Genomic DNA, 288,358 nt, shown 5'->3' with positions numbered 1-288,358 from the left:
AACGATATTTAAGTTTTTTAAGCTTTTTATTTAACTTCTTTTACATACAAACATGAAAAAAATTTTTTTAATTCAATAATTTTTCTTCAAAAAAATACGAAATAATTAAAATAATAATATGATTCTAGTACGAGCGATAGCCATTGATGTTGTGAGCAACATATTAATATTAGTAATAAATGAAAAGTTTTGTTTTGAAAACACCAGGCCGGAAAAAGACGTTTCGAGATAATTGAGTAGAGGATCGCGCGGACCGCTCTCTACCTAGTTAATAGGCTGTAGAAGCTATAATATTGGGAATTTCCGAATGAAAATTTCATTCCTAACATAAAGGGTTTTCCAATAACAGGTGTTATTTTGAAATGGATTGCGCTATCGAGAGATGATTACCAATTTTTATGGCCGGAATTAGATAGTATTGATCTGGACAACATTTACTTTCAACAAGGTGATCACAATTGGCCACCCAGATCTTGTGACTTTTTTCTTTGGGGCCACGTGAAAGTGAAGGTCTACGCCAACAGCCCAGGGTCGATTCAAGACCTCAAAGATGGAATTCGTGAGGCTATATATATAGGGCAACCACTTTGCAATTCGGTTATGAATACAAAAATAACACCTCTTATTGGAAAACCCTATACTATATTTCCGAAATATCGAAGAAACAAAAAAAGGCGTTTTTTTGAAATTTCTAGCTTACCGGGTCCCTTTAATGAGACATCCTTTTAAGAATTGTGTTTCATTTAGAAAACAACATTTTTTTTGTCAGAATTTTCAAAAAATTTATTTTTTTTGCATTTTCTTAAAGTTTAATATCTTAAAAATATTATGTGAAAATTTTAAGTGAATCCGAAAAATACTTTTCGAGTTATTTAACAATTAACAAAGGGTGCTCGGGCGCCACGGAGCAGATGGCAAAACTTTAAATGCGTTTTTCTCAAAACTATGTTTTTTGAACTGGTGATCACTGTAATTTAAAAACCGCTTGATAGATTTCAATAAAATGTATACTGCTTTTGGAAAGCATAAAAAACTCGTGCCTGATCGAAGGTTTTTTTTTCAAAAATTTCGATTTTTTTTAACAATTTTTTTTTTCGAAAGTCTGAAAAATATTTCCTGAGGCCGCTATATTATTAATTTAAAAAAAAGGTTCGATCAGGCACAAGATTATCTATTAACTATTTCTCTTATCCGATTGATTTAAGATGAATCTCCAAGGACTTCTGCTGATCAACGCAAGGGACTTCTGGAGAAACGGGCTCCGCACAAGCAGCAATAACTTTTACAATTACTAATTTTTTTTTTTGAAATTGTGCTAAAGTCGAGTCGGAGCATGATGTATTAATGCTATGATTTTATTTTTGTAAAATAACTTATAAGCAAAAAAAAAAAATGATTGAAAATCATTATTTTTTCGGGCCTTTGACTACTCCCAACCCCTACTTAGCGATTGAAAATTTTACCTTGTTATAATTGTACTTCCGCCACATAATTTTGTTAAGGTCACAATCATCGTTTTTCTGTTCCATCATACATTCTATTTCAATAATATTTAATAATTAATAATAAATAAAAATAAAATACGCAAATGCAATATCAACCGCTTTGAGTTCAATTAAATATTTTTGCGCAAAGCATGCAACACTGACTAAAATTCACCACACGCTTAATTCACCACAACACAAGGCGCTTAATGCCGGGAATCAGCTGATAAAACGTAAACAAAGGCAAGCAGCTGCACGTAAAAAATCAATTCCCGTGGAATTGTGAAATAAAAATATTAATTTTATTGCTTAAAGTGTTGATTACTTGCATTAAGCAACAGTTTTGTATTTCTTATCAAAAGTGCACATACTTGAATTGTTTGTACGTGGAAAACTCTAAGGAACGCTAGTGCATGAATGTGGGTGAAAGAATAATCAATACAAAAACAAATCAACACTTGTTGCGGTAACGAATAAATATTTGCAAGAATTCTTAAATTAAACGTAACACAAAGTGTAGCACTCTTTAATAATATATTTGAGATGTATTTGATGCACCTAAAATAAATTTCCTCTTAATTTTTTGTTTGTGTGTACTGCAAATAACAGCATTTCGTAATAGTTAACCATTTAACCTTCGCCCCTCCATTCGCTTGTGGACTTCAGCGTACATTGCCCTAATAGTTGAAGTACCTACCATATTTAAATAGTCGAGTCAACTAAAAAGTAACCACCCCGCAATTCATAAACCACATTAACCAATACAACGGGCTCACCAGGCGTCAATGCCACAATGAAAATTTTAAGTGAATCCGAAAAATACTTTTCGAGTTATTTAACAATTAACAAAGGGTGCTCGGGCGCCACGGAGCAGATGGCAAAACTTTAAATGCGTTTTTCTCAAAACTATGTTTTTTGAACTGGTGATCACTGTAATTTAAAAACCGCTTGATAGATTTCAATAAAATGTATACTGCTTTTGGAAAGCATAAAAAACTCGTGCCTGATCGAAGGTTTTTTTTTCAAAAATTTCGATTTTTTTTAACAATTTTTTTTTTCGAAAGTCTGAAAAATATTTCCTGAGGCCGCTATATTATTAATTTAAAAAAAAGGTTCGATCAGGCACAAGATTATCTATTAACTATTTCTCTTATCCGATTGATTTAAGATGAATCTCCAAGGACTTCTGCTGATCAACGCAAGGGACTTCTGGAGAAACGGGCTCCGCACAAGCAGCAATAACTTTTACAATTACTAATTTTTTTTTTTGAAATTGTGCTAAAGTCGAGTCGGAGCATGATGTATTAATGCTATGATTTTATTTTTGTAAAATAACTTATAAGCAAAAAAAAAAAATGATTGAAAATCATTATTTTTTCGGGCCTTTGACTACTCCCAACCCCTACTTAGCGATTGAAAATTTTACCTTGTTATAATTGTACTTCCGCCACATAATTTTGTTAAGGTCACAATCATCGTTTTTCTGTTCCATCATACATTCTATTTCAATAATATTTAATAATTAATAATAAATAAAAATAAAATACGCAAATGCAATATCAACCGCTTTGAGTTCAATTAAATATTTTTGCGCAAAGCATGCAACACTGACTAAAATTCACCACACGCTTAATTCACCACAACACAAGGCGCTTAATGCCGGGAATCAGCTGATAAAACGTAAACAAAGGCAAGCAGCTGCACGTAAAAAATCAATTCCCGTGGAATTGTGAAATAAAAATATTAATTTTATTGCTTAAAGTGTTGATTACTTGCATTAAGCAACAGTTTTGTATTTCTTATCAAAAGTGCACATACTTGAATTGTTTGTACGTGGAAAACTCTAAGGAACGCTAGTGCATGAATGTGGGTGAAAGAATAATCAATACAAAAACAAATCAACACTTGTTGCGGTAACGAATAAATATTTGCAAGAATTCTTAAATTAAACGTAACACAAAGTGTAGCACTCTTTAATAATATATTTGAGATGTATTTGATGCACCTAAAATAAATTTCCTCTTAATTTTTTGTTTGTGTGTACTGCAAATAACAGCATTTCGTAATAGTTAACCATTTAACCTTCGCCCCTCCATTCGCTTGTGGACTTCAGCGTACATTGCCCTAATAGTTGAAGTACCTACCATATTTAAATAGTCGAGTCAACTAAAAAGTAACCACCCCGCAATTCATAAACCACATTAACCAATACAACGGGCTCACCAGGCGTCAATGCCACAGCCAATGTGGAGCAGTTGCGCCAACAAAAGCGCTTCAAAGTTTACAATTTTGCTGCAACAACAAACTCCGACTTTCCTTTCTTCATTTGAAATAAAAACTTTGAAAATATCGCTATGAAAAATCAGCAAACGAGTGCATGGTAAGTGAAACGACAGCAGCAGCAATGCTACAACAACAATTACGAACACACGTATCGCTATAAAATGCGGGTAAAAAGTGCATTTTGCACAGCAACTAAAAACTTTTGTTTTGAATTAAACAAAGTGGAGTTCACAAACATAAGCCGTATACAATCTGATAAGTAGATTCCACAAGTGAGCAGCAGTGAGTTAACCAGACGACAATTGACAACGCGTATGCAACAGCCAGCAGCAAAATATTTACTTGCATAATTTAAACTTTTTATTTGCTGAATTTAAATTACTTTTGTGAGATAGAGATGCTGCGAGTATTTCGCTGCTCGCCATTTGCAAGTATCTATTAAAGCAAGTTAAAACCTTCAGAAGTAGTTTTTGAAGCTATAAATTTTTACTGCCAACTTAATAAGCACACAAGGGGTTAGGGTAGGGAGAGGCCCGAAAAAATGATGATTTTTCATAATTTGTTTTTGCTAGTCAAGTAAATAATAATATAAATATTTTTCGTTTCCACGACAGTCGGTTTTACGTTACCGAAACGACCCGGATTTTTATCCGGCCAAGGACTGTCACTCCAGCAGCATTTCCCGTATGTAAGTATGGGGAATGTTTATGTTGCTACAACAACATAAATATTTTTACAAAAATAAAATCATGGCATTAATGCATTATGTTTCGACTTGACTTTAGCAAAATTTCAAAAAAACAAAATTAATAATTGTTAAAGTTATCGCTGTTTGTGTGGAGCCCGTTTCTCCCTTGCGGTGATCTTCACAAGTCCTTGGAGATTCGTCTAAAATCAATCAGACAAGAGAAATTAGTTTTATTAATAGATAATCTTGTGCCTGATCGAAGCTTTTTTTTCAAAATCAACAATAGGGTGGCCTCAGGAAATATTTTTAAGATTTTCGAGAAAAAAACCAACAATTAATATGTTTAAAAATAACCGAAATTTTTGAAAAAAAAAACCTTTGAACAGGCTCGAGTTTTTATGGAAAAGCAGTATAAATTTTATTGAAATCTACTAAGCGGTTTTTAAGTTACAGTGATCACCAGTTCAAAAAACATAGTTTTGAGAAACACACATCTAAAGGTTTCCTATCGATTTATGTAGAGTTATACAAATTATTTAATTACTTATACAGAATCATCTACTCCTGGGCCATATAATACTTCTTCAGCTGTCATAGCAACTTCCAAATTATCGATTTGCTGTTGCCTTCGTAGCATTCTACCTTTTCGAGTGTTATCGTTAGCGCGCTTATCTGCCACTTTCATACGTGCAGCATCCAGCTACTTGCTCCGGAGCGCCCGAGCACCCTTTGTTAATTGTTGAATAACTCGAAAAGTATTTGTCGGATTCACTTCAAATTTTCACACAATATTTTAAAGATATTACTTAAGAAAATACAAAAAAAAATTCAATTTTTTGAAAATTCTGCCTACCCTTAACCCCATAAGTGTATGACACTAATAAATCTTGCTGGCAACACAAACGGAAAAAAATAATAATTCGATACCATTATAACTTTTTTATTAAATCATTTGGCTGTTAAAATACAAGATTTTTATGGATATTATTATATCAGCTCCTGCTGGACACTCACTTCACAAGGGCATTCTTTGCCCTCACAAGGTTTTTTTGGTAAGACATGGGGACTAATCCCTAGAATGGCCTTATGGACATTCACCACAGTTGTGCAACCCATAGTAAGTATGCATCCTTAGCATGGTCGCCCAAGGTTAAGCAAAGAAAAGCAGTAAACGAATTAAACAAACTGCACCGCCTGGTATGTGTCGTTGGTATGTGTGCTCCTGAACATTACCACCGCCTTAAAATTATCTTAAATTTATCTGAACTTAAAAGTGGGGATATGAAAGGGCATTTAAAGATCCTAGAAGACTTCCTACATAATCCCATTCTTCATAGGGATGACATATTATCACTCAAAAAGTATTGGCTTCAGGAACTCTGTTGCACCTTCGCCTCAAAATGAAATGCCATTATGCTCTCTCAATTTCCCCTACTTTGCAATTTTTTTTTTTTGATACATGAACACCAAAACTTGATAATTATTACAAATTATTTGCTTTCTGAACATACCCAATGTAGTTAAATTTCCTTTTAAATCCGACATTGCTATACAAAATTTCAATTTTCCTTTCGAGAGAGAAAACTCCCCAGGTAAATCTTGCTACTCTTTCAACTCAAGTCGAACAAATTGCGCGATATATTTTGATGATACCAGACAAAGCTAGGGAGCTGATCTTGTCTATTTACTTCAAGATTCTCATAGCCAGTAAGGGCTTTGTTTTGAGAAAGGGAAAAGCCACAATCGACGTTCCCACAAAACAACTTAAAAGTCCCTACTGCTCAATACGTAACATTTGTCCAAAATTTGACGTATACCAACCAGCCAGTCGTAAAAAGAACTGATAAAAAGAAGAAGAAGAAGAAATCGAATTCAAAGAGAAACATTTTTTTATACTCAAACTTTTTTTATACTTTTCAGAAAAGTGAACTTTTACATCTTAGGGGATTTACAAAACTTACTACTCGTAGGCCAACTTATTCAGTAAAATTTTAATAAAAATAACAATAAAATTTCGGATTACCTAAATGTGTATATTTATATTATAATAGAAGTTTTTTATGATGAGTTTATTATAAGAGAAATGAATAGTTTTGGCCATTTGAGCTGATGAGTTTATGATCAGAGAAATGAGTAGTTTTGACCATTTGTGCTGATGAGTTTATGAAAAGAGAAATTAGTAGTTTTGGCCATCAGTGCTGATTACTTTTTGATTACAAAAATGATGAGTACCTATGATTATTAGTGCTGAGAAGCTTGTGATGACAATAATGAGTTGTCAGCAGTTATTACGTTGTAAGAATAAGAATGATTAGTTGCCTTGCCTTTAGAGTATGGTAGATATAATTCTCAGTTATAACAAACTGCTATTGGTAAAAGAGAGATAGAATATCACACCGACAAGGGGAAACTATCAGAACTTTTCCTTGGCTAGAACGAAAATGTGTAGTTTAATGAGGCTAGTGATGATAATATGAGTGCTTATATGATAGTCAGCTGTTTTGTAGGGTTCCTGTCGCTCTACTTGAAAATATTTTGCAATTTATGTACATAAACGCATACATATAATACGAGTATAGTGATTAATTTCGATAAAAGCTAGAAATTTTTAAACCAATGTCCAGATTTTCTCTTGGCGGTATTGGGGCGCACGAATGCGTTTGCAGTGTAAACAAACTGATTTGAGTAGAATTTCAAAAATCTTTTAGTTTGTAGCTTCGTAGTAAATGGTTGCCAGTTTATAATAGTCTTTCTTTGGTTTTGTTTTTTTTGTTTGCATTTCACACACAGAACTCTGCTGCCTTTCCTGCATATGCCCGCGCACTGCACTCAACGTGCTTCTGTGCCACAGAGGAATGCAGTTAGTGGGGCATTTTACATAATTTGTCGACGTATTTACGACGCGCAATGCACACCATGTCCAACTAATCTGTTTATCTACAAGATAAGCTCTGGCTATGAATCTGACGCTTAACACAACAGAAAATAACAAGCCATAGGAAAACTATTGTTGTAAAAACGAAGCTAAAGAGAGAAAAACAAAATTGAAACTTTCCTATTTGCACACAGACAAGTTGTTTTTTGACAAGTAATACAACTCTGGTCGCAAAATCGCTAGATCCTGCACCAGCACCTCTCTACTACCATTCCTGCCATTCGTTTATCAACGGACATTCAGCCGGACACCTCAAACCGAGAGGAGAGTGAAGAGCATTCAAAAAGATGGCAGAAAACGACAACAATACCACAACGGACGTCAGCCAGGAAGAAGAGCGGCAACAACAGGACAACTCCCGCATGGCATTTGCCCGCTCGCCAGTGCCCGCACCAGCTCCAGTCAGAGCGCCACAACAAATTCACCAACAAGAACAATGTGGTGCGAAAATATTGCAAATGCTACTGGGTATTGCGGTGCAACCGAAAATGCAAATAGAAACGATGAAGCCGGAATCAGGGGTAGAACAACAACAGCAGTCGCATATGGAATTGAGCCAAATCGAGTTAATCTATCGCGCGGAGGGTAATGCAAATTTGGTGCTCGCATTGCCGCAATTTAAAAAAGTTTTGCGTCTGCCAAAAACTTCACTGCCACTTCCGCTGCCGGCTACTAGTCACAGCAACAGCAACAGCAGCAGCAGCAGCAGTACTAAGTACAACAAAATACAAATTGGTAATACGCAACGGCAACGAGATGTGGAAGTGGTCGACATAGAGTGGCAGCAACATCAAGAATCTCAGCAGCAGCAACAACAATCACAACAAACTCAAGAACGGCAATTGCAACGTCAACAGAAGCAGCTAAAACGGCAGGAGGTAGTCCAAAGTGCTTCCGACCCGGCTGTAAATCAAAATGCAAAAGGTTAGTTTTTGTGGTAGGATATTATGCGGTGCGCTGTTGTGTCCTAGCGGTAACGATATCGACCCGCAGCCAGCCAGCCAGCGCAACCAGCCAGCACAGCGTCATTTTTCCAATGCAATATCGTGTGGGTTGAGCCGCACTCAGCATAGCAACATGCTGGCATATTGTTTATTTTTCTCGAAATGCTTGTTGGCAAAACTTGGCACGAATCTATACCGAAATGTGTTTATTTCATTTATTTGATATAAAATTCTATGCCTTCGCCGGTTGCAAACTGATTGGTGCAGCAGCTACATTCCGTGCCAGATTTTGCTGCACATCAACTTATCTACATAAATACTTTGACTGCTGCGCATAGTTTCATTGCTGGTCATTTTATTGTTGGCTAATTTATTTCAAATTGTAACCACAATTGCAGACTTGACAATGGAGGATTTTGTGGCTTACATCGAGGTAATACGAAATCTGCTTGGAAGCGAATATGTCTGCGAGACGGAGATTGTGCGGATAGCCAAGGAGGAGGACATAAGGTGGATAAATGAGCAGATTCGAGCAGAACGACCAGGTATGTAAAGAAGCAGATTTCACAATTGAGATCTGACATATAGAGAGGGTAATAAATTGTGCTTAAAAATCCAGCGTACGTATTTATGTAGTTAGTATGTAGCATGTAGCACATACAGTGATGAACAAAAGTATTGGCACAGCGAGGTACACTATGGAGCAAAAGTGATCACAAAATTAAAATTCAGCTGTCTTATAATCAATTTCAGCGCTATGCATGGTTTTTTATTAAAACTGGTATCACCTTTTTTGGAATTAGTGTGTTACAAAATACTAGGAAACAAAAACAACAATTATATTGTAGTATAACAGAAGAATTTGCAAGCAGCGAGCATTTAAGAGCAACATGTTATCACTTTTCCCTCACCTCTATTTCCCCTTATGATTTGGAAGTTAACCGTTAATAACAATAACAAGTTTATTTATTTCGATAGATTTGTATTCGTTACTTCCTTTATTTTTCTGTTGCGTTGTGGTTTTCATTCGTTAAGGTTCATTTTGTGAGTAAAATTTATATTTTGTGAAAAATGCGAAAAATTAATAATGAAAAAGTGGTAAAGGCTGGAGAATTAATATTAGAAGGCAAATCAACGAGACAAATTGCTTCTGAGCTACGGATATCTCAAGCTATGGTGATGAAAATTAAAAAAAATAAAAATTTGAAAGGGCCAAGTGCAAAAAATGGCCGCCCTCGTATCCTATTTGACCAAGATGCAAGGCACATGGCCAGAAGTTTAATGGCTGGAAAAACCAAAACACCCAAAAAAAGCTGCTGAAAGCATAGGAAATAAGGCTAATGCTTGGACCGCGCGTCGGGCACTAAAAAAAGTTGGATATTTTGCCGCCAAAAAGCACAAAAAGCCAAAACTTTCTGTCAAAAACAGAAAGGCTCGAATGTCATTTGCCTTAGCTCATCAGCATTGGACTATAGAAGACTGGAAACGAGTGATATGGTCTGATGAATGCAAAATTATTCGGATTAACTCAGATGGCATACGATATTTTTGGTCTGACACAGGAAGTGCCACCCAGAGTCATCAGGTAATAGAAACGGTTAAACATGGTGGCGGATCACTGATGGTCTGGGGTTTTTTTCCTATTTCGGAGTACGACCGTTAGAGCTTATTAGAGGAATCATGACGAAAGAGGTGTATCATCAAATTCTGTACGAAAATATGCCGGTAGCTTTGGGTCAAATGGAATTTCCAGAGAATGAAATAATTTTCCAACAGGACAATGACCCCAAGCATTCCTCAAAGCTCGTCCGAAATTTTCTAAAAACCCAGAATTACGAGACCATTGAGTGGTCATCTCAAAGCCCTGACCTCAATCCTATAGAAAACTTGTGGTCTATAGTGAAACGACGGTTAGGTAACTTTGATGAGGCCCCAAATAGCATTCATGAACTGTGGGAAAGAGTTTAAATAAGTTGGGAAGAAATACCGGTAGAAACGTGTCAAAACTTAATAGCAAGCATGCCGAAACGTGTGAGTGCAACAATAAGGGCAAAAGGAGGAATATCGAGTTATTAAAATTTTAACTACAATATGTATATTTAAATTTGAATTTCGAAGCGAATGCAAAACTTAACACATGTCCTTTTTTGGTTTTTATTAATTAATAATATAGAATATAATGTTAAGTTTATAAGTACAATGTAATCAAGTTCCTACACCTAAGTATAGTAATATAAAAAATAAACAATGCTAAAAACTTAAAAGCGGTATTAAAATTTCTGCTGAATCTTTTTAAATATCTTTTTTGTGCTCACTTTTGCTCCATAGTGTACATCCGTGTTAACATTATTTTTTTTTTTTGTTGTGGTCACCGGAGAACATAGGTTTGAGTCTCCGTGAAACACTAAATGAAGAAAAAGTTTTTTTTTTTCTAATAGCGGTCGCCCCTCGGTAGGCAATGGCAAACCTCCGAGTGCATTTCTGCCATGAAAAAGCTCCTCATAAAAAAATATCTGCCGTTCAGAGTCGGCTTGAAACTGTAGGTCCCTTTATTTGTGGAAAAACATTAAGACGCACGCCACAAAGAGGAGGAGGAGCTCGGCCAAACACCCTAATCTGTTATATTTAATTAACATTAATTATAAAAAGAAAAAAAAATACTTCTTATAACGAAACAAAACTATTGGCACTGTTAAGGGGTTATATACGGTTAGAATTTTCAAAAAATCGATTTTTTTATTTTTTTTTCTTAAAGTACATATAATTAAGAATACACACAGTACCGGTGAATATTTTCGAAGTTACACGGCACATTTGAAAATGCGTTTCAGAGTACTTCAAAGTGCTTTCCAAACTTTAAACGCGTTTTTCTCAAAATCGGTGACCAAGGCTACTCTAAAATGGCTAAACCGATTTGTCTCAAATTTTAACACGAGCTTTTTAAATATCTGTTTTAGAAATTAATCGAAACTTTTTTCTCATCGATAAATATTTTTTTATAAATAATTTAAGGTCGAAATTTTGGTCAAAAATCGATTTTTTTTTTTGAGAAGCCGCCATTTTGACAAAAAACAAGTGCGTGTAGCGTAGTACACATAACAGAAGTGAAACTTTCAAGACAGACAAAGAAATAGGGAGAGACCCTAGAGTGAATGAGAGAAAGAGAGAGAGAGAGAAAGAATATATATATATCTAAATAAAATCACAACATTTGCAGAGAATACAAATAGACAAAATTTACAGAAAACGGAGAAGGGCCGCCGGACACAAACCCTGGAACCAACGCGCACTGCTCCGAGCGTTTATCACCCGCACAAACGCAGCGATTCCAGGACCGCAACAACGGCATAAATTACCGCAAGGCAATACCAATAAATCCGACACCGGAATAGATAGCACCTTATAGTACGCACAAGCAATAGCCAGGAAACGGAAATAAGCGTCAAAAGTAGGCACAAAAAAAAAAACGCCAAAAAAATTGGGGCCAAAAAACGTCCCAAACAGTAGGCACCAAGAAAATATAACGCCAAAATGTAGGCACCAAAAATATATTTCCTACAAGTTTGCACCAACAAACAAGCGCCAAAAAGTAGGCAGTGTTATTTCTCACTAGAAATTAGCAACCACAAGGAGATCTAAGATATAAAGGGTGATTTTTTAGCTATTATCTTTTTAAACAGCTGACGCACGTTTCGTGTTTTGTTTCACTGTGAAACATCTTCAGTTTAGTCTATAATTTAACCATGAATCGTTTTACAAATGAACAGCGCTTGCAAATCATTGAATTTTATTATTAAAATGCGTGTTCTGTTAAGAAAGTTTGAAGTCGAAAAATTGTGCTCAGCGATGAAGCTCATTTTTGGATCAATGGGTACGTAAATAAGCAGAATTGTCGATTTGGGAGTGAAGATCAGCCAGAAGAATTGCAGAGCTACCAATGTATCCAGAAAAGGTCACAGTTTGGTGCGGTTTATGGGCTGGAGGTATCATTGGACCGTACTTCTTCAAAGATGCTGCGAATCGTAACGTAACTGTGAATGGTGAGTGCTACCGGGAAATGATATCCAACTTTTTTTTGCCCAAAATGCAAGAGCTTGACTTGCATGACATGTGGTTTCAGCAAGACGGTGCCACATGCCACACAGCACGCGTAACAATGGACTTGTTGAGAGGCGAGCTCGGTGAACATTTTATTTCACGTTCGGGACCTGTCAATTGGCCACCCAGATCGTGCGATATAAGGCCTTTAGATTATTTTGTGTGCGGCTATGTTAAAGCTCATGTCTATTCACACAAGCCTGCTTCAATTAACGCATTGGAAGACAACATTAAAGCATGTGAGATACCGGCCGAAACATTGGAAAGAGTATGCCAAAATTGGACTAAGCGGATGGACCATTTGAAGCGCAGTCGCGGTCAACATTTGTGGTTTTTTGAAAAACTTTCCTATAGCTCTTAAGGCCGGCGGGCCAATTAGATGCCCTAAATTCAGTAGTTTTCGCGAAGCGTTGTAGGATCAGAAAAAAAACAATTAGCCAAATGAAGTTTTGGGGATAGTTTAATATATATTTGAACTAAAAAAAAAAATGTGTACAATCTCCAACAATATATTGTAAGCCGAGTTATCAATAGATTCCCAGAGCGCCTTGCCACTGAAGTATCCAACTTCTGTACAAGATACAACTTGCAATTTGAAAACAAAAAAAAAAGATTATTAATTTTGATGTAATTATCTTCGATGTGAACTAAGAAAATTGGGAGAAACACGTAAAATTCGAATTTTTGGGGAAGGTAGAAAAAAAAAGTGGGTTTTCAAGGAAAAAAAAACTCTTCAACTGGGTAAAAAAGTCGCTTAAAAAAAGTTTTTGGATGTTTTTTTAGTTCACATAGAGGAGAAAACAATACTGAAGATAACGCATTTTGAATGAAATGGATAGCTCGTTTAGTTTTTTTGCAATCGTGTACATAAATTAGGTAAAATCGTGAAAATGAAAAGCCGAGAAAACGCGCTTCAAAGTCAACAATAAGCGCACGGTTGCTCGACGCCGCACTACGCTCGGCTCTGTAGCTCTGCAAATACTTGGAATTTAACTCTGAAAATTTGTGTCTCATGTTCTTGAAAATCTAAGCTATTGATTTCAGGAAAAAAAAAATCGATTTTTTGACCTTTTAATTGGCCCGCCGGCCTTAAAAAATCACCCTTTATATAAGATATAGCTCTCTCTCTCTCTCTCATTTTCCTCTCCGTTATATCTTTTTTCTCTTTCGCGGAACGAAAATGCCCAAAACGTTGCATGGCCTTGAAATTTTACTCTCCATTCTCGCTCGTCCATCGATGCCTAAGAAGTTTCACTTCAAAAATAACAAAATAAATAAATAGAAGAGAGGAGAAGAGAGGAGAAGAGAAATAAAAAACTAGTTTGTAAACAAAAAAGTATAACAAAAATCTACAAAATACGCTAGAGCAACAACTGTCAAACTCGGAGCCGAGGATATCCTTTTTTTTTTTGCGGAAAAATCTGTTCACCATGGGCCCGCTGAATGCGTAAGCTTCTGCATTCTCGATGGATTCAATCGAAAATATCTGGCTACTAAGAGTTGCCTTCCAATCCTTTTGCACATTCCAAAGCACTCGCACCCCACCATTTCACTTAATACTTGCCATTTATTTGCTATTTGTAGAATTTTATGCAGCATCATTCCGAAGCAATACTCTTTTCAATTTCCTCAAAATTGTTATGTACCATCAAGCTGTAATGGGACCATACCGCCACCACTCAGTGGCATCAATTTTGCAGCATTTGCACTTTTTATTGTGTTCCATTGCTTGCCAGACCCCGCTTGTTACCTTTCGACATTTATTCGATTTTGGGCTACTGCTGGCAAAGAAATACAATCGATCATAAAAGTCTTCTATGCACTTCGGTACACCAACGGGCGGGCGTCTGGATCATAAGCTGGCTGGCTGAACGCATTCAAAGTCAGCGTGGCTGGCATTATTCTTGCTGCACAATGTATGTTTGTAACTACTTGTCGGCACTCCTCCTCTTTTATTCATATGACCATCTTTACGGTGAAGTGGAGATAGAAGGTGTCGGTCGTTGGTGTAGCAACAAAATTCCCAGCTGACTTATTAAACATTTTAGTACTCGCCAACCGAACAATGACAAGCAGCAGATGACTCAAAAGTGTTACACATTGCCGGCTTGGCTGGCACATCAGATAGATGGCTAGATGGCCATAGCAAATAAGATGGCCATGTGCCTTGTGCTTGAATGGGGCAGCGTCTATTGACACACATGGTTGTCGAGCAATATTTCATCCATGTTAACATTGTTGTGCATGTTTCTAATACTCCTACAGCTCTGGGTAAATATTCCGCCACTTTGGCTATGACCATAAAGCACAAATGCATCGACATTGTGCAATATTTAAGTAAAATGCCCATTTCTTTAGCCTTACAGCTCCTACAGCGCTCACCTCTTTGGCACTAAAAAAATTTTTGCATTTTCATCTATTGCATTTTTTAACTGAACTCTCGCGTTTTCTTCTTTTTTCTCATTTCAATTTTCATGCTTCTTTTATCGGCGCATTCGGCTTGTGACGACTTCCCCTACGGATTGCCGCCCCCATTGCAACGACGGCTGATGTTAAACTATACATTTTGGTTGGTTGGCTATGGCTATGGCTATGGTCTGCTGCTACTCCTGCTTATGCAGCTCATCGCCGGGATAAAGAATTTTGTGGGGAATTCGGTTTGCTGCTGCCAGATGCTACACGCTTGCCAATAGCATTCGATATTTTACTTTCCAATTTGCAGGTGAGTTTGGCAGCGCTGCCATTAGATGAATTATGATGGTGTTCAGGTGTATTGCTACACGAAACTGATCCCATACACACTTACACACACATACATACATACCATACTAGAACCTATGCATAGGTGTTGCTGGGTCTAGGTACTAAATCCATTCACTGTGGGTATTGGTTATAAATACTTCTTTTTGATGTATTTTTGTGTGTTGGTTTTTTTTCATTTTTGGTTCTGCTGTGCATTGAACAACACCAATTTCGGCTTCTTTATTGCGCCATTGGTGCAACGTGGTCATGCAACAACGGCAATAAATCATCCCACTTGTGCTTTTTTTTGTTTTTCTTTTCAACTAAAATGCAGCGAAAATGGTGAATTGCAATAAAAAAATATAAAAAAAAAAACGAGGCGTAGAAAGCAAGATTTTTTCACAAATATGATCGTTAACCTGGTTTAGAAGCATTTTTCGGTGCTAAGAGCATTTCATTAAAAAAACAATTTAAATATAAGTTGGCATTTTATTATGATGCAGTGTACAAAAAAAAAAAAAACACAAAAATCTTATGCAATTTCCTGTATACGTAGCTGCTTTATCGAGCGTTTATGTGTTGGCGTACGTGAAGTATTTTCCAGGAGTTTGTGGAGTTTTCCACCAATGCAACAATAAAAATTAATTAAATCAGTGAAAATCACAAGCAGTGGGAGGGCGGGAGATCAATAAGTACGCGCAGAAAAGCGGAATGGGTGTGAACTTAAAAGTAATATTAGTATTTTTCTGGTCTTTGAAATATTACCTTTTAAGTCTAATACATGGACACTTATGGGGGGATTCCCGTTCTCCAGTTTAAAAAATCGATTTTTTTTTACCGATTCTTGTTTATTATACTTTGAAAGAACTCTGTGCAAAATTTCATACCGAAATTCGTTAAATTGACGAAGTTATGCGTGATCAATGAACTCGGCGCGCTCCATAATACTGAGAAAGCGCGCGAGCAATAGCCGAGCGGCGGTTTTTATTCCGAGAATTACTTCTGTCCTTGTCGAATTTTACGTCGGGGTCAGCAAATGGTACAAAATCAATTTTTTGAAGAGGAAGAGGAAGTACTATATGGTCCTGGAATAGCTGATTAACACGGAAATGCTGTGAGTCTTAAATATATACCTTTTTCACATAAATATTTGAATGCGTTTTTCTCAAAACAGAATTTTTCTATAGAGCCGCCATGATATCTCGAGAACTATTCTGTCGATTGCTGTCAAATTTGACACGAATCTCGAAATAATATCTGTCTCTATCATAAACTACGGAAAATAAGATACATGCATGACTTTTTTTTATAAATAAAAATCCGAGGAAAAAATGTGCGAAAAAACAAACTCTGTCTTTCAACCATCGCAGTTATGCCTATTAATTTTCGAAAAAAAATTTTCCAATAGGTCGTACCGAAACTTTATTCATAAGCAGTAAAATGCCATTTGAATTTCTCCTTTCAGACAACCTGGAGCTGAGTTATCGTGGCGGCCAGCGACCAGGAATTTTCATAGAAATTTCACCTCGAGCGTTGTCAAAGCAACAATTTTCCAGAAAATCGACTAAAAATTGAAGTTGATTTTATATAATGCATAATAAATATGGCTGTACATTTTCCAAAAGATTCAACTGATAGTTTTCCCAATAAAAATTCGTAAAAAAACCGTATTTTTTGGCGTTTGAAATGGGAATCCCCCCTTATGAGATCTTTCATAAATTTTATTAGGTGCGCAACTAAGTTCCCGCTGTTTATCAATAGATGCCGCCAGCAGTGTGTGCTCGATTCTAACACAACCTAAACGTCATAAACCAAGCTTAGACATATGGTAAACAAACTGCTTCGACACATAAGTGATTTTGTTTTGGTATCCTATACTTTTGGTTTTGTGAAAATGTCTGATTTTGTGCCGAATAATCGTCATTTGCGGGAAGTGTTGATTTCCCTCTTTCATTCGAAAAAAAAAACGGCGGCTGAAGCGCATCGAGAGCTACAAAAAGTTTACGGAGATGCTGCTTTAAGTGCAACAACGTGCCGAGACTGCTTCCGTCGCTTCAAAGACGGTGAGTTTAATGTTGACGACCGTCCGCGTGAAGGAAGGCCAAAAACCTTTGAAGAGGCTGAATTGGAGGCAATGCTCAATGAGGATCCGTGTCAAATGCAAGAAGAGCTTGCTTCAGTATTAGGGGACTTGGGTTCCTTATGAGTTAAAACCAAGAGGTGTTGAACGTCGTTTTTCCGGCTGTAAACAACTGCTCCTGCGGCAAAAAAGGAAGGATTTTCTTCATCGCATCGTGACGGGTGATGGAAAATGGATTCATTACAGCAATCCAAAGAAAAGAAAGTCATGGGGACTGCCCGGTCATGCTTCTACGTCGTCACCTCGGCCGAATACTCACGCTGCGAAGGTTGTGCTATGTATTTGCTGGGACCAAGTTGGTGTTATTTATTATGAACTGTTCAAACCAAGCGAAACCATCACTGGGGATCGGTATCGACTTCAATTAATGCGATTGAGCCGAGCACTGCGCGAGAAGCGGCCGCAATACGCGGAGAGACATAAAAAAGTGATTCTACAGCATGACAACGCCCGGCCTCACGTTGCCAAGCCCGTTAAAACCCATCTGGAAACACTGAAGACATCAAAAAATGGCTTGATCCGTGGATAGCCACAAAAGATAGACAGTTTTATCGCGATCTACCGACCAGTACAAGAGATCTACCAAAAAGATTGGAAAAAGTATTAGCCAGCGATGGGCAATAATTTCAATAATTCATTTGTCACTATTTTTTCAGAACAAAAAAAGAAATCGAAATGCTTTGCTTGGACCAAGACGAAGTTATAGAACAAGAATTCGCTAGCGCCATAAGAAAATTTTCATGTATTTTGTTTTTGCAATTTATAAGTTAGATTGTCAAAATATCAGTGATAATGTAAACAAACAAATAAGGCAACAACAAAGAAGTAGGCACTTTGACATTCCAATCACCAACTCGCAACCCAAAACAAATCAGCTGCTATAACGAAATCACGTGATGCCAAATCGCCTTGGTCCGCACCTTCAAAATATAAGCACAAATAGGCAACTTCATTTCAGCATCTGCAATCCATTTTTCCCCTCGAAGCTCTTTTTATCATTTTTGGAAATAAATATTTATCTGAAGTAATTAAATAAGGATTATTTATTAATCTAACTATTGAAGAAAATTAAGACCTCAAGCCTTATTCGATCGAAGACCGGGCAGACGCACAGAAAGTGGTGCGCCGTCCCATCCTCCTCTCCACATGCTGGACAGAGTGCACTGTCTGAGATGCCTACCTTTTCCATGTGCTTCGCCTATAGAGAATAGCCCATCATCAATCCAACCAGCTGCCTACAGTCTCTTCTCCCTTCTGTGATAGTCGGTCGGACATGACAGGTAACATCAGTTTTACCCATCTGAAGCCTCTTTCAGCCTGCCAAGCTCGCTTGAAGGTTAAAGTAACCCGTTTGCTAACCGTGGCTTTGATTACTGCAGAAGGCAGTGCCAGAACGGGATCCGGGCCAAGAAAGCCATAGAACACAGATGGATTCCATGTACACTCCAGAGCCGGAGTCGTGTTCGATCCTGGAGCCATCCGCGAAAATGCTAAAACAGTGTTTGCCGGGCGCATTTTCAGAATTTGACCACAATTGAGCCTCTGGCAGTACCACACTGTATCTCTTGTCAAGCACGACTCTGGATGGCATGGAGTCAAGGGGCAATAAGTTAATCAATTACATATTCGCCGTTACTCCTTGCAACCTCTTCCCACCTCTCGACCAATTTGTTGATGCCGTTCCACCAAAAATCGCCTGGTCTGGTGTCAAAGAAGTTGTTGAGCCAGTTTTTAAGGACCTCTGTGTTATCGAAGGTAATGCCCTTCATATGGTTTGACAGGGAGCGGAAAAGATGGTAATCGATCGGTGCAAGGTCCGGAAAATACGACGGATGCTGAAGGGCTCCCGTTCGAGCTCTTGGAGCGCGGCTTTGTCGACTTGTGCAACATGGGGCCTGGTCTTTTCAGCTGAATATGTTGAAAAAAGGTATCGTTCGGGAATGGCATAAAAAAGGTATCGTCCAAGAATTGTTCACTAAGCGTCAGGTTCGAAAGACCCTTTGTTATCTTAACTTATTCTCTCATACCTTAACTTATGTTTTCGTACCTCATAGTAATCTCACCTTAACTAATTTTATCTTATTTGAACTTCACTGCATTGCTGATCTTCCACTTGCGCTTTCTGACAGCGGTAAGCACTTGAACCTAATTTTGGCCTGCAAGTTCTTCAGTTGCTTGGTATTCCTGTAAGCACCTGTCAATCGATCAATCACACAAAAAATGTATATGAATGGAAAGCCATTTATTTTTTTTATTTTTTCCAAACTCTTAATTTTCATTCAGTATTTGCAATAAAGTAAGACATTAATATTTACAACCCCGCCATTATGCGCCGGCAATCGAATACGATATTTATTTTCAATTTAACCTCTGGTGAACTGTATTGACGGCAAATCGCATTTTTCATATTTATATGAATTATGTAAATTATGCCCTTCATAACGGGTTTCTTCATGCATTTTATTGTTCATACTTTCCAGCTGCAATTGTGCACTTCGCTGGATACTTACAAGTACAACACCGAACATCGAACAATTAACAATATTTTGTTTCTTCTTTTCTTTTCACGAATACAATAAAACAACAATAAAATGCATATCATCAACAAAAAACGGAAAACATTAAACACAACAATTACACAAACAAAAATGGCGAAATGTAAAATAATGCAATCGAAGGCGGAATTTATTGGCAACACATTCGCCATCGAAATAAAACCGAAGCAGGGTTGGCTGCTGCCGCCTGATGTCGTCAACAAATTGTACTTTGACCTGAAGAGTCCAGCGCGCACCCAGGCAATGGTGGAAGCGACAACAACAGACGTCCAGCGGCCGGAAGTGGAAGGAGACAAGAGCCACGCTGCACGGTGTCGTTTCTGTGCCATGCAATATCTGAAGGTGAGTGGAAGAGTGTGAAGAGTGGAAAAACAAAAAGAAACATAAAAAGCGAAAACATAAAAGGCAGCGCGCAGAGAAATGATAATACTTCGTTAGACAACCGGCTTGCCGCAGCATTGCCGGCAAATAATTCCGTTATTCCGTTTTTATTTCGTGCAATTGCCCCACAGCATTGGCTGCCACGTGGTATAAGCAACATTGGAGCTGCTGTCAGCCATATCCATTCTTCCGTCGCCGCCGGTGCAGCACGTTGGCGTAGTGAAAATTGTCATTGAACGCGCTGTGCTGTGCTGCTTTATTGTCTTGCCACGGGTATTTTGCTTTTGCTCTTCTGGTCGACTGCTGGAGAGCATTTCTTATGCAAATTCAGTCGTTGAACCGCAAACAGATTCCTTGTTTTCAGTTGCTCTGCGCCCTTCCTGCGCTTTCGTTTTATACTTTTTATGCTCTGCTTGTACGAGTATTTGCATCTTTTTATGTACGCGCATTTACGTGTTGCGCTTTTTATACTGATTTCATTTTCCGGCTGCGTCTCTTTTTTATTTCTGATTTCTTTAAATTATTATTGTTTTTTTCTTTTTGTTTTTTTTTTGTGATTTTTACATGCAGCTGCGCACGGGTAAAATCAACAGGCGAACTTCTTATTGCCCGATGGCGTTATTTTCCGGGTAAGTTTTGCGGCATCTGTTGGAATTTTAAAAGAATTCTGATATGCGTATTACGGAAGTTATGATGAAGTGCGGGGAGACGCCCTCTCTAAGCCGCTTTTGATTGTTGAATTATGCCAAAAAAGTTTTTGTTTCGAAAACTTCGAACTTTTTATGCATAATTTATTCTCGTAGCTATTTTTTACAATTTTTTTTATTTTATTTTTTCTTATAACTGCATATTTGCATTTGCTATTATTTACTTCTGATCGCTTTGCCCTTTTTTTAATTTTCTCACAGTGTACCTGCCAAAATGCTTGCGGCCATCGATGCACTTCTGCAATGCCCACAAAATAATTTAAGAATATTTCGTAATGGAATTTTAATATATGACGGCGAAAAGCATTCATATGACGATTTAATTGAGCACTTCTTCCCTGGGTAAGTCGTAAGCATGAATGTGGAGACATGAAAATTAGTTGGTTTCGCGCAATGCATTGATTTGTGTGGCAACTGTGCGGTAACGAGTTGCTGCGAATGTAAGAATTCGTTCATTCACTTCTTTCTTTTCAAAAAAACATCGCTCCAACTCAAGGCGAAACTATTAAAGGTGGTATCGGCAAATCAGCTGATATGCTTTTTTCTTTCGCCGTGTCCATGTGGCTGTCAGCACAGAATTAAACAAGCGAATTCATTATTTGTTTTCTACTTTTCCCAAGGCGAATCTATTAAAGGTGGTATCGGTAAATCAGCTGATATGCTTTTTTCTTTCGCCGTGCCCATGTGGCTGTCAGCACAGAGTGAAACAAAGCGGATTTATTATTTATTTTCTACTTTTCCCAAGGCGAATCTATTAAAGGTGGTATCGGCAAATCAGCTGATATGCTTTTTTCTTTCGCCGTGTCCATGTGGCTGTCAGCACAGAATGAAACAGAATCTTTAGAAAATTTCAAGGTATGTAGTTTTGTGGCCCATTGAAATTGAAATTTGAAAAAGGCGAGCCAAAGAGCACCGAGAAATTGGTAACTCCTAAAAGGCTCAGGCTAAAAAGCCTATAGTTTCGAAACTGAAAGTAAATAAATGCGTAGATAGTCAAGGGGGAAAGGAGTAATGGGGGAAAGGAGTAATGGGGGAAAGGAGTAATGGGGGAAAGAAGTAACAGAAAGAAAGGGAAAGTATAGACTCAAGGCGAATCTATTAGAGATGGTGTTGGCAAATCAGCTGATATGTTTTTTTTTCTTTTGCCGTGTTCATGTGGCTGCCAGCACAGAATGAAACCAAGCGAATTCATGATTTGCTTTCTACTTTTGCTGCACTTTGCTTTGACAATCGAAACATTGTTGTTGGTCTAGTGCCACCACCTTTAATGAATGTGTCACCTCAATGTGCTACACCTCAAGTTCCGCAACTGCCGCAGCTAACTCCAGTACTACTAGTAATAAATTATTAAAAGTGTATTTTCAAAATATATCTGGACATCAGACTAAATGGTCGACTATTTATATGAGCAATTCTTTCCTAGACTTTGATAACTTTGTGTGCCTTAAATCGTGGCTGAATGAACACTTTTTCGACTGTGAAATTTTTGACCTCAATCTTTATGATGTTTTCCGAAAAGACCGTGAACCTGTCAAATTTGGATGTGCCAGAGGTGGTGGACTTCTCATTGCTGTTCGGAGAAAACTTCGGCCATCATTTGTAAAACTTTAGGCCAGTCAGTTTGACATCGTTCTGGTTGAAAAGGCTAGAACGAGTGGTAAGGAAAAACATTCGAGTGAGGGTATTGCTGAGCAGTCTACTTAGTAGAAATCAACATCATGCCTTACACGAATCATTCTTACACGATCTTCTAGCAAGATTGAAGCCGAGCTGGAAACTGACGAGTATACAACGTGCGTGATCGTGGACATTGAGGAGGTTTTTGGTAATGCCACTTTTGACTCAATAAGTTCCTCTGTCAAACCATTGTAAAATGGATATATTTCATACTCTCTGAGAGGCTACTAACCGCTGGTGAGAACAGTGACGAACTAATTATCGTCAGGGCCAAGCACGCATGTCTCTTCCAGGGCCCAACAAACTCAGTTACTCGATACACCCAAGGACAAGTGAAGACTTACTCCAAATGTTAACAGCGTACTCTAAGTGAAAGCAGTTTATAGGTATACGGATCAGACAATTCGGATAAAACCTAGAACCGCGTACGATTTTGAAAGAATAAAATTAATGGGATCACGAAAGGAAATCGAATAAAACTCCAAGATCCTTAAACTCTGTTACACTTCGTAGTGCATTATTAGGATGGTGTAGGAGGAATTCAAAGTAGACTCCCTCCTCAAAAATGTTAAATGAATAAATTATAAAGAAAATAAATGAATATGAACATTTTTTAATATTCGAAGACAGACGCGTCTTCATGCACTATCGATGAAAATTTCTCAAGCCGATTTGAAGCTTCTGAGCATCCATTCAGTCCTTAGCAGATAAGAAAAATTTTAAATTATGCGCTAAGAGCAAGAAATTTGATACGATATGTTGACAGTTGATGACAAAAAACCATCGCAGACAATGTTTCTGGTATTGTGCTCTTTACCAGAAGGAGGAAGCTTGATGGACTCGTTCTGCCTAAGCTATACGGAGTCACAATTCAGCTATCCAAAGGCATCAAATATCTTGAAGTAATCCTCGGTAGTAAACTCCTTTGGAAGTCATACGTTGAAACAAAGACATTCAAAGCACTGACAGCTTTCTAGCAGTGCAAAGGTGTCTTTGGGAAAACGTGGGGTCTTTCTCATAGCATGGTCCTATGGATCTAAACGGCTCTGATTAGACCTATTATCACCTATGCATCAGTGGGCTGGATGAGTAGACTCTCTCTTGTAGGAGTCAGGAGGACCTCATTGCAACTACAACGCACTATGGCCATCTGTTGCACCGGCGCTTTTCCGCCCAGCATTAAAAGCTCTGGTTAGCCTACCACCCCTTGATGTTTTCATCCAAGGAGAGGTCTTGAAGGTTATCTGCATGCTGAAACACAATGGGAATTGGTACGGGCCCCTGTCCGGCATTGGGCGACGAGAGTAGGCATGGACTTCGATCCAACGATTCTCGACATGGCCTCGTGACTCCATGCCATCAAGAGTCGTACTTGAAAGAGTTACAGGGTGGAGCTGCCAGAAGCTCAATTGTAGTCAAACTCTGAAAATGCGCCCGGCAAGCACTGTTATCGCATTTTCACGGATGGCTCCCGGACCGAGCACGGTTTCGGCTCTGGTGACGACGTGGAATCCAGCGGGGTAAAATTGCACTTTGCTCTTGGAATGCACATATCTGTGTTTCAAGTGGAGGTGGATGCTTTTCAAGAAGCGATGAACTTTGTTGTAGAAAGCAGATGGAGAGGTAGATCTGTATGTGTCTGCAGTGATGGCAAAGCTGCGCTCATGGTCTCAGACAGCCCTCCAACCACTTCAAGGGTAGTTGAGTACTGCAAATCCAGGTTGAACTATGTCGGTAGACATAATATTCTGATGCTAACATGGGTCGCTGATGCTAACATGGAACCGCGGGTAACGAGACCTCTGACTCTTTAGCTAGGACGGGCTCTGAGGCTAACTTCCTTGGCGCGGAGCCCGTTCTGCCACTCCCTTCTGCAGCCATCAAAGCCACGGTTAGCAAATGGGTTACTTTAACCCACAAGCGAGCCTGGCAGGCTGAGAGATCCTCGCAGATGGACAAAACTGATGTTGCCTGTCATGTCCAACCGACTGTCGCAGAAGGCTGAAGGGACTGTAGGCAGCTGATTGCACTGATGACGGACCACTTTCTATAGGCGAAGCACATGGAAAAGGTAGGCATCTCAGACAGTGCACTTTGTCCAGCATGTGGAGAGGCGGATGAGGCGGCGGACCACTTTCTATGCGTCTGCCCGGCATTCGCTCGAATCAGGCTTGAGATCTTTGGCACTGATGTGTTAAGAAGCGACCACCTTGGCTCCTTGGCGCCACAAGATCTACTTAGATTTCTTCGGAGTTTGGGTACATTTAAAGAAAAATAAAAAGGGAACCCTGAGTGCGGTGCAATGGACTTGATTATTGTGTCTGAGTGCGGTACCTGCTACTCTGTCCCGACAAACAAAAAAAAAATGTTTGAACAACAAAGAGTATGACAAGCTATTGGGATGAGCGTAGCGTAGAGTTACAGGAACATCACTTATAAAGGGTCCGCCATATAACTTTACGGAATTAAAAATGCTTTAAAAAAGAAACTACTCAATATTTTTCCAAACTGTTTTTTTTATTTTGAAGTACAATCCTTCCGGTTAAATATGGAACACAACTTCATTCATATGGCTGCCTCGGCTAGCCATGCACCATCCCATACGATCGGCCCAATTTTTCAACACATTTTCGATTGTATGCGGCTGTATTTCAGCTATGACATCGCGTATGTTGGTCTTCAGTGCATCAATTGTTGCTGGTTTGTTGGCATAACACTGGTCTTTGACGGCACCCCAAAGATAATAATCCAACGAAATCAAATCGCAGCTCCGAGGCGGCCAAACAATATCAGAATTTCGGCTGATAATGCGATCTTCGAAGACAGTGCGTAAAAGATTGATCGTAGCATTCGCTGTGTGGCAAGTAGCACCATCTTGTTGGAACCAAATGCCACCAATATCCTCCTCTTCAGTTTCTTGGAACACACCATTTTCGTTCAGCGGAAAAATAAAACTAATTTTCTGTCAAATCAGATGACAGCTAAGTGTTACCATTCTTCAAATAATACCTAGTTCAAATCCGCAACGATAGATGGCGGGCCCTGTATATATACTTTGAGACCTGGAAAATTTCTTTGTATCCCAATACGAGTATCATGCAACTAACCCCTCAATAACGTAACATCGATTAAAATTTAACACCCAATTAATAATTTAAATTCCTTTTTTTCTTAATTGCTTTTGAAAAACTAACTGCAGAAGTTGGTTCTATTAAATAATTTGAAAAAAAAAAAAAAAAAATTTGAAATGCTTTTTGTTAACGTAATTTTAAAAATACGGTACCTCTTGTGCCCGCCATTTGCCACATATTTCGTATTTAAACTGCAAATAAATGGAACAGCCACAGTTGCGCAATTACATTTGCAGTTGAGTGCGGCCACAATGGACCTACTGCTGCACATTTCGTTGCACACTTTTGGGACTTTCATTTTTCCATTTTTCCTCTCCTCTGCCCCAGAAAAAAAATTCAATAAATAACGCAAACTAAACAATTCATTTATTTATTCAACCATTTTTCGTTTCCACTGTAAATATATATTTTGAAAACATTTTCCGCTTTTGTAAACTTCTACTTTGCCAACTCTCCACCATCCATCCACTTTGCCTCGTATGCAATTTCCCTCGATGGAATGCCAACACCTACCTTGGCACGGGACCGACACTCGTCGTCAACGCGCCACATCCATAACATAACATGACATTGCAATGAAAACTGCAATTCTATTTACAACAACAACAACAACAACAACAACACCAACAAAATTGACAATAAAATGTGAAAAATGGCGAAAATTGTGCAACAGCGGCCAAATACAGCTTTTAAAGGATTTGATGGTGGCATGTCTGCTGAGGGACTACACGGCTAACAATAGCAAAAAGAACAGTAATAGCAGCAGAAGCAACAAAAGCAACAGCAGTATAAACGATGACAACGCTGCTGACTGTGGTGGAACGGCCAAAACTGTCGCTGGTCAGCCACACTTAAGCGCCACTTCGGAGCGACGCAAACAAATGGAGAAGGAGGAGGGCGTTGGGGTAGCGGGGGAAGTAGAGCAGAAGTTGAAAGAAAGTAAGATAATGCCAATATATCGTGCAGAAGACACCCACACAGCCGCAGCCGCAACAGCACGTCCGACTACGAGAGGTCTGACGACGATGACAAGGGCAGTGGCGCCGGAGACATATTCGCAAGCACAAATCACTGAAGTGGAAATGCTGTGCTTACCGAAAAATTGTGTCCTGCAAAAAATTTTGCATCTCCAATTGTTGTCCAAGGTGAGGTAATGTACAGTTTAAGTGTTACAATGAATATGTATGTGTGTGTGTGGGTGTGCAAATGCGCGCGTGTGTGCTTCGCTTGTGTGTTTGCTCGGATTCCGCTCGAAATAAGAAGGGACAACATGGCACACCAATGTGGGATTTACACTCAACGAGTTGATGACTTTTCAGCAAACCAAGGAACAAAGCAGCGCAAAGTGTAAAATAAAAATAAGAATTATAAAAAAAAATAATAAAACCAAATAAGATTAAAAACGACAACAAAATGAAGAACAATAATAAAAGTGGCAAATGCTGCAGAAGAAGAGTTGAAAATGTGCATATGTAAATAACGGTAAAAATGCAACATTGTAAGCACAACAACATTTTAAGAGCATTTACTTAACCACACACACAAGCGTGCATACTCACACACATAAGGGGTATGACTTTCGCACTTCTTTGTGAAAACGGAGGAACAGATAAAAGAATAAAAATTTCGTAATTTTTGAGTAGGTTTAGAAAGGTTCTTGTATAAACAGTTAGAGGTAGTCGGAGGCATGAAAAATGAGTATCATGAATTTGATTTATCTTATAAAATTATAAATTATAAATTTACTTGCACTTCTTTTTCTTCTTCTTGATTGGCGCGATAACCGCTTACGCGATTTTGGCCGAGTTCAACAAAGCGCGCCAGTCATTTACTTCTCATGCTAACCGGCGCCAGTTGCACACGCCAATGTTAAATTTGTCAATTGAGCTTCCAGACGAGCTCCAGCCAGTTCGGGTGCGGTAGGCTCTGGTTCTGAGCCAAGTCCTTCTCCACCTGATCTTTCCAACGCAGAGGAGCCCTTCCTCTTCCTCTACTACCACCAGCTGGTACCGCATCGAATATTTTCAGAGCCGGAGCGTTTGATTTCATTCAGACGACATGACCCAGCCCACGAAACTGCTGGATCTTTATTCGCTGCGCTATGTCTATGTCGTCGTAAAGCTCATACAACTCATCGTTCCCGCGCCTACGACACTCGCCAACGTGCAAAAGTCAAAAAATCTTACGCAGAATCTTTCTCTCAAACACTCCAAGTGACGCCTCATCGGATGTTGTCATCGTCCACGCTTTTGCGCCGTACGTTAGAACGGGCATGATGAGAGCCTTGTAGAGTGTTAGTTTTGTTCGTCGAGAGAGGACTTTACTACTTCATTTGCCTACTTAGTCCAAAGTAGCACTAGTTGGCAAGAGATATTCTACGTTGCATTTTAATGCTGACATTATTATCGGTGTTAATATTGGTTCCTAGATAAACGAAGCCTCTTACAACCTCGAAATCATAACACTCAACAGCCGATACGCGATTGCGCCGACTGTTTTCTGTTCTCAGAACCATTTGCTTTCCCTCTTTATTCAGTTTGGAGAAGGCAGAAATAACAGCGCGGTTGTTAAGGCCGATGATATCGATATCATCGTCATACGCCAACAATTGTACGCTCTTATAAAAAATTGTGCCTGAGCGATTAAGTTCTGCGGCTCGTATGATCCTCTCTAACATCAGGTTAAAGAAGTCACACGACAGCGAGTCACCCTGTCTGAAACCTCGTTTGGTATCAAACAGCTCGGAGAGGTCCTTCCCAATTCTGACGGCGCTGCTGGTGTTGAGCAACGTCATCTCGGGGATACCAAATTCAGACATCGCGGCATACAGGTAACTCCTTTCCGTACTGTCGATTGCAGCTTTGAAGTCGACGAAAAGATGGTGTGTGTCGATTCTCCTTTCATGGGTTTTTTCCAAGATTTGACGTATTGTGAATATTTGGTCGATGGTAGACTTTCCAGGGCTAAAGCCACACTGATTAGGTCCAACCAATTGGTTGACGGTGGGCTTCAGTCTTTCACACAATACGCTCACTAGAACCTTATAGGCGATATTTAGAAGTCCAATCCCGCGGTAATTGGCACAGATTGGCAGAGCACACTTAGAGCTTAAATTCCAATCGGCAGACATCTTTTCATTCGACCATATTTTGCTTAGAAGCTGATTCGTGCTCTTTATCAGCTCCTCGCCACCATGTTTGAATAGTTCAACCGGCAGTCTGTCGGCGCCCGCGGCTTTGTTCTTTAGCCGTGTTATTGCTATTCTCACCTCGTCATGATCGGGTAGCGGAACGACAATTCCGTCGTCAACGATTGGTGTATCGGGATCTTCACATTCTCTTCGAGGTTCGAGAAGTGTTCCCTCCATAATTTAAGTATGCTCTGGATGTCAGTCACCAGATCGCCGTCTTTGTTCTTACAGGAAAACGCCCCGGTCTTAAAACCTTCTGTAAGCAGCCGAACTTTCTGGTAGAATTTTCGGGCGTTGTTTCTATTGGCCAGCATCTCTTTCGGATAATACGTCTCTCTTCCTTTTTCAGCTCTCTATAGCGGTCCCACATGGCTCGCGTTGCGCCCGATCGCAGCGTGGCTCTATAGGCGGCATCCTTTCTTTCTGCGGCAGCATGACATTCCTTGTCGTACCAACTGTTTTTCCGTGCGCGCCGGAATCCGATTTCATCTTCGGCGGCGGTACGTAGGGAACGAGAAATGTTGCTCCATTGCTCGTGCATGCCGGTTTGTTGGGCAGTGCTCTTTGAGAGCAGGGGTGAGAGTCGAGTGGCGAATCTTCTGGCTGTCGATTGCAGCTTTTCGATGTTGAACAGGTAGCGTAGGTAGATGCACTTTTTTTGCTGCACAGAGGCGTGTGCGCAGTTTAACTGCAACAAGGTAAAGATCCGAGTCGATGTTGGTTCCTCGGATCGTACGTACACCTAAAACACTGGAAGTGTGTCTTCCATCTATCACAACATGAGCGCTCTGGTTTCGCGCTTTTCGATCAGGGGACAGCCAGGTAGCTTGGTGCATCTTATACTGAAATCTGGTGCTGCAGACTACCATGTTTCGGGCCCCGGCCAAGGCGATCAGCCTCTGTCCATTACAGGATGTTTCGTTGTGCAGGCTGAATTTTCTGACTGTGGGACCAAAATTACCTTCTTGCCCACTCTGGCGTTGAAGTCGCCAAGCACTTTTATATCGTGGCAGGGGCAGCGCTCGGTGCTCCATCCTTCGATGCAGATTATTGCGAGACGCTCGTCCACCGGAGTGAACGACAGTACTTAGTGACGAAGTTTCTCTCCCACAACAAATCCAACACCGAATTTGCACTCCTTTACATGGCAGCTGTAGGAGACGTCGCAAGGTCCTATTGTTTTCTTGCCTTGCCGCGTCCATCGCATCTGTTGAATGGCAGTGATGCCAGGCTTTACCCTCAGGAGGAAATCAACCAGCCGGGCAGAGGCACCTTCCCTATTAAGGGGCCGGACATTCCAGGTGCATACCCTCAAATCGTGATCCTTAATTCGTTTGCAGGGGTCTTCATCAGTATAGGAAGTTCTCATCCGAAGCTTTGTTGGTGCATTCATGCAAGCCAGGCCGCTGAAATTTTGAATGGTATTTATGGTGCCGATACTGCAACTGTTAATTAAGTGCAATTTTCGTTTCGTCGATTTCGTCCAGGCATTTTGGTGTTAAAGAAATGTTGAAAATGCCGATAAAATCACAGAAATAATCGAAGTTGATCAGCATCGCCAGTAGCTAAAGATCGATCATAAAACCGTTTTAAACCATTTACGCAAAGAAATAAAAAAAACCCCAACCTGATACCATTTCAAGTTTATCAATTGAGTGAACTTCTAACCAATCCAGTTTTTTTGAAGTGAAAACTTCTTTAGAATCGTTGGGAGTGATATGAGAAAAAGTGAAACGAAAAAAGCGACCCTCTTGGCTACGAATATTACATACAAACGTAGCGACGAATTAAATAACTTTTAGGCCAGCGCCGACAGTATGGCCGACAGTGAGCTTTCGATCCAAAATTCTTGGTTCGAATCACAAGAAAAAAAATTTTTTTTTTTGAAATTTGCATTGTAGGACATTTCTGATTATTTATTGAAAACAGTTTTTTGGCATTTCTATTTTTGGTTTAGATACTAAAAGTCAGTTTAAGTGAATCGGTATAAATATTTCGTACATTAATTTTTGTGAGCGTGTAATTCTCAAAAGGTTTATTAGAAAATGTATTGACAAGGTAGTTTGTTGGTTGTGTATGGTTATCGCTTCTCGGCCTTATGGCTAAGATCAAAGTGTAGTTAGATCAAAAACAACAATTGACGCGGTATTTCAAAGATATGTTGACAATGACACTCGTATCATTTGTTGAAATTGAAAACATTGAGGATGAATAATAATAAAATGAAGAAAATAAAATATGAACTTTGTAACAATATTATAATGAACCTATAATTATCCCGCTCCTAATGCTGCTTTCGTCTCATTCTCTCTCAGTTTGTTTTACGGAAGGTTTCACTTCTATCGAGTCTAACCGTTAGACTGGTATTTTTTTTTGTTTTGTTTTTCACCATTTCTCAGTATGAAGAAACTATAAATTTATTAAAACGCAAGTCATACCCCTAATTTTAATAAAAAGGTAGACAAAATAAAATGAAAAGCTGCCACTCAAGTGTTTGGTCGAGAAGTATGTAGCAAGTAATTTCCACTTGGATGCCGGCCAAGGTAATGAAATGAAAAGTTGCCACGACTTCGAGGCCATCACAAACACACAATCGAATTAACAAGCGCTCTCACATACGCACACATCTACACATCTGCATTTGCTGGTAAACTGTACAAGTGCATATCTGTACATGCACGCCCAGCTTATTTTGTGCTTTTGGTCGGCATTTGTTTGGACAGCTTGTCAGCTTCGGCTTTTGGTTGCCGGTTGGCGGCTGGCGGCTGTCGCCTTTTGTTTAATTTACATTTCACTGTATCGTCAATACTTCTTTTTACATTCAAGTGACATTTTTATCACATTTCTCACTCAATTCATCTTCCGTTCTCTTCATTTCTGCTGCGCTTTCGTCTCGCAGCGTAACATGCCCATCCTGCAGGCTGCCGGACATGCACACAAATCGGAAAAATCATACAATGCCTTAAAAGGCTTACTGCAGCGATCACAACAACAACTCACTACAGATGAGTTGGAGCCATCGGATGCGTATCTCCTGGGCGCCACAGCGCTGGACTGTTCGATTATGCTGGCGTTTCAGGAAATTTCCATGTGCAATCCAGAGCCGCATTCACAGCCACAGTGAGTGGAATTATAAACGCATACAGCTGGCGCATGGCGCGTAATTAATGGCATATTTCAAATGTATCTTTCTTTTCAGACACTTAACGAAGTCGCCACTGTCCAAATATTGTGTAGTAATGCCGCGTTATGGCAAAACCTTCCTCACCAAAGCGACACTGGTCGACTTGGATCCGAAGCCTGATAGTCACTTGTGCAAATATATTAAACAGACGTGCCAGGCGCTTGACTTATTTATGGATGGTGGTGGTTCTTGATGAACAGGATGTGTGTGTGTGTACGGTCAAAAGATGCGCTCATCACTTGGGTGGAAATTTGTTAACGATCGAAAAACGGAAATAGCTGGGACAATTTTACTGCACGAAAATGTAAATATCAATTCATTAACGATTTATTCACTTATGCATGCACAACGACATACATGTATACGAGTATAAGGTGTCCCATTAGGAGGAGTGCCTCTTTCGAAATTAAAGAAAAAACACTGCATTTATGCAAAAAGTTCTGAGGTCTTTTTTCTTAAAAAAAATATGTTTGAATAATCGGCCACCGTAGCCAAATGGGTTAATGTGTGACTACCATTCGGAGAACGCATAAGTACAGGGTTTGATTGAATGGTAATGAGCCTTTCCTCGCGGAGCGTCTGCCAAGCGATCAACCGAATCGGCTGGTGGTGGAAAATGATCGTTGGACCTTCCCCTTCCACTAGAAACCGGTCCCAGTTCGCTGGCAACAGCGGTGCAGTCAACATCGCTCCGCGCGTGAAAGCTGTTTTAAAAGTGTATTAGGAATTGCAGTGGTGAAAATGCAGCGATCGTTGGAGCAACGTTACTCGATCAAATCCACAAGGAGTTTGTACCTCCAGGAAGCACTGTAAACGCGGCATTTTACAAAGAAGTGTTTCTTTGGCTGAAAAATCGCGTCACCCGGGTTCGTCAACAATTGGACCCTTCATCACGACAATGCGCCGGCGCACATCGCCTTCCTCTGCACCTCTGCATTGGCCAAGATGGGAGTTCCGGTGCTTCCCCATCCTCCCTACAGCCCAGACCTGTCCCCTCCGGACTTCTTCTTGTTCCCGCGCCTGAAAAGAAAGCTGAAGGGGAGGCGTTTCGACTCCATCGAGGCGATCCAAAAAACTGTGACAGCCGAATTGAACGCGGCAGAGTTTAAAAAAATGTTTCCTGCAGTGGAAGTACCGCTACCAGCGGTCTATTGACGCTCAAGGGTCCTATTTTGAAGATATTAGTTGTATAAGCCAAAAGGTTTAATAAAAATGTTTAAAAAAAATAAGGCTTATTACTTTTCAATCAAACCCTGTAGATTCGAATCGCCGTACATGAAACACCAAAACCATAGAAAAGGTTTTTTCTAATAGGACTATGAATAAGTTCGTGCGGTTTTTTTCGAAATTTGAAACTTTATTGACGTAAAATGGTTACAAATTTAATATTCAAAATATTGTCCATCGCTTACTACTACTTTTTCCCATCTTTCTGGCAATTCACGGATTCCCTTTGTGAAAAATTCGGTCGGTTTTGCCGCAATCCACGAATCGATCCATTTTTTGACTTCATCGTAATTACGGAAGTGCTGGTCAGCCAGGCCATGTTGCATCGATCGGAAGAGATAGTAATCGGATGGCGCAAGGTCTGGACTATACGGCGGGTGGGGTAGGACATCCCATTTGAGCGTTTCTAAGTATGTTTTGACCACTTGTGCAACATGTGGCCGAGCATTGTCATGTTGCAAAATAACTTTGTCGTGTCTATCGGCGTATTGCGGCCGTTTTTCTCGCAGTGCTCGGCTCAAACGCATCAATTGTCGTCGGTAGACATCCCCCGTAATCGTTTCATTCGGTTTCAGTAGCTCATAATACACAACACCCAGCTGGTCCCACCAGATACACAGCATAACCTTCAGGCCATGAATATTCTGCGCCGACGTCGATGTTGAAGCATGGCCAGGGTATCCATACGTTGCCCGACGTTTTGGATTGTCGTAATGGACCCACTTTTCATCGCCAGTCACAATTCGATGCAAAAAACCCTTTCTTTTGTGCCGTTGAAGCAGTTGTTCGCATGCCATAAAACGGCGTTCAACGTCTCTTGGCTTCAATTCATACGGCACCCAATGGCCTACCTTTCGGATCATTCCCATGGCTTTTAAACGTTTGGAAATGGTTGATTGATCAACTCCCAAAGTTTTTGCAACCTCTTCTTGCGTTTGAGCCGGATCTTGATCGAGCAATTCCTCCAATTCGGTATCCATGAACTTTGGCGGCGCACCCTCGCGTTCTTCGTCTTCCAAGCCAAAATCACCACTTTTAAAGCGTGCAAACCACTTCTGGCACGTTCGCTCAGATAGAGCATGCTCACCATAAACTTCCACCAAGATACGATGACTTTCGGCTGCTTTTTTCTTCATATTAAAATAATGAAGAAGAATTCCCCGCAAAAACACATTATTTGGCACGAAATTCGACATTTTCAAGTGTGGTAAAAATATTGTTGTTTACGCTTCAAATAAAAAACTTATACTGACGTTTGTGCCTTACGACAGTAGCTCTCCAATGAATGTTTGGAAATGTGGATCGATGGAATAATAATCAAGTTACGCCATCTGTTGTAAAACCGAAACGAACTTATTCATAGTCCTATTAATAGCGGTCGTCCCTCGGCAGGCAATGGCAAACCTCCTAGTGTATTTCTGCTATGAAAAAGCTGCTCATAAAACACATTTGCTGTTCGGAGCCAACATGAAACTGTAGGCTCCACCATTTGTCGAACAACATCAAGAGGCTCGCCACAAATTGTATAAGGAGCTCGGCCAAGCAGAAGTGTACGCGCCAATTATTGATTTATCTTTTAATTGTATAAAATAATTGATGAGCTACCAGCCTATTTGGACTTGGTGTCGATTGCAGTACCGTATCAATTTCACCAATGCCGGGTTGGTCCTCGTCTTTTTGTTAAGGAATTGTTTTTGAGTTATGGCGCATGCCTTTCCCTTAACACTTTGTCGTGATTTAACGACTCTGACTCGTGATGAAAATTTTGGCCCAAACAGGAATATGACGAGCCAGGCTCGTGAATAGATCGTCGGATCAAACATAAACATCTCGAGCCTGGGTCGTGATTGAATATTAGTTTCTATTTGTACGCTACCAGAGTTAGTCACGAGTCTCATAATTGCTGTTACTTCATTTCGCGCATCAGTCTGATCTGTTTACGACGCGTTGACGCGTAACACTTGGGCCCGAGTTTCATCGAGCTAAAAGGCACGGCAAGGGATTAAAATCTCGAAGAAACAAATTGAAAGGCCTCTAATCGGTTAGTCTTTATACATAGTTGTGTCACCATTCCGTAATGTATTTGATGACAAAAGAAAGGGTCTTAAAAGTACAATAGAAATGGGACCAATAGAATTGCAATGTAGAAACAATGAAGTTAAAGACACGCTAACAAAAATGCGGCTCCACTCATCAGAGTTGTATTTCGACTTTAATTTTTCAACCCCTAAGCCGATGTTCCTGCTGCCGTAGCAGGAGATTTTAGCGCTGGTAATCGAATACCCTCGAGCGGTTTCAGACAAAGTGACTCGCTGTCGTGTGACTTATTTAACCTGACGCTGGAAAATATCGTGCAAGCCGCAGAACTCAATCGCTCATAAAGAATAGCTGGTACTGGATAAAGAAGGAAAGCGAATGGGTCTCGTGGTGAACGAGGGCAAAGCGAAGTACCTCCTGTCATTAAACAAACACTCGGCGAACTCACGTATCGTCATTGATGACAGTTATGATTTCGAGGTTGTAAGAGACTTCGTTTACCTAGGAACCAGCATTAACACCGAAAAAATGTAAGCATTGAAATGCAACGGAGAATATCTCTTGCCAGGAAATTATGCTTTGGACTAAGTACACAATTGAGTAGTAAAGTCCTCTCTCGACGAACAAAACTAACACTTTAAAAGGCTCTCATTGTGCCCATCCTATCATAAGACGCAAAAGCGATGGACGATGACAACATCCGATGAGGCGTCACTTGTAGTGTTTGAGAGAAAGATTTTTGGAAGATTTTTGAACTTTTCCACGTTGGTGACGGCGAGTATCGTAGACGATGGAACAATGAGCTGTATGAGCTTTACGACGACATGGACATAGCGCAGAGAAAAAGGATCCAACGTCTACGTTGGCTGGGTCATGTCGTCCGAATGGATACAAACACCCGGCTCTCAAAGTATTCGATGCGGTACCAGCTGGTGGTAGCAGACGAAATGGAAGACCTCCTCTGCATTGGAAACACCAAATGGAGAACGACTTGGCTTTACTTGGTGCGCCCAACTAGCGCCGGTTAGCACGAGAAAGAAAGGGCTGGCGCGCTTTGTTAAACTCGGCCAAAATCGCTTAAGTGGTTTTTGTGCCAATCAAGAACAAGAAGAAGAATCGAGTACCCCCTGGAGTATTTAATCCATTTACTTTTGAATCCACTTATACATGTAAATTTTTGAACAGTTTATCTCGATGAATGATGAGCTCAAAGATCGCCCATCTCAATCCATCGCTTCTAGCGTGAAGAACAGACGCGGTTTGAAGCCGCTCCTCTGGAGTATAGACGCTCCTTGACAAACCAGTAATTCAAACTAACTGGGATTACAGAGCCTTCGTTTGCCTACCGAGAATATGACTTCACCGCCGCTTTATACTCCTGGCTTGAGGTGCAACAGTCTCACTCTCTGAGCTGTCGCCTACCCTGTTTCCCATTAGGTCGCTAGGCTCAGCAGGGCCAACTGCGGCAGGTTACGAGTAGAGATTTTGAGAAGCACTAGGCATCTCATTGAGCAATGTAAGCCATATTTTGACTGAAGTATTGGGTTTCAGTAAGTTGTGAGCATTCGCCAACAATGGAATAAAAACACATTCGAAAGCAACTTTCTTAACAACATTTAGAGCGTTTCCGAAAGAATAAAGTGAAGCCAGAGTTCGTTCACCAGCTGAAAACCACTGTGCAGGACACGGCTTTCATCGCGCAGTTAAAGCCGAGCGCCACGATTGAGATACGAGATCTCGACTTCTTGACGGCCAAGGCGAAGGTAGATATAGCAGTCCGGAAACTGCTCACCAGCCAAGAGGAACAGATACAGACGAGGATAACGGCGCCGAATACGCGGGAGCAAGTACGTGCTCTCCTCACGCTATCTGCAGAAGGGGCCGCGAAGCTCATCGAGATCGGCGATATGAAAATCGGCGGAATGCGAGCAAAGATGCGACCATGCGAACAAATTAAGAATTGTTATTGCCTTGGGATGGGGCACACACAAGCAAACTGCAGTAGTCCTGATAGAAGGGGTACGTGCATCAGATGCGGGAAACCAGGGCGCAAAATAAAATTCTACAAAACTGGCTCCAATTGCATTCACTGCGTAGACGCGAAACGCGACCGCACTGTCCGCCTGCTAGGGTCAAAGAGATGCCCTCTAGCTAAGAAGTCATGAGAGTACTCCAGACAAATATGCGTAAAAGTCGCACAGTAGAGGCTCTGCTCGGACAAATAGCTATCGAGAGGGAGCCAGATGCGGTCATCATCAGCCAAGGGAACCTGGTTTGAAGGCAAAACAGGAACGGCCGCACTCTGGCTACCAAGCGGTAGCGCAGTCGCCGTCACACAGCACGGAGACGGTCGTTGCTACACATAAGTTAAAAATAAACGCTTCACAATGCTGAGCTGTTATCTTACCTCCAGCGACAGTATTGAACAGTTTAGAACGAATCTGGACCTTATTGAGGATAAGGTTCGGGAGGCGGAGATTTCAATGCCAAGGCTGTCGAATGGGGCACCCCTAATACTAACACACGGGTAAGACATATACTAGATATGGCTGCCAGACTGGGGCTTGTAGTCGCAAACACAGGAAACGTCACTACTTTCGGAACCGAAACGAATTCGTGTCCAGAAATCGGACAAGAAGGTGTTAGCATCAGTTTTTTGGGGTGCGAAAGGAATTTTATTTGTGGATTACCTGAAAACTGGTAAAATAATAAATTCTAAATATTATTGCAACCTTTTAGACCAGCTGAAGGGAAAAATTCGTGAAAAATACCCAGTTTGCAAAGGAAACAAAATATTTTTCATCAGGGTCATGCATTGTGTCACAAGAGAAGGACTAAAAGCCATGAATTAAAGTTCGAATGGTTGGAGCATTCACCAGATTTGGCGACTTTCGTTTGTTTCCAAAGCTGCAAAACGTTTTTCATTCAATTATGAGGTCATAACAGCTGCAGCAGTTTTAGTGATGGAATGCATGAATTGGAAATTCATTAGAAAAAGTGAATTGATACTCAGGGAGGCTATACTGAGTAATAAAGTGTGTTGCAAACCATAAACTTATGTTTTTCTTAACGAACCGCAGAACTTATTGCACAACCTAGTATGCATGTCAAGCTAAATATTGCTTTGTCTGACTGAACTGGTTTTGTTTCGGTATTTTTGTATTTTTTTTTTTTGTTTTTCTTTTTTTTTTTTCTTTTTTTTTTCTTTTTTTTTTGTTACAAGAAAAATATGTGTATGCTTGCCTCCGTAGTTATACCAAATGTAGGGCGCATATCACAAATACGAAGGTCTAAAAAAAGCGAATGGCTGTTGGTGGGACACTCCTTAATTAATTTCCATGCGCCTGCTGAGCACAAACAGCATAAATAAAAATAAAACAGCGGAGCCATGCAAAGTGTGAAAGTGGCTGCCGTGCCCTGGCAAGACAGCTCTTAAAATGGCAACAACAAACATTGAGCATAGTTAGGACGAGTCAGCGCATGTGGAAAAATGCTGACTCTAGAAAAATGCTTCAGAACTTTTGACATTCAGTAAGGCAGTAGAAGTCAGCGTCGAAAGTTTAGTTGCTAGACTGGAAGCAAATTGTGCGATATTCATTTGTTAAGAGCAGTTAAAGTAAAAAAAAACAAACAATAACACTTTGGTATGGGTAATAAGGTTGCCACATTCACAGAACAACAATTGGACGACTATCAGGTGTGAATTTCTAAAATAACGTTTTCATAATGATTTTTTATAAATACGTTGCATATTTCAATCATTTCCATCACTCACTACAATTTGATGCCTTTGTACCTCTGAAGGATTGCACATTTTTCACGCGCAAGGAAATTTTGCGGTGAGTTCATTTGGAATTGAATAACAATTGGCTGTACTGATTTATTCGATTTTTGGCTATTTACAAATTTATTTATTTACTTAAACTTTATTTGCAGAAAACTCACTGACAATAGGTCACGGTCATATGTAGCTCATTCAATTTTAAGTATGCAAAGAAAGTGAATTTTTAATTTCCTACATTTACATTTTCGTTCCTTCCTTTTCTTACACGAAATGAATGTGTGTGTATCAGTGCTAAAGTAAGCGTATGTAAGAAAGTACATAGGAGCCGTACTTCTGCCGCTGTAGCCAAATGAGTTGGTGCGTGACTATCATTCGGAAGTGGGCAGGCTCGAATCTCCGTGCATGAAACACCTACAGACTGTGTCAGAAAAAAGGAACCGGGATTATGTACAAAACTACGAGTCGCAATTACTCAATGAGCCATGTAGTCTCCATCATTGTCGAGTATATCCTGGCATCTTCTTGGCATACTTTGAACCAGCTTTTCTGCGTAGCTCGTCGACAAACAGGACTCGATTTTGCGAATTTGACGCTCAAGTTGCTTTATGGTAAATCATGGACTGGCCTTGTGGCAAAATGCGTTTTCATAATTCCCCACACATTTTCAATGGGGTTGCCGTCCGGGGACTGGGAAGTCCCAATACTGTGACGCCATTTTCTTATTTTGTTGTTTCTTAAAGTGTTTTTCTGAGAGCAGTGGTTTTGATGATGTGGGACGGTAGGATATGTTCGCCTCCTTCAGTCGACGTGCGATGGTGTTGATACTCACATCTATTCCCTTTTTAGCAAGAACTGATCGTGCTTGGCGTAGTCAAAAAGAAGGGTCCCGCTTAAAAAGTTGGACGATCACTTTATCCTGCTTTTTTGTCGCCACTCCCTTCAAGCCGCGTTTGAAAAAGTCATCAACATTTTTTCTACACTTTGTACCGCTGATTCCACATCGCAACAAACTTGTCTCAAATCACTGCGCCGTGGCGTAAGATAATTTCGGCCCTTTCGAGTGCGTGCACAAAAATACCGCCTTGAAACGCTACGCGTACTTCTCACTCACTTTTCTTTGCGTTAGCACTGGCGTCGTAGCCCTTGAGTGGGACTATTACGCAGCAAAAAGCAGAACGAAATATATCTTGAAGTTACCAGAGAAAAAACGGCTCTTTTCTTCTGACACAGACTGTAGATGACAAAAAAAGTGTTTTCTAATAGTAGTCGCTCCTTGACAGGCCATGGCAAAACTCCGCATGTATTTCTGCCATGAAAAACTCCTCATAAAAACCATTTGTCGTTCGGAGTCGGCACTATTTTTGTGGTAAAACATCAAAAAGCACATCTTAAATTAGTGAAAGAAATTCGTCAACCAACTAACAAAAGGTAACGTGCCAATTATATACGAGGTGTGTTAACAAAAAAGGGGCATTTTCATTTTTCCCAAAAAATATTTATTTATTCATCAATTTCTTATCCCCGAAACAGTTCTGATATGCACTTTTTGGCATGTCCTTGAGCTCTTTCAGCGATTAGGTTTTTATCTCCTCAATCGTCGCAAAACGCCGTCCTTTCATGGCTCTCTTCAATCTTGGGAATAGGAAAAAGGCGCAGGGGGCCAAATCTGGTGAATACGGTGGCTGAAGCATGATAACGGTGTTGTTTTTGGCCAAATAATCTCTCACAAGCAAAGATGAGTGAGCGAGTGTATTGTCACAATGCAAAAGCCATACATTTTTTCCCACAATTCCAATCGTTTTTTTTTTTTGTAGTGCTTCAGGCAAAGCTTCAATGTAATAGTCCTTATTTACCGTACGAATAACTGCACCTTAGGTAAAAGTCGATGACACATCAATTCCAACTGTTAACAACCCCAAACTCCGCATACAACCGCATTTGCCACTAAAGTCTAAAATCACAACAAGGTCCTCAAATCACTTGCTGGCAGCACTTGGGGCAAGGACAAAGAATTACTATCGACATTTGAGGCAACTGGCCGGCCGATTCTAAACTATGCTACGCCTGTCTGATCGCCTGGAACTAGTGACATGCAGTGGATAAAGCTCTAGACTTGTCAAAACATTGCTATTCGGGTAGCGACAGGTTGCCTTTTGTTGTCCCCTCTTCAACACATTCACAACGGGGCACAGGTGCTTCCGTGTAATGGAGCACAATAAACTGCTCAGCAAACAGTTCCTGTTAGGGTGCTACTGCAGGTTTCACCCTTGCAGACCACTGCTTGAGCCAGAGCCGCCTCCCTCGCACGTAAGGAGACACCTCCTCAATTACGCCGACGAGATCCAGGACAAAACTAATAGACATTTACTGAACCAGACAGTGTTTAGACATACAATAAACGACATTCATCGGGAGGCCGTCACCATCTTCTTAAGCTCCCGACCACCGAATGCCGTAATCGGAGTCCAACCACCACCTACAGCAGATGAAGAGCTCCAGCTTCCCCGCGAGACCCGCGTAACACTTGTACAATTACGTTCTGGATATTGCGGTGGGAATTCACCTCGACATACCAATCATATGTTCTGCATATTAAGACACTCCGCACGATACTAACCACCTTTTGACATGCCCCTTAAAAGCCACTCATCTAACACCTCTTTCCCTCTGTACCCCACCAGTCGAAACAGCAAGTTTCCTGGGCCTACCTTTAGATGAGCTAGACGAAGACGACCGGTGATATACACTATACTGACAGGGCTTGTATTACTGCTACAGTAATAACATTTACCGTACGACCTTGTGGTAAGAACTTCTGATACACTACGCCATGGTCATCGAAGAAATCAGTGAGCGAAACCTTGACATTTGATCGAACTTGATGTGCTTTTTTGGTCTTGACCCTCCTGGACTCTTCCATTGGGGCGATTGGGCTTTGGTTTCGATGTCATAACCATATACTCATGATTCGTCATCAGTTATGATCCTTACAAGTTATGTTTTTTTTTTTAACAACAACAACAACAACTTACCAGTTATGATCAGTCTGGATCATCGTTAACGTCATTCAACAATTCCTGAGCGCTGCTCGTGCGTCATTGTTTTTGGCCAAAATTCAGCAATTTGGGAACGAACTTCGCAGCCACACGCTTCATGCCCAACATTTCCGAAAAGATTGCATGAGCCAACCGATATACCGACATCGTCAACAACTTCTCTAATTGTGATTCGACGATTCTCCATAAAAATATTTTCACTTTCTCAACATTTTCATTGGTTATTGATGTGCTGGGGCGGGCGCCCAGAGCGAGCATCGTTATTCACATCTTCTCGACCTTCTGTGAAAAGTGTGTGCCACTGGTAAACAATTTTTGACTCAGAGTACTCTCACCGTATGCCACTGTGAACATTTCATGTGTTTGTGAGCACTTAATTCCATTTCTTACACAAAAAATGTGTTGCAACTTCTTTGATCCATTTTTTTCGATAGCAGCAAACCGCCGCACACGAAAAATACTTGCCTTATTTATGCATCTGACAAGCAAACTAAACTAAAACTATTTTTTCTACCCGTGAGGATATGCTTGGAGACGTGTCTACTAACATAAAATAAAATAAGTCGAATGTCGAATGTGAAGCAAAATTTAAAAATTCAGCTTATTTTTTTAATACACCTCGTATTGCAATATCCTAGTCCATCTTCATCTCCCTAAGAATCCCCAGAATTCTTAGTCTAATTTACTAATGTTTGGTTATGTAACTGCCTCTATTAGGGTTCCCGGGTTGTTTTTATACCACTTGAAGTGGAGCTAATATAGTCTCTGCTTAAATTCGAGGAATGCTATGAGTATCTACCTATTCCTCATCCGCCAGTCCTCTTGTTCGTATTGCCATTGGATAGAACTTTCCTATAACCCTCACGGAGGAGTCTTTAGAGAGGCGCTAAATATATTTGTAAGATTTTCAGAATTAACGTTTTATGTACTGAGTTACTAGCGTCGGTCAGATTTTTGATTTGCCTGCTTCGAGTACGTGTAATTCAAACCCACCTTTCAACGCTCACGACCCCCTACCCTAAGGAGAAAAGTGGTAATATTACGTTGTAAAACAGAGCGAGGCGGTGCATAAATATTCCGGTGGTCGGAGGTGTATACACCGAACATCTGAGCATCTCACTTAGCTGTCGTATCGCCTGCCATTGCAATATTTTTCAGGCTGAACTGATGCCAATAATTAAGTCAGTGGCATTGGTATAGTGCAGTGCGATACCGCGAATTGATATCTACATTTTCATGCGCTATAGATTCCCTCACAAAGCAGTCTACAGCCTCCAAGGTAGCCATGAAATGCCACACATCTCTGAATGAGTTGGTTGAGTCATTTCGCCTAAATGTAGCATAAGTTACTGGACATGGTGACATTGAGGCGAATTGTAGGGCCGATGAACTGGCTAGACTTCGCAATGAGAATATGGAAAATGATATTGGTAAACCTCCACAAACATGAAAGATATTTACTTTTGAGAAAATTTTAAGAAAATTAAATGAAAGATTTTACAACGAACCCACCTACAGAATACCCGAACAATTGTGGTCGACTCGTAAGTGCTAAGCACACAGCATCCCTCCTAGAACAAAATAAGCATAGTGCTAACATAGCACACTCATTTATACATCCATTTTTTTATAACCTTTTGCAAAAGAACCTTTTAAAAAAATTGATTATTTCGAATTTTTAATGATTTCGAGTGATGAAAACCTTTATTTTGACCTTTACGCACTCCATTACCTGCCTGTTTGTAGACTGCAGCTGTTTAGCTCACGAGTGTCGAACATAATTGCTTCTTTGATTGGAGCTACCTCTGCTTGGAACACTCTGCAGTGATCCGGTAATCTGAATTTGAGTCTGATGGGGAGCTCTTTGCAGAATACTCCTCCTCCAACCCTACCGTCCAACTTCGAGCCATCCGTGAACGGTTAACTAAGACCTGTCCCAAAGAGTTGCACCCGGTCCACTCCTCCTTTGATATGGGAGGGGAAAGTTCCGCTTGGACTAAGCGAGGGTATACACTGATCCGTTGTCGGGGTGATGAACCCAAAGTTTATGAGGATACTTGAATACCTGTAAGTGAGGTCAAATGGGAAGCCCGAACCTCTAAGCCTAATTGCAGTAAGTGCAGCAAAAGTTTTGCTCGCGAAATCTACAGGTAGCACATTTAACATTACATTAAGCGCTAGAATAAAGCGCCCACTGATTCCAAGATTTTTCAAGCATCGCCTTTTCCGATACAATTTTTGTTTTTAATTCAATAAACTTCAGCGATTCACAAATCACAAAATTTAAGCTACTAAACAGTAAACTATGCAATTTAATCGCATCGCAAAGTGTTCACGGAACCTCCTCCTATTGTCCTTAGAAAATAATTTGCACTGACCTCAACATTGACAGCGAGCTGCGCTCATAATTTTCACATTCACCATTGTTCGCATTGCATTTCATTGTGTGCCGTGCAACCTTTGAGATACCTCTTTGTTGTCCACAATATCCGCCTTCGCTTTGTTTGGAATTCCTTCCTTCTTTGCGGCCACATTTTGCATGCATTTACGTTTCCGTGCCAGGAGTAGCGCTTACATTCCAGAAAACAACGTTGTTGCCATTCTAGCGGCCAACTTCCTAATCGATTGTCGGGGGTGGCAAAGCAACAACGCATTAATGTCCAAAACACTAAAACCACTCGCGTGAAGTTTAATGCTTCGGTATATCGGAAAAGTGCCAAAAATGCTTATGCTACAGAGCACACACACACACACACATACACTTGTACACAGTGGCACTTCCTGCTGCTTTCAGCCACCAAACTTTATTGCTCTATTACGTACTATATATCTTTTAGCTAATCCATGCGGTTGCTTTGTTTCATTCGCTTAGCGTTCACAAACGTTTTCGTGAGTTACGTCCGGATTTGGTGCCACGCCAAATGACCGAGGGCCAGGCGTCCAGTGTCAAGGTGCCATGCGAATGCATCGAGAAGATGCCCGAATTGCGCGAAAATCCCTTTCGTCGGCGCATCTGTGAAGCCTTCTCACGCGACGGTCAAGGCAATTTATCCTTCGAAGATTTCCTGGACGCATTGTCTGTATTCAGCGAGCAGGCGCCAAGAGACATTAAAGTTTTTTATGCCTTCAAAATTTACGGTGAGTTCGTGCAATTGCGCGCGCGCCTTTTGTTTGTTGTCTTTTGTTGTTTTGCTGTTTTGTTGTTATGTATTATGGCTTTGCGGCTTTGTTAGTATAATTGTTTTGTTTTGTGTGCCAGGATATTATTTATTGTCGACAACAAATTGATATGTATGTATGTGTAGTTGTTGTATGTACATAGTTGCTATTCGGAATGCCATTTTGGCGTATTTACGTCTATTATCTTTGCGCTTGAGTGTGTTTTTGAGTCTATTGTCTAATGTTTTCACACACACACACACACATAGACATATCATATACAGATTGATTTGCATGCATGCATGTATATGTGAATACCTTTATTTCGGTTTATGTGTGTGTGTGTGTATTGTTTAGCATCATCGCTTGTTGCTTTTTAGCTGTTTTGTTATTTTTAAAAATTTTTTTTTGTGTTGGCCAGCACCACTTACTTTCGCCGCACTTAATTGCCAAGTAGAGGTGACACATCAGTTTGTTCAGCAGATAATTTTAAGCGTACTCACACACACAAATACGAGTACATACAAAAAAGTTTTCATTTATTTCTTGGTAGAAATGTATGTTTTTGACATTTGAATACGCTTTGTTTAAAATTCACTGCTACTATTTTGGCTTGTTGTGTGTGTGCCTTTTTGGACATTCAGACGACAATTTCTGCACAATCACGACCATCTCTAATATTTACTCTTTTCATTTTTCCCTTTTTGTGCGCACATCTCCACATCCGCTTATATAAGCGATAGAAGCACAAATATCTGATTAAAAATTGTGAAATGGTTGATGTGAACTGGATTGGATTGCTTTTTTCTCTTTGTCTGAGTTCAAGGATACTCTGGCTTTATGTGAAACGAAAAAATTCAAAACAACACAAATTTTCACCCAACGTATAATTTTAAAGCACCTGCTTATGCGTTCGAAACTTGAAAACATCTCTTACGTAAACCTACATACTATACATAGATCCACCACTGCGTATGATGAACATCATGAAGCTGGGGGGTATTGTAAATACTTTTGGCCCGATTGGCTCATATTCGAAATGCATATTAATTATGTGAAAATAAATATTTCTACAGCAAATAGAGCCGCTAGGTGGCGCTGCCGGTAGATATGTGTAAAAATGGTATTTATAGTTCGTTACGGCTCATAATCCGAACTGCCAAATACTCGGCATGTTGTGAAAAAACTATTGTTCACCATTATTGCAACGACAATTCTCAATAGTAAATCGAAAGTAGTAAATGTTTACAATTCCAAGCATTCCTATAAACCCCACTCACTCACAGTGGGTCGAAATAGTAGATTTTAAGAGTTCTATTTAAAGTTGAGAAATCGCGCCAGAATTATATTTCTCCTTTCCTAACCAATAATCCATTTACGGGGTTATATACCCTGTGAGCCCGAAAAAATGGACGATTGTCATAATTATTTTTTTAAATATGTTGACGTGATAACGTCTTATAATTCGATTTAACAGGCTGCACGCACGAAAAAATGTGTCGTTACCTTGCTCATTAGTGTTACCTTGCTCATTTGTCGTTAGCTTGCTTATTGCCGTTACCTTGAATGAACTGCAAGCGAAAGGGCGGAACGAACGACAAAGCAAACAAAGCAAACGAAAGGCAACGTTCGACACCTTGCTCTCTCCTATTTAAGTGAGCGTATATATGTATGTAAATGCGCAAATGTACATATATAAATTCACGTATTTGTATTTGCATATGCCTTCTTGCTGTGTGCATGGTAATGAACCATTTCTCTGTTGAGAATAGGACGATGATAGAAAAAGAAGGGAATTAAAGGGAGTGTTTCAAGTGTAAAGTGTCTTGAAAAAGCCAAATCGTTGATGATGCCTCTTAGTGTTGTTGACTTATTAACGTCTGATGCACAATCGAAATTGAAGATATCACTCATGAATTTGATAAATGTTTCGTCATTTGTAAATGTAAATGTAACTTGACCTATTCCATTTCGATTCCATTTACCTCCTTCTCTATATCCATACAAAATATCTATCAAACAAATAAAATTAAAATTTTGTTTTGAAAATTGCAACCATTACATCAATATTTTCTTATGACGTTGTCACGTTAAACTATCGTCAGTAAACCGACTTTACAGACAACCTCTTTTTTTTAGAACTTTTATTCAAATGAGGCATATATCATACTGAAGGGTAAGTCTCGAAGAATACATTTTGGTGTTTTTATTTAAAAAAATGTTATTATTTATTGTTGATATTGCCCCTCCCCCGAAACGCCGTTTTTTAGAAGAGGCTTGCGGTGATTACGGTAGCGCATGAGCAGCTCAAGAAAAGTGCTGTTTAGTGGATCCGAACTACCCAAAAAAAATTTTTTCGATATGAAAACCGCTTTGCCCCAAAAACACAATTTTTGAGTGGTTGAAAAATAAAAAAAAATTAACTCCAGAGAACTATGCAAATATTTATAAAAAGTGAATCGTTTAGATTCACGAGGCTGTAACTTCGAATAATTAAAAAAGAAAATGTGAGCCGTCATGGGACGCCTGGCAGATGTGAAACATCGTGTGTGTACAAGTAATATGCATAAAAGATAATATTATTACAGGAATTAAATATAGCCTAATGAAAAAATGAAGTATTACGAATTTCTTACAGAAAATGGTAACTTTATTTAATAAACATTTATTTACATGTGATATCAAAATTCGATATTAATATCAAGCCACAATTTAAATATTTTCATCTGTGACTTCAGTAATAGTTATATTCGATGTGTCCTCTGTCGGTATTACTGTGACGATTGGTCGATGATAACTAAAGTACGTTACGAAAGTATTGGATGAAATATTATCAAGATATCTCACAAATACAGCATCTATTGTTGTTCCATATTTGGTAGTAGATTCTCTTGGATTGTTGTTGATTTGCAATTGAAATTCTTTTTGAAGTGTGCTTTGAGTGCTGTAATTTGTTGAATTTTCAGATGGCGCAAAATTAATCATCCAGTTTTGTATTTGAAAATTATTAAATAAAATTTAAAAAAAAAAATTTAATAAAAACATGATTTTGAATTATGGAATTTTTGAATTTTCAGGTGGCGCAAAATTAATCATCCAGATTTGTATTTGAAAATTATTAAATAAAATTAAAAAAATAATAAATAAAGAAATTATATTGAGTGATGACTTTTGACCTTTACGCCCGCCATTGCTTGTCTGTTTTTATACAGCAGCTCTACACTTACAAATTTCAATTATGATTGACGTACTGCACTATTTGTAAAATATATAAATAATCCGATAGAATGATTAATTTTGTGTCACTTTGTATGATAATCAAAATGTGCCTTTAAAATATGCCTTCCTCCATAGGCTTAAACTTTTTATTCAATTTCAACTTTTGCTCATTACGAGCTGGCATATCTCGAATTTGCTATTAAATAAGTTTGCACTTTTCATTTCTATTTAATAAAGCAATAAATTTGGCATTGCAAAATAGTTCCACTTGGTTTAAATAATTGAGTAATGAAACTTCTTTCTGCAGTGGCTTTGCTTTCTGTGACCTTTTGATATTTTTCAACTCAATCACTGACCTTCGCCATTTCTTCGCACAGAGAGCGCGCCTCAAAGGTGCCCACTCTAGCCAGCCTTCCAGTTTCCCATGAGTTCTCTGTAATCGAATTCCTATTATCTACATAGCAAATTACCGAACACATTCAAAAACACATAACGCACCAACATTTACTAAGCACTCACGAGCATCCAACTTGCCGCTCTTTAGCAACTCTACATTTGCCTCTCTAACATGGCACACATACTAACACACTTTAACCCACATCATTTGTGAGTTGTTCCTTTGAAATTGGCTTAGCACTTCTCATACTACTACACATAAAATATATATATGTATACCTTAGTATAGCGTGGCGACCCGTCGCCACGGCAAGCGTCGCCACGCCAACGATTCGGTTCACAAATGAGCCTATAGATGTTTCACATCAAAAAAGTTTATGCAAATCGGTCAAATAGTTTTTGATAAATAATGATCGCCGCGACGGTAATTTTCAAAAAATACGACTTCAAGATAATCGCGTCTAAAGTTTTGCATGCACTTCATTTATGGATAAAGGTCGCGCGCGTCCACGGTCTGTAACTTTCGTTATAGTGTTCCGATCTTTATGATTTTTTGAATACATATTTTTAAGATGATGTACTTTTAGAATATTCCATAAAAATATGTTCGATTTTTTAGTCCAACACAAGGTATAGAGATAAGAGATCAGTATTTTCCGTACAAGATGAAGCCCAAAATAAACAAGACTGGCATCATAAAGATGTTTTTAATAACGCCATCTTTTTAATGAGTTAGAGCTGACATCCAAGGGGACCTTGGTGGCATTCAGTTCAGCGGAAGCGAAGTTATTGCGTCTAAAGTGCAGTGTGTTTGTGTTATCGGTTCAAAAATGAGTTTCGAACAAGGAGCTAATATCAAATTTTCTTTTAGAATCGAAATCGTTTGAAACGTTTACAGAAACATTTGAATTGATGAAAGTTTAGGCGATGATTGACTGTCTTTTTCCAGAGCTTATGAGTGGTGTACACGTTTCAGAGATGGTGGTGAGGACATAAATAACAATAAACATACGGGCCGCCCAAGGCCAGTAATCACCGAAAACTCCATCAGAATTCCGTAAATTTATCAAAAATGAACTGAAATCATTATTAACATTCATGGAATCGGAGTTGAATATCTCCAAAACATCGATTTTTCGCATTTTAACTGATAATTTGGGCTTACGAAAGGTCTGTGCACGTTTTATTCCGCAAAAGTTAACTGAGGACCAAAAATTGGTTAGAATCCAACACTCGAAAGACCTCATTAAAGAGGCGAGAAAAGCCGACAACTTCCTTTACAACTGTAACTGGTGACTAAACTTGGTGTTTCCAACATGAGCCTCAAACTTAGCGTCAAAGTGCCGAGTGGAAGGCCCACCCACCTACGAGCCACCACCCAAAAAATCGTGTTTGGAGAAGTCAAAAATCATGTCGATGCTCATTTGTTTTTACGATTCCAAGGCAATTGTCCACAAGGAGTTTGTGCCAATGGGCCAAACCGTCAATGCTATTTTCTATCTTGGCGTTTTGAAGCGTTTGTTGCATCGCATTCGTCGAATTTGCCCTGAATACCGCGAAGGAGGAAGCTGGTGCTTAATGCTTGATCCGCTCGTGTGACTTATTTGATGACTAGAAATCGCATTTTAACCATCAATCACTCACCGTTTTCGCCTGATATGGCTCCTTGTGACTTCTGCTTATTCGAAAAATTGCAACTGATTAAGAAATAATATACTAAAAACAAAAATAAAAAATATGCTTTCATTTCCATTTTACACTCTTTTAAAGAAACACCCAAAAAATATATTACCATTTCAAATGAGGCGAGGGCCTTAACAATCTAAGATATTTTGTAATTTTTCGTAGAGCCTATCTTTGGGCAAAACATTTCTTATACGTGGAAAGCTATTAGGATGTGTTCCGCTCTTACTTATTTTTAAAAAGCTTCACTAGAATTGAAACAATGTTTTATCAAGTGCGGTTGTGTTTATTACATTTTGCTATTTTTAGACATTTCTATTTACATATATACGAGTACACCCAGTCACGACCATTCGCCGGACATTTCGAAGGCTATCCAAAAATAAGAATATTTCTTGTAGCAAGTAACAAGTAACAAGAAAATTTATCTTTCATTTCTTTTGTTGTGCAAGTGTTGCTGCAGTGAAGTGAATTGGAATAAAAAATATACTGGTACAATTCCAAGTTCATAAGACAATCTGTGCTGCTGGAATAAATATTTCATGACATACAAATGGAAAGTGAATTTAGAAAACAAAAGTTGTACGAACACTGGCATACTCGCATAAATAATCTAACGTACGTATGGATATTTACATATATTTGTGAGTATTTCTCTATGTTTTGTGTGGTGTAGAGAGAAATCCTATTTGAATACTTGATATTTTTTAAGTTGAAATGTGGATGTGTTTTACGTACAGGGGCGAGCATAGCTGAGTGCATGATCATTTTTTTTTTAATATTTACAAAGTATTTCCTCTTAAATTTTTTTTTTTCAATTTTTTTCATTATTTCCTCTTAAATTTTTTTTTTTTAATTTTTTTCATTATTTTTGTGTAAATACATACAAGTCGTACGTAACTTGACAAACTTAAGAGCAAGCCTCAAAATAAGAAATATGTATAAATGACTACTCCAGCCTGAAGAAACGTGGAGAATTGTTAATTTTGTACTCTTAAGTTACGTAAACTACGTATACAGGGTTGCCCATATTCGACAGACCCATCTGGCAACCCTGTATCTTTTGACAGAGACGTCAGATCGCTTAATGACATACCGCGTTGGAAGCGTCAGTCCAAGCAGATTTTTACCATGGAACAGTACACGCCACGCGAGCGCTCCCAAATTGTTGAAATTTACATTCAACAAAAGAAGTCAATTGTGAAAACTCAACTCATAAAAAATTAAATAATGTGAAAAAAACGCCTTCTAAGGACACCATTAAACGTTTGTACGAAAGGTTTTCGACTGGTGATGCTCTTTCTAATCCAAAGAGACCAAATCAAAACCGACCAAGGCGATCGGATGAGAACATTGCTCTTGTACGGGCCAGTGCTGAGTCGTCGTCAAGGACATCCCAAAATCGCCGTTCTCAGCAGTTGAGCATTGCTCGAACCACTTTACAACGAATTATCCGCATTGATTTGCATTTATTCTCGTATAAGATTTAATTGACGCAAAGATTGTTGCCTGCGGACAAGCCTCGTCGATTGGAATGGGTACAAAGAGTTATGGAAATGGCTGAAGATGACGAGCAATTTTGGAACAAAATCATCATGTCCGATGAGGCTCATTTCTTATTAAATGGGACGGTAAACAAGCCAAATTGCCGTACTTACGCCACTGAAAATCCTCACGAAATTCAAGAGGTACCTCTTTACGACGAAAAAGTCACTGTTCGGTGCAGCGTTAGTGCGAAAACGATTATTGGGCCGTTTTTCTTCGCAAATGATTATGGTCAAGCTGTTACCGTCAATCAGGAGCGTTATCGCGATATGATAACCACTTTTGTGATGCCAATTATTCGTCGAAGGCGTATGAGGCAGTTCTGGTTTCAACAAGACGGCGCTCCACCACACACAGCTCACACCACAAGCGATTTTTTGAAGAAATTGTTTCCCCGTCGTTTGATGTCGAAAAATGGCGATTTTGACTGGCCACCGCGTTCGCCCGATTTAACGCCACCTGACTACTTCTTGTGGGGATATTTAAAATCAAAGGTTTATATTAATAAGCCAAAGACCATAGAAGAGCTCAAGAACAACATCCGTGAGGAAATAGACGCTATTCCAGCCGAAATGTTAGCTAAAACTCATATTCAAAAAGTGATGTCAACAAATTTACTTGAACCAAATAAAATGATTATTATCGTCAACATCAAAAAAATTGTGTTTTTCTTTGATTTAAAAAAAACACTTGGGTCCGTCGAATATGGGCAGCCCAGCATTGAGAGCAGTGAAAGATTCATGCTACCATATGATTGATTTCTTCTTAATTCAATAAGCCTCAACATTTTTATGCAACCTTAATTTTTTACAAAAATTTATTTGACGTGGCATCTTTACTATCTACATATGCCGCATGTTATAAAGTTATTAGGTCCAGGCCAATTATGAATAATATTTTTGCATAAATTTGTATATTTCAAAGGTATTGGAGAGTTAGAGGAGGAAGCGATTACTTGTGATGGGAGTGTTTATTGAGCTCAGTGAAACTGAGAAGAAAAACATATGAAAAAATACAATAAAATACCTTTTTTGGAATCCATCTTTATACTAGTTTGTTCAATAAATTTTGCGGTTCGATAAGAAAAACACAATTGTATCGACTCAAATACATTTTATTATTCAGTATAGTCTCCCTGAACATCAATACTCCTGTTCCAATGAGATTCCAATTTATGAATTGCAATCCTTGAAGGGAGAATCTGGAGGGATGCAAGATACGCTTCCATAGCTGTTATGACCTCATCATTGAATGAAAAACTCTTTCCACACATGCATTTTTTTAGGTCTGAAGGAAAAGGTTTTTTTCTTTTGCAAACTGAGTCTTTTTTTTACGAATTTTTTCCTTCAGCTGATCTAAAAGGTTACAATAATATTCAAAATGTATTGTTTTACAAGTTTTCAAGTCCAATCCACGAACGAAATTCCTTTCGCATCCCAAAGAACTAATGCTAACACCTTCTTGGCCGATTGCCGATTTCTGGACACGGACTCGTTTTGGAGCAGAAGAGTCAGGTTCACACCACTATTCATTCTTCTGTTTTAATTTAGAATCATTGTGATATACCCAAGTCCCATTCATAGTTATGAATCGATGCACTAAATACACATTATCGGAAACGCTCTAAATTTTGCTGAGAAAGTTACATAGTCGCATTCGAATATGTCTTTGTTCCATTGCTAGCGAATACGGCTCCCATTTTGCACACAACTTTCTGAAACCCAATTCTTCAGTGAAAATATTACGCACACTGCCCAACGAGATGACTAGGGCTTCTACTAAATCTCTTTCAGTCACTCGATGATTTCCCAATACGATTTCCTGTACTTTTCTACGATTTCTGGCGTTGTTGCTGTTTTTGAACGTCCTTGACGTGGATCGTTTTCAAGGATTTACGAACACCTTTAAATTCAGCAACCAATCTTTCTACTGTACTAATTGATGGCGGAAAGTCTTTTGCTTTTGTTTGATTTTTTCCATTGTAGAAAATACTGTGACACGTTGATTCATAGGCTTGTAAGCAAAAAAATGAGTTCACACATTGAAATGACTCTTAAAATGCCTTCATATGAAGAGTGTACCAACATAAAAAACAAAAAATGTAATATAAACTAGTACCAACCGTTTCTTATCGAGCCGCAAAACATCTTCAATAACCTAGTACGTATGCTAATTTGGCAGCCAAACATCTTTAAGTTCTAACGTAAATTAATTAAAGTTTACGTCTAGAGTAGTTATTGAACATTTTTATCCAAAACCATATACATTACAGATTCAAGCTTCACAAAATAAAAAAATCCACAAGTTTCTATCTAAATTTTGAATTCTGAATATTTGCAAAAAATTCTACAAGTATGCACTTTTATATGCCATTGAATTTCGGTATGATAAAGTGCAAATATTAAGCGGCTCAAGAATCGCGCTGATTTTGAAAAAAAAAAAAAAAAAAATTGGGTGACGGCTGTTGCGGTTCGTTGATATAGTAATTGCCATTTATAAAAACAGGTGTCGATTAGTTCTTTTTTTTTTGGTTTTGGAAATGGCAAGACCTCCTTCCATCAGAAATTAATTTTTATATAGAATAAAGGTCGAAAAGCTTTCAGAAAACAACGACTAAAAATCCAAGCGCTTTTTAGCCGCTTCAAATTTCCATTTGTTTTACTGAAATTTCATGGGCTATTTTACTGCATATCCAAAAATTCTCTAAAAATTCAGATTCTTCTTCTTAATTGGCGCGATAATCGTTTCAACGATTTTCACCGCGTTCAACAAATCGCACCAGTCGTTTCTTTCTCGTGCTAATCACGCGAGCTGGAAACACCAAGTAAAGCCAAGTCCTTCGTGGCCTGGCCCTTCCTCTGCTACCACCAGCTGGTACCGCACCAAATACTTTAACAGCCGGAGCCACTGGATCTTTATTTGTGGCGCTATGCCCATGTCGACGTAAACTTCATACAGCTTCATTGTTTCATCGCCTATGAAACTCGCCGTCACCAACGTGCAAAGGTACAAAAAACTTTCCGCAGAATTTTTTCTCAAGTGACGCCTCATCGGAAATTGTCATTGGCCTGTGCCTTACGTTACGAAAACAAAAAAAAACGATATGAAATACAATAAATTCCAAGTCCTAAAAATCTTACTTTTCGATTACTTTTACATTCAGCAGCAAACAAAAAAATATGCGCAAATAAAAATTCATTGTCTGTTGTTCCGTTGCTGCGCTAATCATCAATTGACTGGCCATTTAAATAATAAATCTTTTTACACTTACTTTACTTTAGACCCATTTAAGCATTTAATAAATAGGAAATACGAAATTATTAATGCAGTTTGTTAAACGAAATCAGTTTTCCAATAGTTTTTGTTGCACTCTAATCTGCTTACGTAGGAATATTGGAATTTTCAATTTCCTCTTGTGATCAACAAACGAATGCCGACAAAAACCTATGAATTTTTAATATCCAACGCCTGAAACAAAGCAATTTTATAGACTTATCGGGCAAAGCTACAATTAAATTGAAATCAAAGTCGGCCAACAAATAAATAAATGTGGCAAAAACCTAAGCGGGGTGCAAATGGAATCAAACTAATAAATAAAGCTGAAAGCATATTACTTTTTGTGAGTTTTCCATCTGTATATACAGTGCATATGTATATTAGGGTGCGTCGAACTTTTGCCAATTATTGAATTCTGATGGAAAAGTTGTGTTGTTCAGCCTGTGGGCAAAATTTCGGTCCAAATAAAGATATCTGCTGCCGCCAGTAATTGCCTTCGTTATTGAAATTTCAATTCGACTTAGAAAATGTTTGACATTTTTGAAACCACCATTTATTATCGCATGTAAAACATGCTCAAGTGACGTACTGTATGGTAAATGCAATAATATGAAAGTAATTTAGATCACTGCACTCCACGCTGAAACTTGAACGGCTCGAGCCAAGGAGCATCAAGAGATTTGGTGTCTCCTAAAACACTCAGGCTAAAAAGCTCATTGTATTTAGTACTCTGAAAAGAGGGTAGATAGTCAAGGAGTGAAGGAGAAAAGTATCAGGGAAAGAGATAGCAAAGCACTCCGCGCTGCTTGTTGAACGAGAAATCAGTTCAGCTCTGAAATATGCACCGAGCTCTCCTCTTCCTGACTGTGCAAGTTGCTTCCTCTTCAAATTAGACGGACCTCAAGTGCTTCGTTGGCTATTCGTCTACTGAATACTTCTTTTTTGTGCTAGCATTTCTCGTTAAACCCATTTAGTTAGAAATTTTTATTAAAAGGTATGGGGAAAATCTGGTACGGCTTAAAATCAAATCCAAATTTCGTTGCTCGAAAAGCAGTATACCTATGGTTTTATAGACGAAAAGGTGAAATACATATTCAAGATCATCAAAGATGCCGGAACATTGTCTGGCACTCAGGTAATGTTACATCGAAATCAGCCACTTGCTGTTAGTGACAATACCTGTGGAGGTATTCTTATACCTGTCATTCACTTCAATGGTCATTAGGTTTTCACCATTTCAATGAATTGCCGTTTAGAAGCCTTCGCGACTTCGTAGACAATGTAACTTCTTGATCGAAATTAGTCAGACTAGTGATCAGATAGGCTGAAAACTAAACGTTTAATTGACAAACTCTCCCAATATCATTCAGTGCAAAATACTTAGGAGTAATCTTAGAATTCAAACTTAGCTGGAAACTGAACACTGAAGAATGGGTAAGGAAATCAGAAATTGCGCTGTATGCCGGTAAACTTATGCTTCGAAGAAGATGGGGTATTCAACCAAAGTATACTTTATGACTGTATAAGACGGTTATATGACCAATTTTAACTTACGGATCGGTAGTTTGGTGAAATGTTCTTGGAAGAGATTGCAATATCAAACTACTTTGCAGAATAGAAAGATCAGCCTGTGCCATAACGGTCCGTGCATCCAGATCATGTCCTAGGAAGGCTCGTAATGCACTGACACACATTATTCCGGTAGATGTCGATATCAAGAAGATGGCTGCCGAGAGTGGATTTAGGTTAAATGAGGCGGGTCGCTGGAGGGCAAAAAATGCGGTCATGCCAGTCTATTATTGCGACAAACTCAGTTCACCTCGGGGAGGGCTGATTACATCGTCGCAACTGTGACATTTTATGGGGATTTCGCCACTCTCTTTCCATCTCGAGAGTGGACTTTCACTAAATAACTTCGACACTACAGTCTATACAGTCTATACAAATGGCTCTAAAATGGTTTCTATTGTTGGAGAAGCTATACTTATATTCTCATACACTTAGAATTGAAAAATCTTTGCGCCTTCCCAATACTTGCTGTGTCTTCCAGACGGAAGTACTGGCAATAGGGGAAGCTTGTAGGCTCCCAATCGCAGACTTCTCTTTTAAGTGCCATATCGCTATTTTTTCGGACATCCAATCTGCACTCCAAGCACTAGATTCGGCTACAACAACCTCTAAACTATTGGAACAAAGCAGGAATAGCCTTACCACCTTGAGCGTAAGCCATAAAGTTACCTTAATTTGGATCCCGAGATATCGGTACATTGACGGAAACGAAAAAAACGGACGAACTGGCAAGAGGGAAATCTGCCAGGAGTAACATTCTTGCAGAATAGGTATTCACACGACTGGGTGCAGCAATCAATAATACAATCTCCTCAAAATACCTCCGAATCGCGGATTGTGGATGGAGAGACCAGATGAGATGCAAAAGTAGCACAACGTTATGGACCACCAACAACCTCAAATAATCGTCAATACTGACAAATATGAAACAAAAAGATACTTGCAAACTCATGGCGGTGAAATAAGCAACCAAAATGGGCGTCCCTCACAACACACACTGTCACCGTTGTAAGCAACCAGGGAATTTCCATTTCTTCTCTGAATGCCCTGCCTTACGGACGACAATCAAACTACTGTCCGAAAGCCTCGAGAAACTTTCTGGGCTTGGATGTTAACAACCTAATAAGGTTCTTAAACCGTCCAGTCTGTGCGATGTCATGCTGTAAGATAACTATTAAACAAGTTGATAGCGAGGATGTGGCAAATGGTGGCAAGTGGTGCAGAAGCGCTAGTTGGATTAATCAACCAAATCGGTTACGAAAGCCTTCCAGTGGCGATTCAGTCAGCTATTTCTTGCGAATTATCCCGCACGCCTTAAAAAAGATATGCGTTTTGGTAATATCAAAGGCAATCCAAAGAGGTACTTGTCGAACGGATTTGAAACTTCGTGATACCGGTGGAACCAATATCGCTCACTGCCTCACGTGCGCATTTGTAGAGTTCAATGTCTTGGCCATCAGATAAACTAAAAAGAGTTGTAAAATAATATTTTAATTAAAAAAATGTTTAATAAAAATAAATATTTTAAGAAAAGAAACTTTTAACAAAAAAAATATTTTAATAAAGAGGTTAATAAAAAATATTTTAAGAAAAAAAAAAATTTTAATAAAAAAAAAATTTCAATAAAAAAAAATTTGACAAAAAAAAATATTAAAAAACAATATTTTAATAAAACAAATTTTAATAAAAATAAATATTTTAAGAAAAAACATTTTTAACAAAAAAAAATATTTTTATAAACAAAAAAAAATTAATAAAAAAATGTTAATGTAAATAAAAACGTATTTTAAGAAAAAGAACTTTTAATAAAAAACTTATGTAATAAAAACAATATACTAATAAAAAAATATTTTTAGATAAAAAACTTTTAACAAAAAAAATTTTTTTAGAAAACAACTTTAACAAAACAAATATTTTAATAAAAAAACTTAAATAAAAAAAAATATTTTAAGAAAATAAACTTTTAATAAAGAAAATTTTAATAAAAACACTTTTAATAAAAAAAATTATTTAATAAAAAAAAAATTTAATAAAGAAAATTTATTAATAAACGAAATATATTAATAAAAAAATATTTTAAGAAAAAAAAACTTTTAATAAAAAAAATCTTTGATATAAAATATATTTAAAAAAAAAAGATGAAAAAAAAATATTTTAATAAAAAAAATTTTATAAAAAAAATATATTATTACAAAATAGACGCCTACATTGAAGCGCCTTAAAATACCAGCACTCCGGAAAACGAGACAAGTCTCAAAAAGGAGAGACTATTAGATTTACTCTACTCGAAGCTCTTATTTTGCCTTTCCTGCGTACATCCGATTGTCCATAATGGCCAATGGATAGGAGAAATTCAGCTCGATGCCATCGTGAAACTTGTTACGAAAACTAACGAAAAAAGTTTCTAATTTTCCGGATTCGAATAAAAATTTCAATAATTGAGGCCATTGCTAGCGACAGAAGACATGCCAAACAAGGCAACTTTTCTGCAATAGTAGAATCTGTTACTGTTAAAAAGTTTTTTTTTTTGTAACCACCCTAATTTACATACATATACGTATATATCCATATTTGTTGGTTATACCTATATATTCTTACATACAAAGTTATTTGCGTGTTTATGTTTGCTTCGATGTGTATTATATTTATTGCGCATATTTGCATAGATTTTCAAAGTATTTTTAATACATTTTTCACTTAAATTTTCTCAAAGTCACCGACGAAATCAATAAACACTTTGTCAATGCCAAACGAAGCTTCTTTGTAGCATTTTAGGTATGTACTCGTTTGTTAAGTGGATACGTGCTATATATGTGTGGGTTAGTGCTTGTACGAGCTGCCGATAGGAAAATCTACATCCTAAATTAAGAACTTATGCCCTTTTAGGGCACGCGGAAAAATGTCTAGACATTCCTACTAACTTAAATCCAAGCCTATGTAAAAAGTGAGTGTCCAGATGTCTTCATTTAAGCCGCGCAACAGCAGAATAGTTGAAGCAGATGCCGAGATTACTGCGCGTAATGATCCTCCTAACAATTGTCGCACAAGGGACTTGAGGTTAGATATACAAGGTGAATCTCCGTGCCTGAAACAAAGAAATAATAGCATCCCTCGGCAGAGAATGGCAAATCTCCGAGAGTATTTCTGCCATAAAGTTTGGAGTCGGCTTAAAACTGTAGGTAGAAAAAACGTTTTCAATAATTTACTAACTAACGAAACTAACTTTCTATAAGGCTCTCATTATGCCCTCAAGCCTGATTCGAGCGAAGGCCGAGCAGACGCACAGAAAGTGGGATATGAGAAGTGTGGGAAGTGAGATGCCTACCTTTTCCATGGTATTCGCCCGTAGAAAGTGGCCCGTCATCAGTCCAACCAGCCTCCGACAGTCGCCTTTGCTTAGTGACAGGAGGAACTGTGACAGTCGGTCTCGGACGTGACAGGTAACATTAGTTTTGTCCATATGCAGCCTTTTTCAGTCTGCCAAGCTCGCTTGTGGGTTAGAGTAGCCCGTTTGCTTACCATGGCTTTGATGGCTGCAGAAGGGAGTGACAGAACGGTCTCCGGGCTGTACACTTCTATTAGGTGTTTGGCTGAGCTCCACCTCATATAATATTTGTGGCGTGCATCTTGATGTTGTTCCACAAATGGAGGGACTTTTAGTTTTAAGCCGACTCCGAACGGCAAATGGTTTTTATGAGACGCATTTCTATAGCAGAAATACACACGGGGGGTTCGCCATTGCTTGCCGAGGAATGAATTATTGTATATTGTAATTGAAAATTGGTTAAAATTAAATAAAAGAGTTAAATGTCAAATTTTATAGTCATAAGTGAGGCGTGTGTCTTTTTTTCGCCGCGTACACGCAGACATTTACTCATTACTCCTTCTCAACTACTGATTTTTGTGCACAGTTTTTTTGCATGTTTCTTATTTTTGGTCTTTTACAAGTATTTTTTGCATCTTTCCATTAAACATCAACCATCTCCACACTGAAAATTTAATTAATTTAATGCGACCTCGTTTTATACTGGCACAGTTCAAGCTCATATTGAATAGGCTTGCGAAAAATGGTCATCAAAGCAGCATTCAAACATTTTTTGAACTAAATTTTTCCTGTTTGGTATACATCTACACTTCTCTATATATACCTACATGTAAATATGCACAATTCTATGTTGATGTAAAATTTATTGTGAATATAATCCGATTTCCTCAATGTGTGTCTGTGTTGTTTTTCGTTTGGTTTATATGCCTCCTATTTTGTATTTGTTCATAAGATATAAGAATCTAGTAAAATATGCATAGTAAGCGGTAATGCAATTAAGTAAAATTGAATAAACCTACAGCACATACACGAACGATTCGTGCATGCCTTGGCATGCGCCTATATGTAGACTAACATGCACGCATGCGAAAGCTCGACTGTAGTGCTGCTCGGTATAAAATTGCATTGCTGCAGGTAATCACTACAAATTGTAATGCATTATATGGGTAAGAAATGGAGCAAATTTTAATGAATACGACGCTCCAGCTACATCAGGGTTCCCGCTTTGCTTCCATGTACAACAAATGGTCTTATCAGAAAAGCAAATTGCTTTGGGTACAAACTCTGTAGGTCAACGTGCTGTGCTGCTGCTATACACGAAGACGAACGGGCACACCCACAAAATTGCTAGCACCTTTCCTTGGCAGCTTCCTCCCCGCATCCTTTACACTTCACTATCCCTGTTCTGCACAAAACCATTCCTTCGCTTAAATGCTTATACGAGTATGTGTGTAATATATAAAGGGTGATCAATTTAGAGGTAACGGATTTTAAATTGAAATAGAACAACGAAAGTTAAAATTGATTGGGTAATCTTTTTTGTTTTAGTGCAGAATCGTTCATGACATTTACTTTTTAAAGATAATCCCTTGCAAATGTTGGGCGCAACTGGGCCGAAATACGGAAATCCGTAAGCACCAATTTTGAATGACTCGCTAGAGGACTTCGGGTGGTATCTCGTGAATAACTTTAGTGATATTGGCTTCCAATGCCCCTTTTTTCGTCGGGACACACTAGCAAGTACAGTACTCAAACACAATTAAGTCCTTTGTACTGCACTCGGGTTCCTTTTTCAATTTTCTTTAAATCTACCCGACATCTGAGTAGATCTTGTGGTGCCATGGAGCCAAGGTGGTCGCTTTTTAACACATCAGTGCCAAAGATATCAAGCCCGATTCGAGCGAAAGCCGGGCAGACGCACAGAAAGTGGTCCGTCGTCTCATCCCCCTCTTCACAAGCTGAGCAGAGTGCCTGAGCTGCCTACCTTTTTCAAGTGCTTCGCCCATAGAAAGAGCCACGCCATCAGTTCTTGTTGTTGTAGTAGCATAAACATTCCCCATACTTACATACGGGGAATGCTGCTGGAGTGACAATCCTTGGCCGTATATAAATCCGGGTCGTTTCGGTAACGTAGAACCGACTGTCGTGGAAACGTCCCGTCATCAGTCCAACAGGCTGCCTACAGCCCCTTCCGCTTAATGGCAGGAGGAACTGCGACAGTCGGTCGGACAAGACAGGTAAAATCACTATCTGCCGCCTCTCTCAGCCTGCCAGGCTCGGGTGTGATTAAAGTAACCTATTTGCTAACCACCGCTTTGATGGTTGCAGAAGGGGGTGGCAGAACGGGTTCCGGGCCAAGGAAGTTGACATCAGAGTCCATCCTAGCTAAAGAGTCAGAGATCTCGTTGCCCGCGATACCCACGTGTCCCGGGACCCATGCTAGCATCAGTTCAATGTAGTTCAACCTGGAATTACAGTACTCAACTACCCTTGAAATGGTTGGAGGGCTGTCGCTTCTTGAATAGCATACACCTCCGCTTGAAACACAGATGCGGGCATTCCAAGAACAAAGTGTAGTTTTTCCCGCTGTATTCCACGTAGACACCAGAGCTGGAACCGTGCTTGATGCGGAGAAATCCGTCAAAATGCGAGAACAGTGTTTGCCGGGCTCATTTTCAGAGTTTGACCACAATTAAGCCTCTGGCAGCACTACACTGTATCTCTTTTCAAGTACGACTCTTGATGGCATGGAGTCAAGTGGCATGGCGAGGTACGTTGGATCGAAGTCCATGCCCACTCTGTTGTCCAATGCCGCACAGGGGCCGTATCAATTCCCATTATGCTTCAGCCTGCAGATGGCCTTCAAGGCCTCTCCTTGGATGAAAACATCAAGTGGTGGTAGACTCACCAGAGCGTCTAATGCCGGGCCTGAAGTAGTCGGAAAAGCTCCGATGTAACAGATGGCCATAGTGCGTTGTCTCAATCGAAGCTGGTTTATCCACACAGTGGTTAAATTTTACACACCTCCACAAATAGAAGCCTAAAGATGTGATATCACACGATCTAGGTGGCCAATCCACTGGTGCGTGGCGAGAGTTAAATTGTTCAATGAAACGAAGACGATGTAGATCCATTGTTTCACGGGTTTTATGGCAAGTAAGGATGTCCGTCGTATTGTTGGAGCCACACAGATGTTGTGGAAATCACGGGCTGCAGTTTTCGGCATCAAAATGTCCTTTATCATGGCGCGATAGCGTTCGCCATTCACTCTTATATTGGCGTTAGCCTCTTCTTTGAAGAAATATGGGGCTATGATTCCTACAGTCCAAAGGCCGCACCAAACTATTGTTTCCAATGGTTGTAGTGACTGTTTTTGTATGACTTCGGGCTGCTCTTCAGCCCAAATACGGGAATTTTGCTTATTAATTGAGTCATTAGGCCAAAAATGGGACTCAACGCTGAACACCTGGCCTGAGTACGCGATAAACACTTTTCACCGAGCGTCAATTCTCCTAAGCCAACTGCACGATTTGCAAACGTTATTGAGGCGTAAGTCTTTCCATGATGAAATGTCAACGAATACTGAAAAAATTAGTATTAAATAAATTTAATTTGACGCGTGATCTGTCAAAAAACTCTTATTTGGAAAAAGTACCTCCAATCTGATCACCCTTTATGTACATGTATGTACGTGTATGTGGATATGTGCATGGGGTATGCGTTGTCACACATCGGCATTTGCTTGCATATCCTGTACAGGATACCTGTTAAACACACTCACTGGTTAATTTCACTTCAAACACATGCACGCAGAACACCGCACCGCACAGCCGACATCCCTCCCTCTTACTCATCACATTTAGCTTTGTGCACAATTTGAACCTGTTTGTGTTCGTTCAATTCCATTTTCAACTTCCTTCAACAGATTTTGATCAGGATGGCTTCATTGGCCATGGCGACCTTATGTCTTGTCTCACAACCATGACGAAAAATGAATTGAGTCCGGAGGAGCATCAACAGATTGCCGATAAGGTTATGGAAGAAGCGGATGTGGATGGTGATGGTAAATTGTCATTTCTAGAATTCGAGCATGTCATTCTGCGTGCCCCGGACTTTCTCTCCACTTTTCGCATACGCATTTAATATGCAAATATATGACCATATGGCCATGGTGTATATGTATACCCATACAGGAATATACGCACATATACAGTTACATTTGCATTTGCATAGTTATTTATATTGTAATTTTCTACATACTGGTTACTACAGAGAAATAAAGCTCTTTGTGTCAATAATTTCAATTGAATCTTAGAATGGAATGATTGACTTTAATATAATGCAATTGTTTGGGTGACATTTATGAGGAATCACACATTTGTAGATGTGTTTAGAACGAATATTGTGACAGACAGAGCACGACAATGCAGTTATAAGATTGACTAATATGGACTGAAGCCCCGCTAATAGAGAAAAGGTATTTTATTTTAGCAATTGCCCAATATTTTTCAATGGGTCGCAATTGTGCACAGTTTTGTGAGTTGTGGTCCTTTTAAACAATATTTACGTCGTGAATTTCATACCCGTTCATAGTCACACGGCTATAATGACACGACGCTAAATGGGACCAGAACACAACTGAGCTTTTCTGTTGTTTTATGAATGGCAACAAACGTTTTTGCAAACACTTCTTGAAACAAATTTCTTGATTTTTAGTGCCCGTGGTAATCAACGTTTTGCTTTTCATACAACACTGACAGATGGCTTGTCAATCCAAATATTTTTTAGGGAACTTGTACTGATACTATTTATGTACTCGCTCCAGTAATATACTGTTGACTTCAGGTGTATGTATGTGTGAGGTCCCGATCGCGGTAGTTGACATTCGTTTGAAGCGTAAAGATCCTTCCTTACCTGACGTCAAAAATGTCTATGTGCGTCCCGAAAAAACAGCATTTGCGAGAAGTCCTGCTTCATTATTACCTTTTAAAGAAAAGTGCGGCTGAAACGTATCGTATATTGATCAATATTTACGGTAATCACGCTCCATCAAATACGACTGGTAAAGAGTGGTTTCGACGCTTCCAAAGTGGCAATTTCGACATGAGTGATAAAGATCGCGAAGGGGCACCGAAAAAAATCGAAGATACTCAACTACAACAATTATTAGATGAAGACGCATGGCGAGCCCTTGATGATATGTCTAAAGAGTTGGCAGGTCAACCATCGGTAAAAGTTTGCACGCGATGGGAATGGTCCAGAAAGCAGGTAACTGGGTGCCACATCTATTTAAGGAGAGGGACAACGAGAAACGTTTGGTAACGTGTGAGATACTTCAGAAACGGCAGAAAAAGAAAAGGTTTTCTACATCGCATTGTCACTGGCAATGAAAAATGGGTCTATTATGAAAACTCCAGGCGTCAAAAATTTTCGAGCCTACCAGGTGAACCCTGTTCATCAGCAAAGAAAACTTCATGCTTCAAAGTTTATGTTGCGCATCTGGTGGGATCAGAAGGGTGTCATCTATTATGAACTCATTAAACCATCTGAAACCAACACTGGCGAAAGCGGAAGAGGCCGGAATGGGATGGTAGACATGACAAACTGATTTTGCTGCAAGACAATGCCAGGCCATACGTTGTTAAGAAATATTTAGACGGACTGAATTGGGAGAACTTGCCCCACCCGCCATATTCCCCAGACATTGGACGTTTGGATTACCATCTGTTCCGAGCCTACGCAGACGATGTGTGCGTACTAATCTCAGGACGATCACTTGAAGTTATATGCAATAAAATGCAGGTAGCTCTAAATAAGATTGAGTATTGGAGGGAATTGCATGGACTTTCGGTGAATCCTACAAAAAGTACCTAAGTACTTTTCACTAGGAAACGCAAGATGGAAGGCCTGTTACTACCCACATTGAGAGGGGTAACACTGCAACTGTCTTCTGAGGCTAAATATTTAGGAGTAATCCTAGATAGAAAACTTACCTGGAAGAAGCACGTCGAGCAGAAGGTCTCTCGAACACTAAAAGTCTTCTGGCAGTGTAAGAGAACTTTTGGCAAGACATGGAGGCTAAGACCGGCGATAGTACACTAGCTGCACATCACCCTGATTAGACCCATTATTACGCCTCTTTACATAGTATGGTGGAAAGCCACAATGGTTAATTCCAGAGAAGTGTGTGCATGGGTATCACAGGTGCCATGAGCACAACATCTGGTTATGCCCTTAATGCCATTCTGAACCTGCAATCTCTAGATCTTCAAATTCGAAAGGAAGCAATGAAGGTGGCGTACAGGCTCAAGTTAAACGGAGTCTGGGGAAATGAAGTAAGCACTGGCCTCTGTCAGACATACCACCAGTTGTCGGAGCGGTGCACACTGTTCTCGATGCCAGTGGGCAATCGGGTGCCTGACGTTGGCTTCGGTAGGAAGTATGATGTTTGGATCCCAGATAGAGATCAATGGTTAAATCCAGAGAACCTATTAACGGGATATAAGCACACTCTCTACACCGACCGAAGCGGTCGGTCTGTGTCTGTGGGTCGTGGACAGCCCGATATGCCTATCCTGTCTTGAAGATGACGACACGGCAGAACATTTTCTCTGTAACTGTCCTGCATTTTCCAGAATCAGACTTAGGATATTGGGTTGCGATATACTGAGTATGGATAAAGTTCATACTCTTCCTCTTCCGGATCTCTTAAAAGTCATCAATGAATCCAAGAGATTTGTGGACGAGTGACCTCAAACTAATCTATCCGTTTTTACCATCCACCTTCTATCTTTCCTATCTCTATTCTTTCTACTGATATCTATCCGGGTGTAGTACAATGGTCTACTGACTGAGTGCTTAGGCTTGTCCAGCCCCCGACAAATCTAATCTAATCTAATCTAATCTGTTCCGATCAATGCAGTCAGCCCTTATTGGAGAGCGGTTCACTTCTTACGAGAGCATCGCAAACTGGCTCAATGAATGGATCAATTCAAAAGAACTCGAATGTTTCGTCAGAGGAATCCGTATGCTGGAGTAAAGTTGCCGCTTCCAAAGGCAAATACTTCACATAAAATCATGCATTATTTAATTGTTAAAATAATTCGTAACTTTGGCTAAGAAAGCACGGAAACTTATTTCCAAACCCAATACATCTGGCTGAACTGAATTGATTTCACAGAGGCCACAAGGATCCGTAGTGTTACTAGTGTTGTTGGAGTCTTGTTGAACATAGTTCGTGATACATGGCTTGGCGAGTTTGAATAAACAGTTTAAACTTTTGTGAGCAATATGCTTCAGAGATCCCAAGCAGTTGTAACGAGTTCTGCTTAGCGCAGGACAGTGGCAAATAAGGTGTTCTAAGGTATCCTTTACTTCTTCGCATAAGTTACACGCATCGTTCGAGACCAATTCCATTTTAGCGGCGTGAAATGGAGTGAGACTATGTTCCGTCAGTACTCCAACAAATATTTTATTTCCTTCCTTCCTTTTGAGTGAGAAAAGAAAAATGCGTGTTTTCGTAGCATTATTTTGGCAATCCTTTGGAAGGTCGAGGCTGCCCACTTAGACTGTGCTTTCCGAGTTAGTTCCTCATCTAGTTCCGTCTTCAAAACCATGAGTGAGGGATATACCTATGTTCGGCGTACTCATCCTAGGCAAGCGAGCCTGCCTTAGCAAGCAGGTTATGGATATATTGACAGTATCGATTTCGCGCACGTTTTTTTATTTCACTTGTATTTTGTTTATCATTTCGATTGGTTGATAGAATCTTTTTAAATGCTCGTAAACCTTCACTTTTACGCACTTTTGGATGTAACCTTTCGACATATGGACCTCTTTTACAGCGTCTCGAAGTGAAGGGCAAGATTTTTGCGAAGTAATTACATCACTTGTTTGGCTTTTGACTATCACACAAATCCTTCCTTCCATTGCTAGACCCTCGTTCCAGCGTCAAGGTATAATTAGACTTTTTTAACACATAAATTACCACACTTTCGGGCAATTTGCTAGGCCAAACAACAACAAATGCGGCAAATTACCATTTTCTTCCTTTTTGCGCAGAATTTTCCCTTTCTTCTTCTTCACTTTTTGAAGAATTCATAGAATTTAAGAAAGGGGAGTACGCCAAATTAGTAATGACAAAAAACACCATGAATGTCTATACTTATTATTTATTTACGGTTTATTTACGCAAGGGACGAGTGAACGCAATCGACTAATTTTTTTCGTGTCCATTCTTAATGTAATACAGAAAAAGTTTGGTTATAGAAAACTTGTCAATTTATTTATAACCACTAACTGAAAGTGATACATATATACAAGGTGGTGCAAAAATAATCACCTTATTGGAAAATTTATAATTTTTGCAAATCATATTTGACACTTGTTAAGTAGAGAGTCGTAGTACACCAACAGACAAGGAAAAGAGCGCGTAAAGGTCAAAATAAAGACAGAAAGGAAAAAACATTTGAACGGTGCGCTGTGTGCAGCAGGAGTCAATGGCCAGGATACATATTTCGCATAGAGAAATTTTTACTCAAAATTCATTTAATCTCAAAAATAAAATTGGAAACAAATGTAAAATCATACTTTTATAAGAGTCGAAAAAAATGGAGTAAAAAAAAATTTACATATAAAAATAAACGCTCGAAAGCATGAAGCATGAAAAATTTAATACCATAAATAGCCAACAAGCAAATTTGTTTTATTTTATTAAGAAAAAATATTATATATTTTTCGGGTAAGTAATGTAAGTAGAACAAAACTGTAATCAAAATTAAACTCTAAGGTATAAGTGCTAAGTTGAAACAGCCATCTTCTTCTTGATTTGGCCGATAACCGCTTAAGCGATTTTAGTCGATTTTAATAAAGCCGTTTCTTTCTCGTGCTAACGGGCGCCAGATGGACACACAAAGAGAAGTCATCTGATTCTCTATTTGATCTTTTCAACGCAGCGAACTTGTCCATTATTTTTAGCTTGAAGGCATCTTCGTTTCCTGGTCTCTTTGTTGCAGTACAAAACTCAACGCCCTGAATCTGCTTAAAATCTACTTGAACATATGCTTCATCCTCCATAACAACACAGTCATATATATAGATGTATTAGGTTAAGTATATCTGGCTGATCTGAATTGATTTCACAGAGAAAACAAGGGTCCCTAGTGTTAGCAGTGTTGTTGTGTTGAACAAAGTTCGTGATACATAGCTTGGCGAGTTTGAATAAACAGTTTAAACTTTTGTCAGCAATATCCTTCAGAGATGAAGTGGAGGAGGTCTTCCTTTTCGCCTGCTACCATCAGCTGGAAGCGCATCGAATACTTTCAAAGCCGGAGCGTTTGTATCCATTTGGGCGACATAACGCAGCCAACGAAGCCGCTGGATCTTTATTCGCTGCACTATACCGATGTCGACGTAAATCTCATACAGCTCATTGTTCCATCGGCTACGATACTCACCGTCACCAACGTGCAAAAGTTCAAAAATCGTCCGCAGAATCTTTCTCACAAACACTCCAAGGGACGCTTCAGCCTATATTATCATCGTCCAAACGTCAGCGCCATACGTTAGAACGGACATGATGAATATACTGCTACCACAACAACAACAACGGGCATGATGAGAGCCTTTTAAATTGTTAGTTTTGTTCGTCGAGAGAGGACTTTACTACTCAATTGGCAACTTACTCCAAAGTAGCACTTGTTGGCAAATGAGATTCTCCGTTCTATTTCAAGGCTGACATTGACATCCGTGTAAATGCTGGTTCTTAAAGGGTCCCGGTGGTATAGAGCTTAATTTTTTGAAAAGTCTAGACCACCGGGACCCCTTAAATAAACGAAGTCTCTTACAACTTCGAAAGCATAACTGTCAACAGAGACGTGGGTGCCGATACGCGAGTGCGCCGACTGTTTCTTTGATGACAGGAGGTACTTCGTTTTAGTCCTCGTTCACCACCAGCTGGTGTTGAGCAAGACGGTTTTGCATAGACGTATTCGTTTTGCTGGGGATATCAAATTCAGACATCGCGGCAACTTCTTTTCGTGTTGTCGAATGCAAATTTTATATCGGCAAACAGATGTTGTGCGTCCATTCTCCTTTCTTGGGTGTTTTTTCCAAGACTTGGCGTATTGTGAATATCTGACTGATGTTTGATGTTCCAGGTCTAAAGCCTGGAATCAGGCCTGCTAGGGTTCGATGAATTAGCGCTCTCAAAATTCGCATAACACCCAGATAAAATTTTTCGTTTTTATAAAAATTGTTTACAATCTCTTTAAAAAATCACTTCATGGAATTTTTTTGACCGAGTGTACATACTCGCTCCATTACCTCGACGAATCAATGGACGCATTGGCCCCCTTACAGTATTTACCAGTTTTTTTTTATTCTATAAGTACGCATTTATTTACATTCACATATTACTGTCATAAATTTAGTTCTTAGTCATCCATAAGTATAATTTTTTTTTAAATTTAATTAGCAGCAATGCAATATTCAGTTATTGTATAGAGTTTACATTAAATCGTAGCTATCGTAAATTTAAAAGTATCCAAGAAGATTATTACAATTTTATCTCTTTCCGATAAATATCGTCGTAATCTCGTTTATATTCACATTAAAATTAAATCGGTTTTCTTCACTTATCTAACAACATAGCGCGACAGTCATCCCACATTCATTGAAAAATTCCACATGTCCTTTAAAGTTGTAAAGTAAATGAATATTTTTAAACTTCCTAACAACTGGTAGGCTGCTGTAGTCGTCATTGCAAACGCTGAAAAGGAAATGCTTCGGTATCAAGTACCAGCTATTTCAGGTTAATCCTGATGTTACCAATCGGGTGCCATTGAAAAAAGGCAATCTGAAATGTGCGTAAAAATATTCAACTTAATTTTTTTCTTTATTCAACCAGATTTATTTAATTTTCATAATATCAAATGTGGCCTAGTGGGCGTAAGAACTGAAAATATCTGACCGTAGCATCCGTCGCATACTGAAAAATGATCACACAATCATGCCTTACAAGATTCAAAATGCCCATGACCTGACATTAAACCAGCAACAAGTCGGACTTGAGAGAGCGAAGGAGTTGCTTCGGTAGTCCGAAAGTGGTCAATTTCCGAACATTGCGTTTTTTGACGAGAAAACATTTCAAATTGAGCAGTTCGTAAATTTCCAAAACGATAGCGTTTATTTGAGCACCAGGAGGCAGCACCGGCTACAGGTAATGGCTTGGGCCGCTGTAACCACAGATGGGCGTTCTCCAATCGTTTTCGTCGAGCGTGGCATGCTCTGAAGCCGGGGGCAGACAAACATTTCTAAAAGCAAGTTATTCAAAACAAAATTGGGTGATTAATTTTGCGCCAGCTGCTAAAGATTTCCATCACTCAAAATAATTTTTCGCTTTATTTAGTAAAAAAAGTGATTCAAAACAAAATTGGATGATTAATTTTGCGCCAGCTGTTAAAGATTTCCAACTCTCAAAATAATTTTTTGTTTTATTTAGTAAAAAAAAGTTATTCAAAAAAACAAAATTGGATGATTAATTTTGAGCCAGCTGTTAAAAATTTAGTAAAAAAAAGTTATTCAAAACAATTGGATGATTAATTTTGCGCCTGCTGTTAAAGATTTCCTTCACTCAAAATATTTTTTGGTTTTATTTAGTAAAAAAAAGTGGTTCAAAACAAAATTGGATGATTAATTTTGAGCCAGCTGTTAAAGATTTCCATCACTCAAAATAATTTTTCGATTTATTTAGTAAAAAAAGTGATTTAAAACAAAATTGGATGATTAATTTTGCGCCAGCTGTTAAAAATTTCCATCACTCAAATAATTGTTTGCTTTATTTAGTAAAAAAAAAAGTTATTTAAAAACAAAATTGGAAGATTAATTTTGCGCCAACTGTTAAAGATTTCCATCACTCAAAATAATTTTTTGTTTTATTTAATATAGTAAAAAAAGTTATTCAAAACCAAATTGGATGATTAATTTTGCGCCAGCTGTTAAAGATTTCCATCACTCAAACTATTTTTTGGTTTTATTTAGTAAAAAAAAGTGATTCAAAACAAAATTTGATGATAAATTTTACGCCAGCTGTTAAAAATTTCCGTCACTCAAAATAATTTTTTAATTATTTAGTAAAAAAAAGTTATTCAAAAAAAAAATTGGATGATTAATTTTGCGCCAGCTGTAAAAGATTTCCATCACTCAAAATTTTAATTTGCTTTAATTAGTAAAAAAAAGTTATTTAAAAACAAAATTGGATGATTAATTTTGCGCCAGCTGTTAAAGATTTCCATCACTCAAAATAATTTTTTGCTTTATTTAGTAAAAAAAAGTTATTCAAAACAAAATTGGATGATTAATTTTGCGCCAGCTGTTAAAAATTTCCATCACTCAAAATTTTAATTTGCTTTATTTAGTAAAAAAAAAGTGATTTAAAACAAAATTGGATGATTAATTTTGCGCCAGCTGTTACTTGTAAAGTACAAGTATACTTGTTAAGCGTTAAGGTAAGTAAAAATGTGAATCCAGATTTTTTTGTTAACATTGTAGATTATTGTATGAATTTCGCAGACATGTGGAGTTTTTCCAGTGCTGATAGTAACCAGTCACTTCTGCCGCTCTATGCAGTAATTTTTTACGACAAATTAAATGCACTTATGCTTTCAAGTACACTAATTGGAAATATTCACAAGCAAAACAAAATTGGTTTTTTCGCTATGGAAATATCAAATATCGGAATATTTTTTTACGTCAATATTTTTTTTTTTTTTTTTGTGTATAATTTTTTCACTTTTCAAGTTTTCATTGTACATCAAATGCGCAGTAGACAGACATTGTTAATTATTTAATAAATTTAAAATATTATTGCACAAAGACAACAAAATGATCTTAATGAAAAAACGAAGGCATTGTTTTGCATCAGAGGATAAAATAAGCGAATTTCCGAGTTGCATTTACATTGTCGAACAGCCCATTTTCGTGAATCAAGAATTAAAAAAAAAATAAACTTTTTCAGTAAAGGGGCAAAGCACTTGAAATTAAATATATTAAAATCGAATTCACTTCAATTTTTTTATTGTATTGGCGGACAAGTTTTTCTACTTGCACAACCAGCCATATGTGGAAGCTCATCAGCTGCGGGGCATACCAAATGCAGGCATCGATTTAAACACTGCACAGGGATTTTTATATCAATCCCAGTATTGGTCGACATGGCCGTTTTCTTAACCGCTTATTAATATTTATCTTTAACTCATTAGAATACATCAACTACGTTTGCAAAAAATAAGAAAAAAATCTGGTAGTGTTTAAAAAAAAAAGTAAAATATAATAAAAAAATACATAAAAAAATAAACAAAAAAAAACTACTATTAAAAAATCCCAGGCCAATGTTTTTCAAAAATAGAAAAAAAAAATATTCCCAAAAATGTTTACCAAAATAAAAAATTTTTCTCGAGTAATTTTTTGTTTTGAGTAAACTTTATACTCTCATCGGGCAAAGGTTTAGACATCTGTGCTCTCACTTTTTCGAACCAGCTTCTTAAGGGGGAGCAATTGTAGGTCTTCCTCCTCTAGTAGTTACGAGCCCAGGATTCTCTGTCTCCTGTGGCCTAATGCCTCACAGTTGGTGACAAAGTATTCCATAGACACCTTTTCATCACAGCAGAACCTAAATGATCTTGTACTAGATAACCCTATTGCGTTAAAGTGTTTATTACAGGCAAACTGACCTGTAAGCACTCCACAGAGTAATCTGAGGCCCTTTTTATCTAGAGTTAGCGGAGATTTTGCTCTGTTGGCATTGAAGTTCAAAAACTTGTTGGAGTGATTAAGCACGTTCCAGTGTTCCCTGATGTTTGTTTGGATTCATTTTTTGGTTTCCTGTTTTTTAAAGCAATTTTATGATCGCATGTCGCAGTGATTCAACTTCTGCAGTCAGGGATCGCATGAACACCGCCCATAAACGTATCTTGTCTCAAAGTAAAAAGCTAACTATGTACAAGACCCTTATACGACCAATCCTAAAGGTAGGAATGTGAGGTATGGACTCCTAAAGTTGGTGACTGCGCGCTGATTGCTAGTATAAAAGAAAAGGAAGGGATTTTAAGAAAAATGTATGATGGTACCTATAGAATCTGGAACACCTCCGAACTAAACGATCTCACTCAGAACGAGACAGCTGTGCGTTTTATTAGAGCACAGCGCATAAGATTGCCAGGTCGTGTTACTCGTACGCCTGTTGACTGTGCCGTGAAGAAAGCCATGCCAGGAGAGCTAATAAGCGCAAACGCCTGCCTGATGAACCGATGGATAGACGCAGTGGATAACGATTTCGAGAATTTAGGAATACTTAACTGCGAAGCAAAAGCTCAAGATCGACCGCTTTGGAGGAGCTTTGTGAAAGAAGCTTTGACGCACCATGCGTAGAAATGCTGTGAAAGAAGAAGAAGTGAACAATGGATCAATTCAGTGTTTAATTTTTGTGATCACGCTCGGATTTCGACATACGCACAAAAATGCTCAGATGCAACTTTTTTCCCCTTGTTCACTCCACTTGGGAGCATCGGGCCTCGACAAGACTCAGTCTTGCGTTGGTTTCGTTAATCTATTTGCTTTCTAACAGGGTAGGTGATTAGCCTGCGCAGATACAACTTAAATAGAAATAACTTTCATTAATGAAGAAATAAGTGTAATAAAAAAAATTTAAATATTGCAAATCAAGTAAAATTCTTATTTTATCCTCTGTTGCATATTTTCACTAAAATATGTTACAAAATGTTTGAATATTGAATTACTTCGTATTTTTACAAAATTCAGATTTTCATTTTTCCATTTTTTTCATACTGCGCTATTAGAGAACCACTTATTGCCATATTTTAATAATTTTTTTTTTTAGTTTTATCTACATAAATGTATTATAATATTTATGGCTATGTGTGTATTAATTTTAAGTGCTCGCATTTCTGTTTTTGAGTTATAATTAATATTATTTTTAACGTTTTCAGTAACATTAACTTATTGCGTATAATTACATGAGTACTTACAAACACACACACATAGTTCATGTATATATGTATATATATATATATATGTATGTATAATATATGCACTAAGTTTAACTTGTATTTCATAATTTATAATTATTGGTTTTACTGCACGTTTCATTTCGTATACATTTGTTCTTACATATTTTATAGTCTTTAATTGCATTTATTAATTCGTTAAGTATTTAATTACAATATTTTTTTTTTCTTTTTTTGTTGTTTCGTATCTATGTATAGTCTCAAAATCGTCATACAGGATGGGTTGAATACAAGTTTATTTTTGAATCGCATTTTATATTTCCACTGACTGCATTTTGCCGCTCGAATTATGTTGAGTGTGTCAGCGTCCTACCGCCGTGGAATGAAATAAGTTGCCTTCTTTCAAAATAAGTTGCCTTCCTTCGGTTGCAGAAATTTCGAGGAAATCGTTACTGTATTGCTCAAGCTGTGCGTTTTTTAAAGAAATTTGGAAAAGTTGCATTTTCATCTGGGAGCAAATGTTAGCAACAATTTGCCATATTTGTGGATGAAAAATTCCGCACGTAATTATGAAGAAGTCAAAAAATCAATACATCCACAAAGAGTAAGGTTTGGGGTGAATTTTAGAGTGTGACCTTCATATGACCAACTTTTCGTAAATGTATCAAAAAAATGCCGTCTGAGTTACAGAACAATAAAATAAAATAAATAATTATCGGACTTTTTGTTGCTGTTTGGCCGAGCTCCTCCTCCTATGTGTGGTGTGCGAAATTATAATTGAGCGATGCAGTGAAATATGTGTTTTTCTGTCTAGGATGCGACTCTTTAGGTGTTCACACAGCGAAAAATAGCAGCGGTTGGCCATAAGGATTCTGTGGCCGATTTCTGCAGAAATTTTGTTGTCACAATTAATGATTACCCCAAGGTATTTAAATTCCTTCACTATTTCGAAACCATAGTCACCGATTTTTAGTATTTGACCCACATTGTGTCTGACAGAGTCCGATGTAGTTGAAACTAGCGCTTTAGTTTTGGCATCGTTTCATTTCTAAAATCCATACATTTTGCTTTGCGGCTCTCTCAATACTTGCAAAGGCTTCGTTCAAACTCGGCAGGGAGGATGCGATTATGCCTATGTTGTCCGGGTAGTTCCCTTTGTGCTTACGGCAGAGTCCCTGATAACCTTTTCAATATTAAAAAAGAAGACATGATAGTCCATCCCCTTGCCGAAGTCCGTTCAAGGTGGCGAACTCTCGCGACGGATTATTCTGAACTCCTACTACGTTCCTTACATTCTGCATGGTCGAGCGTGTTTAACGTATTAACTTATCGTGGATATCGAATTCTGCCACCGCACTGTGGTCGAAAATTCCAAAAAACGCACCAAAACCTCGAAATATTTTTGTCACCGATCGGGATACAATTGACTTCACCGTGTTTAAAGTGCGTTACTGTCGAGATGTTTTAGAGGATAGATGTTGCCGTGCATTTGTTTTGAGCAGGCAGCCGCTCGACCTTGAACGTTCCGACGAATGGGCGTGACGCTGCAGTATTGCCTCGCGCGTGCATGCGAAAGTTTTTGTTTATAAAAAGAGTACAACTATTCTGAAAATATCCGGGCCTGATGGATTTTCTTCGCGATGGTAAGTGAAGTATTTATATACTCACTTGGAATGATCATTTTGATATTGGTGCCTGTCAGAGCCGTTCAACGAAAGGGTTTTATTTCTCTTTTGTTTAATAAAAATTTCAATATTGAGTGAAAAATTAGTTCATGAGTTGAACTGAGTTGAGCTTAGATTCCTAGAGTTTCTACAATAAAATAGCGATTCAATCAACTCCGGATTCTTGCGGAATTGCCTTTATGAACGATTTTCGTGTGACCACATAGGCTACAAAAAAGAAATTCAGAAATGGCATTCTCGTGGTGCGGACGTAAAGGAAGTTTTAAAAAAGCGTAAATCTGAAATTCAAGAAGCGTTCAAAGTTGAATTGAATCTGTTAGTTGACCGTCCGAAACCGCGTATAGGGAATTCCAATCATGAGAATACCGCGAGACGTTTCTTTGAAAACTCCGAAGTATCCTGTAGAATTCTTGGCTTAAAGAAAGAATTATTCGACCGACTTTGCGTTATTTTACAAGTTGTATCCAGCGGTTTTAATGTAAATGTACCGTTATTTTAGATCTATTGCACAAAAACTGCCAATTTATATGTAACTGAATATTCGTGGTATTATATGCCGACCACTGTCCATAAAGATCTTATCCGTGGCGCAAAAATTATCCAGTCCGCTATTTTGCCTATCGGGCAGTTATCAGAAGAGGCACAAGCCCGAAATAAAGACATTAGGAATTACAGGGAGCAGAAAAAGTACAATGGAAGACATATTCCATTTGCTTTTGGTATCTTCTGATCTCCATATTTCTAATATAGTTTGAAGAAGTTAAAGCCGAAAAAAGGAAAGGCATTACCTTCGGAAGCGCTTGCATTGTTGAGCTATGAGAGAAGCGAGAACCATGATACTAATAGCGATAACGATGATTAGAGTGTGATATAGCATTTTGTGAAGAAAACATGTTTATCAATAAAACATTTCCATTATTAAACTTATAGTATATACAAAATTAATTAGCCATTCTGTAGCTGCCATTTTGAATTTTGAAAAATTAACATCATTTTCGAGTTCGGCGACCCCGAAAACCTTCAGGTAAGTATATTTCATTAATTTTTATACACGTTTAGTGGTTTTGGTGCGTTTTTTGGAATTTTCGACCACTGTGCACCGCTAAGAAGCGCTGGTTGCTAATTATGCTGTCGTAAGCTGCTTTGAAGTCTATAAAAAGATGATATGTCGTATTCGCGAGACTTTTCCAAAATCTGTTTTAGTACGAAAATTGTGTTAATCGTTAATCTATCCTCTTGAAAACCAGCCTGGTAGCTACCAATGATGCGTTTAGCATGCGGTTTAAGTACCTGCGAAGTATATTATTTTAAATTCGCAAGTTATCATGCGGAAACCCGAGACGGCTGTTTTAATTTGTACTATGATTTCATCCACAATAACATTGAACAGTGCTGGGCTTAAGTTAACGCCTTATCGAATTTCTGATGTAACCGGAATCAACTCTGTCAGCTTTCCTTTAACTTTAATCGCTGTTTTATTTTTGCTGTTTAATTCGCAGAAATTATTTCAAGTTCTTTGCTTATTCAGCAGTCGTATCACATCATTCAATCGCACTGTGTCAAATGCTTTTGTGAGATCGATGAAACTTAAGTAAGCGGCCTAAGTAAGCATTCTTTTGTAATTTGTCCCAACATGAATATGGCATCTACCGTCGGCCTGTTTTTTCTAAATCCTTATTGTTCTTCTGCTCTATCTACCATCGAAATTTCATTTGCAATGATTTTTGTGAATAGTTTTGAGTAGGCACACGGTGAGCAGATTCCTCTATAGTTGTTTGGCTCATTTTTATCTACTTTTTTGAATACTGTGATAATAATATTGGGTAGTCGAAAAAGTATTTTCGTATTCTGTCAATAGATGTCGTTGGAGTCATCTATCTCCAGTGCTACCAATCACATTGTGTCATATCATATGGTGTTAGAAAGGTGACATTTTAAGCTTCATTTAACAAAAAAAAATTAAATTCGAGAAGTTGAAAAAAAGTTATAGCTGTTCAAAAATGGGTGAAAATAATGAAGAAATTCGCTATATTTTGAAATTTTTGTATAAAAAAGTAAAAAAGGGAAGATGCCACGCAAGCCTCCAATGAAATTTGTGAAGTTTACGGAGACGATGCTGTATCAGTTCGTGTAGCACAACAATGGTTCGCTCGCTTCCGTTCTGGAAATTTCGATGTGAAAGATGCACCTCGCTTCGGTCGACCTATCGTTGAAAAAGTCGATGAAATTATGGAAAAGATTGACCAGGACCATCACATAAGCTGCCATGACATCGCCAAGACACTAACCATTCATCATCAAACGGTTTTGAACCATGTAAAAAAGGTTGGTTACAAAAAGAAGCTCGATGTTTCTTCGGTCGGCCTATCGTTGAAAAAGTCGATGAAATTATGGAAAAGATTGACCAGGACCGTCACATAAGCTGCCATGACATCGCCAAGACACTAAACATTCATCATCAAACGGTTTTGAACCATATAAAAAAGGTTGGTTACAAAAAGAAGCTCGTTGTTTGGGTACCACATGAATTGTCTGTGAAAAATTTAATGGACCGAATTAACATCTGCGATTCTTTGCTGAAACGCAATGAAATCGAACCATTTCTGAGGTGAATGGTAACAGGAGGCGAAAAGTGGATCAAATACGACAATAATGTGTGAAAAAGATCATGGTGCAAGTGTGTGGTGAGATTGGAAAGGAGTCATCCACTATGAGCTGCTCCAGCCTGCTCGAACGATTGATTCTACTGATGAGATTGAAGCAAGCAATCGAAAAAAAACGGCCAGAACTGATCAGCAGAAAGGGCGTCGTCTCCATTAGGACAACGCTAGGCCACACACATCTTTGATGACTCGGCAAAAACTGGGAGAGCTTGGCTGGGAAGCTTTCATGCATCCACCATATAGCCCTGACCTTGCACCATCGGACTACCATTTGTTTCGGTCAATGCAGAACTCCCTTAATGGAGTAAAGTTGGCTTCAAGAGAAGCCTGTAAAAATTACTTGTCGCAGTATTTCGCCGAGAAACCACAAAAGTTTTACACTGATGGAATAATGTCTCTAGAAGAAAAATGGCAAAAGGTGGTCGACCAAAATGGTACATATTTGGTTTAATAAAGTTCATTATAAATATAAGAAAATGAGTTGAAGTTTTATTAGAAATACGAAAAGACTTTTTCGACTACCCAATATTAAGATATTATCCTGACTTCCAAAATGATTATTGTAAAGGAAAAACATTTTTAAAAATTTCCTTCATACTCTCCTTGTATTCAATACCCATATGGCCATAGCACACACTTTTCTTGATATATAACCATTTTTCGAACCATCAGTACTAAGTGAAACTCTGCAGTTTTTGAAAAAAAAAAACTCTGACTCGCTGATGAAAATCCAAAAACGCAGATTTAATGAAATTGAGCGAAATCGTGCGCGCCAAAAAAAAAATTTTATTTGTCAGAGGCTGCGATGTATCAAAAAGGAAAACTCCTTAGTGAAGTTGTACTTGAACGTTTAAAGTGATGATATATTAATTTGCTTCTGCAAATAACTCTTGTATTCAAACCAACCTGTACTCGAAACTACTTAGTACATCAAGAATTTAACTACATTTTTCTTATTGTGTTTGAACTTAAATTTTGGAAACTGCAAAACAAAATTTTAAGTTGAAAACATATTTCATGAACTCGGTGTTGGAAAATTATTTATATTTTAGGACTTTCGCCAAAATTTTTCGAATAAATACATATTAAGATCGACGTGAGCTGCACCGATTGGAGGTGTGCCCGCCGTTGGGCACACGGGTATGGTAAGATCTTTTTGGACTTTGAACGTGAATTTAACATATTTCTATTATAGCTAACGACTCTTCTATCAATTTGTGATTATAACCATTTAAAAAAGTATCCTCAAACTGGGCGAAAAAAAAATATTTAAAAATTTACAACGTTGGGCACCTCGGGTCTGGCTGGTTGCCTATACAAATGTGTGGAAATATGATGCATTTTGACTATTCTACCTGCTTTTCTTCTACCTTTTCCTTGGAAATCCATATTTAGACAATCTTTTACGGCCATGTAGCTAACTTGCACACATATAAACCGATTTCTGTGGCGTTTCTTTGCGCTTTTTTGTGTACTGGCGCTATAAATATTCTGCGTTGCTTCTATCTATTTCTCAGTCAGCCAACCGAAGGTTTTCAAAAAGGTGTCCAACGGCGGCTTAAAATATTTTTTCCAAAAAATCCTCTCGAAAAGTTGAAGCTTAAAAATCAGCATAAAAGATAAAAAAAAAAAATTTTTTTTTTTTAATTAGGTGCGCAACTAAGTTCTCGCTGTTTGTCAATAGATGCCGCCAGCAGTGTGTGCTAGTCGATTCTAACATAACCTAAACGTCATAAACTCAGCTTGGAGATATGGTAAACAAACTGTTTCGACACATTACTGATTTTGTTTTGGTATCAAACACTTTTGGTTTTGTGACAATGTCTGATTTTGTGCCGAATAATCGTCATTTGCGGTTTGTTGTTGATTTTCCTCTTTCATTCGAAAAAAACGACGACTGAAGCGCATCAAGAGCTACAAAAAGTGTATGGAGATGCTGCTTTAAGTGAAACAACGTGCCGAGATTGGTTCCGTGCAAAGACGGTTATTTTAATGTTGACGACCGTCCGCGTGAAGGAAGGCCAAACACCTTCAAAGACGCTGTATTGGAGGCATTACTCAATGAGGATCCGTGTCAAGGCTTGTCAAAAGTTTGCTTCAGTATTAGGAGTTACCCGCCAATCCATTTCCAAGCGATTGCATGCTTTGGGAATGATTCAGAAACAGGGGTCCAGGGTTCCTTATGAGTTAAAACCAAGGGATGTTGAATGTCGGTTTTTCGCATGTCGCTCCAGCGACAAAAAAGGAAGGATTTTCTTCATCGCATCCTGACGGGTGATGAAAAATGTATTCATTACTGCAATCCAAAGAAAAGAAAGTCATGGGGACTGCCCGGTGTTGATTCTACGTCGTCTTCTCGGCCGAATATTCACGCTGCGAAGGTTATGCTATGTACATATTTGGTGGGACCAAGTTCATGTTATTTATAATGAACTGTTAAAACCAAGCGGAACCATCACTGGGGATCGGTATCGTCTTCAATTGATGCGATTGAGCCGAGCACTGCGCGAGAAGCGGCCGCAATACGCGGAGAGGCATGAAAAAGTGATTCTATAGCATGACAACGCTCGGCCTTACGTTGCCAAACCCGTTAAAACCCACCTGGAAACACTGAAATGGGAAATTTTACCCCACCACCCGCCATATTCTCCAGATATTGCGCCATCCGATTATCAGCTGTTCCGGTCGATGACACTTGGTCTAGCAGACCAGCAGTTCCATTCATATGAAGACATCAAAAAATGGTTTGATCTGTGGATAGCCTCAAAAGATAAACAGTTTACCAGCGACGGTATACGAGATCTACCAGAAAGATGGGAAAAAGTAGTAAGCAGCGATGGGCAATACTTTCAGTGATTCACTCGTAACCATTTTTTCAGAATAAAGTTGTATTTTCATCAAAAAAACAGCGAGAACTTAGTTGCGCACATAAATTTTTCGAATTTCAAATAAAAATTGTTGAATAAAAAAAAAGTAAAGTTAAACCTTTTTTTAATTTATCAACAGAATCAAAGTAGTGATACGTGAAGAAAAATCGGTACGTCAATGGGTCCATTTTCCAAAGAAAATAATGAGAAAATGCATATTCCAGTAAGGCCTTAGAGGTCTTCATCGCTTAAGATTTGCTTGAGCTGTTCAAGTTTGCCTTAAGGGGGCTTCAGAGGCTTCAAAAAATCGATTTTTTTTTTGCATAAATATCTTTCCAAACTATACAAGAATGTGTCCTCAAAATTTCAGAAGCAAATTCAAAATATTTTCGCAGTTACAGAAGAAATTGTGAGCAAGCGTCGAGCAGGTATACGAGCGGCCGGATCGCTTTGACGCGCGATTTCTCGTTTATTTATTTTTGCGATTTTTCCTAATTGGCGGGAAAGGTAGGGAAAAAGTTAAACTTCCTATCGAAACGAGATAACATTCATTGTATTCGGAATTAAATTATCTTCTAGTTGAAACCAAGAAACCTTAAGAAAGTTATGATTAACCCACTTTTTAAACAATCTGAAGTGAATTTGTTTTTCCAAAAAAATTATTTTTTTTTTAATTAGCGAAAACTGTTGAATTTCTCTCTTTTTTTTTAATTTTCTTGGTTTAACTAGAAGCTATACTGTACTAAAATAAAAACTTTTTGGGTTTTTAATTTCAGATGAAAGTTGTGACCTGCATCTTTCCCGCCGCACGACACATGCACACTCGAAGCGCTTCGGCAAAGTGCTTGTATCAGGCATAATATGACATATATTTGAATGGAAAAATTTGAGAAGACTGCTGAAATATATAACAATAACACCTGAAAGTTTCGTTTCAATCGAATATTTTTCCTTCCCAAAAGAATCCACAAAAAAATCGATTTTTTGAAGCCTCTACAGCAGGCTCCCCCTTAAGCTTTCCTTCGAAAAAAGTCAAAAATAGCACCAAAAATCACATAGCAACATTTTGATTCCATTGATAAACTTTTTAAACACTTTCATGCAGACCTTTTGAGCTGAGTTTATTATTATTATTTTTTTTTTTTTTGAAGAATTGTTTAAACGAAACTAATTTTATTTATATAATATTTGTAGCTGTAAGTCTAAATCTTTGTCCGAAATATTATGGCGGAAGTCTTAAAATGTAATAAACGTTATACAGTGAAACCTCCCTTGGGCGGACACTCACCGTCACTCAGCTTTTGTCCATTCAAAGGAGGGGAACTTCTTCCGATGCACAAGATTTGGTATAGAAACAAAGGTGCGCTCAAGCGAGGTGGTCGGCTAATAGAGGTGTCCATTAGGAGAGGTTACACTGAAATTCCGGTGGAAACCCTGCAATTTTTTGTTTAGAGAGACACCCTTATGTGTATACATAAGCACGTATGAGCTTCTCACAGTACTTTTTAGGCGTTTTTTTAGTATTGCAGGCATTTCAAAAAAAAAAATGAAAAAATACTTCCATAGTCTGCAGAATTGGGGCTTTGGTTGCAATCCTTTTTATACTTTAAAATCAAAAAAGAAAATTTGCTTATGTCTTCATCTGCTGCACACCGAAAGCCAGTAGGAGTCGGATTCTAGCGCCAAGTTAAATAATTTTCAATTATTTAAAAAAAAAATATTAATTTTTGTTTCGCAGTTCATAGTTACATTTATACGCCTAGTCCACTGTTTCTTGCTCGCTTTTTACATTTTCTATACATACATACGCGTATATGCATGTATGTACGTGTGTACGTATGACTCAATTACATATTTTTTAATAATTATGCAGTATTTGTATATCTTAATTTTTAAGTTTGCATTTTGTCTGCAGTTCACTTTTTACGTATACGTCGTTGGATTCATTGCTAGTCTCTTAGTAAACTTCTCAACGAAAGCTCATCAAATCCACCACAGCCCTTACCAACCATGTCGCCATGCAGTGTGCTCAAAACTGTTTTACATCCCGCACGCCATCACGCCATGCAGTGGCTGCTAAAATGTTGTGGCATTTTTCGTCCTTCCACAAACAGCCACTCACCACCTTTGCTCCACTCCACCCCCAACACTACTACCAGCACCACCACCCCCACCACCACCACTACCACTACCTCCATCATCCATTTCCAGCTTGGGCCAATTCTAGAATTCATGATTGCCACAACTTGGAAAACCGTAATCCGAAAAGCTTTCAAAGCTTTTCAACAAATTTCAGTAGACCGAATTGTGGTGTTCGTAGTTGTTGTGTGCGGCGGCAGCGTGATGCAAGTATGATGGAATCGCCGAAGTGGCATTCAATTCGGAAGCGCGTCGTCGCAAGGCAGCTATACTGTGTCCTCGCCAAACATCCTCTTCGCCAACGCCATTGCCGCCATCTGACGGCGATTGCATGGATTGGTGACAGTGTGGCACCATGTGTGTGCCACCATTATTTGCCGCATGCTCCTGATGTTGTGGCTGGGTCTGTTGCTGTTGTTGCTGCTGTTGCTGCTGCTGCTGTTGCTGTGACGGTGGCTGTTGATGATGGTGATTTTGTTGGTGGGCTTGCTGTTGTTGTTGTTGCTGCTGCTGCTGTTGCTGTTGCGTCGTTGGTGGTTGTTGCTGATGATGTGGTGGACCGTTCTGCAAAAAAAAGGTGGGATTTCTCGCTTAGTAAATACAGCAACTAGTGGCAAGTAAAGAGGGGTGGTGAGTTTTATAAAGTTAGCCAATACGCGAACCGACCACAAATGTCCTATTCCTTTATTTGCAAGGAAATTTTACGAGATGTGGTCGTTTCAACAAAACTCACCACTAATTCGCCCAACTTAAAGGTAAATATCTCAGATTCAAGTATGTATTTCATATTTGGGGAATAAAAATAACGGCCCGTTTCACTTATACTCACCATTTGGTCGCCATTCATCTCATTTGGCCCGGCATTCGGCTGATTCGACAGTGGCGGTGTAACCGACGAACACGAATTGATGTTCGGGGGCGTGGTCGTGGTGGGTGAGCCGCTGGCGCCGCAGCTTACGCCACCAACCGTATGCTGATACATCATCGAGTCACCTGAAAGGCGTACAAAAGAGCCAAGCGAAAATTACTTTAGTAAACATCGAAATTTTCACGCTCAACTACACTTCCCAGCACAAACAACAAAATAAAATATAAAAAATTTAAATTAAAGTGAAAACGCTTCAAGGCATAGGAAAATCATGAATTCGTCTCCCAAATTTCAATTAGCGCTGGATTGCGAAAGTAAATAGCAGCTGCACTGAACTGTCGCCAAACTAACAAATGTAGATAAATACATACAAATACATACAAAAATTACTACATAATACATATATACATATATGTATGTATGTTTGTATGTGCATATGTTTGTGGAGCACTGTCATCTAAGGCTATCACACCCGACACAATGTCAGCAGGCCTTGCATTTTTAATGCTCTTTCTTGCTCCGGTTTCTGCTCGATTTTGTCAACAGCAAACTGCTGTTAATTATAACAACAAACAATAAAATTCCATGCGACGTTAAAATATTTATTTTATGCATGTATTGTATTTTTTTTTTCGCATACGATTTTTGGAGCAAATCAAAAGTCGTGTCTAATAAATTGTCAAGAAAACTTGTTTGCTTATGAAAGAGTTGTCACATTTGCTAAATTGTGAAAAAGTGGAAATGTGGAAAGGTGAAAAAAAACGGTAAGTTGTGGAGTGGGCACATAAAAGCTGCATACACGTTGCGCTCCAATAATAGCTACAATGTTGTGTTTTTTTCCGTTTTTTGCTTTTTGCATTAATTGGAAGTAAACAGCATGACGAGTGGAAAACTTTTAACACTGAAAACCGTGGATGATTACACATTCGTAGGTACTAGAAAATACTGGTGGAAACTAATTTTAAGAAGATTCGATAATTTCTATTTTTATTTTTTTTTTAATTGCTAATCTGTAAAATTTTTGGTTTATTATAAAAAAAGTCTCTTTTGCTTTTAGACGTTCTTGTTATTAATAATGAATAATAAAAAAATGTATAATTGTTATTAAACTATTTTTTTTATTGAACATTTTTTTTGTTATAAAACACATTTTTTTTGTTATAAAAAAAATGTTTGTCTTTGTTAATAAACAAATTATTTTTATTATTGGAATTTTATTTATTAGTGAAACATTTTTTCTTTTCTGTTAAAGAGATTTTTTTTTGTAAGAACTTTGTTTTTCTTATTTTTTTGTAATTTTTTGTATATTTGCAAATTTTTATAAAAAAAACCTTTTTTATTTTTTATTGATTTATAAAGTTATATAATTAAAACATTTACATATAACAGAATTAGAAAATGTTTACTATTTTTTTATTTTTATTTTTTTTTTCGTTGTGGATAATAAAACTTGTTTTTGTTTTTTAGTAAAAATGTTTTTTGTGCTTTTAATTTTATTTTTACTGTTTTTTGCTGTAAATTAATAAAAATTGTTTTTTTGTAGTAAACATTTTTTTTGTGCTATTAATTATATTTTTTATAAACAGAAAAGCAAAAAACAGTTTTTATTAAACACATTTATTAAAACATTGTTATTAAAATAATTATTTTTTTTTGTTATATATTCACATTTATTATTATATTATATGCATATCAGAAAAGCAAACAAAATATGTAAAGGGTTTTTCAATTAGCGCGGGTCGATTTTGGCGAGCAGTGGCAGCCATTTTGTTTTGATGACATCTGTCAAATCTTTTGTTTATTATTCAGTTATTTATGCCAAATCATCATGTCAAGTTACACGATTGAACAGCACGTTCAAATGATAAAACTTTATTATCAAAATGAGTCTTCATTAACGCAAACGTTGCGCGCATTGCGCCCATTTTTCGGTAGACGTGGTGGCCCTTCAAAGTCGACTCTTCAACGTTTGGTGGCCAAATTTGAGACGACCGGGTCAGTAAACAATCAGCCAACACCCGTACGTTCAAGGAACGCAAGAGCAGCCGAGAACATTTCCGCGCTCCGTGAAAGTGTACAGCAGAACCCGAGGCAGTCTATTCCTCGCCGTGCACAAGAACTTGGCCTTTCCCAGACTTCAACTTGACGAATTTTGCGTCGGGACTTGGGCCTACACCCGTACAAGATCCAACTGACTCAGGAGCTCAAAGTTGATGACCATAGACAATGCCGTCTGTTCGCTGACTGGGCTTCGAATCGTTTGGAAGAGAACCCCAGTTTTGGGCGAAAAATCATCTTTAGTGACGAGGCGCATTATTGGATGAATGGCTGTGTTAACAAACAAAATTGCCGTATATGGGACAACACCAATCCATACGAGGTTCACCAGGTGATAATGCATCCTCAAAAAGTTACCGTTTGGTGTGGATTTTGGGCCGGCGGCGTCATTGGTCCGTACTTTTTTGAAAACGACGTTGGGGAGGCGGTCACCGTCAACAGCGAGCGCTACACAACGATGATAACCAATTTCTTATGCCCCATATTGAACCATATGGACCTAGACGACATGTGGTTCCAGCAGGACGGAACTACGTGCCACACAGCAAACGACACGATTGACATTCTGCATGAACGATTTGAGGGTAAGGTTACCACTCGCAGGGGTGATGTGAATTGGCCACCAAGGTCATGCGATTTGACCCCGCTAGAATTTTTCCTGTGGGGTTTCTTGAAGTCTCAGGTCTATGCAAATAAACTACAATCGACCGATGCTCTAAAGGTGAACATAACACAGGCCATCGCTCAAATTCAGCCGGATCTATGCGGAAGAGTCATTGAAAATTGGACCTCTCGGATCCGTTCCACCGTAAGAAGCCGAGGCGGGCATTTGAATGATGTCATATTCCACACTTATTGGCATACATATATGCGCCTTTCAAATAAAAAAATAATTTTGTCAATAACTCACACACAGCTTGTTTTATTCCATTTCAACATCTACCCGTCCTTCAGCAATTCCAGTAAATGCAATTCAAAATTGGACCAAAAAATGGCTTGTCAAGTTAAACGAAACCAAGTCTGTGCATGTTGACTTCACTAATAGAAATATAAATTATAAACCAATATTTATCAATAATACGGCAAAATATCTAGGAATGACCTTAGATGCTAAGCTGAGATGGAAAGCACATGTCAAGAAAAAACTCGAGGAGTTAATTCTTAAATACAAGAAAATGTATTGGCTGTTAGGCCGACATTTTATACTCTCTATTTATAACAAAATACTTTTATACCACCAAATACTGAAACCAGTGTGGTCATATGGCATACAGCTCTGGGGCTGCACCAGTGAAAGCACCAAAAACATCATTCAACGCTTCGGAAATAAAGTATTACGCGTCATCGTTAGAGCGCCGTGGTACATTCGCAATTGCAATCTACATAAGGATCTTAATATAGACACCATTACGGATATCATAAAAAAATTCGCAAATAAACATAAAGAGAGACTTCAGCAGCACATCAATGATGAAGCAGCCAACTACTTGTAACTGATGACCTCACGAGAAGATTAAAAAGGACGAAACCGCATGATCTCTTTTCATAAAATTTTGTCTTTACTTGAGATGTTTTAATTTAATTAAATATATGTAAAATGAATTGCTTATTACTTTTGTTAACTAGATTGCAATAGTAATAAAAAAATAAAAAAATTATTCAACAAAAAAAATTGTTTAAATTTCTTGCATTTTTTTTGCTTGTTATGAAACATTTTTTTTTTTTCTTGTTTTTTTTTAATAATTTAAAACTATTATTTTTTTTTTTATTTTTTATTTATTTAAAACAATTTGTATAATTGTTATTCAAAAAAAATTTGTTTGTTACTAAACAAATTTTTTTATTAATAAAATTTGATTTATTACTAAACAAAAAAAAATTATTTAAATTTCTTACATTTTTTTTTTGCTTGTTATTAAAACTTCACCTTGTATCCATAAATCGGTAGAAATTAAATTAATTTTGCACAATTAAAATTTAGGAAGCTACCTGGAGGATGCTCAAGTCGTTAGCTATAATAGAAATACATTAAATTCACGGCCAAAGTCGAAAAAGGTCTGTCCAGGCTTAGATGCCCAACGGAGGGCTGATAATTTTTAATTAAATAAAGTGCAAGTTTGAAATTGCAATTTTGTTTTTGTGTTTTTTTTTTTTATTTTATATATTTTTTTTTGTTTTGTGGACGGTGTCCTATTTTTTCTGCCACCTAAAAATATGCTGAGTATTCATTAAATGGAGAAAATGATGTTATGATCGACAGGGAAAAAAATATTTTCAAAAATCAAGGCGATTTTTGAGCCATTCGAAACCTGCACCAAAATTGAATGGGCTATGAAACTGCATACAAGTAATTTTTTTACAAATTCTCATTAAAAAAAATTTAAATATTAAAGGAATTTTGTTGAATATTTTTTAATTTAAAATAAATGAAATAAATGATTACGATTTAATTACAATTAATAGTGAAAACTTTTCAATAAGTCCCAGCGCTATATCTATTTGATGTACATATAAAGTGTAAGTAGACAATATTTTTAAAGAAAAAAAGGCACATTGTATGTAATAGCCTAGACAGACGGCGTTGTTAATCGGCATCACCGCCGCAGTTAAGCCTAATAAAAATTGTAGTGTGACCGACGGTTGCTTCGTGGTTCAGTGAACAGCTGATTCGCTTATTGGATAGTTTTGTCAGTAAAAGATGGAGCACAAACAAAAAGTAAAAAAAAATTGTTTATGGTATTTAAAAAAATCTTAAATTTCAATTTCTCAAACTGCTCCGAAATATCAAAGCCATTCATGTAAATTCGGACATGTTTCGTAAAAAAAATTGGCATTGCATCCAGTCTTTCTTTTTCTTCTCTTTAAAAGTTTCACTATTTTTCATTCACAATAGATATTGAGTGTCATTTTTCGACAAAGCTGCCATCGGGAACTCCCCTAATCCGCTTAAATTATGTAAATTAAATCTAGCCCGATTAACGCCACCGTCTGTCTAGGCTATAAAATAACTGAGTTTCTCATTACATGCACAATTTGAGTTATTCAATTCCACATACCTAAAGCGTTTAGTCCATAATGCTGATAGCTGCCAGCACCCATTGCGGAACCAATGTTAATACCCGAATTAAGACCACTATTTATTGTAGATGAAAGCGGCGAAGATTGATTTAGTTGACCAAAACCTTTCGAGCGTTTAGTAATTGCGACAGTAGTGTTAGAAAGATGAGTGTTGTTGTTAAGGTGCCAAAAAAGATTGGAAGAAAAGGAAGAAGAACAAAAAGAGAAGGCGAAAAAAGGAGGTTAGTCATCTATTGTTGTTAGGTTCATTAATAAAAAAAATGTATTTTGTACTCATACTTAAGGGGTTATATACAGTTAGAATTTTCAAAAAATCGATTTATTTTATTTAGTTTTTCTTAATGCACAAATATTTAAGAATACACACAGAAAATTTAATATCGTTCCGTTGAATATTTTCGAAGTTACTCGTAAATTTAAAACGGCATTTCAGAGTACTTGAAAGTAAAAGGCCGGAGCGGCAGCGTTCAACTGGAACGCTGCCACTTTTATGTACCTGATGCGTAAAGCAACAGTGTCTTATACCTTCTGCTCAAATATGAACGAAACTGATTTAATAAAACACAAACGGTTAATTATTGTTCAATTTTTATTTTATCTCCTTCAAAGTAATCACCCTTGGAGGCGATACACATATACCAACGTTTTTTACAATCATCATAGCATTTCTGGAAGGCCGATTTCGGTATGGATTTCAGTTTCTTCTTCGAATTCTCTTTTATGACTTCAATTGTCTCAAAATATTTTCCACGGAGCGGCAACTTGAGCTTGGGAAACAGGAAAAAGTCACATGGAGCCATATCAGGCGAATACGGTGCTTGCGGAACGATATTAACATTATTTTTGTTCAAATAATCGCGAACAAGACGTGATGTGTGAGCTGGTGCAATATCGTGATGCAAGAACCATGACTTGTTGTCCCACAATTCCTTCCTTTTAAGTCGAATGTTCTCGCGCAAACGCTTTAAAACGTCTAAATAATATTCAGCGTTAATCGATCGGCCTTGCGGAATGAACTCCGAGTGCACCACACCGTCGTAATCGAAAAAAATTGTCAGCATAACCTTAATTTTTGAGCGACTTTGGCGTGGTTTTTTGAGTTGATGTACGGCCCTCTCTGAACGATTTGTACCACTGGAAAATACGTGCACGCGATAGAGCAGAGTCCCCATAGGTTGTCTGCAACATTTTTAAGCCGTCTGAAGTCGAAATTTTGTTGGAATAACAAAATTTCAAACAAATTCTTTGTTCAACTTGAATTTCCATCGTTAAATTCGAAAAACACACTCGAGCTTGACTTGTTTACAGTAGCACAGAAAACAAACTATGTGACATATCACGCTGAAATTTGCCATGTAAGCTTATAACAGTCCTACCAAAAAACAAAAAATGTATTTTTGCCATATGTCATCCCGTGACCGTTTTATTGATAACGTCTCGTTCATACCTAAAAAATAGATTTTTATTTTTCTCTACCCAAACTGGAAAATATTTAGGAGGGGTAGTCAGTATAAGTCAACTTCTGACTTTGTTCATATTTTTTTTTGTTTTTTTTTCTGTAATTTTTTCGTGGATACGAAATCTTCTAGAGAAATGAGAAAATCTCTTAACATACGTAAGTCGAGAACGAAAAAGCGGAAAAATGTTTTTAATCCAAAAACAGCTGAAACGAATGAAAGTATCATAGTTTCAGTGCCTCGGCGAAAAAATTTAAAGAACAAGAGGAAATCTTAATATAGTTTCGCGTGATCCGTCTGTTGAGTATCGCATTTTAAATTTGATAGCAGTGTTTGCAGCAATTTCTGAACATATGTAGTGCGGGAGCCAGGGGCCAATTTGACCTCATCATTACATGCCGACTAATTTTAGTACTGAAGGCAGACGCCATCCAATGGATGACGAAACCAGCCGTCACCTGGTCCAGTAGCTGATGTATTTTCCCCCCTCTACGCCGCAACTTACTATTTTTGTTTTATTCTACTAAATGTCAATAATACATGAAAAAATTTCAGCCGGTATATAATGAGTTGGTAGAAATTTTTTTCGACACGTTTCGTACCCTCCCACACCCACCGCGGGTGCGCCAGATAACGTTCACTTTCGTTATTCATGAAAGCTAAATCACAAGTATAGTGAAGAATTTAACGGTATAAAAACGCAGTCCAAAATCGACCCCTGGCTCCCGGATTAATATGTGAATTGTAATATCTGTGACGGAAATGTTAAGTTTCAAACTGCTTCTGAACGAGGACTTGGTTTTAAAATTGTTTTGCAGTGTGAGTGTCAGTCTAGTCCAGCGTGAAAGCACCCGAGATGGAAGATTGGCTCGCAGACAACAACAGCTCGAGTTATTAGAAGTTGCCGAAGTTGCGGTGCGTGTATTATATGGCCTTGGAATAGACAACTCCATGTAAGTTAAAAAAAATTGTTTCCTATGTAAAGTGATTTTCAAACTTTCACTCAAAATGGTATTTTCAAAATCAGTGACCAACATTACTCGAAAACGGCTAAGCCAATTAGTCTCAAATTTTAACACAAGCTTCTTAAATATATTTTTTAGTAATTAATTTAAGATTTTTTCTCACCGATAAATATTTTTGAAGTGAAACTTCTTTACGCGTCAGGGTATAATTTCAAGGCCGCGACACACGAGCTAGCGTTACGAAAAACCGTCAATAAATGTATAAGCCTCGGCATACAAGCTATTCTCTTTCTTCGCTTTGTGCGGTGCTTCGTATGTCATATGGTGATATCCGTATAAACGCGCATGGGCGTGATATTGCAGGGGCAAGGAGACGCAGACGCCTAGACACGTAGAAAACGACGCGGATTTGTGTAGTCCATGTGTTCATCAAAATTGTTATTAAATAAAAAAAACTGCTGTGCCTTACTTAACCCGTTTGACATTACTAATTTGAATATTTCTAAGTATAATTTTTTAATAGTTGTTTGGAAACTCTTGCTCAACAAAAGATTCAATTTATATAACTATGCTGTCATTAGGTAATAAGATCTCTTTTGCTGAATATCTGTATTCTAAGTAGATTGCAAATAAAGTATTTCCATTAAAAAAACTATATATATAACAAAGAGAAGGATTGTCGATATACTTGTTTAATTAGCAAAGTCTACGTGCTCATGCTACTGACGCATTGAATTCAGTTGTTTGGAAAAATCCAATGTGGTAGTATTTCATGAGACTTGGGTGCGTGAAGACGAGGAAATCAGTTTACCGAATTTTAACTCTATCATCCAGTGTGAAAGAAGTAATGATCGAACAGGAGGAGTCGCTATCTGCCACAACAAAACTGATACCGTGAATGTCCTTACACCACACTTACGATTTACCGCTATGCAGTCAACATCAAATGCAGCTATAGCAGAAGATGTCGGTGATATTTGTATTTCTGTGTGCCGTGCGATAAATGGACAAAACATAGTAATTGTGGGTATCTACATAGCTCCGAATTCACATATCAATGACATTATCGCATTTTAACATGGTTTGTTATTAAGATACACTCGTGATGGTGGTAAACTTCTTCCTCAACGCGACGATCTGAAACCTCTCATATTAACTGGAGATTTCAATGTAAATTTTACATCGGACACTTCCATGAAATTAATAGAATTTTTAGAATTTCAACTGAATTTACAAATTACGCTATATTTCAACAACAAAATCAGGAACAACGATAGATGCCGTATTTTCTCGCTATATCAACACAATCGAGTCAAGAACGTATATATCCTATTTCAGTTACCACAAACCGATTGTATCCACTGCTGCTAATTATTTTGCTTATTCTTTCGATGAATTACTAGATTTCACATTACTTAAACGAAATCTGTTTTGTTTTTTTTAATTTCAGAGGATCCAGTTCAGAGATATAGTGGCCACCGCAAAACGTCTTTTTTGAGAGGAGCTCCCGGAGATCCGCTGTGGCTCCCTTCCAAATAATTTTTTTTACTAATACTAAGTCTTAAAATACAGTGAAAAGATAACATAATATGCGCAAAAATTTTTAGATAAATAAATTTAAAAGTTTTCTCAGAAAATATTCTGGAAATTTCGCTTTTTTTCGGCCTTCTAACTGTATATAACCCCTTAAAACAAAGAAGATTAGTTAAAAAATAGAATTCTCTAAATACTGTTTCTATTTGTTAATGAATTCTTCTCTTCTTGTTGTTAATTATAAATTCTTCAAATTATTCTACTTCTAGATATGCTTCTTCTACAGCCAGCTGCTGCTAGTCACTCACCTGCAGTCATCGGATTTACGCCCACGCCCCAACGATCCCCACCAAACATGCCAGTCCCGCAAAGGCCCTCGCCCATGGCAATGTTGGTGATATTGGCGCCGAATGGCGGCAGCCCGTGCGAAGGCAACAAAGCGCCCGGTGTACGAAAGACATTTGTAGTCTTCTTGCGCTTCTTCCACTTGGCGCGACGGTTTTGAAACCAGACCTGGAATGATGAAATGTGAACACAAAATATAAGACTACATAAATGTAACAGAGTTTATTTAGTGAAAGGTTGGTCAGTTGAGTCAGTCAGATGTGAAATTTGCATAAAATGAATGCCTGAATAATAATAACGTCTATATACATACAGTGGAGTCTGGATATAGTGAACTAATTTCTCCAAGGCCTGTTCACAGTATCCAGGTTGTTCACTATATTAAGGTTGACATTTTTTTTTGTTTTAACTTGGTTTATTAGCTTTAAATTCAGGTTTTTTATATAAACAAAACAGATTATTTGTATAAACTAATTAATATTTGGAAAAATACATACATATTATTGAAAGAATTTACGAATAGATGTTTGCTGTTTGTGTTCGGAAATTGACTTTTGGACCGCTTTTTCGCGTAGACTTTTCAGTACTAGTATGCCAGCATAGTCAGTGGTGTTAGCTTCAGCCCATGCGATAGCTATATCGAAGCTTTTAATGGCTTCAGTAGCTTTTATTGAATTTCCGATCTGTCCTTCGCCTTGGCTGTCACTACCAGATTCTTCAGTATCCATGGCATAATTATCTAAATCAATTTCTTCGTCAACTTGGATTGAATTCCACTTCTCAATATCTTGTCCAGTGTAGGTTTCCTAAAACAAATAATGTTCACATACAAACTTAATTAACAGGTGCTTGTCAAGAGGGTGAATAAAATTACCTCCGGTAATACAATTTGCAGCAGACCCTGTATATCATGAACTTCTTCACATTTTTCCTGCAATATTTTTTCACGAAGTAAGCTCAATGGAATATCATCGTCTTCATCCTCGCTTTCATTTGCTTCTGTAGTATTTAAGCATTCTAATAAAGGCTTCCAACATTTTACTATTACATTTGCCTGCAGCTGATTCCAAGCAAGCATTAAAAATGATACAGCTTCCTTTAAAGTTAAATGTTTAAGAAATTGTGTGATGTCATCCTTTCCTACAGCTAAAAGCAGGAGATGCTTTTTGTAATACAACTTAGTTAAGCGAATCACATTTTGATCCATAGGCTGAATTAAAGGCGTTACATTTGGAGGCATATAAATCACGAATATGGATCCATCAGCAGTTTTAAGTTCATCTTCTGGTGGTTGGCAAGGGGCGTTATCAAGCAAAAGGATAGCTTTGGCTGGTAATCCTTTCTGTAGTAAATACTTTTGAACCTAATATAAATTAAAAACGAATAAATACTCTGCAAAAATGTCAAGAGTTGCATTATAAATGTATGTACCTGAGGGACGAAGCAATGGTGAAACCATTCTCTGAAAATGTTGGCGGTCATCCATGCATTCTTAGAGTTCCGATAGTCTACCGGGATGTCATAAGCCTTAAAGGAGCGCGGCTTCTTGGCATACCCAATTATTAACGGTTTGACTTTATGCTGACCAGTTGCATTTGTACATGCAAGAAAAGTAATTCTGGCCTTTTCTGCTTTTCTCCCCGGGGCTGTTTTTTCTGTTTGGCTGACATACGTTCTATCAGGAAGCATTTTCCAAATCAAGCCGGTCTCGTCTGCGTTATATACTTGGTCCTCGCAAAGCTTCAATTCGTAAATAATGTTTTTGAGTTTTTTTTTTAACAGTTTATGCTTGCCGTTGCGTTTAAAGCTTTGTTCACTATTTCGAGTTGTCGATAGTTCACTATTTAGAGTACTCAATGTAAATTTCTAGGTGTTCACTATATCGAGGTGTTCCTTATACCCAGACTCCACTGTATATATATATGGATATTGTGTGTGTGTGTGTGTGTGTTTACACGCCCATACTTAAACGAGCGTATGCACGTATGAGTCACACACGCACATGAACACCTGACGGCGCCATTGTTCAACAAGCTGAGAAAACATAACTTTAATCAAGATCAATTACCGGCCTCAACATGACCAGCAACAACAACAACAACACCAACTACCAACAACTATAGCAATATGTTTTACAATAAATAATCACCATACTTGTAGCAACATAATTTGCGCACACATACATCTGCACCTGCATACATACGTGCGTGTGTGTGTATGCTCATGCAAATTCTTGTAACCTCAAACAACTCATAACCCATCCACTTGGAGTCGTCGCTCAATCAGCATACAAATAAACGCCGCTAGCCAAAAACACGCATGTACACACACATATACAAGTAGATACATGCATATGTGCATACATACATATATAATATCTACATGGAGATTGGGCAGTGATTTGTAAGCCTTCGAAATGGACACACAAACTTGGCATCTAGCAATTACACGGATATGTATGATACTTATATATATATATGTGTGTGTGTGTGCATGAAAATGTTCAATATACGATTATGTATGTATGCACATAGAAATACCCCCTTAAAGGAGAAACTTACATTGCGAGGAAAAGAGTCAACTCAACAACCATTCACTTTCCGGCAACGTAATTTCGATGTGCTATACAACAACTTGCATATCTCCAGCAACGGGTGAGTGGCATTTCACTTCAAAAAGCCCTCAAAGTGTTATGAATATCTGCTATCACTGACCCCTAACGCTTAGGAGTGAGGCAATATTTGGAAAATACGTATGTATATGTATTAGGAGTGTATGCCCAGCAAGGAAGCCGAAACGAGTAAAAATCTAGTTTTGAATTGGCGTTTTTTTCTAAGAAAAAATTTCAAATAAATAAGTGCATTCAAAGTATCTTTTAAATGCGGACGATTTAAAAATGTATCCCACCATTCGATTAAACGCCAAATTGATTTAACAAAGTTACTGTGTGGTGTAAAAAATGTCTACAATTCAAAATAAGTAAATTTTTCCATGCTTATCTCTCAAAATTTCATTCCCCTTTCCCCGCTTCCTACTCTAATGGCGGCTCTCGTATTTCTACAATACTTTAAGGGGTTACATGGGTTTCGTCGGGTGAAAAAAGGCTTATTTTCAATATTTTTTTTCTATGTAAAAAATTATTTATTTAATTCAAACTTTTTTCTGTCTTAAAGATACATATTTAAAGAATAATTTCTGAAATTTTCAAAAAAAAAAAATTAAAACTGCTCCATTGTGACGTCATTTCCGGTGACCCCTCGAAAAAAAGGTGCGTCCGCGTTGTCAGCATAACTCCTGACAGAATCATCAAAAATGAAAAAACAAAATTAAGTGTTTTAGTTAAGACCATAAACTCGTGCTTGAACGAAGAAAAGAAAAAAAGTAAAAATTGGAATTTTGGCAGACTTTTTCCAAAAAAATGAAAATTTCGGTCAAATTTGCTTGATATTTTGTTTTTTTTTTAAATAGTTGTAATTCAAAAAAAAAAAAAATCCTTCGTTCAAGCACGAGTAAATTGTATCTCGAACACCTGTGTAAAATTTCATCAAGATCGGTTGAGTAGTTTTCGAGAGCATTTGACAACCGACTAAAGTTTTGATTAACAATAAAAGTGGCTTGGAGCGCACACCTTCCAAAGGCTGTATCTCCGAAACTATTACTCGGATCGGCTTGAAAATTAGGATAATATTCTTGAGATATAGTAGAAATTAATAAGCCAAAAAAAAAAAATAAATCGATTTTTTGACCCAACGAAACCCATGTAACCCCTTAAATGATATCTCCGACCTTGCTGCCATTTTTGACTCAAAGAAATTTGGGCGCTCTTCAACACTTTATCGAGGTTTACACTTGCGAAGGCGAGGTAGCTACGAGCTGTTGATTTTTTAGTAGCTTAAAATGTGTCCTAATGTGCAACAAAAATTTAGGTGGCATTCCGAAGTCTCCGGTTTTTTTTCATATAAAGCTTTTCATAAAAAATGTCTGCCATTCGGAGGCAGTTAAGACAGACAATAAGTTCATCTTAAGGGGTTAGGTGGGTTTCAAAATTTCAAAAAATCGAATTTTTTTTTTTTTGCTTATCTCATAATTGAATATGTTGAGAATATTCCTTTAAAATTTTAAAACGATCCGAGTCATATTCTAAGAGATATAGCCTTTGGATTGGCAGGTATATCGAGGCAGCTGCTTAGCTATTAGCAATCTTCAATCGCGTTTTTCTTGAAACTACATTTTTGAAATCGGTAGTCACGATTTCTCGAAAACTTATCAACCGATCTCTTTCAAATTTTGCACACTTCTTCAAAATAACATTATCTCGTGCTTGAACGAAGGAATTTTTTTTTTTTCTATTCCAAGTAATTTTTCAAGGGCATGAAGGGTGCAAATTCTACTCAAAATAAGGGTTTTTTGTTTTCAACGCCGCCAAAAATGTAATTTTTGTTTTTTTTTTTCCTTCGTCCAAGCACGAGTTTGAAACATCTAATTACTAACAGAAATTTTTTTTTTTTTGAATTTCAGATGAATCTGTCATGAGTTATCCTGACTACGCCGAGAGAACTTTTTTTTGAGGGGTCATAGGAAACGACGTGTCCACGCCTTAATTTTCAAAATTTTTCAATGAAAATTTCACAAACTACTTATAAAATATGTATCTTTTATGTGTTAAATTGATGGAATGAAATATTCTGTTGATTAAATAAAAAAAAATTCATAAAAATGTACCTATTTTGAGCTTTTGAAACCCACCTAACCCCTTAAGTAGAAAAGAAAACATCAGGATGGTTGTCAGCGCTAATTCGAAATATCGTTCGAGAAAATTTGTATAATCTTCAACTGAGGGCATATTTTCGTCGGTTAGGTTAGGTTAGATGGTTGCTCCCCGCTTGAGAGCTCTCATCCTAAATTCAATGACTATTCGTCGGTAAAGCTACTAGAAAGAATTTTCAGCCCTCGAACATGCATATACAGGGTGGGCCATATAGCGTTTGCTTTTTGAACCACCTATTTTTTTGAGAATGGTAGCAAAAATGACATGTCAAATGTGTTCATAATTTACTTAAAGGTTTGACATTTACGAAATGGGACGCTATACGCTTGAACAAAATTGGGAAATATTGAAAACCTATTTCCAAAGTGGTGAGTCATCTTCTTCTTTTCTGATTTTCACATCGGTGGCTACGTCAGTAAGCAAAATTGTCGGATTTGGGGCTCTGAAAATCCACACGTTACTGTAGAGTAGCAAATGCATCCACAACGAATCACTGTTTGGTGCGGTTTTTGGTCTGGCGGCATCATTGGGCCATTTTGTTTCGAAAATGAGCGAGGAGCCGTGGTTACAGTAAATGGCGAGCGTTACCGTGACATGCTCAACGAGTTGTTTCCAGAAATTGAAGAGGATGACATGGACGACATTTGGTTTCAACAGGATGGTACAACTTGTCACACTGCCAAAGTTACACTCGAACTTTTGGCTACCGTTTTTGAAAACCGAATAATCAGCCGAAATTCCGAAATCAATTGGCCGCCTCGGAGCTGTGATTTAAGCCCGTTGGACTATTTTTTGTGGGGAGCCGTTAAGGACAAATGCTATGCGAACCATCCAGAGACGATTGATGCTTTAAAACATGAAATCGAAGTTGCCATTCATGAAATTGGAGCCCAAACAATCGAAAATGTGCTTAAAAATTGGATTGATCGAATAGCCTACTGTAAAGCCAGTCGTGGCAGTCCTTTGAACGATATTATTTTTCATTCATAAATGACAATGACTCCAACAGCGGAAATAGAAAAACTTCTCGACCGGTATCCAATGAAATTAGTAGTAAGAAACTCAGCCGAAAGAACTGCACTTAGACTGAGGATGACTGGGCAATTCTCACAAAGGCCTTTTGGTCGCATTGACGTACAGAGCATAAACGGAAGGTCAGACTGCGTTATTACACAATAAACTTTGGCAAGAGGCCTGGTTATGTAAAAGAACAGAAAGGCAGGCAAAAGGGTTTAGAACCCGATCACCACTCATACAATTTCTTTAGAGATGGATACAAAATGACGAAAGGAAGTCTACAAAAAACTTTCAGGCTACGTAATCAATGCAGCATATTTCAAGCTGAGATCTAAGCTGTAACCAAAGCAGGTGAATTAGTGCTGCAATTTACTCCCTTCGACTCCCGCTCACGCATCTTGATCGATAGTCAAGCTGCTATTAATGCAGTAATAGCTGTAATGATTAGCTCGGAATGCGTGCAACACTGTAGGTCCGAAATGGACGAGCTCTGCGAGAATAGACTGGTCTCAGTTTACAGGGTACCAGGACAAAAGGGAATAGAGAGTTGGCTGGCAGGCACCCGCTTGCCTAGGATGAGTACGTCGAGCATATATACCTCACTCTCAGTTTTGAATACTCTCTCAAAAAAAGAGAAAAGCACTAAACAATTTAAATATCGTTTTTAATTTTTTTATTGTAAAATTTAAATTTAAACAAAATGTAAATTCCTGAAAACACCCTAAATTTTCGAGCTCTTGACCACCGGAACCCCTGAATGGGGATTTTGTAGATAAAAATCAAGATTAAAAATAAAAAGCAAAATGTATACTTTTTTTTAATTCATTTTACCGAACCTTTGTTAGTCCCCTCATATGTTGCATGTAAGAAATATTGTATTTGTAGGTATGTACGAGTAAATGATTGCATGCATGCCTGCGAATGTTGAATGGAGTTGTAATAGAAACATGTTAGAATGATACTCACAAATTGTTAAATTGTTTCAAACTTTTCTTACAACCCAGCGCAATGTACGAATTTTGTTTTAGAGTTTATTATTTGTTAGATCTTAATAGATGCCTTTTTGAAAACTCAGTGGACGTTTGCGAGTGCTAAAACTTTTGGTCGACACACTCGATTGAGCTTCATATCGAACAGAAAGTAAAGAGTATAAGTATAAGTATAAGTATAAGTATAAGTATAAGTATAAGTATAAGTATAAGTATAAGTATAAGTATAAGTATAAGTATAAGTATAAGTATAAGTATAAGTATAAGTATAAGTATAAGTATAAGTATAAGTATAAGTATAAGTATAAGTATAAGTATAAGTATAAGTATAAGTATAAGTATAAGTATAAGTATAAGTATAAGTACAAGTACAAGTACAAGTACAAGTATAAGTATAAGCATAAGTATTAGTATAAGTATAAGTACAAGTACAAGTACAAGTACAAGTATAAGTATAAGTATAAGTATAAGTATAAGTATAAGTATAAGTATAAGTATAAGTATAAGTATAAGTATAAGTATAAGTATGAGTATAAGTATAAGTTTAACTCGAAAAACTATTGGCCGATCTCGCTGAAATTTTGCACACATCTTTTTTATGGTATTACTTTCTATGTATTTCAAGTTTTCGAAAATTTTTCGAAAAAATATTTTTTCGAAGCAAAGCTAGTAAGAAAATTCGCCCCAAATTTAATTTTTTTTAATCATTTTATTCCACAATTTTTTCCCCCCATTTTTTTAAATTCATATAGAAATTTTGGCATTAATAAACAAAAAAATTGTTGGGTTTTTGTATTCTGGTCATTGACGCCGATGCTACAATGCCCGCTGACTCAAAAGCCCCGCTGCGACATTCCTGGAAGAATTGAGTGTACATCCGCCATTTTAAATGATTAAAATAAAAAAAAGTGTATATGCACTTGTACTTTGAACTTTGACTTCTTCATTTGAAATAATTTTAATGAAAATCATTGAAAATATGACCGTTTACAGGTATCTGTCCTTAAGTCATTTATAGGGCATTCAATTAATTTAGAAAATGGTCTAAGTCAATTAGAGCTTTAAAAACAACATTTTCGTATGAAGTTCATACAAAATTTCATATTGATAATAAATTTTCGTTAATCAACATTAAGAAAATTATAAATTTAAATTGTCCACCGAGATCTTGTGATTTAACACCTAGTGACTTTTTTCTTTGGGGCCACGTGAAAGAGAAGGTCTACACCAACAGCCCAGAGTCAATTCAAGACCTCAAAGATGGAATTCGTGAGGCTATCGAGGACATAGGGCAGCCACTTTGCAATTCGGCTATGGAAAATTTCATGAAAAGGATATTGTCCTGTAAACGTGGTCGTGGTGGTCATTTGCCTGATGTTATTTTCCACTATTAACGGCATACCTTCCGCTTTGTAATGAAATAAACATCCAATCATTTATATTAAAAAATAGCATTTTTCTTTGAATATAAAAATAACACCCCTTATCGGAAAACCCTTTATATAGGCAAGTATGCAGAAGGTCTATCAAAGGACGCTATTTATATTCCTTCAGGTTTTACTATTTTTATTTCTCAATGTGGCTATTAACAATTATATGCGAAAAACGACATTATTTAAATGCCCACCATCAGCACGTCATTTGAAATTTACATTCAACAAAAGAAGTCAATTGTGAAAACTCAACGTGCGTATAAAAAATTAAATAATGTGAAAAGTGCGCCTTCTAAGAACACCATTAAACGTTTGTACGAAAGGTTTTCGACTGGTGATGATCTTTCTAATCCAAAGAGACCAAATCAAAACCGACCAAGGCGATCGGATGAGAATATTGCTCTTGTACGGGCCAGTGTTGAGACGTTGCCAAAGACATCCCAAAATCGCCGTTCTCAGCAGTTGGGCATTGCTCGGACCACTTTACAACGAATTATCCGCATTGATTTGCATTATTCCCGTATAAGATTCAATTGACGCAAAGATTGTTGCCTGCGGACAAGCCTCGTCGATACGAATGAGCCCAAAGAGTCATCGAAGTCCGTCGGGTCCATCGAATATGGGCAACCCTGTAGTTTTTGGTCTGCCCGTCCTTTTTCTATTCTCCACAAAACCAATTTCTTGAAGTTTTGTCAACTCATTCGGATGATTATTTCCAAACAAATAATCAAGAATTTCGCGATATGTAATCTTAAAGACCAATCTTTTTCATAATAAGTTTCAGTAATTTTAACGCGCTGGTCTATTGTGTAGAATTGCACATCTGTGGAATGTCTAAGATGACATAAAAAAAATACCGTCTATGAATTATTTATTACGGACATCTATGCGCCACTTTTGAAAGACCCTTTGTGTGCTATCACCAAATGTTTGTCAACCCCTACCCAAAATCAGTTACATTACATATAAAACTTTTGATGACAAGTAGAGAAAGTTTCTTTTTCGTCGCACCACAAACAGACCGAAAAATGCCGAGTAGTAAAATCTAAATGCCTTTGTTCGATTTATACGCTTTAACGACAAACCAGAATCCCTTACAGCACTGGCACAAACACAAACTATGCCAACTTATAATAACAACAACACATTGGCAAAGCGTTGAAGTGAAAAAACACATAAAAAATTAAGATTTGCTAGAGCAAAGTGACTTTGCTTGTAACGTTGATGGTTGGCCTCTAGAGAATTTTCTCTCGTTACGGCGACGGCATGTCGCTCCATCTGTCTTTATATGGGAGGCTTGTCTGTGGCCAAAGCAAATAGTATGATTGGAACTTTAGAAGTACACATACGTACATACATACATATTTAACTGTGTTGTGATTTGAAGGTATGCATGCAGGCGTATGAAAATGTTAATAGATGCATACATACATACATATACGAGTGCATAAGAATATCTAGTTAATGCACGGATATAAATATTAAGTGACAATACCCAACTTAATGCGCTAAGGATCAGCTGTTGAACCATGCCGAATGTCGCACATAGGGAGTGCACGAGTTGTCCGTTACAATTTGGTTTGTAGGAACGTGAATTAAATTTTTACCCAGTTGCCTTAATGAGATGTTTCAAATAAGTGAATAGTAACCAAAACAATGACCCACAATACGATGAGGGGAGTTCAATAAGTACCTGTGTTAGAAATGAAGACACCCTTTTTTCAAAAAAAAATTGTTTCTACTCTTCAACATAGTCCCCCTTTAGAAGGACAGACTTCTCCCAATGCGCCGACCATTTTTGTAACCCTTCCAAAAAATAGTACGTGTCGAACTCTACAAAATCCGCCTCTTTCTCGGCGATGACTTCCTCGTTTGAACTACAGTGTACTTTCTCTTAAACGGACATCTAAGGCACTGAAAAATTTGTGCTCGTATGGGAGGCGTCCGCTTATGAGAAAAGCGTTAAAAAGTTAAAATAATTTGTGGCTGCTCTTTAATGGGTATTCAATCAGTTTTATTTTCAAAACCAGAATAGAACATATTTGACCAAATGAACAGAATTTTCAATACGATGAAGAAACACGAGAAATGTAAAAAAAAAATTTGCTATGCAAAGTATTGAAATTCATTTAAAAAATTCAGAAATTTTAGTTTCGCGAGTTTTCCCTTTAATTTCAATATCTTGGAGGTGTAATAGAATATCAGTAAGCAATTCAAAGCCTTTGAGGTCAGTGCGAAATGTGGGATGTAAAGAAATATTGTTCAGTTTCCTCGTTGATAAATAAGGCTTTTTATAAGCAGTGAATTAATCGTCAATCTGATTTTCTCGTTCATATTCAGAAGAGGTGGCCAGCGAGAGTTGCCCCTTCAGTACTGATTTTTTTTCTTTTTTGCTTCTTCATCGTTTATGGGGTTATACGCAGTTATGAAGCAAATAAAAGACGGGTTGTCAAGGATTTATCCTGAAGAAACTTCAAAATATTTTAATTTGAAAATTTTTGGCGGTTATAAAAGCATCCTTCAAGAACGTAACAAAATTTTTTATTTATGAAAATGTTGATTATAGAGCGCGCTGCAGGCGATTTCTGGAACCTCCTTTAAAAAAAGACGATTTACGGTGTACATCGTAACTCAGGATTGGATTATCTGAAATCAAAAAACCAGACAAATTTTGTTAATATATTAGATTATCTAGTAATTAATCGTTCGGCTAATCAAAATAGTGAATTTACACAAAATGGCAGCTTTTAAAAGAAATGATTTCGATTTTTACGTTAAAATTTGGCCGCAAATTGATTATAAAATGGAAAATAAGCATCAGATTTACAAAAGGAACGATTAATTACTAGAAAATGTATCTTTAAAGATTGAGTTAAAACGGTTGACCGATCAAACAAGCCGTTTTCGAGATATCGTGTACACCGACTTGAAAAATGCCGTTTTGAAAAAAACACGTTTAAAGTTTCAATACCTACCTTAGAACGTGCCGAGGCATCTCTACATATTTAGGTATAACTCCGAAAGTATTGCTTAGATCTACTTCAAATTTCGTGCGTATACTTTTGAATATATGTACATTACAAAAATGCAATAAAAAAATCGTTTTTTTTTTTGAAAGTCATAACTGCGTATAACCCCTTATGAAAACTTGATAACCTAAATTAAGACAGTTTCGTTATCAACTTGCATTTGTTTCGGAGTTATATTACTAATGTTGGTGAACTCTGTACCTGCCAATAGTAAATTGAAGCGCATCCTCTGCCGTAGAACCGCCCAATCGTGATTAGCGAAGATTTTTTTCTCAACATCAGCTTTCCCTAAAAAATTGTTCGCTGCTTCTGGACTCACTTACATACTAACAAAAAGTCGCAGAGAGCCAAATCGAGGTTAGGGAGGCAGCAATTCACAACGCAATTCATGCAGTTTGGCGGCGACCTCCCGATAAAAGTGCTGGTGCGTTATCGTGGTGAAACAGCGCCTTCTTGTTCGCCAAATCCGGCCGTGTGTCCTTCAATTTTTTGTGAAAGCGGTCCAATAACTCACTGTAGTATTGTCCAGTGATCCATGAGGGTGACCCCGTTCGCATTCCAAAAAATGTTCGCCATGACCTTTCCGGCCGATGGGACTGTCTCCGCCTTCATTGGAGCAGATTTACCGGGAAAAATCCATTGTTTTGTTTAAAGCTTATTTTCTGGTGTGTAATGATGAATCCAGGTTTCATCAACTCTGCCTACCCGACGCAAAAATTCCTTGGGGTCTCACTTAAATTGCTTCAAACTCTACTTCGAAGTTAACAGCCGCAGCCGCTTGTTGTCCGCCGTGAGAAATCGACGCACCCATCGGGCCGACAATTTTTCATCGCCAAATTATCATGTAAAATATTAATTGCCATTCCGGTCGACACACCTATTGGCTCTGTTACATCGCGCACTTTTGTTCCTCGATCAACGAAGTCCATCAGTCCATGTCGTGGACTTTTTGAATGATTTCCTCGGTAACCACGTCGGCCGGGCATCCTGGTCGCTCTTCATCGAAAAAGGATGATCCGTCACGTTTAAATTCGTTGAACTGTTATCATAGATGGCGAAGCGTCCCCATAGACAGCATCCAACTTTGCTTTTATCTCCTCACGTTTTTCCCATCTAAAAACAAAAAGCGAATTACCGAGCGATACTTCTTTTCTCATCTTAGCGAAAATCACGAAACACGTCTTACTCGAATAGCTGCCAAATCCAAACTAACCTATCGATCAGTCAGAAATTTGTTTTGCTGTCGTTTGATATATGGCAGAATACGATGCTAACGCCAACCTCCCTCAGGAACACCCTCTGTCATCAAACACGGGTAGGTACTTATGAACCGCCCTCATACTTCTACAAAACAATTGGGAAGAGTGTAAAAGCCAGTAGAGGCATCACCTTCGAAATAGTAAATATGTTTAAAGAAAATGTCAGTGCTAGTCGGAACCAGGGAAGTGGGAGAAAAACAGGTTTTCGTAATCGTTAAAGGTAGCTAAAAAAACTCCTAAGCTCCATGGGTGAAAAATTAGCCTAAAAAAGAGTTATTTCGAGAGACTTGGAATAACAATTGGATATGAGGGGTATCACTATTTTCTCGGAAAAAATTCAAACCGGGTAAACACGCACGAATCAAAGCTATGAAAGCAACAAAAGAGGCCAGAACTCTTGTCGACTGGAAAAATGGCTTACTGATCAGGAAGGCATACAATATGAAGCTGGAATGAGAGATTAGACGTAGGTTAACAAAATGCATTTAAAAATTAATTTTAAGTTCTTGCTTTAAATACGCGTGACCTCGAGCGAAATTTCAAGGAGAAATGATGCAGACCGTGGAGCAAATTTTTTTCATTGTACTTTGGGTCACGTGATCTTTTATATACTAATTTTGTAAAGAAAAATTAAATAAATTTTTTTATAAAGTTTATGTACTAACAAACAATTCATACATTTTTTTATATTTATTTCTATTGTTATCTCTTCTAAAAATATGTAAAATTCAAATTATGTATGTATCTACAGATCGACTTGCGTCCTAAACGCATAAACCGATCGTAACCAAATTTGAAACACGAACTGGATACCTTACCGGGATGGTCATGGGCTAAAAACTATTTTGATATATATAAGGGGCGTGGCCCCTGCCATACAAATGGAATTTTTAACAGACCGTATTTCTGGAAGTATTTACGTTAGACTACTGAAATTTGGTAAGGGGTTATATGACATTAATCCTTACCATATCCAGAAAAACTGCGTATAACGAAAAAGCGGGCGTGACACCTCCCATACAACTGGAATTTTTCATTGTCCATATCTCTGGAAGTATTTGGGCTAGACAACTGAAATTTGGTTAGAGATTATATAAGGTTAATACCTAACACCTGCATGAAAACTGGTGATAGCTAGAAATGGGGCGTGACACCTCCTATACAAATGGGATTTTTCATACTGCATATCACTGGACGCATTTATGGTAGAATAACAAAAATTGGTAAAAAGTTTAATGAAGTTAGTATTTAGTACTCCTAGAAAAAAAGTACTCCTTGAAAACCACGAAGTTTTCAAACCAAGAATTCCAATGATACCGACGGATATACCTTTCAATTTTAAACGCCTCCAATTTTCTATTAGACTGGTTTTCGCAATACCCGTAAATAAAGCTCAGGGACAATCATTAGCTGTAGCAGGAGTCATTCCAACCAACTCATGTTTTACCCATGGCCAATTATATGTACAAACATGTAAAACAAAAAAACATTTTTCTAACAGCGGTCGCCCCTCGGCAGGCAATGACAAACCTCCGAGTGTATTTCTGCCATGAAAAAGCTCCTCATAAAAATATCTGCCGTTCGGAGTCGGCTTGAAACTGTAGGTCCCTCTATTTGTGGAACAACATCAAGACGCACACCACAAATAAGAGGAGGAGTTCGGCCAAACACCTAACAGAAGTGTACGCGCCAATTATTAATTAATTAAATTATATGTAGCCTGCTCCAGAGTTGGCGCACCGAAAAACCTTTTTATTTATACTCAAAATAATATAACAAAAAATGTCGTATATCCGATCGTTTTAAATAATACCTAAACTGACTTAAAAAAGTTAAAGTTGTTTTATTTACATTGCATACTTTTTGATAGAAATGTGGAGTGAAACCCACGGGTATAAGCTAGTCTCTTCTAAAAACAATTTTTCTTTTAGCGCATTTTTGGCGATATTGGACGAATGTAAGGCTAAGATGCCCGCGCTATAGAGAAAGTGAAATCACCAGCTTTTTAGAACACAAACCAAAACTCCAGCTCGGATAAGACGTGGTTCCGAATTGCAGGAGGCTTTGATTCCTTCAAATTTTCACTAGCTCACCTTTTGAAATTCTTGCAGAATTTAAATCAGATCTACAAATTTTTAAAATGACGAATTGTCCTGCTCCGCAAGACCTTAAACCTCATACTACTCTACATTCTATACACTTTAGCTTTAAGTACAATAATCTAAATTTAAATTTTATACATCCTCCAAGCTCCCATCTTGTTTCGTTCGCTTCACCTCACTTAAAGGTGCCAGAAAAAAAAAACAAAATAAAACTTTATATTTTTCAAAATGACCCACATGGGTTAAAAATATTGGGTTAGAATGCACCAAAAAAAACTGGCTATATTAAAAAATATTATAGACTATTAGAGAAATTATTTAAGGCAAATATAAACTCATAGGAGCCAGCCGTGCTGGAAAATACGGAAAAAAGAATGAGCGCGCACTTCACATGCCTTTACATTGGGAGACAGTTAACATACGTCTCTAAATCTTACAAAATGCAATCCCAATATCTCTATCTACACAGGTGTGTCCATAAGCCAAAATGTGTCAAAAAACTATAAAATTAATTTTTCAACTGTCCAACAGTCCAAATCAAAAAATACTCAACCGATTGGAGTGCCGCTTGCTTGCTTAGAAACTTTGAAATGTTTGCTCATTCTACGTTGATGAAATGTATCGATTATCTGCAATTACTATACAAGTTTTGAAAACAAAACGAAAGTTTTTTCAAAAAATGTTTGTATGTATGTTCGCTGGCGCTGAAGGCGTGGTTCCTAAGCAACGACAGGTGGGCACTCGCACTATTTAGGACTGGTAGCGGCAGGCTAATCACCTACTCTGCCAGAAATCAAAAGCAGATTAACGAAACCAACGCAAGACTGAGTCTTGTGAAGGCCCTATGCTCCCGAGAGGAGTAAATAAGGGGGAAAAAATGTTCGCTGTGTGCCAAATAATGCTGAAAAATGTATGTTCTCTGATTTTTATATATGCTGATTTCCTACTGAGTTGCTCACCACTCTTTGGTATATATTTTGCCTTAACGGTGATAAATCCGTACAAGTACATTTAGTTAAACTTGCATGCGTCAAACAAAACAATTCTGTAAAAGATAAATCTGAAATTTCACTGAATCCACTATGTGGTAAAATACATTTGACCTGATTTGCTAGAAAACAATTCGTTGCAGCCTTTCGGGTCGTTATGCCTTTTTAATGTGTTTTGCATGCTCATCATTTCATAATTTATTCATGAGGCGAAGTGATGGAAGGGCGGAATTCAGCGTCAAAACACCATTTATAATGGCCAACCTAAAGAAAAAAAAGAATCGACAACAGCAAAGCAAAATGAATCACCAAAAAACACAGAAACACAAAAACACAAAAAGTTTAACAATACTCTTTTGAATAAAGGAAAAATCCATATGCTTGCGCATGCATATCAACGCTCAAGCGCACCCTAAACAAAACTCGACAGAGCTTGCCGCATAAATATTGTTCACATACTAGCATTGGAGGCAAGCACGAAAAAAAGTAGAGGAAAAACTTACGAGGCAGCGAGCATGAAAATTTAAGTGACTGATTTTTAACGCCTCTTTAGCTTTCAACGCCTGACAGCTGGTTGGTTGGTTGGTGGTTGAGCCCAGACGACGTACGCTTGGCAATTGGCAGTTTTTACCTTGACTATATGCCATAAAGTAGGCAATGATTTGCGCAATCTAGCAGGCACACACACACGCACACACACAATACACATGCAAGCAGGTTATTTGTCAGATGACAGCCCGACGGAAGAGAATATAAAAAATTATAAAGTGTGGCAGGAAGTATGAAAATAGTAGTAACCACAACCGAGCAGAAACGTCAATACGCCTAAAGTCACACTATACGAGCACTCGTACAAAGCAAAGGTATGGCAAAAGTTTATGAATATGGGTGAATTGTTTGCGATTGTCTTTTCGATTTCGGCAACTTTTCTTTAGTGGGTTTTTAACAAGGAAAAAGGCAGATTCTCTGTGCATGCCTGGGTGTGGGTGTGCAAATGTGTGTCTGTTGGTTTGCTTGCGAGTGTGAGCTTAATTTATTAAATTAAAAGTAAATGAATAGACCATCAACACGCACAGCCACAATTACGTATGCAAACAAATAAAATGGCACACAAACAAAACAATGGCGGTGGCGCTTATGGAGATTGAGAGACTGGGAGACCGGCAAGTAGACACAGACATCCATTCTATTTTTCGCCATTCGACATGCACGTCGTAAAAATGTAGGTACATAAACAAGTCAAGGTCGCAAACAGTTATGAGCATTAATTTTTGTTTGTTTTTGTGTGGCACCGTTAAATGAGGTGAAAGCGAACGAAACGAGATGGGAGCTTGGGGGTGGTATAAAATTTAAATTTAAATTATTGTACTTAAAGTTAAAGTGTAAATTTTACAAAAAAGCAAAATAATGTAGAGTAATATGAGATTTGCGGTGTTGCGGGGCACGACAATTGGCTATTTTCAAAATTTTAGATCTGTTTTTAATTCTGCAAGAACTTCAAAAGGTGAGCTAGCGAAAGTTTAAAAGAATTAAAGCTTCCTGCACAAAGGGACTGCGATTCGGAAACACGTTTTGCGTGAGCTGGAGTTTTTGTTTTTGTTCTAAAAGGTGGTCAGTTCACTTGTTTTATAGCGCAAGAGATTTGGTGCTCCTAAAATACTCAGGCTAAAAAGCCCAAAAAGAGATAGGAAAGAATAGAGACAGAGGCAAAGGTAGTTAGTCCTGTGGGAATTTTCCAGAAAGTATCCCCCCGTTTTAAAGAACGAATATTACGCATTCTCACGACATCGGAACCCAAAACTCGTAGCCGTGCTCTAGCAAAGGCAAGACACTCACAGAGAAGATGGTCATTGCTATCCACCTCCTCCAAGCAAGACAGGCACATCGGGTCCTCAATAATTCCAATGGTGGTCATATGCTGACCCCATGGGTTGTGTCCTGTAATAATACATACCATCAACCGAACGTCTTTCCTTCCAAGTTTTAGTAGAAAGTCTGACAGGTTTCTGTTCGGACTTATCACAAATCACTTTGCAGCAGTTCTGCAGCATTCTAGTCCGAACCATCCTATGAAGCAACATTTACGTTAAGTAATGTCTTTAAGAATCTATAATAAAATTTAATACATCCAGTTTTCTTTTGGAGCATTCTAACCCAATATTTTTAACCCGTCTGTGTCATTTTGAAAAATTTAAAGCTTGTAGGTTCGATGACGGGCTAAAAGGGTTCACAAAAATATACCCCGAAAAGTTTCAATAGGGTTCATCTAAGATGAAAACTGTGTGTGATAATGGAAAAAAGTACAGCATCAGCGCTATTATAGAGAACTGAAGAAGATGAAGAAAAAGTGTTTTCTGATAGCGCTCGCCGCTCGGCAGTCAATGGCAAAGCCGCGAGTGTATTTCAGCCATGAAAAAGCTTCTCATGAAAAGTATCTGCCGTTCGGAGTCGGCGTGAAACTGTAGGTCCGTCACACACCCAAAAAGAGAACTGGCATGTACAAGGTAAAGTCCAAAATAAACCAGGCTGACCCTATAAAAATGTTTTTGATAGCGCCATCTTTTTAATGAGCTAGTGCGTTGGAAGTTGCATCCCTAACTGACCTCCAATGAAAGCTTGGTGACATTCGGTTGAGTGGAAGCGAAGTTATTGCGTCTAAAGTATCAGTATGTTTGTGTCATCGGTACAAAAATGAGTTTCGCACAAAAAGCTAATACCAAATTTTGTTTTAAAATCGGTAAAACGTTTAGCGAAATATTTGAATTGATGAAAAAAGTGTATGGCGATGATTGCCCATACTTTTCCAGAGTTTTTGAGTGGTTTACACATTTCAGATATGGTTGTGAGGGCATAAATCACAATGAACATACAGGCCGCCCAAAATCAGTAATCACCGAAAACTTCATCGAAAAGGTTCGTAAATTTATCAAAAATAAACCAAAATCATCGTTGAAATCCGTGGAATCGCGTTGAACATCACTAAAACATCGATTTATGGTATTTTAACTGATCATTTGGGCATACGAAAGGTCTGTGCACGTTTCATGCCGCACGAGTTAACTGAGGACCAAAAATTACGCAGAATTCAACATTCGAAAGGTCTCATTAAAGAGGCGAGAAAAGACGAGAGCTTCCTTTCCAACATTGTAGCTAGTGATGAAAGGGAGTGTTTCGAAGATGAATCTGAAACTAACCGTCAAAGTGCCGAATGGAAGACGCCAGACGAGCCACCACCACCCAAAAACTCGCGTTTGGAGAAGTCAAAAATCAAGTCAATGCTCATTTGTTTTTACGATTCCAAGGGAATTATCTACAAGGAGTTCGTGCTAACGGGCCAAACCGTCAATCCAATTATCAATCTTAGCGTTTTGAAGCGTTTGTTGCATCGCATTCGTCGAATTCGCCTTGTATACCGCGAAGGAGGAAGCTGGCGCTTATTGCATGACAATGCACCATCTCATCGATCCACTCTTGTGACTGATTTTTTGACTAGAAATCGCATTTAAACATGAATCACTCACCGTATTCACCTGATATTGCTTATTGTGGCTTCTACCCATTCGGAAAATGGCATTTGGCTCTGAAAAGAAAACGTTTTGCATCCATAGAGGTCATTCAAAGGCTTGTCCCGACATCCTGAAGGAAATTTCGGTCAATGACCTGGAACACTCCTTCGTAAAGCTTTTAGATCGCACAAAACAGTGTATCGAGGCCAGAGGGAACTGTTTTGAATAAATGAACTCGAAGTTATCAGAACAAAGCTCCTGTCGCTTCTATTTCAGCTCAGTCTTGTTTATTTTGGACTTCACCTTGTACACTGAATGCTCTCCGCTTTTGTTTTATGCACAGTATTATTAGAAAAACATTTTTCTAATAGGGGGCGCCCCTCGGCAGGCAATGGTAAACCTCCCTTTATTTTTAGAAATATTTGTTTCATCTTTGCAGTTGTTACATTATAAAAAACAAAAATTATAATAAATATATATATATATATATATATAAATATATAATACTTTCGACTCTTTTTAAAAAAACTTTTTGAAACAAAGTTTTTTGAAAGTTCTTAAAACGTACAGTTGGAGTGGTAAAATCTATACTATAAAGGTGAATGTCTGTACGTTGTCCGCGCATCACTACGAAACGACAACACCAAATGACGTAAAAATTTTTATACATTCATATTTTCCCCCAATGAAGGTTATGGATATGTTTTTATGATGGAACTCCCTTCCCACAGCCCCCAGGCCGCGTCACCACTCTCATTCGTCACTAATAATCGAATATTTGCTTAGATTTAATCTAAAAAATCTTAGTTTTTCCTATTTCCCACTATTTATAGCACACTCTAGACTTCATAATCTGCATAAGCTGTTCAACTATGACCCAATGCAAAGTTCAAAAACGGTTTGAGATAGAAAATTAATAAAAATAAGTTTGCTTGATATTTTTCTGATTGGTTGTTTTGATTTTATTCAACGAGGCATAATAGGACTATGAATAAGTTCGTTTCGGTTTTACAACAGATGGCGTAACTTGATTATTATTTCATCGATCCACATTTCCAAACATTCATTGGAGAGCTACTGTCGTAAGGCACAAACGTCAGTATAAGTTTTTTATTTGAAGCGTAAACAACAATATTTTTACCACACTTGAAAATGTCGAATTTCGTGCCAAATAATGTGTTTTTGCGGGGAATTCTTCTTCATTATTTTAATATGAAGAAAAAAGCAGCCGAAAGTCATCGTATCTTGGTGGAAGTTTATGGTGAGCATGCTCTATCTGAGCGAACGTGCCAGAAGTGGTTTGCACGCTTTAAAAGTGGTGATTTTGGCTTGGAAGACGAAGAACGCGAGGGTGCGCCGCCAAAGTTCATGGATACCGAATTGGAGGAATTGCTCGATCAAGATCCGGCTCAAACGCAAGAAGAGGTTGCAAAAACTTTGGGAGTTGATCAATCAACCATTTCCAAACGTTTAAAAGCCATGGGAATGATCCGAAAGGTAGGCCATTGGGTGCCGTATGAATTGAAGCCAAGAGACGTTGAACGCCGTTTTATGGCATGCGAACAACTGCTTCAACGGCACAAAAGAAAGGGTTTTTTGCATCGAATTGTGACTGGCGATGAAAAGTGGGTCCATTACGACAATCCAAAACGTCGGGCAACGTATGGATACCCTGGCCATGCTTCAACATCGACGTCGGCGCAGAATATTCATGGCCTGAAGGTTATGCTGTGTATCTGGTGGGACCAGCTGGGTGTTGTGTATTATGAGCTACTGAAACCGAATGAAACGATTACGGGAGATGTCTACCGACGACAATTGATGCGTTTGAGCCGAGCACTGCGAGAAAAACGGCCGCAATACGCCGATAGACACGACAAAGTTATTTTGCAACATGACAATGCTCGGCCACATGTTGCACAAGTGGTCAAAACATACTTAGAAACGCTCAAATGGGATGTCCTACCCCACCCGCTGTATAGTCCAGACCTTGCGCCATCCGATTACTATCTCTTCCGATCGATGCAACATGGCCTGGCTGACCAGCACTTCCGTAATTACGATGAAGTCAAAAAATGGATCGATTCGTGGATTGCGGCAAAACCGACCGAATTTTTCACAAAGGGAATCCGTGAATTGCCAGAAAGATGGGAAAAAGTAGTAGTAAGCGATGGACAATATTTTGAATATTAAATTTGTAACCATTTTACGTCAATAAAGTTTCAAATTTCGAAAAAAAACCGCACGAACTTATTCATAGTCCTATTAGCAACGGATGCCGGGTATTGTAATACATATTATGGGTGTTAATAAAAAACTATTTTCTATGAAATTATTGTTTGTAATTCTTTTATATACATATCCTAAATCCCTCAAAACTACTCCTACGCGAGCGGGGCCGCGGGTTAAAGCTAGTAAGATTTAAGAATTGTAAGCAGAAAATTTTACTAGAGATCACTGAAGATGAAAAGCTTCAGCCGATGAAAGGGGAAGCGTAAATCGTGGTAATGTGTATTTGTGTATTACAACCCGAAGGATGTATGCTGGTCTATGCACTAACAAAAGTTACCAATATTTCGCTCCTTATTTGCTTGTGTGCCAACAAATACAATCACAATAAATAAATTATGCCCTATAATAATAACAGGTGTTTAATAACACATTTTCATAATGCACAATTACTGTTGCAACTGAAAGGAACAAAAACAAAAACAAAAAAAAACGAACAACACCAAGGCAAATATTTATTGCTGTGCATTTTTTTTTTTCTTTTTTCTTTGGGTCTATGCGCACATTTATTTTAGTTGCTGTCTGATGCAAAAGCATATTTTGCCAGCAGACATCCCTGGTGTAAAACGACGAAACAATAACCACTGCTGCTGGTGTAGCAGCGCGTCTGAGTAACCTTGACGTTTCGCATTGCCTCAAATGCTTCTCAATTTATTGTTATTGTGTTATTTTTGTTCTTGTTGTTGTTGTTTATGGCACAATCTGCTGGCTCATTTGATGAGCAGCCCAACAGGTTCGTAATATTCCCTTAACCGCCATTAAACCGCATCATAAGGAACAACAACAACAACAACACAAATAACAGAAACTAAACAAAAAAACATCAAATCACACTACTTTTCAGAACATTAGTGTTGTTGTGCTTTTTTTTCGTTTCTGATGCGCATTTGTTCGTTTGTTTGTTTTATTATTTGCCTCCCCTGCTATTCATCTACCCGTGGACGGATATCATTTTCACCCTCTTCTGGTTATTCGGTCGGTGATCTGCTGCAATTTCGCGCTATTCACTTTCTTTATTTACCCGCGCGAGTGTTGGCGTGCATATGTTCGCTATGGTACGCGTGTGTATGAGTGTGTGCTTGTGTGAGTTTGGGTGCGCTTAATGCCTTTGCACCCTCTCAATTTGTGTAGATGTGCGTGTTGCAACCGCAATGCGTCCTGCCACAAGGCATTAGCCGTATTATTGCCTTTTCATGAACTTCAACTTCATTTATTATTCGCTCCAGATTTGCCAATTTGCTGTTTGCTTTGTTGATTTATGTTGTGGCCATCGGCTGGCGTTTATTTGTGATCTAGTTGTTGTTGTGGTTGTTGTGCCTATTGTGAGGTGTTGGTAGTGCAAGCTAACAAAGATAGTACATCAGAACAAAGCCATTAGCATCGCGTAGTCAAAAAGTCAACATGAAGGATTTTTTTTATTTTTATGTCCGCCGGCAATTTTTTTGGCCTTCGGTCAAATCTTTTTAAAATAAAATAGCTATTGAATTATTAAGAGCCTTTGTTTGCCGATAACAGGCTTGATCAGATGATTTTTGTCATTTTAGGCGTATTCGGTTCGCTACTTCACTGCTCGCTAACTCGCGCTCTGCTCTTACTTACTTACTTAGGTGGCCATAACAACCCGTTACCGAGTTACGGCCGGCCTCACTAGCTCTCTCCAGGCGCCTCTGCTCCGCGCGCGCCTTCTCCTATTCTGTACACCAAGCGAGCATAGGGTTTCCTCCACCTGGTCTTTCCACCGGAACAATGGTCTTCCTCTGCATCGGCTCCCTTCGACTTCGCCCTCGAACACCTTCTTTGCTGGAGCTTCTTCATCCATACGCACGATATGCCCTAGCCAACGCAGGCGTTGGATGGCGATGCGTTGAACTACGTCAATGTCGGCGTAGAGCTCATATAGCTTCATTCTTGAACGGTAGTCTCCGCCAACGCGCACAGGACCGAAGATCTTACGAAGAACTTTTCTCTCGAACACCCCAAGAGCGGCTGCATCGCTTTGTGACACTACCCATGCCTCTGCGCCATAAAGCAACATGGGTATGATGAGCGTCTTGTAAAGTGTCAGTTTGGTCATGCGAGAGAGGGCTCGATTACTCAATTGCTTACTTAGCCCATAGTAACACCTATTAGCAAGAGTGATTCTTCGTTTGATCTCAAGGCTGATATCGTTGTTGCTGTTAACGGCTGTGGCAAGGTAAATAAATTCTGGCACAACTTCGAAAGTATAGTTGTCCGCAATGACGTGCGTTCCTACACGCCGTGTGTTCCGCGTTGTAGACAGCATATACCTCGTTTTACCCTCGTTCACCGCCAGACCCACTCGTGATGATTCCTTCTCGATAGCAGAAAACGCAGCCGTGACATCTCGCTCACAGCGGGCGATAATGTCAATGTCATCGGTGTACGCAAGGAGCTGTACACATTTGTAGAAAATAGTGCCATTACGATACACACCTGCTTTTCGGAGCACCCCTTCCATCACGAAGTTGAAGAGGTTGCATGACAGTGGATCGCCTTGTCTGAAACCTCGAACGGTACTGAATGGCTCGGAGAGGTTATTTCCTACCTTGACGGAGCTGGTTGTGTTGCTCAACGCAATTCTGCAAAGCCGTATGGGCTTCGCTGTTATACCGTACTCAGACATGGTGGCGTACAGACAATCCCTTATCGGACTATCGAACGCAGCTTTATAGTCGACAAAGAGATGATGGGTGTCGACTTGCTTTTCATGGGTCTTTTCCAGGATTTGGCGTAATGTGAACATCTGGTCGATGGTGGACTTACCACTTCTGAAGCCGCACTGATAAGGCCCGATCAGTGTGTTGGCAAACGGCTTAAGTCTTCCGCATAGGACGCTAGACAGGACCTTGTAAGCGATGGTTAGAAGACTGATGTCCCGGTAGTTGGTGCAGATCGTCGGGTCACCCTTCTTCAGTACAGGACAAAGGACACTGAGATTCCAATCGTCGGGCATGCTTTCTGCTAGCCATATTTTGAAGATGAGCGGATGCGTGCTCCCTATCAGCACATCGCCGCCAGTCTTGAACAATTCAGCGGGCAAGCCGTCAGCGCCAGCCGCTTTGTTATTCTTGAGCCGCTGAATGGCAACTCTGACTTCGGCATGACTAGTTGGTGGAGCGTCCAAATTATCGTCGATTGGCGGTATCGGGTCATCTTCTACTAGGGCGGAATTGTGTGCGTCATCGCCAGCAAGTAAATTGCAGAAGTGTTCCCTCCATATGCCCAGTGTGGACTGTGTATCCATAACCAGATTTCCGTTTTTATCTCTGCAGGCTGATGCTCCGGTCTTGAAACCTTGTGGCAGACGCTTGACTTGTTGATAGAATTTTCGAGCATCATTCCTGCCCCTGTACTCCTCTAGCAGCTCACGCTCACGCTTCTCCTGTTCTCGTTTCTTGCGTCTGAAGAGGCGCCTCTCTTCCGATCTCTTTTCCCTGTAGTTATCTCGCGCGGCCCGCGTTGCAGCTGACTGCAGAGTTCTTTTGTAAGCTGCGTTCTTCGCTGCAGTAGTTTCGCGACACTCTTCGTCGTACCATTGGTTTTGTTTAGGTGGGCGTTGGAACCCAATGGTTTTTTCAGCGGCAGCTCGTATAGAGCGGGATATATGTGCGCAAAGTCCGTCTGCGTCTGCAGGTAGAAAATCGTGGAGGAGCCACTCCGAGAGGTAAGCGGAATAAGTTTCGGCAGTCCGTTGTGATAGCAGCTTAGCGACGTCTAGCTTTCGTTGCGTAGTGGGGCGCACGCTCTTCGCATTGCATAACCGCATGCGTATCTTGGCTGCGACAAGATAGTGGTCAGAGTCGATGTTCACTCCACGGAACGTTCGCACATCCTGTACACATGAAGCGTGCCTTCCGTCGATCACAACATGATCAATTTGGTTGCGCGTTCTTTGATCAGGGGACGGCCAGGTGGCCTTATGGATGTTGAGGTGTTGGAATCTGGTGCTACTAACTACCATGCGCCGCAGCGAAGTCGATCAGCCTTAGACCATTGTTCGATGAGGTCTCGTGGAGGCTGTACTGACCGAAAGTGGGATCGAAGACAGATTCTCGCCCAACCTTTGCGTTGAGGTCCCCGAGTACGATCTTCACGTCGTGGGCTGGGCAGCGATCATATACTTGCTCGAGTCTCGCATAGAAATTGTCTTTGATGGCATCGTCCCTTTCCTCCGTTGGGGCGTGCGCGCAAATTTGACTTATATTGAAGAACCGTGCCTTGATACGGATTGTGGCTAGCCTATCGCTCATAGGTGTGAACCTAGAGACGTGGGACCGAAGCCTCCCGCTTACAACAAATCCGCATCCTAATTCGCGCCGCTACGCATGGCAGCTGTAGTAGATATCAGCCTTAATTTTTTCGAGGGTTTCCGGCAACTGGATAGAGGCACCTTCCCTATTTAGGGTCCGGACATTCCAGGTGCATATCCGTAAATCGTAGTCCGGTGTTCGTTTGCGATGGTCGTCAACATTAAGGGGTTCATTATCCGAGGCTATTGCGGTCTTCACTGGTTGTTTTTTGTTTTCCGTGGCGGGTCCCAAACCCAGCGCACAACCCAAATTTAATGTCCTGGGGAGACATTCGTCTCACACATCTGTTCACTGCCCGGCGGGTGCTCAGCAGCTATCCAGGATGGCCAAGGAAAAGACAGCCAGGGGGCTGTCGGCTTGGATAAAGCAAGTGACAAGGATAGATCCCTGGAGTTTGCCATGTTAAACCCAGTCAAGGCCGTTGCCTTGTATTGCTAAATCCCATACATCGCGCTCTGCTCACTTGGCGAAAACAAAAAAAAATAAATAATTGGCGCGTACACTTCTGTTAGGTGCTTGGCCGAGCTCCTCCTCCTATTTGTGGTGTGCGTCTTGAGGTTGTTCCACAAATGGAGGGACCTACAGGTCTACGAAAAATTTGCATGTAAAAGCAACAACAAAGTAATCCAGTAAGATTCGCCAGTAGCGAGTACGGTTATACCTCATAAAACTATTTTCACAAGCAAATGTGATTTTGAGCAACCCTTTTCGAGCGCTGGCCAGATATAAGGTGCTGGCCCGATGCAGGCTGGCTTTGCTTGCAGTACTTGTTTTGCTTGGCTTTGGGCCAAATGGGCACTTTGAACGTCACCATAACAGTCCGATGATTCGTAAAAGGGAAAAGGAAACAGAGATGTTAGCCATACTCAATAGCACATTTTTGAATCACGAATTAAGGGGTTGGGGTTGTCAGAATTGTAAAAAAATTTTATTTTTTTTTTGCATTTTCTTAAAGTGTAATATCTTAAAAATATTGTGTGGAAATTTGAAGTGAATGCGACAAATACTTTTTGAGTTATTCAACATTTAACAAAGGGCGCTCGGGCGCTCCGGAATCGATAGCAAAACTTTAAATGCGTTTTTCTCAAAACTATGTTTTTTGAACTGGTGATCACTCTAACTTAAAAACCGCTTGGTAGATTTCAATACTGCTTTTGGAAAACATAAAAAACTTGTCTCTGATCGAAGGATTTTTTTGTTTTCAAAAATTTAGTTTTTTTTTAACAATTAACTATCGGTTTTTTTCTCGAAAATCTGAAAAATATTTCTTGAGGCCGCCATATTCTTAATTTGAAAAAAAGCTTCGATCAGGCACAAGATTATCTATTAATAAAACTAATTTCTCTTGTCCGATTGATTATAGAGTTTAGAGTGTGTGGATTTTGAATGATGACTGTGCTGCGTTTGCGTCAACCGCTTTATGCTGCTGATGAAGAGGGTAAGACTTACTAGCGAAGCCAATTTTTTCAACGCTTTCAGAAATTCTATTAAGTGGGCATGCAGGTGATTTCTATACTCACGAAACTTTTCAAAAATTACACAAGCAAACTACAAAGCTTCGATGGGTCGTCAACCTGCCACTTCTAAAACCAGAATGCAAATTATATGTAACTGTAAATAACAGCAAATGCTTCAATCTTTCCAACTTCTCTCTAAAACATGTATTTATATGATATTGATGACTGCAATTTCAACAAAAACGTACGTTCAACTGGACAAAAAATTCCATACACGGCGCACAAAACATCAAAAGCCCATCCAAATTCAAATTTAATTAACAACTTTTAATAAAATCGCGTGAAAACCAGCCAAAGCCACATGACAAAATTTTATTTTGAAGTATATATGACAAATGCGATGACAGTTGCGCGATGACAACAACAACAATAACAACAACAACAAAGTGCCGCAAGCACCGTACGAAGCAAATGTAAATCAAGTGGCCGACAGCGCAAAACCATCGCCAATGTGTAAGTATGCGAGTGTATTAGTAAGTGATCGACCATCGAGTGCACGCTTTGAAAAAGAGGAGTGAGAGAGAGAGGTGTACAAATGAAATTTTGATTAGTTTCAATGCAAATATGAAATATACCACTAGCGGCGCAAGCAGCGTACAGAATTTCATCGTTACACCGATCTATGGATAAAAGAAATTTTTGCTACATAACTGAACAGAACCACTCTTTGCTAGCTCAAGTGCACTTTTTCTGCTTTATATTGCCGCACAGTTGAGTTATTGGAAACGGTGCCGTAATCAAAATTCAATTTCGATTCCAAGCAACACACCAACCCAGCTTCCAATACAAAGAACTTAACGAGTAATTTCTTTTTTCCATTTTTAAATTATGAAGTGCTTGTTTGGGTTTGTTGTTGTTTTCATACCATACTTCCTCAGAAAACCGCAATCGAATGCGAGATTTTTCCTCTAGCACTCAGAAAAGCAACATTGAAAGTACTCAACCGTCGCAATCAAACTGCCATCAGCTTTATGTAACTGTTATCAACTGCATTATTATCCGCAAAGTATTGACGCTGGCCAAATGAAGTGCGAGTATCGCACAACATCCACATCCACATCCACACGTCCATGTCACAGACATTTGCGGCCACTGCGTCTCACGTATCTATCCACATTTGTATGTACATACGTACAAAAGTATTTTTCCACTTGCTTATGCAATCGAGTTTATGAGTTCAGCGAGCACATTTCCATTGTCCTCGATGGCCAGCTTATCCTTTCGTTTACTTTAAATGCGCTTTGAGTGGTTTATGAAAATCGCTTTTCGGCCAATATCTTTTCATTTAGCAAACATTTTCACATGAAATCTTCTTATTATGTGTGCCTTGCCGTTTGCTGTTATTATTGGACGCAATGAAATTGCAAATAAATTCCAGCAGTCGCACACAAACACACACACGAATACAAATACTTGTGTATGGCTGCTTATTTACTTGGTTGGCTTCGCTTGGCTGGCTGGCGGCAGCGGTGGCGACGACTACGACAACGACGACGGCGATTCGTTCAATAAGCTCGACAGCGCAACAAAAGCAAAAGCCAGAAAGCATTTTCATGCAAACATTCACATTCACTTATCCGAGTTCCTTTGTGCGTATGCGATTACATTTATAGGTGTGTGTGTGTGTGTGCATGTTATCCCCAAATAAGTTACAAATGGAATCGATTTATTTTATGGTATCCTTTAAATCCTGCTTTACGATCAAGCCAAGCGACACTTGCTGCTCTACTCTTTCCTTCAGCTCTCGCCAACTTTTTCCCCCCATCTTTTCCCATTTTCCCATTTTACTTTTTTATTTGGGATTTGTATTGTGTTTTCTCTTTGAATTCAGTTGCTTACCGCCCACACATTCGTACATTGGCATTCTGCTGGCAGTTGTTTGTCTCTTTCCTTTGAGATTTGGGACTAATTTTTTTGTCATTTTAGTTTCGGGACTTCTTTTTGCTACTTTTGTTCACAACTTTTGCAGTTTCTTCTGCGGTTTTTTTGCTAGTAAGTTAAAGGGTATTTTTTTTTGAAAGAAACCGAAGCTGTGAAAGTATTTTTCTTTTCAGTTTTGAGTAGGCAAGAAGTGAAAAAAAAGTTTTTTTGTTTTTTATAATTGGCGCTTACACACTTTTTGGGGGTGGCATGCGTCTTGTTGCTGTTCCACAAATGGAGGGACCTATAGTTCTAAGCCGACTCCGCAGGGCAGATATATTTTATGTGAAGCTTTTGCATGTCAGAAATATACTCGGAGGTTCGCCATTGCCTGTCGAGTGGCGACCGCTGTTAGAAAAAACTTTTTATTCATTTTGGTCTTTCATCGAGATTCGAATCTACGTTCTCTCTGAATTCCGAATGGTAGTCACGCACCATCCATTTGGCTACGGCGGCCGCGACCGCTATTAGAGAACTAAAATTAAGTAACTGAAAATCTACCCAAAACCTGGTTCGCTTCTTCTGTTCTTCACTTAAAAGTTTTGTTCAGAGAAAAAATGTGGCAGATCCTTTACTCTGGGTCATCAAGATCAACGACATGCTCAAGCAACTCGATAAAAGAGACTACAGGGTGATTGCAAATGCGAGTGACGTGGCAGTTATTACTAGAAGAAAGTTTCTGTTTACTCGGTACGAACTGGGAGTACGCAGTTTTCAAATTGGGCCGCAGGCGGTGCCCTATCATTGAATGCTCTGAAGCCGGTGCTCGTCCTATTTACTAGGAGATATAAGCTACCCAGAACTCAATCCACTCCCGCAGAAGGGGGGCTTCGTTACTGCTGTCCGACATGAGGAAGTTACTGACTAATCCTTAAGAGAAAGTTAAAATGGAAGACCGATATTGAGGACGCGATTAAGACGGCATAAATCGCCTTGGACGGTGGCCATTTGCAAAAGAAGCGTACTGTCGCTCAATTCCTTTGAATGCAGTTCTTGCTTGGTGAAACTCGCTGAAGGGGACAACATTGGTTAATAAACTGAGAAGAGTCCAAAGATGTGTGCTCATTAGAATCAGTAGCGCAATTCGGGCCACTCCTACTCTAGCGCTTAACGCTACGTTTAATGTGGTATTCGTAAATATTTCAGTCAAAACTGCCGTTGCGAGTGCTACCCTGTAACTTAGAGAATCGGGCCACCAACATGACTTAAGCTAAGAGCCCGCCATGATATTTAGAAACTTTGAATTGACTGGAAAGGTTGGTAAAGGAGTTTTCTTCGAGTAGCTCCCCTTTAAGCTCAAATTCAGACTACCGGTCCACTGCTGTGTACTCGAAGCGGAGGTAGCCACAGTCAAAGAAGCAGTTGATTTGCTGCTCATTTGTGTAACAACTGTCAATGAAATAAATATTTATTTCAACAGCCAAGCGGCAGTCCAGCGCCCTAACTCGAGAATGGTGCATTCAAACCAGACAAGGACTGCGCCACTTCCCTTTCGACCACATCCGAATATTTAGAAATTAAGCTTATATGGGTACCATATCGTAGAACCATTGCCACTAGGCAAATGAACCAGCTGGACAAGAGATCCGTTAGTTGGTTTCCTAACGAAATGAGAGTAGAGAGAGGGTACACCTCTTTCTACATGAAGTCTGTCCCTGAAAATGTGAGTTTCGCTTCAGCTCAGCAAGCGATGGACAGAGTACATCAACTTTTGCAATAGAGTGAGTAACTGATTTGCGATTGACGAGTGGGAAGTGAAACGTAATCAGCTTCAACTTTATAATTACATACCCAGTATTTGCTTTCAAGACATCAAAAAGATAAAAGCAGTGGTGACTGCTGTTTATCCCAAATTGTTCATAAACTCCAACTAAATATAAACACTAAAAGAATCAATAACTCCATATCTTTAAGAAAAAAAAACTTTAAGGTTAAATGATTTTCAATCACTTCAAAGTATTTATGAGGAGCAGAGATTGTTAAAGAAGACACAACTCCGAGTCTTAGAGTGTTTTTTTTTTTGCAGAACATTTAGGTTGAGAACATCTACATAAAAACGTGTAACACTGGGTCTATGGCGAGGGAATTTTTCACTTGATCTTAGGTCTCATAAATTACTGTAGTGTCACTGTTCACCCATATAGTCCAGTCAAAAGAGACAAAAAAAATAGCCAACTAAGTAATTTTAGGAGTATGCGAGTTTATGGTTTTATTATGTAAAACCCATCACTATGAACTTAAATTTGAGTTTTCGGGGTCGGGGGTTGTGTCCCGCGGCCGCCATCTTGGAAATAAGGGTGCAACTGGTTTTTGCGATTATCTCGAGAATTTCGAAAGTTACGAAAATTTTGTAAAATACTTTTTTGTAGATAATAATGTTATCTACAACTTTCATTCAAAACTTTTTATTGTAAAATTAATAATAAAAAAGTTATAAACAAAATTACGCGAAAAATTAAGGGATGAATTGTTTTAAAGCGTAATAACTTTTTTTTTATTGATTTTATGGAAAATATACATCAGAGCTTTTTTATAGAGCATTCTTTTGTGAACATTTTTATCTATAAGTTTTTTCCGCTATCTTTATTTAGTCGTATGATTTTGAGCTGCTAAGCGGAGCAACCAATACATTAGCGAAGCGCGTACATGATTACACAGGCCGACAAAATTTAACCAACATTCGGACCCAGAAACCAGACTATATATTTCCGAAGGTTTATGATGCGCTGAATCCAAATCTGGCCTCAGAATTGCTCTATCAGCTCTGGTTTTCGAGATATCCTAACCTAAAAGTGCAAAAAACACCATTTTTGCCCATATTTGAGGTTATGTAGCCTTGCAGATGTTTTCTTTCACCAAAATTAAAGGATGGCATCTTTAAATACAATCCTTCTTTTTTCAAATGGCGTTTTGTTTGCTCAAATATCATTTTTTTTCGCAGAGATATCGCATTTTGAAATTTTCATGTTTCGAAATTTTCCTACACCTGAAAATCGATTAAGATAACATAGACATGATATATTCGATTACTAATTTTCTTGAATTGAGTCTTATTTTTCTTAAAATTTTGTCTCACACCATAAGTGTGCTGACTCACCACATCCCTACACTATCTAACCTTTGGGTACCGAGTCACACACAGCCCTAACCCCTAGAAACCACCCCTATCATACCGCGAGCAGGCTAACCCACATAACCGCAAGCAGGCTACCCACAAACTCCAAATTTACATACTATTAATCCATATATTTCAGGCCCTCAAACCCAAGAAAATTAGTAAGCGACTATATCATGTCTATGTTATCTTAATCGATTTTCAGGTGTAGGAAAATTTCGAAACATGAAAATTTCAAAATGCGATATCTCTGCGAAAAAAAATGATATTTGAGCAAACAAAACGCCATTTGAAAAAAGAAGGATTGTATTTAAAGATGCCATCCTTTAATTTTCGTGAAAGAAAACATCTGCAAGGCTACATAACCTCAAATATGGGCAAAAATGGTGTTTTTTGCACTTTTAGGTTAGGATATCTCGAAAACCAGAGCTGATAGAGCAATTCTGAGGCCAGATTTGGATTCAGCGCATCATAAACCTTCGGAAATATATAGTCTGGTTTCTGGGTCCGAATGTTGGTTAAATTTTGTCGGCCTGTGTAATCATGTACGCGCTTCGCTAATGTATTGGTTGCTCCGCTTAGCAGCTCAAAATCATACGACTAAATAAAGATAGCGGAAAAAACTTATAGATAAAAATGTTCACAAAAGAATGCTCTATAAAAAAGCTCTGATGTATATTTTCCATAAAATCAATAAAAAAAAAGTTATTACGCTTTAAAACAATTCATCCCTTAATTTTTCGCGTAATTTTGTTTATAACTTTTTTATTATTAATTTTACAATAAAAAGTTTTGAATGAAAGTTGTAGATAACATTATTATCTACAAAAAAGTATTTTACAAAATTTTCGTAACTTTCGAAATTCACGAGATAATCGCAAAAACCAGTTGCGCCCTTATTTCCAAGATGGCGGCCGCGGGACACAACCCCCGACCCCGAAAACTCAAATTTAAGTTCACAGTGATGGGCTTTACATAATAAAACTATAAACTCGCATACTCCTGAAATTACTAAGTTAAATCTTCTTTTGACTGGACTAATACATGATTTCAAAATGTATCTTAACTAAGGGCAGGGAACTAAGTATGTAGACTTTGCAGACGAGACCTTGTTTAGTGTATGATTGTGGGCATGTAGCTACGAGCTCTCCTTCGGATTGAACTATAGAAGAATGCTAAAGGTATTGAATAGTAAGAAGAATAAAGTCAAGAAGAAGCGTAGTCAAGTCTGGTAGCGGTAGGCTGCTCACCTACCCTGCCAGATAGTAAAATAGATTAACGAAACCAACGCAAGACTGAGTCTTGTCGAGGTCCTATGCTCCCGAATGCAGTGAACAAGGAAAAAACTCAAGAAGGTGTATATGGTCCAAGCACCTCACAACCTCCGGGCCTCGCACAAGTATCCCCTTTAGCGGATATCACGCTAATTAATAGGAAGAAGTCAAGAATGTAGACTGGCTTAAAAGGGTCCCTTTAATCTACCTTAAAATGTTCTGGAATTTCACTCCCTTCCTGCAGCCTCAGGATTGAAGGATTCTGCCGAAATATTATCAGAATGGAAATGCAGAATTCGCAAGAGCTCGTCCTCTCTCTCAGTAGAAGACAAACATTCATATACCTGAGTCCACTTGCAGATCATACTCTTACCAAGAGACACGCAAGGATACAAGCAATGACATATTCCTGGGCCCGCTATGAGAAGAACAGCAGCTGCTATCTGCACTATGAAATAAATGATAAAGAGGTGAGGTTGTAGTTTTTTATGTGTGAGCTGAATGTAGCGGTAGAGTGTGAGATATGGTAGTTGCAGGCGGTCGTTAACGAAGTAAGCGCCTTTACAAAGCAGCCCTATTATTACTAAAATACGCCAACAAAATTGTTAGCAGGCACCTTAAAATTTCGGATCGCATATTTTTATTATTTTTATCCTTATTTTTATTATTTAAGAAAAATATATATTTTTATTTTTATTACTTTTGAAAAAAATTATTTATATTTTTATTATTTTTGAAAAAAATGATTTATGTAAAATTATTTATTTTATTCCAAAATAATAAAAATTTAAATAATTTTGTTTTTAAACAAATAATAAAAATAAGAATAAAAATTAATAGGAATTATAAATAAATATATAAAAAATATTTACTATTTTTCAAAAAATAATAAAAAGGTTTTTTGTTTAAATTTTCGAGCACGCAGAAAACGATTTTCCAAAAGTAATAAAAATAATTTTGTTTTGTCAAAAATAAAAAAAAATATTTTTTTTTGCAAAATTATGGAAAACTTTCAAGAACGCAAAAAATGATTTTCCAAAATAATTTTCCTTTTTTTTTTTATTCGTTTCTTGAACCTAACAAATCTGAAATAAATTTAATAATTATAAAAGTTAAAAAAGTCGTATCGCCCACAAGATGGAAATATATCGCGAAAAATTTCGTGCGATGATTTATTGCGAAACAGGAGGGCATTGATCAGCCTACTTTGGCTTTTAGCGTTGAAACATTGTGCAACCCTGGTACGAGTTTCAATGAGGCCGTCGATCTTTGCAGAATGAATTTCGTGAAAACCGTTCGAAAACGGTTGTTGTGCCAGAAAAAATGGATGCTGTGCGTCATTGATAACGCAAGATCGTTGTGGGCCATATCGAAGCTTCCTTGGGCATTTGTGGGACCACCATACACTTAATATAGCATAACAATTTGGTCGTCAAACAGATTTGTTCTCATTGGATATCGCACAACTTTACAATTGCACAAAAAGGTCACGTAACGATTGGTGTGAAGAAGTGGTGAATAAATTCAGCCGCGGTAGTTCAAGGCCTGTCTATGACATCTTGATAGGTGACGAATCTGAATCTATGCATATGAATTGGAATCAAAACAGCTATCGACCTTTTGGCTGTTCCAAGACCAGCTTAATCCAACAAAAGTTGTTCGCGAAAGAAACGCCCAAAGCAAATGTTCACCTGTTTTTATGGAAATCTGGTCATGTTGAAACTGTACCACTAGAAAAACTTAAAACAGTCAATTCAGAGTGATACGCAACCATTTAAGGATTAAGGAAAACCAACAGCCGAAGACGATCATTTAAGGGGTTATACGCAGTTATGAAGCAAATAAAAGACGGGTTGTCAAGGATTTATCCTGAAGAAACTTCAGAATATTTTAATTTGAAAATTTTTGGCGGTTATAAAAGCATCCTTCAAGAACGTAACAAAATTTTTTATTTATGAAAATGTTGATTATAGAGCGCGCTGCAGGCGATTTCTGGAACCTCCTTTAAAAAAAGACGATTTACGGTGTACATCGTAACTCAGGATTGGATTATCTGAAATCAAAAAACCAAACAAATTTTGTTAATATATTAGATTATCTAGTAATTAATCGTTCGGCTAATCAAAATAGTGAATTTTCACAAAATGGCAGCTTTTAAAAGAAATGATTTCGATTTTTACGTTAAAATTTGGCCGTAAATTGATTTTAAAATGGAAAATAGGTATCAGATTTACAAAAGGAACGATTAATTACTAGAAAATGTATCTTTAAAGATTGAGTTAAAACAAACAAGCCGTTTTCGAGATATCGTGTACACCGACTTGAAAAATGCCGGTTTGAAAAAAACACGTTTAAAGTTTCAATACCTACCTTAGAACGTGCCGAGGCATCTCTACATATTTAGGTATAACTCCGAAAGTATTGCTTAGATCTACTTCAAATTTCGTGCGTATACTTTTGAATATATGTACATTACAAAAATGCAATAAAAAAAATCGATTTTTTGAAAGTCATAACTGCGTATAACCCCTTAAAACAATGCGAGCTCTCACGCATTGGCTCACGCAAGAGAGTTTTTGAGCACTGAAAAGATCGAATTACTGGGTAATCCGCTTAACAATCCTGATTTGGCCCTTAGTGATTTCTTTTTGTTCCTGAACACCAAAAATTAAACGTTAATGTTTTTCAGCGCCTGACTGTCAACTGTCAACTAAAGCCTTTAAACATCTCATTTTGGACATACCCGCTTTTGAATGGCAAAAGTGCTTTGAAAATTGGTTTAAATTAATGCAGAAGTGTATTGGCTTCCTAGGAGAATAGTTTGAAAAACAATAAAGCCAATTGCATTGTTATTTACTGTGTTTTCATTAGTGGGCTTACAATTGTATATAAAAGGCAACTCTCGTACTTGCCACACATCAGTAAAGTTTAAAAACATAATCCTTTTTTATATAAATAATTAGATATATATATATATATATATATATATATATTCATAATAGAAAGATAGATTTCAACAAGGTTTGCACTTCGGCCTCATGGTATTCTGTGCTCTCTACTCATCAGAATAGAGCCACTTCCCTTATTAAACTCAGGATAGAGCTGAGTTGGATTGAGTGCCTTTCTTCTGGCTGCAGTTGGCCGAGATGTCTCAACCTTTACCGCGCTATGGCGCTACATTCAAGGAGAAGGAGCATTGGAGTGTCCTGCGATTGGCCGCCGAAACGACAAGAAACAGTGAACCATATCCCAATCATGTGCAGATGACTGAGCAGCCTGCAATGGCCCGCTTCTCAGTTTGTCCCTGGAGAGGGTTATGAGTTTTTAAACCTCCTTTGGTTGTACCCCCCAGTAAGGATTTCGCCTGGCGTAGTCCCATAGTGCCAGCAGTGCCAGCAAACCTTCCTTAGCTTTAGCTCTTCACTCCTAAGCTTCTTCTTGATGGTGTGTTGTCCCATAGCAAGGAAGGGCTCGGGTGTTATTAATGCCGAGGCCGTAGCTTCACTCGCCAATGCTTCCGCTACTTCGTTCCCAGTTATCGCTCTGTGTTCTGGGACCCATTAAGTCGGATACGATTTTGCGCTTCAAGTAGATTGAGTTTCTCGATACACTCGAGGATTAGTGAGGATTTAATCTCACAGGATGATAGAGCCATGAGTGCTGCCTGACTGTTGCTCAGAATGGCATTTCCCTCATTCTGAAAATTTCTGTCTAAGTTTATCTCTGCACATAGAGAGATGGCATACATCTCGGCTTGGAAGATGCTTGCAAAACTACCCATCAGCACAGAACGTTTGGTGCTGGGGACATATATTTCCGCGTCTATGCTTTCTGGGATCTTCGAGCCATCTATGTACCGGTACAGGTAGTTCTATTCCAGTTTAACTTATCGTCCAGTTAAATTCTGAATTTCTTTTAAAATTTGTTGTTCTTTATATTGTATATAATTGTCACTTACATCCTTTTTGGGTGTTCGGCCGCGCTGCTCCTCCTTTTAGTGGCGTGCGTCTTTAAGTTTTAAGGTCAGATGGAGGGACTTGATATTTTAAGCCGACTCCATACGGCAAATATTTGTTATAAGGCGCTTTTTTATGGCAGAATTACAATCAAAGGTCCGCCATTACATGCCGAGGGGCGGCCGATATTGGAAAAAACTTTTTATATCATCTTGGTGTTTCATGCACGGGGATACGCACTTACGCAGTCCCGAATTGTATTAATAATTTGCTGAGGGATCCTCTTGACAACCTGCGCTCTACTCCTGGAAGAATGGGCTTTGCATCAACTCAGCGAGCGCTGGGCAAGTACACGAACGTGTAAGGTCGCGAAGTCCTTCCGGCCACGTTTGGATAGGTGACGTTCGAGGGATATTCTGAGGATGACAAAATCTCATCTCTCAAATTTCGTGGGCATCCTCACGGGGCACTATCCGCGGGGTATACATGCCGTGAGACTCGGAATTCCTTCGATCCTTTTTGCGTCAGCTGTATGGAGGGTGAGGTGGAATCACCTCAGCACCTGCTCCTGAGCTGCCCAGCTCTCGCGTGACTAAGATTCAAGCATCTTGGTTCTCACTTCTCAGGACTTGATAAAAAAAATCTGATGGTGAACACAACCGTAGACTAGTCACCGTTCATAGTCCACAAAAACGCAACCTTCCCCATCCCTTTACCTTTCGTCCTTTTTCCTTCACCTCTTTTTCCCCTCTTGCAATGGTATCACAAAGGATGAACCAAACTTCTTTCGTCCAAGTGGGCCCACTCTCTGGGCAACCAGCACTACCTACCGACCTACCATTGGATAGTTTGGTTTTTGGGTATTTTTCGTTCTAAACTTTGTTATCGTGCCATTTACTGCACCTTCGCACATCTCGACGATCTTTGAAGTGAGTTTAATATTTATATCATAAAGTACTCTGGTCGGCGGATCACGAATATTTTATATTTTGGATAAACACTTCCCTATTAAGTGAAACATCAATCACAAATTCAAGAAATAGGGGAAAATTATGTAGAAAATATTTGGCGAAACATAAAGTGAAAGCCATGACAATTAAAGTTAGAAGCAAATAAATATTTTAGCTTCAAAGTGGTTGGTAGAATGAGTACGAATCGCCAGGTAATCACTATGGTGATGGCAAAACAGCAACTTCAAAAGCATCCATCAAAAAATTGCTTGTCAAAGCTACATTTGTTCCTTGTTTTAATATCTTACTTTTTTTACTTCATACTTTTATTATTTTCCCATTGAATTTGTTAGTCGCTAAAAGCAAAGCAGAGTGAAGTAAAGCATAACTTGGTCGGAATGTAAGTGTATGCACACCAATACATACACACATACGGGCGTGTGTATATAGTCAACAACTTGCCGCTGTTACATGCATACCGTGCAGCTATCAACCTTGTTGTTGTTGTTTTTATGTACGAGTATAGCCGTTGTTTGTATTAAAGCCGTCAATTGTTTCAGGAATTTCAAATCAAAATCCCAAAGCAGTGATTGTCAGTAGCAACCGGAAGTGCGTTGATGTCTTCTATTTTTTGAGTGGAGAAACCGCCAACGGTTGAGGGTAAGTGTGTGTGTGTGCGTCTGTGTGTGTGCGTGCAATTCGAACAGCTAACATATTTTTACCTGCAAACGAAGCGAAACGACTCATTCACAATAGTGAATAGCGCAAACAGAGCGAATGCACAGCAATAAACGAACAAAAGCAAACACAGCGCACGCAGAGAACAACCCTTAAAAGCAGGTGTGTCAGGGTGGCTGATTGCACAACAGCAAATCCAATCCAGAAGCAGAGAGTAACGAAAGCCTCCAACAATCGTTGCATACAGGCGAGACATGCGCACTGCTAATGGCTCTTGTTTGGTGGCTGTGTGGTTGGCGGGCCTATGTTCGAGCCTTTTGTTCGGCTGAATGTGAAACGAAAATTGCACAATACAAGTGCAGCTTTCCAATGGCGTGAACTTTGTGCGAACTGCGGGAAAATGCATTCGCAATGGAAGCAACTCTGGCAAGGAATGGTAAATCTCAATGTGGAAAATGAAAAACAAAAATTTAAGTGACAGTTATCGCAGATTTTTAAGGCGAGTTACTGCTAAAATCATTTGGTTTTTTTTTTCTTTTCTCTTCATATTCTCTGGATTGTGTCAGTGATGTAGATATTTTCTTGTATTATCTTTCCCTTTATTTTTAACTTTTTTCATTTTTGTCTTCTTATTTTTATTTTGTTTTTTTATCATACTTGAATATTGTTGGTACTCCTTCCTGTAAGTATGTGAGCCATACGCCCGCACAATCATTTCGCTCTACCACATCATCGTCTATGAACGATTCAATGAAATTTACCGTATCAGTGAAATGGCTTTGGAAATTGCTTCATTTGCCATAAAAAGAATGCGTGCGAGATTTTCTTTATGTCCTTTAATATCCTTAAATGGCATTCGTCTGTGCGATGTCGTGACGTGTGTTTCCACTGTTATTGGTTAGAATGCTTTGAATGCGCTTTAAAGTCTAGTTTGGTGTCATTTAATAATTTTCAAATATTTTTCGTGATCACATAAGGTTGAGCTTACGAGGATTTCTTCACCGGCATATAAGTAAAGCTAGATATTTTAGGTTTCATTTAGGTATATAAAGCCAATCTTCTATACGAGTAACTTCCGTTAGGCAGCTTTTGGATAATGGGAGAAATGTGAAGAATCTTAGGGTCATACAAAATTATTTTCGCCTGAGTGATTGGACCAAATTTTGGATTAAGAAAAGCAATATTTAAGAAACAAAAAAGATTAAAATATCAGAAAAAAACAAAAAAAAAATATTAAAATATTACAACAAAATATGAAAATAATAAAAATATTAAAATTAAAAAAAAAGACAAAACTATTAAAAAACAAAAAAATTTAAAATATCAAAAAAAAAAAACAAAAAAAAAATGTTGTATTATTAAAATATCAAAACAAAAAATATGAAAGTATTCGAAAAAAAATGTAAAAATATTAAAATAAAAATAAAAACAAACAAAAAATTTTAAAATATTAAAATATCACAAAAACAAAAAAAAACATTTTAAATATTAAAATATTACAATAAACAATATGAAAATATTAATAAAATAAAAATATTAAAATATTAAAGAAAAGACAAATGTATTAAAATATTAGGAAAAAAAAACAAAAAAAATTTTAAAATATTAAAATATTCAAAAAAAGAATATAATATCACAAAAAAAACTTTAAAATATTAAAACAAAAAATATAAAAGTATTCAAAAACAAAAATATTAGAATATTAAAAAAGGACAAAAATATTAAAATAATATATTAAAAAACAAAAAACTGTTATCTCTTCCGACATAGACTATCATGTAAGTCTTCCATCATCACCCTTGCTATTCTCCTGTTCACTCCCAACTAGGGAAGAATGGAAGACAAATCTTACCGAAATCGGTTGCCCTCTGATTATATATACAGATGGTTCAAAACAAGACGGCAAAGTGGGATTCGGAATCTTTTCCAATTCCCCTTACATCAATCTATCATTTAGATTACCCGACTACTGTAGCGTATTCCAAGCAGAAGTATGCGCTATCTGGTATGCTGCAAAAACTCTCATAGAAAATAGAATATCACTAGAGGATATCCGCTTTTCACCGACAGTCAAGCGGCCGTTCGAGCACTCAGCTCCTCTTATACCCACTCAGATGTGGTTCGATCCTGTCTCTTATCTCTTAACGAGATAAGTGTTCAGAATTCTGTCCAAGTTATCTGGATACCGGGTCACAGTGGATTCGAAGGTAACTGCAAAGCTTATGAGCTCGCAAGAGCTGGAGCTGCGCAATCAAATGTTAGTAACTTACCCACAATCCACATTCCGCACTCAACATGTAAAATGCTCATTGATCGAGAATTTCACAGCATTGCTGATCGGAGGTGGCGAGTGGAAACTACTTGCGTTACGACCAGACAAATCTGGACATACTACAATCTGAAACAGACAAAAACCCTTATAAATCTATCGAAACACGAACTAAGGCATATAATATCTCTTATCACCGGCCACTGCCTTTTGGGCACTCACACACGTCGGCTCGGGGTTCCTCAAAACGACCTGTGCAGATACTGCGAGGACGAAGATGAGGAAGTATCGAGCAGACATTTGCTGTGCAGTTGTCCCGGTCTAGCCAGAAGTCGACTCGCTCTTCTAGGCTCTCCAACAATTGACAATCTTTCAGCACTCTCGGACCTGAAAATCGAATCTCTCATGAAAGTCTCGAAACGAATTAATATTTTGGACCAAAATCTACAATAAAAATCTCGGTTAGGTGGGGAAATCATATAAAATAATGAGCTCTAGGGCAACACAACGGTCCCAACTTGCGGTCTATGTGGCACTCCGATGCGGGGTCACCCTTAAACCAACCAACCAACCATCAAAAAAAAACAAAAAAAAGTTTCTAATATTAAAAGAAAAGTAAGTATTGAAAATATTCAAAAGCAAAAAATATTAAAAGACAAAAATATAAAAAAAAATATAAAATAATATAATAAAAAAAACATATTAAAATATCAAAAAAAAAGCACACAAAAATTTAAAGTATTAAAAAAAAAATATAAAAGAAATAAAAAACAAAAAAAAAATTAAAATATTAAAAGACAAAAATATTAAAACCCAATAAAATATAAAAAAAAAAAAAAACAAAAAAAATTTAAATATTTAAAAAAAATTAAAATATCAAAAAAAATTTTTTTAAATATTTAAACAAAAAATACGAAAGTATTGAAAAACCAAAAAAATTAAAATATTAAAAGAAGACAAAAATATTAAAATATTAAGAAACAAAAATATTAAAAAAATATATATAAAAAAATTAAAATATAAAAAAAACAAAAATAAAATTTATATATTAAAAAAAATTAAAGCATCAAAAGAACAAAAAAAAATGTAAATATAAAAAGAAAAAGTAAGTATTGAAAGTATTCAAAAACAAAAAATATTAAAATATTAAAAAAAAAAGACAAAAAAATTTAAAATATTAAAACAAAAAATTTGAAATAAAAAACAAAAAATATTAAAAGACAAAAATATTAAAATATTAAAAAAATATAAAAAAATTTAAGAAAACACAAAAAATATTAAAATATCAAAAGAAAAAAAAACAAAATAATTTAAAATATTAAAACAAAAACTTTGAAAGAAATAAAAAATATTAAAATATTAAAAGATAACAATATTAAAATATTAAAATCCAATAAAATAAAAAAAACAAACAAACAAAAAAAAAAATTTTTAAATATTAAAATATTACAAAAAAATTAAAATATCAAAAAAAAAAATTTTTAAATATTAAAACAAAAAATATTAAAATATCAAAAAAATGTAAAATATTAAAATAAAAGATACAAAAGTATTAAAAAACAAAAAATTATTAAAATATTAAAACAAAAACTTTTTTGTTTTTGTTTGCTTAAAAGATGCAGTAGTACCTTAAAAATTACATAATTCATAATCAATGGACTAACATGGAAAAAATGTTGTAGATATTGTTGTTATGAATTATGACAAAGCCACTCTCAGCCCGCTGTGTACCGTACTGAAAAATGCTTCAAGTTGGCTAAACTGATAACGTAAACAAATCTTGACTAGGAACTTTAACTTTATACTTACAAGTAAGGATGAGATTTTTCGACAATTACCTAGTACTTTTTTATAACAAGTTTTCCAGTCAATTTTTTTTCAACATTTTACATTTTTTGTAAAGTATATTTTTTCAAGAATCAATAAATTTAAAAAAAAATATACTATATAAAAAAAATAAGAATACAAACATTAATTAATACTATCAGGTATCATCGAGAAAAAGTCCCGAGTCTAACACATAAATGGATCTACTTTTATTGCATGCACCACTTTTTCAGTTAGTATTAACCTTAAAAAGACAGCTGTAAAAATTTCATGATATTCTCTTCATTAGTTCGTAAGTTATTGTGCTAAGAGTGACACCACTTTTGTTAATTTCAAAGCAAAGCAACGAAAAGAATTTCGTGTTCTAGGTTCACACGGCTTCTTGATGGAAAAATATACCAAAATACCTTTCAAGCGAAGCAGTGGCTTGAAAAGTGTTATGGGGACTCTTTCTATCAGAAACAACAACGAGTGTTCGCTGACTTCAAACGGAGTCTTAGAGACACCCATGATGCACAACGCAGTGGACGTTCACATGAGGCGGTAACACCACAGAAGATAAAAAAACCACAAAATCATTTTGAGTGACCGAATAGTTAAGTTGCGTGAGTTAGCTATCATCGTACAGATATCAAAAGAACGAGATGGCTTTATATTGCATGAGTATTTGACTATGAGAAAGCTCAGTTCAAAGTTGGTGCCGCGTTTGCTCACCGTTGTCCAAAACCAAGAATGTGTTGATGATTCTGAACAATCTTTGTGTTTGGCCATATTTAAACTTAATAATGTGACATGAATGCAACATGGATCCATCACTTCACTCCGGCATCAAAACGATCAGCATCTGAGTGAACAGCTAGCCAGTTGCCAGACCATGACGTCCGAAAGGAAAACAATCGGCTGGAAAGTTCATGGCCTCGGTGTTTTGGATGTGCGTGGTATTATATTCATCGACTATCTTGAGAAGGGTAATACCATCAGCGTTGCGTTTGAAGGCCGAAGTTGCAAAGAAATGTCCCCAAATGGAAAATAAATAAATTTTCTTTCATGAAGACAATCAAAACAATGGCAAAACTACATGAATTGAACTTCGAATTGGTTCCACATCTACCGTATTTCGCCAGATTTGGCTCCCGGCGGCTACTGCTTCTTCGCAGAACCAAAAAAATGCTCGCTGGTAAGAAATTTCGCTCGAATGAAGTGGCTATCGCTGAAAATGAGGCTATTTAGAGGCAAAAGATAACAATTTTTACAAAAGTGGTATTGAAATGTTAGAGCGGCGCTAGAATGATTACGTGGGTCTTGATGGAAATTATGTTGATGAAAAAAGCTAGTCTTGAACAAGAAAAAAATGTGTTTTCTTTGTCAGGCCCGGCACTTTTCAGCCCATGTGATAAGTTCTCTACTGTTTCAAATTTCCAAGCGACATAGCTAAAAGTAATATAGTATTCATTACATTTTGAGCCCGTAAAAGTGAAGGGGCAGCTTAAACGGACCAACATTTATTGCTTTCTCAAAATGTGGAAATTATTCTTAAACCCCTTAGTTTGTTTCTATTTTACTCATTTCAAAGTGAACGATAAAAAAAGTAATCATAAGACAAAACAAAAGAAACAATCAAAATTAGTACAACTACTTCAATACTAAACAAAAAGACTAAAAATTCGCAAACTATAGAGAATCTTTCCAACACCAATTCTAACACTCCAGCAGTGAATGACGGCCATTTGCGCTGCCTTAATCGATATGCCCGGGTTAATAATGGTCGATAAATGTAAATGGCAGACAAAAACCAACCTCCAACTACACACAAAAAGTTCGCAAAATAAGCAACACCAACAACACGAAAAACAAAAAACAAAAAACGAGAATAAATGAAGTAAGAAGCTAAAAGTTTTTGGCCTTTAACAATCAATTCCCAGCTGTAGTCCAGAAAAAAGGATGTGTGTGGTTGGTGCGTGGCCATTTATGCCGAGTGCGAAGTCATAAATCTGTCATTGATGCCCCTATTCTTGTGGCTAAAACTATTAATGCGGCATTAGGACGCTGAGAAAAGAAATAACATACAACAACGCACCCGCATGGCAGCAAAAAACAATTCATCACTATGCGAAGCCACATTCAAAAGCTTTGCCACAGCAAACACGCGCAAGAAAGGTGGCGCAAAGTTAGTTGCGCAATTTTTTTTTTTTTTAACAATTTTTTTACTAAATAAAAACAGAACAAATGATTTTGAGTTATGGAACCTTTGCGCGCTCTATTGCCTGTCTGTTTGTATACTGCAGCGATCTAATTTCATCATAGTGGCATTAGAGTCCGGAGTGGGCCATTGCCTTCTCTAGAAATATTCCTCCATTGTTCTCGACAGTCCGCTTTCCATATAACAAGATGTACCGTTTTCTAATCGTATAAGGCCGAATATTTTTCTGAGAATTTTTCATTCATCGCATCAGTAAATTCACGTCATTAACTTTAAGGATCGATGCTTCACGACCGTAGGGGAGAACCCGTCTTTTTATAGTTTTGTACATCTGGAGCTTTTGTTCCTTTGACATCAATGAAGACTTCATAAATTTGATGTGGAAGTATCAAATATTAATCACTTACACTGTACATTTGCAGATATATAAAACACATATTGTGTAATTATTGCTTGTGCGTAGGTGGCAATCCTCCTAACAGTATTCACACACGAGTTGGTTCTTTTTTTGCTTTCACTAATACTTCCAAGAATTCATATTACGGAAGTTTATTATTAGTTGCTGTTGAGCTCTTAGGTAATTTTTTCTACTTATATATATCTACACACATACATATTTACTAGATTTGGGGGTGGATACGGTGTACAGTGGGAAACTTTTACCAGACACTTTTCAGACAGTTTCGCCATATTCACTTCGCATTTCCTAATATATGTGTTTGAAAGTGTGTGTGCTTTGGTAATTAATAAATGAAAAACTCATGAAATTTTCAACAATTTAAAAATAAGTACAGTTACAGGAAATGGTAATTCATATAATATAGAAGCTTACCAATGTAATAAAAATGTCAGTGCCAAAGTCATCTAACAAAAATATTAAAGTCGCTTTTAAAAATTCATGGTTGAATTTCAAATGTTTCAGTGAGAGGGAGCTATCTTTCTAACATCTGAATGACCTCAGAAAATTTAACATTGCAGGAGATAAGCAAAAATATCTACAGGCAATTGAACTTTATAGAAACGCGTATGAAAAAGCAAAGAAAGAATATTACATATGAAAAAATTTAAAAAAGAATCAAAAGAACTGCAAAATGCAAAGGAATGGCGGAGTTTAGCGAAGGATATAAGAGAAACTTCATTTCAAGTTTGCGTGAATGCTACTACGATGGATTTTAGAACCTATTTACAAACTCTACTGAATCAACCGCAATTAACAAAACAGATGGAGATGTCGTTAAAGATATAACTTTTATGGAAGTCGAGAAAACCATTGCAAATTCTGGAGCACCAGGAGAAGAGAAAATACCTAATGAACTGCTAAAGTGGGCTTAGCCAGAATTCGAGTTAACTAAGATATAACATATTTACAACATACCTTTTGAGACCGGAAGGAGCGATGAAACTTTTGAAATATTTTTCGAGTGATTTTTTCGTTTTTTTTTTTCGTATTATAATCTGGTAGATAATTACTATTCTAAAATAGCTGACAAAAAGAAAATGCGGTTTCACTGATCCATTACTTTCATAGCGACTTGTAATCATTTTTAGATGGCTCTTAAACGAAAACGCCACTTCCTTAGTAAATTATAGATCTTCTGCTATAAAATGAGGAGCCGTCGATCAGTGGCAGCTGTTAAAGAAATATAGAACATATCGATGGTAATCGAGAAAAGCGACACAACTCAAAATTAACTCAAATTCGGAGTTTTGCCGTTAAAAGCAAAAATCAACTACAGAGTTTATATATTTTTATCTGGAAAAGCGTCATAAGCAAATCTTGAAGCAATTCTGAGAGATAGCGTTAGTGTCGTTTTGTCAGGTGATCGAATTGGCGCGTCAATTATGTAGAAAACTGACCCACCTCAGTATTTTGTATTTTTGAATTGTGTCACTTTTCTCGAAAACCATCGATATAGAAGCTGGTATTTTGTTATTGTTAAGCAGCCGCCGTATCCGAATGGGTTGGTGCGTGACATCCATTCGGAAGCGTGCAAACTTTGTACGCAGAATTTTTAAAAAAAATTCGGGTATGCAGTTTTATAAACCACTAAATTGTAGACCAACTGACGTCGGTAAGCACGAGAAAGAAACGACTGGCGCGCTTTGTTAAACTCGTCCAACATCGCGTAAGCGGTTATCGCGCCAATTAAGAAGAAGAAATTGTAGTAAAGGGTTTTCCAATAAGAGGTGTTATTTTGATATTCAAAGAATGGTTTCGTTGCTTGTGTGGCAGGTAGAGCCGTCTTGCTGAAAATAAACGTTGTCGAGATCAGCACCATCCCATTCCGGTCATCGTTAATCATCTCTCGATAACGCAATCCTTTAACCGTAACTGTTGCTCCAACTTCATTTTCGAAAAAGTAAGGTCCAATGACTTCGCCGGACCATAAACCGCACCAAACAGTCACACGGCTTTTCAACAACAGATTTCGACAGTTTTGCTTGTTGACGAAGCCACCGAGGTGGAAATGGGCCTCATCACTTAAGAGGATTTTTCGATGGAATTCCGGATCATTTTCATGCATTTCAACGACCCAATCAGCAAAGACAGGACGCTGTTGATGATCCGCCGGCTTGAGTTCTTCTGTTAACTCGACTTTATAAGCCTTAAGACCTAAATCTTTATGCAAAATACGGTGTAATGACGTTTGTGGAATGGCTGCCTAATTCCAAAGAACGATGAAGAATGGACAAACCTGGGTTTTCTTCAACATTTTCGGCTACAACAGCAATATTTTCGACTGTTCACTAACTTGTCCCAACAGCTCAAACTTTTCACCAATTTCTATATTGCGGTCCGACAAGGTATTTCACGATGACCCAAAAATGTTCGAGTTTTCAAAATAACATCTGTTATTGGAAAACCCTTTATAATAAAGTCCAAATTAAAGTGATTTAAAAATTGCGTCGATTTTCAAAATTTTGTTCTGCTACGGTGTTGAAGGTTTCCTTACATATAAAAAGAAAATGTGGAGTAGGCGTCAAAGGGAGAAAGTGTGCTGTACTTGAAACTTGCACTTTACTAACAAAAATTAAATGAGTTATAAAGTTGCATACTTGAAATTTTTTCAGAAATTCTGATTAAAAGGTTTGAAATTTTGATGAAAATTTGCCCAATTTTTATAAGATTTATAAATACAAAGTTCGACGCACTGTGGAGATTAACGAACGGAGAACCCATCCTTAGGCAAATCAAACGCAGAAAGTAGCGATGGATTGGTCACACATTGAGAAAACTATCAGATAGCATCACGAGAATGGTACGGGACTGGAACCCGCAAGGGAGCAGAGGTCGCAGTCGACCAAAAAACACTTGGAGAAGGTCGATGGTACACGTACTAGCAGATGCCGATATCACATGGGACAAAAACAACAGCATAGAATCGTGTACAATGAAAGAGTCTTGTCGAAGCCCTATGCTCCCGAGTGGAGTAAACAAGGATTCAAAAAAACAAAATACAAAGTTCGAATCTTTGCTTTAAATGGTTTTCGTAGCAGTGTGTACTGTGCGAACTATAAAAGAATAATTCAAATTAAAAAAGTGCGTGTAGCGTGTACACATAACAGAAGTGAAACTTTCAAGGCAGACAAAGAAAGAGGGAGAGACCCGAAAGAGAATGAGAGAGAGAAAGAATATATATCTAAGTAAATTCACAACATTTGCAGAGAATACAAATAGACAAAATTTACAAAAAGCGGAGAAGGGTCGATCTGTGTAGGTAAACGCCGGACACAAACCGTGGCAACAACGCGCACTACTCCGAGCGTTTATCACCCGAACAAACGCATCGATTCCAGGACCACAGCAACGGCACAAATTACCGCAAGGCAATACCAATAAATCCGACACCGGAATAGATAGCACCTTATAGTACGCACAAGCACTAGCCAGGTAACGGAAATAAGTGCCAAAAAGTAGGCACCAAAAAAAAAAAAACGCCAAAAAAAGTGGGACCAAAAAACGTCCCAAACAGTAGGCACCAAAAATATATTTCCTACAAGTTTGCCCCAACATACAAACGCCAAAAAGTAGGCAGTGTTATTTCTCACTAGAAATTAGCAACCACAAGGAAAAACTCAGGAAAAATAGCCTAAAGTGTATCTAAGGTATATATAAGGTGTAGCTCTGTCTCTCCTTTTCCTTTACGTTATATCTTTTTTCTCTCTCGCGGAACGAAAATGCCCAAAATGTTGCATGACCTTCAAATTTTACTCTCCATTCTCGCTCGTCCATCGACGCCTAAGAAGTTTCACTTCAAAAATAAATAGTCTAAACTTTTCAATATATGGTGAACACTTTCTTTTAACGTCGGCTGTATATATACAAGCCTTCTTGCTCCTCCCCCAACACTTCTGTCCAAGTCAAAGCCAATCACAAAGCCGTGCATATTTCAATTCAAATTTGTTTAAAATAACTCCACTTCTTGTCGCCATTTATTGTCATATTAAAACATGCAAGTAGACTTATTTGAATACATTTTTGAACAGATCACTGTTTTTTTTTATTTAACAGCAAACGAGTTTCTCAGAAACTTAATCTACTACATAAAAACGCAGACCGCGGCGTCACTTGTGCAGCAAACCATTAAAACGCATTTCTATTTCATAATGGCACGAGCATCTTTGGCGCGTGATGCCTCTTACTCATCTTATTAACATCTTCTATTCGCTTTCCCACCTCTAACCTGCCGAACTTAGTTAAACCAAAGTGAGCGGCTCATATAAAATTTAATCAAAATGTCGTTTTCGAAAAAATGGCGCAAAGTGGTTGTATTCGTGTGTATCGAGTGGGTAATCCATGTAAATATGTGAGTGACTATGCTTTGTTTTTGAAAGTACATGCATACATACACACGCACACACACACACTACAAGGCTGCGTAGTGAAACATGAAAATGAAATATGTGCAATTGTATGTGTGTTATCTTTTCTTTTTAACTTCCCAATCTATGTATGTTGGTGGGGCTGTTCACTTAACATAGTACCACTACAAATACACAGATTCCATACAGTTGCCATGGGCGCTCCATTTACAGCAGAGCTCCACCATTTTCCATATTTGTTTTTCACTTGTTTCCACTGTGAGCAGCAGGCTACGTTTTCACTTCTTCGCTTTTTCGATTTTTCGCTTTTTCCATTTTCACATTTTTGGAATATTCATTCATTAGATTTTGATTTCGTTTGGTTCCAATTTGCTTTGAATTTTCAACTTCAAGTGTTACCAATAAGGCGCAAGTATGACTTCAGCGGCGCAAGGCAAAATAGACACAATACGAGTAGACTCCACCACATCCTCTTCATCCTCGAGTCAGGCCGAGTCGAGTGGTTGTTTAGTTGGTTGGAATGAGGGTTTGTTTTCCTTGTTGTTATTGCTTTTTAAGAATGCTTTGTGCTTTTGGCATTCATCGTTGATAGTGGGAGTGAAGTGCATATCCATGACATCGTATTTTAATTTAATTTTAAATGAAAAGTCATAGGAAAAAATGCCAACATAAAAGATAATGTTTTCTTCTCTACCATTTTTATGAATATTTTTTGTGTGAGTGGGTGGAATATTATTGTTTTTTGGTTGCTAGAGCAAACTTTTAGAAATTGATTACATTTATGTCGTTTTTCTATTCCATGAGAGAGATTATTTGTAACGAGTTCTTTGGTGCGCAGTTGGTTGGTAGAGATTAAGATTGATCATTTGATTCAAGGGATTAGGGGCAGTCAGAACTTAAAAACAAAAAGGATTTTTTTAGCGTTTTCTTAAGTATAACAACTTAAAAATAATGTGTGAAAATTTTAAGTGAATCCGACGAATATCTTTCGAGTTATTTAACAATGAACAAAGGGCGCTTCGCTAAAGCAACTGACTAGCAAAAAAACATCATTGAAAATCTTCATTTTTTCGGGCCTCTGACTACCTCTAACCCATCAAAAAAACGCAAAGCTTTAAACTTTGTAAAAAATTAATAAAAATTCTGCTATAATTCACCAAAATTTTCCACTGAAGTATGGGGTTTCAGAAAGCTGTGTGTAAGATGAGTGCCGCATTCGCTAACAATGGAACAAAAACACATTCGAATGCGACTTTCTTAGCAACATTTGGTGCGTTTTCGAAAGGTTAAAGTGGTTTTTGTGCATCGATTCGTCACTATGGATAGGGCTTGGGCCAATCACCATGATCTTAAATCAAAACCAGAGGCTAAAGAGTGGTATGAACCTGGTTCTTCGGCTGGGAAACCAGTTCATATCCAGAAATTGGGCAAGAAGATTTTAACAAGATTGTAGGCCCAGATTTTTTAGGGATGCGAAACGAAATCTGTTTATCGATTACTTGAAAGCTGGTAAAAGAATAAATTCTGTATATTATTGCAACCTTTTAGACCAGCTGAAGGGAAAAATTCGTTAAAAAATACCCAGTTTGCGAAATAAAAAAAATTATTTTTCATCAGGACAATGACAAGAGCCTTTTATCCACGGCTAAAATCCATGACTTGAAGTTCGAGTTGTTGAAGCATTCACTATATTCACCATATTTGAACCCCTAGCGACTTCCATCTGTTTCCAGACTTAAAAAAATGCATGGAAAGCGTTTTTCATCAAATAATGAGGTCATAACAGCTGTGGAAGCGTATTTTGCAGCGCTCCAGATTCTCACTTCAGTGATTGCAATTCAAAAATTGGAATCTCGTTGGGTCAGGTGTATTGATGTTCAGGGAGACTATGCTGCAGGCACCTTTCTGGTCTGAAATTTCGAAAAACATGATTTTTTTTTATCTTATGATAGTTTAGACTTTCAAAAATATACTTGCAAATTTTTATATTGAAATTCGTTGTAGTTTAGACGTTACAGTTCTTTAAAACAATACCGGTTTGGAGTACGATGCCCAGGTATAAGCGCGTTAACCGTGTTTTTCTCGAAACTATTTTTTTCGAGTTGGCGTTGGTAATTTCTCAAAAAGTACCGCACCGATTGATTTGAATTTTTAATATGTTATTGAATAGACTTGTGGCTCTCGCGGGTGGCAGAATTATAAATTTATAATCAATTTTTCTATTTTTTTTTTAAGAGGGAGAACGTGAAAAAATCCTTGTTTTTTGTTTTTCTAATAAACAAATAAAATGTCTAGATTTTTTTTTTTTTGTAAGTCTGCTACCCACCATAGCGACATATCTTCTGATGAATAATCGACGGAATTATTTTTTTTTTTTCAGACTACCTGACAGCAAAGTTGCGCTCATGGCCTTAGACATCCCTCCAATTACTTTAAGGGTAGTCGAGTACTGCAAATCCAGGTTGAACTATCTCGGTAGACATAATATTCTGATTCTAACATGGGTTCCGGGACACGCGGGTATCGCGGGTAACGAGATATCTGACTCTTTAGTTATAGTGAGCCAACTTCCTTGGCCCAGAGCCCGTTCTGGTACTCCCTTCTGCAGCCATCAAAGCCAAGGATAGCAAACAGGTTACTTTAACCCATAAGCGAGCCTGTAAGGCTGAGAGAGGATACAAATGGACATAACTGATGTTACCTGACATCCATCGCAGAAGGTAAGGGGACTGATGACGAGCCACTTCATATGGGTATCTCAGACAGTGTATTTTGTTCAGCATGTGGAGAAGTAGATGAGACGGCGGACCACTTCCTGTGCGTCTGTGCGACCTTCGCTGGAATCAGGTTTGAGGTCTTTGGCACTGATGTATTAAGAAGCGACCACCTTGGCACCACAAGATCTGCTCAGATTTCTTCGGAGGTCGAGTATATTTAAAGAAAATTAAAAAGGGAGCCCGAGTTTAGTAGAATGGACTTAATTGTGTCTGAGTGCGGTACTTGCTAGTCTGTCCCGACAAAAAAAAAGGTTAACGTATAAGTGCATGTGCAGACTCACATACATTTAAAAGCATCGTCATTCACATTAGCAACAACGCACATGCAATATATGTATGTATGCATGTGTGTGTAAATTTGTATGCATTTGGCAGTACACGCCACTGATTCACTGCCTCCAAGCGATTTAATTTCGTAAATTTCACACCTCCTTTCACAACTCCAAACAGACAAGTTGCAACACACCCAAAAAACAATTATTCACATGCAATCCGCACAACAGGCACGCACACGCTCGCTCAATTGCTCCGAACAACGTTTATAATTTTATTCTTAGAACAAAAACAAAAATGCAGCAAAGACCGAGAGGCCAAAAGGCTAAGCAGAAAAGACGCGCCCATCGATTGTTGCCGACGGATTAATCATGAAAAATTCATTGCGAGCTCGCTCGGCTCTTTATAGACACGTGCTATTTTACAACAACAACACAATAAATATGTATTTGACTTTGATAAACAAGCCAATAAATGTAAAACAACCACATAATGGAACAACACGACGGTTGTCCTGTCGCGCAGCCTTAGTCGGTCAGTTAGTCAGTGAGTCGATGAGTCAATGAGTAATCTCGCAGCGTGTTGAAACGTCAGCGAGATGCTTTTGTGCAAATGATAATAAGTCAATTTGGCAACTGCGTGGGAGGCCTGCACAGGGTTTCGCGTCCAGCTGTGTCGCCAGACGCCCGAACGACGTTTGAACTGCAAGAGAGCAGCAGCAGCAAATCAATAACACTCGCGTGGCAACACCACAAAATGTGTGTGCTTGTACTTTGGTGGGGCAGCGAACGAATGCTGATTTAAATGAGTGAATTTGTAGTTAGTTAATTAAGTTAGCTGGTAGTGGTTGCAAATTAAATTTTAGTGAACTGTGCCGGCAAATATTTCTAGTGTGGTGATTTCACTAAAAGCGGCCCTACTCTTCTCCTGAAGGAACAGCTTCGCTCAACACCGGTACTGCTTCCGCATTGATGAAAGGTAGAGGTCCAAAACGGCGTCCTAAGTAGGACACATAAACTTACTACCCTGCGGCCAGGGTCGCCTGTTTTGAAAACGAAATGCTTAATGTTTTTCAGCGTAAGTTTCAATTGCACATCACTTTTTTCAGATAATATCCTCCACGAAATTTGCGACGGCATTCCATTTGTTTTTGCCTATCATTCTCGATTATTTCTTCAGGTGTACATATGTACATCAAAAGCTCGTTCCTCTTCGTTAAATAAAAAGCGTACAAAATTTTAATATCATTTTGAATTTTTTTTATTGTAAAAAAATACCCTAACTTTTCGAGACCACCGGGACCTCTTAAGAAAAAAATATAATAAAGGGTGGCTAAATTTCAAGGGCCGATTCTGAATGTGAACCACACCTAAACGTCGAGCTTTTTTCTGCATTTCATTTGACATTTTTCAATTCCAGACTAATTCTATTTCAACCATGGAAAGATACACAATCGCGCAACGCGCTAAAGTTATTCAGGCTTATTATGAAAACGGGCGTTCAAATCAAAATGCATATCGTGAAGAAAATCATCTTCAGTGAAGAGGCACATTTTCACCTCAGTGGATTCGTCAATAAGCAGAATTGCCGCATTTGGGCGAATGATAATCCTAGAATGATTGCCGAAAAACCAATGCACCCACAAAGAGCGACGAGTGACTGTTTGGTGCGGTTTATAGGCCGGCGGCATCATTGGGCCGTATTTTTTCCAAAATGAGGCCGGTCAGGCAGTTACTGTGAATAGTGTTCGCTATCGTGAGATGATAACGAACTTTTTATGGCCCGAATTGGAAGATAGGGATGTGAACGATATGTGGTTTCAACAGGACGGTGCCACTTGTCACACAGTTCACGAAACAATGGCTCTTTTGCGCAAAAAATTTGATGGCCGAATAATCTCACGTCGCGGCGATGTTAATTGGCCGCCAAGATCATGTGATTTGACACCGTTTGACTTCTTTCTTTGGGGTTATTTGAAAGAAAAGGTGTACGTCGATAAGCCAGCAACAATTCAAGAGCTAAAGGATGAGATAATTCGGCAGATTAACGGCATAGAACCTCAATTATGCCTCAGCGTCATCGAAAATTTCGACCATCAGATGGAGGTGTGCCGCCGAGGCCTCGGCGGCCATTTGGCCAATATTTTGTCCCACACATAATTGAGCCATACCAATATTATCATAGTAAAGAGAAATTACAATAATTTCTTAAAGAAATTGTATTTTATTCAAACTCGACACCGGCCCTTAAAATTTAACCACCCTTTATAAAAATGAATGTTTGTCTGTATGTCATCGATGAACTCAAAAACTAGTGGACCGATTATTACAAAAATTGGTATATATATGTATTTTTCCACGAAGAAGGTGTATAGAATATGCTCATTGATGCCACTCGCCACCAGGTGGCGCTGCAGAGTAGCAACTTCTGCTCCGTTCAACCGATTGTCATACAAATTAGTATGGCCAAGTATTTTTACACAGAGGAAACGATTCGCTGCAAATCGAAATCAGTAGCAACGCGCGCCGGGTACTGCTAGTAATAAATCGTCCCCTTAGTAGAACAATAGCCTATGTGCTCATAGGCTATTATTTTTTTATTGAATTTTTGGATTCTCCATCCTCGATTTTATATGTGGTCAAAATTTTGTCAAATTCTAGTTCCAGAAAGTGGGTCAAAACGTCAGTCAAAAAATAATAAATATTTACAGACATAACGAGATTTGAGTGAGAACTACTTTCGACAAAAAGTTTGAAATTCATTTTCTCAAAACATCAAAAAATTAATACTAAGGGGACGAAATATTTCAAATCGGTTTTAAACATTTTCTTTATTTTTCTTATTTTTTATTTTACCTACATATATTATTTTATGCTTTCCATATCACATTTTCCCATAAGCCTTATCCACATTTAGGCGCACACGCCTATAATGCTCACATGTGGCTAACATAAAATTATTATTCATCGTATGTAGCGCACGAACTTGATTTTCGGGTAAGATGTTGCCTGTGAAACTTTACCTTAATATCTTGTCTTTATCCCATCATTAAGTACAAATCCTCGCAGATTGATTTAGCACCGCACATGTTTATGCATATTAAGTAGCTGAACACATACACAACCACACAAAACACATGTGGCTCCTGAAATAGAATGAACAGGCGAGTATCTATCGGGTGTTTCTTTTCGCTGCATAAAAACGATCGATATTTGTGGTTTCACGGCCGAGAGTGGCAAACTAATATGTTGGAATTTCTGTTCAGTGAGGTTTGGCAAGTCATCGTCAATAGTTCAACGCCAGAACAGTGCCTTCAAATTGGGGAAATTTAATTTGAAAAAAAAAAAAAAACAAATAAATAAATCTGTTTGCGAAGTTTATGAAGTACTTCGTCCATTTTACGTGCGGTTTACACGCTGGCGGAAATCATCGGTTCATATTCCTTTCGAAATGGGGAAGCAGCTGCCTTTACGGTGAATGACGTGTGCAGTCGAGCCTTGCTGACTGAATTTTTGTATACAAAAATTAATCAGCTAAACATCGAGGACATTTGATTCCAATAAGACGGCGTGACGTACCATACAGTGGGCTTAATAATAGTTTTATTGCAATATGCATGCCACCATTGACGCCTTGCGGTCTGATTTATTGAAAAAAGTAGTAAAAAATTAAATTGATCCAATGGACCATGCAACTCGTAGCCGCAGCGATTATACCCTATGATCAGAAAGTACCTATAGTGTTTAAATAAAACAAAACAGAGTTAAATTTCAACACACTTATGCCAACGTTTAACCCAGTCCTCCATGCACCCCTGGTAGGCCGACGAAGGAATGACCTTCAGCTCCTTCGTGTCGCATCCTCTTTGATCTCTTCTATCGACTGAAATCTCTTTCCACCAAGTGAAAACTTCAGCTTGGGAAACAAAAAGAAGTCGCACACGACCATATCAGGTGAATACGGTGATTGCACGATGGTATTTACTTGATTTTTGGTCAAAAAATCCAGCACAATTTGGGTTCGGTGCGATGGCGCGTTGTTATCATGCAAAATCCAAGAAGTGTTTGCCCACATTTCCGGCCGTTTGCGACGTACAGCATCTCTCAAACGCTTCAAAGTGGATAAATAATATTCTTTATTGACTGTCTGACCCGATGGAAGGTACTCATAGTGTACTACAGAGTGAACGATTTGAAGTGTTACCAACTTCACACTGTTTTTATCTGTAAAACAGCACATGACATCAACATCAAAATTGTTCTAATGACAATTCAATATATTGTTTATAAGCCATCAAAAGCATTTGCGTCTCAGTTTAGTTGAATTTTTTTTCTGTGATGGAATTCAAACGTAATAGTGTGATTGCGTAATATTTGGCAGAAAAATCACAACCAGTCGTGAGCTCAGTTACCTCAAAGTGAATAAAATGTTTGTGTATCGCACTATAAAACGTTACAATGATACTGGTAGCATTCCAAAACGCTAGGGAGGTGGACCAAAACAAACCGCAACAACGCCAGAAATGGTGCGGAAAGTGAAGGCTCGACTTGAACGAAATCCACGTCGAAGTGAAAGTAAAATGGCCAAAGAGCTGAAAATATCGCAAGACAGCATTCGACGCATATTGAAAAATGAGCTCAAGGTCAAGACTTACAAGTTCCAAAAAGCACACGATCTTTCACCACAGCAAAAAAAGTTCGCTGCGAAAGAGCAAAGGAGTTGTTGCGCTTGCACGAACGTGGCGAATTTCCTAACATTGTGTTTTCTGATGAAAAAAAATTCCCAATTGAGCAGTTCATAAACACTCAAAACGATCGTGTTTACTTGACCGCACGCTCATACGAGAATTTGAGCCTACGTATGGCCACTCGTAGCAATTTCCCATCGCAAGTAATGGTTTGGGCCGCAATGACCGCTGATGGGCGCTCTCCAATCGTTTTTATCGAGCCTGGTGTCAAAGTGAATGCAACTTACTATCGGGAAAATCTTTTAGAAGCTGCTTTAGAGCCGGGGACATGCAAACATTTCGGTCGTAGACCATGGACGTTCCAACAGGACTCGGCATCGTCTCATAAAGCTCGTGTGAACCAAGAATGGTTAAAAAATCATGTTCCACACTTCATTTCGTCCCCACCATGGCTATCGAATTCGCCAGACGCAAGTCCGATAGACTATTCCATCTGGTCCATTTTGGAGAGCAAAGTGAGGACTAAAAAATATGCCAGTATGGATGCGCTGAAAAAAGCGATTATACGAGAATGGGCCAAAATACCTCAAGATCACATTCGTGCAGCATGCAACTCAGTTTTTGGCCGTTTGAAGGCTATAGTCAAGGTAAAAGGTGGTCATATCGAGCAAAAAGAATTTATGTTAAAATTGTAATAATTTTTGAACAATTTTGTCTTTGAAATCAATAAAAACTAGTTTCACACAAAAAAGGGATGGTGTTTTGAATAGGTAACACTTCATATCGTTCACCCGCCTTCGCAATCGAAGAAAACAGTCAACATCGCCTTCGCGGTACTTTTTTATCATAGGGCATTCAGGATATATATATATATATTATTGGCGCGTACACCCTTTTTGGGTGTTTGGCCGAGCTCCTCTTCCTATTTGTGGCGAGAGGCGACCGCTATTAGACATTTGTTTTTTTTTAATTTTTTTCTTTCACCGAGATTCACACCTTCATTCTTCCAGAATTTGGAATGGAAGTCATACACCAACTCATTCGGGTATGGCGGCCGCCAGGATATCATAGTCAAATAATAAATGCCATGAAATTATCTACCACATTATAGTAGATGAAATATATTCGTTCCCACATTTCCGTTTTTTATAATTATTTCAAGTTCTCAGGCCCTTAAAAAACACCCCGCACATACATTGGCCGTAGCTTTTCCGCACTTTTTCCAGTTTAAAGGTAAATAGAAAATAAAGCAAAAATCAAAATATCTAAACGCCGAAAGGGCTTAGCGCGTCAAATGTGTTAATCATTTTGTAATCATAGCCGCCGATAATATCCTGCCAAATGGCACATCAACATGAACAACACCAATAACCAATAACCAAAGGCGTACAGCATGAAAAATTGCCTGCAATGGCAATAAAATTACAACAAATACAGCAATAGTATTGTAATAGCAACAACAATTAAGCGCAAATGATAGTCTGCATGCTGGCAAAGTTAATTTATATGCTAATTTTATTAACAACGCAACATAAGCCTACTAACGCTCTGCCACACACGCATACACACACACACCCACCCACCCTTCCGGGCAGCCTGCGAGCGGGAAGCAAAATAAATCCGACAATCTGACATTGTAAGCCTAAAATCAAACACATTTTGTTATGTGATGACAATAGAGTTAGAGCAATGACAAAGCAACTCATCCCCGCCCCCACGTGGGCCACAAAGTCCGACAAATACATGCCTTGTACGAGTATATTAGCCAGCCACACGCACTACCGAAGCCGAAGGGGCTAGCTAGACAAGGGTGTGGCCATTAGCACCACCAACCCGAGCAATTCGGCGAAGTGTCGTTCACCGCCACTGATTTACAATTATTAAAACAATTTATCAAACGAAAGCCAAAGACGAAAGCGATATTCAGTTCGTAAAACACGAAGTGAGCTTAAGCTGGAAAGTGATGCATAGTTGCATGCTGAACGCCTAAAAGTAGACAGTAAATGTGTGTGTGTGTGAGTGTAGGTGGACACTTGAGCTATTTTAAGTAATTTGAATGCGAAAACCAACCGAGTTACAATAAAGTCAACCAAAGAAAAATGAAAGTGGCCACAAGTGAAACTTACATTTTACGCTCAAATAATCTATTTTGGAGGCATGTGTCCGTCTGCGCCGTCGGTGGTCCTCTTTAATTGTTTTATGTGTTGCTTAGTTTAGCATAGTTTTAGCAGAGATAAGGCACAATTAGCCACCTGTTTGCAGGCAATGTCTCACTTTTATGCGTAAGTGATACTAAAGCAGCAGGCGCAACAACAAAACTAATGTTGAAAATAGCTGCTTAACGCAGTTTGAGAGCAAAGTTTTGTCATTGGTTTTAGCCACAAAGTGACAAATGCTTCGAAAAAATTACTCCTACACGCATACATATGTGTGTGCTGTATATGTACCTTTAGGGATGTAAACATTTTCGATTTCTATGATATCGGGTTTTTCGGAATCCCGTTACAATCTCGGGCCCCAGAACTAGTTCCGAGATTTAGATATTCATTATTTTGCAGGAACTTAACTCGTTTGGGTTTTAAACATAGTAATAATAATAATAGGCGGGTGTTTGGCCGGGCTGCTCCTCCTTGTGGTGTGCGTTTTTATGCTGTTTTAAACATACTTTTTCATTTCAAGTGGAAATTATTTTATTAGTAACAAAACAAAGGACCTTAGTTACATTTATGCGTACTTAGGGGACAGATACCTGATTGCCACAATCAACGAAAATTTTGAGCCAATTGAAACTTGCTCTTTGTTATACAAAGCGGCGCAAAATTAAGCATCCTACAGGAAGATATATAGTTTTTTTTTTCAAATGGTGCCGCACGTCAAGCATATTTTACACTTGTGAAGAAGACAGCTGCAGTTTAGGTATAAGCAGGCAGCCAATAGAGCGCGTAAAGGTCAAAATGAAGATTTCCATTACTCAAAATAATTTTTTATATTTAGGAAAAAAATTATTCAAAAACATAATTGGTATATTAAGATTGCTAATATTGAATGAGCCATGAACTGAATATTTTCGGAGAATTTTGAAATACAAATTGGGAACTTCGATACATGCATACACTGTTGGAAAATATAATAGAAACAAACAAATGAATGATTTTGCGCCTTACAAATTCAAACAATTAATGAAAATTAATTAAAATCTAAAGCCTCTTTACCAAATATTCTGCAACATAATAAAATCTCTCGAGTTTAAAAAACGCTCCCTGGAAAAAATAATAGAAACAAAAAGTTTTGGCACAAAAAATTAGTGTTTTAAAAAATACTTACATATGGAGCCGCCGTAGCCGAATGGGCTGGTGCGTGACTACCATTCGGAATTCAGAGCGAATCCCGAATGTCGGTGAAATACCAAAATGAAGGAAAAAGTTGTTTGAATTGTACTTTTGAATTTGGTTCCACATTTTTTTCTTATTTGTGACTATGAAAGGCCCGATTCGTTTTTTAATTGTGCCCAAAGATGCTCAATGGGATTTGAGTCAAGAAACTGCGACGGTCATTCCGAAACGTTCACCTTTTTCTTCTCTCTTTTTTATAACGTTTAAAATTAACCAAAAAGTTATAGCTTCTATAATTTTTTCCGAGCACAAACTCATTTGTTTACTGAAAAGTGTTCAAAATAAGAATGAGACAAAATGGAAGATGATTTTTTGTTAAATTTTTGTGAATTTTGCACAACATTAGGTGCTTTGAGTTTTATGATTTTTGTTGTAATATGCACTATACTTTTATAAAACATCAGAAAAGAAATTATAAAAAAAATAATTCAAGCTTGGTAATTCTTACACTGCACTTATTGTGAACTTATGGGAGATCGTTAATATGAAAAATAATAGGGAAATTTGTATAACCAAGGGCGAAATGTTTGAAAGTGTAAAAGGATCAATAACTCAATATGCCGTGTAGTCTCCATCGTTGTCGAGTATAGCCTGGCATCTTCTCGGCATGCTTTTTACCAGCTTTTCTGCGAGCTCATCGACAAAGAGGACCAGATTTTGCGAACTTGACGCATGACTTACTTTAAATCATGAGTGCGTTCTCATAGTTCCCTACACATTTTCAATGGAGTTGGCGTCTGGGGACTGAGAAGGCCAGTCCATTACTGTGACGCCATTTTCTTGTTTTGTTGTTTCTCAATGTGTTTTTCTGAGAGCAGTGGGACGGTAGGATATGTTCGCCTCCTTCAGTCGACGTTCGGTGGTGTTGATACTCATATCTATTCCCTTTTTAGCAAGAACTGATCGTGCTTGGCGTAGTCACAAAGAAGGATCCCGCTTAAAAAGTTGGACGATCACTTTACCCTGCTTTTTTGTCCTCACTCCCAAACATTTTTGTACAACTTAAACCGCTGATTCGACATCACAACAAACTTTTTTGATTTTTTAATTACTTTTGCAGCCGCCGCGTAAGATAATTTCGGCCCTTTCGAATGCGTGCATAAAAATATCGTCTCAAAACGCTTCGCGTACTTCTCACTCATTTTTGTTTGGTTGCTTTTACGGGAAAGTGTCGAACGATACTAACCTGAGTTAGCACTGGCGTTGTAGCCCTTGAGTGGGACTACTATGCAGCAAAAAGCAGAACGAAATATATATTGAAGTTACAAGAAAAAAACCGGTTCTTTCCTTCTGACCCAGACTGTAAAATCTTCAATGACTGAAATGTGCGCTGCGGTCATCCAAAATAAAGGATTTTCTACAAATTTTTAGCCCAAAAACGTATTTGCTTTAGTTTTGCCCATTGAATTTTTGACTACTGTGAACTATTTTAATAAAACTTAAACTTTGTAATAAAAAAAAAAATAGTTACAAGAATGCTGATTTATTAAAAGTGAATATATAAACAAAAATAAAATGCAAACAATTTTTGTTTCTGACCTCATTGGTTTGAGAATATCAGCGATCGCAAAAAATGCATCAGAGGGTGCTACAGTTTTGGCCAATACTGTATATGTTAAAATAAAAAATGTAGTAAGGCAATGTAACTTTTTATAATAAAAGCATCAATGTGTATTAAAAAAAGGACTATAATATATAATAAAAAATGTTGCTCAACGAATTAAGTTAGGTTGAGCCGGCTGACATCAAGCCACGCATAGACGTTTTGGTCCCTAGCGATACCAGATGGAGACTAACCTCTATTGAGATTTAAAGTAGACATCGCGTAGAATGTCAACGCGTTTAGCAAATTTACGCAGCTCTTGAAGATACACTTCTGAGCTCCAAACCCTCAAACTGTGGGGCTCCCAAGCATTTCAAGCGCGTTTTTCGTAATCCCGGACAAAGACACGGCAGGCGCTCTAAAATTCCCTCTATATCGTCGCTGCTCGTCCTGCATTTGTCATTGCTAGCAATCCCTATCTTGTACGCATGTGCAGCCTGTCTGCATACCTATAATAGTTTTACAGTCATTTCGTGAGATCGTAAGTACGAATTGTGTCAGTTTTTTGTCATTAAACTAAGGAATTAAAATTGGTAACATTTTTTTTTCAATTTCACATTATTGTATAATTCTCATGAGGAAACAAGCCAATTTTTAGCACACTTTGTTAAGTACAATCTGAGAAAGTTATGTATGACTTTTTATATTAAAACAAAAAACGAAGGTCCATATCCAATGCTGCTTTTTTTGCTATAAAAGGAGATAATTCTCTTTCCATCTCATATGCTTCGACTGAAGAAATTACAAATCCCGAAGGTTACGATATTAAGAGTACCAATAATCCTTGAATCTTCGGGACTTAAACATTACTGGGATCCCGGTATTGACATCTCTAGTGTGGACGCATGTGTGTTTGTGTGCGGCAAACTTCTTTTCTCGACCCATTAATATCCTTTGTCAGATTAAAATGTTGGCACACACACACCCACACTTATGCACACTCACTGCGTTGGCAGGAAGCACAAAATTTAATGAAGCAGTAAATTCGATTGTCGCACAACAGAAACAAAATGCGAAAACTCACCCTTGGCTTCTTAGCACACCCGCTGCCCATCTGGCCAAGGATAATGCTTTTGCACCGGCTTGCTTTGGGTCCGGCTCACGCGAAGTTAGCTGTGCTGTGTACCACCAACTATGCTGGCAAACCAAAAGTGACTGTCAGACCCATTGTAACTTCTGATATGTGCGGCCAACGCATGAGAGAAAAAGCAGTCAGCCGTTGCCAAGTGAAAAAAAAGTTGTCTGTTCGGGGGTGTGTGTGTTTATAGGAATTCATGTGCCATAGCTCCTTTGTGTAGCTACATTTTTATACGTACATATAAAAGCTAGGAAATATATGCGGCAGCCAACAGCTTTTCAGCTTTTAAGTCAGGCCAGCAGCACAAATGTAACTTTATGCATTGCCATAAACTATACTTCCAGCCCAAAAAACAAAACATCTTCACATTTTTAGGAGAAGTGCTACGCCAAACTTAAATTTTAAAGCAAAGGCGAGTCAAGCTGGCATGTGAGCACTTATTTCATTGCATTCTGGGAGCTGTGAATTCACCAGACAAATGTTTGAAACCATTTGCAGGGAGCTGGTCTCAGAAATAGATATGACTAATTAAAGACATCTGAGGATATATGACTTTTAGCTCAACTTTTAGCTAAAAATGGCAAACAGAAAATCAATTGAATGCCGAAAAGATGTGGCAGCCCCATTAGAAGAGAGAATGCCCAGCAAGCGTTAAAAATTGCTTCTCCAAGTTTCGGGAAATTTTAAATTCGCATGTGCCCAATGTGAACAGAGCACTTGTCGCGTTCATAAAACGAATGCTAATCGAGCGGACGATACGCGCAGATTTGCGTGAAACATCTATTAAGAAATTTCTGATCAGGGTGTGGTAATCTCTCCACTTCTGTGGAACCTGACCGTCAATAATCTTCTTCATTAACTTGAAAAAATGGGAGGTAGGATAATTTTTGTATGCTGATGATATTGTAATAGCAATCTCGGGCAAACACCTTCCAACACTGTATGATCTTCAGCAAAGAGCTCTAAACAGACTTTTACAATAAGACAGTTGCAAAAATAGTGGCCTAGAAGTAAATGCAGAAAAAACGGAACTGATCCTGTTCAGCAGAAGACATGAAACACCTGCTCTTCAACAAATATTTTTAGGAGGAAAATCCCTTAAAGTAACAGAAAGCGCTATCTAGGACTCGTACTGGATAGGAAGCTAAATTGGGGCTCACAGTCGCATATAGAGTACGCAAAGCTACGACGGCGTTATACTCCTGCGGAAGGCTCATTGAGAAAAAATCGAGTTTGAAACCCAGAATGATACACTGGTTGTACACAGCAGTAATTAGACCAATTTTCTACTACCGTATTGCAATATGGTGGAATGACCTTGAGAAGGGCGTAAACATTAATAGAGTTGACAATGTCCAAATACTTCTATCTGTTCTTATAACCGGTGAATGTCAACCACACCAGCGAAAGCTCTGTATGCGATAGTAAACTTCCTTGCGGTAGACCCTCAGGCAAGATACATTGCGCGCAGTGAAGCAATAAGGCTGAGAAATTTAAGTAAGTGGTCAAACACATACCATGGTTACGGTAAAATCCTGGATGGCACAATGGGGCTCCCGGACAAGTGGACTATACAGTCCCACCTATACTTGCCATTACAACGTTCATGACCCTCCTACCCTCGATGGAAGAGGGTGAACGAGGTAATACAGGGCGAGTCCATCTATGTATACACAGATGGCTCAAAGCTCGATGGTTGGGTGGGCAGAGGTGTATATTCCGAGCATCTGGGGATCTCCTTCAGTTTTCGGCTCCCCGACTACTGTACTGTCTTTCAGGCTGAACTGATGGCAATAATGAAAGCCGTGACACTGGTATAGTGTGATGCGATATCCGGAAATGATATGTACATATATTTCCGCTGATAACCAGGCGGTGATGAAATTCCTTACGAAACAGTCGACAACATCCAAGGTAGCCATGAAATGCCGCGCATTTCTTAACGAGATGGCTGAGTCCTGGCCATTGCGACATTGAGGGGAAGTGCAGAACCGATGAACTAGCGAAAATCAGTACCAAATTGACTGATGAATACATAGACAGTGGTATGGGTATACCCTTGCAAACATGATATTTAACTATAACACTATATTTAATTAGTAGTATCTCTTGGATGAGCGCGTGCCAAGTTTCAGTCAGATCGGTATATTTCTTTGTGCTTGGCAAAGTCGACTGATTTTCCTTTTCCATCACGACAAAGCACCTACTCAGGGCTCAGCAGTTGAGGTCGCAAAATCAATGGAAATAGAGTTTCAACTCGTTTCACATCCCCTCTACTGGCCGGACTTCGCTCCCTCAGATCACTAGGACTAATATTTGTTCTACGATTCGAAGAAGTGGCTGGCGGGAAAAACAATTTATTCCAACGAGGAGGTGTTTACAAAAATGAGTGGCTATTTCGCAAACTTGGCCGAATCCTATTATGCGGAAGGGATCAACAGATTAGAACAGCGTTAGACGGAGGGTATACGTCTAAAGGGAGACTATGCGGAAAAATAAAAAAAGCTTTACCACAAACAATTAAGGGGGAAGCCTGGTTTGTGAGGTCTAAAAATTGTATCTCTTTGCGATATTTTTTTTAAGGATAAAATTAATTTAGCATTGCAAAGTTTTTTCTATCTGTTAATGGACATTTAAAAAGTATAAAAAATTTTTGTACTGGTTAAAATAAGTTGAAAAAAATGTTTAACATGGAAATTAGTAGAGCGCTGCAACGCTGAAGTTTCCAACTGGCGTACAAGATACAGCTCGTAATTATTATCTAAAGCAAAAAATTCAAATGGATTTCTAATTATCATCATTTTTTATTCTAGATGAACTAAGAAAACTGAGAGAAATTCCAAAATTTCAACTTTTTGGAGCTTTTAAAGAAAAAATGCCTTTCTATAAAAAAAATTCACTTCAACTTGGTATAAAAATCTTGAAAAATTTTTTTTATCTATTTTGTTAGTTCAAATAGAAGAGAATTTAATACTGAAGGGAACAAGCTATGATTCATTTCAAAAGGTTCATTAGTTTTTTTTCGTTCATGTACGCCAATTCCAAGAAATCATAAAAATGAAAAGACGAGAAAAGAAGATACGCTCGCCTACCTTTGGCTTTGTATCTACGGAAATATTGAGAATTAGGCTCTGAAACTTTGTGTGAATATTCTGAAATATATTAGGAATCGCTTAAAACGATACAAAATTTGAATTTTCTGACCTTATAAACCAGGCTCCCCTCTTAAGAAATTTTTATTTTTGCACGAACTTTTCAAATGAGCCTCGTACATGCGTACATAAATTTCCACGTATAATTATTTTGATTGAATTTTGTTGTTATTTCGTTGGTCATACTAGAATATGCAAAAACATACAAAAATTCGAAATCATACCTAAATGAATCTGTCCATGACCAAACGTGCAGAACAAATGTGCGGTCTAATGCAACAAGCCCCACAACTACATATTGAACATCTACGCAATGTCATGTCCAACACGCCGGCAATGTCACCAACAGAGCCACAACATCATTGACAAATTATTGCCTTGAAATCTACATACAAATACATCAAATACGCGTCAGTTCAATGCTGATGACCAAAAGATTCAAAAACAAAAATTACCAAAATAATAGCACAGCAAAGAAGCTAACAACTCTACCAATAGCATCAATTCAATTTAGACAACTATAACAACAATAACAACTATTATTCTAAACCATTACATCTGTTATCGAGTGCAACCGCAATAAACTACGACATTTGTTCGCTCAAAACCGCAACATTTTGAAAATGCAACGCTGTCAACGCTGCTTTCAAATGGCGACAAATAAAGTTGTGCGTGTTTCTCTCGTCCACCGGTATGTGCATATACAGTCCGATTCATTGGGTTTGAGAGGATAATTTTACTGGAATAAAATGGTTATTAAAACATCTGTATTTGATTTGGTAATCTAGGGTTTTCTGGTAATTCAAGCGAAGACTATACTTTGCCATCTAACGGTATTTCGCAGCAGTAAAACTTCAGGAAATTTATTGGTTCACTTGAATAGAGGCACTAAATTTGTCTACATTATTTGCTCATTTAAGCTGTGAGCATTCCTTGCGTTTGGTCGAAAACTTCTTAATTCTAATAAAATGGGAAATCAAAAAGGTTTAACAGATCGCGAAAAAGGACAAATCTTGGCTTCAGAGGGACTTTCAAATCGCTAATTTAACAAAAAGATTAGCCGCAGTCCAAATGTTGTGGATCTGTGTGCCTCCTATGGCAAGGTGCCTCCTAAAAAAATGGCAAATGTTCCAGCCAGAAAATCCAACGTTCGAAGGGATGTTCCAAAAGCGTCACATCTGAAGCATAAATTAAATTAAACAATTTAAATAAAAAAATAAAAGTTCCAAAAAAGAAAAATAAAAATTCAAAAAAAAAACACCTTTGAATAAATTTCGCTAAGAACGCCGCCTTTAGGTAGTGCCGAAATCCTGAAGAGCCAAAATCCCGTTGACAGGCCACCCGTCTTTTTTTCAAAAGTCCGCCATTTTGTTATTTTTCACAAAAAAAATTCCCATTGTCACACCTGCCAGAATGACAAGTCCACAGAATAATAATCTGTTTACCTTTTGCGTTTCCGATATCCTGAAGAGTCAAAATCCTGTTGACAAGCCACCTATCTTTTTTTTAACCCGTTTACTTTGGTGCCACACTACTACAAAAAATATTAAAAAAAAAAGTTTTTGTATACTATTTGATGCCAATAATAACATACTATAAAATCAGAACGATCGCATTTTATTTTCTTAAAAAAAACAATTCCTAGAAAATATCTATAAAAAATGAGTATCTGACCAGACTACTACCATAAGGCAAGGCACCACATAGCTTGGAGTTCTAATACTAATAACGATCCTGGTGAATGAGAAAAAGTAGTATTCAATGACGAAAATAAGTTCAATCTGGATCAGCCGAATGGACGTAATTACTATTTCCATGATTTAAGAAAGGAGGAAAGCTACTTGACTCGACATCACAGCCGTGAAGGAGGTGTTGTGATATGGGCATCCATATCGTTCTATGGCGCGTTCGAATTGAAAATTGTACACTACGAAATGACAGGAAACAGCTGTAAAGCTCCGCTGGAATCTTCTTTTCCCGGTATCCTTGAAACACTTGGGCCTATTAATTGGATACTCCAACAGAATAATGCTCCTGTGTACACTTGAAGTGTAGTCAAACATGGATTGCGTCCCAAAACGTTGAAATTTTAGCAAGACCGCCGTATTCCCCAGATCCAAACCTTATTGAAAATCTAAGGGGATGGCTTGCTCATACGAGATTGGACAACAATTTGAAGACAAAAATGTTTTAATTCTTATCATTAAAACCGCCTGGTCTGAAATTTCTATTATTGCTATCTGGAGAATTTGTGCAAATCCCTTCACCAACGTATTTACGAAGTACTCGCATGTAATGCTTAAACAAGCCGGCAGTACCAACTATTAACACTCTGGGGACGGAGCCGCTCGAAGGGCGAGCGTCGCTGAGGACGAGAGGTATTGGAGTGCGCAGTAAAGAAAATAAATACTTTAAACGTTAAGAAAACGAAGGCTTTATTTAACACAAGCAACATTTTTCATAAAATCAAAAACGCATTTTACTTCTACTTGACGAAGAAATGCCATCATCTTCCGTCTTATCAGATTCAAAGTAATATTCTTCAGAACTGTCACTATCTAACGCATCATCTCTAGATCGCTTAGCCATCGTGCATAGGTTTATAAAAGAATTATAAAAGATATAAAAAGCCTGTTGGATCCTCTGGCATTGAAATTCGTTCTGACTCTACCGTCGTCTCATATCGTAAGTTTACATTAGAAGGAAGATAAGACTCCATCGCTCATGGCCTCTAATGTCTTTGAATGAAAGCGCGACTCTTTTACTATACTTATGCGTATCTTACCACTCAGAACGACAAACGTCGCGAGCCTTACAACTACGAACTAATTTGGGCGCCTATATTCCGACACTCGTCCCCAAAGGGTTAGGCTTTAAATAATAAATGAAAAAAATTACAAACAAATTTCTATATTTACTTCTAATCCATTCTATTTGATTAGTGCCTCTATTCAAGTGAACCACTAAATCAAGCATACAGCTGCAGAAGTCTTACCTCTGCCAAATACCGTTTGATCGAATAATATTTTAATGCACGTTTATTTTCAGTAGTACAATAGTTAGTACAGTCTTCACTTGCATTAACAGAAAACCTTGAACAACCAGATCAAATACGGTTGCTTTACTAACAATTTTCTTCCATAAAATCTATTGCCTCTAATCAAGTGAACCGGATTGTCTGTATAAGCATATGAATGTGTAGATATGTATACATGCTTATCATGGTTTTGCCAACTCACCTGCACTCTCGATTCGGTCAATCCGATGCGCATCGCAATCTCCTCACGCATGAAAATGTCCGGATAGTGCGTTTTCGAGAAGCAGCGCTCCAGCTCATTGAGTTGGGCGGGCGTGAAGCGCGTCCGATGTCGCTTCTGCTTGTTGTTTTTATCCGAATTCTGCAAGAGATAGAAACGCTGTTGAACGTAAGCCATTTTCCATATAATCAGTGAGGCAATAACATTCAATGAGCTAAGTAAATAATCTTCTTTTACTCTAAACTATTGATAAAATTAGTAAAATTATTCAAAAATGATTCAATAAATATTATCATAAAAATTATAAGAATTTTAAGTGCAGACATGCTTATATGGGAAGATGGAATTTCGATGAAAAATAAGTTCATTGTGTTTCCTAGAAAATTTAGGAATATTTGAATTTTTCTAAACCAAGCATAACTAAAGATCTCAGTGTGCTAATTAAGTTACGGTTATATTGTATATATCCCCTATATATAAAACTCTTCTAAGTTCAAAAAATAGTTTTCTGACACTAATCGTTGATTATTATGAAGAATTTTTTACGTTCGTCTCTACAATGCTGGAACGACCCAGCTGTAAATGCAGTCTAGGACCGTCACTTCAGCAGCTTTCTCATTAAGAATTTTGCAACTGTAGTATGTGAATTCGAATCAAAAAGAAATCTTTATTTACTATATAAAGCCATATCCTACAGACCGAACAGGTTTGGGGTATCTCTCAGAGGTATTGTTTACAGGCGTCTCATAACTATAGCACAGGGACTTGTGGGTAATTTATTTATTTTTTATTTTTTTATGATCTTTGTTTTTATGAAAATATAATAAATACTCCTTCAAAAACCATATACATTAATCCACGCTTCAAACTTTTTGTAAATTTAAAGAAAAATTAAAAAAAAATTGTTTAAAATTTTCAAACTTTTACGCTAATTTCAGGCTACCGGACCACTGCAGTGTTTTCCAAATCGAGGTAGCCGCAATCAAAACAGCTATTGATTTTCAAAAAGAAGGTGATTTTAAGAAAGTAAGTGAACATTTACTCCGACATCTAAGCAGCAATTATGGTCCAAGGATCGTTGTTGGTGCACTCGAAATTAGTCGTTGAAACTCTGATTTCTCTCTCGACCGCATCCGATTACTTCAAAATTAATCTCATTTGGATTGCTGGTCACAGAGGCATTGCCAGGAATTGGTGAGCGGATGAGTTAACTTGACGAGGAACCCGCGAGGTGATCTCCCCGCGTAGTGGGAGATTTTGAGTTTCCTAGAAAACCTGTGATCAGCTCCTGGTAAGGTGCATTTTGCATCCACTTAGTGAGTGGTGGACAAGAACACCAATTTGCATTAGCACATGCCCTGCATGGGAATGTGCTGCGCGCGACACTAAGCACCTATTCACATGCCCCTTAAGCGCACACACCTAACACCTTTCTCACTTAGGAACCAATCCTTCAAAAAAACATGTTTCTTGGGCGTGTCATGTGGGCCTACTGTTAGATGAATCAACGACTGTGACTTCACCATACCTGGCAGGGCTTGATAAACTATTACAACAATAACAACACCAATTTGCATCGTTGGCTCCTAAGACCAACAAAACCGCACCTCTCGAATTTTACAGCTGTGCTTTCCGAACATTATCCATTTCGCGTCCTGATAGTAGTTGTAATGTCAGGAATGAGGAGAAATCATCTCAAAACTTTGTTCTCAGCTGCAAATTTGTGTATCTGAGCTCCCACTTTTTTTACTTCGAAGATTTATTTTAAGTTCAACTAAATCAGTAAAAATTTGGGTGAGTTTTGTTTCCGATCGGTATAAAAGGAAAATGGTTTTGAGAATAGCTCGTTTAAGGTTTTTTGTTTTGTTCTCTTTCATATCTTTAATATGCAGCACCTACATTAGCAATCTCAAAAACTAACATTTTTTTTATGCTTCTTTCTGTCTGCTCGTTTTTGCGGACGTTTGAAAACTGGGGAAAGAGTGGTTGAATCGATTAACAGCCCTAATTAATTTCACCTTAAGTCTAAACTTAATTTTTTTAAAGATCGCATTAGCAAACTTTTAAATATTCACACCGGAGTTTCACAAGTTTTTGAAGAAAAATGTGATTATCGACGGTATAAAGTGAGGTTAGTTGGCAAAAGAGCAGAGTCTTCCCTCTAAACGATTTCCAGTCAAGTGATCCAAGTATTTTGGGTATTATTTGGTTTATTTTTAGGATTTAGTAAAATAGAAATAATAAAATAAAATAAAAATAAAAAATAATAAAACTAAAATGAAGAAATTAAAAAAAAATTGTTTTAAAATTTATTAAATATTGAAAATTTGGCGCTTGCTAGACCAGTATTTTGCACTGAGTACTGTACGTATTTGAATATAACTCGAAAATTTAAAGGAGTTCCATAATGAAACTTGTTGAGCATAGTCTCGGCTATTAATAAAAAAAAAATAAGAAAACACGCTGGGGGAGGAGATTTTCAAACTTCACATAAAAAAATTGAAAAATGTTTGAAAAAAAAATTTAATTTTTAAAAAGTATGTTTTAACCTAAAAACATAAAAAAAAATTTAAATCTTCAAATGAACTGAAAACATTTAATAAAAAAAATTATTTGCCAAAATTTTTAATATTGAACAGAAAAAACTCTGATGGTGGTTTTTCTTCAAAATTTGCAAAACAAAAGATAATTTGCCGAAAATTATGAATCAAAAAATATAATTTTTAAAAAGTTTATTTTATACTAAAAAATTATTTAAATCTTCAAACGAATACAAGGTATTGCTGTGGCTGGGTGTTTTTCCAAATTGATATGGAAGAAAAATTCCAAAAATGTTTGATCAAAACAGTTTAATATTTTAAAAAGAATATTTTAACCTAAAAAATTCAAAAACAACAAATGCTCAAATATTTGATTAAAAAAAAAATTGCCAAAAATTTGCAATATTGAGCTAAAAAAATATACCTGATGGTGGATGTTTTTTTAAGGCAAATCTCGAAAATTATGAACAAAAAAACAACTTTTTATGACATTTAAAAATTCCAAAAAACTTTACACAAAACAATTAAATTAAAAAAAATATATATTTACATACATAAAAAAAAATTAAAATTGTTTTCTTTTTTATTTAATTAAACAAAAAATTTCTTAAAATTTTTAATATTAAATAAAAAATTATACGCTGGGAGCGGGTGTTTTTTTAAATTTGCAAACCAAAAGATAATTTGCCAAAAATTATTAACAAAAAATATAATTTTTAAAAAGTACACATATTTTATCCTAAAAAAATTAAAAAAAAAGAATTGTTTAAATCTTCAAACAAATAGAAGATGTTTCACTTTAAAAATATTACACTATAGTTTTCGACTTTGAATAAATCTCAAAATTATAAAATTTTATTAAAAAAAAACTATTTTTTATAAAAAAAAAATTATTTTATAAAAAAAAAATATTTTTTGAAACAAAAAATTGTTTGAAACTTCAAACGAACAGGAAATATTTCCCTTTAAAAATCACTATACAAAGTTTTCGAGATTAAATAAATTTCGCAATTATAAAATTTTATTAAAAAATAAATTACTTTTATTTGAAACAAAAAAAATTTTATTTTTTTTAAATTTAATTTTACTAAAAATTCTTTGAAAATTGTAACGAACAGAAGATATTTCACTTTAAAAAATACTTTAGCAAAATTTTCGACACTCACTAAATCTCAAAACTATAAAATTTTTGGTGAAGAAAAAAATTATTTTTATTAAAAAAAAATATTATTACTACAATATATCAAAATTTTCGAGTAAATCTAAAAATTTCTTGTTTAAAAAAAAATTTTATTTTTATTTAAAAAAAAAGTATTTTATTAAAACAAATTCAAATGAATGGAAGATATTTCACAACTTCACAACAACTTTACAACAATTTTCGACATTCAATAAATCTCAAAATTATAAAATTTTATTTAAAAAAATTTTATTTTTATTAAAAAAAAATTATTTTCTTAAAAAAAACTGCTTGAAACTTCAAACAAATTGAAAATATTTTCCTTTAAAGAACACCATATCAAAATTTTCGAGGTTAAATAACTCTGAAAATTATAAAATATTATTAAAACAAAAATTTGTTTTTATTTGAAAAAAAAATTATTAGGTATTTTTTTAAATTTTATTTTATTAAAAAAAATTGTTCGAAAATTCTAACAGAAGATATTTGATTTTAAAAAATAGCAAAATTTTCGACATTCAGAAAATCTCAAAATTATAAAATTTTTATAACAAAAAAATTTAGCCTAATTCAATCTCAAAAATTCTTGTTTAAAAAATTTTTTTTTTTATTAAAAAAAAAAGTATTTTATTAAAACAAATTCAAACGATTGGAAGATATTTCACTTAAAAAAAAAACTTTACCAAAAGTTCCGACAGTCAATACGTCTCAAAATCATAAAATTTTACTAAAAACATATATTTTTGTTTAAAAAAAATTATTTTCTGAAACAAAAAATTGCTTAAAACTTCAAAAGAACAGAAAATATTTCCCTTTAAAAATCACTGTACCAAAATTTTCGAGGTTAAATATATATTAAAATTATAAAATTTATTAAAAATTTTTTATTTTAATTAAAAAAAAATGGTTTATCAAAAAAATTGTTCGGAACGTTAAACGAATGGAAGATATTTCACTTTAAAAAAAAACTTTACCAAAATTTTCGATTTCAATAAATCTGATAATTATAAAATTTTATTAAAAAAAATTATTTTTATATCAAAAACAAAACTTTTTTCAAATAAAAATAATTTTTTTTATTTTATTTTATTAAAAAAAAATTGTTTGAAAATTCTAACGAACAGAAGATATATCACTTTAAAAACTACTTTAACAAAATTTTCGGCATTCAATAAATCTCAAAATTTTAAAATTTTATTAAAAAAAAAATATATTTATATTTAAAACAAATTTTATTTTATTAAAAAATATCGTTTGAAAATTCAAACGAACAGAAAAACTTCAAACGAACTGGCGATGTTTCACTTTAAAAAATGCCATACCAAATTTTCGATATAAAGCAAATCTCAAATTTAATAAATTTTATTTATTTCTTTATTATTTTTATTTTTCAAACTTTTAGTTAACTTCTTGTTATAATCAAGCCTACAAATAAATTCTACCAACTTTAAAAATAATTAAGGGCAATGCACAAATAGTACGTGGATCACTTGAGTTGTTTGAATATTTCCTATCCCGAGAGGTCGCTACCGCTTTATGCAGCCTCCGAACAATAGAAGAATTTTTCTGCTAGCTCTGGGAAATAAGTTGCTATGAAGCCAAATTATGCTAGAACTCACTTAAACGTAATTTATTATGAATTATAAAGTAGTTAATTCGAAATCAATCATTAGAAAAAAGAAAAATCTATGAAAGCTTCATAATCATTTTCGGCGACAGAATCTTCAACGAAGCCCAAATTCTCTACACAAATAAATCAATAAAATACATAAATTTGTTAAGCACATTTCATATACAAATCTACTATACTAAATATAGCATACATACATAGAACAATACATAGAAGAGAAATACACTTACTTTTCAATTTTTATTTGATTTTCATTTGTTTGAATGAAGGAAGTCAAATTTTCATTTTTGCGCGCATTTTGCATTCATTTACCAATTAACATTCGCAATATTTTCATAAATACATATGTATGTATGTATGTACATGGATATGTTTGGCAAACGGATAAGAGAATTTTATGTTTTCGAAATTAATACAGAAATGTCCGATTTGGTTATTCAACGGCAAGAAAATGCAAAGAAAAGAAAAGAAAAAACATTGAGGTTATGAATTAACAAACATTCAGTTTTTAGGAAAAAATATGCACGAAATTGATAAAATGCAAAAGGGATGAGTGTTGCTTGATTGGTGTCGCAGTATTGATTCAATCGTAAGATTTTCTGTTTTTTTATTTTTTTGGTTTTTTTTTTTGATGATTCGTGCGCGCGTTTTTGCTTGCTTTGTCTATGACTTTGACTTTCATTTCATTGCTTGTTGCATGCTCACCTGATCCTGCTGTTGCATGTTATTGTTATTCGTGTTATTGTTGTTATTATTGTGATGCGGATTATTATCGCAAAGGCCGCCAGTGACATGCAACCGGGCCGCACCGCCACCACTGCCGTTCAACACCGCGTCTGCCGGATTTTGCGCGTTTGGTGGCAATTGGCCAAAACTATTGACGCCAGCGTGCAGAGCCGTGATTGCGGCTTTTGGTAGGTCACAATCTTTGGGACCTGAAAAACAAGGTAAAAGAAGTAACTACATTAAATACTTTCATCGCAAGCCATACATATAAGTAATAATCCACTATTTGGGAAGTTAATCTTAAGCAATAAAAAAATTATTCGAATTTGAAATCGTGAAAAGTTTGAAATTTCTTACTTAAAGACAAAACTTACAAGATTAGATTGCCCATTTGGCAGCTAAGTTATTAAATTAAACTTTCTCGTTCTGGAGTCGCTTCTTCAAAAAAAAAAAAAACAAAAAAAAACTGCGAATGCGCGTAATAGGTATACCCTAGTGGTGCGACCGCCGTGTGTTGTGTGTTTTGTGCATGACCTCCATTCGATTGGTCAACAAAAGCACACAATTGTAGGTTACTGTAGTGAATGTGAGACAATATTTCGGAGTAAGTAGCACAAAAATAAAAAATAAATAAAATAAATTATGGCAAAAATTTATAAGATTGTAAGCCATACAAATAGCAAAACATGTGCCCCTATATTTAACACTATCAAATATATATTTGAATAACGCGTCCTCCTAAGAGGGTTATTACTTCCGCTAAATCTAAATTTTTTGACGTGATAACGCCTTATAATTCGATGTAGCCGGCTGCACGCACCAAAAAATGCGGCGTTATCTTGCTCATCCGGCGTTACCTTGCTTGAACTGCAAGCGAGAGCGCGGAACGAACGACAAAGAGGCACAATCGGCCCCCGCGTTCGGCAACGTTCAACATCTGGCTCTCTCCTACTTGAGTGAGCATATATATGTATGTATATGCGCATTTGTATATAAATTCACATATTTGTATTTATATGCCTTCTTCCTGTGTGCATGGTAATGAACCATTTCTCTGTTGAGGATAGGACGATGATAATATAGAAAAAGAAGGAAATGAAAGGGAGTGTTTCGAGTGTAAAGTGTCTTGAAAAAGGCAAATCGATGATGGTGCCTCTTAGTGTTGTTGACTTATTAACGTCTGATGCACAATCGAAATTGAAGATATCTTTCATGAATTTGATAAATGTTTCGTAATTTTTCACATTTGTGTAAATGTAACTTGACCTATTCCATTGCAATTCCATTTACCTCCTCCTCTATATCCATACATTTATACATTACATACATTATTATGCTCTATCCATACAATTAAAATTTTCTTTTCAAAAATGTAACCATTCTATCAGTATTTTCTTATGACGTTGTCACGTTAAACTATTCTTTTTTTTCACCAAAATAAAGTGCACGATTTTTTTATAAATCGTGCAGGCGCGAATAAAGTGATTTACGAGAGGTTCAATAAGTATCTGTGTTAGAAATGAAGACACCAAACAATTTTTTTCTATTATTCAACATAGCCCCTTTTTAGAAAGATAGACTTCTCCCAACGTTCCGGCCATTTTTTAACCCCTCCAAAAAAAGGATTTGACGAGCTCTCCAAAATACGACTAAGTCTCGGCGATGACTTCCTCGTTTCAAGTACATTTTTTCCCCGTGAGCGATTTCTTCAGGTTAGGGAACAAGAAAAAGTCGCAGGGAGCCAGATCGGGTGAATATGAGAGTTGCGGCAGCAATTCATAACGCAATTCATGCAGTTTCACGGCGAGAACTCGGAATGAAAATTTTGGTGCGTTATCGTTGTGAAACATCACCTTCTTTTTCGCCAAATGCGGCCATGTCTCTTTCACTACTCGTTGTAGTATTGCCTAGTGATCGTTTTTCCTTTTTCTAAAAATCAATGAGAGTGACGCCGTTCGCATCCCAAAAAATCATTGCCATGACCTTTCCGGCCAATGGGACTGTCTTCCCCTTCTGTGGAGCAGATTAAACAGGAGAAATCCATTGTATCGATTGTTGCTTAGTTGCGTTCTACTCAACGCAAAAATTCCTTGGGGCCAGTATTAAATTACTTCAAACACTGCTTCGAAGTAAACTTGTTGTTGTTTGTGAGCAATCGCTTCAAGCATTTTTTCATCGCCAACTTATCATGTAAAATATTCATTGCTGTTCCGGTCGATACATCTATGGCCTCTGTTACCTCGCGCACCTTCTTTCGTCGATGAGCGAGAATAATTTCGTGGACTTTTTGATTGATTTCCTCGCTAACCAAGTCGACCGGGCATCCCTGTCGCTCCTCATCCAAAACGAATGCTTGTGCACGGTTTAAATTCGTTGAACCAATATTTAACTATGGTCATAGATGGTGAAGTGTCCCCATAGACAGCATCCAACTTTGCTTTTATCTCCTCGTTTTTTTTTTCATCCAAAAGATACTGCACTTTTTCCATCCTAGCGAAAATCACAAAACACGTCTTACTCGAATAACTGCCAAATCCAAACTAACCTAGTCCGAAATTTGTTTTGCCGTCGTTTGATAGATGGCAGCAAACGATGCTAACACCAACTTCCTTCAAGAACGTCCTCTATCATCAATCACTGGTACTTATTGAACCGCCCTCGACTGCTTTCGGCATCGCCAAAGAGGTAGTATTTTTAAAAGTTCTTGCGTTAAGGTTGGAGAGGCCACTTCTTACTCGAAAAATTTGACTTATGGCATAAACAGAAAAATCATCATTAATATAAGGCACATTTAAAAGTCTAAGATGCGGATCAAGTTTGTGTGAGTTTGTAACATAAGCTCTTTGAGTAAAAAAAATAAATTCTTTTCCATGCCCTAGTGTAGGCATGAGCGCCATTATATGAGCCGATGAAAATTCTGATAATGGTGGCATGCTAGCTACATGCTAGCTCCTTCCATTCTTTTATCCAGTGCTTATTTGATCGTTTCTGCAACAAGGATACGAGGAGGCCTTGGTGTTGGTGGGCTTAATCACCACGCGATCAAACTCATGTGTTGGTGCAGGGTGTGTAAAAGTTGCGGCAATAATTCAGTTTGGGGTGTTGGACGGTAAAAATATTACTTTCTTAATAAAAAGCGTAAAAGCTCCTCAACTTGCTCAAACCTTTCAACTCCTAAAACTTGCGCTCCATAAACATGATGGGCCTAGCGACTGCTTCAAAGAAACGTATACCTGTAAGCTCTTCCTTCAGGAGTTGTGAAGATTATGAAAATGGGGCATCGATTCACAACTCCATATATCGACGTCCGGAACTGCAGCCAAAGTAATTCAAATATGTGAGACACGTTTCTTTGTGTTTGTTTTTTAGTGGGTGAGGTACAGTTCAAAGTGCTCCGCACTTACAGCGACCGTCGTCGACTGCGTTGAGTGGTGAGGCCATTAAAACAATCCCTCCTCTACTTCTAAGGAGAGGTGTGCTAATAAAGTCACCCGAATTTAGTTATAACTTGAGAACTAGCAACCCTGCATCGTACTGAAAACAATGGAGCTACTTTAAGTTCTGGTCGAAGTCTGTAGTAGATTAGTAGTTGTGAAAATAATTGACATGAACAGGAATACGCCAAGAGCGATGCATGCGAAAATCGATCCCAGAGGATTTTTCGTTAAATATTCAGAGCGAAGGCAGTCATTAGATGAGTCCGAAGTGATTGGAAATGAGATCTGTATATTTGAGTATGGCACCGAGGTCATTAAATAAAGTTAGCAATGGCTGAAAAAGCGTGGAAAGCGACCGACGAAATCGAGGCTGTCCAATGCACAGTTGAAGGCAATGTTGACTTTTGTGGTTTTCATATCCACGGCATCATTCATTGAGAACATTAATGTTTATGGAGTTGGCATCAGGTTCATTAATATTCATTCAAAGCTGCGAGCAATCATTTTCCTAAATGCTGCCTAAACTCACCGAGAATAGTTTGATCATGGGGAACTCGCTTATTGGGCAAGTGTTTTTGGCAAAAATTTATTTATTTTTCTTGTTCATCCTCTCGGTAGCATAGGGCCTCGACAAGAGTCTTCCATCGTACACGGTTCTGTTCTATTGCTTTTGCACCATCCCATGAGATGTAGGCATGTGCTATCTGCTAGTTCGCGCAACTTCAACCTTCTCCAAGTAATCTTTGGCCAACCGCGACCTCTGCTCCCTTGCGGGTTCCAGTCCAGTGCCATTCTTGTGATGCTATCTGGTGGTTTTCTAAGTGTGTGACCTACCCATAGCCACTTTCTGCGTTTGATTTGCCTAAAAATGGGTTCCTCGTTCCTTAATCTCCACAGAGCGTCGTTACTGATGGTGTTTGGCCAGAATATTCTGCAGATGATGCGGAGGCATTTGTTGATAAAGGATTGTAGCTTCTGTGTGATGGCGAAAATAGGCATTCCAATAGTACCACAACCATTTCTAGCTCCGATTTCGCCCTCCTACGACTTTTGCTTATTAACCAAGTTGAAGTTGCAACCCGAAGGAACTCTTTAACGCAAACGCCAATAAAGCGGTAGACACAGCGGTAAAGGAGCTCACTGTGGAGGATTACTAACGGTGCTTTCCGTCATAGGAGCAACGTCGGAATTATTGGATAGAATTAGAAGGTAGCTATTGCGAAGATTGATAATAAATGTTTGCTCGTAAAATATTTTTTTTTTGTCTCGTACACGACGGCCCAAACTTACCTAATCTAATAGAGAGAAGAAGTAATTAAATTAGTTCACTCCTTTTTTATTTTCTTTCATTTTTTATGTCATATTTAATATCTTTAGAAGTCTTCACAGGCACAATGACTTATCTTTGAGTTCAGTGTCATTTTGTAAGCAAATTTTTAATTGCAGTTGTTGCTTAAACTTTCGAAACACCCTTTTTTATGTAAAAATTTCATATTAAATTCATTTTTTTTCCTCTATTGTTATTTTTGTCAAGCATGATTATGTATTTGATCCCAAAATTACTTTAAAAGCACCACATATTGAATAGTTTTGACTATTTACATATTTCGTTTCTTTTTTGTTTTTAATTTAAATTACTTCGTTAGAAAAATATTATAAATAATTTTTTTATAAAAATATTGTCCATTATATAATTATCCAAGTTACCAACTTTGTCCAAAATATGGAACACTCGATCACATACACTTTTAATGAGTGAAACTATCAAATTTTTTTAAAGGGAATTTTCGAAAATAATTTGGGTATGCAGTTAATAGCCCATTAAATTCCAGTATAATAAAATTAAACTTTTAAGCAACTCAAAATTGTCGTTGATTTTTGATAATTTTGGTATTGCGCATTTTCTCTATCAAACGAGAGCCCTGCCTTTTTTTATTTACAGCGAAAGTGCGAAAAGTCGTCAGGAAAAACTTAATAAAAATAAACACAAAATTTTAATCAATTGAACCTTGCACTTAAAAATTTTTCCATCTCGTAATTCCTCCATGATTCACCTCGTCGGCGAAAATAACTTCTTCCCCTCCATCCAAAGATACTCGCTGCAATAAAAGCCCTCACAAACAATAAAGCTGCCGGCTTTGACCGTCTACCAGCTGAAGTTATTAAGGCTTGCCCAGAACAGTCTGCAAATCTTCTTCAACCTATTTCCAATGCAATCTGGGCCGAAGAAGAGCTCCCCGATGACTGGTTACAAGGTACATATATTAGTAGTCCTGCCGGAGAAATCTGACCTATCGCTCTGCAAAAACTACAGAGGAATTATGCTGTTGTCAGTAGCGCCTAAGATTCTGTCTAGCGTACTGTTAAGTCGCATTAAAACCACTATAGACAGCTCCCTGGGGAAACAGCAAGCAGATTTCAGACGCAAGCGTTCCTGTGTAGATCAAATTAACACCCTACGTCTCATTGTGGGGCAAGTACAAGAGTGGCAGACAACCCTCCAACTAACCTTTGTAGATTACAGTACAGCTTTTGATTGCGTTTCCCGTAACAGCATATGCGACGCGTTACATGCTCGAAGGATCCCGGCGAAACTAATATCTCTCGCTCGCGCGCACTACAACAATTTTAAATGCAGGATTTTTCAAATGGTAATCTGTCGGAAAGCATTCCCACCAGTGCTGGCGTACTGCAAGGCTGCTCGTTGTCTTTAATATTATTATTTTTATTTATTTTTATTTATATTGATGACGTACTAAAAAGCTGTATTTAAGAGCAAAGAAGAGGTATTTATTGAACATCTCGAAGATCTTGCCTACGCTGATGATATACCTATGCCTTCTTTTCGTCAAACACACCGACATGCAGAATAAAATTGACGATCTGTCATCAGGGCTAAAATAAATCACGAAAAAACGAAAACCATGAAAATTCGATCCATTAGCTGCCGCCTGTTCCTTTTAAATTGTGATCAAATTGAGATCGTTGACACCTTTACCTACTTGGGTAGTATCATTGCGGCTGAAGACAGTGCGAAACTAGATGTATGCAGAGCACTGAGCTATCTGGTCTTCGAGCATCCTCAGTGTACATACAAAATTACAGATCTTTAAGACAAATACGCTTTGCAAGAAGGTAAATGAAATCTGTCTTCAAGCCCTGCATTGGAGTCCACAAAGTGCTCGCAAGGTTGGCTGTCCAAAAATATCTTGGAAGGGAACTGCCCAGGAGGAAGTTGAAACGTCAAAAAAACTTGGAATTAAATCAAGCTTATTGCAAAAAATAGAATCAGATGGAGGTGTTTTACTGAGGCCCTACACTCCAGTGGGAGATACAGGAACCGATGATGATGACGAAATATTTATTAAACATTTTTTTATATTTTTTTTGTTTTACTTAACAGTCTGGCATTCCCCAAATAGCACTAAAGGGCCTGTACTGATACCATTATGAGCCAGCCAGAGCTGTTGATATCATATCATCAGCAATTTCATTTCCCTCTATGTTTCTATGTCCTGGAGCCCAGATTAGTGTAGTGTTACCTGCATACCCAAGATATTTGATCTCCTCCTTACAGGAATTGACCAAAAGAGAGCTACAACATGGCGACGACAAGGTGTTGATCGTGGAAAAAATCTTAATATCTTCCTCGCTCTACCTAAAAAACTCCAGCAGTATTTTTAGTAGTTTTAAGAAAATAGATAAATTCGCTGATTGAGAGAAAACCCTTACCCCGACTACCAATTCCATCTTGGAGCCATCAGTGAAGACAGAGGTATCAGCTTGGGCGCAGATTTTCATCTCATTCCAGTCATGCCTACTTGAAAAAATTTCCCGGCACGAGCCTCAAACTCCAGTTTGTGAATCAAGAGATCTGGACGAAGTTCAGAGAAATACGGTGTTAACTGCTCAAAAATGCTACCATGCCCTTTGAGAGATTGGCTCCAGAGGCCAACCTGCTTGCACTGATTTGCAGCGACGACTTTGCGCAGCGATGGAAATAACGTAAAAGTTGATGGGAAGTGAGTGCAAAACGACATTCAGGGCAGCACTGGGGAAAGTTTTTATATGTTCCTGTGGTGCTAATACATTCAGTCCTTTGCACCCTCGCCAGTTTAGTGATATTATAGCCTTTCCGAAGATAAGTTTTTTTTTTTAATCTTTACAATAATTTATTTTTTTTTTAATTAAAAATTTGTCTGATTAAAAATTTTGAAGAAAATTTTTCGAATTTTTTTAAATATTGTACAAAATTTGGATTATTATTGTCTTTGTTATAGAATAAAATATATTTTATAAAAAATAAATTGAAATTGAAACGTAATTATGAAAATATTCAAAACTTTCCAATACTCAGTGCCTTTATAATAACTTCGGGGTTGTAGTTCACTTGTCATTAATTATAAATAATTAATTGATTGAGGCTGATTTTGCATTCACTTATTTACATTAAGAAGATGATTCAAATATTACTTTGCTCAAGCATATAAATGCGTATGTGTGTGTGCTTATATGTATTTAAGTTAGTACTGCCACTCCACGTTGAATGATCACTAAATCCTTTTATTTCATTTGCTATGCGCGAAAAAATTACCAACGAATACGAACAAATATTCAAAGCACTGTATTCAGCACACACACACGCACACGTCGTTGCATATAAAATACATGTCAAGGCACGTACACACAAACAAGCGCACACAGGTGAAACAACAAATTTGACTTGAATGTTTTTTTGTTTTTGTTTTTTCTTTTTTTTTTCTTTTTTGAATGCGCGGATTCAGGGGCGAAAAAATCCGTTGGAGTGGCACCGTCACTATCGCGTATCGCGCAACACTGAGACGATCAAGTAAATTGAATTTTTCAACAACCTGCCATTCAAAAGATGCCAAAAACAGTAACAAACGAAACGAAACGAAATATTAAATGAATTCACATACAAACAACAACTAGCGAAATAACAGACAGACGGCATTAGTAGCAAAAGCAGCAGCAGCAGCAACAGCAGCAGCGGCAACAGAAACAACTCCAACACTTCGTACGCCGATATACATATGTATGTATGCGCATGTGTGTATGTATGTATGTATATATGTATATGTGTATGTACATATATACGTGTGTATATGTGTGTGGAATTGTACAAACCCTGATATGCTGTTATAATACATTGACAACACGTGAATGACAGTTGAATGAAGTTGGAAACACCGACAGACAGGTGAAGACTGACTACTACAGATGCACAAACACACACGCCGCTCTATGGAATAAGTAGTTGGTGGAAGGACAGACGCTTGATGCCTAGTCTAGATGGGTAGCTGGGCAAGCAGACATTAAGCGCACACACATACAACCAAGCACACATATACAAGGGCGGAAAAAGGTAAAGTACGGCAACCGCCTAACCCCAACAACTTGGCTCATTGTTTCTACCGTTGCTGTTGATGTCGCTGCTGATGCTGCTGCTGTTGCAGCCTGCTGAGGCAAAGGATAAAAAAATAACAAGAAAATCTGGTGCAAACAAATCTTTGAGAATAAAAATAAAAATACAAAAAATGAGTAGACAAACAGAGGCGAAAAAAGGTAGCTACTCGCACAACAACAACAACAACAACAACAACATCAGCAATTCAGTATAACGCCATTAACAACAGCAACAACAAAGACCGACAACAAAATACAAACATAAACCGAAACAGTAATAATCAATAACAACAACAACCAACGTAAAAGCAACGAAACGCCAACACCACCAAGGAGTGTAAAGCAGACGGCTGCGCCACCAACAACGTCAAAGTGGTTGCGTCTTTCGAAGATGCAAAGCTGGAATTTTTTAACACGTACATGCGATGCGATCCAATCCGATCCGATGGATGATATATATACATACATACACACATACATCAATACAAACACGCGCATACAAATGTAGATACGCCTTTACAAAATTCAACTCCATCCAAAGGCAGCAATGTATGTAGGTATGTTTGCATGATTTTAAAATAAATTTTCACAATAACAACGAAAACAAAAAAGAAATCACACTCCCAACACCTGAATGGCAAAAGTGGCGCGTACGTTTGTATGTATGTAACCTGCATTGCACTGCCTGCCGCCCGAGTAGTCAATTCGACGGTAATGGTGACAGCGGCAGCAGCAGCAGCAGCGATAGTAGCAAATATTGGTTTAGTTTGAATTCCATGTTTTCCGACGCCCTATCATCACTTTGCTTTTCATAACGTATCGGTTTCTTAACTTTACCACTATTACGAGTGCACATTCTGTCATCCTCTTAACTCTTTTCCCGGGTTGTGTAAAATAGTTATATTTTCGGCCTAAGCTGCGACTACTCAATTCAGTCGAACGTGGCCAAATCAAACATTTACAAATCGCTAGTAGATGCGAACTCACGTAAGTGCGAGCGCCTCGGCAGCGTCAAGTCAATGCTGCTTGTGATCACTAATGCTGCTTGGTCTAAGGCAATTCGGGACATTAACTGATTTGAGCTGTGAGCCAAGTCTTCAGTCATGCCCAACAATGGTGCGCAAGTCAGGCGCGACGAGCAAACACGACAGTGTTCTTCACTAGAAAGCGAACGCAGGAAAGTTAGAAATATAACATACAAAAACTAGCATAATAAGACTCATAGAACTAATAGACAGAAGGTTAATATTAGGAAGTCTAGAAAGATCTAAGTAAAACACATAGAGAACTAAACAAAGAACTTAAACAAATCTCCATTCGTAAGTGTTTATAAGAAAAAAATGCCACTAAAGTTCACTGGGGAGCTCATTGAACTCAGGACAAAGCTCCTGAGATCTTCGGCGAAAAAATGTGCCAACCCATAAATACCAAATGTGTATGCAAACCTCCGAGTGAACTCCTGTCATAAAAATGCTCCCTATAAAAAAGCTGCTCTGTCACGAAAAAGCTTCTCTGCCATTCGGAGGCGACGTAAAACTGTAGACAGAGTTCGGGAAGAAAAGATGTATGCGCCAATTATGGTTTTTATGAGTAGCTTTTTTCATTGCAGAAATACGCTCGGAGGATAGCTCATGCCTACCGAGCAGCGGCCGCTATTAGAAACAACTTTTTCTATCCTTTTGCTGTTTCATGCACGGAGATTCAAACCTGCGACTGGTATGAGGGCACATCTATTTCTATCATTTAGTATTTCATGTCCACAATGAGTTTCGAGATTGGCTCTACAGAATAGAAGTCATGCACCAAGCCATTCGGCTACGGTGGTCGCTATAATAAAGCAACGTAGAAAGGCAATGATGAAAAGTGTAGAGACTCTGCAGGACAATTGAAATTTGAAATTTGAATAGGACGAGCCAAGGAGCACCAAAGGAATTGGTGGGTCCTAGAGCACTCAGGCACCCATTGTGTTTAGAGCCCTGGAAAGAGGGTAGATAGTCAAGGATGGAAGGAGAAAAATATCAGGCAAGGAGAGAGATAGGAAAGAGTAGACACAGAGATAAAGTTAGTTAGTCCTGTGAGAATTTTGCAGATTATTTGGCAAATCTGTAAATATCCTCCAGTTTTAGAGAACGAATATTACTCATTCTCATGACATCGGAACTCAAAACTCGCAGCCTTGCTCTAGCAAAAGCAGGGCACTCACAGAGAAAGTGCTCAGTGCTATCCGCCTCCTCCAAGCAAGACAGGCACATTGTGCCCTCAATGATTCCAATTCGGTCATATGCTGACCCCATGGGTTGTGTCCTGTAATGATACCGACCATCAATTGAACGTCTTTCCTTCCAAGTTTTAGTAGAAACTTTGACAGTTTTCTGTTCGGACTTGTCACAAAACACTTTGCAGTTCTGTAGCGTTCTAGACCGGACCATCGCTTTTTATGTAGATTGCCTACATAAGCGCTGATCTAATTTATGATTCCTGCGGAACTGATTCCGATTATTGGCTCTGGCCCTTGTGGGGGAACCGCTGATCCGCGGTTGGCCAATTCAATGGCAATTTCGTTTTCTTGATCACCGGAGTGTCCTGGAACCCATATAAGTACAAGCCTGTTTCGTCTTGCGACAGAATTAAGCTTCTCTTGCATTCTTGAGCAATCTTTGAAGTTTGCTTCGCGTTCTCCATGGCCCTCAGTGCAGCCTGACTGTCACTAAAGACCCCCCTATATTTTCCACTCCATCTCCTCTCGATTATCCATTCGGCTACTTTCAGGATGGCAAAAACTTCCGCTTGGAAAACAGTTGCCATTTCCCCCATAGCATAGTAATACTTAGCACTATCGTTTAAACACCATCCGTCTCCAGACCCTATTTCATTCTTGGACCCATCGGTAAAGAAAATATCCGTCAAATCTACCTGAATGCATTCTGGATTGCTCCATTGCTCACGCAATCTGACACCAAATTTCCTTCCAAATGAAACTATGGGTATCACGTCCTCTTTGGGTGGACTTAACCATGCTCCGTTGCCACCAGACCACAGAGGCGTAAGTGATGATTGGTCTGATAAGTGCTGTGTTTATCCATAGGACCACAGCCGGACTATACAAGATACAATTCAAGGAACATTTTAAATGCATCTATTGTTAAAAGAAAGGAGAGATAGTAGGATACGTACACCCTAATAATCGCTAGAAACTTTTATTAAAACCCATTTTCCATTCCATCATTAGATACCAACAATACAGCCCCAGATGGTCCCAACATGCGACTTATAAGATTTACTACCCTCGGAAAGAATCTCATTCGCCTTAAATAAGTAAATCATCTGACCCGGACGATATTACATCCAAATGTAACAGAAGTCTAAGGAATTCATGATTTCTTGACTAAGAAGGGCTTTCAAAGCCAGTATCTATCTATATATCATAAAGTTGAAAAGTAGTCAAAGTTGACTTTATACCCCAATGGAAAGTATAGCTCCTGAAGAAGCAAAAGATCAATAAGCCTAGCATCAACTTAGTTTGAAATTCGGAAAAGGCTTTTATAAAGGCACATGGGGACATTAGAGATTAGACCGACAATACTGACGCCCTAACATGTACACATTAAAAGTCGGTCGACGCCCACTGCCTTTTCTGGGGTCTATGCATAATAAAGAAATAATTTCAGTATAAGCATTGCACACTCGCTATCCTTCTTCGCAAAGATGGAGTGTTCAGTAGCATAAAAATGAAAGCAATCACTCGTTCCTTACAATACCAAGAACAAATGATTCAAGATACACATGGAAGGCATTAATGGGCAGGAATAGAATCGTACAATTAATCAAGAGTTCAGAGACAATAACCCGATATGTAAGCAGAGGAATTTTATCTCCGCTCCTATGTGTGGCGACAATGAATGGCATTTTACTAGAACCCAATAAGGGAAGAAGCATATGACCTTTTCTTAGTTACGATTAGTAAAGTCCTTGAGTCGCGAAAAGTTTTGAATTCCTTCCTTGAACGGTACAACTCCCACATCATCCTCCGAAGCAAAGTACTTAGGCATCATATTAAAAACCAAGCTGAACTGGAAAATACGTTTGGAGGTGGAGTACCTAATCTCAAAAACTTACGCGAAGATATTCAGCAGAAACGGGGGCCAAAGCTTTACCTATGGATGCATGCAACCGCCATACAGTCAACTATAAAGTATGGCACGTCAGTTAGTTGATCGACAAATGCCTGTCTACCAAAACAACATTAAGGAACAATATTACCAATATTAATATTGAGCATGAAACCAAAAACAACCTCTTAACACCATTTCTTCTCTGAAGGCTGCAATTAATACCGTTATGGTCAATATAAAGACGAAGCATTTGAGCAGCTAATGGAAATTTTATTCAATGATTTTATATTCGCCGCAGCCGCATGGATTGGTGCGTGACTACCATTCGGAAGATGTAGGTTTGAATCTGCGTGAAACACCAAAATGAAGAAAAAGTTTTTTTCTAATAGCGGTCGCCCCTCGGCAGGCAATGGCAAACCTCCGAGTGTATTTTTGCCATAAAAAAGCTCCTCATAAAAAATATCTGCCCTTCCAAGTTGGATGAAAACTGTAGGTCATCAAGACGCACGCCATAAATAGGAGGAGTAGCTCGGCCAAACACTTAACAGAAGTGTACGCGCCTATTATTTATTTATTTTATATTATTTATAATGTGTTAAAAAATCGTGGAGTTTTCATTGAACTAAAAGCTAAACATTTTTACTCTCAAATTGTCCTCAAATACCGTACGCACCCTGTATGACAATAGCACACTAGTTCTCAAATATCTGTGGGTAATTTTTATTTCTACCTCAAAATTCAAGAGCTCGAATTGCTGTTATGTCACAGTATATATGTCAATATTCCCGAAAATCTCATATTCACGTACATCATTACAGTTACTCTCATTATTATTCTATATTATTTACGAATTCTGATTTTCAATTTAAAAAAAATTCAAGGTTACTGCCAGTTCAAAGATATTTATTTCACTTGCGCTTTTCTTTTGAAGCCTACTGTAAATTTTATGTGTATGCGTATATGTCAACATAAAAGCAGAATCTGTACTGCAGAGTTAGGTGCATGCGAGCATATTGAAGACCTTCAGATTATCCAGACAGCAAAGCTTTAGTAATCACTCATATTTACATTGTCGTGTAGGTGGAAGAATAGTAAATTGTGCGATTTCCGTTGAAGACACGAGTGTAGTGCATTTCGTTCAAGCCAAGCCAAGAAGGGATGCAATGTAAATACGTAGATGTATATAGTGAGAATTTTCAACCGAAAGGGTTTTCAATAGGGACGCAAACATTTTACATTTCAACAGAAGACTTAATGTTTGAGATATCGGGCTGGAATGCAGCCCAGTTGTAGTATTAATATATACAAATATAATTGGGGCTTACGCCCTTTATAGGATGTTTAGCCGAGCTCTTCATCCTACCTATATGTCGTATGTGCGAATGGCAGATGTTTTTTTATTTTCTTGCAATACACATCTACTAATATAAGACTCCAATCGCACCCAAACACTTTAATAACACAAATAATTTCTCAATCCATCTGCTTTAACAGACTGAAGATTTATTTTGTTAAAAGGATACATGGGTTTCGTCGGGTAAAAAAGGCCTATTTTCAATATTTTTTTTTTTCTATTTAAAAAATTAATTATTTAATTCAAACTTTTTTCTGTCTTATAGATACATATTTAAAAATAATTTCTAAAATTAAAAAAAAAAAAAAATTAAAACTCCTCCATTGTGACGTCATTTCCCGTGACCCCTCGAAAAAAGGTGCGTCCGCGTTGTCAGCATAACTCCTGACAGGATCATCGAAAATCAAAAAACAAAAATAAGTGTTTTAGTTAAGACCATAAACTCGTGCTTGAGCGAAGGAAAGAAAAAAAAGTAAAAATTGGAATTTTGGCAGACATTTTTCCAAAAAAATGAAAATCTCGGTCAAATTTGCTGGACATTTTGTTTTTGTTTTAAATAGTTATAATTGAAAAACAAAAATTAAGAAAAAAAGTAGTAGTTTTCGAGAAGATTTGACAACCGACTTTGAAAACACGGTTCCAAGAAAAACGCGTTTAAAGTTTTGAGTAACAATAAAAGTGGCTTGGAACGCACACCAATGGATAATGGAATATGGAACCAATGGAACGCAATTTAGGATAATATTCTTGAGATGTGGTAGAAATTAATAAGCCAAAACAAAAATCAATTTTGTGAACCCACGAAACCCATGTAACCCCTTAATAAGCAAACATTTAAATAAGCAAATATTTAACCACTGGTCCTGGCTGTCCATGCATGTCTAATATCATAACCTAGTACTATTAAAAAACTGATTGCAATAAATAAATGGCCTCAAAAACAAAAACAAAAAAAAAAGGTTTCAGCAACCGATTCGTGGGAGCGTATTTTCTACCACTCACCCTCACCTATCGGACCGAACCAAGCTTACTATATATCATTTTTGGCAGAGAAAATTTTCAATTTTGCGTTCGTAATTACTACTAAGCTCTTCTAAAATTATTAGTTTGGCAGCACATACCAATGACTTAATCCTACAGAAAGAAATTGAAAGGCGGTAAGTCACATGAGCCACCAAATCTACTGCACCATTTCTCGAGATTCCCATGAAGCAATAATTAAAGGGAATTTAAGATTTCAAATTTTCATCCTCTCAATCATCTTGGGCTACTTAATAATAAAGCTCAACTTGTTTAATGGCTATCTTACTGCATGACTATATCCAGTCTGTGTGGTTTAGGAACATTATTAGGTTCTTGTTGTCTAGGCCATACAGTTGTTGAAGACTCTCGAACAGCGGTTGACCCAGGGTTAGCATTCTGTCCTTCCATAGGGCAGGGCATTCGCAGAGGAAATGGTAGATTGTTTCCTTTTTCTCCGGTTGTTTACACTGACCAGTTGTGTTGTGAGCGATGCCCATTTTGGCTGCTTGTTCTCCGACAGACCAAAAGCCAGTTATGACTGCCGTTAGTCTCAAGGCGTCCCGTCGTTTCATGTTTATCAATGTCGACGCTTGCTTGAGGTTGTAGGTGGTCCATAACGTTCTGCTAATTTTACATTTCGTCTGGTCTTCCCATCTACAATCCGCGATTCGGAGGTATTTTAGGGAAATTGTATTCTTGACTGCACTTAATGGTGTGAATACCGATTCTGCATGAGCGTTATTCATGGCAGATCCTCCTCTTGGCAGTTCATCTGCTTTTTCGTTACCTTCAATATTCCGATGTCCCGGGACCCAGATAAAGGTAACTTTCACTCAAGGTGGAAAGACTATTCCTTCTGTGTTCAACCACTTTAGAGGTTGTTGTAGCCGAACCCAGTGCTTGGATTAAAGCTTTGCTATTCGAAAGATTAGCGATATGGCACTTAAAAGAGAAATCTGCGATTAGTAGCCTACAAGCTTCCCCTATTGCCAGTACTTCCGGCTGAAAGACACTGCAGACATTAGGGAGACCCACAGATTTCTTAATTTTAAGTCTGTGAGAACAAATACCTGCTCCAACACTGTACAACTGTATAGACTGTAGTGCCGAAGTTGTTTAGAGAGAATCCCTTATTCCCCAATTCTCCATTCTTCCTTAGATGGGAAGAGAGTGGAAAAATTCCTATTTAATGTTACCGTTGGGACGATGTAGTCAGACCTCACCGAGGTTAACTGAGTTTCTCGCAACAAAAGCATAGAAATTAAAACTTTTGCAAGAAAACTTAGCAGGCAATAGTGTTTTTATACCACAAAACGTAGGCAGATGAGAGCGTTAAATTTGTTCATGCCCCGAAAGGCGAAATGAAAAGATAAAATTTGGTAAAAAGATGCGGCACTTCCTTGAAATCAGGCGAGAAAAATTGCGTGTATCAGTTTTCGGCTACAGATTTCGAGATAGGCTTAGATCGGATGAGGGCGAAGTAGTCAAATGATGCTCTTGCGATACCTATTGAAATTTTCCATTGCTGGCATGAGCCCGAAATGGCCCATCCTTTGGTTGGCGCTACTATGCAAATGCCCAAACAAAGTAAATCCTTTTTCCTTTAAAAAGTTTAGTTTTATTTAAACGAATTTTGGCTGAGTTCATTTATTGATTGTCGCATGTTTCACATGGAAAAGAATTGATCCATCTTAAGGCTAAGCTTGTGAAACTGGTTAAATTCCAATCGAACGTCAGTCAAATACTTTCTGGGGGGAAGATTACAAATTTTTACGACCCAACCAAAACAATTCATTTGGTTCGAGACGATATGGCACAGGCAATATTCAAAATTCGTTGACCTACCTATGTTCTTCGAAGAATGGGAAAATGTGTTCTTTTTTTTTTTTGGCGGAAACTTACAGTTTTTAAGACACACGTTGTCCAAGCTTTTGGAAAACGTGCGAAAGTTGCAGAAATTGTTAAAATGAATGACAATCACATGCATTGTAAAATATACTAAATGTGACAAATCCATGGCAATGATTATCTTAAAAATATAAATAATTAAGTACCATTTATGAAATCACATAAAAATATTCGTAAACCATAGCATTTTTTTTTTTCAATTTTTCACCACCTTTTCAGAAATGCGTCTTTTTCTTATGCGTCTTTTCCCCTTGCTTCCAAATTGTATCAATGGATTAAGTAGCATCCGAAAACAGTTGACAAACTTTACAGAAATGTTTATTAATGATTCATTGAGATTCTACGATTGTCGAACTTCCTCTTCAATAGAAGAATTGTTTGACCAGTTGAGTGGCAACATCCTGCTAGCATTACATATCACTCATGTCAAGCGCAAACAATTCATAGTGAAAATAGCCTTCCAGCCTAACATCACTCCAAATCTTTTTATTAAATAAAAAAAAAAAAATTAAAAAAACCTTCTCTTATTAACAAAAATTAAATAAAATAGACCAGCAATGGAGCACGAAACGCAAATTAAAGATTTCCACCACTCAAAATTATTTTTCAAAATCCTTTTTTATTAAGTAAAAATCTGAAAAATCCCTTTTTATTCAATATAAATTATTGAAAAACAAATATTTGAAATAAAATATTTTAAATAAAAAAAAAAATTTTTTTGAATAAAAGTATTTTAAATAAAATATTTTAAATAATTTTTTTTTCGGAATCCTTTTTTATTTAATAAAAAAAATATTTTAAATAAAAACAGTTTATTGACAAAAAAATTATATTAAATATTTTATTTAAAATACTGTTTTTCAAAAAACTTTTTTTTAACTGAAAAACCCCTTTTTATTAAATATAAAAAAAAATATTTTAAATTAAAAAAATAGTTATTGAAAAACTAATATTTGAAATAAATCATTTTAAATGAAAAAATTTTTTTTTGGAAAAAGTAATATATTTTAAAGAAAATATTTTATCTAATTTTTTTTCAGATAAGAAAAATAAGAAAAAACAATTATTTTAAATAAAAAAATAGTTATTGAAAAACAAATATTTGAAATAAAATATTTTAAACAAAAAACAAGTTTTGGAAAAAAAGTATTTTAAATAAAATATTTTATATACTTTTTTCCGGAATCCTTTTTTATTACGTAAAATAATGGTTTTAAATAAAAAAAAGTTTATTGAAAAAAAATTATATAAAATACTTTATTTAAAATACTGTTTTTCAAAAAACTTTTTTTTAACTGAAAAATCGCTTTTTATTAAATATAAAAGAAAATGATTTTAAATTAAAAAAATATTTATTGAAAAACTAATATTTGATATAAAATATTTTAAATAAAAAAAAAATTGAAATAAGTACTTTAAATAAAATATTTTAAATAATTTTTTTTTCAGAATCCTTTTTTATTAAATAAAAATAATAATTTTAAACAAAAAAAGTTTATTGAAAAAAAAAAATTATATATTGTAAAATACAATACTTTATTTAAAATACTGCTTTTCAAAAAACCTTTTTTTTACTGAAAAATCGCTTTTTATTAAATATAAAAAAAAATTAATTTTATATTAAAAAATAGTTATTGAAAAACTAATATTTGAAATAAAATATTTTAAATACAATAAAAAAAAATTTTTTTGAAAAAAGGTATTTTAAATAAAATATTTTAAATATTTTTTTTCAGAATCCTTTTTTATTAAATCAAAAAATGATTTTAAATAATATAAAAAAAGTTTCTTGAAAAAAATGATATAAAGTCTTTTATTTAAATACTTTTTTTCAAAAAGATTTTTTATATATTATTTAAATATTTTATTGTTAAATAAAAAAAAGTTTATTGAAAACAAATTATTTTAAATAATTATTTTAAATTAATAAAAATTTATTGAAAATAAAGTTATTTTAAATAATTATCTTAAATAAAAAAGTTTGTTTTAAATAATTTTTTTTTTTAATCAACTTTTTTTATTTAAAATCATTAAAATGATAGAAAACATTAAAAAAATGATTTTAAATAAAAAAGTTGATTAAAAAAAAATTTATTGAAAAAAAAATTATTTTAAATAATTATCTTAAATAAAAAAAGTTTGTTTTAAATAATTTTTTTTTTAATCAACTTTTTTTATTTAAAATCATTTTTTTAATGTTTTCTATCATTTTAATAAAAAAGTTTTTTGGGTAGTGGAAATTTTTAATTTGTGTAGTGCAGCTGTCCGGTTCGCAAGTGTCAGGTATGATTGACGTACGACACCATTTGATTAATTTGCGGCTCCGGATGATTAATTTTGCGCCGCCTTATTACGTGATGTTGCGGAGACTGATAGTAATTATGATATTTTTAGGTACTTTAGGTAGTGAAATTGATTTTTGAATACAATTTTCTTTACTAACTTTTCAACACAAATTTCCAACTTCAAACTGCATTTACAGTGAAAATATGAAAGTTACACACTACTTTTAGAATCGAACTCAGCGTCTTCAAACTCAAAAAGATACAAATTTTAATTTAAAACCGTCCATAATTCTATTTTTGCCTTCATTTTATATGAAGACCGACACTCCGCAATGGCGTGGATTCACCAGATTCGTTTCGTTTTGTAGTGGGGCTCTTACGGCAGCGATGTTTCTGGTATTTCGATCATTGCGTTGTCTCACTGGCGCTATTAAATTCAATAGCGAATATCTAGACTCTAATTTAAGCACTATAGTACTTAGTGCCTGCTTAGTGGGATGACGAGCGAATAGCAATCGAAAATCGGGTTAAACACTCTTCAAGTGGTGACCACCGACTTAGAATTTCGGTAGACATTTTTTCAAGCATTTTCACATCGCCAGAACATAAAAAATCAAAAAATTAAGATAACCATTTGTATTAAAAAACGAAGAAGAACCCGTTACTTCAATGTATGTACCTCTGCATGTGCATTAATATGAGGTCATACCTGAAAGTCAATATTGACGTTAGCTAAAGGTTACACTTACAAGCATCAAAACATCAACATAATAAAAAATAAAAAAAATAACAGTGTATTGTTTGAAATTTCAAAATAATCTAGTAATCTTTGGCCTTATTGTGTTACATGGATTTTACAATAATATTTTTTTAGTGTGTTTTCAATTAATTTCACTTTTTGTTTATTTAAAGCAGGCAGGTAAGTTGAGAGACTCCTTTTCCTTTTTTTCATGTTCTCCATTTCGTGTATACGCCGGCATTTCTGCCCTTACCTTTGATTTTGACTTTCCGTGGGCAATAAAATGAAAATGTGTTAAGCGCTGTGAAGTCTTAAAATCAATGATTTTTATTGTCTTTAAATTGACTTGTTAAAATTTCGGTAGCTTTTGAACTTGGCAGCAGTAGCGGATATTTACGAGTGCCATACGAATCTTTCAGCAGCGTTTTTGTAACATATCCACTTATACATACATACAAATACTTTCAAGTGCATTCTGATTTGTTGGGCATGGGCAAGGTGGCGCACAATTAATCACCTTATTCCAAGATTTATAATTTTTGCAAATGTCATATTTGGCACTTGTGAACTATAACAGCTTAAGCCCTTCTATCTAAAACCTAATAACTGCAAGGGGGAAAATGAAAAAATGCTAGGCGACAAACAAGGCATTTTGCAGCGCTGAAAAGAAAATTTTAATGAAACTTTAAACATGCAAAATGAGTAAAACGTGAGTCAAGAAATATAAATTGCTGCAATACAGATACAGTCGACTCTCGTTAATTCAAACCTGCGATATTTCGAACGTCTCATTAATTCAAAGTTATCACGAGCCCCCTACAAAATCTCTTTTTATTTCGAATTAGGGTCATACATTTTTGCACTTGGTAATTCGAACGAAAAAATTATTGCTACGGTACGATAATTCGAACTCATATGGTCAAACACTCGACAATTCAAATTTGCAAAGTTTCTTGGTGTGGTAGTAAGAACTTTGAATTTTGGGACTCCTCTGAAAATACCTTAACTGTGCATGGCTGCGTGTTACGCATAAAACATAGGCACATTTTGACGCACGTTTCCGCACGAATCGCTTCGGTATATCGTTAGTATACAGATTAAAAATTTGTATTAAATATGAGTCCTAAAAAGTATAAATATTTGCCGGTTGCTGAAAAGAAGAAAATAATTGAAAAAGTAGAAGGAGGTGAGAAGAAAAGCGATGTTGCAAAAGAATTTTAGATTCCTCAACCACAATAAAGAACAAGGAAAAAGTTACAGCTTCTCAAACTGCTAGAGTACGGAAAATAACAACTAAAGGTGAATTTCCTCGTCTGGAAGAAAGCCTGGTCATTTGGCTTAGACAGTGTAGAGGACAAAAAGTATCTATGTATTAGCGGAACTTTGTTAAAGATCTTTTTTTCAAAGATTAATTAATTCACATTATGAAGATGTAAAACATTAGCAGTTAAATGAAAACACTTCATAATTCGAAGCTCGATATTAAACGCTGCTTATAAAATATTTACAAACATACTTTATGAAAATATACGTGAATATTCCGAACAAATGCTGAATGATTAATAAGCAGGTTTCAGAGCCAACTGGTCTACAGTAGATCAAGGTTTCACAGCCACACAAACTTTCGAGAAGCTATGAACATGGGAATATGACATTGGCGTCTACTGCTTATTGGTGGTAGCATACGCCGATGACTTGGTGTTGAGCCAATTTTAACGTAAGCATGCCTGGTTTGCTGAGAAGCTCTTCGCAAGCGCTTTAATATCATTAAACTGGGGAGGGTGCAAAGGACTGTATGCATTGGCATCACCGGATCATGTAAAACTTGCCCCAGTGCTGCCCTGAATGTCGTTTTACACTTACTTCCCATCAACTTTTCTGTCGCAGCTCAAAGTGAAATCAGGTTAAAGGAGGTTGGCCTCTGAAGGCAATCTCTCAAGAGACATGGTAGCATTTTTGGACAGCTAACACCGTATTTTTCCGAACTTCGAACAGATCCTTTCATCCGCAAACTGGAGTTTGTGGGTCGTGCTAGGACAATCTTTCCAAATAGACAAGATTGGATAGAGGGGAAAATTTGCGCCGAAGCTTGCACCTCTGTCTTCACTGACGGCTCCAAAATGGAATCGGGAGTCGGAACGGGGGTTTCTCTAAATTAGCCAATTTACCTATCTCCGTTAAGCTGCCTAGGGTTTTTCAGAAAGAAGTCTTCACGATACTGCAGGCATGCAAAATGCTTAAGGAACGCGGGAGCGAGGGAGGTATTAACATTTTCTCCGATAGTCAAGTTGTGATCAAGGCTCTGACGACGCCATGGTGCAGAACCATTTTAGTAAACTCCTGTAACGAGGAGATCAAATTTCTTGGATGTGCAGGTAGCATTTCTCTAATCTGGGTTCCTGGAAAAGGGGAACATAGAGAGAAATGAATTTGCTGATGAGCTTGCCAGGAAGGGGACTGAATTGGCCTCAGGGACCTCTTACCCAGTAATCGGCATTCCCTGACAGTTGGTAAGGGGAACTGTCAGGGGGAAATGTCTAGAAAACGCAGAAAAGATGGAGCTCCATTTCTTATGAATGACTCAGAAAGTTCTTTGTACTCCTCACCATTCAATTTCCAAACTCCTGGTTGTGTTTACCGGTCACTATACGATCGGCGCACACGTGGAAAAGCTAGGTTTACCATTTAACCTCTATTGCAGAAGTTGTGGGGACCTTTCAGAGAAGGAGACTGTTGAGCACTTTCCGTGTACGAGTAAATGTTCAGGCTTGGGAGCCAGACGATTAAGGTCACTGTGTGCTCCTGTCTTCGACAGCTTGGAGCAGTGCGCCAACCTAAATCCCATCAATCTTCTCCATTACATCAACATCTCTGGCTGGCTGTAGATATCTTCCTGTTGGAGGTCTCGCAATGGTGAAATGCTACTCCGGGAAGGCAAGAGTGTTACTTCAACCATTTCACCTACCTACCTACCTATCACCAGCTGGCGAGTTTGTATTAAGTATGATAGATTACAAGGTTTGGCCAGCCGAAGCAAAATTGTGGCATTGCTTCTTCGGGCTACCATCTGTTCCGATCAATGCAGTCAGCACTTATTGGAGAGCGGTTCACTTCTTACGAGAGCATCGCAAACTGGCTCAAACTGGAATGGATCAAGTCAAAAGAACTCGAATTTTTCGTCAGAGGAATCCGTACGCTGCCTGAAAGATGGAGTAAAGTAGTAGCTTCCAATGGCACATAGTTCACTTCTAATTGTTTAAATAATTCGTGACTTCGGCTAAGAAAAGACGGAAACTTATTCCCATACCCAATAATATATAGAGAAATTGTCATAATCACAGTAAATACTTTTATATACAAGAAAATGTGAATTTGTCACAACAGCACATAAATTTATACCATACACTTGCACATCTACTACATCTACACCACACACAAATATATATTTTTAATATGAGGAAGCTTTTAAATTTAAAATCGGCGACATTTTCACCGCTCCTCCAGCAGCTAATTCACGTACGTTGTAACCCACCAGTTTAGCGTTTCAGCACCACGTTCGCTACTCCACTCGCTGTGCTATATGCAGGCCCTGTGCTGCGCTTGAAATCATATAGTGGCATCATAAAATGATGCGTGAATTGGAGTTGCCATTGAAGTGCTAATTTTTACACCAACATCGAGTGCGGCTACTGTTCATTAGCGTCGCCGCTTCGGCACGTCTACAAAAACAACACCACCACTCATTTACTCACTCACAATGACAGTGTCATCTTCAGTTTTTCTGCTGAGCATTCGATATTGAAATCGTACCTGTATATCTGCCGCGATGTAAAGCCACAAAGCAGGCAGCTCTTCAAAGATTCGTCAACAGGAAAAGTTATGTCAAAAAATAAAACGTCTACTCATTTAATGTAAAACTGCAAACTGTTCATATTTGAACAGGGGAAAAAATCAGTAAATGCATTTTATGAATTTTCGAAATGCGTTTAGTGTAAATATTTTACCAAGTTGCGAATGTAATTAAAAATTACAGAAGTTAATGTGCGTGCGATTTGTATTTGAATAAGTTCTGAAAATGTATGTAAATTTTAGGTGTCAAAGCACGTATTGAAGTACTGTAAGCGCCAGAAGAAAGGTGACACCACGGAATAAATGACTGTCCACGCGAGGGTCACTTGGGCAAAGAATCAAAATTCGTCAATTATGATGAAATAGACGAAAATATCATACAGAGGGAAAAGAGCACAACAGTTGAAAAAAGAAAGAAGGGGCTTTGGGTTATAGGATGACGACCAACAGTAGCTAATTACGTTTTTATTAACCACTTCAAGCTACTGATGAAATTCACTAGATGTGTGATATTTAAACCCGCAAGTGTAGCAAAAAAGTGAAAACCCAGATGTATAAATCTTTTTCCAACGAGGTGCTGAGATGATTCCATCTCATCCTCTAGATAATTTCTACGGAAGGGACTTGAAGCAATCCCAAGCCTCCCCTTATGGGCAATGTTCGGTAAGGATACCCACCAAAATCGATATCTGCAGCTTTGTTAGCCTTAGAGGTTCCCTCGAGCGCCATGGAAATCTACACTTGGCCAGAAGGATCTCGCGACTTTGCACGTTTGCGCACTACCCCAGCGTTCGCTCAGGGGAATCCTAGTTCTCTCCTATTGCGATGAAACCATCTCCAGCGTCCACTGTCTGGCCAGTATATCAGCCCAGCAGTTTCCCTCTATGCCGTTGTGACCGGGAACCAAGATGAGCCTAATATCGCAGTATTCGGTTGCAGTGGAGAGAGAAGTCAGGCATTCCCGGACTAATTTGGAACGCACAAACATCGATTTCAAGATCCCAAATATTTTTTTAAAGTGACTTGAGTAGCTTGTAACGATTTGCTCAGTATAAAATTTTAAATCAAAGATTTTAAGGGGTCGATTTTGGATTGGATTTTGCTTTACATTTACATTATCATAAAAATATTGTGTGAAAATTGGAAGTGAACCCGACAAACACTTTTCGAGTTATTCAACAATTAACAAAAGGCGCTCGGGCGCCTCGGAGCAGATAGCAACACTTTATATGCATTTTTCTTATTACTATGTTTTTTGAACTGGTGATCACTGTAACCTAAAAACCGCTACGTAGATTTCAAGGAAATTTATACTGCTTTTGCCAGTTTATACTGGGCTGCCAGTTGCGGTCTGAGAGTCAACTCTGACAAAAGGGAGTTGATGCTATTCACCAGGAAATACAAGCCTCCGCCTTTTAAGCTTCCAAGACTAAACAACCAGTGTCTTACACTCGCATCGGCAGTCAGGTATCTTGGTGTAATACTTGACCACAAGCTCCGCTGGAAGCTGCACATAGAAAATCGAGTTAAGAAGGCCAGTATAGTCTTCTACGCCTGTAAATCTATGCTCGGCAAAAATGGGGTCTCAAGCCACGTGTCGTACTTTGGATGTACAACTTAGTGGTTCTGCCAATTTTGACATATGGTTGCCTAGTTTGGTGGGTAGCTCTTCAGAAGGACTACAACACCACTAAACTAGAGAGAGTGCAGAGAACTGCATGTGTGGGCATCACTGGTGCTTGTAGAATATGTCCCACTGCTGCGCTCAATGTTATTCTGCACTTACTTCCTGTGGATCTGCATGTTAAATCCATTGCTGCTCAGAGCGCTATTAAGTTGAAGGAGCTTGGCCTCTGGAAACAATTTCCTGTAGGACATAGTAGCATCTTGAAGCAGGTCTCCCCTTCCTTCTCTGTTCTTCACATTGATCCCTCCATCCGCAAACTAGGTTTTGAGGGTTGTGCTAGGGCTATCTTTCCGAGCAGGCAAGACTGAAAGGAGGGGAGAGTAGGCACGGATATAGGGACCTCCGTCTTCACTGACGGATCCAAGTTGGAATCTGGAGTGGGAGCGGAGGTTTTCTCTAAATCAACCAGCATTTCCGTCTCCTTGAAACTGCCGGAAACGAGCAGCGTTTTTCAAGCAGAGGTCTTCGCGATCCTGTAAGCATGCAAAATGCTTCGAGATCGCTGTTGGGAGGGAGACATTCATATTTTTTCCGATCGCCAATCTGCGATCAAGGCCCTGTCGTCGCCGTATTGCAGCTCTCTTCTGGTGAACTCCTGTAAGGAGGAACTCAAACGTCTCGAACGTGAAGGAAACCATTCTCTTATCTGGGTTCCTGGGCACAGGAATATGGAGGGAATGAAATTGCCGGCGATCTTGTCAGAAAAGCGACGACAGAACCGGTTTCAGATGTCACGCCCTCTTACACATCAGCGTCGCTTTGTCCGTTGTTAAAGAGAAACTACACAATTTCTTTCTAAAAAAAGCGCAAGACAGATGGAGGTCTGTCTCATCGTGTGCTACTTCGAAAACACCATGGCCTCAATACGACAGAAACAGAACGCTTAAGGTGATGGTAATCCCGTGCCATTCAAGTTCCAAACTCATTGCCATGTTCACTAATCACTGGGTGATCGGTACTCATGCGGAGATGCTTGGGATTCCGTACAACCCCTTTTGCAGAAGCTGTGGGGATCCTGCAAAGAAAGAGACTGATGAGCACTTTCTCTGCAAATGTCCGGCTCTGACGGCTAGACGTCTGGGATTCCTTACCGTGCGCTTTAGGGATGGCTTGAAGAAATTCTCCGGTCTAGATCCCTGTTTTCTCCTCCACTACATCAACAGCACTGGATGACTGTAGAAGGTTTTCTCTTCCCAAAAATTTTTCTTTGCACAGGTAATGATCCACATTATGGTATCAAAACGGCACGTAAATGCTACTTGAAGTGTGCCTGTGGCACTCTTGCCATTTTACTTACCTACCTACCTATACTGCTTTTGAAAAACATAAAGAACTCGAGCCTGATCAAGGATTTTTGTTGTTTTAAATTTGGATTTTTTTTAAACAATTAACTCTCGGTTTTTCTCGAAAATCTGAAAAATATTTCCTAAGACCGCCATATTGTTAATTTAAAAAAAAGCTTCGATCAGGCACAAGATTATCTATTGGTAAATCTAATTTCTCTTGTCCGATTGATTCAAGATGAAACTCCAAGGACTTGTGATGATCACTGCAAGAGGCTTCAGGAGAAACGAGCTCCACACAAACAGCGATAACTTTTACAATTTTTTTTTTTTTTTTTAAATTTTGCTAAAGTCAAGTCGATGATCGAAGTCAAGAAGATGATGTATTAATGCCATGGTTTTATTTTTGTAAATAAAAGCAACTGACTAGCAAGCAAAATATATTGAAAATCATCATTTTTTCGGGCCTTTTACTACTCCTAACCACTTAAGAGTATCCTCAATTTTTACAAAATTGAAAAGTAATAATTTGCTTATATGTATTCAATGTAAAGACTACACTTTCGGAATTAAATATCTTAGAAAAACTCGATATTTGGGAATATTGCGCTGTCATAGCTTTCAGTAATGGATAGCGCATTCCACTTTCCGGACTGAAGTATATTTGTTAACCCTTTTAAGGAGATCTGTCACTCGTCACTCACTCTATCACTGCTAAATCGTATGACTCACCTAACACGCATCAGAAATATTTCATTTCAATTGAATACCTTTTTCCCCTCCCTTCCAGTTAGGTGTATATGGATAAGTATTAGAAAATCGATTTATTGGCAAAATACCTACACTTTAGTTTAACAAATTTCTACACATTTCGTGAGTTTGCTTAACTTCGCCGCTTGAAATGAGATGCACATGCCGTGTTTTTCGCATACCCAAACCAACCATTCGTAAGTTCATTGAGTCTTGCGACTTTTCGCGGTTTATTCTTGAAAGTTGTACTTACAAATATTTCTTTATGTCAGGGGATATTTGTGTGTATTTTTTTTTTTTCAATATACGAGCACATACAAGCAAATATGCATACATGCACGAGTAGGACAACATTTCGCCGCTTCTAATGCTCAGCAGCACTCAGGCAAACTGATGGCGCGAAAAATCGCGCGCAACGAGCTCAATCATCACCAAAAAGAGAGTTTCGTGTTGGTAGACATGTGAAAGAGCTTTTTGTATCTACATACACATACACATTCACGCTTACTCACACTTCTTCATACATACACACATACCTGGTATACACGCATTCAGATTTTACATACTTCTATATGTAGCGTTCATACTTTTGTAGCTTTGTTGAATTACTGCCACTTTTTGTTTGCCCCAAAATCGTGATTAACAAATTATGGGTGCGGTGTAAGGTGTGAGTTATATTCTAATAATATTTTGTGCTCGCTACCGCGTTCCTTTGCTATCCCCTGCATTATTCGTTTTTTTTTTTTTTTTTTTTTTTTGTTTTTGTTTTGTAGCAAACAACTTTCGGTAGTTTCTGCTGCTGGTTCCGCCACACAATTTTCGTTTTACTTTAGTGCTGCCATAATTCAGCTCGTAGCTCCAGAAAACGAATCCATTAAAGAAGTTCGTAAGGCCCATTGCGATCGGTTGGATTGAGTGGAGAAAAAAAAACATTTGGAAGAGAACGGGGCCAACACGATAAGCGTGAGTTTATTCAACATTTCCAGTTGTCTTTCTATCGCGAAAAAATCACCATCGCACAGATATGTTAAAATAGTGTTACGCTATTTTTACTCATATTTCAATGTTTATTCGCGAAAAATTGTGTTGTAAAGAGTTGATATTTTGATAGAGTTTTATTGAAGCAGAAAGACAGTTGTGCTTAATAGCAAAAATGCATACAGGCTACGTTCGTACAAGTACGATTATGGAGAAGCAACTGGCGATTTCATGCCTTTGGCAATGCACCGGCTCACAAAGCCAATATTGTGCGTGATATTTTAAAGGAAAACCGAACTACTACCATTCTGTGAGCTCCCCAATGCAGGTAGCTCTAAATACGATTGAGTATTGGTGCGAATTGCATGGTCCTTCGGTGAATCCTACAAAAAGTACCTTAGTGCTTTTCACTAGGAAACGCAATATGGAAGGCCTGTTACTACCCACATTGAAAGGGGTAACATTGCAAGTGTCTTCTGAGGTTAAATATTTAGGAGTAATCCTAGATACTAAGCTTACCTGGAAGAAGCACGTCGAGCAGAAGGTCTCTCGGATACTAAAAGTCTTCTGGCAGTATATGAGAACCTTTGGCAAGACATGGGGTCTAAGACCGGCGATAGTAACTGGCTGTACATCACCCTCGTTAGACCCATTATTACATACGCCTCTGTAGTATTGAGGAAAGCCACAAAGGTTAATTCCAGAGAAGTGTGTGCTTGGGTATCACAGGTGCTATGAGTACGACATCTCGTGATGCCCTTGATGCAATTCTGAACTTGCAACCTCTAGATCTTCAAATTCGGAGGGAAGCAATGAAGGCGGCGTACAGGCTCAAGTTAAACGGAGTCTTGGGAAATGAAGTAAGCACTGGCCACTGTCAGATAAACCACCAGTTGTCGGAGCGGTGCACACTGTTCTCGATGCCGGTGGACAATCGGGTGCCTGTCGTTGGTTTCGGTAGGAAGTATGATGTTTTGATCCCAAATAGAGATCAATGGTTAAGTCCAGAGAACCTATTAACGGGATATAACCACACTTTCTACACCGACGGATCCAAAACCAGTAACGGTAGCGGATCTGGATGGTACTTAGACGAAGACACTAAGTACTCCTATGTCACAGGATAGATGGTCACGCTATTCCTTACGGAACTCTATGCCATCGTGAATGTGGCGTACTGGCTAATTGAGAAAAAGTGGCAGGGCAACAGTATTGGAATTTGTAGTGACAGTCAAGCTGCCCTAAGACTCCTTGCTAACCCACGCTGCTCTTCGAAGTTAGTCGGTGAATGTAAGACAAAACTGAACAGGGTTGCAAGACACAACAAAGTAAGTCTTATTTGGGTACCTGGACATTGTGGTATTGCAGGGAACGAGTTAGCTGATAAACTGGCTAATGAAGGCTCTGCAAGTATGCCACTAGGCTCTGAACCCTTTCTAGGAGTCAATTCCGCATCGATTCAACTATGGATTGACGACTTCATGAGGACGTTGGTCTGAGTTGAACTCGTGCAGAGTAGCCAAGTGCTTTGTGAAAGAACCAAACAGAAAAAAAGCGACCTTTCTCCTAAAACTCAGCAGGAAAGACTTGAGAGTACTGGTGGGTGGAATCATAGGGCACAACGTCTGTGATCAGCATATGGCTACCATGGGAATCATTGACGACCCAATACGCCTATCCTGCCTTGAGAATGACGACACTGCAGAGCATGAATTTTCCCGAATCAGACTTAAGATATTGGGTTGCGATATACTGAATATGGACAAAGTTCACACTCTTCCCCTTCGGGATCTCTTAAAATTCATCAATAAATCCAAGAGATTTGTGGAAGAGTGACCTCAAACTAATTTATCCGTTTTAACATCCACTTTTTGTCTTTCCTATCTCTATTATTTCTACTGATATCTATCCGGGTGTAGTACAATGGTGTACTGACTGAATGCTTGGACATGTCCAACCCCCACAAATCTGATCCCCAATCGCTTAAGATGACCTCGCGCAACTTTATGCTGTTCTAAAGATCGAGACTTTCGCCTCTATCGTCTTGCAGTACAAGCTGAAGATGATTCCAAAATCTGGCTATGAAAAGTACTTTGAAGGTTGAAAGAAGTATTGGAGCGTTCGTATGGGTATCGTCGGAAAAACTTTGAAAGGAATAAAATACATTTCATTAAATAAGCATAAATGGATTGCGATTTTTTTTTGATCATGGAAAGTATTTCATATTTTTTCTTAAGTTTGAACGTTTTGTTTTTAATTGGCTTAGTTAAACTTATTTCAAATGCAACAGCCCATTGCGGTACTTCATAAGGTTTTATAAGAATTGTAGCTGTTGGTGTTATTGTAACAGTATACAACTTTCTTCATATATTTCTAGGGAATGCAACTGCAGTGATAGTCCTCGGCTGGCAATAAGCCCGAGTTGCTCTGGTAACATTGAACCGATTGTCGTGGGACCAAGTCAATTTAAAGATGTACAATCGTAATCTGCTCTCAGAGAGTACTGCCCAACAATCCGGCACGAGCGCTCAATGGAGCAACATTTCTCGATCTCTACGTACCGCCACGGAAGAATAAATCGGATTCCGGCGAAACCGAAAAAACAGTTGGTACGACAAGGATTGTCATGCTGCCGCCGAAAGAAAAGATGCTGCCTATAGAGCCACACTGCGATCGGGGGCAACGCGAGCCATGTAGAATCGCTACCGAGAGCTTAAAAACTAAGAGAGGCGTATTATCAAACAGAAAAAACAAGAGACCGAAATACGTGAGTGCGAGGAGCTGGTCAATAGAAACAACGCCCGAAAACTCTACTAGAAAGTTCGACGGCTTACAAAAGGTTTTAAGTCCGGGGCATTTTCCTTTAAGAAAAAAGACGGCGATTCGGTGACTGACATCCAGAGTATACTTAAACTATGGAGGGAACACTTCTCGAACCTGTTAAACAGTGATAGCTGCGCATGTCACAGAGAATGTGAAGATCCCGATACCCCAATAGTTTACGTTGGAATTGTCGTTCCGCTACCCGACCATGACGAGGTGAGAAAGCGATAACGCGGCTAAAGAACAATAAGGCCGCGGGCGCCGTCGGACTGCCGGCTGAGCTATTCAAAGACGGCGGCGAGGAGCTGGTAAGGTGCATGCATCAGCTTCTATGCCAAATATGGTCGGATGAAAGTATGGCTGCCGATTGGAATTTAAGTGTGCTCTGTCCAATCCATAAGAAGGGTGATCCTGCAATCTGTGCCAATTAGCGCGGGATTAGTCTTCTAAATATCGCCTATAAAGTTCTAGCGAGCCTATTGGGTGAAAGGTTGAAGTCAACCATCAACCAACTGATTGGATCTTATCAGTGTGGCTTTAGACCTGGAAAGTCTACCATCGACCAAATATTCACAATACGCCAAATTTTGGAAAAGACCCATGGAAGGAGAATCGACACACACCATCTTTTCGTCGACTCCCCGCAAAACTAGTACGGTCATGCAAGATGACCTTGCTAAATACCAGCAGCGCCGTCAGAATTAGAAAGGAGCTCTCCGAACCGTTTGGGACCAAACGAGGTTTCAGACAGGCTAACTCGCTGTCGTGTGACTTCTTTAACCTGATGTTGGAGAGCATCATACGAGCCGCAGAACTTAATCGCTCAGGCACAATTTTTCATAAGAGCGTACAGTATTGACATCATCGGCCTTAACAGCCGTGATGTTAGTTCTGCCTTCTCCAAACAACTGGATAAAGAAGCACAGCGAATGGGTGTGGGGTGAATGAGGACCAATCCAAGTGCCTCCTGTCATCAAAAAAACAGCCGGCGCACTCGCGTATCGGCACCCACGCCACTGTTGACAGTTATAATTTCGAGGTTGTAAAAGACTTCATTTATTTAGGAACCAGCATTAACACCGATCACAATGGCAGCCTAGAAATCCAACGTAGAATCTCTCTCGCCAACAAGTGCTACTTTGGAATAAGTAGGCAATTGAGTAGTAAAGTCCTCTCTCGACGAATAAAACTAACACTCTACAAGGCTCTCATCATGCCCGTTCTAACGTATGGCGCAAAAGCGTGGACGATGACAACATCCGATGAAGCGACGCTTGGAGCGTTTGAGAAAAAGATTCTACGGCAGATTTTTGGACCTTTGCACGTTGGGGACAGTGAGTACCGTAGACAATGGAACAACGAGCTGTATGAGCTTTACGACGACATAGACATAAGACAGCGAATAAAGATACAGCGGCTTCATTGGCTGGGTCATGTCGTCCGAATGGAAACAAACGCTCCGGCTCTGAAAGTATTTTTTTGTTTTGCTTCACGCATTCAAAACCCTGAGCGTGGGCTATCAATGAGAAGGCTCCTTAAAGAACATTTGCGGATTATTCTACACATTCAGATGTAAATCTCTTCAGATACTATTTTGATATGCCGCGCCCGAAACTGTGCAATCCAAGAACCGCCATTCCACATCTTTGATTTGCTTGCTTAAGAGCCTATGAATGTTTTTGTTTTGTATTTTGTTTCTCCAAATTTCACGGAACCATTTGAATTGCCAGGTTTATTGGTGCACCGCTTAAAAACGCATAAATTATCAGCTGCAATTGCCACTGCCGCTTCAAACTGCAGCTGTTGCGCAACACAAAAACAGCCAAAACCGCAGCTGTTGCATCTTTGTGGTCACGTGCTGCGATGCCGCATAAACCACACAAAACGATTAATTAATTACGAATTTGCCAAATGAGAATTTATAGCGAACAATTTGGACAATTTTCGAAAATTTCATTTCGCTGCAAATGCGGTGCGGTGCGGAAAGCAAATTTGCGAGAATTTGGCAGAAATGTGGACTGGTGTGTGCTTAGTGCGGTAAACTGGAAAATCCTTCAAAATTTTTGTGCTGAAAATGTGGAAAATTTTCCAAAATGGCTGATTTGCAATTGCTGCGCTGAAAATAGTAGAAAAACAACAGCGACAACAACAAAAATATCAACCAGCTATAGAAGGTTGTGCAATCAGTTACCTTTCGCCGGCAAACGAGCAAACGAGCCAACCAGCGAACCAGCCTACCAGCCTGCCAACCAACAAACGCACAAACAAGCAAAGCGGCTGGTAAAATTAAGTCCAACAAATTACAAATGCAATTGTGAAATTAATTTAATTAATCCTTTTGCGCCTGCCAACAGCAGTGAACGCATACGTTAACAACGTGACAACAATAGACTAGCGGCAGTTGGCAATCATTGGCAGTCGCGTTCCGCTATGCCAGCCGCCCCCCGTTTGTTTTGTCACTATTCGTCGGCGCTTGTCGTCTGTAGGCTGTTATGCCACCACTGTCGTTTGTTGTCGTCGGCATTAAAAAGTTTTCACGTAGAATAAATCCCGGTATTTTCGCTTAATGCTGGCAACAACAAAACAACAAACAAATGGAACAAGATTTTTGCAGTTTGCATGAAATGGTGAAAAAACTTAGTACCTGCACGGCACTGTGAAGCTTGAAAATGCGCACTTCAGCGATTTCACGGCATACAAACGGTGTTATGGGTATAAAAATGAATTTCAATTGGAGTTTGTGTTATTTTTGGTAATTTTCCAAATCTCTCCACAATATCTGCATCCACCTTTTGCTACCCCAAAATTGAGATTTAAGAGCGTTATGCAAATAGCTTTTAATTGGAGGCAACCCGTTTGGTGACAAAATTTGTTCAGCTCTAAAATATTGCCGGTTAAGAATAACAGGTAAGCAATTTGCATTTTTAGCATAGATATACTCGCATATTTACGCACTCACGCCACTGTGTCAGCTTCGTAATGCGGCGGCGAGGAAATGCCGCAAAATGCAAATTTTTAGCGACGTTGAACTAAGCTTTTCGACTTTGTTGTCGCTACTATTTTTGGATGAAAGGATTAAGAAATTTATTACCTTAAAAATCTCTAGGCAATAGGAACTTGCAACAATACTGATATTTGCGCGCAAGTGTACCTACGTATTTCTTTTAGTTAGTATGAGTAATGCAGAGGAAAAGGGTACTCATACACCATTAATTACTATGGGGTGGGCCATGTAAAATTTGATTCTTGAATCGGCTATAAAACAAAAACTAATCAATATTTTTTCAAACTTTTTTTTTTATTTTGAAGATTGAACATTGTCATTTATGAATGAAAAATAATATTGTTCAAATGACTGCCACGACTGGCTTTACAGTAGGCCATTCGATCAACCCAATTTTTAAGCACATTTTCGATTGTTTGGGCTCCAATTTCATGAATTTCAACTTCGATTTCGTGTTTTAAAGCATCAGTCATCTCTGGATGGTTCGCATAGCATTCGTCCTTAACGGCTTCCCACAAAAAATAGTCCAACAGCTCCGAGGCGGCCAATTGATATCGGAATTCAAAAACGGTAGCCAAAAGTTCGAGTGTAACTTTGGCAGTGTGACAAGTTGCACCGTCCTGTTGAAACCAAATAACCAAATGTCGTCCATGTCATCCTCTTCAATTTTTGGAAACAAAAACTCGTTGAGCATGTCACGGTAACGCTCGCCATTTACTGTAACTACGGAAGAAGAAGAAGACTCACCACTTTGCAAATAGGTTTTCAATATTTCCCAATTTTGTTCAAGCGTATAGCGTCTTATTTCGTAAATGTCAAACCTTTAACTAAATTATGAACACATTTGGCATGTCATGTGTGTTACCATTCTCAAAAAACAGGTGGTTCAAAAAGCAAACGCTATATGGCCCAGTGCTCCAGTACAAAGCAGTGGAAAGTCATGCGTAATATCGCCAATGCAGTGGCGAAAACAGAGCAACCATTCAAAATGCTACGCGACCATAAAAATGTGCTGCAATGCTTAACTATCGAACTACCGAATGAAATATGCCCAACGCTCATACACCCATACGCACGCACACACACACATGCACTCTTGTGTGGTACTCACATATCCATATGCGCAGATGTTGGTGCAATTGTATGTGTGTTGTAACCAAAGTGTTGAAGCTTGTGCTCGAAAAAATGTGCAATAAATTAATAATCGAACAAATTAAAGTAATTAATTACTAGTTGAAAAAATGGCACTTGAATTTTATAAAATATATGGCCAGCAGCGCAGTTGGCCAGCAAAGTGGCAGAAAAGTGGTAGTAAAAGCACAAAAGCGGCAATTGAAAGTAACTGCAACAGTAGATACATTCAGCAAATGGAGCAGTCAACAAGTGAGAATACACATTTGTGTTTATGTGTGTGTATGTATGTTTTTCGTGTCACTTTGTGAGCGTACGTGTACACTAGGCCGGGTCGATTTGTGGGGAGGCAAAAAAATCGTCCATTGCTCTGTGAAAATCATATTCTAAGGATCAAAAATGGTGATATTTTGAAATGATTGTATGGGGAACCCACCAGGGGAGTTTCAGGGGGTGTGCCACTGGCATGGGTGGATCGGCCGTCCAAAGTTAGTGGGGGTCGGTCATACATTTGGACTCGATTGGAGCACTCTAAATGGGTCAAAGTGGGATTTTTCGTTCGACTCAAACTGGGGGACATCAGAATTCGTTTTAGAGGTATGGTTCCTTCGGCAAAGTTTCTTATTTTGATCCCTAGAATACGATTTTCACAGAGCAATGAGCGATTTTTAAATCGACCCGCCCTAGTGTACACCCACCAAACACTGAAGCTCGCTTGGCGCTGAAGCGGCTTTGTATGTGAAGCTGCATATTACACCAAATGTTTCTATGTAGGTGTGTATATATGTATGTATGCATGTATGTGGAAATGTAATTATGTGCGTAACGTATATATGTACATATATATCTATAAATGTCGGTATGTATGTATGTACATTGTCGATTGGCGCTGATTTTGTCGAAATCAAAAGTGTTTAAAAATCATTAACATTGCGGTAAGAAGAAGTTAATATTGTATAATTTATACAATCAGTTGTAATTTGCATTAAAATAATTTCCACAATTATTGAGTTGAGCAATTATTACAATTAACACTACTGGTAATGTTGGTGTTGGCGATAAACGGTGGTAAGTGATGGACAACCTGCCTGCCTACCAATGGGCCAGCGGCCTGAAATAGGCTTGGCTGCCCCCTTGCATACGAGTGTATGCGATTGTGTGTATGTATGTGCGCCTGCGTGTGTCTGTGTGCAAGGAAGGCACAAGCCGCTGTCGGAAGTTAAGATCACACCCACTGACGCACCGCTAAATGATTGTGACATCAGCAAACACTTGCCACTGAACCTGAACCTGCGTCTCGGCCATGCCCAACACAATTTTAGCCCACCAAATCGAGGTGTTTCAGGTAAGCGAGTATACGAGTATTTACTCTCAATCTTGCCGCCGCTCAATTATCCGCCATTTAGCGTTGATTAAGCTGATTAAAATGCCAACGATCCCGACCGTCTAGAAGATTGTGCAAGTAGATTGGTGTGGGAAATCATGCACACATATACACATACAAATATGGACTTGTATATACTTACGCCTTCGTTTGTCTATGCGGTGATGCGGCGATGCGTCCGCCGTATACACAACAAATTAGTTTAATTTACTTGTTGTCTTCAGTTCAGCCTGTTTGTTATTGTCATTGTTGAGGTATTGCTAAATTGAAACATTATTATTGATTAGCGCAATTCTCTTGGTGATCTTAATTATCGATATTTGCTTGAAAAAAAAAGCAAACGCAATAGCCTCCAACATTTACATTCGGAAAATGGTTGCAAGCTACTTCACTAACAGAAAAGCTGCAACAACAAACCGACGAAGGAATGAAAAGGTACAGTGTAACCGGAGAAGTACCACAGGGGTCAGTGTTGGGCCCACTCCTCTGGAATTTAATGTACGATGGAGTCTTGCGTCTCCAACTACCTCCAAGATCCCAAATCACAGGGTTTTCGGATGCCATTGCAATCGTAGTCGTTGCTAAATTCCTTAACCAGGCTGAAGTGGTTTGCTACCAAGCGGTCGAAATCACTAAAGATTGGCTGCGCAATAGTGGTTTAAGGGGGGAGCCTGGTTTATAAGGTCAAAAAAATCAATTTTTTTTCGTTTTAAGCGATTCCTAATATATTTCAGAATATTCACACAAAGTTACAGAGCCTAATTCTCAATATTTCCGTAGATACAAAGCCAAAGGTAGGCGAGCGTATCTTCTTTTCTCGACTTTTCATTTTTATGATTTCTTTGAATTGGCGTTCATGAATGAAAAAAAAACTAATGAACCTTTTGAAATGAATCATAGCTTGTTTCCATCAGTATTAAATTCTCTTCTATTTGAACTAACAAAATAGATTAAAACTAAATTTTTCAAGATTTTTATACCAAGTTGAAGTGAATTTTTTTTATAGAAAAGCATTTTTTTCTTTAAAACCTCCAAAAAGTTGAAATTTTGGAATTTCTCTCAGTTTTCTTAGTTCATCTAGAATAAAAAATCATGATAATTAGAAATCCATTTGAATTTTTTGCTTTAGATAATAATTACGAGCTGTATCTAATTTCTATGTTAAACTAGCGAAAACCCGTCCGTTCCGCTGGTCGTCTTTAAAAAAATCTAGATTAATTAATTAAATTAAGCCGAAAAATACTGTGTGTTTTTTATAAAAATTCTCGCGCATGTATTACTCACGCAAATTTACCGTTATACTGTTTTTTTCTCGGAACGCATTACTTTGAAGAGCAAGTGATAAATACAATTTGTCTGTTTTACAGTTAGTAGTCGACGCGATGACGCTCAAAAAATCACTTTAATTTTCTTGATCAACATTGATTTTATTTCTTTGTTTGGAATAATTTTCATATTTCGTTATCTTTTTGGCAATTAAGAAAAAACTTGTGTATATACTCACGTAAATTTACCACTGTTCACTTTGCACTAACAAAATAAAATTTCTTTCTTTTGCGGCTTTATCGTGGCAAATAATATTTTGAAACAATTTTGCTTGAAAAATTTTAAATATTTCAGTAAATCTTCGTTTCCTATCAAATAGATGCAAAATATTCTAAATATTTACTCAAATGGTTGTTTTTATCAGAAAACAATTTTAAAAACGTGGTTTTCTCTGGAGAAAAAATACTCATTTGTTGTTTGCTTGAAAATCAGATCAGAAAGAAAGTTTGAGCGCGTCGTTGTTATGTTCTGCATTTGCATAGATGCGCTCCCCTTTACACATAAACAACAACATCAATCGTATGATACATGCACTTCGTCGTGTACGAAAAAGCGTAGAAGGAGAAGAGACCTGTTCTATTCCCCTCCGCTTTAACCCAGCTATGTGTTCAGGTGCAAATGACTTTTTTGCGTGAAGTCTGATATAAAATAAGTTCTATTTACTCTTCTTAAATTTATATAAACTTTTCCAGGCGAAGTAAAAAAACTGACATATATTTGCTTCAACCGTATATTTGTGAGTACACACGTAATACGTAGAAAACGGATCACCAATCACGCCGGCAATGATACAATGAATTTTTCACTATAACTGACTTGAGATTAACGTTTATATTTATAATAAGCGTATATGTAACATTTTAAATTTTTTTTAGAATTGCTTTTTTTTTAATTTTTAATAATAAGTGGTCTTCCTCTTCCTCTTCCTGTAGCTATTCCTTTTCCTTTTCCTCTTCCATCTCCAGCTCCATCTCCTTTCTTTATCCCGGAAACGGGCAGTAAAAATTACTTCACTTAAAAGCTTTCATCAACGGCTTCCATCTGATACCCATATTGTACAAACACATCCAAGGGTACCTTGGTCCACCTTTTCGGCTATATCTCGAGACCCTGGTCACTCAGAGATTTAAAAAATACTCTGTACTAAAGCACTCATCAGTAGCTTTGATTTGATACCCACAATGTAAAAACACATCCTAGGGTTACCCGGGTCCTCGTTTTGGCCTTCGGCAGCGCCACCTGGTGGCGATTGGAACCAATAAGTATATTATACTAACCTTCACCTTGGAAAAATATATATATATACCAAATTTCATAATAATCGGCCCAGACACACACGACCAAAATGTATTCCATTCTAATGAATGCTATGTGCGGTACAAAAAATACGTGCGGCAAATAGCAAAAACACACTCACTTAACCGACGCACCGCACACACACGCGTTATCGGATTTCAACCAAACTTCATAAAAACCTTTGCCAAAGCAGCACCAACAATGTGTGAAACTTTCATTGCTTTCCTTACACGCGTTGCTGAGATTACCCCGGACAAATGCACACTTTTTTTCGGCTTAATTTTTATATATATAGATATTTTTTCAACTTATTTTAACCAGTACAAAAATTTTTTATACTTTTTAAATGTTCATTAAAAGATAGAAAAAACTTTGCAGTGCTAAATTATTTTTCTCCTTAAAAAAAAAATCGCAAAGAAATGCAATTTTTAGTCCTCGTAAACCAGGCTCCCCCTTAAGCCTTGCAAACCATAAAACAGTGGCAGTTCTCATCAGTAGCAGGTAAATAGTTAAAACAGCAAATCTCAGAGTAGGTGGCCACTCACTGGAGTCTAAGCTGTAAATCAAATATATTGCGGTAATGATTGACCACAGGTTGAGCTTTAAACAGCACCTAACATACGCCAGCGATAAAGCAGCGAAGGCTGTAACTGCATTGACACGTATTATGATGAATACGATAGGACCTAAGCAGGCTTCTAGGAAGTTGTTTAGCAGTGTGGTATCGTCTATCTTGCTTTATGCGGTACCAGCCTGGGTCGAAGCAACAAGCTGCAGCACATACAGTTAGTAACATAAATAAGTATACAGGAGCCGGATTTATGGAATTGTTTGACGTTAACGCTTTCCTTAATTTGTAATCAAAATATTTTACACATGGTAATTGTGTACTGGGATAGGCTTTCATATGCGCCTTAAATTAGCTGTAAATTTTAGGTACCGTTATCCACGCTTTGCTTTGTCTTTGATGCCAGCGAAATTTATGTCTCAAAAGTTAGTATACAGCAAATGATTGTTCAGTTAGCATAACATTTATTTTTACGCATTGATTTAAAAGTTAAAACTATTAAAAGGAAATAATCAAAGTGAGTATAAAAATTTAGTGAAGTACGGTTTGTATTAATTTTTGCGACATTTTTAGTAATGGCACCTAGAGGAAAAGAGCTTTCTGATGATTTAAAAAAATGATTATAAAATATCACAAGGAATATAAATCATTGCGAGAAATCGGTGGTTTGATAGATAGGAGTTTTGCTACAGCTCAAAAGTTTGTGAATAAATATAAAAGTACGGGAAGCACCACTAATAAAGAGCGCCGCTCTTAAGTCACAGGGAAAGCAGCTTAGTCGTACGCAAATTAGGACAAACCCCAAAAATAAGTGCCCCCAAATTGAAATCTAAAGTTGAAAATGCGCCTGGAAAACAATTTAGCACCCGAACTATTCGTCGGATTTTGCATAGTGCTAGTTATCATGGGCGCAATGTTAAGCAAAAGCCCTTCGTGAGTAGTGTCATTCGGAGTAAAAGATCATGAAAAATATGACCAAACGTTTTGGAACCAAGTCATATTTTATGATGAGTGTAAGTTCAGTATCTGTGGATCTGATGGCCGTGAAAAAGTTTGGAGAAAAGTTAACGCGGAATTGGATCCAAACAATATGACCGGCACTGTGAAGCATGGAGGGGCTCTGTGATGGTTTGGCGATGTATGGCTGCGAACGGGGTTGGAAAGTTGGTATTTATCGAAAATATTTAGACCGATATGGTTACTTAAATATTTTGAAAAACAATTTAAAAGAAAACGCACCGAAATTGGGCCTTGGAGGAACGTTTATCTTCCAGCAGGATAATGACCCCAAGCACACATCTAACATTGTACGAGAGTGGCTGTTACACAATGTGCAAAAACAGCTGAAAACATCGCCACAGTCCCCGGACACCAACCCAATCGAACATTTATAGGATCATTTAAAGCGGCAAATACGTAAACATCCGATTAGAAATAAGGAACAACTGAAAAATGTCCTTCAAGAGGAATGGAAAAAATATCACCAGCTGTAACTGAAAACTTGGTGAAATCAATGCCATCACGACTTAAACCGATGGTAAAGTCTAATGGTTATAGTACCAAATACTAGGATTTGATTTTATTTATGTTTTTGATTTCACGAATTAATTATATGATGAACTGTATACTTACTTTTGAGACATGCATTTTTATAAAGTTTAATATAAAAAGCTATAATTTTTTTGCTTTTTTAAATTTTGTCATTATTTGGATTAAATATGACTTTTGTATTACATTCATGTAAATAAAACACAATTTTGTTATAACTTAGGTTGTTTGAAGGAATCGATTGGGGGAAAATTGAAAACGTGTCCGGTGCATACTTACTTCTGTTACTAACTGTACATGAAAGGCATTAAATCGGTATACCGGTTATGTGCCCTCAGGGTGTGCTGTGTATTCCGCACAGTATCGGAGGATGCTGTATTAGTCCTCACGGGTATGCTACCAGTTAAGCTGACTGCACTCGAATTCACCGAAATAAAAAACATCGAGCGGATCCAGCACAGCTGACTAACCGATTGACTGATCGAGAGCGAAGCATCCGTATTTGGCAGGAGGAATGAAGGAACTCCATGAACGGACGATGGACATATCGATTGATTCCGCATATCACAAGATGGATAAATCGAAAGCATGGACAGATAGATTTCTACCTGACCCAATTACTTAGTGGACATGGATGCTTTAAGACTTATCTGCATGGATTTAAGCACGAAGATGACCCGTACTGCACTTTTTGCAACAGTCTAGTTGAAGATGCAGAAAATGTTTTCTTTGTCTGCCCTCGTTTTGAGCTGGAAAGAGAAGATTTGAGTGATAGGGTTGTGAAGCCAATAATGGTTAGTAACCTAGTAGATATCATGCTTAACTCAGAAGAACATTGGACCGCTGTCAGTAACATGCCAAGAATAGTAATTACCAACCCGACTAGAAATTTTGGTAAGGCGGTGATTAGGCGCAAATAAGGCAGACCGCATTCCAAATTTGCGTCTCATAAGGCAGCCAAACTAGGCCCAAGTCCCGAAAGGTATCGCCACACATCTGCCTCATTAGGCGCAGGTTCGAAAAACCGAACTTCGGTAATACTCCGGATGCCCTTCTACAAATCGGTTAGGGATTCCAATTTATGCCTAAGTGAGACACTGCTACCGATTTTCGTGACCACAACCAAATTTGGTATTGTTCTGGCATGCCAATCTTTGCCTTGCCTAATTCGGGGCCAACTGATTCTTCGGCATGCCTCACTGTAATTCTAGTCGGGAAGCTGCGTCGCACTGAACAGCAGCGCAGATTTTCATGAAGAGGCAATAGGCCGCTCCCCCTCCCGCGAAGTATTACCTAACGGTCGTCCCGCGGGAAGGAAACGGAGCTGGGGTGGGTTTTTAGTGGGTGATTCGAAAGACAAGTCTCACACTTTTCGGCTTTCAATGCTTTTTGCCACCTCCATAAAAAAAAAAAAAGAAAAAAAACAGCAACAACACTTCAACGCCCACTACCAATTGTTTGACTTACATGAACCGTTAAAATAGTCGCATTCCTTTTATTAGGCGCTAATTTAGTTTTGCTCACTTCACGAATCGTTAGTTGAAATATTTCAAAATATGATTCTAGTTATTTAGGAGTTTCTCCTTCATTTCACTTACCCAACATGTTGGCGCCCAAATTGTTCAGCATATTTGCCGAGAAGTTTCGAATCGATAACGCAGACAGCTTGCCGGTTTTCCAATGAACTCGCTGATTGTAATATAAGGTGGCAACCTCTCGAAATTTGCTGCTCTTAATTCAATTCGACTGGATGCAAATGTAGTTAGTTGTTTGGTGGTTGGTTTTTCGTATTTTTGTGCCAAAATTTATTCTATCGTATACAATTTTTATCACAGTTCGTATGCCCAAAATCTTAGCGCACCAGCTTTACATTTCAGTATCTCTGTTCTGGAATGGTGAAAAAATAGGATTAATATTCACGTTTTATAACAAAATAAAAACAAAGTATTGAAAGAGGAAATAGTGGAAGTCCGACAACTGAGTTAAATAACTAGAGAAAAGGGACTGATTAACAAGTTTTGAAGAGTTTGTTTTTCTTATTTAATTTTAGCAATTTTTTGTGGAAATTAAATTAGTTATTTATTTATTTTATTATTTCTTTTTTTTAATTTTATTAATCATGCCCACAACTGTAAATTCTTTTACAGTGTTTGAGCTTAATTCTAAAAGATGAAAAATCCTACTGGAAATAGAAGTGGAAGTTAGAGGAGAAGAACAAAGAAGCATTAGAAACAGATTCTTAAACACCTGCACGTGCATATTAGCTACAATACGAGGTGTGTTCAAAAAGTTTAGTGAATTTTGTGTTTTTTCAAAAATTATTTATTTATTCTTTAATATCCATTTTGTCCCCTTCAAAGTAATCCCCCTGAGATATTAAGCACTTGTGTCAACGTTTTTTCCAATCTTCGAAGCTCTTCAAAAAATCATTTTTTTTATCTCGTTCTGCTCCTCCTTCGATGCCGTCTTTATCTCGTCAACCGTAGCGTGGCGTCGTTCTTTCATGGGCCTCTTCAGTTCCGGGAACAAGAAAAGGTCACAGCGGGTCAGATCTGAGGAATACGGTGGCTATGGCATAATTAGTGTGTTGTTTTTGGCCAAAAAGTCGCGCACAAGCAACGATGTGTGAGCAGGGGCGCTATCGTGATGCAAGAACCAATTTTTGTTCTTCCACAAATCCGGGCGTTTCTGGCGGATTGCTTCGCGCAAATTGCGCTTAACGTGCAGGTAATATTACTTATGGACCGTTTTACCCTGTGGCAAAAACTCATGATTCACAACGTCCCTGCAATCGAAGAAAACGATAAGCAAAACTTTTACATTCGAGCGAACTTGGCGCGCTTTTTTCGGTCTTCGTTGTCTTGGTTCGTGCGGCAGCTTCCAACTTCAAAGAGAAGTTTTACATCATCCGCGAACATTAGGCAGTTAGCAAACTTAAAATGGGTAAATCAGCAATAAAAATGGGTAAGTCATTAATAGAAATATTGAATAATAGTGGGCCACTCTGAGTTCCTTGCGGAATGTCTGAATAAGCTTCAACTAAAGTTTTAAAGACATAAGCACCGATTTTCACACATAATTTTCTGTTACAAAGAAAGCTGGCGAAAAATTCTAATAATTTTTCCCTGATTCCATTATGTTCGAGCTTGTGTAAAAGTGACTGATCAACTTTGTCAAACGCCCTTGCAAAGTCTGTATATACCACATACCCAGCTGTGCATGGTTATTAAATGCTTTTATTATTTTATTAGAGATCAGAACAAGATTAGAGCAAACTGATCTTCCGGGCATGGAACCATGTTAGCACTTACAAATAATCTCATTAACATAATTGAATAACTTTGCATGAATAATTGAGTGAAATAATTTTGTTATAGTACATTGCTTAACAACAGGTCTGTAGTTGCAAACATCATTTCGGTTACCTGATTTGTAGATAGGCTCAGTCGAACAGAGTTTCCACGAATCAATATACTTTTTTAAGCAGTTTACTTTTAATAGATCATCAAATTTAACACAAAATATGCTGACGGCAAAAACTGATATGCGATCATGACGTTTTACACAATACATAAATCTGGCGATGTTCTTGTGGAAAACATTAAGTTTACTACGACACAGACTATCACAATTAGCCATCCATACAATAAGTTTGGTAAAAGAAATGTTTTAGCTAAAAGCAGTCGAATTTTCATTGGAGTAAACTGCTCAATAGCCCATAAAGAACGGAGCATAGGCCTTGCCTGTTGCACCGTACATGTGGCTATATCGACGATAGATTTCTATTGAAAATTCGTCCTAGATTTCAGGCAGTGTCAACAAATTTTATAACTGCGGTTTTCAATTTCACTTCACTGTAGTCTTCGAGTTTGAAAGCCTTCTTGTGAATAACGATACACTGATTTTTACTCGCATTTAAAAGTAACCCATTGTCACAGGTCCACTTGCTGGCGTGACCTAAGTCAGTGTTGAGGTTAGTATTACAATTATTGTCAGATACAAAAGGGCAAAAGTACTTGTAATTATGGACATCATCTGGGTACACGTGAATGTCACAATATTTTAACACACTTTGTAGATCATTTATGAATAACACAAACAATAGATAATGGTAAGTTGGCGATGAAAAGATTGACGCCCGATGGCTGTGACGGTAGACAACAAGCGGATCCGGCTGTTAATTTCGAAGCAGTGTTTGGAGTAATTTAAGCGAGATCCGAAGGAATTTTTGCGTCGAGTTGTCACCATTGGTGAAACCTGCACTCATCATTACACACCATAAACTAAGTAACAATCAAAACAATGCATTTCTCTCGGTGAATCTGCTTCAAAGAAGGCGAAGATAGTACCATCAGCTGGAAAGGTCATGGCGATGATTTTTTGTGACGCAAACGGCGTCACTCTTATTGATTTTTTTACAAAATGGAAGAACGATCGCTGGACAATACTACAATGAGTTATTGTATCGCTTAGATAAAAAATTGAAGAGAATAAGGCGCATGAATTGCTGCCACACCCCCGTGTTCACCCGATTTGGCTCCCTGCGACATTTTCTTGTTCCCTAACATGAAGAAATGGTTTGCGGGCAAAGAATGTAGCTCAAACGAGGAAGTCACCACCCAGAGAGAGGCGTATTTGGGAGAGTTCGACAAATCTTATTTCATATAGGTATATATGTATATGTATATAATTGACGTTTTTTGGGTGTTTGGCCGAACTCCTCCTCCTATTTGTGGTGTGTGTCTTGATGTTGATCCACAAATGGAGGGACCTACAGTTTTAAGCCGACTCCGAACGGGAGATATTTTTATGAGGAGCTTTTTCATGGCACAAATACACTCGGAGGTTTGCCATTGCCTGCCGAGAGCAACCGCTGTTAGAAAAATGTTTTTTTTTTTATTAATTTTGCTTTCACCGAGTCGCGCAGCAACCCATTCGGCTACGGCGGCCGCCGCATGATATATTATAATACAGGTAAAATGGTGTGATTAATTTTACCTGCACCTATTCACTTATGTATCTATTTTAATACATTGTGCAAACCGTCTCCACATATGTTATCCATGGGTATATGTTTCAACTTTTTTCTCTGACTATAAATACTAAAAAATGGTACGACAAAATTTTGCTCTCCGTATTAATAATTAAAGTGTGATAATTAAAGTGTGACATTTATGATGCATACTTTTTTTTAAATGCCGTAAATTGCAAATTTTTTCGAAATTCAAAAATCCGGCTCGATAAATACAACTTTATTTTACAAGAATTTTTTTACATTTTACAGATCCATCAACATTTCAAGGTGAAATGATGCAGTCTGCGGAGCAACTTGTTTTTCATTGTATAGGGAGGGTCATGTAAAATTTGCTTTTTGAATTGGCTATAAAAAAAAAATTAATAATTTTTTTTTCAAACTTTTTTTTTATTTTAAAGATTGAACATTGTCATTTATGAATGAAAAATAATATCGTTCAAATGACTGCCACGACTAGCTTTACAGTAGGCCATTCGATCAACCCAATTTTTAAGCACATTTTCGATTGTTTGGGCTCCAATTTCATGAATGGCATTTTTGATTTCGTGTTTTAAAGCATCAATCGTCTCTGGATGGTTCGCATAGCATTTGTCCTTAACGGCTCCCCACAAAAAATAGTCCAACGGGCTGCCAATTGATATCGGAATTTCGGCTAATTATTCGATTTTCAAAAACGCCAAAAGCTCCCATTGAGCGAACCGAAAACGCATTGGATGATCATTAGGCTTGAGTTAGGCTTCAGTTCTTGCACCAATTGAACTTTGTAAGCTTTCAAACCGAGGTTTTTATGCAAAATTCTCCTCAAAGAAGTGCGTGAAATGTTCAATTCTTGAGAACGATGACGAGTTGAGGTTGTTGGATGTTCACGCACATTTTCAGCTACAGCAGCAATGTTTTCGGGTGTACGCACTGTAAGAGCACGTTCACGTGTTGACTTATCCATTAACGATCCACTTTCACGAACGCGATTAACAAATTGATCCACAAACTGTCTTGTTGGCAAATCTTTTTTTTGGAATTTTTTTTCAAATTTCTCACGGTTTGAGTAGAAGACTCACCACTTTGGATATAGGTTTTCAATATTTTCCAATTTTGTTCAAGCGTATAGCGTCCCATTTCGTAAATGTCAAACCTTTAAGTAAATTATGAACACAGTTGGCATACGGCTCTCTATATTAATTATTCCACCCCTTCAATTGATGTGGCACCCAGTTACCTGCTTTCTGGAGCATTCTCAACGCGAGCAAACGTTTATCGACGGTCGATCTGTCAACATCCAACTCTTTAGGCATATCACCAAGGGTTTGGCATACGTCTTAAATCATTAATTGTTCCTGTTGAGTATCTTCGAATTTTTTCAATGCCCCTTCGCGATCTTTATCACTCACGTCGTATTTGATGGAGCGTGATTACCGTAAATATTGATCAATATACGACACGTTTCAGCTGCACTTTTTTTGACTTCAGATAAAAAAGAATATTTACGCTTCAAACGAATGTCAACTACTAAGTCGCTTCGGGCATCGATTTGACAAAATTTTGTATAATATTTTTATTAATTTCTGAACATTTGCGACATTAGCAGCACTTCTAAAGCTTTTAGCGCTAGCAAACTGTCTTCCATTTTCCGAAGAACCGAATCAGAAAGTATTGCCCATACATTTTCGATTGGGTTGAGGTCATGGGCTGCAGCCAGTCCATAATAAAATATATTCTTTTCTCACTTCTAAAAACTCTTTGGTCGGGCGAATGAATACAGTATAGGGGTGTTCGCAAATCATCAGACGCATTAAACTACGAATATTCTGCTTATGCGTGAAATCCGTATTGTTGTACGGAAGCGAAACATGGCTGATCTCTAACACCATCACACAGAGGCTACAATCCTTCATTAACAAATGCTTCCACATCATCTGCAGAATATTCTGGCCAAACATCACCAGTAACGACGCACTGTGGAGATTAACGAACGAGGAGCCCATCCTTAGGCAAATCAAATGCAGAAAGTGGTGGTGGAGAGGTCACACGTTGAGAAAACCACCAGATAGCATCACGAGAATGGCACTGAACAGAGCAAGGGAGCAGAAGTTGCGGTCGACCCAAAAACACTTGGAGAAGGTCGATGCTACGCGAACTTGCAGATAGCACATGCCTACATCTCATGAGACGGTGCAAAAGCAATAGCACAGGACCGTGTACGATTGAAGAGTCTTGTCGAGGCACAGGCTTCCGAGAGGAGTGAACAAGGAAAAAAAACATATCTTTGATTGCTTCGAAAGCTTGAACATCTGCGTTGTTATTCTGCAAAATCCACTTCTCATACAAACTATCATCTAAGAAAGTAATAAGTACTTCATCTAGAATTTCTATGTAGTTGACACTACTCATTTTTATGGATATGAAACATATGGGCGTTTCGCCTTTGACTCTAATGGCACCCCAAACCATGACTGTTTCCTTCCGAAATTACGAGCCATTCTTCCTCCTTTTTCTTCCGTTTATTATGGCAATTCATTTGAGAACCATCTGTTCCCTCCAGCTTCAATTTTTTGCCATCGGAAAAAACTACACTTTCCCATTCATTTTCTCAAAATTGGTACTTTTCTGCAAATGTCAATCTGGCCTATTTGTGTCGTTGGCGTAACTTAGGTTAAGGTACTCGTACTTTTACTTATTCTAGATTAGAATCCGCTTGCAAGAATTGTTGCCCACGACGGTTAGTAACTTCCTAATTAAGCGTGTGTTTAATTTCAGCAGTGCGATTTGATTTATTTATAGCTAAACGTTGGATTTACCGAGCATCTCAAGCGCTCAGTTTTGCTTGTCTACCACTTCTCTTGACGCATTCGTGCTTTTGTTTGAAATGGAAGTAATACAAAATCACAATTTCATCATTATTCCTTCGTCTCCGTTGCGGAGCATAGAGCCAAAGTAAGATTTTTCCATTTCGTGCTATTCCCGGATATATTTTTCGCTTGCTGCCAGGTCATTGGTTTGTCCACGGCTTTGTATTCCTCTTCGATGCAGCGTCGCTAAGAGCCTCTGGTCTGCCTCTTCTGCGCTGTCCTTGGGTGTTCCAGTCCAGCGCTTGCCTATTGATTTCAGTGCCACCTTTCCGTAGGGTATGGCCAAGCCAACTCCATTAACGTTCGCTTATTTGTTTTTGATGGCAGATACGCAGAATGCGTCTCAAGCAGCGGTTCATGAACACTGGAAGCTTCTGTACAATTCCCGCCGACAGACACCACGTTTCACAGGCGTAGAGCAGAATTGATTTAAAATTGGAGTTGAAAATCCGTATTATTGTTTTAATGTGCATTTGCTGGGACTGTCACACGACGAAGATTTTCAATCCTCTTGTTTTTTGCACACTTTTACATTCAAAGCACACGCTTTTCATCTTATAATTATTTTAGATTGTATTTGAGTTTGATAAGACCGTATCCACCATGCGTTGGAAAGAGATTTTTGGGCTTCTACGGTTTTTAAAACCTTGCGAATTCCACCACAGAACATCCACGCATATTTCGCTAAACCAACCTGCTGCTCGCGAGCCGCATGCGGCTCTTAGAAAGATTATTTGTGGCTCTCCATAAATGTACCCGAGTTCCCTTTTCCTTCTTGGGCTATTATATTGTTCCCACTTTGTTACGCTTTTATCCAAATAAAATGTCTCACAGTAATTCCTTTGAGTTCGATTTAAAATTCGTGAAATTCAAAGAATTACTGAGAAGTGCTGCCACTAATTATTCACTAAATTTAAGGGGTTACATACGTCCAGGGCGCCAAAAAAGCACTAAAAGAAAATTTGTTTTTAGAAGGGATAACAATAGAAATAAATATAAAAAAATCGTGTACATTGTTTATTAGTACTTAAACTTTATAAAAAAATTGATTTTAATTTTTCTTTACAAAAATTAGTATATAAAAAATCACGTGACCTAAAATAGAGGGTGGGCCATATAGCGTTTGCTTTTTGAACCACCTATTTTTTTGAGAATGGTAACACAAATGGCATGCCAACTGTGTTCATAATTTACATAAAAGTTTGACATTTACGAAATGGGACGCTATACGCTTGAACAAAATTGGAAAATATTGACCTGTGAGATGATTTTTGAACAGCAGAAAAGGAAAGGTTTTCTGCATCGCCACGTCACTGGCGATGAAAAATGGATCTAAGCGTCGAAAAAGTTGGAGCCTGCCAGGTAAACCCGGCTCATTGATAGCGAGAAAAACTATTCATGCTTCAAAGGCTATGTTGTGCATCTGGTGAGATCAGAAGGATGACATCTAAAGCGTGATTTTTTAGCTATTATCTTTTTAAACAGTTGGTTTAAACAGCTGACGCACGTTTCGTGTTTTGTTTCACTGTCAAACATCTTCAGTTTGGTCTATAATTTAACCATGAATCGTCTCACAAGCGAACAACGCTTGCAAATCATTGATTTTTATTATAAAAATGGGTGTTCTGTTAAGAAAGTTTAAAGTCGAAAAATTGTGTTCAGCGACGAAGCTCATTTTTGGATCAATGGGTACGTAAATACGCAGAATAGTCGATTTTGGAGTGAAGATCAGCCAGAAGAATTGCAAGAGCTACCAATGTACCCAGAAAAGGTCACAGTTTGGTGCGGTTTATGGGCTGGAGGTATCATTGGACCGTACTTCTTCAAAGATGCTGCGAATCGTAACGTAACTTTGAATGGTGAGCGCTACCGTGAAATGATATCCAACTTTTTTTGCCCAAAATGCAAGAGCTTGACTTGCATGACATGTGGTTTCAGCAAGACGGTGCCACATGCCACACAGCACGCGTAACAATGAACTTGTTGAGAGGCGAACGGCGACATGTGACGGTGAACATTTTATTTCACGTTCGGGACCTGTCAATTGGCCACCCAGATCGTGCGATATAACGCCTTTAGATTATTTTTTGTGGGGATATGTTAAAGCTCATGTCTATTCAGCCAAGCCTGCATCAGTTAACGCATTGGAAGACAACATTAAAGCATTTCTATGTGAGATACTGGCCAAAACATTGGAAAGAGTATGCCAAAATTGGACTAAGCTGATGGACCATTTGAAGCGCAGTCGCGGTCAACATTTGCATGAAATAATCTTTAAACATTAAATTATATGGACTGTACTATCGATTTAAATAAAAATTTCATGCATTTTACGTGTGTTTTTTTTTTTGAAAAACTTTCCTATAGCTCTTAAAAAATCACCCTTTATTTTGTACTCCGGAAGCCATCTGAAACCATCATCGGCGATCGTTACCGACTGCAGCTAATGCCTTTGAATCGAAATCTCAAAGTCAAAAGAACTCGAATTTTTTGTCAGAGGAATCCGTATGCTGCCTGAAAGATGAAGTGAAGTTGTGGCTTCCAGTGGCACATACTTCATATAATATCAGTTATTATTTAACTCTTTAAATAATTCGTAACTTTGGCGAAGAACGGACGGAAACTTATTGCCACACCCAATTTTTTTTCCTTGTTCACTCCTCTCGGGGGTATAAAGCCTTGACAAGACTCAGTCTTGCATTGGTTTCGTTAATCTGTTTTGATTTCTGACAGGGTAGGTGATTAGCCTGCCGCTATTTACCCAGTACTAAGCTCCAAATTATGAAGTAACCTCAAGAAATCTATTCGCTTATTTGAAGTTCTCTTTATATTTTATATTTTCGTTCTATAGATTTTGCTTTACTTAATAATCAATTTAAATTTCGTGAAATGTGTGCTTATTTCAGCATATTTTTAAGACATTCATCCTGAAAAGTTGAAATAAAAAAATTAGCTTCTAGTCCTAAACTGAATAAAATAATTATAATTCATTTTAATATTCAGCGGTCATAAATATATTAAATTTTGTAACGAAGTGTATTGAAATAATTCGAACTGAGTGCATTTCATGCATGACGAAGCCCACTTGAGGAGCTATCCGACTGCTGAGCACTAACGCCAAGCCATCGAATGCTCCAGGCTGCCGTCAAAGTCCATAACAATCTAACAGCCATAAAAACTAACATAAAACTTACGGCGCTAATGAAATGAAGCAATCGAAAAGAGCAATTCGACTTACCTCTACTTAGGCGAACAACCGAGCTGCGCTCCATAAGGGAAATCAATTCAATCAAATGTTTATGGAGACCCAGTAATCACCAAGCCACATAAAAAGAGTCATTGGCATAAATCCGGAAGTGCCAATAGGCTGCAGGTAACCATACACACACACACAGACACACACATGTGCTGGTATGAGTATGGGTGTCACAAATGTGTGGCACGAAAGTGCCGATGATAAATATTTTCAAAGTAGTTTTGTTTGTGTGTTTAAATATGTGCGCATGTATGGGTAAAGCGGATCTTTTGAAAGGCTGAGTGTTGCAGTTTAACTTAAATTTTTGGTGCTTTACTGTTGTTGGCCGCTGCTAGGACGGATGAAACTGGTGACTTGATTAACGCTTATTTCATTTTTTTATGTCGTCAATTGTTGCACTGTTTTTTTAATAATTTTTTTTGGTTTTTTGTGTGTTTTGTGTTTCATAAGCGTATTTTTTTTTAATTTTTTTTTAAATTTTTTTTAGTTCCGTATTTTTTTATGTTCCGTATTTTTTATGCGCCTATTTTTGGTGTTCAAGTCTTTAACTCACACTTGGGAAATTCCACCACCTATCGCCGCTCCACTACTTCACCTTATTCGCCGCACTAGCGCAGTCTTTATTTCGTCTGCGTTTACAAGCCACTTAATTCACGGTTATAATTTGGTTGACACTTCTAATTAAATCCAATAAATTCACGGCACTGCTACAGCAGCAGAAGCAGCGGTAATGCAAACAAAGCAGCAGCAACATTTCACTATGCGCACTGCAACACTTGATTGACTGTACACTTGCAACACAATTGGATTGGTGTAGGCGCCGTCTGAGCTGTGGCACTTCGTTGACCCGACTGGCCGTGCTGGGAGCAACTTAATGTCCCTTAGATGGCCATTAAATGTGTGTCGGAATGAACAAATATTTGAAATGCTGCGTTGTTGGTCTATGGCGTTTAGGGGCACATACTAGGTGTATGTGTAGGCATGTGTTTTTGTGCAACAGTGCACAAATTTTTTGTCAAAACTAACGGCAACGGATGCACAAACGCGTTACACTCGCCGTGCGAACAATTCGCATTTAAATCGAATTGTTATGAAATTGAAGCGCACAACCACTGGCCAAAGGCGAGTCATCCAATTCGAGCAGCCTTGCAGCTAAGCAGCGCCGACTGTCGCCAAACGTTGAATGCGAAATTCAATCACTATCATCACCAACACCACCACCACCGCCACAAAACGCTAGCGACGGCTGCTGCTCTTGCTTTTGCTTGTGCTGCTGCTGCTGCTGCTGCTGTTGGCATGCGGTAGCTGAGCTCTTTCCAATTCGCAGTCCTCCCCAAAGCTAGCTACGGCTATGTGCTTCATTACAACAACAACAACAATAGTAAAGCCCTCGAGCGCTAAGAAAAGAGTGCGCGCAAAAAATTAAAATAAACTTTGTAGTCATAGACGTCCACTACCAAAGGTGCGGAGGGATTTTATTGCGCTGTGTTGCTGCAAAGAAATTTATGCCTTATTAAAATTTGTGATTGCTGCCTTATCGATTGCAGCATAGTAGTTTGTAATTAAAATAAAACTATGAATTAAGTAGTTTGTGTGTACATCCATATGCGCATACACATTTCGCACGCCCATGCAAAAGTATTATTGTTTTTGTTTTTGCTTTGCAAGCAACAACCAACCCTTGCAATTGCCCCCGCAGTGTGATAAGCGCGAATCCGCATAGTGTTTGTGTGCGTGCGTGTGTGTGTGTGTGGTTTTTTTCTTTGTTTTGGCTGCTTGGCCTAATCGCGCGTTAAGGCTGCCATCAGCAGCCTCATCACCACCATCATTGGCACCATGAGCGCCAAGCAACAACAACAAACACGCGCACTCACAATGGGGCTGCTCCAGCCGCAGCAGCAGCAGCAAGCAGTGAGTATTGGCAAGCGATTTCCAATATGGAGGTCAAGGCGGCGCAACAAAGATAGCGCGACTCTATCCATCGGTAGCATTTGGCTTAGCAGCAGTGGCGGCTGTCTATCTTGTACGGTCGCTCAGCGTCGCCAGCCATCTTGGCACGGGGTGGGGTTCGCGCGCACACAACCACACCGCTCACAGCTAGCAACAACACAGCACACGCTCGCTGTATCCAACGGCACTTGTCGACAAAGTGCGGTGCACTCACCCGTCGCAACAACAAGGCAGTCAACCGTCCGTTTAGCTGCCTTGCTGCCATGCCATAGTAGCCGCTCTATCGCTCGCTTGTGCGCTCAGTGGCATCAATTATGCATGAACGAGATGCTCATGCGAGGGCGTGGCTTGTAGAACACTGGCTTTCTCTCTTTCTCTCTCTCTCTCTCTCGCTCGGTCACACTTGCAGTCATAGTTGTTGTTTGGCATCTATTGTGAATGAGCTTAGTGTATACACCTGTTAGGCATTCGAATTCGGCTTTGCATAAGGAGAAATTCTGATAACAAAAATACAACAAACAATTAAATGAACTACGTACGTTTGCTCTCCTTTGCTGGAAGTAGTCGCCAGTTGCCTTGTATTCCAGTTTCTCTTGTTGCTCCTTGCATAACGAATAGCATTGAGGACTTTTCAGCGGTAGATATGTGTGTGTGTGTAGGTAAATTTTGTGTTTCTTTAGCAGTCAATTGTATGCCTAACAACGTTGCCATGCTTTAAAGACCTCATTTTAAATTTCTACTCATTGCCAACGTTTTGATTTTGCTTTTATTATTTTATTTATGTCGTTCTAAGCGCAGCTTAACTGGCTATAAATGGGCCCTAAGGACTTTACCATGCATTTTCATACATATGCGCTTACTTGCACGCACAGCAACTCCTATGTTTGGAGAGTTTTATGTGCACTGCACATTGTACAGTGAGTGACGAAATTATTCGGTAAAACGGGTGCTTTCATGTTGCTTGCAGTTTCTTAACTCAGATGCCAATAAAATGCGAAAGTCTTATGAAGCACTTACAATTTATTTATAGCGAATAGGCGTCTGGCGATTCCTGTTGAACATTTTTTAAAACTTTTGTAATAATGATCCAAGCGTTTTCGACATTATCGATAATTCTACCAAAAATTTGTTTATTTGTAAGCCTGAACCAAGGTACATTGAACAGACAGTATCGGTAAAGCAGCCGATTTGGGGTTTCTTCCTATTTACTTGGTTCTAAATAGTCAGATTTTCTTTACTTTTAAGAGGGGAGCCTGCATTAGAGACTTCAAAAAATAGATTTTTTCGTGGATTTTTTTGGGAAGGAAGGAAATATTCGATTGAAACGAAACTTTCTGGTTTTATTGTCATATATTTCAGCAGTATTCTCAAATTTTTCAGTAAAATATATGTCATATTATGCCTGGTACAAGCATTTTGCCGAGGCGCCTCGAGTGTGCAAGTGCATGTGCAGAAACCCAAAAAAAAATTTATTTTAGTATAGTATAGCTGTTTTTTCTGTTTTGACATTTGTGTAGTAATTAATAAACAATGTTACACTACACTGCTCCAAAACGCGGAATATTGCTGACTATTTATTTGACTAATAATCGGTCGGTGACTTTGGCACAACGTGAATTTCGTCGCAGATTTCCTCGCCGTCCAACGCCTACTGGTGAAACACTGTGACGGCGTGGCAGACCCCGGAGTAGCCGTTCTGCAGAGAATATTGCTGCTGTAGCCGAGGATGTCATGGAAGCGCCGCGGCGCCGTCGACATCGACCAGACGACGTGCCACGCAAATGGGTATCAGTCGACGGTCTTTACAGCGAATTTTGGTACAAGATTTGAAGATGTTTTCGTACAAAGTCCAGACGGTGCATCAGCTGTTAGCTGCTGACCGCCAATCGCGTCTAACATACGCTCAAGCCATCGTTAATCACCACCAAGAGGAAGATGATTTTTCATCAAAAATAATCATGAGTGATGAGGCCCATTTCCATCTTAGCGGGTACGTAAATAAGCAAAATTTACGCTTCTGCGGCACTGAAAATCCGCGTGTAACCCACGAAGAGCCATTACACCCGCTCAAAGTCACTGTATGGTGTGCTGTTTTCGCTGGAGGAGTCATCGGACCTTTTTTCTTCGAAGACGTCGCGGGCCAAGCGGTTACTGTGAATGGTGAGCGCTACAGAGCAATGATCAACGAGTTATTTTTGCCGCAACTTGATGAATTGGGATTGGAAAACATGTGGTTCTAATAGGACGCCTAATCTCCCGTTTTGGCGATTTGCACTGGCTAGAAAGATCGCCTGATTTGACCGCTCCAGACTTCTTTTTGTGGGGCTTTTGAAGTCGCGGGTTTATGTCAACAAGCCTCAGACTCTTGCAGCTCTTAAAGACAATATCCGTGAAGAATGTGAAGACCTATCGCCGGAAGTTTTGGCCAAAGTGATGGAAAATGCCATAAAAAGGGCTCAAATGGCAATCAACTGTGGCATCATATTCTCGACTTGATGTAAAAACAATTAAAAGACCAAATAAAGATAATCCACAAGAAGAATCAAAGTTTTTCATTTTTTTTTTTAATTACAGCCAAAAAACATCTCAAGGTTACTTTTGCGCCACCTTGTATATTAGTTAAACCAAGAAAACCGCTCGTATACCTGCTCGACGCTTGCTCACAATTTCTCCTGTAACTCCGAAAATATTTTGAATTTGTTCTGGAATTTTGAGGACACATTCTTGGATAGTTTAGGAAGAGATTTATGCAAAAAAATCGATTTTTTGAGGCCTCTAAAGCAGGCTCCCCCCTTGAAAGTAAAAAGAATTTGACTATTTAGAACCAAGTAAATAGAAAGAAAAAACAAATCGTCTGCTCTACCGATACTGCCTGTTCAATGTGCCTTGGTGCCCTTAATGTAAAATAATTAATTTAGTTAGTGGCGGTCGTCGTAGCCGAATGGGTTGGTGCGGGATTACCATTCGGAGTTCAGAGAGAGAACGTTCATTCGAATCTCGGTGAAAGACCAAAAAAAAAACAAAAAACAGTTTATCTATAGCGGTCGCTCTCGGCAGGCAATGGCAAACCTCCGAGTGCTCCTCATAAAAAAAAATATCTGCCGTTCGGAGTCGGCTTAAAACTGTAGGTCCCTCCATTTGTGGAACAACATCAAGACGCACACCACAAATAGGTGGAGGAGCTCGGCCAAATACCCAAAAAGGGAGTACGCACCAATCGTCAATCTTTATATATAGAGTTTGAAATATCAGAGTCCAAAAACAAAATACACTGCTGTTGTTGTTTTTTTTTTTCTACTGCTACTAACTGTTCATTGTGCTTTGGCTTGAGTATAATAAGAAGCACTTAAAAAGTTTTGAAAAAAATTACTGCTTTTGAGATTTTTCAATGTTAAAATTTTTGATACAAACTTTTTTTACCTGAAATATCTTCGGTTCTTTTTATCTTTTTTAAAAAAAATTTTGGCCAAAATTTTTATTTTTTTTTTTTAATTTTGAAAAATACCCCCTTTAGATTTTTTCCAATTTTTTTCTTTTTAGTATAAACTTTTTTAATTGATATATCTTCGGTTCTTTTTATCTTTTATCTTTTTATTATCAATATACTTTTTTAAATTAATTAGAATGAAGTTAAAAAATGTTTGGCAAAAAATAAAATAAAATATTTTTATTCAAAATTTTTGGAATTTTTTTTTTAATTTGCAAAATACCCCCTTCAGATTGTTTCCTATTTTTTCTTAACTCTTTTGCGACGGTGCATCTGTACAATTGCCACTTAACGCGCCGGCAGCCACTTTTTGATCCACAGAGACGGCATCAACTGGTGTGATGCACCAAGTGACTGCCGTACATACACGGCACCCGTTGCGAAAAGGTTAATATCAGCTTAGACTACACTCAGCAATTCCTGCAAATTTAATAATAGACTTCCCATAACTTTCCCCGATATATACAGAGAACTAGCCGTAGAAATAGGATGTCCGCAAGAAGTGCGCAAAAGACAAATCTTCTCGCTATTCCAGAAGCAGGCCGTTGTCAGATGGTCTAACGCGTATACCTGGCCCAATTTCAACAAATTCAGAACAGACGAGTTGTTATGAAAGGCACGAGCAGACATGTTTAGAATTATGTCAACAATAACCGGCTACTGGCCTTTGGGAGACCATGCCAGGAAGTTAGGGTGGCCGTACAACGATAGATGCAGAAGCTGCAATCAAGAAGAATCTAAGGAAACAGTCTTTCACTATCTGTGTGGGTGCCTAGGTCTGGGTGCTTTATGAATTCCCGATGGTTAACTTGAAAGACATTGCAGAAAAGAAAATTGACTCCTTAGACTGATTCATAGTCAAATCAAGATGGTTCGACTAGTAAAATCCAGTGCCTCTACAAAACCAGTGGCTTATCAAAAGCGGTGGTATATTAGACAACACCTCCACTATCACCAGATGGGTCATACTACAACGAAAACCATAAAACGCAGATTTTCAAACTTTGTATTGTACATAATTTATGAAAATTCGCCGAATTTTCATCAAAACTTGAAAATCGTGAGAAAAAAATCGGGTATTCAGTTTTATAGCTAATTTTGGAATATACAACGGCGCCGACCACATCCCATCTTGGATACGTCAGTGTACAATGCAGCTGTATTCTCTTTGACTACAGATCAAATTCCTGTCGCATAGGAAACTTTACCTTAAACTCTAATCTAAAGTCTAGGGCAGCGGTAGTGAAATCTAATGAGTTGCTAGTAAGCCTTTGGCTGTCTAAAATAACACTATGACCAAACATCCTAGCATTCCAAAAAGCACCTTTTTTATTCTGATGGCGGTATTCGTTGCTGTTAGTCGTAGTTGTACGTCTATTGGTAGCAGGTAGAGCATGATACAACATAAATAGACAAATAGATAAAAACTAGTCATTGTGTGGCGTGTACTTTCTTTCGACGCGCACAGTATGCGAAGACATCGTAGTGGTACGGATAGGGGTCGTTGGTAGTCCTTAGTTCATCCGATCAATGGTAGTCATTGGGGCAAGAACTTATTTAGGTGTTTCTCTAAATATTTTTTTATTGTATTTTTTCATAATAATCTAATAAGTATTGCTGATTTTACAATGTTATGCAAGCTCTCGCAAATTTCTTTATTATTTGTATCATTCTTGCATTTGTATTTGTGTGATTTTGAGACTTCTCCTTTGTCTCCTATTCGTTACTGACGCCTGAACAAGTCTCATAGCACTATCTTCTGTTCTATGATTTTTGGATGCGGTCTATTAAACGACCATCATTTGAAGAGACACTGGCTTTATCTCTCTAAAGAGGTCCATACAGCCATCTCATAATTTGTCTTTTCAAAAAATTTCCCATGTCACTAGAGGTCTTCGATTCGCCTAGCGCTAGTGAGTGGTGAATAGAAGAAGCAATTGGTATAAATAAACATTTGTTGGTAGCACTGGTGCGGAAGCGCTAGTTGGATTCTCGACGAATCACCACTTAAACCATCCAACCATCCAACCAACCAACCAAACAGCACTGGAAAAAAGTTGCCAAAAATTACGTTTGATTGGAAGCACTTAATGAGTATTAGTAGGTTAAGTTAGGTTGAAACGGTTGTCCACTGTAGGACACACTCAGGCTCATAGCCCATTGTGATGCCGCATGGGAAACTAGCCCTTATCCCTCCTGAAACCAATGTGTGCTTTTAAAAAATTTTGTTAGATCCTTAATTTCGCCAGAGCAGAGATCTTCCAGTTCATTAAAGGACTGTCTACCCAAAATAGCGAGTCTACGTCTGGATAGAGCAGGACAGTGACACAGAAGGTGTCCTTGTCTAGACAACTTCTGCAGAAGTCATGTGTTTGCACACCCATTCTCTGGGCGTGCTACCGATTAGGCAGTGCCCCGTAATAATTGAAGTCAGTGTGCTAAGACTGTGCTTATCTCTTCTCAGTAGAAGTTCCGTGCGTTTAGCATTGAGAGTCGGCCGCAGCTGTCGGGCGATTTTGCAAGTGGCTTCATTACGCCATCTTTCATTCGCTACTCTTACAATTTTCTCGCGGATACGTAGTCTACATGTTTGCAAGGATATACACCTATATCACTGTCTATGTACTCATCAGTCAATTTGGTACCGATTTTCGCTAGTTCATCGGCTCTGCAGTTCCTCTCAATGTCATAATGGCCAGGACTCAGCCATCTAGTTAAGAGATGCGCGTCATTTCGTGGCTACCTTGGAGATTGTCAACTGTTTTGTGTTTTGCTATCAATGAAAATGTATGTAGATATTACCTCCAGGTATCGCACTGTACCAGTGTCACGGCTTTCTTTATTGCCATCGGTTCAGCCTGAAAGATACTACAGTAGTCGGGAAGCCGAAAACTGAAGAAGGTCCCCAGATGCTCGGAATATACGCCTTCGCCCACCCTACCATCGAGCTTTGAGCCAATTGTGTATACATAGATGGACTCGCCCTGTCTTACCACGTTTCGTTCCCACTCTTCCCTCGAGGGTAGGAGTGTCAGGAACGTTGTAGTGACAAGTATAGGCGGGACTGTATAGTCCACCTGTCTGGGAAGGCCAACATGCCATCCAGGATTTTATGAGTATTAGTAAGACCGAGAAGTGTAGCCTCAAACTCTTTAACGCCAAGTTTCTGATTTTTTGTGGCAGGCGCTTGAAAACTTATCGCCATACAATATGTAGTTGCGACTTTCCTCTGCTAAAGCCTGAAACATTGAAGTTTGAGCTTTTTTCGTAGCCCTAAATTTTATTAAAGTTTAAGTTGGTCTCGTTCATTACACTTTGAGGGTCATTTTAGGGTCTGTGGCGCAATTATTCCAACTCTCGGTGAAAAACCCAGACCCGCGTAGCTAAACTTTAAAATTATTTTGCATTTTTTAGTCAATTTCTGTTGGTGTTTTAGTTGTTATGGTCATTTTAAATTTACAATATTTTGGCTAAGTGTTTTCAGAATAAATGAAAATAAGATTTAAAATTAACATTGGAGCGAAATATGTTATTAAGAAGCATATAATAAAATTATACGGGGCTCTCTCACGAAAGGATCGTTTTGGCCCTCTTAATAAATACTAGTAAGACCGCGTTCATATAGGATTGTGCTTTCCGATTCTCCTAGACAAGCTCAATTTGGCTCAGATGCGATGATTGAGGTGAATATTTAAGCTGCCCGACTAGAATTACAGTGAGGCATGCCGAAGAATCAGTTAGGCCCGAATTAGGCAGGCCTTACTGAGGCACGCCTCACTATTACCTTACCAGGCCCACGTTAGGCAAGGCAAAGATTGGCATGCCAGAACAATACCAAATTTGGTTGTGGTCACGAAAATCTGTGGCATAAATTGGAATCCCTAACCGATTTGTAGAAGGGCATCCGGAGTATTACCGAAGTTCGGGTTTTCGAACCTGCGCCTAATGAGGCAGATTTGTGGCGATACCTTTCGGGACTTGGGCATAGTTGGGCTGCTCTCTGAGGCGCAAATTTGGAGTGCGGTCTGCCTTATTTGCGCCTAATAACCGCCTTACCAAAATTTCTAGTCGGGTGCTTACAGTGGTAAATAAGCCATTCTTACACGAGATAAGATGAATGTTTTGGGTCATTGTCTTGTTGGAACAAGAACCCTCTGGCATTCAGTCCAAGTTTAACGGCACTATCATGCAAATTATTCTTCAAAATGTTTAAATACAGATGTTTGTCCATTTTATTATCAATAAAAACCATTTTTCCTACTCCAGATGCAGCTACGCACCCCCAACCATTACATTTCCTCCTCCATGCTTAACAGTAGGAATGCGAATTTTTTCAATCTGTTCAGTATGTTCTTTTCGCCAAACTTTTGGAGGGTCATCTGGTCCGAAAACATTAAACTTTGACTCATCACTGTATATGACGTTTTCCCAAAAAGAATCTGGCTCATTTACATATATAGCATTTGGCGAACTCCAACCTCTTCTTTTTGTTAATATCTGAAATGTAGGGCTTGCGGCGTGCCACTCTGCTATGATAACTAGTGTCTTGCAGACAATTACGAACTGTTTATGGGCTTACTTTTTTATGCAAAGACTCTAGAACATTTCGCCATAGTATCGTGGAGGTTATTTTGGGATTTCGCGCAACTGATGCTACTATGTTGCATTCCACACGTGAAGTCAATATTTTTCGCCTTCCGGCTTGGTGGTGATTAGTTTCCAATTTACCAGTATTAATTAGTACTAGTAAGTCCGCGTTCATATAGGAAAACCTTTGTTGCCTCAACCCATTATTTGTTCTTCTCAAACAAATTAAACCAGGTGTGTGAACATGACGAGCAACACCAAAAGAGAACTAGCAATGTTGAAACAACAAAAATTGGCCTTATTAATGCGGTCTAATGTCTAGCTATCTTGAAAGAGAGTTGGCGGCACTGAAAGTAGAGAGTTATACCAATTTTATGAGGCATAACCACACTCGCTAAGGGCGAATTTTCCCTATAACTTTGTTGTTGCTTTTACACGCAAATTTTGAAGTGATAACGTCTTATTCTACTGTGGGCAAGTAAGGTGAATTTATTTGTCAAACTTCGCGGTATTAAAATTTCGCTCTAGATATTTTTTTCATGAGTTGGCAGCACTATTAATAACATCTCGGCCAACTTTCATGTCAATGTCATTATCAGTAATATATTTACGCTTGTGAAAACGACCAAGAGTGAATTTTTCGATTTTTACAATGTCTGATTTGATTGAGCAGAGAAGTGCCATCAAATTTTGTTTGCGGAATGAAATTTCGGCTGTGGAAACGTTTAGCATGTTGCAGAAGGCATTTGGTGATTCGACAATGTCGCAGAAAAATGTTTATAAGTGGTACAAAGACTTCAAAGAGGGTCCGGAACGTGTTGATGACTTGGAGCGCTCCGGACGACCATCGACGTCAACAGATGACCAACACGTCAATAAAGTGAAGGAGTTAGTGCTTAAAAATCGTCGGTTGACTGTTAAAGACCTTACTGATATGATTGGAATATCGAAAGACCATTTGAGCCTACGAAAAGTCAAATCTCGTTTGGTACCGAAAACTCTCAATTTCTTGAAAAAAAGTCGTCGCGTTGATGTGTGTGAAACAATGCTTTCAGACTATCAGGACAAACTCAAATGCATCATTACGGGAGATGAGACTTGGATTTATGCTTACGACCCTGAAACAACCAACCAATCAAGCGAATATCGTGCTAAAGGCGAGGCAAGACCGAAAAGAGCACGTCAAAGACGTTCAAAAATAAAGGTCATGATGACAGTTTTTTTCGATTTTCGTGGTGTGGTGCACTATGAAGTCCTTCCACCTGGCCAAACTGTTAATAAGGAATATTATTTGAGCGTTATGCGTCGTTTACGTGAAGCAATTCGTCTAAAAAGACCAGAATTATGGGCCAACAACTCTTGGTTTTTGCATCACGATAATGCACCGTCTCACACTGCACTCGTTCTTCGTGACCATTTCGCCAAAAATTCCACGCATATCGTTCCGCAACCACCGTATTCACCTGATTTGGCTCCGTGTGACTTCTGGCTATTCTCAAAACTCAAGAGACCACTCCGGGGAACACGTTTCGAGTCGATTGATGAGATAAAAGCTGAATCGAAGAAGGTGCTGATGGCTATACCGGAAATGGACTATTTGGCATGTTTCGGGGATTGGAAAAATCGTTGGCATAAGTGTATTTCATCGAGAGGGGATTATGTTGAAGGGGATGAAATTAATTTACAAGAATAAATAAAGATTTTTCATTTTACAACCAAATTCACCTTACTTTTTGCCCACAGGTAATTTGATATAGCCGGCTGCACGCACCAAAAAATGCGGCGTTACCTTGCTTGAACTGCAAGCGAGAGCGCGGAACGGACGAATGAATTTGATAACGATTTCATTTACCTCCTTCTCTATATCCATACAAAATATCTATCAAACAAATAAAATTAAAATTTTGTTTTGAAAAATGCAACCATTCCATCAGTATTTTCTTATGACGTTGTCACATTAAACTATCGAAGGTAAACCGACTTTACAGACAAAATCTTTTTTTCTGTCACGCGAGCAGAGTCTAAGCACAGCGAGCAGAGTCCCAACATAGCGAGCAGAGAAGCGGCGAATCGAAGGCGTCTACTCTTTGCATTATCCAACATTTACACCAATCACCAATCTTCCAAAGACATAATTTTTATTTGCGTAAAGGTTTGTATTTTCAAGAACACATCTTTTAAAGGCTAATTTTATTAATTTTCCTTAAATTTGAAATTCCTTGGTTTTAAGTGCACGCTTTTTCGCTGAATCCTCTACCTGCCAGATATAGGTAATTGCGCTTTAAGCGCACGTCAATCGACCTGACCAGACTTCAAAGTCCACAACTGTTCATTTCGAATCATTTTAAAAGCAATAACATAAAGCTAATGTCGACTTTGTAGTTTTAATAATGAAAGAAAAGAAGGTCGACGCTGATTTGTGAATTCTGAAATTAATAACAACTACAACGAAGGTGAAAGAAAACCAACTTTACGCAGCCGAGCAAACTTCAAGTGTCGCGTACAGCCTTTAAATAGCAATATATGTAAGTATGTATCCTCAAATGATTGCATACATACATATGTACAGTGAGAGGCTCAAGTCTGCATACAGCAGCATATTTTCTTATTTCCCAGGAATAAATAAAAAAACTGCTGATGTAGTTATTTTTGGAATTCATTTTTATTCATAAATTCATAAGAATTAAATTAGTTCACTTGCTTTATAACAGAAAAAAAAATTAAGAAAACAACAAAAAAACGACTGGGTAAGGTCTGCGTACAGTTCATTTAAATAAAAAAAACAAATTTATTCATTTTTAAGCTAGCTTTTTTGAATACTTTTAGTAGGTCCACCACCTAACATCACCTGTCAATCACTGCTTGAAGGCGTCGTGGCCTTGATCCAACTATTTGAGTAAGCTCTTCCCTCGTTATTTGGTTCCATGCCTCCATGAACTCTTTTTTAGCGATTTTGCGTCAGTTTCTATACTTTGTCGAATTTTTCTCTCTAAAAGTGCCCAAATATGCTCGACTCGACCCTGCGGTCATTCTATTACAGAGCCATTCGTTGGCTCTTAGTGCTGTGTGCTTAGGGCTAGTGTCTTGTTGGAAAACCGAATCTTGCCCAAGACCCAAGCAATCGACTGTTGGCCTCAAATGTAGTTCCAATATGATTCCATATTTAGGTATATCGGTCCATAGTACCTTCAATAAAGGTTATTTTTTCACCGCCAGATACAGCTACCACCGCCGTGCCTCACAGTAGGTATTAACCCTTTGGGGACGGAGCCGCACGACGGATGAGCGTCGCTGAGGGCGAGAGATATTGGAGTGCGCAGCAAAGAAAATAAATACGTTTCGGATCCTGGATTCCCGGGCAAATTTATTTTATCTCCTTCAAACTATGACCCGTCTATAGCAACACACATGTGCCAACGTTTAACCCAGTCCTCCATGCACCCCTGGTGGGCCGACGAAGGGATGGCCTTCAGCTCCTTCGTCGCATTCTTTTTGAGCTCCTCTATCGACTGAAATCTCCTTCCACGAAGTCGTAACTTCAACTTGGGAAACAAACAGGAGTCGCACGGGGCCATATCAGGTGAATACGGTACTTGCACGATGGTATTTACTTGGTGTTTGGCCAAATAATCCAGCACAATTAGGGCTCGGTGCGATGGCGCGTTATCATCATGCAAAATCCAAGAATTGTTTGCCCACATTTGCGACGTGCAGCATCTCTCAAACGCTTCAAAACCGATAAATAATATTCTTTATTGACTGTCTGGCCCGCTGGAAGGTACTCATGGTGCACTACGCCTCGACGCTCCTTCTGCATCGTTGTCTCTAACCTCGCCGTGAACTTTACCAAATTTTATGTTGTGGTGCTTTTTCCAACACCACAGCTAAGTGAGATTTAGTTCGAATTCATCCTCTAGGTTTGCTGCCAACTCCTTGGCTTTGTTAAGCAGAATGAAGCTTGTAATAACGGCGTCATATTGTCTCTGCTGGCCAAACCGTAACAAAAAGGCCGTTTCAACTCTTTTAGGTGCACTGCACCTATGGCGCCGGCGTTTCTTATTGCTCGTTTTACAGTCAATTTTGTTTCATTTTCTTTCATCTTTAATAATTCGATTAATTGTAGAAATATTACAGTTATTTTCTCTCGCCAGTTCATTTTTACTAATTTTATTTTGCACTGCTTGAATAATTTTTAATTTTTGGCTTAAAGAAATATCGGCATTTCATTTTCCCATTTTCAATAAGGGATGTGCAATAATGAAGATCGATAACATAAGCTTAGTGATCGCCCACAAAAAACCAAACGATTTTTCAAAGTGCTGGTAAGCGAATTTTTTTGTACGAAAACTTAACAATTTTTGAGGCAGCTAAGCGAAAGATGCAGCTAAGGAAATTTTACTGTATTACGACATCTTTTAATATTTCACGGTTGCGCACTTTTTTCGGATGTCTCGACGATATCTTGGACCAATTTCGAAGTACTAAGTTGTGGACTCGATTGCATCAGTGGTGCCAGCAAGAGGAAGCCGGCTATCGCGGTTATAGCGCAGACACACCAAATTTAACGAAGTCCTCAACCATCTGTGTGATCCTTCTGCCAGAAAAATATGAAACACAGATGGTGCTCTAAACAGTTGGAAGACGTTGATCCTAAGCAACGACAGGTGGACATTTCCACCACTTAGGACTGGTAGCGGTAGGCTAATCACCTACCCTGTCAGAAATCAAAACAGATTAACGAAACCAACGGAATACTGAGTCTTTTCGAGGCCCTATGCTACCGAGTGGAGTGAAGAAGGAAGAAGAAATAAAAGAAGTGTAGCATTCTTGTCGATTTCTTTCTCTTCTGAACAGCTTCTTCGGGCGGTCGGCTCGCTTTTTATTTTCATACGAATTCGTCTCTTTGTAGTTTTTAATAATCGTTTGTACCATTGCGCGACTTAAATTTGTTATTTTTGCAATTCCGCCGGAATATTTATTTTCTTTTCTGTGGTTAAACTTTCTTAAAACGGGAAGATATGTACTTATTTTTTTCGGGGTCAAGACCAGCGACAAACCATGAAAAGGACAATTACATTTTACAATAGCAGCGACGATTTGTCAACTGAGATTTTCGAATAACGGTACATTACAGTTACTTTTTCAATGCTTGCTTGGTTGGAGTGAACCAAATCAGTTGGATGGACTTTTGTTATACCGCTTTTTTGTTGTTTTGTTAAATTTCTTGCTATAAAGCAAGTGAAATAATTTAAGTTTTATGAATTTATGAATAAAAATGAATTTTGAAAAAAACTAACAACAGCATTTTCAATTATTGTATACCTTCTGGGAAATAAGAAAACATGCTGCTGTATGTAGACTTTACTCCTTCACTGTACATCCGCGTATCCAAGAGATAATTTTTTTATGGAAGCAAGCAAGGAATTTGTAACTCACTTCCTTTGAGCAAAAACGAATTTACTGCATATCCGTGTGTGTGTGAGTGCGTTCATATTTGTTGCCGTTTTAATAAAAAGACGAGAATTTTCCACTCTGCGTTGCCAAAGCAGGCACGCGCCATTCTTGTTGATGTGTACCTTGTTGTGCGAATATGTTGCATGCCACATTCTACGCATTCTAATAATCCAAGTGACGGCATAGTTGTTACAGCTGCAAAAACAAAGCAAAAAGATAACCACTACCAACTACAACACGCACAAACACACACACACGCGCATTTCGCACAGGTAGTAAACATTTGTTGGTGTTGCGTTGGCAACCAGTTGCTATTGCTTGAAATTTTACAGGCAATCAGTTCGGCAGATTCTCCAGCTTAAGCGTCAACACGTGGCAGCCTGCTGCCTCTGACTATCGTCAATGGACTGCGGATGCAAGGAGAAGGAGCAAAAATTGTTGTTAGTAAATTTGTAAAATAATTTCCTATAGGATAGCATTGCAGATTTGAGTTTGTTGTTGTGTTTATTAAATAGAAAAAGGATAACAATTCTTCAATTATGGAATTTATTTGGTGTTCATTTATTGTTTGCAATTTAAAGCTGTGTGTCAGGTGGTTAGCTGCATGGCCGCTTACGAGACAATTAGAAAGTCAACCAGAGGGAGAAGTTGCCATTTGTTGAATTTCTCTTGGTCAAAGGCGCCTTAACTCTATTGTAGCCTAATTGTTGCAACTCATTTGACTATTCGATAAGTATTTTACATAAAACTTCAGCCTTGTAAATAATGGACAGTTCACCAGCTTTGGCGACTGAGACGTCAGCATCTTCTAAGTATGACTGTATGGGATCTACTTAGGAAACATCTGGTTCTCTTGCTATTTTACACAGTTTCATGGACATATTTTCATAACAAGTTCGACCATCACGTTTCTCATTACGTTTAATGACCGCTGCAAATTCATCCAAACAGGCCCCTGAGCTAGCCAGTTCATCTACACTGCCGTTTTCGCGGATATTCATAAAACCTGCAGCCCAAATCATAGGTCAATAAAAGAAAGGCCAGTACTGGGTTATAATGTTTCGCATTGCTCGAATAGCCTGGCTTTCAGCAAATGTCGTTACTACTACCAGGAATATATCCTTGCCCCAATTTTACTTTAGGTATTATTTTTTAAGCACTTATCGGGTACACTACAAAATGCGAAAAATTAAAAAACTTAATGGAAGAAAAACCGTCCACAGCCATCCTATGCTGTTGATGTAGTGAAGGAGAGAAAAGAAATCTAGACTGGACAACTGCCTCAGGCTATCTACAAATGCACTCTAACGAAGCTCAAGCGCCTAGTCGCCAGACCTGGACATTTGGTCAACACGGATACCCTTAACTGCTGCAATGAGAATTGCACGGAAGTACAAGCTTCTCCGCATGAGTTCCGATTGACCGGTGAACACCGCTATGAGTTTGGAAATTGAATGGCGAGGGATCCCTAGCACTTTAAGTATCCTGATTCTATCGTACTGAGGCTGAAGTGTTTTTGAGATAGCGCACGATAAAATAGAACTCCATCTGTCTGGCCCTTTAAAACAAAAGTGTGCAGTTTCCCTTTAACAACGGTCATGGCAACACCGACGTCTGAGATGGGGACAACTGACGCCGGCAAATTTCATTTCTCTTAATGTTTCTGGAACCCAGTTAATATAAATGAATCTTTCTCTCAAACACTCCAAGCGTCGCTTCATCGGATGTTGCCATCGTTCAAGCTTCTGGGCCATATGTTAGGACGGGCATGATGAGAGTCTTGTAGAGTGTGGCCTAAAACAGTGTGGTGTTGGATAAGCGAGAACGAAATCCTGCATTCTTTAACACATCTTGAATTGATGCGCATTGAGGTAAGTGCCTTCGTCGCTGCTTGACTATCTACAAAAATTACACGGTTTGCCGGAGGTAAGTCCTTTAGTCTTATCGTTTTTGCTGCTTTGTCTATAGCGGACATCTCAGCTTGAAAGACGCTACACCGGTCTAGGAGTCTAAGGGAGCAATTCAAGGATAATGGTTCCTAGTAAGCTCCCGATCCAATGCCATTGAGTCGTCACTATAAATATGGTGACCTGATTTTATAGTCTTTGTTCAGATCTATCTTAGGAAATAGACAGTCTTTTTTCGATGCGTCTTGCAATTGTTCCACAGATAGTACAAATGATGCTTGGTCGTGTGTGTTTTCTTTTAACAGTCTGCTGCTTTAATCCTGGAAGTAGATTTGGTCGCTATTCCTTTAACAGACTCATAGATAAATGGGGGGTGGAATATATAGGATCACTTTCAGCGCCAGCTGAAGCGTCGATCGAAGCGCACCTGTTATTCCTACACAAGCTAATCTTTGGAATTTTATGAGATTCTTAAAATACTTTGTTTATGAAAAAGGAGGAAAACTTGCAAATAAATATGCACAAAGGGACTGCAAGAACTGACGCCTAGAAGCGTGAATAGTGAATAGTTCTTAGGAGATAACTTCCTTTATGCTTTCTATGGCATTTGTCAAGTAGACAGATGTACAATTTTACACAATAGAACTAGACGTTAAATTTATTGATACTAATAATGAAAATGGTCAAAATAATCGGTCGAATGAGTCGACAATTCAAAGGTTGATGAAAAAATTTCAAGAAACTGGTTCTGTTGAGAAAAGACAAAGGGCTGGCAGACCAAAAACTGGACGTTCTGTTGATTGCTGCTCCAGCGCAAGGTATTGCTGAACAACCGCTAACAGCGATAGCTGAACATTCTCAACAATCAACATTCATGAATTGACTGTTTGGAGGATTTTTGGTATAACAGTCTGTAGACGTGCTGATGGTAGACATTTCAAATATGTAAATTTGCACATATAATTGTTAAGAGCCATATAATGAATGAAAATAGTGAATCCAAATTTTTACATGCTTTATTTTAAAACAATGTCTTTTGAATGTCCCTTAACATATCGATGCTTTAGATATAAAGTTGTGCTGCCCAATTCAAACCCTCTTCGTACTTCTAAAACATGTTTCGAGTTATGGAAAGAGTTTCTAAAAATGAAAGAAACGATTTAAAACTTATCATCATACACTTTATTATAGTTAAATTGAAAGGACCATACAACTGCATGCTCAGAAATTTTTATAGAATTTTGCGTTGATTGTTAAACTTTTGTAAAATTTTGTACAAATATTCCGATTAAAAAGTTGAAAATTTTGATGACAAATTTGTGAAATTTTAAAAATTTTTGTGAACTTTTGTGAATTGTTTACAAAGTTTGGAATCTTTCGAAAGATTTCGATTAAAAAATTGAAAATGTTGAAGGCAATTTTGTGAAATTTTTAAAGTTTTAAAAATTTTTGTAAATCTTATGCGAATTTCGTACAAAGTTTGGAATCTGTCTAAAGATTTCGATTAGGTTAGGTTAGGTTATGGTGGTAGTCGGTCCGCATGACCAACTCACTTAGACCTCACAGGTCCGTTGTGATACCACTGTACGACACGGGAACCTTGTTTATTTCATGAAACCATTTTGAGGCACTTATGAAGCGCAGGATTTGTCTAATCCCCGCGTCAGATAGTTCTGTAAGAGAATTGAAAAAGTGTTTACCTAGACAACCCGCTTTGATTTTAGCCAAGGCTGGACAATTGCAAGGGAAGTGCTCTACTGTTTCTTCTTCCTCCTCATCGCTGCAACTCTCTCAATATTCATGGGAGAAAACTCCTAGTCTCAAGGAATGCCTTCCAAATAGCCAGTGGCCGGTGACACAAGCCACGACCTTCGAGATATCTTCTCTTGAGAGGCTAAGCAATTCCTTTGTCCTTTTCTTGTTTATTTGCGGCCATAGTAGTCTGGCTGTTACGCATGTATCTTCTTTTTCCCATGACCCATTGGCTTCTTGGGTATTGTTGTTTTTTATTATTAATTTACTCGTGGCCAAAGGTATTCCAATGGTACTTTTATCACTGAGTAATTGAAGAGTAATACCTTTCCTGGCTAGCTCCTCGGCTTTACTGTTTCCGTCAATATCTCTGTGTCCCGGAACCCAAATAAGGCTGACCTTGAATACGACGCTAATATAATTTAGGGCTGCTCGGCATTTTTGTGCAACCTTCGATCTTAGTATAGCCGCATTCATTGATTTAATGGCCGCTTGGCTATCCGAGAATATATTTATAGTCGTTTTTGTTACGGCATGCGTATTTAGGTAAGTAGCCACTTCTTTTATAGCTATAACTTCTGCCTGATAGACGCTGCGGTAGTCGAACGGATAGTTCCAGTAATAATTCTTTCGAAAATACTCCATAGCCAACTTTATCGTCTAGCTTGGAGCCATCCGTATAAAAATTTAATTCCCCCTTCTCTATGGACTTGGTGTTTGCCACTCCCTTCTTGACGGTATACTTGTCTTGAAGTGCTTGTCGGAGGTAAGTCTAGAGTAGAATAGTCTATTTCTTGTTTGTAAAGATTTCGATTAAAAAAAAACGAAAAATTGTATGGCAATTTTGTGAAATTTTTAAAAAAATGTGTGAACTTTTGTACAAAGTTTGGAACCTTTCGAAAGATTCCGATTAAAAAATTTAAGATTTTGATGACAATTTTGTAAAATTTTTAAAATTTTAAGATTTTTTGTGAATTTTTTGCAAAGTTTGGAACGAAAAATTCCGATTAAAAAATTGAAAATTTTTATAAAAATTTAGTGAAACTTTAAATTTTTTTTTGATATTTATGTAAATTTCGTACAAAGTTTGGAACTTTTCTAAAGTTGCTGATTAGAAAATTGAAAATTTTAATGACAATTTTGGAAATTTTTAAAATTTTGAGATTTTTTGTGAATTTTTTGCAAAGTTTGGAACGAAAAATTCAGATTAAAAAATTGAAAATTTTTATGAAAATTTTGTGAAATTTTTTAATTTTTATTTGTGATTTTTATGTAAATTTCGTACAAAGTTTGGAACTTTTCTGAAGTTTCTGATTAGAAAATTGAAGATTTTGATGATAATTTTTGAAATTTTTAAAATTTTAAGATTTTTGTGAATTTTTTGCAAAGTTTGGAACAAAAATTTCCGATTAAAAAATTGAAAATTTTTATGAAAATTTTGTGAAATTTTTTAATTTGTTTTTTTTTGATTTTTATGTAAATTTCGTACAAAGTTTGGAACCTTTCTTAAAATTCCGTTTAAAAAATTGAAAATTTTGATGACAATTTTGTGAAATTTTTAAAATTTTTGAGAATTTTGCTTATACGAAATGTACAAAGTTTGGAACCTTTCTAAAGATTTCGATTAGAAAATTGAATATTTTGATGACAATTTTGCGAAATGATTTAAGTTTTTGTGAAATATCGTACAAAATTTGGAACCTTTCTTAAAATTGCGGTTAAAAAGTTGAAAATGTTAACGACGATTTTATGGCATTTGGTAAATTTTTGTGAATTTTTTACAAAATTTGGAACCCTTCTAAAGATTCCAGGGCGTATTCATCAAAGGTGGTGTCACTAGAACAACAACAAAGTTTTGGGCATTTGTTTGTCAAAGCAAAATATAAAGCAAATAATGAATTCTCCTTGTTTCATTCTAAGCTGACAGCCACATGGACCCGGCATTGATTTACCGATACCACATTTAATATATTCGCCTTGAAGAATTCCGATTAAAAACTTGAAAATTTTGTTCACAATTTTCTGAAATTTTTGTGAAATTTTATGAACTTTAATGAAGTACCTTTTTAAAGATTCCGATTGTAAGGTAGAAAATTTTGATGACAATTTTATGAAATTTTTTACATTTTTGTGAGTTTTCAACAAATTTTGGATTCTAAAAAATAATTTAAAAAAAAGAAGCTAACGTACAAAATTTTGCCCAAAAAAATATTGCGAATAATGTAAAAACATAAAGCGACTTCATTATGTAGGCAGAGCGCGTGTATCTTTCAAGGTATCGAGAGCATTTAATGATGAAGGAAACTTTTATGCTTCAAATTTTAAACTAACTTTCAGATATGAAGACATTTCATGCAAATTGATTTCGGAATAAAACGCAAATACCCAAATGTTCATATATTCATTTACACATCGCATTGATATACATACATATAAGTATATATATGTGTACATGCACCTATATAAACCACACTTTGAACATCAAAATGGCATACGTCTCAACAGAAAAGTGACTGCTTTTAATTGAATGATAGATTACCGGGTGCGTGTGGACAGTTTTGCATGCCGATGGACCAGCAAAGGGATAAAGGCAAAGCTTTCAAGTGGGTTGACCAGATAAATGAACTGAGTGTTGCGCACAAATGCACACACACAGCCGGCGCAAGGACATTTACAACAACAACATAGATGCATACATACATACATGCATACATACGCACATGCATTCATACATACATACGTTTAAGAATATGCGCCCTTAGTGCAAAATTGGGTTTTGTAAAACTAAGAAGTAGCTTGTAAGAAACAAAAACAAATAAAACAACAACATTCAATGCAAGCAGAAACCAAAATTTTTGAAAATTTCGTTAACAACAAAAATAGCATAACGGAAGTACTTTTTTGTTGTAAGATGAGTAATGATTACTGGCACGGGATGGGTATATCAGTCGAGCACTCACACACAGAGGTATGCAAATGCTCGTTGGGATGAAGACGCGTTTTTTTTGGTTTTGCTTTTGTGACTGAGGAAAAGTGTTGCAAGCAGAGACGAATGCGTATAATCAGTCAAAATTTATGACAACAAACCACAAAGTCAACTTAACGCAAATGACTTAATTGGCAGCGGCGACGGAGTGGATCCGCTCTATATGTATGTGTGTGTGCGTATGTATGTATGTGTGTATGTACTAGATGCCAACAGCCAAGAAGCCTTTAAGCTGCGCTGCGCCGGTAATTACCCTTGGTTTCTGCAATGCCAAACACAAAAAGGAAAAGCTCCAGCACAAGTTAAACCTCTTTGGGTACATTTAAATTTTTTTTATTTTTATTTTTTTTTTTCGTTTTATTAGCATGAAAAATTTTATATTTCTCAAACGCTGAGCGTACAGTGTGGCCTTGTCTTTCGCTTTGTTTGCTGTATATAAATGCCAGCGTTTGCAGTGCCTTTCGATGTGATTTTTCATATCACTCCAAACTGTCCTCTTACAAATTTTATTATAAATACAAATATTTCGCGTAAGGAAGCGTCAACTTGGTGAAGACATTCAAATGGCAGGAGACGCGCGTCTAAGCCATACATACATACATACATACATAGCGAATCGTGTTGGCTCTTAGCTCATTTATTTAAACTTGGCGTGAGTACATGAAAAATCTGATACGCGCAAAAGAGCTCCTCCACAAATGGCCTCGGACTAACACTCAGCGGTAATTTGTTTACTTCTCAAGCTTATGCTTGCCACTTTGTGTTGCAAATGTTGCAATGTTGTATGCCTTTCAGGCCAAAGACGTTGACAACCACGAACGACAGCCGAAAAAGGATACGCTGATGAAATTTCTTCTTTAGTGCACTTTCATGTTGCGCATTATTCTTATTTAGTTGGCAGTTTGGTTTTTGGCTTTTGTTTTTGTTGTTTGCTGAAATTGTTCACTGCATGTGCTGTGAATGCTTATTTCCAAGCTGTCTAAGCGATATTTTTTTTTCAGAATTTTTGTTGTTGGCCAATTGATAGAATACATCTTGCTTTCTATTTCGGAGTAGCGCTTCATATGTTTTTTGCTTTTCTTTGTTTTTGTTTTTGTGTTTATTTGTATTCTAAGATACCGTAGCTATATATTTGCACATAAAATAGAATTAGTTGGGTTTGAGGAATAAAAAATGTTTTCGATACTTTACAGTTAAAAAAAGAATCATTGCATTTAATTGCTCATTAAATCTTCTTATGCGAAAATGCACTGCCCATCGAGAAACACAAATTTTTACCGAATTTCGTAGTACTCAACATTTATATATATTTTCTGATAAATTTCCGGGTACATTTTTTACACATAAAACTTTGCTTTCATTGGCTATTTTAAAAATATTTTTTAATGTTTTAATTTTATTCAAAAACTCTGCCAATGGCTTAAGGTAGTAGCCCAGTGTGACGGGTTCAAAAAATCGTTTTTTTTTTACATTTTTCGGAAGAGAAACGTCTTAAAAATATACTATAAAAATTTCAGACAGAAATTTTAATTATTTTTACAGTTATAGCTAAAATAAGAGAGCGCGCCGTAGTATGTATGAAAGCGCGTGACACGCCAACAGCAGCTGTTGTCGAAACTTAACATGCGTTTTTCTCAAAACCATGTTTTCGAAAAATTCGGGAAATCACTGACTCAAAACTTTTTTAAACTTTTCATTGGAGGGGATTTTTAAGTGGCGGGTCCCAAACCCAACGCACAACCAGCTATCCTGGAATGTTTCGCCTTCTCACGTTAGCTCACTCCCGAAGGGGTGTTCGGAAGCTAATCCCGGGAGTTTCGAGCTGCTTGAACCATATGCAGAAGAATCGCGCTGGCCATTCCCAAGTGAATGGCGATCAGTAACTTTCCCCACTTGCGTGGACTTCTACACATGGAGCCATCCATTGCGCTAAGAAGAAGACTGACCCAAAACTATTCAACCGATTTGGCTTAAAAATTAACCCGTTATTCTAGACACACATATCTAGATCCCGGACCTTTAAAACATTTAATTTTAATAATAAACTATTTAATTTAAACAATTTATGAAGAAAAAAAAATTAGATGTTGAGAACTTTTTTCACAAGTCCGCCATTTTGTTTTTGTTTTTTATTTTAATGTATATTTTAGGTTCGGGACCTAAAATAAAGTCTACAGAATAAAAATCTCTTTGAATTTTTTTATTTCAGATGACTTTGGAAGGCTGTGTGTTTCCCCGAACCAACTGATCTTTTTTTTAAGAATTCCACTTTGACGTCAAAAATTTTAAACAAATTAATATAAAATTAGCTTTAAAAAAAATGTTTTTTATATACTTCAAAACACCAATAAAAACATGTAAAAACTTTAAAACGATCGCATTTTATTTTCTTTTTAAAAAATATTCATGAAAAAACGTCGAAATGTCGGTCGTTACACCGAACTATACTACTTTAAGGGGTTAGGGATAGTCAGAATTTTCAAAAAATTGGATATTTGTTTTATATTTTCTTAAAGTATAATATCTTAAAAATATTTTGTGAAAATTTGAAGTGAATCCAACAAATACTTTTCGAGCTATCTAACAATTAACAAAGAGCGCTCGGGCGGTTGGGCGCTTCGGAATCGATAGCAAAACTTTAAATGCGTTTTTCTCAAAACTATGTTTATTGAACTGGTGATCACTGTTACTTAAAAACCGCGTGGTAGATTTCAATGAAATTTATACTTTTGAAAAACATATTAGGTGCGCAACTAAGTTCTCGCTGTTTTTATTGATGAAAATATAACTTTATTCTGAAAAATTGGTTACAAGTGAATCATTGAAAGAATTGCCCATCGCTGGCTGCTACTTCTCCCCATCTTTCTGGTAGATCTCGTATACCGTCAGGGAAAAACTGTTCCTCATATGAATGGAACTGCTGGTCAGCTAGACGATGGGCCATCGATCGGAACAGGTGATTATCAGACGGCGCAATATCTGGAGAATATGGCGGGTGGGGTAGCATTTCCCATTTCAGTGTTTCCAGGTAGGTTTTAACGGGTTTGGCAACGTAAAGTCGAGCGTTGTCATACCGTCGAATCACTTTTTTATGTCTCTCCGCGTATTACGGCCGCTGCTCGCGCAGTGCTCAGCTCAATCGCATCAATTGAAGTCGATACCGATGCCCAGTGATGGTTTCACTTGGTTTTAACATAATATATAACACCAACGACGACGTAGAAACATGACCGGCAGTCCGCATGACTTTCTTTTCTTTGGATTGCCGCTGGAGCAGTTGTTCACAGGCGAAACGTCGAAAAAATGACGTTCAACTCATTTGACGTTTTAACTCATAAAGAACCCAAGTCGCTTGTTTCTGAATCATTCCCAAAGCATGCAATCGCTTGGAAATGGATTGACGGGTAGCTCCTAATACTGAAGCAAGCTCTTCTTGCGTTTGACATGTATCCTCATTGAGCAATGCCTTCAATTCAGCGTCTTCGAAGGTTTTTGGCCTTCCTTCACGCGGACGGTCGTCAACATTAAAATCACCGTTTTTGAAGCGACGGAACCAATCTCGGCACGTTGTTTCACTTAAAGCAGCATCTCCATAAACTTTTTGTAGCTCTCGATGCGCTTCAGCCGCCGTTTTTTTCGAATGAAATAGGAAAATCAACACTTCCCGCAAATGACGATTATTCGGCACAAAAGCAGACATTTTCACAAAAGCAAAAGTATAGAATACCAATGTGTCCGGCCAATTCGTTGAGAAATCATGAATTTTTTATGGAACCACTGCACGGTGCATCTTTCATACCATTTATTAATGCTAAAATATTATTCAAATCAAAAATTTTGAACAAATCTCTTCGGATATGTTTAGCTAATGCTTAGAAGATACCTTATGAATATTTTCTAATTTTCTGTTGGCGTTATATAGGAGAAATAAGCGCCGACGAGATGGGATTTGGGTTAAATTCATTGCAACTGTCAGAAATTAGAACCTTGCAGCAAGTCTCACAATCTGAAATCGAGCAATGGATTGTTGAACCTCATTCGGAAGGATTAAAGTCGGCGTACCACGAGGCAGTGTACTGGGTCCGCTTTTATATGTAATATACACGGCTCACCTTCCAACAAACCCGTAAATATTTACATCCACGTTTGCTGACGACAATGCATTTCTTTGTCGCTCCGAGTGTCCAATAAAAGCGTCGGGTGAACTCAACAGTCATCTGAAACACATAGTAAAGTAGAGCAGGCACACTGACGCATCAAAGTGAATGAGCAAAAGTGTAAGCATGTGACCTTTACGCTAAATATTTAGAAGCAACAGCTCGGGTGTATTTATTTATTCATTAATATCTATTTCGTCCCCTTCAAAGTAATCCCCATAAGATATTATGCACTAGTGCCAACGTTTTTTCCAATCTTCGAAGCACTTCAAGAATCATTTTTTTTATCTTGTTCAGCTCCTCCATCGATGCCGTCTTTATCTCGTCAATCGTAGCGTAGCGTTGTCCTTTCATGGGTCTCCTCATTTTCGGTAACAAGAAAAGGTCACAGGGGGCCAGATCTGGGTAATACGGTGGCTGTGGCATCATTAGTGTGTTGTTTTTGGCCAAAAAGTCGCGCACAAGCAACGTTGTGTGAGCAGGGGCGTTTTCGTGATGCCGATGTGAGAGCCAATTTTTGTTCTTCTACAAATCCGGGCGTTTCTGGCGGTTTGCTTCGCACAATTACGCATAACTTGCAGGTAATATTCCTTATTGACCGTTTTACCCTATAGCAAGAACTCATGACGCCCAACACCCCTGCAATCGAAGAAAACGGTAAGCAAAACTTTTACATTCGACCGAACTTGGCGCCCTTTTTTCGGTCTTGGCTCGTGCGGCTTTCATTGAGATGATTGAGCTTTGGCTTCCACGTCATAACCATAAACCACGATTCGTCACCAGTGATGACCCTCTGAAGTAAATTTGGATCGGCGCGGACAGAGTCCAACATCTCATTAGCAATGTTCATGCGATACTGCTTTTGGTCGAAATTGAGCAGTTTTGGTACGAATTTTGCGGCGACCCGTCTGATGCCCAAATCATTGAAAAAAAAAATCAAATGGCAGGAGCCAATCGATACGTCTAGGTCCTCAGCAACTTCTCTAACGGTGATTCGACTATTGGCCAATACCATTTTCTTCTCTTCATCAATATTTTCGTCTGTTGTTGAAGTGTTCGGGCGTTCGGCACGCTTTTCGTCGTTCACATCTTCTCGGCCTTCTGAGAACATTTTGTACCACCGATAAACGTTGCTTTGTCCAAAGTAGCTTCTCCGTGCTGCACTTGCTAGTTGTTCCGACAAAAAAAAAAAAACAAAAACAGCTTTTCCGTATGACACAGTCAACATTCAGAATGCATCCGCGCACTTAATTTCATTTTTCACACAAAATTTGATACAGGTTCTTTGATCCATCTTTTTGAATAGGTAAAAATCGAAGACAAGCCGAAACACGTGCAAGCAAAGCAGCTGTCAACAATTAACAGAACATTCAAAATGGCCGTACTCGTCGGCATGAGTGAGAGATAACAGTGCAAACATATCACCACAAAAAAATCGAAATTCGAATATACGCAACCTGCGAAAATTTAAAATTCGCGATATTTTTTGAACACACCTCTATATTAGACTTACATATATTAATGGTCGCTTAATACGAGTATACCGGTCTCAAAGAAGTTGTTAAGCCAGTTTTTAAAGACCTCTTTGTTATCGAAGGCAACGCCGTTCATATGGTTTGACAGGGAGCTGAAAAGATGGTAATCGGACGGTGCAAGGTCCGGAGAATACGGCGGATGCTGACCTCCCATTCGAGCTCTTGGAGTGCGGCTTTGACGACATGTACAACATGGGGCCTGGTGTTGCAGTGAAGGAATGTTGTTTGACCATGTTGATCAAGTCTTTTCGGTCGAACAGCCTCATTCACGTGATGTACCTGGACAATGTGGAGCTCTCTGTTGACCGTGGCATTCTTTTCGAGCACCATACCCTCTCAGTCCCACCAAACACATAACTCATATCTTCTTTGAATGACGATCCGGCTTGACTTTCGGCTGTGGCGTATCTCTTGGAGCGACCCACTCCTTTCTTTGCTTCATATTGATTTATAGGCACCATTTCTCATCTCCGGTGACAATTCGGTGCAAAAAATGCTGTTTATTATCGCGTGTTGCGCGATGATGGGCGAGATGATGAGAAGCAATGCAAGGCGACTTTCTTTGTGTTTTTTTTTTCGTTGAGCTCGTGAGGCACCCAGGCTCCCAATTTTTCGGTAAATCCCATTGAATTGATTGAGAATCGTTTTATGAACGCAGTTCATTTTTTCCGCCAATTCATGACTATTTTGGCGACCGTTCTCCTTCAAAAGTGATTTGAGACGTTCTTCAATTCGAATTCAGAAGGCCTTCCGCTGCGGGGCCTGTCATCGACGTCAAAGTAACCATTTCTAAATTTTGCAACCCCTTTCGGGGCTATAGACTCACCTATGACACCTTCTCCATACACGTCGCTAATGTCCCGCGCTGTTTCGGCAGCTTTTTAGCCTCGATGAAAAACAAAGAAGAAAAAGGTGTCCAAAATGTCACAAAATGTTTGTCACCTGGATGTTCCCCTTCTAAGTCCCAAAACTAATAAAAAAATTAAATAACTCTAAAACATTTAACATAGTTTTGTAGAGCAGAAAAAGTTCTATCGAATGAATACTTACCCGTTGTTCAACAGTAAACAAATCGTTGCAAAATAAACGAAAATATAAAAACGCTACGAACTTAATACCCAACCCGATACTACATAAGTAGAATTAATCGGAAGGTTTATTCTTTCAAGTAAAGCGAAACTCGTTCGCAATGTATTAAGGGGTTCCCCCACTATGATTTTTCAAAAAAAAATTATATTTTTTTTTTGTTTTTGCATTTTCTTAAAGAGATATATTCAAAAATATATAAAAAAATTTTAACTTGATTGAAAATTTTAAATCTTGAAAATAGACGAAATTATGTATACCCAGTACAATAAGTGCAGGTAGTGAGTTACAACTGCCAATGAAAACTTTAAACGCGTTTTTCTCAAAACGACTTTTTGAACCCGGTGGCCTCGATTTCTCGAAGACTTATGAACCGATTTTATTTTTTTTCTTTTTAGATTTTTGTACATGTATTGGCCGTTTTTAAAAATTCCAAAAATTTATATTTTTTCAAGCCTTTCGAATCCAAAAAACAGGGTAAAATCACAAACTAATTTTTCAAACCTACACCATTTTCTCAAAAAACAAAAATAAAAAAAAACCGCCACGTACGACGATAGCCATTGATGTATAGATTAAGAATTTTTTTGGTTTTTTGCTTTCAGATGATTTTTCACCACTGTATAGTGGCAACCAGGATGCGTCAGTTTTTTTATGACGTCATTGCATTAATATTAATAACAGTTGTAATTTTTGTTAAATAAACTATTATTTGTGCGATCCTCAATAATCATCCCTACTTAAAAAAAAAAATTCATGAAAATCACTTAATTTTCACGCGTGGTGTTCCCCCTTAAAAAAGCAGGTAAATGCTCTGATTTATTCAGTAAGTTGATCAATGCACTCCTGTCTCGACAACCTGCGTTGAAATTCGAAAGGAATCATCTTACGAAAATTTTTAATTAAAGTTAATTGCATGTTTTAGGCGAGATTAATGTTTAAACTCACTAAAAAAAGAACAACTAAAGCTCGTAAGTAAAAACGTGATATGTATGTAAGTTCAGTAAAGTACCAAACTTTGAATGCCCTGCCCTATGGAAGCACAGAATGTTAACCCTGGGAAAACCGCTGTTCGAGGGTCTCGAACAACTGTCTGGCTTGGATGTCAACAACCTAATAAAGTTCCTAAACCGCACAGACTGGATATAGTCTTGATGTAAGATAACCATTAAACAAGTTGGTAACGAGGATGTGGCAACAAAATGGTGCGGAAGCGCTAGTTGGATTCTGGATGAATCACCACTCTAACCAACCAACCAAACTTTTCGACAAAAATATGGACTTACAGCTCATCACACGCAGTGCTGCAAAGGCGGGCCTGTTAAAACGCAACCTTTGTATAACTTAAAAGCAGTAAGTTTGATTTTTTTGTTTTTTGTAAGCTAGCTCGTAATAATTTTTAATGAAAATTCTCTTTTATTTATTTGAGTTTTTTTCTTTCTCGTTCAAATTGGTCGGTTTCATATGAGTATGCACGAGTACATTTGACCTTCTGTAGAACCCTCGATCTCTGAATTACGCATCACTGTAACGAACAAAAATGGAATAAAACAAACTAAAACTTTTTATTTGTCAGCGAAGCTACAGAAAGATGCTAATGAAAAAATCAAATCAAAAACAAAAATTTTAACAAATTTGTCATTACTTTTAGGTGAGCAGCAATAGCCGGGTATACACATACATACATATATATATACGTACATGCATCTATACATACATACATACATACATACATATATACCTACTCACCAAGGGCAACCACAAAAGAATTGAATCTGTAGAAGATGCGAGACGAGACGAATTAGAATTCCTTTGTTGCTTAAAGTTAAAAAAAATTTAAATAAATAAAAAAAATAAAACATCTCACTTCTGTGTTACACTCGCTTGAAGTCTTACGTTTATTTTGTATTTTATTTTTTCAATTTCTCCTTAAAAAAAATAAATGTTTATTCTTTTTTCGTGATTTAAAAAGAACTAAAATTGTAGTTTTTTTTTCGTGACTGCTCGAGGTGTTAATTGCCAAAACTTGCTTGCATATCAGCAAATGAACGAATGACTATCGACTCACCGGATTTACGAACGACGACTGTTTTGGTTCTGTAAATTAGTAAATATGAGTAAGAAATGACTTAAGTAAGTGTAAGTAGAAAACTCCTGCTTCAAACAATAAATCCATTTATTTTTTTAACTCAAAAGTTCTAAGTATCCTGCCTTTAATGTAAACGTATTGTACTTTTTTGTGGGTCATTTTAAATTACGATTGCTCAAATTTTTTATGGCAGTGTACCCTGTAGACTGTAGACTTATATAATAATTGCACAATTTCGGAAAAAATCGATATTCATTTAATAAAGATACTGACAATCCAAGCATGACAACCTTGGTGCAATTTACGGAAGAGAAAATGGTTAAGTCTACGTCTGGCAGTGGTTAGGTTAGGCTAGGTTTTTGAGACAGTCGGTTTAGAAAAGCCAGCTCACTTAAACGCTGTAGGTCCGTTGTCGCACCACTGAGTAACACGGGAAGCTCAGTGTTCATATATAATATCATGGAACCATTGAGACGCTCTTATGAAGCGTAGGATAGGTTTTGTTCCAACGCCGGATAGGTCCGTAAGAGAGTCAAAAGAGTATTTTCCTAACAGCTTAAGGCTTTACAATTACTGAGGAAGTGTTCTACTGTTTCTTTCCTCGTCTCTACAACTTTTGCAGTATTAAGGGGTTACATGGGTTTCGTTGGTTCAAAAAATCGATTTTTTTTGCTATTAATTTCTACAACATCTCAAGAATATTATCCTAAATTTTCAAGTCGATCCGAATAATAGTTTCGGCTTTACAGCCTTTGGAAGGTGTGCGCTCCAAGCCACTTTTATTGTTACTCAAAACTTTAAACGCGTTTTTCTCGGAACCGTGTTTTCAAAGTCGGTTGCCAAATTTTCTCGAAAACTACTCAACCGATCTTGATGAAATTTTTCACAGGTGTTCAAGATACAATTTATTCGTGCTTGGACGAAGGATTTTTTTTTTCAATTAGGACTATTTAAAAAAAAAAAAATATCAAGCAAATTTGACCGAAATTTGAATTTTTTTGGAAAAATGTCTGCCAAAATTCCAATTTTTACTTTTTTTTCTTTCCTTCGTTCAACTTCGTTCAAGCATGAGTTTATGGTCTTAACAAAGCACACATTTTTGTTCTTTTCATTTTTGATGATTCTGTCAGGAGTTATGCTGACAACGCGGACGCACCTTTTTTTCGAGGGGTCACCGGAAATAACGTCACAATGGAGGAGTTTTTATTTTTTTTTGAAAATTTCAGAAATTATTTATTAAATATGTATCTATAAGACAGAAAAAAGTTTGAATTAAATAAATAATTTTTTGCATTGGAAAAAAAATATTGAAAATAGGCCTTTTTTTACCCGACGAAACCCATGTAACCCCTTAATGAGAAAACACTCCTAGCCTAGAAGCGGCTAACCAACCTACCTAACAGCCAACGACCGGTGACACAAGCCACGACCTTCGAGATTTTTTCTTTTGAGAGATTAAAGGGTTAGGGGTAGTCAGAATTTTAAATTTTTTTGCATTTTCTTAAAGTATAACATCTTAAAAATATTGTGCGAAAATTTTAAGTGAATCCATCAAATAATTTTCGAGTTATTCAACAATTAACAAAGGGCGCTCGGGTGCTCCGGATAAGCCACAAAAACTTTAAATGCGTTTTTCTCAAAACAATGTTTTTTGAACTGGTGATCACTGTAACTTAAAAACCGCTTTCGATTTTGTTTTTAACAATTAATTGTCGATTTTTTCCTCGAAAACCTGAAAAACATATCCTGAGGTCGCCATATTGTTAACTTTGAAAAGAAAAGCTTCGATCAGGCACAAGATTATCTATTAATAAAACTAATTTCTCTTCTCTTTCCCATCGATTTTAGATGAGTCTCCAAGGACTTGTGATGATCACCAAGAGACTTTTCGAGAAACGGGCTCAACACAAACAGCGATAACTTTTAGAATTATTATTATTTTTTTTTTTTAAACTTTGCTAAAGTCAAGTCGAAACATGATTGCTCTGTTTTTATTTTGGCTATTTTTTATTTTTAAAAATTAAGCAACTGACTAGCAAAAAAATATTATTAAAAAATCATCATTTTTTCGGGCCTCTGAGTACCCCTAATCCCTTAAGCAATTCTCTGGTCCTTTTCTTATGTATTTGCGGCCAAATTAGACTGGTTGTAACACAAGTACCATATTTTCTTCTCTTCATCACCTATTGACCTCCTGAGGAGTATTATTTTTTATCCTTAATTTACAAGTTGCTATAGGGAGTCAAATATTCCTTGTGTTTCCAAGCAGTGGAAGATTAGTACCTCTTCTGGCTAACTCAATGGCCTTGCAATCACTTCCAATATCTCTATATCCCGGAACCCATATAAGACTGAGCTGCCAAGCATTCCTGAACAATCTTTGATCATAATATAACTGACTCCATTGATTTGATGGCCGCCTGGCTGCCCTTGAAGATATTTATCATAGTTTTTTAACGGCGTGTGTCTTAAGGTGTACTGTTACCTTTTTAATGGCTAAGACTTCTGCCTGGTGGACCCTACAGTAGTCCCGTAGGCCAACAAATAATTCTAATCCTAATTCTTTTGAAAAATCTCCATAGCATACTTCATTTTCTAGCATGGATCTATCCGTGTAAAAATTTATTTCCCCTCTTCTCCGTGGTCTTTGAGTTTGCCACTCTCTGCTTGACGGGATGTTAGTCTTGAAGCGGCTGTCGAAGGTGGGTTTAGGGAAAGAGTAGTCGATCACTTGATTATAACTACTCATAGAATGTAGTATAGCAGCGTGGCTGAACCGCCGGGTATTCGATAGCACCATACTATTAAATTAAGTCGACGCGCTGAAGCGGCGGTCACATGCTTTCCTACCAGATTTAGAGCAGACAAGTTGACTAGCACCTCGAGCGCTTTATAAGGGCTGGTCCTTCAAGCGCCGAACAGCGAGTAGCAGTGCTTACACTGACTTATTTGTAGCTGATGGTAAACCGAGCGCTCAAACTTTTTGGGCCATGCCGTAGAACTTTTTGCACAACCTGGAGTCTTTTAATTTGGGCACTCGGCCTTTATCAAACCAATTATCACGCATGTGGCTACATCTCCAGTCACGGTTTCCATACTGAACAGGCTGCGAAAAAGCCTTATGTAAGCACAACAGGCGATCTTAGTGCTTAGGAGTAGACTTTGGGAGAAAATACAGCGTCGATTTCTTTTAGGAGATCCAGTCAGACATTTCTTCATGAACGACATCAACCAATTGATGCTGGATGACTTTTAGAGCAAATTTCAGATTCTGTTACGTGCTGAATATTACGAGTATGCCGAAGGCTTTTCATTGAAGGCTTTTGCCATTTTTAGTGCAGTGGAATGAATGATTGAGGGAAAGTGACATGGAGACTGGAAGTGAGTCTCAAATGTTAGCCAGTAGTGTAAGTTGAGGCGAAATTCAGTCAAACTGGAATGTGGGTGCAGGGCGCTGGACATCAGAGCTTTCCCATAGTCAAAAACTCATGCAATATAAAGCAGACAGTTCTTTTGATATTTTGACGATGTCAGCTAACTCACGCAACTTCACTTTTCGATCACTTAAAACGATTTTGTGGATTTTTTTAAAGCTTTCTGGTGTTGCCGCCTCATTTGGACGTCCACGACGTTGTGCATCATTCGAGTCTCTACGACCACGTTTGAAGTTAGCGGAAAATTGTTTTATTGCTGTTTCTGATGGAGCGTAGTCCCCATAACACTTGAGCCTTGAGCTTTGTCGCTATTTTTCACCCATCAAGAAACAGTGCATAATTAAGAAACGAAATTCTTTTCGATCCATTGCTTTGAAAATAGCAAAAGTAGCGTCACGCTTAGCACAATAACTCACGAACTAATAGGACTATGAATAAGTTCGTGCGGTTTTACAACAGATGGCGTAACTTGATTATTATTCCATCGATCCACATTTCCAAACATTCATTGGAGAGCTACTGTCGTAAGGCACAAACGTCAGTATAAGTTTTTTATTTGAAGCGTAAACAACAATATTTTTACCACACTTGAAAATGTCGAATTTCGTGCCAAATAATGTGTTTTTGCGGGGAATTCTTCTTCATTATTTTAATATGAAGAAAAAAGCAGCCGAAAGTCATCGTATCTTGGTGGAAGTTTATGGTGAGCATGCTCTATCTGAGCGAACGTGCCAGAAGTGGTTTGCACGCTTTAAAAGTGGTGATTTTGGCTTGGAAGACGAAGAACGCGAGGGTGCGCCGCCAAAGTTCATGGATACCGAATTGGAGGAATTGCTCGATCAAGATCCGGCTCAAACGCAAGAAGAGGTTGCAAAAACTTTGGGAGTTGATCAATCAACCATTTCCAAACGTTTAAAAGCCATGGGAATGATCCGAAAGGTAGGCCATTGGGTGCCGTATGAATTGAAGCCAAGAGACGTTGAACGCCGTTTTATGGCATGCGAACAACTGCTTCAACGGCACAAAAGAAAGGGTTTTTTGCATCGAATTGTGACTGGCGATGAAAAGTGGGTCCATTACGACAATCCAAAACGTCGGGCAAGGTATGGATACCCTGTCCATGCTTCAACATCGACGTCGGCGCAGAATATTCATGGCCTGAAGGTTATGCTGTGTATCTGGTGGGACCAGCTGGGTGTTGTGTATTATGAGCTACTGAAACCGAATGAAACGATTACGGGGGATGTCTACCGACGACAATTGATGCGTTTGAGCCGAGCACTGCGAGAAAAACGGCCGCAATACGCCGATAGACACGACAAAGTTATTTTGCAACATGACAATGCTCGGCCACATGTTGCACAAGTGGTCAAAACATACTTAGAAACGCTCAAATGGGATGTCCTACCCCACCCGCCGTATAGTCCAGACCTTGCGCCATCCGATTACTATCTCTTCCGATCGATGCAACATGGCCTGGCTGACCAGCACTTCCGTAATTACGATGAAGTCAAAAAATGGATCGATTCGTGGATTGCGGCAAAACCGACCGAATTTTTCACAAAGGGAATCCGTGAATTGCCAGAAAGATGGGAAAAAGTAGTAGTAAGCGATGGACAATATTTTGAATATTAAATTTGTAACCATTTTACGTCAATAAAGTTTCAAATTTCGAAAAACCCGCACGAACTTATTCATAGTCCTATTAATTAAGAGAATTTCATGAAATTTTAACAGCTATCTTTTTAAGGTTAGTCCTTATTGAAAAAGAGGTGAATGTAATAAAACTAGTGCCATCTATGTGTTAGACTCGGGACTTTTCAGCCCATGTGTTATATGTAGCATAAATCCGCTCTCATTGCTCTGAAATGGATACGCAGGGAGAAGTTATAACTTCTTATGCTGTACTTAATTCTTCCAGGTTTACACTTAGAACTTCCGTTTATCGGTAAGTTTTCCTTTTCAATTGCAATGTTTTTTTCTGAAAATAATGAATAATTTCTAATAGAGAACAATTCAAGTGATTCACTTGAAAATAATTTCTGTTTGTTATATTTTGTTTTCTGGCCTTCTCTTATATCATCAAAACAAAAGTCTGAATGAAATATACCTAATGAAATTTAGTGGAAATATTTAAAGCTTGAATCCTTGACTTCCAGAAAAAAAGTGCGTGTACCGTAGCACACAAAACAGAAGTGAAACTTTCAAGTCAGACAAAGAAAGAGGGAAAGACCCGAGAGAATGAGAGAGAGAGAGAAAGTATATATATCTAAATAAATTCGCAACATTTGCAGAGAATACAAATAGGCAAAATTTACAAAAAATGGAGAAGGGATGACCGGTGTAGGTAAATGCCAGACACAAACCGTGGCAACAACGCGCACTACTCCGAGCGTTTATCACCCGAACAAACGCATCGATTCCAGGACCGCAGCAACGGCACAAATTACCGCAAGGCAATACCAATAAATCCGGCGCCGGATTGGATAGCACTTTATAGTACGCACATACACTAGCCAGGAAACGGAAATAAGCGTCAAACAGTAGGCACCAAAAAAAACCCCAAAAAATTGGGACCAAAAAACGCTGCTTGGGGCACCAAGAAAATATAACGCCAAAAAGTAGGCACCAAAAATATATTTCCTACAAGTTTGCACCAACAAACAAGCGCCAAAAAGTAGGCAGTGTTATTTCTCATTATAAATTAGCAAGCACAAGGAAAAACTCAGAAAAAATAGCCTAAAGTGTATCTAAGATGTATATAAGGTATAGCTCTCTCACACCTTTTCCTCTACGTTATATCTTTTTTCTCTCTCGCGGAACGAAAAAGCCCTAAACGTTGCATGGCCTTGAAATTTTACTCTCCATTTTCGCTCGTCCATCGACGCCTAAGAAGTTTCACTTCAATAAAAAAGTGTTTTTGTTCATCTGAAAAATAGTTTCATCGACTTGCATCCACACTGTTTTGAGGCTGCGATATGTTGAATTGGAAAAGAGGATGTGGTCCCGTTCAAATTCTTCTGCGAGCATAATTTTGTTTTATGAAATTTAGCCATATCGAAATTTTTGGCTGCCGATAGTAAATTTTATTTACATATATGTATGTATGGTATGTGGGCGTCTGCGCTGCTTCTATTTAACAAAGCTTTATTATTCTGGACAATGCCACAGCGAAGGCAGCAGCCAAGACATCGTGCGGCTTTGCTCTGTTAGAAACATGTCAACAGACAATATCCTGTCGAATTTAGAAAAGTGATTTATGTGAAACTCATGTATGGAATGCATAAGAAATCACACACAACAACAACTGCAACAACACTACTATAAATACGAAATTCCTTTGCTTTTAACCCGCAATATACATTTTTATATCTCGTACACAAATCCTCTCTATGTGGACAGAAACTTGGCGAAGTGCAAGCCATGTCAATAACAACAACAACAACAACAACAACAGTAGCAACAGCGTAAAGAACTAAGCAATGAGCAGCTTTTAAATTGGATTTGCTTGATTCGAAAGGCTTTCTCCTAAGGCTTTGCGAGCGATTTAAATGCGTGGTTGATGTAAGGGGCACTTGGAGTAGTGGAGGGCAGGGAAAATAAGTTGGTTGTATGTGAAAAACTTGTAAATAATTGGGTTTATCGCATTTTGGCTGTTGAATGCAAAATTTTCGGAGTTGATCTTTTAATTTCGTATAACAAATTTTGAAAGTTGAAGTTACTCATTTGGTTTGATTTTAAAATGTTAGGCGACGCATTGAATTATTATTTAAGTTTTTGAAATGGGGGCACTGGTTTACGAATTATTTACAGTAATAGCGGTATGTATTTTAAAAAGTAGCAGACTGTTTCTGCGTTTTTTTTTATTGTTTATTGGTCTTAATAATTGAAGTTGATGAAAAAAAAAAGAAATTATAATAAAATATTGGGGGTACATTAGGGCGGGTCGCTTTAAAAATCGCCCATTGCTCTGTGAAAATCATATTCTAGGGATCAAAATAAGAAACTTTGCCGAAGGAATCATACCTCTAAAACGAATTCTGATGTCCCCCAATTTGGGTCGAACGAAAAATCCCACTTTGACCCATTTAGAGTGCTCCAATCGAGTCCAAATGTATGACCGACCCTCACTAACTTTGGACGGCCGATCCATCCATTCCAGTGGCACACCCCCTGCAACTCCCCTGGGGGGTTCCCCATACAATCATTTCAAAATATCACCATTTTTGGCCTTTACATGAGAAAATAAACTAAAAAGTTCGACCCAAATTGGGGGACAACAGAATTCGTTTTAGACGTACCTATGGTTCCTTCGGCAAAGTTTCTTATTTTGATCCCTAGAATATGATTTTCACAGAGCAATGGGCGATTTTTTCGCCTCCCCACAAATCGACCCGGCCTAGGGTACATATAATTAATTTTGTATTTTTTTTGTTAAAAAAAAAACATTTATTTAAGTAATATATAAAAGTGAAAAAATATTTTATTCAAAATATTGTCCATTGGAAGCGGCAACTTTTCCCCATCTTTCAGGCAATTTATGGATTCCATCACAAAAAAACTTCTCATCTTTTGCACTGAGAAAGTCTTCAAGCCATTTTTTAATACCTTCAACATTGATTAACCGTATTCCAGAAAGTTGAATCTGCATCGACCGAAAAAAGTAGTAATCAGAAGGAGCTATGTCTGGACTATAAGGCGGGTGAGGTAGAATTTCCCATACGGAATTTTCCAAATAATTTTTCACCGGTACTGCAACATGTGGCCGAGCATTGTCATTATGAAAAATCAATTTGTCGAGTCTGGTCGCCCATTCTGACCGTTTTTGGGCTATTGATTGCTTCAAACGTATCAATTGATGCCTATATAGTTGTCACGTGATCGTCTGGTCCGGCTTTTACAGCTCATAGTACAGCACACCCTTCTGATCCCACCAAATACAGAGCATTACCTTCAAACCGTGAATATTCGGCTTTGGTGTCGATTTGGCTGGTTGGCCTGGCTTCACATATGATCTTCTACGCTTTGGGTTGTCGTAATGAATCCACTTTTCATCGCCAGTGACAATACGACGCAAAAATGATTTCTTTTTGTGGCGATTAAGCAGCATTTCAGACATGCAAAATCGTCTCTCTTCGAGTGGCACCCAATTTCCTTGTTTGTGAATGTATCAGGCTGCTTTTAAATGTTTAGAAATGGCTTGTTGAGTGACTTTCAATGATTTTCCAAGTTCTTCTTGAGTTTGACATGGATCTTGATCAAGTAATGCATCCAATTCTTCGTCTTCAAACTTTTTTGATGGACCTGATCGCTCTTTGTTTTCTGTGTCAAAATCACCAAATCGTTCAAACCACTGCTGACATACTCTAACCTCTGGAGCATATTCAGGGTAAGCTTCTGAGAGTAAACGATGTGCTTCTGTTGCACTTTTCTTTAAATTGAAGAACAAAAGCAAACCTCCCCACAATTTGACATTTTGACTGTAATAAGAAAAATGTGTGTGTTTACTAATATTCACTGTGTCATATCAAATTTACTTGATTTTTTGGCGTGCTTTAACATAGAATAGATGTCACTGAAGCTCTCTGCGCATTCTGTGCCATAATTGACAAAATTAAAATATCTATGATTTCAAAATATTTATTATTATAATGCCATAATTTGCAGAAATGTAAAGCACGACCGCGTAATATATACAAGGTGAAGTCCAAGATAAACGAGACTGGTGTCATAAAAATGTTTTGGCTGGCGCCATCTTTTTAATGACTTAGTGCATTGGAAGCTACATCCCTGGCTGACTTCCAGTGAACGCCTGGTGATATTCGGTTCAGTGGAAGCGAAGTTATTGCGTCTAAAGTGTTAGAGTGTTTGTGTCATCGGTACAAAAATGAATTTCGAACAAAGAGCTAATATCAAATTTTTTTTTAAATCGGTAAAACGTTTACCGAAACATTTGAAGTGATGAAAAAAGTTTATGGCGATGATTGTCTATCTCGTGTCCGAGTTAATAAGTGGTTTCACCTTTCAGAGATGGTTGTGAGGCCATAAATGACAATGAACGTACGCCCAAAATCAGTAATCACCGAAAACACCATCGAAATTGTTCGTAAATTTATCAAAAATGAATCGAAATCATCGTTCAAATTCTTAGTATCTGATTTGAATATCTCCAAAACAGCGATTTATCGCATTTTAACTGATCATTTGGGCTTACGAAAGGTCTGTGGACGTTTCATTCCGCACAAGTTCACTGAGGACCAAAAATTACATTCATTGCAACATTCGAAAGACCTCATTAAAGAGGCGAGAAAAGACGAGGACTTCCTTTACAACAGTGGCGTAGCGAGGGCGAGGCGAGTGAGGAGGCCGCCTCAGGCGCCAGACAAAGAGGGCGCCGAAATCGTACGGATATAATATAGAACTTTTTTTTCGTAGTGCTAAATTGTCACCTTGCCTCAGGCGCTGAAAAAGCTCGCTACGCCTCTCCTTTACAATATTGTAACTGGTGATGAAACTTGGTGTTTCCAACATGAACCTGAAACTAAGCGTGAAAGTGCCGAATGGAAGGCCCTAGACGAGCCACCACCCAAAAAATCGCGTTTGGAGAAGTCAAAAATCAAGTCGACGCTCATTTGTTTTTACGATTTCAAGGGAATTGTCCACAAGGAGTTCGTACCAATGGGCCAAACCGTGAATGTAATTTTCTATCTTGGTTGCATCGCATTCGTCGAATTCGGCCTGAATACCGCGCAGGAGGAAGCTGGCGCTTATTGCATGATAATGCACCATCTCATAGATCCCCTCTTAGGACTGATTTTTTGACTAGAAATCGCATTTTAACTATCAATCACTAACCTACTCGCCTGATATGGCTTCCTGTCAAGAATGATAGAAACAAGATTGCGCCCGTCAGAGAGTTTGCGACGTCACGTTTGCCTAGTTGTGCAGTGTTGCCAACCATTTGCTCTTCTCAATAAATTTAGTGCTTTTTTAACCCAAAATGCGAAAATTTTTAAGTTTGGTGTTTATTTCTTTTTGTTTTTAATTTAAAGCTACCGAAACTATAAGTTAAAAAAAACTGTATTATTAAACAAAAGAATGTTAAAAAAGTCACTCTGAAAAGATTTTTAGTGGTAATGCAAATTTTTTGATTCTTATAAAGTTTGATATTTTGAAAGTGCAAATTTAATTTTTTGCTCCTTTTAAGTTAATGTAAAAATATTAAATGTCCCTCTCTCAACTCTTCTTAAGATTGAAAACCTTTTTACACATTTTAAAAAGCGTTTGAATTTACTGAATGCGTATTAAAACCATACAGGTTCAATCGTTTCTTCCGGCCCTTAATCCTTAGTAGGACATAGGGCATCAAGAGGTGGATTCATAGTAAAAATGAGCAACAAAATACCAAAAAATACTGAAGAAACCACAACGACATTTTTACAAAAAGAGTACCTTTTCTATTTATATAACCTCAAAATAACCTCAAAAGTCGTTGCCTTAACAAAAGAGTTTCTTTTAACAAAAAAAAAATCATAAATTAAATTGTACATATCCACATTTATTTAAAAAAACTCACATTTTAAAGACAATTTGTCACGCATACAAAGTTCCTTAAGTAATTCAATAGGAATTTGGTATTTTATTTTCTTTAAATGGGCATTTTAGTGCGTTTTTATATCCAACGCTGGGCAACACTGCAGTAGCGAGAGAGAGATTTGACTGCTGAAAGGAGAAGAACATCACCAACAATAATCGCACTCGCGGGCAATGTGACCAGATGTTAAAAAAAGTAAAGCTAAATAAAACTGAGTGAATTTTTTAACAAATTTTTAAGAAATTTATATTTTACAAAATTATAAACATTACATTTTTATTAGAACTGGCTAGAAAAATATTACGAAGAAAGAACTAAAACTCCGGGACTAAATAACAAAAAAAAATGCCAAATCAAGTTACGAAAATGGTACTCTGACCATACTGGTGCTAAAACCACGTAACTCATTGCCCAATTCGCTGAGAGCAAAGTAACTGTACCACAATAGGCGCCATCTCATTATTCTTTCCATCATGGCTTCCTGTGACTTCTACCATTGCGGAAAATTGCATTTGACTATGAAAGGAAAACGTTTTGCGTCCATAGAGGCCATCCAAATGTTTGCACCGATATCCGGAAAGACATTCCGGTCAATGCCCTGAAACACTCTTTCGAAAAGCTGTTAGATCGCGCAAAACAGTGTATCGAGATCAGAGGGGACCATTTTGAATGAATAAACTCGAAGTTATCAGAACAAAGCTCCTTTCGTTTCTATTTTAGTATTCGTTGCTATTCAGTCTTGTTCATTTTGGACTTCACCTTGTGTCTTGAGAAAATAGTTCAAATCGAATTTTCCGCTGCAGGTCATCATGATGAGTTACCTACTTAGGGACTTTTAAGCCATATATGAGACCAACGTTTTTTAAAATATAGTCTCACAAAAAGAGAAGTGTGAAAAATATGACAAATTAAATAAGTTAAATTAATTAAACTTGTTTGTTATATTACTGTGTTCTTTTTTTTTGTATGTAACTACCTCGTGGATTTTTAAAAATAATATGGATTTTTAAATATTTATGACGAAGACTTGCACTCTTGCATTTTCTTTTATGTGATTTTTATCGATGTGATTAGCAGAAAGCATTAGCAAGAATGTATTAAAAATATATTTCAAATGAAGTAATCAGTTGTAAAATACATAAATGTATGTATAAATATTTAGATACCCAGTTAAAAAAGCCCTAAAATAATAAGTGAAACTCCATAATTTGAATATCGTAAAAGTGGCAACATTGCGTGTCTATCAACAGCTAAGGTTTATGAAAAAAATTTTGAAGTGAAACTTCCTTCTAAATATTACTGCATTATAACGGGTGATTTTTTAGCTTTTATCCTTTTAAACAGTTGGTTTAAACAGCTGACGCACGTTTCGTGCTTTGTTTCACTGTCAAACATCTTCAGTTTGGTCTATAATTTAACCATGAATCGTCTTACAAACAAACAACGCTTGCAAATCATTGAATTTTATTATAAAACTGCGTGTTCTGTTAAGAAAGTTTAAGTCCACTTTTTTATCAAAAAATTGTGTTCAGCGACGAAGCTCATTTTTGGATCAATGGGTACGCAAATAAGCAGAATTGTCGATTTTGGAGTGAAGATCAGCCAAAAGAATTGGTGCGGTTTATGGGCTGGAGGTATCATTGGGCCGTACTTCTTCAAAGATGTTGCGACTCGTAACGTAACTGTGAATGGTGAGCGCTACCGTGAAATGATATCCAACTTGTTTTTCAGCAAGACGGTGCCACATGCCACACAGCACGCGTAACAATGGACTTGTTGAGAGGCGAGTTCGGTGAACATTTTATTTCACGTTCGGGACCTGTCAATTGGCCACCCAGATCGTGCGATATAACGCCTTTAGATTATTTTTTGTGGGGCTATGTTAAAGCTCATGTCTATTCAGACAAGCCTGCTTCAGTTAACGCATTGGAAGACAACATTAAAGCATTTGTATGTGAGATACCGGCCGAACCATTGGAAAGTATGCCAAATTGGACTTAGCGGATGGACCATTTGAAGCCCAGTCGCGGTCAACATTTGCATGAAATAATCTTCAAACATTAAATTATATGGACTGTACTATCGATTTAAATAAAAATTTCATGCATTTTTCTGAATTTGTGAATTTGTTTGTGTTTTTTTGAAAAACTTTACTATAGCTTCTATAACTTCAATAACATATACTTAAAGTTAATAAAACTGTTTTGAATAATAAAATAAAAAAATACAATAAACAATAAACAATATTATCATTAAAAAAATTAAAGGAAAAAAATCATACAATATTAAGAAAAAAATAAAGTTAAACAAATACGAAAAAAAATTTAAAAAAAAAAACATTAAATCAACAATAATTTAAAAGATCATCATCATCACATCATCTACAGTCTTGTGCAGAACATTGCTTCCACAACCACGGTTCCGCAAGTCAATTGTGACCTCATCAATCCAGCATATGTTTGATCTCCTTCGGCCTCTATGTCCAACCATTTGTCTATGGAACGCCATACTGGCAGCTCTCCATTTGGGCATTGCTGTAAATGTGTCCCAGCCATCTGAATCGTTGACTTTGTATAAAGCGCATTGCGTTTACATTTTGATCCATCCTAAATCCCACTTTATTTTATTTATTTATTAAAGTCAAACATACAATAATGGGTTATTTTTACAATGATTGACCTTAAGAATAGTTTACATAATTAAATCGTAGATAAAAGGATTAACAGTAAAATCCAAATTAAAATTAAAATTGGTGGTAAAGTTGGAGAAGGTATTATAAAAGGAAAGTAAGGTAAAAATAGTAGTAGTAGGACTACTATCGGGTCGATTTAAAAATCGCTCATTGCTCTGTGAAAATCGTATTCTATGGATCAAAATAAGACACTTTGCCGAAGGAACCATACCTCTAAAACGAATTCTGATGTCGCCCAATTTGGGTCGAACGAAAAATCCCACTTTGACCCATTTAGAGTGCTCCAATCGAGTCCACTAACTTTGGACGGCCGATCCACCCATGCCAGTGGCACAACCCCTGGAACTCCCCTGGAGGGTTCCCCATACAATCATTTCAAAATATCACCATTTTTGCCCTTTACATGAGAAAAGAAACTAAAAAGTTCGACCCGAATTGGGGGATATAAGAATTCGTTTTAGAGGTATGGTTCCTTCGGCAAATTTTCTTATTTTGATCCCTAAAATATGATTTTCACAGAGCAATGGGCGATTTTTTTGCCTCCCCACAAATCGACCCGGCCTATTATACACCCTCAAGCTATTCAAAATTTCGCAAATCCCATACAACACAACTCAATGCGGCTCTCTTGCAAGGGACTATTATAGTATGTCACCTCTTCCCACCTCTCGACCAATTTGTTCCGCCAAAAATCGCCCGGTCTGGTGGCAAAGAAGTTATTGAGCCAGTTTTTATGGACCTCTTTGTTATCGAAAGCAGCGCCCTTCATATGGGTTGACAGGGAGCGGAAAAGATGGTAATCGGTAGGTGCAAGGTACAGAGAATACAGCGAATGCTGAAGGACCTCCCACTCGAGCTTTGGGAGAGCGGCTTTGACGACTTATTCAACATAGGGGCTGGCGTTGTCGTGAGGGAGTGTGATTTGTCTAGGTCGATCAGGTATTTTCATTCACACGGTGTAGCTGGACAATTTAGAGCTCCTTGTTGACCGTGGCATTCTGTTCAAGCATTTCCCATTGCACCATGCCCTCCCAATCCCACCAAACACATAGCTTATACCTTCTTTGGATGAAGATCCGGCTTGACTCTCGACTTTGGAGTATCTCCTGAAGCCACCCACTCCTTTATTTACTTCATATTGATGTATAGGCACCATTCCTCATCTCCCGTGACGATTCGATACAAAAAACACTGTTCATGACCGCGTGTTGCTCGATGGTGGGCGAGTTGTTGAGAAGCAATTCCAAGGGGACTTTCTTTTTTTTCTTTGAACTCGTGAGGCACCCAGGCTCTCAATTTTTGGGTAAATCCCATTGAATGAAGGTGATTGAGAATAGTTTTATGATCGCAGTTCATTTTTTCTGCCAACTTTCCTTCAAAAGCGATTTAAGACGATCTTCATCGTTACGCTACGGGACGTGTCATCGACGTCAGAGTCGGAATTTTTAAACTATGCAACAATTACTGTGCTGTAGACTCACCTATGACACCTTCTCCATATAAATACGTCGCAAATGTCGTGGGCTGTCCCAGGCTGTTTCGGCAACTGTTTAACCTCGATGAAAAGCAAAGAAGAAAAGGTGTCCAAAATGTTGATTTTTGTCACCTGGATGTTCCCCTTCTAAGCCACAAAACTAATAAAAAAATTAAATAACTCTAAAACATTTAACACAGTTTTGTAGAGCATAAAGAGTTCTATCCAATGAATATTTACCCTTTCCCAAACAGCAAACAAATCGTTGTAAAATAGAAGAAAATATAAAAACGCCGCGAACTTGTTCCCCGACCCAATACATTGCCTGAAAAATATACATATATTTAGCTAATAAAATTAAATGGCTTTCACAAAGACGAGACGATTCATGCAATACAACGGGACAGTTTTCTTCCCATCCCTGCCGTCTTAACTCATTTGAATTTTTTTTTTTCAAATTTGAACGCGTTTAGAAAAAAATTTCCAAGCAACAAATTTTCGGAATAAACGCAGAATTCTTAAGTAGTAAAACGCTGAGGAGAAGAAAGAAGTACTTTCTAATTTTGCTAAAATATTTAATTTAAAGAAACCAGGGTGAAAAGCCGACAAACGTTTGAACGGTGCGCTGTGTGTAGTAGAAGCCAGGACACCAAAATATGGCGATATTTCTAATAGTCCGGGAACCAGGGGTCGATTTTGGACTGCGTTTTTATACCGTTAAATTCTTGACTATACTTGTGATTTAGCTTTCATGAATAACAAAAGTGAACGTCAACTGGAGCACCCGCGGGGGGTGTGATTGTGGGAGGGTACGAAACGTGTCGAAAAAAAATTTCTACCAACTCATTTTATACCGGCTGAAATTTTTTCCATGTATTGTTGACATTTAGTAGAATAAAAAAAATAGTCAGCCGCGCCGTAGAGGGGGGAAAATACGTCAGCTGAATGCAATGATACATCCTTGCTTCGGTTGACGGTCTTCCCACCGCTATAAACGCAGCTGACCATCATTATTATATTTTCATATGTGTCCAAAATTATGTAAAAAAAATACCAGTCTAACGGTTAGACGCGATAGAAGTGAAACCTTCCGTAAAACAAACTGAGAGAGAATGAGACGAAAGCAGCATTATGAGCGGGATAATTATAGGTTCATTATAATATTGCTATAAAGTTCATATTTTATTTTCTTCATTTTATTATTATTCATCCTCAATGTTTTCAATTTCAACAAATGATACGAGTGGCTTATGATAGCTAAAATATGATACAAATGCTTTGGTTTCGATGTTGTCAACATATCTTTGAAATACCGCGTCAATTGTTGTTTTTGATCGTGTTGTCGATTCAGTGCGATTGTTACACATTTTTAAATTGAATGTTGTATTGAGAAAGTCAATTAAAGGAGCCGCTGTGTCCAATGCAAAATTTACGTTAAAATCGCCACTTAAATCATTGGAACTTTATCGTAATCTTTTCTAAGTATCCGCGATAATTCTGGTGTATACTTTATTAAATTTTCGTGAATGAATTCCGTGAGGCTATTTATTGATTGATTCGGTGAAATATAAATTGCCACAATTAAAACTGTTTTTTTAGTTTTATTTTCTTTTTGTTTTTTTTTTCTGTCGATATTCACGATACTTTTCTGCATTATTTTTTGGCATAATTGCGGTAAATATTTAAAAATGAAAATATTTACGAATATAAAAATACGGACGCACTACAGCACACGCGGTTGCTATTATGAGCGTCGTAACGCGTATATTACACAGACGTACTAACATACACACAAACATTCGTAGGACGCTTGGTCTAAGTTAGTATTAGGTAGTGTAGTATAGGTATACATAATGCCTTCTCGCTCACCGTGGCTCCGTAATACGCAGGCGCGCACACATCCGTACCAGCATACATACAAACATACATACGTGTGACGCTTGAACTAAACACCAAAGCAAGTAATAGGCAGTGTAGTATACATACTACAATACTCACTATACTGGCGTGGCTCAGCAGTACGCAGCCACACACATATACGTATATCAGCATATAACGCTTCGTAGTGTCGCTTTTTCGTTTCATCGAGTCTCAAATCACTCATAACGGTTCTAAAGAAGTTTTCACTTCAAAAATTTCAGTCGGCATAAAGTAGTTTTACTTTTTAATTTATTTTACAAGTTCGCCTGTTCAGCTAACGTATTTTACCCCCTCTACGGCGCAGCTGACTATTTTTTGTTTTATTCTACTAAATGTCAACAATACATGAAAAAAAATTCAGCGGGTATAAAATGAGTTGTTAAAAATTTTTTTTCGACACGTTTCGCAGCATCCCATGCACGTATCCACCGCTACTGGACCAGCTGACGGTTAGTTTCGTCATCCATGGGATGGCGTCTGCCTTCAGTATTCAAATCAGTCGGCGTGAAATGATGAGGTCAAAATGACCCCTGTCTCCCGGACTATAACCACCCAGTTGCGTGTTAAAAATATTTTTCAAAGTTTCACACCATTGAGAAAAATTGAAAAAAATTCAAAAATTTTCAACAAAATTCCCAACTTTAGAATTTCAGAAGATTTAGAAAAATTATAGCAGGAATGTTAATGGAATGAGAAGGCGCAAATGTTACCGTTAACTATTTTTAGTACAATTGAGATTTTAAAGGTTTCTTGTAAAAGATTTGAGAACATTGAATTTTATCATAACAGAGTGCAAGTTCACAGTGGCTCGAATTCGCATTAATTTTTGATCATTTTTTGTTTTCAGGTTGTTATGTACTTTCTTCCGTATAACGAGTTCTGCAAATTTTTTTATATGGCAATAATAAATAATAAATTTCTGAAATATTATACAGGTATCCCTCGTATAACGCGATAGTTACGTTCCAGAAGAATTGCGCGTTATGTAGTTCCGCGTTATCTAAAACACAGTTTTCATATAAATTTGGGGGTTATGTTCCAATAGGTTTTTTTTAAATAAAATACATACAAAATAACAGATGCACATATATTTGAACTCAATACTAAAGTTCAGACTTTCTTACACAATTAAAAACACAAAACAAAAAATTTAAAAACAAACTAAAACAAATTAAATGTTTATTAAAAACTTTAATGTTATTCTTCAAACTTCATATGTTTCACTGTCTTCAAAGATCTTTGCACGTGGGCGTTTTGGGGGAGCAATAGCTTCATCAGAAGATATTTCTTCAACATAGTTTTCGCTATTGGATAAGAAACTAGTTGTGGGACCTTGTGGTTCTTCTACTGGTTTTATAATTGCAAAATCTGTTATCAGTTTTTGGTGGGTGGTTTTTTTAAGCTCCTTTTCAATTTCGTAATAAGGTGCTAGATTAATATCTATTCTATCTATCTAAGGCAAAAAAGGGTAATTCCCGGTTTACATTAAAAATACATTACATATTATAAATATGTGGTACGCAAATTAGTGTTAAGATTTTATAATTATGTATTTTCCCCTTCGCATTATATAAGCCTAAATTTCGCGTTGTACTGAAACCTAATTTTTCCAAATCGCGTTATATCGAAACCGCGTTGTATAAGACCGCGTTATACAAGGGATACCTGTATTTAATTTAGGCACCCTGTGGTGAGACATGCAAACTGACAAACAGTTCTTTGAAGGCGAATCCACCCTGTGCCAATCCACCGGTTGTAATAACTGCAAAACTCGACTAAATATCCGCTGCATACCAGATACGCTAAGCCGCGGCAACCATCGCAGCTAATGCAAATCGGCAACGGCAGATGTCGCACACCTAACTAAATTATTAGAAATAAATACCGTTTCCGTTTAATTAGTGTTTGCTTTTATAGCAACATTTGTCTTCTCTCAAAATTTAAAAACTACATTCTTAAAGTATTTCTAATTTAAATTTTATTTTTCCATATAAGAAAAACTTTCCAATAAAATGCAGCTAGCTAAACAAAATTGTTAAAACGCTATTTTTGAGTTGATCGACGAGCGAATGTGCGCAAAGTAACAGAGGCCATAGGTGGTCGACCGGAACGGCAATTAATATTTTACATGATAAGTTGACGATGAAAAAATTGTCGGCCCAATGGGTGCCGCGATTGCTCACAGTGTTTGGAGCAATTTAAGCGAGACCCGAAGGAATTTATGTGCCGAGTTGTCACCGCTGATGAAACTTGGATTCATCATTACAAACCAGAACCTAAGCAACAATCAAAATAATAGATTTATCCCGGTGAATCTGCTCCAAAGAAGGCGAAGACAGCCCTATCTGCCGAAAGGTAATGGCGACGATTTTTTTGGATGCGAATGGCGTCACCCTCATGGATTTTTTGGGAAAAGGAAGAACGTCACTGGACAATACTGCATTCAGGACCGCTTTCACAAAAAATTGAAGGAGGCACGGCCGCATTTGACGAAAAAGGAGGTGCTGTTTCACCACGATTTTGCACCAGCACTTTCATCGGGAGTTGTCGCCGCCAAATTGCATGAATTGCTGCCGCATCTCCCGTATTCACCTGATCTGGCTCCCTGCCACTCTTCCTTGTTCGCTAACAAAAAGAAATGGCTCGCTGGAAAAAAAAAGTTAGTTTAAACGATTAGGTCATCCCCGATACAGTGGCGTATTTTGGAGAGTTCGACAATCCTATTTTTTGGAGGGGTTAAAAAATAACCAAAGCGTTGGAAGAAGTGTATTTTTCTAAAAGGGGACTATGTTGAAACATTTTTTTTTTCCTTTCTAACACGGGAACTTATTAAGCCCCCCTAGTACTGCTGATATGATGAAATTATATTCTTGGCGCTTGGGATCACATCCGTCTTTAAATATTAAAAAATACGCACATGTTTTTTTTCAAAATCACGCAGTTTATTAAAAACTCAGAATAGGTTTTCTGGAGGAATCTTGCTGCTATCCCTTCAAGAATTTAAGGATATTAGCGTTATCTTTGATATCACATTTTTATTCATCAGCCATATTAATTAAGCCGTTGACGCTATGCTTGGTTTTGTACGACGTAATAGCGCTGAATTCACCGATCCGTACCATAAAACTACTTTATACCTCTTTTGTTCGCATCTGGAGTATTCTGCAATAATCTGGCGTCCTTACAGTTCCACATTGATAGGATAGAGCGCGTGCAGAAAGTGGATCTCAAACTTGCATTACGTTCATTGGGTTTCTCCGAGCCTACGCGTTCGTATATTGCACTTTTAGCGCTATTCAATTTGAAACCGCGCGACAAAAGAAGGCCAATATTATCTCTAACTTTTATATTTTGCATTATACAAGGTAATGTCCAAAATAAGCAAGACTGAGCTAAGATAAAAACGACAGGAGCTTTGTTCTGATAATTTTGAGTTTATATTTATAGTCCCCTCTGGCCTCGATAAACTGTTTTGCGCGATCTAAAATCTTCTCGCAAGAGTGTTTCAGGCCATTGCCAGGCCGGAATGTCCTTCAAAAGGTCGGTACAAGCCTTTTGGATGGCCACCGCTATGGACGCAAAACGTTCTCCTTTCACAGAGAGCCATATCAGGCGAATACGGTGAGTGATTTATGGTTCAAATGCGATTTCTAGTCTAACAATCAGCAACAAAAGTGCATCGATGAGATGGTGCATTATCAAACACTAAGCGCCAGCTTTCTCCTTCGCGGTATTTAGGGCGAATCCGACGAATGCGATGCAACAAACGCATCAAAACGCCAAGATAGAAAATTACATTGACGGCTTGGCCCCTTGGCACGAACTCCCTTGGAATTGTAAAAACAAATGAGCATCGATTTGATTTTTGACTTCTCCAAACGCGATTTTTTGGGTGGTGGCTCGCCTGGGGCCTTCCATTCGACACTTTGACGCTTAGTTTCAGGTTCATGTTGGAAACACCACCATCCACCATTTCATCACCAGTTACAATGTTGTAAAGCAAGTTCTCGTCTTTTCTCGGCTCTTTAATGAGGTCTTCCGAATGTTGAATTCTAAGCAATTTTTGGTCCTCAGTTAACTTGTGTGGAATGCAACATGCACAGACCTTTCGTAAGCGCAAATGATCAGTTAAAATGCGATAAATCGATGGTTTGGAGATATTTAACTCCGATTCCATGAATTTCAACGATGATTTCGGTTCATTTTTCATAAATTTACGAACAATTTCGATGGAGTTTTCGGTGCATACTGATTTCATTGTCACTTATGTCTTCACAACCATCTCTGAAACGTGTAAACCACTCATGAACTCCGGCACGAGATAGACAATCCTCACCACACACTTTTTTCATCAATTCAAATGTTTCAGTAAACGTTTTACCGATTTTAAAACAAAATTTGATGTTAGCTCTTTGTTCGAAACTCATTTTTGTACCGATGACACAAACAGACTGACACTTTAAGCGCAATAACTTCGCTTCCACTAAACGGAATGTCACCAAGCGTTCACTGGAAGTCAGCTAGGGATGTAACTTCCAATGCACTAACTCATTAAAAAGATGGTGCCATCAAAAACATTTTTATGACACCAGTCTTGGACTTATTTTGGACTTCACCTTGTAATCAGCTGCTTTCCCTACTTTTTCACTGAGTTAGGCAAGAAGGGTAAAACATTTTTCCGATTCTCCTAGTATCCAGCCCAACAAAACAGTCTTCTATGCGCCCAGGGTATTGAGTGCAGTCTGGCCCATTCATCCGTGGCGTGCAGCAGCAAATCGCAAATTCTGTCTTCGGTTTTTAAACTACAATATTAAGACGCTATATTAAATATAAACTTTCATTTTGGTTCCCGTGTGTAATTATTCTAAATGAAAAAAGAGAAAAAAGCATTGAATGCTACATTTTTTCCCGGCGTAGTTAACTGCCTGCCTTTGGTTGGTTTCTTAAAAAACAAGTACTGCCTCATGAAATATCTACTTACCGCTGTTTCTATGGAAATGAATACTTATGCTCAGTTCCGGTCTTGACATTTTAATGGGCGTGATTGTTTGCTTTCCGCCAAACCCACCAATTTAGATATCCGAAGGATACATTTGTATAAAATAAATGGCTTTTTATAGAAAGTAATGTGAAAACAAACTCCAAAAGGTGGAAGAAATTTTTTCCACTACTTGCCATACGCTTTTGACGAATGGCAATTGTCAACAAGAAGACCGAAATAAACGCCCATAATCCGCTAATAGGTGTAGACGTCGCATGATCAGAAACATACCTTCGCAAGAGTGTGAGTAACTTTTCGTACAAAGGACACATGCTGAGATAAGGATCTCATTACGTTCAACAAAACCTTGCCGAAGAATAGAAGTCTGAAATAAAGTAAAAGAAAATAATAACAGAAAAAAATCAAATATAGTACAGAAATAGAGTGCATACGTGTATATCTGCACAAAGGCAAAACAATTAGCCTTTCGCTTTGCATGCACACACACTCAACTACATACAGCAACAGCAACATTGCCCGGAGGCGAGGAGTGGCAGGATCGATAACACTGCTTCTTAGGTTGCGGTTTCCATTTACGCGCCACTTCAATGGATAATTGAAACATCAGTTTCCGATCGCTTCACATGTTTTTCACTAATCACATGCATATACACACACACATTCACACATGTATACACATGTGTATGGGTAGCCTTGTAGTGGCAAATGCGTATGCTTGTAAGGTAGGATCATGACGCATAGTAGCCCAGACACATACCCAGAGGTGGCTGCTGTTGTGTGTGCTTTTTTGTCTTTGTGGTGTGACGTTGTTCATTTAACAATTGACTCAAAGCAATGCTCTCGACAGGCTAATCCTAATGTATTTTTCGCACATTGTGCCACAGCATTGCTGAGCTACATACAAGCGCATGCACATGCATAAGTGTGAGAATATTCCATCAAACAAATGCTGCGGCAACACAACACCGTTCGTACACTCGGCTTAAGCGGATTTAGCGCATTGTGCGTCGCGTTTGTTGGGGTGTAAGCGCAAATAGAAGGCTGAAGAGTGTTGGTATCCTGCTGACTGCAGCGACGTTATTGTGTGTGTTTAATCTGCGCTTTTACTAATATTTCATTAAATTTGAGTGCATAATTGCAGAAATATTCTCCGATCACACCAGCACCGCTCTAATGTGTGAAAAATTCGCTGCGCTTACACGCGACAACGCTTGCGAGGAGATCCCGATTGTATTGGCAGACTGCAGGAAGACAACATGCTGCGTATTCATCAGCCAGGATGCTGTGGCGGCTATACTTGTATGCGCATACATACATACTTATGTGTACTCGTATTTGAGGGACATATTTTTTCGATTATTCGATTTTAGTAATCAGCATTCATTAACTGCTTAGATTACTTCATTATTCATTTATTTTTGTATTAGTCTATGTGCGCTTGCTCTCAGAGCCAGTAATAAGGGTTTAGGTAGAAGCAAGGAAAAAAACTTATTTCTCTTGATTGCCTTAATAGTCGCTAAGTGGGTTCAATGAGGAGTGGAGTATGACAACATGACCCAGCTAGTAGCGCACACTGAATTTTATATCCTTGAATTATCTGAAGCGCCTTCCGTTTAAAACTCCTCCTACACGCTTTAAGCTGATTCCTCGCTTAAAAAGCGGTAAATAGTACTTCGAAGAATTGAAGCTTCCCAAGTGAGTAGTTCCTTCACCCAAAAATTAAACACCGCAGCCAGTGGGGTTCTTTACTTATATACAAGATGAAGTCCGAAATATACAAGACTGGCGTCATAAACTTGTTTTCGATGGCGCCATCTTTTTAATGAGTTAGTGCATTGGAAGTTACATCCCTGGCTGACTTCCCCGTTAAAGCTTGGTGACATTCCGTTCAGTGAAAGCGAAGTTATTGCGTCTAAAGTGTCAGTACATATGTTTGTGTCATCGGTACGAAAATGAGTTTCGACCAAAGAGCTAATATCAAATTTCGTTTTAAAATCGGTAAAACGTTTACCGAAACATTTGAATTGATGAAAAAAGTTTATGGCGATGATTGTCTATCTCGTGCCAGAGTTCATGAGATAGTTGTGAGGACATAAATGACAATGAACGTACGCGTCGCCCGAAATCAGTAATCTCCGAAAACTCCATCGAAATGGTTCGTAAATTTATGAAAAATTAATCGGCCGGCGTAGCCGAATGGGTTGGTGTGTGATTACCATTCGGAATTCACAGAGAGAATGTCGATTCGAATCTCGGTGAAACACCAAAATTGAGAAAAACATTTTTCTAATAGCGGTCGCCCCTCGGCAGGCAATGGCAAGCCTCCGAGTGTATTTCTGCTATGAAAAAGCTCCTCATAAAAAAGAGGAGTCGGCTTGAAACTGTAGGCCCTTCCATTTGTAGAACAACATCAAGACGCACACCACAAATAGAAGGAGGAGCTCGGCCAAACACCCAAAAATGGTGTACGCACCAAAATATATATATATACAGGGCCCGCCATCTATCGTTACGGATTTGAACTAGGTATTATTTGAAGAATGGTAACACTTAGCTGTCATCTGATTTGACAAAAAATTAGTTTTATTCTTCCGCTGAACAAAAATGGTTAGATATACGCTCAAAGAACGCTGGGAAATATTGCGACATTACTTTGAAAATCATGGTAATGTTGCAGAATGTGTACGAAAATTACGTACGGCAATGGGAAGAAGAAAAGCACCGAATGAAACGTATGTGCGTTACTTTGCGAAAAAAGTAAGAGAAACTGGGTTGCTTATTGACAAACCAACGCATGACCGACCAAAAACCGTGCGTACACCCGAAAATATTGCTGCTGTGGCCGAGAGTGTTCGTGAATCACCAGGAACATCAGTTCACCGTCGTTCTCAACAATTGGACATTTCGGAGACATCATTGAGACGATTTTGCGTAAAGACTTTGGTATGACGCTGTACAAAGGTACCTATATATATAATCGAAATAATCGTTGAATTTCATGGAATCGGAGTTGAATATCTCCACAACATCGATTAATCGCATTTTTGCTGATAATTTGGGCTTACGAAAGGTCTGTGCACGTTCATTCCACAAGTTAACTGAGGACCAAAAATTGCTCAGAATTCAACATTCGAAAGACCTCATTAAAGAGGTGAGAAAAGACGAGCACTTCCATTACGTGATGTTTCCAATATGAATCTGAAACTAAGCGTCAAAGTGCCGAATGGAAGGTCCCAGATGAGCCACCACCCAAAAAATTGCGTTTGGAGAATTCAAAAATCAAGTCGATACTCATTTGTTTTTACGATTCCAAGAGAATTGACCACAAGGAGTTCGTGCCAACGAGCCAAACCGTCAATGTAATTTTCTATCTTGGCGTTGTTTTCAGAGTAGATAATGCAACCACTCATGCCGCCGCGTGCCGAATCTGTCTCTACCTTCTGTTTTTTGAGGTTTTCTTTATAACCTTATGTTTTCGAGATTGTAAGAGACTTCGTTTATCTAGGAACTAGCACTAACACCGATAATAATGTCAGTCCTAAAGTCCAACGTAGGATCTCTCTTGCCAATGAGTGCTACCTTGGACTAAGTATGCAAATGAGTAGTAAAGTTCTCTCTCGATGAACAAAATTCTACACTCTACAAGGCTTTCATCATGCCCGTTCTAACATATGGCGTAGAAGGTTAGACGATGACAACGTGCGATTAAATGTCACTTGGAATATTCCGTTTCGAGAAAACGTCGGACGGCTACAGAGAAAATGCTCTGCAGTGCCCTCAAACTCAAGACAGGATAGGCATATCGGGCTGTTGACGACCCCCCCGACAGTCATATGCTGACCACAGGCGTTGTGGCCTATGATTACACTCAGCAGTACTCACAGGTGCTTTCTACTAAGGTTTAGGGGAAAGATCGCTAGTTTCGTGTTTGGTTCTTTCACAAAGCACTTGGTTACTCTGCAGGAGCTCAACTCAAACCAAGGCATTCTATGGGTATGCCTCATGAAGTCGTTAATCCATAGTTGGATCGATGCAGAACACCATCGATACAGAACTCCCACAAAGGACTGAGCGCCTTGTGGTATGCTTGTAGAGCCTTCATTAGCCAGGTTATCAGCTAACTCTTTCCCTGTAAGACCGCAGTGTCCAGGCACCGGAATCAGACAAAATTTGTTGTGTTTTGCAACACTGTTAAATTTTGTCTTACATTCACCGACTAATTTCGAAGAGCAGTGTGGGTTAGCAAGAACTCTTAGTGCAGCTTGACTGTCACTACAAATTTCGATCCTATATAGTATCCTGTAGGTTAGCAATACTTAGTGTCTTCATCTAAGTGCGATCCAGATGCGCTACCATCACTGGTTAGGGATCCGTCGATGAAGAAAATGTGCTGAAATCACGTTAACAAGTTCTCTGGGCATCTCTATCTGGGAGCAAAACATCTTCTTTTTTTCAAACTTCCTACCAAAGCTAACGTAAGACAAACGTTTAACCACTGGCATCGAGAGCAGTGCGCACCGCTCCGACAACTGGTGGCATATCTGACAGTGGCCAGTAAGTCAGGTCCAAGTGGTCATTTGCAATTATTTCCAGAAAATATCTTAGTCTGTAATGCACTCCAAAAATACGCATGGCAATTGAGAAATTTAATTTTGCTCCAATTGTACAATGACAATCCTTGTATTATCACAATCTTAAATCAAATCTATGTAATTTTTTTCATTTCCATCCACAAGAAGCATCGATTTAGACACAGATATTGGAATTTCCATAAAAAGAAACTCAATCAATTGCGAAATAAATTTCCTCTTCCGTTTGTTTGTGGTGAGAAAAGTATAATTTGCTTGCGTACGTAACTATAGGTAAAAGTAAATGCGCCTTACAAAATCACACATCAAATATGGCACACTTAAGTAGCACGAAACTAGTCCATATTAAGACGATACTACTCCGCGTAATACTCGATGGCTCATCTAGGGTTTGAAATTTGAACTATCGCTCCGCGATGTGTTAGAAATTTAGTTAGGTTAGCTTGAGTGGCTGTCTTCCGAAACACTTAAGCCTGAATAGCCCCATTGTGATACTACTGGAGCTCGTCCTTTACCTGAGTCTTCTCTGAACCAATATGTGGATTTAATGATTTTTTTTAAATTTTGGAAAGCCTATCTGAGAGACCCTTTCAATGCTGATCAGAAATTTTGTTAATGTTAAGTCATTTTGAGAATGAGTAATCATCATCAGGCAATTTTTCAGCTCGAGGTGCGCTTTAGCTTCCTTCACGATTCGTTTGCATGCATCTCCATCCTCGGTAATAGGTCTCCAGTTTCTAACACCCAGTGCCCTCAAGCCAATTAGAACTTCTTCAAACCAGGTTAGCCTTGGACGTACGCGTGCTTTACGCGCTACGGGATTGCATGACACGATTTATTTATGGGGGCGGTCATCTCTGCCCCCGCCATGACATAAAAATCGTGCTTGAAGACTTCAACGCCAGGGTGGGCAAGGAGGAAATTTTTTATCCCACAGTCGGAAAATTCAGCCTGTTGCGATAGATGGAAGACACGCTTCTAGTGTTTTAGATGTACGTACGATCCGAGGACCCAATATCGACTCGGTTCATTACCATGTTGCAGCCAAACGCGGAATGTCAAGCTGCCATAGAAAGCAAAGATGCTGCTTTTAGAGCCACGCTGTGATCGGGCCCAACGCGAGCCATGTGGGATCGCTGCCGAGAGCTAAAAAAGGAAGAGAGACGCATCATCTGACAGAAAAAACGAGAGGCCGAAATACGTGAGTGCGAGAAGCTTGAGATGCTGGCCAATAGGAACAACGCCCGAAAGACCTACCAGAAAGTTCGGCGGCTTACAGAAGGTTTAAAAACGGGGGCTTTTTCCTTTAAGAAGAAAGACGGCGAACTGGTGACTGACATCCAGAGCAATCTTAAATTATCGAGGGAACACTTCTCGAACATGCTAAATAGTGATAGCTGCGCCTGTCAGAGAGAATGTGAAGATCCCACCACCCCAATCGTTGACGACGGAATTGTCGTTCCGCTACCCGACCATGACCAGGTGAGAATAGCGACAACGCGGCTAAAGAACAACAAAGCCGCGGGCGCCGACGGAAAGCCGGCTAAACTATTCAAACATGGCGGCGAGGAGCTGGCAAGGTGCATGTATCGGCTTCTATGAAAAATATGGTCGGATTTTTGGACCTTTGCATGTTGGCAAAGGCGAATATCGCAGGGGATGAAACGATGAGCTGTATGAGCTTTACGACGACATAGACATAGCGCAGCGAATAAAGATCCAGCGGCTATGCTGGCTGGGTCATGTCGTCCGAATGAATACAAACGATCCGGCTCTGAAAGTATTCGATGGGGTACCAGCTGGTGGTAGTAGAGGAAGAGGAAGACCTCCTTTGCGTTGAAAAGATCAGATGGATAAGGGCTTGGCTTCACTTTGTGTGCCCAACTGGCGCCGGTTAGCGCGAGAAAGAAACGACTGGCGCGCTTTGTTAAACTCGGCCAAAATCGCGTAAGCGGTTATCGCGCCAATTAAGAAGAAGAACATGGTCATCTCTCATGCGCGTAATATGACTCAACAATAATAGTTTCTGTGATTTTACGCATTTCTCGATGTCCTCGCCAGCAATTCTTCATTCTTTTAGATCATAGTAAACCGCGATCCAAAATAATGGTTAAAGAGATAAAAATTTGATACATTGTTTAATATCAGTACCGCCAAGGTGAAAAGTCGAAGCAAGCGCCCACACAAAAAATATGCGCTTTATGGACCTAATACAATATCGAATGCTGGAGCAAATCGGTTTCTAGCGGTACCGTTGCGTTAGACCAAGTGTCGAAAATGTTAATAAAATCATGGAAATGGTGTATAGCAGATCGGCTTGTGAATATTTATTCTACTTCCCAAATATTGAAGATTAGTCCGGAAACTGTGTAAATTACTAGAAACTGAAGTGGGGCACACTGAAAATCCAGCCAAAATTTCTTGCTGTCTTCACTTTCCTGAGCTTCATTGACGTTTTTCTGCACCTCGTTTTAAACTCAAGTAGAATAAAAGCGAATAGAAAATGGCGTTATGAATTGTGGTGCCTGACAATTGTGGTTGACTCTCAATACTCGTACCAAATGCAAAGCATTTCTGCATAACCAAAATAAGCGTAGACTTCTGCAAAAGCAGTCTAAATGAACAAGAAGAAGAACAGACTATCGCGCACTTTCTGCGCTAGTGTCGTGCTCTGTCAAGACCGATATTCACAGTTTTATATAGAAATTCGTTTATGAGTTGAAAGATCTAGCACTGTGAAAATAAGAGATCTTCTAACAGTTTTGAAAAGTTCCACGCGGCCTATGAGTCTGAGTGTGTCTCATAGTGGATAGCCGCTACAATCTAAACTCAAATAGATAGATAGATTCCTTCGAGGTTTGCACTTATGTGGCCTTTTGTGCCCTCTGCTCATCACAGTACCTCAGGCCCACTTCCCTCATACAACTCAGAATAGAGCTGGGTTGGATTGAGCGTATGTGCCTTTCTTCTGGCAGTAGTTGGCCAAGATTGGCATTGGAGTCTCCTGATATTGGTGGCGGAAATGGCAAGAATAAGTGGACCATATCCCGATCATGTGTAGATGACTACGCAGTCTGCATTGGCTTGTGAGAATACTCGCGAGTATTTGCAGTTTCTCCTTGGGGAGGGTTATGAGCTTCTTAAACCTCTTTTGATAGCACCCTCCTAATAAGGATTTCGCCTGGCGTAGCCCCATAGTTTGGTGCCAGCGAACCTCCCTTAGCTTTAGCTCTTTAGTCCTAGGCTGCTCCTTGATGATGTGTTGTCCCATAGCAAGGACTCGCATTCCGTTGATGCCGAAGCCGCACCCTCTGTCGCTAAAACTCAAATACAAGTAAGTCGCTTAATGTAACTATGAAAGAAACTGGTTACATGTAGGTGTATACTAGTCCGATCTCTGCTGTAGCACCCCAGTAGTAGAAACTGTATGAAGACCCATTATTAAGCTCTGTTACTGAAAGTATTGGTTAAGTGACATTCAGTCGATATTAAAAGGCATCAAATGGCCGGTCACAAGTGCGGTATTTTGATAGATACGTAGCTTCGTCTTTGCGCTTCATTAATCCGCGACGATTAAATGCATGGAAATGTTTATTTCAAAACCTGCTTTGCGCATTTCAGGCAAAGCGCAGAGTGGGTCTCACTTTCATAAAAATGTGAAACTTTTTTAACAGAATCTTAAGAAAAATTTTCCTCATCATGTTGGTCTCCTTGCCGCGGGGATGAGGCTTAAGTGGTGGTTTGACCGCCATATCATGGGTACCAACCCAACACGAACTAAGAGAGAAGCTCCATATGAGGATTGGCTAGCCATCCATTCGCTTTACGGCAAAATTGGTGGCCATCCAATCACCATATGAAGATCACCGTACCGACGAAGATCCTCTGTTAATCCTAAACCCCCATCATCCCATCACCTCGTCTCCATCGCCAGATTTCTATTAGTACGACGGAAGCTGGGATAATCAAGCCTAGTGGAAGTGTCGGTACATCCAAGCCCTTCACGGCAAGCCCACTTCGTACGGCGGAAGCTGGCGCTGAGGACAAACCTGGCAACAGAAGAAGTGGCGATACAAAAAATAAACCTCTGGCCAAGAGACAATTTCCTGTACCACCAATACTGGGACTAGCCCTGGTAAAGGTGGCAAAACTGTGTGTGAAAAGGCCGATACCTCCGCAGCAGCACAGCCTGCACGGCATGGCTACAAGGAGAGACGTGTTGCCTTGAGGCTACTAGAGCGCTTAAAAACGATCCCAGAAGGGGAGCGGTGTGTCAAGCAGAAGCACTAATTTAGCTGGGTGACAAAGGTAACGGAGGAGTCCCCAAAACGTCAGTTGTCGGACAACCCACCCAGCAACCCGAGCACGTTGAAGAAGCCCCGGCACACCAAGACTTCTCCAGCTACGTACAGCGAAGCTGTCAGAGGCCAACAGCTATGGGCGGTGGTTGATAAAAGCAACCCTGATGGCACTATTTCGCCTGACAATTGGAAGAAAGTGAAAGCCAGGCTCTCAAGCGTTTTCTTCCAAATTCTGAAAGAGAATCCTGGTCCAGCTCCTGTCTATCGCGATAGTGGATGACATCAGAGCCACGTGAAGCTTAGCGCCTGTGTCGGTCAGGCGGGATTTGGATATGCAGTTTTATGGCGCCTTCAATTATAGTACAACAAAGTGTAAATTTCAAGTGGATCAAAATGTTCGTTGATTTTTAGTAATTTCTTTCCTTGACGGTGCTGCGCGTTGTTTCCATGCAAGACGAAAAATGCCGTGCATTCGCTGTATGGTAAAAGAGAAGAGCTGAGTGTTCACGTATAGACTTTACATACTAAATTCTTCTTATTCACTCGCCATTTGTTCCTCTTCAACCACAGTTTACATAAGTTTCACGTCTGCTTAGAATGTAGGACAAAGTTATTCCTTTTACGAAACTATCAGTTTTTGGCTACTGGGTTCCTAGGTTGCATTTGATTGCACTTTATTATTTGTCAACCCCGTGTCAAGCGCAATGCAGATAGGAAACGGGCAAAGGGTGATACACAAAGCAAAAAACAAACAAAAAATTGAGAAAAATGAGAACACACACACGCAATTACATGCAGCGATGCTCGAAAATGCAAAAGGTGCGAAAATCGAAGGAGGCTGTTCGCTCAACCTTTTTGGGGTGGTAAATTAGCCGCAGGCGTTTCAAAAAACAACAAAACCATATGAAAAGTGAAATAAAGAGAAAAGCAACAAACACCAAAACAAATATTTGTCAAAATGACAATTTAGCGAAGTGTACTCGTAACACAAAAACAAAAACAAAAAAATAGGCTTGATTGAATAACCTAATATGCGAGTGTGTTTTTATATGTAAATCTGTGAGGGTATGTGTTTTCTATGGCACTAAATTTCCTTCTACTTCACGCAATGACACCGGCAACACTGTTAAAATGAGTGTTTTTCTCATCAAGTACCTCCATTTATATAAGTTTGCATACCCTGTAGGGAATGCCACTAGTACCGAACTAGTTCGCTTCGAGTGAATTGAGCAACATGACTAGTTTGCGTTCCTTTTCTTTTCCGTATAAGCGACTAGTAAATTTTACACTACGATGAATTAGGAGGTGTAAATTGTCCACCGCTTCAGGCCGGCGGGCCAATTAGATGTCCTAAATTCAGTAGTTTTCGCGAAGCGTTGTAGGATGAGGAAAAAAACAATTAGCCAAATGAAGTTTTGGGGATAGTTTAATATATATTTGAACTAAAAAAAAAAATTTGTACAATCTCCAACAATATATTGTAAGCCGAGTTATCAATAGATTCCCAGAGCGCCTTGCCACTGAAGTATCCAACTTCTGTACAAGATGCAACTTTCAATTTTCATCTGAAAACAAAAAAAAAAAAGTTTATTAATTTTGATGAAATTATCTTCGATGTGAACTAAGAAAATTGGGAGAACCACGTAAAATTCGAATTTTTGGGGAAGGTAGAAAAAAAAG

At 38.0% G+C, this 288,358-nt stretch overlaps 3 protein-coding genes across 8 annotated transcripts; 1 reads left to right on the top strand and 2 right to left on the bottom strand.

Annotated features, from left to right (window-relative positions):
• The first annotated feature begins 3,165 nt into the window (after positions 1-3,165).
• On the top strand, positions 3,166-64,762 carry LOC128866436 (calcium and integrin-binding family member 2). 6 transcript variants are annotated; one of them, XM_054107158.1, is made up of 11 exons: positions 3,166-3,397; positions 3,541-3,864; positions 7,246-8,314; positions 8,733-8,879; positions 15,054-15,154; positions 19,993-20,211; positions 20,821-20,879; positions 21,159-21,299; positions 26,439-26,910; positions 31,855-32,075; positions 32,155-32,562. In XM_054107158.1, exons 3-11 carry the CDS (start codon positions 7,678-7,680, stop codon positions 32,330-32,332), a joined length of 2,175 nt encoding a protein of 724 aa, XP_053963133.1. In that variant the 5' UTR covers positions 3,166-3,397; positions 3,541-3,864; positions 7,246-7,677; the 3' UTR covers positions 32,333-32,562. The 6 variants fall into 6 exon arrangements, with proteins under 6 accessions (XP_053963133.1, XP_053963134.1, XP_053963132.1 ...); XM_054107159.1 differs by lacking the exon at positions 3,541-3,864; XM_054107157.1 differs by having other exon boundaries at positions 3,166-3,864.
• A 19,448-nt stretch (positions 64,763-84,210) lies between these two features.
• LOC128867572 (homeobox protein orthopedia) lies at positions 84,211-224,763 on the bottom strand. The gene is made up of 8 exons (XM_054108936.1): positions 224,665-224,763; positions 215,144-215,432; positions 171,613-171,842; positions 165,540-165,716; positions 95,060-95,264; positions 90,775-90,900; positions 85,622-85,785; positions 84,211-85,356 (listed from the first exon to the last, which is right to left on the bottom strand). Exons 2-8 carry the CDS (start codon positions 215,172-215,174, stop codon positions 84,946-84,948), a joined length of 1,344 nt encoding a protein of 447 aa, XP_053964911.1. The 5' UTR covers positions 215,175-215,432; positions 224,665-224,763; the 3' UTR covers positions 84,211-84,945.
• Positions 95,898-96,640, bottom strand: LOC128867571 (tigger transposable element-derived protein 2-like). Its single transcript, XM_054108935.1, has 2 exons — positions 96,528-96,640; positions 95,898-96,459 (listed from the first exon to the last, which is right to left on the bottom strand). Exons 1-2 carry the CDS (start codon positions 96,576-96,578, stop codon positions 95,935-95,937), a joined length of 576 nt encoding a protein of 191 aa, XP_053964910.1. The 5' UTR covers positions 96,579-96,640; the 3' UTR covers positions 95,898-95,934.
• Positions 224,764-288,358: the final 63,595 nt, after the last annotated feature.

This window comes from Anastrepha ludens, chromosome 6 (assembly GCF_028408465.1).
Source record: "Anastrepha ludens isolate Willacy chromosome 6, idAnaLude1.1, whole genome shotgun sequence".
NCBI lineage: Eukaryota > Metazoa > Arthropoda > Insecta > Diptera > Tephritidae > Anastrepha > Anastrepha ludens.
Note: the sequence above shows the minus strand (reverse complement) of the source record. Positions and strands in the feature narration are given on the sequence as shown.

Coding starts and splice junctions, on each gene's coding strand:
- LOC128867571 (XM_054108935.1), bottom strand. CDS start 96,578: ATGACCGCCAACATTTTCAGAGAATGGTTTCACCATTGCTTCGTCCCT. Junction 96,460..96,527: donor ACCATTGCTTCGTCCCTCAG/GTACATACATTT, acceptor AATTTATATTAG/GTTCAAAAGTATTTACTACA.
- LOC128867572 (XM_054108936.1), bottom strand. CDS start 215,174: ATGCTGAACAATTTGGGCGCCAACATGTTGG. Junction 171,843..215,143: donor TTTGGGCGCCAACATGTTGG/GTAAGTGAAATG, acceptor CTTGTTTTTCAG/GTCCCAAAGATTGTGACCTA. Junction 85,357..85,621: donor AGATGAATGGCGACCAAATG/GTGAGTATAAGT, acceptor TTTTTTTTGCAG/AACGGTCCACCACATCATCA.
- LOC128866436 (XM_054107159.1), top strand. CDS start 7,678: ATGGCAGAAAACGACAACAATACCACAACGGACGTCAGCCAGGAAGAA. Junction 15,155..19,992: donor TTTTACTTTCCAATTTGCAG/GTGAGTTTGGCA, acceptor ATGCAATCGAAG/GCGGAATTTATTGGCAACAC. Junction 20,212..20,820: donor GTGCCATGCAATATCTGAAG/GTGAGTGGAAGA, acceptor TTTTACATGCAG/CTGCGCACGGGTAAAATCAA.